General features: G+C 35.6%; 6 protein-coding genes, 5 long non-coding RNA genes and 1 pseudogene across 13 annotated transcripts; 5 read left to right on the forward strand and 7 right to left on the reverse strand.

The window, feature by feature from the left end:
• The first annotated feature begins 470 nt into the window (after positions 1 to 470).
• On the forward strand, positions 471 to 46,949 carry Ide (Insulin degrading metalloproteinase). Its single transcript, XM_090118193.1, has 26 exons — positions 471 to 756; positions 2,302 to 2,517; positions 2,717 to 2,805; positions 3,180 to 3,265; positions 8,014 to 8,135; positions 16,158 to 16,327; positions 16,956 to 17,078; positions 17,589 to 17,791; positions 18,424 to 18,509; positions 18,990 to 19,104; positions 20,037 to 20,174; positions 20,994 to 21,115; positions 22,646 to 22,730; positions 23,288 to 23,416; positions 24,313 to 24,395; positions 28,140 to 28,284; positions 39,001 to 39,156; positions 39,601 to 39,676; positions 40,824 to 40,950; positions 41,353 to 41,423; positions 42,198 to 42,355; positions 42,767 to 42,901; positions 43,586 to 43,714; positions 44,603 to 44,683; positions 45,225 to 45,380; positions 45,924 to 46,949. The coding sequence occupies exons 2-26, from the start codon at positions 2,324 to 2,326 to the stop codon at positions 46,029 to 46,031; spliced, it is 3,087 nt and encodes a 1,028-aa protein (XP_089974319.1). The 5' UTR covers positions 471 to 756; positions 2,302 to 2,323; the 3' UTR covers positions 46,032 to 46,949.
• Positions 46,950 to 58,844: 11,895 nt separating this feature from the next.
• LOC149896375 (uncharacterized) lies at positions 58,845 to 59,753 on the reverse strand. Its single transcript, XM_090118423.1, has one exon. The coding sequence runs from the start codon at positions 59,751 to 59,753 to the stop codon at positions 58,845 to 58,847; it is 909 nt and encodes a 302-aa protein (XP_089974549.1).
• A 7,409-nt stretch (positions 59,754 to 67,162) lies between these two features.
• On the forward strand, positions 67,163 to 201,555 carry sli (slit guidance ligand). Its single transcript, XM_090118310.1, has 38 exons — positions 67,163 to 67,284; positions 119,485 to 119,641; positions 137,663 to 137,734; positions 138,174 to 138,245; positions 138,411 to 138,482; positions 155,934 to 156,077; positions 158,001 to 158,162; positions 161,432 to 161,502; positions 162,321 to 162,465; positions 165,638 to 165,781; positions 166,270 to 166,341; positions 166,579 to 166,650; positions 166,728 to 166,799; positions 167,084 to 167,247; positions 168,205 to 168,361; positions 170,170 to 170,261; positions 170,813 to 170,939; positions 171,437 to 171,508; positions 172,029 to 172,189; positions 173,003 to 173,132; positions 175,606 to 175,783; positions 176,308 to 176,417; positions 180,548 to 180,714; positions 181,033 to 181,246; positions 181,541 to 181,680; positions 182,232 to 182,401; positions 184,643 to 184,810; positions 185,905 to 185,980; positions 186,675 to 186,776; positions 188,960 to 189,092; positions 189,845 to 189,954; positions 190,907 to 191,020; positions 192,123 to 192,268; positions 192,681 to 192,810; positions 194,211 to 194,285; positions 194,858 to 194,922; positions 200,026 to 200,235; positions 200,707 to 201,555. The coding sequence occupies exons 2-38, from the start codon at positions 119,496 to 119,498 to the stop codon at positions 200,809 to 200,811; spliced, it is 4,560 nt and encodes a 1,519-aa protein (XP_089974436.1). The 5' UTR covers positions 67,163 to 67,284; positions 119,485 to 119,495; the 3' UTR covers positions 200,812 to 201,555.
• Positions 107,810 to 109,295, forward strand: LOC149896377 (uncharacterized). Of its 2 annotated transcripts, XR_016458377.1 has the most exons (3): positions 107,810 to 108,374; positions 108,498 to 108,559; positions 108,634 to 109,295. It is a non-coding gene; the product is annotated as an uncharacterized LOC149896377 (long non-coding RNA). The 2 variants fall into 2 exon arrangements; XR_016458376.1 differs by having other exon boundaries at positions 108,498 to 109,295.
• Positions 201,556 to 212,720: 11,165 nt separating the features above from the next.
• LOC149896378 (uncharacterized) lies at positions 212,721 to 214,991 on the reverse strand. Its single transcript, XR_016458391.1, has 3 exons — positions 214,873 to 214,991; positions 214,077 to 214,204; positions 212,721 to 212,943 (listed from the first exon to the last, which is right to left on the reverse strand). It is a non-coding gene; the product is annotated as an uncharacterized LOC149896378 (long non-coding RNA).
• Positions 214,992 to 214,993: 2 nt separating this feature from the next.
• LOC149896379 (uncharacterized) lies at positions 214,994 to 217,403 on the reverse strand. The gene is made up of 3 exons (XR_016458392.1): positions 217,130 to 217,403; positions 216,100 to 216,264; positions 214,994 to 215,025 (listed from the first exon to the last, which is right to left on the reverse strand). It is a non-coding gene; the product is annotated as an uncharacterized LOC149896379 (long non-coding RNA).
• A 1,081-nt stretch (positions 217,404 to 218,484) lies between these two features.
• On the forward strand, positions 218,485 to 219,006 carry LOC149896380 (uncharacterized). The gene is made up of 2 exons (XR_016458339.1): positions 218,485 to 218,627; positions 218,717 to 219,006. It is a non-coding gene; the product is annotated as an uncharacterized LOC149896380 (long non-coding RNA).
• Positions 219,007 to 235,940: 16,934 nt separating this feature from the next.
• LOC149896381 (uncharacterized) lies at positions 235,941 to 242,857 on the reverse strand. The gene is made up of 4 exons (XR_016458411.1): positions 239,990 to 242,857; positions 239,540 to 239,771; positions 236,251 to 236,365; positions 235,941 to 235,944 (listed from the first exon to the last, which is right to left on the reverse strand). It is a non-coding gene; the product is annotated as an uncharacterized LOC149896381 (long non-coding RNA).
• A 14,284-nt stretch (positions 242,858 to 257,141) lies between these two features.
• Positions 257,142 to 259,761, reverse strand: LOC149896382 (uncharacterized). Its single transcript, XM_090117757.1, has 2 exons — positions 258,053 to 259,761; positions 257,142 to 257,962 (listed from the first exon to the last, which is right to left on the reverse strand). Exon 1 carries the CDS (start codon positions 259,181 to 259,183, stop codon positions 258,293 to 258,295), a length of 891 nt encoding a protein of 296 aa, XP_089973883.1. The 5' UTR covers positions 259,184 to 259,761; the 3' UTR covers positions 257,142 to 257,962; positions 258,053 to 258,292.
• Positions 259,762 to 260,870: 1,109 nt separating this feature from the next.
• Positions 260,871 to 264,300, reverse strand: LOC149896383 (uncharacterized; annotated as a pseudogene).
• Positions 264,301 to 264,561: 261 nt separating this feature from the next.
• LOC149896384 (uncharacterized) lies at positions 264,562 to 265,677 on the forward strand. The gene is made up of 2 exons (XM_090117760.1): positions 264,562 to 264,666; positions 264,764 to 265,677. Exon 2 carries the CDS (start codon positions 264,770 to 264,772, stop codon positions 265,037 to 265,039), a length of 270 nt encoding a protein of 89 aa, XP_089973886.1. The 5' UTR covers positions 264,562 to 264,666; positions 264,764 to 264,769; the 3' UTR covers positions 265,040 to 265,677.
• Positions 265,678 to 274,377: 8,700 nt separating this feature from the next.
• On the reverse strand, positions 274,378 to 278,265 carry LOC149896385 (uncharacterized). Of its 2 annotated transcripts, XM_090117759.1 has the most exons (3): positions 277,303 to 278,265; positions 275,432 to 276,775; positions 274,378 to 275,033 (listed from the first exon to the last, which is right to left on the reverse strand). In XM_090117759.1, exons 2-3 carry the CDS (start codon positions 275,633 to 275,635, stop codon positions 274,623 to 274,625), a joined length of 615 nt encoding a protein of 204 aa, XP_089973885.1. In that variant the 5' UTR covers positions 275,636 to 276,775; positions 277,303 to 278,265; the 3' UTR covers positions 274,378 to 274,622. The 2 variants fall into 2 exon arrangements, with proteins under 2 accessions (XP_089973885.1, XP_089973884.1); XM_090117758.1 differs by having other exon boundaries at positions 275,432 to 278,265.
• Positions 278,266 to 288,358: the final 10,093 nt, after the last annotated feature.

Genomic DNA, 288,358 nt, shown 5'->3' on the forward strand with positions numbered 1-288,358 from the left:
TACTGAACCGATTTCAATGAAATTTAGCACACATATAGATGGTAACTTGGATTAACACATAGGATAGTTTTTATCCCGGAAATCCCACGGGAACGGGAACTATGCGGGTTTTCCTTTGCAAACGCGGGCGAAGCCGCGGGCGGAAATCTAGTATAAGATAAGCGCTTATATACAATAGGTAAATTATGTGGTAAATTATGTCAATTAAGTTCGCTGTCCGCGACGTAAAATATCGCAGTACTGACACAGCCTAAAGGTAGAATCATAGGATTTGGATGAATCTTAATAGATTCATCACTATTATTATCGTGTTATTTAAATACATAAAAAATAGTCTTTGAAAATTTTAATCATAGACAAGACTTGGCTTAAAGTTCTCGTAGCTAAGCTATTTAATCTTAAAAAAATGAAAAATAAAACGTCAAGTCATTCCTAATGACACTTGACAGATGTTAATACGTCGATGTGACAGTATTTCGAATCGAAGTGAACACAAGTGATCGGAATAAATTAATTGATTATTAATTATTGATATAATTTCATTCAAGCTGGCATCGCGACGGTTGCTCCTCGTTGGTTTCCACAGTTATTCACCAACGCTACACTACCGTGCTTTTTCAAATAGGTTATATTTTTTCCCATAATACTAGTTCTGTTTTGACTAACTATATTAGATCACTGTTTTGTGCGATTGATTATTTGTGTGTGACCGTGTGTTTGTCTACTTGCTACGCGAACCTCGCGAACGGTTGGACGGTAAATTTTTCATTTAATATTTCGCATTGTTATATATTGGCGACGCGACTGCGTAGTTAAAATCGAAGTCGCATTATTACACAATTTTTTACAAAAATAAGTACATAGTGTGCTTAAATTTAGAGATAACAAAAGAGTTGTATTTTCCTCAAATTGTCGAGTGTTCTTGTTATATTAAATATGGGAATGCTAAACAACATAAACAACCAAATCTTTTGTAGTACTCCTAATATGTTATGTGACTGGAAAAATGCAAGTTCATATAGGTAATAAGGTTGAAATGATGAATTTCTTACATTCTTATTAGAATGCATATAAGTTTTGTATATAATGCAACATATGACTAATTTTTGTTTGTTTTATTTATATGTTTATTGTAAATTATTTCTTTATTGCAACATAATTAAGTAAATTACTTATCATTCCATAATTATACATTCATATGTGTAAATATTTGTGGAATTAATCCAACATAAGCAGTTACAAGATTAATATGAAGATTGATTTAAGAAAAATCTGAATAAATATGAAAGTCCCATGTCCTCTTGTGGGGTATGGGACAGAATTATACATCTGTTTTACCAATCTATTTTATAGACAAGTAGGTAATCAGTCTGTTGTCATTTTTTTGTTGGACTACCTGGACCGCCTCTTTGGTACAGAAGTTATCGTATGAGCATAGTTCAGAGGGGTCCTGGGTTCGATTCCCAGTGGAGACAAAGAAAAAAAAATATCTCGGTCTGGCAGGAAACAGAAGGCTTATCACCTACTTGTCCCTAAAGAAAATGATTAGTGAAGCAGATTTATGCATATGAAGAAAAACCTGCATAGTTTCCGATCCCGTGGGATTTCCGGAAAAAACCTATCCTATGTGTTAATCCAAGTTACCCTCTATATGTGTGCAAAATTTCATTGTAATCGGTTCAGTTGTATTTGCGTGAAAGAGTAACAAACACACACATACATTTATAATATTAGTAGGAAGGATAGAATGTATCTGCCCCTTACCCCACTAGGGGACACGGGACTTCACTTTACTGGGAACTGAATCTCTCTTTGTGCTAAACTTATGTAGTAATCAATGTACAAAGGAAATCCTAATTCAATAGTATATTCTTTAATTATAAGTTAATCTAAACAATGCACTTTAGGTACGTTTATTTATTTTGATAATTAACCTTGCACCAAATGTGTCGATAACAGTAATTACTTACAGTCCTTGAACGTAAGCTTTTGTTTCACTTAACTGTATGTTAGGAAGAATAAAGATAATATTATTGTATAGTATAATTAACATATATTTACTATTTATTTAGCACTAGCACAGCAAAAAAGTGCGTGTGTGCCGAGCACAGGTGTCAGAAGTGAAACTTCTTTGGTAAGATTAAAAGATACCAAAATCGTCACTATGACGTGTCGGTATTGCCATGATGCGACCTTGAAATTTTACACTTTAAATTTTCTTTTCTTTTTTTTATTGAGTATGTACTGCAATCAGTCACAAGACTTTAACCACTCCAAAAATAAATATATCGTTCTATGCAGCCGATCGCTGCAGCACAGCAGCATGCCGGCGGGTGGTTGCGCTCGGTCGCCGGGCGCTGCGCCCCCCGCCCCCGCGAGCCCCGCGAGCCCCGCGACCCCCGGGGCTCCTGCGTCCCCCGGGGCACCTGCCCCCGGGGCCCCAGTGACCCCGAGTGCCGCGGTTCTCAAGCGGTTCGATGATATCGTCAAGAGTCCGGAGGATCGCCGCGTTTATAGGTGAGCATCATTGTGTTAGTTTTTTTTAATTATTTCTTACATTTAATTCACGTGACAGACAATAAATTGTACAGACCCATAGAATAAATACCATACAGACTGACATACATTTAATAATTTTTTATGTAGATATGGTATTTTACTGTGTATTTCTTCACACACTCTTTTTTTTTCAATTAAATTTATGTATCCATTCCAGAGGTCTGCAACTGTCGAACAATCTCAAAGTGTTGCTGGTCAGCGACCCCAGCACCGACAAGTCGGCCGCTGCTATGGACGTTAATGTCGGTATGTGATCTATCTTTCGACATTAGTATTTGAAGAAAGAGAGAAATATTTGTATGAAGTCTATAAAAGTACTTTTACTGGAAAAATATGGGTTGCAAATCCCACCCAAATTTTCTACAATCCAACTTATATTATAAAAGTTCACCAAAAACAATGTTTTCATACAATAATGATTTTTTAACAGAAAAACAAACAAAAAATCATAGTGTCAGACTTTAACCTTTAAATGGGACATAGCAGCCGCCAGTTGATAGACTCTGAGACTACAAAGCCGAAAAAAAAGATATATTAGAGAGGGATATTTTTAAGATTTTTTTCTAGCTTATTGAAGAATTCTTAAAAAAATATCTTTTCATTTCATTTAATTCCTCCAGGATATTTGAGCGATCCCGATGAGTTGCCTGGGCTGGCGCACTTCTGCGAGCACATGCTGTTCCTCGGCACTGAGAAATATCCAGAGGTGATGTTTTATTGGCTTTTTATTGACTGTGAAACAAAATTATGGACATAAAAAAATTTACCAAATATTTTACATCTTTTAGTAATGAAGTCTCTGACTCTAGGTAAAAAGGACAATGTAAAAAGCTGTATAATGTTTTATAGCAGTATTAGCTTTCCGCCCGCGGCTTCGCCCGCGCAGTCAAAGAAAAACCCGCATAGTTCCCGTTCCCGTGGTATTTCCGTGATAAAACCTATCCTATGTCCCGGGGTAAAAAGTAGCCTATGTCCTTTCTCGGGTATCAAAATATATCCATACCAAATTTCATGCAAATTGATTCAGTACTTTAGGCGTGATTGAGTAACAGACAGACAGACAGAGTTACTTTCGCATTTATAATATTACTATGGATTTATTTATTTATTTATTTATTTATTTAGCCTTTTAAACTGGGTGAGGATAGTTTTTTTTTTGACTGTATAATTTTCTTAGTGATTTTTATGTATGAATTATTTTCTATAGAATATCTCTCAGCTCAGTGTGCCTTCTGGCAAAGGCCTCCTCCAGTAGTTTCCATTGTTTCCGGTCTTTGGCTACTCTCCTCCAATTGGGTCCCGCGGTAAGTTTAAGCTCATCTTCCCAGCGCATATGTTGACGTCCTCGACTTCTCTTGCCATCTCTTGGATACCAGTTAGTCACAATTTGGCTCCATTTTTCTTGTCTAGATCTCAACATATGGCCGGTCCATCTCCATTTTTGGAGGTCTATTCTTTCCAGGATATCAGTCAGTTTTGTTTTCTCTCTTAATTGCAGGTTACTGATTCGATCTTGCCTTTTTGATCTTGTGATGCTCCGTTCCATGCTTCTCTGGCACTTTGCTAATTTTTCTCGATGGTATTTGGTAAGGGACCATGTTTGGCAGCCGTAGGTTATGCAAGGAAGGATACAGGTGTTGAATACTTTTCTTTTTATTGCCATGCTGTGATCTTTTGATTTTACAATTTCCTTCAGAGACCAAAATCTCTTCCATCCATTAGCAATCCTTTTATTTAGTTCCTTAGTTGTTTGGTCTCTTGGGGAGATTATCTGACCCAAGTAGCAATATTCGTCGACATATTCTATTTGTTGATCTTCGATTACAATGGGATCCATTACCGAGTTGGTCATCAGTTTTGTTTTTGTTATGTTCATTTTTAAACCCACTTTCGAGCTCTCTTTATTTAGAGATTTGATCATCTTCCCGAGTGTCTTTGGATTTTCTTCCAGAAGAACAAGATCATCCGCAAATCTTAAGTGGTTTAGTTTTCTTCCAGCTACGTTGAGGCCTAGGTGCTCCCAGTCCAGATTACGAAAGACGTTCTCCAGAACTGCTGAGAACAACTTCGGCGACATTGGGTCACCCTGTCTAACTCCTCTCTTGATTCTGAATTCTTTACCCAAGGCTTCCAATTGGATTTTTGCTTTGCTGTTTGAATATATATTCTTAATAATGTTGATATATGAAGCAGGTATACCTTGCCTTCGTAAGCTTTCCCATATTGCTTTGTGACTAATACAATCAAATGCTTTAGCATAGTCTATAAAGACTATGTATAATGTTTTGTTGAACTCATTATACTTTTCAATAATCTGTTTTAGTGTGTGGATGTGGTCTATTGTAGAAAAGTTACGTCTGAATCCAGCTTGCTCTATTGGTTGGCTTTCGTCTAATTTTGCGCTTATCCTGTCCAAAATGACCTTTGCGAAAATTTTGTACACATTCGACATTAAGCTTATAGGTCGGTAGTTACTGATGTCATCCTTTGCGCCTTTCTTATGTAGTAGGATTATATGTGAAGTTTCCCATTGTGTTGGTACATATCCAGATATCGAAATTTGGTTGAACATCTTGGTAAGTATTGGTACTAGTTCTTCAATAGTGCCTCTTAACATCTCGTTCCTTATTTTGTCTGGTCCCGGAGCTTTCTCCATTTTTAAACTTTTTATTGCCTTTTCTACTTCACTCTTCAAAATATCGGGTTCCCTATCTGGCATGCTTTCTGCTGTTATACTTTGAGATGGTGGTAAATTAGGATGGTTGTGTGCGTCTTTGTTAGAGTAAAGTTCTTTATAGAACGTCGTGGCTAGTTCCTGTATACATTTCCTGTTTGTGATAGTATCTTCTTTTTTCCTTAGTTTGGGCACCCACTCTTTTCCTGATTCTCTCAGTTCTTTTAGAGCTTTTCTTACACCACCTGTTCTCATTACTTGTCTCTCTAACACTTCTAATCTCTTATTTTTACGGTCTTTCCTCATATTTTTGTTGATTTGTTTGCTTATTTCAGTAATTATTTTTATGTTCTCTTTGTTTTTTCCTTGGGCCAGTAAGGATTTTCTGCGGTTGATTAGTTGGATGGTTTCATCGCTAAGCGGGTACTTGTTTTTGGTTTTGTTGGTATTAATAGTTGTAGCAAGTTTTTTTTCCAATTTTCCATAATTTACTGTGATGTCGGTTTCATTTTCAAATGTTAGTTCTTTAAAACTATCTTTTATAGACATGCCAATTCTTTTGTAATTTTCCGTGGTGGTTAGGATTGAGTTATAAGTGGTAATGTTCTTCCTTCCTTTTTTTGGTGGTAATGCCAGAATTGTACTTCTGACCATCCGATGATCTGTGTTAAAATTTAGTTTTGATATCACGCTTGTATTTGAAAACGCCTTAGGGGAATTGCTCATCATATAATCTATTTCGTTCTTATATCTGCCATCTGGTGAGATCCATGTCCATTTATTTTTTGGATGTTTTCTGAATATACTGCTGAGGAGAGTTAGGTTGTGTTCTAACAAGAATTCCACAAGCTTTTGGCCATTAGAGCTTCTTTTGCCATATCCGTATCTGCCCAAAACATACTCCTCCTCATTTTGTTTTTCCCCAACTTGGGCATTAAAATCTCCCATCAGTATGATATGGTTGTTTGTATAATTCCTGATAACTTTTGCCAGGTCGGCATAGAAGGACTCTGTTTCTGATTCTGCAGCTTGCTCAGTTGGTGCATATGCTTGAATGATAGTCCAAGTCTTTGTATAGTTTGGTAATTTAATGTTAAGCACTGCTATCCTTTCAGAGATACCATAGATGTTTTGTATTTGTTTTTTCAGAGTCGTCTTTATGAGGAATCCAACTCCTCTTTTGCCTCCCTTTTCGCCTTTGTTAAACAATATGTAATCTTGGTATTCACATATCGTTTCGCCTTCTCTTCTCATTTCACTGATTCCTAGTATGTCCCACTTTATCTCTTGGATGGCAATATTCAGTTCTGCAAGTGTATCTTGTGTTCTTAGAGTTCTTGTGTTTAATGTTGCAATATTGATTCTATTTATTTTTCTATTATAATTATAATAATCTGGAGGGTTATGGTCTACACTTCCCTCGGCGACCAACCGTGGTGGGAAGGATTTTTTTAAGTATTTTTTTAAATTATTAAATGGTTGTTTTTCCTGTTTTTGTTTTGAATTTCCGGTTCTAGTTGTTGGTTTTTGTTTAAGTTTATTGTGTGAGCTTGTTAGTTTTTTGAACTTTCTGAGTTTGAGGTTGATGTAGTTCTGTCTCTACCCATGTACTGTAATATGTTTGGTTTCAATATGTCTTTTTGCCCCGTACTCTTTGCTTTATTTGCTTTGTTCTCGAGCTCGTTATGCGTGTTCGGTTTTTTCAACGTTGGTAAGTTGGGGGATACAGTTTTGTCTCTCTTCCTTTTTTCACGCTGATTGTCTTTTTGCTTTTTAATTACAAGCTGGTCTCCTCTCATAAAAGCTATGTTTCCCTTTTTCCATTCTTCCTCAACTTTGGACTGTAGTTTTTTCCGAGCCTCAAGGACATCTTTGGGAAAGTCCTCTTTGACATAGATGCCTGGTGGTAGTTTTGATTTTGATTTTAATATTAGATGTTTCTTCCACATAGTAGAGAATGTAACTACCACAGGGCGATTTTTGCTGGTTTTCGCTCCAATTCTGTATATGTTCTTTATTTCGTGGCTGTCTAGATGTACTTCTGCTTCTTCGATGATATCTTTAATGTAGTCAACAAGTTCTGCTTCTCTTTTTCCATTTTCATCGACGCCAAAAAATATCAGGTTGCTTTTCCGCTTGTCATTTTCCAAGTTAGTTATTCTGTGTTCCAGTTTCGTTATTTTAGATTTTAAATGAACGTTTTCTTCCATTAAAGTTTTCATCTTTTCATCAATTACTTCCATGACATTTTTCGTAACTGCTGTTGTAAGCGTAAGAGTTTGTTGTTTGAGTTTTTCATCTAGCTTCGCGTCCAATTTTGAAAATAGTAATTCCATCTGTTCGTTCATTTTTATTTTTATTTTTGCAATTGTTTTTCCCTATTTTTCTTTGTTAATTCTTAACTTGCAACACTAAGAATTTGTGGGAATTTTTCTAATTTGTAGTGGTAACCCTTTTCGTATATTTAATAATTTTTTGCTATGGATTAGTATGGATTATTTCCAGTTTGGGATAGTGATAGTGTGTAATATTTCAAAGTATTCAAAAAAGAGGCGTGTCCTTTAAGCACATAAAACCGAAAGAGTAGAGACAATTCGATTGCTAAGACTGATTCACAGGTAGCTAAGAAGCTAGGCGTTGATTCAGTATGGCAAAAAGTAGTTCGAATTTTTTCTATTCTTTGTTGTCATATAAAAAATTAAAAAAATCACTGGTATGACCTTTGCAAATAAACAGATTTGATTTGATTTGATTTGACTTAGAATAACTTCATCCAACAGGAGAACGAATACAACAAGTTCCTCTCGGAGCACGGCGGCTCGTCCAACGCGTCCACATCGTCCGACCACACGACGTTCTACTTCGACGTGCTGCCGCAGCACCTGCCCAAGGCGCTCGACATGTGAGTGTACACACACACACACACATCCCTACACATGTATACACGTACGCACTCACACACAGCCCCATACATGTGTATACGTGTATACGTACGCACTCACACACAGCCCCACACATGTATACACGTACGCACTCACACACAGCCCCACACATGTATACACGTACGCACACACACACGGCCCCACACATGTATACACGTACGCACACACACACAGCCCCACACATGTATACACGTACGCCCACACACACGGACCCACACATGTGAAAGTCACGTTAACATACATAGTATTTTCAAGTGTTTGATTTAACGCGAGTATTTTAAACGCGAATTATTCATTTTTAACCGACTTAAAAAAAAAGGAGGAGGTTATCAATTCGGCCGGTATGTTTTTAATTTTAATTATTTAATTTTTGAATAACTGTCAAGACGTATAACATCTTTCTTCCCGTGACCACACTCGCAGCAAAGTGTGCGAAACGTCGGGAAAATAATAATACGAATAAATCGCGTTTAAGGTTGATGTTCCGACCGTCCCTCCATACATTTTTGATTACCTCTAAACACTTAACACAGACACTATTTCTTTAAAACTAATCATTTTATCACTTCTCTATAATGAAATGTGTGCGCGTTCGACCTTTTTAATCAATAATTTACAATATTTACTTAGAAAAACAACAGTAAAATACCGGAAAAATTTGACACTTCTACAGTAGTGTGCGTGACTTTTGCCAAGCGAAACACGACATAAAGCACGACATCTAGCGCATAGACTATATACTTATTACAGATCTAGCGCGTCAATGTCTAAACGAAAGGCGATGTTTAGACATTGACGCGCTAGATGTCGTGCATTTGCGTTCGTTATCTTCGTTCTGTGTAAAAATTGAGTAATTTCATTTCCAATCGTTCAAAGAAAATAACAATAAAATAAAATAAAACTAATGACCTTAGAAACTATGTTTTTTTTTATTTATTACTCATTATTGTTCGTCCGTCGTAGGTCTGTAAACTGTATTGTACACTGAAGGTAAATGGTACTGTAGGTACTTTAGTTCGGCGTCGTCGCTCGTCGGCTTGATATAAAATTACATTCTTGATTTCATTGACACGCGCTATGATTTGCGCGCGGAATTTCTTGTGTTGTGAATTTATTTTTGTATGCTATGCATTTTAATTGATTCAAATTGCAATGTTTCTCTAGTATGCATTTGAGACTATATTGTAAATTGTAATAATTGATCGTGGGTATAGTAATTAATTATTCTAATAACGCAATTAGTAATATATGTATTTTCGGTGGGATTCAAAACAAAAAATTGGCCCGTGATTTTTATGAAATTTCACCACATTGCAAATCACATCAATCATAGTTCATACACATGTATGACGAAAGTGATTAGTATTGTGGCTAACATTGACTCATCAGTTCATCACTGAAACCAGTGATAAATCAGTACCTATATCATATTGTGTTTGAATATTTTTAAACAATGATATAAGTATACAATTATTATAAATCGGTAAACTATCAAAGTAATCACAAACTTGCAAACATTGGTAAAATGTCCAGTAGTTTATGAGCCTATTCATTACAATCAAACAAACAAACAAAGTTTTCCTCTTTATAATATGTATTAGTGTAGACAAACACTATGAATACGATCACGAATGCAAATTCGGGGATTTTCTAATTATTGCTAAATAATAATTGAATTCGTTTTGAAATACTCTATAATTTTTAGTGTATAAATAGACATTTATAATGTGGTGCTCATTTTTTTTGTACTGCTAACGCTATTGTAGGTACCTATTTTCGTTGTTTTATTTCAAGTGAACACGGCCATACAATTTTGTCACGAGCCGCCTATGATTGTAGGTACTTTTGTTAGGCTCCTTCGTCGTCCGCGTCGGCTCGAAAGTTCTTGATTTCATTGTCACGCGCTATGATTTGCGCGCGGATTTTCTTGTGTTGTGAATTTATTTTTGTATTATTATTATTTTTTATTTTTTTTTTTATTTTATTGATTCAAATAAAATATTTCACTAGTATGCATTTGAGACTATATTGTATTATGTATAATTTATCGTAGGTATAGTTATTCTTATAACGCAGTTATATTTTCGGTGGGACAATTTGACCCGTGATTTTTCTGAAATATCACCACGTTGCAAATCACATCAATCATACACACGTATGACGAAAGTATAGTGGCTATAATTGACTCATCAGTTCATCACTGAAACCAGTGATAAATCAGTATATCATATTTTATTGTGTTTGAATATTTTTTAAACAACGATATATACAATATTATTATAAATCGGTAAACTACCAAAGTACTTCCGAATTTTCAGACAGACAAACAAGTAGTTTGAACACGCAGTTTTCTTATACTAGTAGCAAAAATCAAAACCATAATATTATGTTTACCTACTATATTTTACTAAAAGTCGAGTGCGTCGAAATCGTAAATAATAATATGTTTTTCACCTTCCTGGTTATTTTCCCATAGTAAATAGTGTTTTAGGTTTGTTGTTGTAGGTAGGAATAATAATAATTATTCTTACATGTTGGTTATGAAATGTATATTGAAATAATTTACTTTTACAAATCATTAGTGATATTAGTTTTGAGTGAAAATGCTTGGATCAGCATAATATTATATGGTACTTCAAATACATGTTTTGATAAAAAAAACAATAGTGTAATAAAATAAAACTGCGTTTTATTGTAATCAATGTTGACAATTTTAAATTCCAAAATTATTGATCAATAAAATAGTTTACACCAACAAATATAACTTTTATTTTTATAACAATCGTTCATAATATAAACCGTAGCAGGTGGCGTTTTGAAGTTCTGTCTACTCATACAGAAAAATGGAAAACTTGTTTTTTTTGTAAACAATTTATTACTCATGTTGTTTGGCAACTCGAAGCGTGGTCGTCCGTCGTAGGTACTTTTGTTCGGCGTCGCGTCGTCGTCCGCGTCGGCTTGATATAAAACATTCTTGATTTCATTGACACGCGCTATGATTTGCGCGCGGAATTTCTTGTGTTGTGAATTTATTTTTGTATGCTATGCATTTTAATTGAATCAAATTGCAATATTTCTCTAGTATGCATTTGAGACTATATTGTAATAATTGATCGTGGGTAGGTATAGTAATTAATTATTCTAATAACGCAATTATATTTTCGGTGGGATTCAAAACAAAAAATTGGCCCGTGATTTTTATGAAATTTCACCACATTGCAAATTATATATTATACAATTACAATTACAATTATTATAAATCGGTAAACTATCAAAGTAATTACAAACTTGCAAAATATGCTTTTCCGAATTTTCAGACAGACACACAATTTTATTAGTTTGTTTTAGCAAAGTAGGTACCTATACCTATACGCTTACGTCGCGCGTCGCGTCGTCGAAAACGGTGCGCCCAGAAACAAACATACCTAATTCAGTTACAATCCTTTTTTTGTTCCGTAATTTATTGTATTTATTCTAATACGATTTTTTTTATTCGTCGGCCAGTTCTACTAGGTATAAAAAGATAAAATTGAAATATAATTATTTTAGCGACAGCCATATTATGTTACTATGTTTTCGTAAATATGTTTTTCACCTTCCTGGTTATTTTCACATAATCTTATCTTATATATAAAAATGAATCGCAAAATGTGTTGGTAAGCGCATAACTCGAGAACGGCTGAACCGATTTCGATCATTCTTTTTTTATTATATTCCTTGAAGTACGAGGATGGTTTTTATGTAGAGAAAACGTAAATATTATGTACCACGGGCGAAGCCGGGGCGGACCGCTAGTATATATATATAAATGAATCGCAAAATGTGCAGTGTTGGTAAGCGCATAACTCGAGAACGGCTGAACCGATTTCGATAATTCTTTTTTTATTATATTCCTTGAAGTACGAGGATGGTTCTTATGTAGAGAAAACGTAAACATGTACCACGGGCGAAGCCGGGGCGGACCGCTAGTCTAATATAAAAATGAATCGCAAAATGTGTTGGTAAGCGCATAACTCGAGAACGGCTGAACCGATTTCGATAATTCTTTTTTTATTATATCCCTTGAAGTACGAGGATGGTTCTTATAGCTAGAGAGCTAGTTAGTTTAGTTTTAGTGCAGTGGCAGTGTAAATGTTGTTGTTGAGGTTATGTAAATTTAACACTTTAGTTAACTACCAAGATATAAAGAAATGAGGATAGGACACAATAACTATTGGTTGAGGTATTTATAAACTCATAATATACTTTTAAAAAAATCACGTTTTAATAAATTTCTAGAATTAAATTAGAACAGCTGATTCAAAATAGCCTAAAAAATCTTAATAATAATAATTACGCTTCACAGCAAGAAGAAATGTACCATATGTACCCGCACAAAGTCGATATTGTGTTGCCTACCGTTCGACTCAATGGCTAGGGTTGTAACTACCTTTAATAATTATTACCAAACTAATAAACCGAGTGATGCGAAATAACCATAATTCTTTTAGAGTTTGATAAAATGATCAGGCAGGTATTTTCTTTAATCCTCTGAATTCTCGGTTACTAAATTGTATCGTTGAAATTATTCTTAATCGCGTAAATTTAATAAATAATCATATGGAAAACACTTTTCATTTGTTTTTTTACTTTCACGCCCAACTACTATACAATAATTACGTTGTTTCGGTATTTTGACGAGAAAACGCAGGAAACATCCGTTGTATCATTTTAGATAGATTGTATATTTTGTATCTGTAGAATTGAAATCAAAGCTATGTATATGTTGTCTCCATTCTTTTCTTATCGGATTGTTGATCCCAATGCGAATGCGTCACTTAAATTTTATAAAAGACAATTAAGAACATCAAAAATAAAGTGATACGTAAATATTTCACAGTGCAATATATTATGTAATTAATAATAATTATATATTTATGAAAAAATAATTACATCAGATTTAATAATAGCAATTGTTTTGAATGTACATAATATGAATAAATGATTACATCATAATAGTAATAATCACAATTGTTTTATTTCCCATTTGTTGCAACCCTAGCATATTTTCATGTAGCAGCAGAAGTACCTACACTGGCGGCGCGGCGGCATCGTGCGACATCAAAGGCATTGCCTTACTAGGTAAGTTTATAATGACTCATTTCTTTTATTATATAATTTACGTTTTACTTTTACAGAATCCGATTCAATGGATTATGAAGACGAGTCACACAACGCCATACGATAGTGATGATGAATGAACATTTCAATAAATGCATGCGTGTTTTTTTATGTTGTTTTGTAATTGTTAATTGTTTCTTAAATAAAGAAATAAACTAAATATTTAAATGATGATTTGTTATTTGCAACACAACTTTATATTTGAGATTCTTTACAAATGTATATTTAGTTTTGTATCATCAAATTTATAAATTTTATTCCATAGTTTTCAAAATTAAATGTAAATGACCATAAAAACATTAATAAAGTAAATCATTGATGTAAGGTCAGGGAACGTAATACATATATACATCTGACCATGTAGAAGCTAAGTCTTGTTGACTGCTGAAGTCTGTAAAGTTTTGTTGTCTGCTGAAGTCTGTACGCAATGAAAATGTCTGCCGTTTCGAAAATAAGTTTTTAAGACCCTAATAAATAAAATATATGAATGGCAGATCTGGTCAAATACTTTCAAAATTGTATTTTTTTCAGCACTTTCATAAGTGTCTGCCAGAATGTTATCCGCGTGATAATGGTCTGCCATTGTTATTTTCCGATAGTAATAATAATCTATTTTCAAATATCAAAATGGCAGACGTGGTCAAATGGTTTCAAAGTTCGCCAAAAATTTCCACCTGTCTTACCTAAGCGCGCGCCCCGTCCACCACTCTGGGCTTAGTGACTCCTCATCTCATGTATAGTAGGTATAGGGGAATCAACACACAAAAATCCAGGTCTGGTCAAATACATACAGGTAGCTTTGCGCTAGCTCTCTAGCTATTACTTCTTATGGAGAGAAAACGTAAACATGTACCACGGGCGAAGCCGGGGCGGACCGCTAGTAAATAATAAAATAATAAATAGTGTATTAGATTTGTTATTGTATCTTGTATACCTACGAATAATTATTCTTACGTCTTGTTGGGAAATGTTCAAATACCTACCTATTGAAATAATTTACTGTTACAAATCATTAGTGTTATTAGTTTTGAGTGAATAGGCATGGATCAGAAATTCAGAATATAATATGCTACTAACTACTCAAATACATACATGTTTACACAACAAACACCACTGACCTCTATAACTATAAGTTATAGAGGTCAGTGACCGTCAGTGACAAACACTATGGATACCTACGCTCGCGAATGCAAATTCGGTGATTTACTAATTATTGATACCTAGTCATTGAATTCGTTTTGAAATAGCCTGTACTTTGTAATTTTTAGTGTTATAGACATTTATAAAATGTGGTGCTCATTTTTTTGTAATAAATCATCCCGAACGCTATTGTATTTTCGTTGTTTTATTTCAAGTAAACACCTATACAATTTTGTCACGAGCCGCCTCTGGCCTCTGGGTGAAATAAACAAGTCAAATGATTTTTGTTCTAATTGTATTTTGGTAGTAGTTTGTTTAGAATTTACATTACCATTGTTTAATTTTTATTTTGTATTTGCAGTAAAATAAAAAGATGAAAAACTTCATTAGGTATATTGTACGACACCTCACTCTGAATCGCGCTAGCGAAATTTTTTCGTTACAGAGCACATATACAACTTTCGGACAATCTTCATTGAGGCCGGCCGGCAAATCGAGTATGTCGAGAAACTTCACTTATTCGATAGAGGTATTCTACCTTCCTTCCTCCACAGTTGTGGGACCCCGACGTGCATTGAACACGCAGCTTTCTGATACTAGTAGCTAAAATCAAAACCACAGATATGTCTGTGATCAAAACCATAATAATATTTTTACCTATTATTTTACTAAAAGTCGAGTGCATCGAAATCGTAAATATGTTTTTCACCTTCCTGGTTTTTTTTCCATAGTAAATAGTGTTTTTGATTTGTTGTTGTATGAATAATTATTCTTACTTGTTGGTTATGAAATGTATATTGAAATAATTTACTTTTACAAATCACTAGTGATATTAGTTTTGAGTGAAAATGCTTGGATCAGCATAATATCATATTTGCTACTTCAAATACATGTTTTGATAAAAAAAAAACAATAGTGTAATGTAGGTAATAAAATAAAACTGCGTTTTATTGTAATCAATTTTGACATTATTTATTTCCCAAAATTACAACAAAATAGTTTACGCCAACAAATATAACTTTTATTTTTATAACAATCCTACTTGTTTTACATTCACGCCATCTAGACTTAAATCTTTATCATTTTTGTATACGTCTGTGTGTGTAAACGACCCTGTATGCAATGACAGATGTTATAATGCATTTTTTTACCGAATTGGGTGGATTTTAAGGCAATGATATGACATATTTCAATAAAATATAATATTCAGTAACCGCCATGACTATTCCTACGACCTTAATCTTTTCCAATTACGCAAAAACTCAAATAAACTAGAAATGTAGAATTCAGCGCCATCTAGCGGGATATTGGCTGGGAACAGATCGTAGCAATCACCTTAAATTCCGTTAAAAATCTTTAATTTCTAAACGTTAACATGCATATAAACATGCGCATATACACACACTTACTTACGCGTGTGCATATACGTATGCAATTAATGGACGCCCCCTACCTATTATCTAAATTAGAAACAAATTATAATATGTAGTATGGTCTTTGAGGCTTAATTTATGTTGAAACACAATGATCACTTTTATTCACGGCAACAAAACTGACGCACGATCGGTGACATTATTTGTGTTCACCCCCACTTATACATATACAACAAATATACAATCTCCTTTCTCGCCACACATTTTCGTCGATCCTTCGAGTCTTACATCTCTTGCTACTTCTTCCAGTTTCGCGCAGTTCTTCATATCCCCACTCTTCACGGAGTCAGCGACAGGGCGGGAACTGAGCGCAGTGAACTCGGAGCACGAGAAGAACCGCTCGAGCGACACGTGGCGGTTGGAGCAGCTGCACAAGGGCACCGCCGACCCTAAGCACCCGTACCGCAAGTTCGGCACTGGTGAGTGAGTGGGTGGGTGAGTGAGTGGGTGAGTCAGTGAGTGGGTGAGCGAGTGGGTGAGCGAGTTAGGAGCGAGTGGGTGAGCGAGTTAGGAGCGAGTGGGTGGGTGAGTGAGTGAGTGGGTAAGCGAGTGAGTGGGTGAGTGAGTCGGTGAGTGAGTGGGTGAGTGAGTGGGTGAGCGAGTGAAATGTTCGGGGCATTTTAATAAAACATTAAATTGAAATTAGCACCTTATTTCTTGATAGTAAAATAATGAATTGCTCTGCTTTAATTCTGCCTAATATAGGCATCGATTGAGTTTTACTACGGACATTTTTTAAACCTGCGTGTGATTCGTTTATTGTATATCCATGGAGTGAGTTTTTAAATAACTAATTATATAACGTAAATTTATTTATCTTGTTTTAATATGAGTATTTTTAAGTAACCATGATAAAAAAGGTGTTTTTTAAAGTGAAACTTTTATTACATCGTCTCAAACTTTTTGGTCTGTGTAGCGCATGTCGCGTGACGGTCGGCTGCCGAGTAGGTATAAAGCAGTGTTCGGAAAGTTTCACTTTTACCGTGGTTTCATAAAACCACACAACATTTTTTATTCATAAATTTATTAATTTTAACGTCATTTCAGGTAACCGCGAGACGCTGGAAACGATCCCAGCGCAGCGAGGTATAGACGTGCGCGCGGCGTTGCTCGACTTCCACAAGCGGTGGTACTCCGCTAATATCATGGCGCTCGTTGTTGTGGGCCGTGGTGAGTGACACACACACACTGACTCATAGTAACGCTTAACATACAGAAAAAAAAACTATTTTTTTATATTCATCCTATAGTCGCATTTTTAATTAGACAGTTTTTGATGAAATAAAAATAGCGTTCTGACTTGAGACAGAGTGAAAGATTTCGATAGTTTTTTTTTTTTATTATATTCCTTGAAGTACGAGGATGGTTCATATGTAGGGAAAACGTAAATATGTACCACGGGCGAAGCCGGGGCGGACCGCTAGAAAAATAATGTTTTTTTATAGTTTGAAATGATTTACTATTCACACTCATTGTTCATTCATCTGATTGAATGAGAACTGAATTCCTCACTATTACTTTAAATATGGCAACATTAAACACATGAAAAAGCGTAAGACATGAAAAAGCGTAAGACGGATACCATTCCAAAATATCAAACATGCTCAACGTTAATAATCAAGTTTTCACTTCTGCCGGCACCCGTCTTTTTTTACTCATTCCAATTTTTTTCGGTTCCAGAATCCCTGGACGACCTAGAAAATCTCGTAACCCCACTATTCAGCGCAGTCCGAGATACCTCGGTCTCCGCCCCGCGCTGGGCGGAGCACCCCCTGCCCCCGGAGAGACTCCGCAAGCGAGCTTACTGCCTGCCCGTGAAAGATCTCAGGTCACTGTCCATTGACTTCCCCGTGCCAGATACAAGGCATCATTATAAGAGTGGGGTGAGTTCGTTTTAAAGGTCTTTATGGTGTTCATTTATTAATTTATTACAGAAAACAATATAAGTTAACAATAGGCGGCCTTATTGCCAAACAGCAATCTCTGCAAGTCTTTTTAATGAATTTTTTGACATATTAAGATAAATAAAATATATCAGGACAATTTTCACACACGGCACGATCTGATCCCATACTAAGCTTTCGCTTGTGTTATGGAAACCAGATGGCTGATAAACATACATATATAATTTTTAAATAAATATTTATATAGATAATTAACACCCAGACACAGAGCAAACATCTATGTTCATCACACAAATATTTGCCCCGGGTGGGAATCGAACCCACGACCTCGGGCTTGGAAGGCAGGGCCACTACCAACCAAGCCAACCGGTCAGTCAAATCATTGGTCCTTTGATTTGGATTTGAACCCATAGTGAAATGTGGCATGGTAGAGATGGCTTTTGGCAACTAGACCGTATTTGTGCATTTTGATCTGTTTTTTATATTTTCGAGTATAATAAAGAATATATATACCGATAAAAGTTACGTTATATATGTTCGTTAACAACACTAGATTAAACTAAAATGTCAATATTTCTTTATGTATAATTATTATTTATCGCATATTACAGCCGGGCCACTATCTCTCCCATCTCCTGGGGCACGAGGGCCCGGGCAGTTTGCTCGCTGAGCTCAAAGCACGCGGATGGTGTAATAGGTATGTTTATTTATTTATGTATTTATTAACTTGGAGCACTTTATTCGGGCGAGAGATATACAGTGTGGAAATCGATGGGCCCTGCCCCCCTAGTCAAGTGGCTTTCTGTTAGCGTAGCGTTCAATAGAATAGACTACGAATGTATGAGGTTGACGTAGGCTGTAGATAAACGTATCTACGGGTTACGTCAATCTCATACATTCGTAGTCTATTCTATTGAACGCTACGCTAACAGAAAGCCACTTGACTAGGGGGGCTGGATGGAAAGTACTTAAAATACTGGAGATAGCAAATATTGTTGAAAGGAAACATTCCTTTATCATTAAAAAGAAATAGAACTGCATACAAAGATCTTCGAAAATTCACTTGCATCGACCGGGAATCGAACTAAATGAAAATGAAAAAAAAATAATTCTTATTTTATTAAATGCTTACGTACGAATCTCGTATTAAATTATTATTTTTTTTATTTCCCTACAGTTTAGTGGGTGGCACTCGTCTCGGGGCACGCGGGTTCGGTTTCTTCGGCGTTCAAGTGGACCTCACTGAGGATGGGGTTAAACATGTGGACGATATCGTCACACTTGTGTTTCAGGTGAGAGGGACGGAGAGAGGGAGGGAGAGTGGGAGGGAGAGTGGGAGGGAGAGAGGGAGGGAGAGAGGGAGGGAGAGAGGGAGGGAGAGAGGGAGGGAGAGTGGGAGGGAGAGAGGGAGGAAGAGAGGGAGGGACAGAGGGAGGGATAGAGGGAGGGAGAGTGGGAGGGAGAGTGGGAGGGAGAGAGGGAGGGAGAGAGGGAGGGAGGGAGGGAGGGAGAGAGGGAGGAGGGAGGGAGATAGAGGGGGAGAGAGTGAGTGAGAGTGAGGGAATGAGGGAGGAGAGAGGGTGGGTAGAGAGGGAGGGAGAGAGGGAGGGAGAGTGGGAGGGAGAGAGAGGGAGAGAGTGTGTGAGAGGGAGGGAGAGAGGGAGGAGGGAGGGAGATAGAGGGAGAGAGAGTGAGTGAGAGGGAGGAGAGAGGGAGGGTAGAGAGTGAGTGAGAGGGAGGTAGAGAGAGTGAGTGAGAGGGAGGGAGAGAGGGAGGGGGAGGGTGGGAGAGAGAGTGAGTGAGAGGGAGGGAGATGGTGGGAGAGAGAGGGAGAGTGGGAGGAGAGAGGGAGGGAGAGGGAGGGAGGGTGGGAGGAGGGTGGGAGAGAGAGTGAGTGAGATGGAGGGAGAGAGGGAGGAGAGAGGGAGGGAGAGAGGGAGGAGAGAGTGAGTGAGAGGGAGGGAGAGAGAGAGGGAGAGGGAGGGAGATGGTGGGAGAGAGATTTATTTAGAATAACTATTTAGTAAATAGTACATCTAAATAATATGTAGTAATTAATATCATTTTTTTTACTTTTCTATTTTTGAAGTCCGTTTTTTTAACGTAATTATTTTCATAATCTGTATGTATGTCTGTCAGTTTATACAGTACAGAGCACTTGTACGATTGTGTGTGTATGTGTGACTATCCCACTGTACGACTGTATGTCTGTCTGTCTGCACAGTACATATCGCTGCTCCGCACGTCGGGCCCGGTGCGCTGGGTGTGGGAGGAGCAGCGCGAGCTCATGGCGCTCGACTTCCGCTTCCGAGATACACTTGAGCCGCGAACACTTGCGCTTGCACACGTGCATCAGCTGCAGGTGAACACCTACACTTACACTTACACCTACACTTACACCCTAAACTAATTCTTATACAAACACTGTATGTAAGATTGATACACTAACAGTTCTTGCTAAAGTGACACTATCACTAAGTCGTATTGACACGTAATATTTATCGTGTCAATACAACTTACACGTAAAATTGATCTGGCGGATCACGAGTGACTGAGTTGGTCAGGCATCCGCCCCGGAATGGCGCGAAAGGATGCGGGTTCGAGTCCCGCTGAGCGATCGAATTTTTTCTATTCTTTATAAATTTATATTTATAAAGCATTTGAATGCCATAAAACCAAAAATATAAATTCACGTAAAGTTGTATTGTCACTTTAAACTAATTCTCATTTAAGTAAGTAAAATAATAAAAGTTACACTTATATTTAATTAAATTGACATGTAAATTGCACTCATTTAAATAAAATAATTAAACTTACACTAATATTTAAAGTGGACAAAAATCTAAAAAAGTTGTACTTACAAGGTGAACGGACACTAACACAAAAAGATGTATGATATCATTAACATACAAACTTAAATAATCAACATTGTTGCCAGTTCTGTAATAAATGCACAAAAAACTTGAAGTGAACTTGATTGAAGTGAAACTTATTTATCGGGGTTGGAAAAAAATTTAGTGTAACATTATTTCTGTAAAGTTGCATATAGCAAATTATTTATAGAAAAATAAGGTCATAAAGAAATTTCACTTATGTGTGTACACTCGTACACACGCACACATTTTTTTATACAATAATTAATTTGTTTGTGTAAAATGTAATAAAATACGACTTTTAACAGGAGTTCCCAATGCAAGATGTGCTAAGTGCTTACTATCTCCTATCGGAATGGCGTCCAGATCTCATCAGCGACATGCTTGAACTGCTCGTGCCGGATCGAGTGAGGATCGCTGTTGTTGCCAAGTGAGTATAATACATATAGGTAAACCAGAATCTGATGGCAATTAGGGAAATCAAAATTTAGAGTGTGCAACCCTAGGGAAAATAGACAGAACGATCTTGATACTGCGTATTTTTTATTTTGTCCTCAATATCATTAGTCACATTACACAAGTGGATAATACTGTATGAGTAATGAGATATCCACGTATTATTATGTAGGTACTTATTACATGTATAATATATTACTTTTCTAAAGGTATGGTAATAATATTATGTATTTACACATACCTATATTTGAATATATATAATTATGGCACGTAAAACTATGGATGTAATGATAATGCAGATCAAAACTTATTTACTATATTTAACGATTGTTTAAAATTTTTTATAAAATAAAACAATAATAAAATAAAATCATGTTTATTTTCGTAAGTATTAACACATTATAAAATAAACTTGTACACCGTGGACTTGACAAATAACCGAATTGGAAACTCCTATAATAAGTTTTCATAAAATTATATTTTAATCAACAAACAATATTATAGTTACCTATTTATAACATTTTTAAATTAAAGTATCAAAATGGGTAAATCCAACTTAGCAATAAAATCTTTCACGCGCTTTAAAATTGAAAATTGTGATGTGTTTGACCCTTCTTCATCGAATATTTTTCTATACACATTGTAAACAACACCTCTTGCTTGTGATCGCAGCGGTTTTATCGACATTTCGAAGATTTTGAAGACAAAATCCTAAAAATTAATCATCAACACAAATAATTGGCAACCAATTTGATAGTTGTCAAATTAAGTTGCCACATGAAAATCTCGTATTTTTTAAATATAAATATGCCATCAGATTCTGGTAGACCTATACATACATACATACAAACATGAAGGAAGATGATATATACAGGTACGCACGCACACACTAGAATAGCAGATACACACATGCACGAACACGTTACGAAAACGGTGGTACTTAGTTTGAATTTTTAATAATTGAAAAAAGGATGATATAATTTTTTAGCAAAGAAAATTAACTATGACCACTCCTCTAAAATGTCACAGAACATGTTACATAAATAAAATTGGTGATCAAACTCAAACTCAAACATTTATTTATTCAATTAGACTTCTATTAGAAGCACTTTTGAATCGTCATTACATATTTTTAACATTTACCACCGATTCGGAAAGCAGTATCTATGGAGAAGAACCGGCAAGAAAGTCCATAGTTGCTCTTTTAAATCATGTCAGTTTTAAAATTTAATTTTACGAAATATATAAGTATAAATAAAGTATAAAAAATAATAAGATGATGATCCAAATAGAAAACGATTTCTATATTTTAGGCACTCTACACATATGTGTATGTGAGTGCGATCATAGACAAACAGACATAACTATATACATACAAAAAAAATCTCACACGCACTTTCTAACAAAAATTCTAAGGCACCTTCCATCACAAAAAATCCACAAGTAGAGCATGCATCCGAAATCCTATGAACGGCTATATCAAATTTGATGGCGCTATTTGCAGGTGTTTCGCGGAGAGATGCACACAGACAGAGCCGTGGTACGGAACTAAATATTTGCAAGAGGACATAGAAGAAGAGAAACTTAAGGTTTGGTCCTTTTTCTTCTTTACATTTGTTACAATATGTTTTTTTTTTTGTTATTTTGTGGTCATTTTTTATAGGGCAAATATATGATTTGTCAAGTTTGAATAAATCCATACTTATAATCCATACTAATATTATAAATGCGAAAGTAACTCTGTCTGTCTGTCTGTCTGTTACTCAATCACGCCTAAACTACTGAACCAATTTTTATGAAATTTGGTATGGAGATATTTTGATACCCGAGAAAGGACATAGGCTACTTTTTATCCCGGCAAAATAACGCAATCCCGGAAATCCCATGGGAACGGGAACTATGCGGGTTTTTCTTTGACTGCGCGGACGAAGCCGCGGGTGGAAACCTAGTTGTTAATATTTCGGATAAAAAAGATCGGAAATTTTGGATTTTTTTCCTTCAATTTAATTTCCACCAGCCAGCTACAAAAAAAGGCAAATAGGATGATATATGATTTTCATTGATTAAAGTAAAATTTTGTTATTACTTTAGAAGCTAATTAGTTCCATAAAATGTATTAATGAAAAAACGTTACCTACATCCCCAGGAATGGAGGGAAGCCAAACCACCCCCCACTCTACACTTACCACCCCCCAATGAGTTTATTCCAAGCCGCCTTGAGTTGGAGACCGAACCTGATCCCACCGCGGAGGCTGTTGCACCTATTATTATAAGGGTGAGATGTACACACACACAAACATACATATACAGAGCTACACAAACACACATAAACAGCACACGATGTAATATGTGTTAGACTGAATCGTTGGATGGTCATACATACAAAATTAGGCTGTAGATTTAGATTGTTACCATAATTTATCGTAATTACGGTGATATGTTACGAATAAATAATCCAAACTACTGTAAAACATCTAAAGTACTGATTTAAGGGGCTGTTAAGAGCAAATTTAACAGTGATTGCGCTCTCGTTTACTCCCATACAATTGGACAGTGTGCGCAAACGAGAGCGCAATATCACTGTTACTGGGCGGGGCCAGGTCGTAGGAGAAAATAATAAGAAAATATGTGATTTAAGGAAAAGTGTGGGTCATATGCGAAATGTGACTCGTTAGAGTTTCAGGTATGAATATGTTGACTTCGTGTTTTAAATTGCAGACGCGTACGTCAAAAAAATAAAGATATAGAATCGTTTAATGATGATTTTAAGACCAATATTTGCAATTATTTTCTATCGAGCCGATTTCGTCCAATTATGTATCGAGTCCGTCCACGTTCTTCGAAATATGATGAATATTAACACATATTTTTTTGATGGGCTAGAATAAATATCTTTTCTTAAAAAACTGCTCAAATAACTTCAATTTGGTCTTGTCAGCCCCTTAATACGCCATCTATTCCCAATAGACCCGTTCTTGCCTCTATTTTGACGTATAAGATTATTGCTCTGTTCGTTATTTTCATTCAATAAATAGTTCTGGATCGACAGAAGGACTCATTAAAACATTGAAGAAGGTAATTATTTGGATTTAAACCCGTCGCAAATCTATGATACAGTATAAGATGAAACACAATACAATAAAATAAATCAGATTTTTTCGTATATTACAGGACACACCACTAATGCGCGCGTGGTTCAAGCGAGACAACGAGTTCAAATTGCCCAAAGCCTTCATTACGCTGGATTTGGTCAGGTAAATATTTAAGAGTCCTAATACAAAATTGCGCTGGACGAAAGCTAGTATTTTTACGTTTGAACGCGATCATCGTGTGTCGAGTAGCAAAGGCTGAAAGCGCTCAAAGTGGAAACATTATAGGACCCACAGACATGTATCAAGATAGACTAAGCGAGTGTATGTACTTCCCGTGTCCAAACTAAGATTATGAAACTTACTTGACGCTGGCCTACACTCAGTCCGCGCTTGCAGTTCGCCAAGGAAAGACGTGAAGCTGAATAAAGTAAAATGCCGAATTACGCCGTTATAAACTGTAGAAACTCCACAGCTGTGAGTGGCCGAGTTAGCAGAGATGTTTCCTTCCACCGGTAAGTAATTTTCTAATCAGAATATGCACTATTTATTTTAAAACTAGATTTCCGCCCGCGGCTTCGCCCGCGTTTTCAAAGGAAAACCCGCATAGTTCCCGTTCCCGTGGGATTTCCGGGATAAAACCTATCCTATGTGTTAATCCAAGTTACCCTCTATATATTGTGTGCTAAATTTCATTGTAATCGGTTCAGTAGTTTTTACGTGAAAGAGTAACAAACATCCATACATCCTTACAAACTTTCGCCTTTATAATAGTACTAGATTTCCGCCCGCGGCTTCGCCCGCATTTTCAAAGGAAAACCCGCATAGTTCCCGTTCCCGTGGGATTTCCGGGATAAAACCTATCCTATGTGTTAATCCAAGTTACCCTCTATATGTGTGCTAAATTTCATTGTAATCGGTTCAGTAGTTTTTACGTGAAAGAGTAACAAACATCCATACATCCATGCATCCATACATCCATACATCCATACATCCATACAAACTTTCGCCTTTATAATAGGATTAAGATCAAATAAAGAATATCTGTGGAAAACGATCGTGACAAACACGGATACCAAATCATACGAAATGATTCGGAATACATTGCGGCTTTTACTTGGCACGGTAAAGATCGCGTCGTATGATAACAAGCAATGAATAGCGTCTTCTCATTTTTCTGTTCTCATTTTTCTGTCCAATTTTGTGGTTAGTGATGTTCATTTGATGCAACAGTTCTCGATTCTAATCGATTTTATAATCGAACAGAAAAATGATAATTTGAAGGAGCAATTTTTCAGAAAAAAAGGCATAGATTTTTTTTGTCAAAACTCCTTATTGCTTAGACTATGTTTGTTTTTTCAGTTTTCCAAGTAACCCGAACATAAAAGAAAAATGGATTGATGCAACGGGACATAAAGATTGATTGATTGACAGTTTCATTACTTTCTTTCGATGGCCTCTCTAGTACGTAGTACACGGTAACTCAATGGGCATATGTAAGAAAAAGCTAAAACACATTAGTTTACTTGTTAGAATATTAAAAGGTTTATAAATTTATTTTATCATTCCTCTGTCTATGGTAATTATCATTTTTCTGTCTTGAATCGATTTAGTAATCGATTACGATTCATTTATTTAATTACCTCTTAGACATAGATCTAGTTTGATCTGATTTCTTTCGATTTACTTCGATGGGATAGGACGATACTAGAATCGCCGCGCGAGTGGCGTCCTAATCGATTTAGCGTAAAATGAAATTACCATCACTAAAAAGCGCTCGTGACGTCATAACGCGTCAAGGTCAGTACAAAAAATATGACACGCTTGGTTTTCATACAGATCGCGGTACTTGCGTAGTCTATCTATGTCTGTGATAGGACCTTATTATCTCGGTATCGTCTACTCCACCAATTCTAATCTAGTATCGTGGGCTTCCCGACTACAACGCGCGGGAAAAACGTACTTTTGTAATTTTGTGTCTGACGGAGCAGCGCAACACGTCCTACTCCCTAAGCGCGGAGCGCGGTCTGCCGTAACAGCGTTTGCGCTCCCGTATATAATCGAAAATTCTAGAGAACTTTAAAATATTCCATTACTTTCATAAATCATATAATATGTATTTTTTTGATTGCAAATTTTTAAGCATAAATGTATCATTTAATGTGTATTTTTTATTTATTTTTTACTCTGTTGTATGTTATAAAAATTCGACGCCAAATACACATAAAATTTCATCAAAGTAAGGCTATTTTAACTTAGATTTTCTTTGAATTTTTGAATAAAAATACTTAAATTGCCTCGAGCATATTTTAGGATGTCTCAGTGTCTTTACTGTCGTATATTTTATAAGAAAACTTCTTCTTTTAAATTCCGTGTAAATTACAAAGACACGAACGTCCCGCATGGAAAAAATTGAAACACCTCTCAGGTTATTGGCTATTAAACAAACTGGACAATGAATATCAATAAATTGTCTGGAACATATTTTAGATATTGAATGAATCTTTAATTTAAGATATTATAACACATTGTTACTAATTTAGTTTTGTTAAACGTGCTCCTAAAGAATTACAGAAACAAGTCAAAATCACTCTAAAATCGATAAGGATTCTTAATTAAAACTAAGCATTTTGCCCTTTATCTATTCAAAAATACCGCATCAAAATCCGTTTCGCAGTTTTAAAGTGCTATTGTTTTTGAAGTGAAACTTCTTTAGGCGCTTTGAGAGTAAAATTTCAAGGTCGCATCATGGCAATACCGTCACGCCATTGAGTAAGGTGACGATTTTGGTATCTTTGAATCTTGCTAAAGTAGTTTCACTTCTGACACGTATGCTAGGTATGAACTCTTTTTAGTGATTTAGTAGGCTGCTTCGTGAGGTATTGTATTCTCTGATGCTGGTTTTGCTCTTCTTAAATTGTGTACGTGAACAAAATGCTAAAGTTATTGTTTGTGATCTTTCTAAAGCCTTTGATTATGTGCACATACTTTTTTGTATGAAAACTTTTTATTTTTTGCATGGTGTTTCACAAGGTTCTATTCTAGGTCCATTTATATTTCAAATAAATTATTGATAACTTAATGTATGTATGCGTGCGAGAAAGGAAAGTCTAACAAACTGGTACCGAGATACGTTACGAACTAAAAACCTTCCATAGTAAAATATCACTTCGATAAAATATTAAAAAGACGTTGCACACATATTTTACATATGTATCGTACGATTAGGTAGCCCCAGTTTCCTACGGCAAATAATTGTGTCTGTGGCCCAACTCCAGCTAAGGTATACGTTGTCGTACAAGACTAGACAAGACCGAGTTTTCCAATGAGCGAGACAATCGATTTTGAACATTACTTCCACGAAATAAGATATTAATTTTAGTAAATGCTCTATTCATCGCCGTTCATCATTTTTGGCGATCTTTTATCAGGGGATTGTGAGTTCAGTCGTTTATTGTTGATAACACATGTGCACAGCTCAACGCACGCATGTGGTGATTTGTCATACAATTTAATAGTACTACCTTAAACTTAGCACTAGCTTTAGCGAGTCGTGTTTGTAGCCCACCACGGCAAGTGACGATACATATTTTGTAGTCCGCTGTGCTACCCACGCGTTGTTAGCACTGCAACATAGTACTAGCTACGCTATATCACGTCTGTTGCCCATTACAGCAAGTAACTTTACCTTTGTAGCATTGTAGTCCGCTGTGCTATTCACGCATGTGGTGATTTGTGGAACAATTAAGTAGTACTAACAACAACATATCACTAGCTTTAGCGAGTCGTGTTTGAAGCCCAATACAACAAGTATCGTTACTTTTATAACTCATGACATTTGTAGTCCGCTGTGCTAGCTTTAGTCAGTTGTTTTGTAGTCCATTACTACAAGTGGCGTTACATTCGTAGCCCACTGTGCTACGCGTCGCCCGCGCAGTGCAACCTGTGCACGCTGTGGGCGGCGCTGGCCCGCGACGCGCTGCAGCAGCTCGCGTACGCGGCCGACCTCGCCTCGCTGCGCGCCAGCCTCGCCAACGGGAAGCACGGCCTGAGCGTGAGTACACTACACTACACTGCACTACACTGCACTACAGTACACTGCACTATCGTACACTACACTACAGTACAGTACACTACAGTACACTACACTACAGTACACTACAGTACAATACACTACAGTACGGTATACTACAGTACGGTACACTACAGTACAGTACACTACAGTACAGCACACTACAGTACGGTACAGTACAGCACACTACAGTACAGTACACTACAGTACGGTACACTACAGTACGGTACACTACAGTACGGTACACTACAGTACGGTACACTACAGTACGGTACACTACAGTACGGTACACTACAGTACGGTACACTACAGTACGGTACACTACAGTACGGTACACTACAGTACGGTACACTACAGTACGGTACACTACAGTACGGTACACTACAGTACGGTACACTACAGTACCAGTGGCGTGCCTAGGGTGTAAGGACTGGGCAAGCCCAAAGTTTTCAAAGTTTTTGCTGGGTACCCTTTTCTTGAATTAGAAACCTTCCTAAGGTACCTATACTGTGTAATTACCGAATCAAATCTTCTAAATTTTCATGCGCGCCCGCTAACAGTTGAGTCAAACGTTTATCATTAAAATCGATAAATTATAATTATTAAACTGTATGAAATTATATAATTAATAAAATTGAACAGATCATTTATATTCTAATAATTCAAAACGGCGATCTTCTGAAGGAAAGATTTTATAACATCGGAATCGGAAGAAAGTAGGTGATTGTTTTAGAATTCAATTACCTAACAACTTTCAATTATTGATAATTCAATAAGGCGTTCTTGGCCTTGTGTATTTCTTAAATACGTACCTATGAATTCGATTTAACGACGAGAAAGCACGCTCCGTGGAAGAACTACCTTATACCTATTAGCAGAAATCATAACTACCAAGTACCAAATGTGCAAGTTTCAACAGCTGGGGCTTCTAAGCAATTCTTATTCATGAAATTGATTAATTCGTAAACATATTTTAATTAAAATTTCGTTTATGTGACTTACTATCTGTTTGGGTAATGCACAAATCGGGAGTTGGTTTTTATGAAGAAATTAATTGATGTTTTTCAGTAAAGTTTAATGATTTTACCTTTCCCCCGCTGAGCACAAAGCAAACCATCACAATTTACAACACAATCTGCTGTCGCGACACTCATTTTATCACAAAATTCGAAAAACATAACCTAAATTACACCGTTAAAATCACCCGCTCAAACAAACTATACCTAATAACAATAATATTCACGACGTTCGTTCGCGCAATCGTAACTATCTTCACACTGTTAAAGCCGGGCTTTATCGTGGCTTTATTTTCCATACAGATTGCTATAGAATTCTATAGCTAGGTATGTAGCTACTTAGACGAAATTTCATACGTTAGAAGAGATGAGCGCAAAGCCCGGTAAAAGCCCACGCGTGCAAGCGAGACAACTACATGTTATAATCCATCCAATTTAGATTGTAACGTCAAAATAAAAGGTACGACCTTATTCTGATAGGAAGAAGGATGAAATTAAAAGTTTACTCGAATTCGTCATTGTTTTATGCTAGGCGTATTATATATTATATTGTAGGTGAGTTTTCATTGAATTTCGGAGCAAATTATGAACTGCTCATTGCGCGCGAATATTCAAACGTGAATTTGGTTATTTTCCAATCTCGTAGCGAATTTCTAAGGCAAGCCGGGCTTTTCGGCTTGTATGAACGTACCGCCACTGTACAGTACGGTACACTACAGTACGGTACACTACAGTACGGTACACTACAGTACGGTACACTACAGTACGGTACGGTACAGTACAGTACACTACGGTACAGTACAGTACACTACGGTACAGTACGGTACAGTACAGTACACTACAGTACGGTACACTACAGTACGGTACACTTCAGTACGGTACACTACAGTACGGTACACTACAGTACGGTACACTACAGTACGGTACACTAAAGTACGGTACACTACAGTACGGTACACTTCAGTACGGTACACTACAGTACGGTACACTACAGTGCAGTATTTATTTATTTATTTATATGATTTTCCAACAAAGGATACAGTCTATAACTATTTAACATAGATTACAATTAAATACAATATGGTCTACTGCACCTTCAATAACAGGAAAATACAACATTACATTAAATTAAATTCAATATGTCAATTTACTGAAAATAAAATATAATTTTAAACTAATTTTTTTATATAATACACTACAATATATAGTACACATATATTGTACACTACAATGCAGTACACTACAGTACGATACACTACAGTACGGTACACTACAGTACGGTACACTACAGTACGGTACACTACAGTACGGTACACTACAGTACGGTAAACTACAGTACGGTACGGTACAGTACAGTACACTACGGTACAGTACGGTACAGTACAGTACAGAACACTACTGTACGGTACAGTACAGTACGGTACGGTACACTACAGTACGGTACACTACAGTGCGGTACACTTCAGTACGGTACACTACAGTACGGTACACTACAGTACGGTACACTACAGTACGGTACACTACAGTACGGTACACTACAGTACGGTACACTTCAGTACGGTACACTACAGTACGGTACACTACAGTACGGTACACTACAGTACGGTACACTACACTACAGTACGTTACACTACAGCACGGTACACTACAGTACGGTACACTACAGTGCAGTATTTATTTATTTATTTATTTATTTATATGATTTTCCAACAAAGGATACAGTCTATACTATTTAACATAGATTACAATTAAATACAATATGGTCTACTGCACCTTCAATTACAGGAAAATACAACATTACATTAAATTAAATTCAATATGTCAATTTACTGAAAATAAAATATAATTTTAAACTAATTTTTTTATATAATACACTACAATATATAGTACACATATATTGTACACTACAATGCAGTACACTACAGTACGATACACTACAGTACGGTACACTACAGTACGGTACACTACAGTACGGTACACTACAGTACGGTACACTACAGTACGGTACACTACAGTACGGTACACTACAGTACGGTACGGTACAGTACAGTACACTACGGTACAGTACGGTACAGTACAGTACACTTCTGTACGGTACAGTACAGTACGGTACAGTACACTACAGTACGGTACACTACAGTACGGTACACTACAGTACGGTACACTACAGTACGGTACACTACAGTACGGTACACTACAGTACGGTACACTACAGTACGGTACACTTCAGTACGGTACACTACAGTACGGTACACTACAGTACGGTACACTACAGTACGGTACACTACACTACAGTACGTTACACTACAGCACGGTACACTACAGTACGGTACACTACAGTACGGCACACTACAGTACGGTACACTACAGTACGGTACACTACAGTACGGTACACTACAGTGCAGTATTTATTTATTTATTTATTTATTTATATGATTTTCCAACAAAGGATACAGTCTATACTATTTAACATAGATTACAACTAAATACAATATGGTCTACTGCACCTTCAATAACAGGAAAATACAACATTACATTAAATTAAATTCAATATGTCAATTTACTGAAAATAAAATATAATTTTAAACTATTTTTTTTATATAATACACTACAATATATAGTACACATATATTGTACACTACAATGCAGTACACTACAGTACGGTACACTACAGTACAGTACACTACACTACAGTACAGTACACTACAGTACGGTACACTACAGTACGGTACACTACAGTACACTACACTACAGTACGGTACACTACAGTACAGTACGGTACAGTACAGTACACTACGGTACAGTACACTACAGTACGGTACAGTACAGTACACTACGGTACAGTACATTACAGTACAGTACACTACAGTTCAGTACACTACAGTACAGTACACTACAGTACAGTACACTACAGTACGGTACACTACAGTACGGTACACTACAGTACGGTACACTACAGTACGGTTCACTACAGTACGGTACACTACAGTACGGTACACTACAGTACGGTACACTACAGTACGGTACACTACAGTACGGTACACTACAGTACGGTACACTACAGTACGGTACACTACAGTACGGTACACTACAGTACGGTACACTACAGTACGGTACACTACAGTACGGTACACTACAGTACGGCATACTACAGTACGGTACACTACAGTACGGTACACTACAGTACGGTTCACTACAGTACAGTACACTACAGTACACTACACTACAGTACAGTACACTACACTACAGTACAGTACACTACAGTACACTACACTACAGTACACTACACTTCAGTACACTACAGTACACTACACTGCACTGCACTGCACTATACTACACAACACAACACACACCATTAGTCTGCAGTGTTGTTCAGTATAAGAACATTGCATAGAATCTATTCGAATGCACTAAGAACAATAAGAATGAAAGAATGCTCTACGCCTGTTTACACTAAAATAACTTGTCAAAGTGGAGTTAGAATGAGCGTTCGCTTGTTTGATGTAAATGCACTGAAGTTACTGACCTACCAAACTAAATGTCCAATATATTACTGAGCTATCACATACATAAAAGAGCAACCATTTAGTTTCTTGCCGGTTCTTCTCCGTAGATACTGCTTTAGGAATCGGTGGTAAATGTTAAAAATGTAATGACGATTCGAAAGTGCTTCTAGAAGAAGTCTAATTGAATGAATAAATGTTTGAATTTGAGTTTATAGAACTTAATGTCAAATATGTTATTCCTTTATTTATTTATTTATTTATTTATTTATTTATTTAAGGTCAGCCAACAGTTATTACATCAGTACAAGCATACAAAAAAAAAGATTACAAAATAACTTACATAAATGTAATAACTACTTAAAGGCTAACACCACATGCGAAATAAAACGGTTTACGGTTACATATTATGACAATAACTACAACGATTAATTTGAAAAAAATAAGTTAAAAAGAAAACAGTGATAGTTAGTATCTTACATTTAAATATTTTTTATGTTGAGAACTATGAGAAAACAAAAAAAAAAATGTAAATAATTAACTTATAAATCTAAATTGACTAAACATTTAAAATTTATACAGGGTGTCCCAAAACTCAACGTCAAGCCAAAACGGGGCGACAGGATTGATTGTAACCATCATGAGAAAAATCTAAAAAAAAATCTATCCCATGCATTTTGAAAATTATGGGCATTTAAGAAAAACCTAAAAATTTGGTCAACCTGTAACTATTTTTCGGTTATTGTGGTTAATTTTTATTATTTTTGTTCATTTAAACTTTGGAACCGTAACCCTAAATATCATTTCTAGAATCACAGTCAAAAATAATGACACAATTGCCCCAAGTTTCCTTGAATTGAAGACTATTTGTTAAACTATGAATTTAAAATTTTCTAAATTTGTCGACTTTGACGGCCCCTCCTTTAAAAAAAATGTACTAGAGTGCCTTGGCAAGTGCCATTAAAAGTTGGCGCATTTAATCAGGATTGTAAAATAGTACAATACTTGTTAGTTTCATACTAAAAAAAATGAATGAAAAATAAAAACCTCAAGTAACCCGATTTTTGCTAACCCTTTTTATTCAGTTAAAATGTTTTTTATTCGCACAAACTCTTGGTAGGTTCTTAGTTTTACGGTAAAATGATGAGAGAGATGGATAGTGGACATGTTTGCCATGAGTGAGCGAGACAGATAGTGACGCCACTTTTACCAAAGTCAACAAAAGTAAGTAAAATTAAAAAAATAATTAAAAATCTTGACCTAGTTTACTTTAGGTTTATTGAAATAAAAGTCAGATAGGGAAATAACATTATTTATTACAACAAATGTTCAAATTGTTTGCCATCAGCCTCAATACACGCCCTACATCTTCTTAAAAAAGATCTACTTATTTGCCGGGCATATCCTCGAGTGTTGATGTCCTCAGCAGCTTGAGAAATTCGTTCTCGCAGATCGGCTACACTCTCAATGGGCTTTGAATAAATTTTTTCTTTGAGAACGCCCCAATAAAAAAAATCCAGGGGATTTAAATCTGGGGAACGGGCTGGCCACGAGATAGTGCCTGAACGTCCAATCCACCTTCCCGGATATTTCTGGTCAAGGAAATTTTTTACTTGCACTGCGTAATGCGCTGGGCAGCCATCTTGTTGATACCACATGTGGCGAAGATCTGCTAGTGGTACGTCCTCTAACAAAGTTGGTAAATTTTCTCGTAAAAAATGTAGGTAATTCGTGCCATTCAAGTTCTCAGGCAGCTCAAAAGGCCCAACAATTTTGCCGTTTAAAATTCCGGTCCACAGGTTTACTTTAAAGCGATACTGGGATCTGTCTTCTCGCATTAAATGTGGATTCTCCACATGCCACTCGTGAAAATTGTGTAAGTTTATGTAGCCATCTTTTTTAAATGTACATTCATCTGACCAGAGAATTTTTTGGATGAATTGGGGATTTTCATTATGCCTCTGTAGCATTGTTCTACAAAATGAAATCCTTTCAGGATAATCTCGAGGGAGAAGACTTTGAACTCGTTGTACGTGAAACGGATGCATTTCGGCTCTTTGTAAAACACGATGTGCTGTGCTTTTGGGTATTCCCGTTCTTTCTTCAATTCCACGAACTGAAATACTTCGGTCATCTGCGACCTCTTGCAACACTTCTTCCTCGTAAGGAATGCGAGGTCTACCTCCAGCCCGCATTTGATTCGGGAAATGGCCGCTCTCCGTGAGTGAACGGTGCACATTAACAAACACGCGGTGATCCGGATAGCGCTCTAAATTTGGATATCTTTCACGATAAAGTCTAGCGGCGGCACTTGCGTTGCATCTGCATTCCCCATAAATGAGGTGCATGTTTGCATATTCTTGTGAAGTATAGCGAGTAGGCATCGTAGATAACAAGGGTATTATGCTAATACCAAAGTCCAATTCCAAAAGAAAGAAGCCAAAGTTGCCGGTATGTAATCAACAAGTCCAATTCACAATAATCCAAGTCCAAAAAGAGAAGCCAAAGTTGTCAGTACTAAATCAACACAAGCGAATACGGAAAGGTGCGCAGTAGACGAATGAGCGAAACGTACTAACTGATGTCAAACTGGTAGCGTAGCCATTTGCTTGGTATGGCGTCTGTATCTATTTCATTCGCACTCGTTTAAACGACGCATCTTCGTCTCACTGCGTGGCGTCACTATCTGTCTCGCTCACTCATGGCAAACATGTCCACTGTCTATCTCTCTCATCATTTTGCCGTAAAATTAAGAACCTACCTAGAGTTTTTGCGAATAAAAAACATTTTAATTGAGTAAAATGGGTTAGCAAAAATCGGGTTACTTGAGGTTTTTATTTTTTTATTCATTTTTTTTTGTATGAAACTAACAAATATTGTACTATTTTACAATCCTGATTAAATGCGCCAACTTTTAATGGCACTTGCCAAGGCACTCTAGTACATTTTTTTTAAAGGAGGGGCCGTCAAAGTCGACAAATTTAGAAAATTTTAAATTCATAGTTTAACAAATAGTCTTCAATTCAAGGAAACTTGGGGCAATTGTGTCATTATTTTTTACTGTAATTCTAGAAATGTTATTTAGGGTTACGGTTCCAAGGTTTAAATGAACAAAAATAATAAAAATTAACCACAATAACCGAAAAATAGTTACAGGTTGACCAAATTTTTAGGTTTTTCTTAAATGCCCATAATTTTCAAAATGCATGGGATAGATTTTTTTTTAGATTTTTCTCATGATGGTTACAATCAATCCTGTCGCCCCGTTTTGGCTTGACGTTGAGTTTTGGGACACCCTGTATAATAGTAAACACACAAAACTTGACCGAGACCAATGATGTTAATCATGAGACAAATGAAGCAACAACATTATTTTTAAATTTTGGAAGACTGTCTGAGAATATGTCTATGTCTATTGCACGATCTTTTGACAATTTATTATACTGTTTTAAGAGCCTATTTATTGTGGCATTCTGACCCAGGTTGGTTTTAGATATTTTGGTCGAAAAAGGGGCGTATTTATCTACACGGGGCAACCTCGAAGGTGCGTTAATATTTATTCTCTCAATAAGAAACGGGCAGTCCAACAAACCATTAACTAATTTGTACAAAAAGCTCATGTCCAATAACTGTCTCCTGTCCGATAAACGATGGAGATTAAAGTGTTTTAATTGATTTTCATACGTCGGTAACAATTTTGCTTTATTGCATTGATACGTTAGGTGCCACAGGAAACGTTTTTGGATTTTCTCTAGACGCTTAATATGTACCTCGTAGTGCGGTGACCAGACTTGAGAGCAATATTCAAGACCGGGTCGAACTAGAGCCGAAAAAAGTTTGATCTTAGTTTGTGGTTTCCTGAATTCTTTTGTGTTTCTGATTACAAAGCCTAGCATTTGAAAGGCTTTATTTGCAACAGTGTCGATATGGGTGTTAAATTTAATTTTATTATCAAAAACAACTCCGAGATCTTTAATAGTGGTTACTTCTTCCAATATCTTATTATTTATAGTGTATGTCTGTGTGTTACTGAGTGTACTTCGCGAAAAACGTATATACTTACACTTATCTGTGTTCAGAGCTAAACCGTTTGTCAAACACCAGTCCACCAAGCGATTTAAGTCAGCTTGTAAATAAAGAGCATCGTCTTTATTATTTATTTGTTTTGCGAGTTTGAGGTCATCAGCGTATAGAAAACATTTACTGTATTTAAAAAGTGGTACGACATCGTTTATAAAAATATTAAACAGGATTGGGCCCAAAACCGATCCCTGGGGAACGCCTGATAGGTTTGGAAAAGGTTGAGACGAATATCCGCCAACAACCACCCTCGAAATCCGACCGTTTAAGTACGAGGAAAACCAATTCAGCAAGTTTCCTGTGATACCAAAAGAAGAAAGTTTGTGAATTAGAGCCTTGTGGTCCACGGTATCAAAAGCTTTGCTTATATCAGTATATATGGTGTCAACTGGGATATTAGCGTCTACTGAATCCGTCAAAAAGGTCGCAAACGAGGTGAGGTTCGTTGTTGTGGATCGAGCTTTGTGGAAACCAAACTGTTGGTGTGAAATCAATTGTTTTATGTGCCACGTTATTTTTGGTCTTATCAAAATCTCGAACAATTTGCCAAAGACAGGTAGTATAGAAACTGGCCTATAGTCCGTCACAGATGTTGAGTTACCACATTTGGGAATGGGAACAACCCTAGACTCTTTCCATGCACTAGGAAAGATACCAGAAGCTATTGACTTATTGAATATAATTGAGAGGGGTAAGGAAAGGGCGACATGACATTCAACAACAAATAAAGAAGGTAAACCATCGGACCCGGCTCCTTTATTACGGTCTAACTTTTTTAGGCCAATACGTACGTCACTTTCCGAAAAAGACAATTCAGCTAGAATATTGACTAATGAAGAACATTGTAAATTGGAATCATGATAGTGTAATGAAGTGGTAGAAGGCGATTTATAGACAGATGCGAAAAAGGATGCAAAGAGATTGGAGATGTCAGAACCATTAGAGGCCTGCCTGTCACCTAGATACATTGAAGAAGGATAGGTACTTTTATTCTGGCGCTTGTTTTTCATATGTGTCCAAAATAATTTTGGATTTTTTGATAAGGAATCCTCAATGTGCTTTATATAGTTCTTATAACAAGATTCAATTAATGATGCACAACGCTTTTTCAGTAGCAAAAAAGAAAGCTCATCCAAAGGATTTCTGTACTTAATAAATCTTTTTCGTATTTTATATTTTTCATTAAGCAATTTTATAAGTTCTCTGCTATACCAACAGGGATATTTTTAATGTATGGTCTTACTTAAAGGTACGTGTTTCGCGATGGCACTTCTTATTATTTTATAAAACATGTTTACCATATCGTTTACGTTCGTTAGATCTGCGAATTCATTAGTCCAAGATATAGAGTTGAGTTCGCATATAATTTTATCGAAATCTGCTTTGTGGAAGTTATATTTATCACCAGGAGTTTGGGATGGAAGACTTGGACTACTGTAACAAGACAAAACAAACTCCAGGGGGGGATGGTATTGGTCAATATTGCTGCTAAGCACATACTTGCTTTCCTGCATATACTCAACGGTCTCTGTCGATAGAATTAAGTCCAGAATTTTACCTTGGTGATTCAATACTGTATTATATTGTTTTAAATTATTTAAAGCGGCAAAATCGATTAATGTCTGCCCTAGTGGACCAGGTAGAGAACAATACTGAGATGTGATGTTTTTATCATTAGGCCATAGTACCGAACTTAGATTAAAATCACCCATTATTAGTGTATTGTCGCGAGATTCTAAAATACGATTAGTGTTGTCAATAAAATGCTCAAGGATATGTTTTTGAACGGGGGGAGGTATATACACAGCACATATGCATAACTTATTTGAACAGTTCCGATTTCTATACAAATCAAGTTCAACCCATAGATCTTCGCAACCGCTTTAAATAAACTAGCGGTCCGCCTCGGCTTCGCCCGTGGTACCTACATGTTTAAACTATCCTATCTCTCAAGTTGGATCGAACTGCACATGGTGTGCGAATTTTATTATAATCGGTTAAGTGGTTTAGGAGTCCATTGAGGACAAACATTGTGACACGAGATTTATATATATAAATAAATGTATTTTCTTTCTTTCTTTCTTTCTTTCTTAAAACAGATAACAATAGAAGGCTACGACGACAAGCAAGCGGTGCTATTGGAGAAAGTTCTCTCTCGTGTGATCGACTTCACGGCGGATCCGAAACGGTTCGAAATCATGAAAGAGAACCACATTAGAGCGATCAAGAACTTTGAGGCGGAACAGCCGTATCAGGTACTAACTGTGTCCCGCGGTTTTACCCGCAGTACTCCGCTTCTGTCAGCGAGATGATAGCCTATAGCCTTCCTCGATAAATGGGCTATATAACACCGAAAGAATTTTCCAAATCGGACCAGTAGTTCCCGAGATTAGCGCGTTCAAACAAACAAACTCTTCAGCTTTATACCTAATATTAGTATAGATGTGAGCGTATGTTTTTGGGGTTTTTGACGTGAAATTTCTTCAGGCGCGTTGAGAGTAAAATTTCAAGGTCAATTTCAATTTCAAGGCAATAACGTCACGTCATGGAGTAAGGCGATTTGGTATCTTTGCATCTTGCCAAAGAACGTTTCACTTCAGACACGTGTGCTCGGCACACACACTTTTGATTTTTCATCGACTATTTATGCATAATACGGATTTTTTTAAATTTTTTAATATAATATATTTGAATTTCAGCACGCAGTGTACCAACAGGCGCTTTGCCTTTCCGAATTTGTGTGGACAAGAAGCGAATTACTAGAAGCTGCTCAAGGTATGTTTACCTTTATGTATCAAAGTAGATAAAACGTCATGCAATTAATTTAATTACTGAAGGGTTTATGACATGATATTTCAACCTTTCCGAAATTATTGATTTTAATTTCTTCCTTCTTCCGAAGAAGGACAAAAATAATCGAAGAAGTTCTTCGATTATTTTTGTCTTTGAAGGCGTTTTAATTTTCAACCGACTTTAAAAGAACGGAAAAGGTTTCTCAAATCGACTGTACTATTTTATTCCTTTGTTATTTCAGAACTTATTGAGTGAACCGATTTGATTCCGATTGTCGACTGGAAACTAATTTTTAACCTTCTTCAAAAAAAAACGAGGAGGTTATCAATTCGGCCGGTATAATTTTTAAAGTGAAACTTTTATTACATCGTCTCAAACTTTTTGGTCTGTGTAGCGCATGTCGCGTGTATCGCGGCTGCCGAGTAGGTATACCTACTCGGCAGCCGACCGTCACGCGACATGCGCTACACAAAGCAGTGTTCGGAACCGTTCGAACAGTTTCACTTTTACCGTGGTTTCATAAAACCACACAACGTTTTTTTTATGTATGTACACCGATTACTCTTAGGTTTCTTAACCGATTTACGTGATTCTTTTTTTGTTCGATGCTGGATGGTGTCGAATTGGTTATTTTATTCGGATAGGCCCAGTAGTTTTTATTTTATGAGCATTTTTGTCTGTACTTGAAATGTAGCAAGTAACTTTGATTCACTTCCCGGTAATCGATTGAGCTGAAATTTTGTATACTTATGTAAATTGGATAGCGATGAAACATTATCATGACATAGAGCTGATTTGATGATGGAATCGGAAGGTGGCCATAGGAACTTAGTAATAATATATTGATTCATTTTTATCGAGATTGGGCTCGTTTGATTCGTGTTGAAAAATACACTAAAAAATATTAAATAAAAATAACTGCGTTAAAAACAACCGACTTCAAAAACGAAAAAGTACAAAATAAAAAAGATTTGATATCATTAATTACTACATATTATTTAGATGTGCTTTTTATTAAATAGGTTTGAAGTCGGTGCCAAACACTTAGTATTAAGCCCTTGCACCTCCTCCTCTTTTGAAGTCGGGTAAAATATTATTTACTTATACTAAAATAAATGATGTCCCCTAGACCTAACCCCCGCGATGTTAGACGAGTTCGTGCGCCGCGTGTGCCGCGCGCTGCACGTGGAGGCGCTGCTCGTTGGAAACCTGACGAGAACCAGAGCCGATAGGATTGTCGACATGGTGCATGACAAGTTAGTGATTAACATTTATCTATTCAATTAGACTTCTTTTAGAAGTACTTTCGAACAAATAATTATGTTCATCACAAAAATATTTGCCCCGGGTGGGAATCAAACCCTCGACCTCTGGCTTGGAAGGCAGAACCACTACCATCAAGCCAACCGGTCAGTCGAAATCAAATTATCCTCATCATTATAATAAATAAATAAATAAAAATAAATAAATAAATAAAATAAATAATTATGATCCTTACCATCGTCATCACCATAACCATCACCAATATTTTGACGACATAATAAGCCCGTCATAATTATCGAAACAACCGTGATTATCCGCATTTGCTTAGGAAATGGGTTGATGATTATGAATATGTTCAATAAATTTAAATTAAAATGAGTGAATGCAACTTGCAGGCTCCCAAAGGATGCGGTGCCTCTACTTGCCCAGCAGTTACTGCTGTGTCGAGAGGTAGAGTTGGATAAGGGTAAGTCTCGTTAGAAATAATAGAATATCATTTAAAGGCATTTAATTATGTCATATTGTATGTTTAGATGTTTTTAAAGTTTTGGATCTTTTTTTAATATAACTAAGTTTTGACAAAGGATCTGGGGTAGTTTAGGTTATCACTGACTTCTGTCTGATGCAAGAAAAGGAGCATATCGTCGGCTTGTCAAACAATGTATTCAAACTAAAACTCAAACATTTATTTATTCAATTAGACTACTTTTAGTAGCACTTTTGAATCGTCATTACATAAGTATTTTTAACATTTACCACCGATTCGGAAAGCAGTATCTATGGAGAAGAACCGGCAAGAAACTCCATAGTTGCTCTTTTAAAATCATGTCAATTTTACATAATATGTAACTTATATCTAACTACATAATATATCATAATATGCCAAAGAACTGTTCTGTGGTTCTTACGCGACAACCCTCCATGGATTTTCATCTTCCATATATTCCTTAGTACTATAATATACATATAGTGATTTTTTGACCGATCTTCCTTTTTCTGCCACTTTTTTATTATTTGGGTCGCGTTTATTTCTTAAACTGTAAAAGACATTAAAAGAACTAGGTTTTATGCGAACTGTTTCTCTTTAGTCTTTTTCGGTCCACTGCTTCGATTATTCTTCTAAGTCCTTATTCATTGAAAATTATAATTTGGAATTTTTATTCAGTTCAATATTTAAAATGAACTGATTTCTATGAGCAGTTCGAGAATTCCTAGTTCTCAATGTATCAAAATGACACAGGGGCGTGGTACTTACGCGAGACACAGAACAAAGTGCACGCGTCGTCTTGCGCGTCTCTATACTTAGCGTGCGGGTCGCGCGCCGCCCGACCGAACGTCACGTTAGAGCTGCTCGCACATGCGCTCAGTGAGCCGTGCTTCCATGTGCTGAGGACACAGGTCTGTATACCGACACACAGACACACACATGCATACACAGACACACACACACCTCCGTCCGACGGAAGCGCAACTAAAATAAACCGGCCAAGTGCGAATCGGATTGCGCATAAAGAACCCCCCTTAATGTTTTTTTAAATTTTTAGTATTCGTTGTTATAGTGGCGACGGAAATACACCATTTGTGACAATTTTAGCTTTGTAGCTATCACGGTTTGTGAGATACAGCCTTGAGACAGACAGACAGACAGCGGAGTCTTAGTAATAGGGTCTCGTTTTACCCTTTTGGTACGGAACCCTTAAAAGAACTCGATTTTGACCCACTTTAAGCGAAAAGATTGAATTCAAACTTAGCACACTTATCAAGGATCGGTGACAATACAATAATTTGGTAAATTGAAATGTGTGACAGGAGCAGCTCGGCTACATAGTGTTCAGCGGAGTGCGCCGAGCCAACGGAGCGCAGGGACTGCGCGTGCTCGTGCAGAGCGATAGACATCCGCAGTACTTGGAGACCAGGGTCGATGCCTTCCTGCACTCTGCGCTGGTGAGAGACAGACAGATATACAGACAAACAGACCAAAACATAAATAAAATATAATTTTTCAGGACAATTTTCACACACGGCACGATCTGATCCCATACTAACACTACTAAACATAGATATATAATTTAAATAAATACTTATATAGATAACTAACACAGACACAGAGCAAACATCTATGTTCATCACACAAATATTTGCCCCGGGTGGGAATCGAACCCACAACCTCTGGCTTGGAAGGCAGGTCTACTACCAACCAAGCCAACCGGTCAGTCAGAAAACGAAAGACGGGCAGACAACTGCAACTAGAAAAAAGGTGGGAGTGACGCACAGACAGATACGAAAATAGATTAAATGGAAAAAAAAATGGTGTAACATTTTTTTCGTTACGCGCGACATTTTTCCGTTACGCGCCATCTTTTTCTTATCCCTACCACGCGTGATTCGACGTATTTGCATATAGTAAATTATTTTTTGAAAAATAAGGTCATAAAGAAGTTTCACTTATTACGTGTGTACACTAGTACACGCACACATTTTTTTTAATTATAATAATTTACACTTGATTTTCGGATTTTCATTACAATAAATTATAGAACGGAGTTTGTTCTAAGTAAATATCTATTGAATTATTTCTAAGAAAATTTCAAATATATTTTCAGTAAAATTCTTTTTTTCCTATTCCAGGATTATTTAGAAAAAATGTCAGAGGAGGAATTCTTAAAACATCGGTCAGCGCTCGCGGCGCAGCGACTCGAGCGACCGAAGCGACTTGCTGGTAAAGCGTCACAGTTGTGGAGCGAGATTACTTCACAGGTACCTTGTATTTCAATTGTTTCATGAAATTTTTGTTCTATATCAATGTTCAAGTGAGATTGAGTTACCATTACCATGTTTTATAAAAGTGAAGTCCCATGTCCCCAAGTGGGGTAAGGGGCAGAAGCATTATACATCTGTTTCACTGATCGATTTTCTTTAGGGTCAAGTAGGTGATCAGCCTTCTGTGTCCTGCCAGACCGAGACATTTTTTTTCTTAGTCTCCACCGGGAATCGAACCCAGGACCTCTCTACGCTCACGCGTCAACCACTGTACCAAGGAGGCGGTCACCATGTTTTATGATTAAATGATTAGATTTTTTGTGCATTATTAATTTAAAAAGTGTGGAAAAAAAAATGTGCAGTTGAAATAACCTCGCAGGTAGATTATAATAGGTTACCTAACACTTTTGACTTTACTAACATAAAGTATTGATTTGCTGCCCAAAAGTTTCTACAAAATCCTACTAACATTATAAATGCGAAAGTTTGTGAAGATGTATGTGTGTGTTTGATACTCTTTCACGCAAATACTACTGAACCGATTACAATGAAATTAAGCACACATATAGAGGGTAACTTGGATAGGTTTTATCCCGGAAATCCCACGGGAACGGGAACTATGCGGGTTTTTCTTTGAAAACGCGGGCGAAGCCGCGGGCGGAAAGCTAGTCAATATAAAAATTAAATATTTTTGATTTATTTAATGTTTCTCAGCGTGCGTGGTTTCCGGCAGATTGAAATAACTCCACGGTGATACAAGTTTTTTTTCTAAACTACCCTCGATTATTTTTTCACATTTTTTCATATAATATTAGATATGAATTAATCGTGTTTAAAATCCGTTAAAAAGTGTTTAATATCTATTTTCTAATTATTACATTCCAGATGTACAACTTCGACCGCGCGCGTCTCGAAGTGGAGGAACTCAACACTGTCAATAAAGAAGAGCTTATCGAGTTCTTTAAGGTATTTAATATTTATATATGTTCTAATTCACAATTAATAATATTCCTGAGTTTTATTACATTTATTACGAATACTAGCGGTCCGCCCCGGCTTCGCCCGTGGTACATATTTTCGTTTTCTCTACATAAAAACCATCCTCGTACTTCAAGGAATATAATAAAAAAAGAATTATCGAAATCGGTTCAGCCGTTCTCGAGTTATGCGCTTACCAACACATTTTGCGATTCATTTTTATATATAAGAAGATTACAATTTTTTTTTCATGTAAAACACGCACTTTAAAGGTATTTTTTTATGATCTAGATTTCTATTATTACTTTCAAACACAAAATATTTTATAGAATTCAAATGCAATTTTAAAATAATACAAAAAATTCGATCACAAGGTGGCAAGGACCGTTCTGGTGGTTGATGATGATGGTTTTATACTATTACTATTACATTTGTTTTCTAGTATGTATGTGTATTTCTAGTTGTGTGTGTTTCAAGTATGTAGTGATGATGACGATGATGAACAAACAACATAATTGTATAATTACAGAAACACATCCACGATTCATCACCGACTCGCCGCAAGCTGTCCGTGCATGTCGTGTCGGTAGCGCCCGGTGGGGCCGGGAATACCGACACTAATACCGACACCAATACCGACACTGGTACCGACACCGAGGATAAAGAGGGGGAGGGGGAGAGACAGGTGAGGATCTAATTATTATACCTTAAAAACGCAATAATATGGTAAAAATTATCAGTATAAGGGCGCTATTACACTAATTATGTGCGAGGATGTGTAGCGAGGAATGTATTTGTACATAACCAATAGAATCGCTTCAAACGCTTAACGCTTCAAACTTCAAACTAAATGAAGCGATTGATTCTTTTTCACTACTGACACGTGTGCTCTGCACACACGCTCTTTTTTATGAGACTTAATATAAGATAGCTGTGCTGATTTCTCCCGCATTGCTCCGCTCCTGTTGGTCTAAATAAATGATTTTTCTTTCTTTCTTCTTTCTTTCTTAGCGTGATAATATATATATAGCCTATGCCCTATAGCCTTTCTTGATAAATGGGCTATCTAACACCGAAAAAATTTTCAAATCGGACCAGTAATTCCTGAGATTAGCGCGTTCAAACAAACAAACTCTTCAGTTTTATAATATTAGTATAGATAAGTAAGATAAGTAATATTATGATAAGTATAGATTATTGATAATAAACAGCATCGTTTTCGTTCCAGCCGGTGCGTATAACGGAGCTAGTGGAATGGAAGGCCCGTCGTCGTTTACTCCCACTTCCCGCACCGGCCAACCATTATGCAAGAAAGGGGAGGTGCTGTAAACTGTAGGGGGGAAATAAAGGAGGGGGGAGAAAGGGGAAATAGAAGGAGGGGGGATAACTAAGAGAGTCGCATAAGGGCCATTCCTGCAAGATGTAAGGGCGGCCGTACACGGACCGCTTGAAGCAGTTGAGATAGACGGCTCAAAAAAAAACTCAAACATTTATTTATTCAATTAGGCTTCTTCGAGAAGCACTTTTGAATCATCATTACATATTTGTAACATTTACCACCGATTCGGAAAGCAGTATCTACGGAGAAGAACCGGCAAGAAACTCCATAGTTGCTTGAAGCCGCGACCGCGCGGTGAACTATGGACATTCATGGACTGCTCGAGCAGTCGCGACTGCTTCAAGCAGTCGAGCAGTCCGTGTACGTCGCTCAGCCGGTAACTACTCGAGCTGCCCGTGTACGGCTGCTCAAAGAGAAGGAAATGAAGAGGATGGAAACACAAATAAAACACACACACACACACATGCAGATATACTATTTGATACTTCTTTAAAGTGAGATTTCAATTGTGGAAAAGAGTGGGGGGGAGGCATAAATGCAATGAAACGAGGGTACATCGCTTCTGTAAACGCATGAAGAAATACAGAAAAAGAAATAGAAATAGATTATAAATAGAGAAAGGAAGAAACATATACACATGCGTAATAGACCAAGTTGGAAGCTTTAGTGAGACAGACAGACACACACACTGACAGATATAGAAAACAAGAACATACACACAGAAATATGAAACACAGTAGCAATATTTACGCAAACAGTAGTAACAACATAATACATATAAAGTAGAAGCTAGATAGAATATGAAATGTTTCAATTAGTATTTTATACCAGAATAGATTGTTAGAAAACATTGAGTTACTATGTACTGCGTACTGGAGAGGCCATCGCTACTACACTATTTGTAACACTAGTTAGAGTCAACACTATTTGTAACACTAGTTAGAGTCAATCGTCTCAAACTTTTTTTAGTTACATTGATTGGTTTTAATTGATAAGTTTATTCATATTTTTATAAGATAAAAAATATTTATTTGTTACATTGATTGGTTTTAATTTATCTATACTAATATTATAAAGAGGAAAGGTTTGTAATGTATGTATGGTTTTCACGCATAAACTACTGGACCGATTTCAATGAAATTTAGCACACATATAGAGGGTAACTTGGATTAACACATAGGCTAGATTTTATCCCGGAAATCCCACGGGAACGGGAGATACGCATGTTTTTCTTTGAAAACGCGGGCAAAGCCGTGGGCGCAAAGCTAGTAAGTAATAAGAGGCAGAATATCTACAAAGTGTATGACTCACTAGCCGGCCCGCGCCGCCATCAGGTTTTGTTCGTGGTGTCCTCTCTATACGTAGTAATAATACCTCAATGCTAACATTAAAAAATTACAATATGGATGTTTTTACTTTGCAACGCAAATTAAATATCTAAATTACGATTACCATGTGTTAATTTATAGCGAATCGTAAAATATAAAGAAAAACATTTACATATTTTAAGGAATAATAATTATTATGACGTTTACAATAAGAAATGTTTTATTTTTAACATAAGCTTGAATATTAAACGTACATGTTACCGTAAAAAGAAATGTTCAAAATATAGGAATTAATTATTCATTTAAAAGTATATAATACTAGCTTTCCGCCCGCGGCTTCTCCCGCGTTTTGAAAGGAAAACCCGCATGGGGATACCGGTGGGATTTCCGGGTTAATTGTTAATTCCGGTAAATTTCCGGGGTAATTATACTTTGTGTTAATTCAAGTTACCCTCTATATGTGTGCTAAATTTCATTGTAATCGGTTCAGTAGTATTTTTTTGAAAGAGTAACAAACACATACATACACATCCATGATCACAAATTTTGAGTAAGTACATGAAAAATTTCCGAAATTTTTTATTTTTACCGAAGCTTGCCATAAAGTAAAATTACTTCAACTTAGTAAATAAATACGATTTTAAGAAAACTAGGCCATTTAAATATTTTGACAAAAATGTGTTCATTATGGCTTTTTAACACTTTGTGATTAATATATTATTTATTACAAGAAAATGTTTTTGAAGTGAAACTTCTTTAGGCGCGTTGAGAGTAAAATTTCAAGGTCGCGTCATGGCAATACCATCACGTCATGGAGTTAGACGTTTTTGGTATCTTTGAATCTTGCCAAAGTTTCACTTCTGACACTTGTGATCGGCATACGCGTTTTATTTTTGACAAATTCACACAATTTACGAATCGAACAATAAATTAAAATAAAATAAAAATTATGTGCCAATGGTTTCCATACTCCATCTAAAAGATTAGGATAGAGAAATCGAAACGATTCAATACACAATATTTTTTACACAGTACACAATATAAGTTTTAATATTGTATTTAAAAACAAGTAAACACGCGGTATAATAATAAAGACAGAAAATTCAATATAAATAGTAATAATTTTTAATTTAATAAAAACATACTAGTTACATACTTTTAAAATGAATTTTCAGAGCAACGAACATTAATTTTAAATATAATATATACCCATAAGGTATAGAAAAATATAAATTTCTTCAACTATTATATCTTATTTATTTAAATTATGTCAATACTATTATATAATTATATAATTAATTTTTATTATATGTCGCCATTTTCAAAAATACGTATAGAAAAAAAATTGGTTGTCTGTTAAGTCGGTTTATTGACGATAGTTGAACGTGACAACGTCTTTAGGCCGATTGTGCTTCTTTGTCGATCATTCCGTGCTCTCGCTTGCACTTCAAGCCTTACATGGAACGCCTCAGAGCGAGGTAACGCCGCATGAGTCATGCTTTTTCGTGCGTGCAGCCGGCTCTATCGAATTATAAGACGTTGTCACGTCAAAAAGCATGCTTAAGGTATATTTAAGTAGTTTAAAAAATAAATATATACTTTCTTTCAAATACTTTTAATTAGTAAAAAAGACAAAATGGCGGACTACATTTTTCAGACCTATTGATGTAAGTTATTATTGTAAGCACAAAGAGTTTTTTCAGCTATTTTAAATTAAATTTATCGATGTAGTTTTAGTAATTTGAATTTGAAACACTCTTTTTGGTAATAGAATTATGTTTTAATAAATATTAATTTAAATTAAATTAAATAATAATTAAAATCATCAAGTTCTGTTTTATTTAAACTTGTTTTAAATCGGTTAGTTTTTTAACGAAAATATTGTAATATTTTCAAGCGTGTTGTGTTTTGTTTTATTTCAAAAGGTGCTTTTTCGTAATTTCAGTCATAATGTACTTGTATATAAAGAGATATACTATATTTTGTTTGTTTGTACATTTTTTGTGTTCGATTGTTTTAAGGATATTGAATAAAATAATAATTCATGAATTTTATGTGTTTTATTTTTTATAACCTCCTTTAGCTCCTTTTAACATTATAAATTATATTATTACTAGCTGTGCACTGCGGTTTTAACTGCATTGCTCCGCTCCTATTGGTCTTAGCGTAGTGATATATAGGCTACAGTCTTCCTCGATAAATGGGCTATCTAACACTGAAAAAAATTTTAAAACCGAAACCGTAGTTCCTGAAATTAGCGCCACAAACAAACAAAAGTCTGCAGCTTTATAATATTTGTATAGATTATGCAGACTTCTCGTACGTATATTATATCCTTAACTAAATTAGCAAAAATAACATAAAATAAAAAAGTTCCCAATAGCAATTTTTGCTCAATGTAAAAATTGGTTTCATTTCTAAGTAGGCTACGTCCCCCTGTGGCTTAGAGATAGATACATTTCACTTATTCGCTGATCGATTTTTAAAGACCAGGAGCCGTTTTTTTAAATTACAACGAAAATTTGTCAATGGTGATGTCTCTAGAATATAATTAGTTCTTCATACTAACTTTAAACCCTCTGAACTTGACCGCACACGATTATAGCTTTCCGCGCTTCGTCCGCTTTGTAGTCGTAGTATGTTATCCTTCCTCGCAGTGGGTCGACACTTAGAACATCGTTTTGGTTAGGCTTCCATTATCAAGCAATTTTAAACTTCATTCAATTGACATAGAGTTCAAATTATTTTGTACTTTTCCAAGACCTAAGGTCAAGTCTGGCTTGCCAACATTTAGAAAAAATAAAAATATTTCTAATGTTGGCCTCTCCGATGTAATCATATAATAAAAGATTTAATATTTTAGTTTTAATTATTTATTATTATTTCTTCTTTTTTTTTAAACCTTATTTTTGTACATTTTAATTTTAAGCTAGTACATTAATAAATTATTTCTTTCTTTCTTCAATGTCTTGTCAATGGTTAAGACTTAAGCATAGACAACGTCTTGATGTTGATTTGTTGTTTGAAATTTGAATTCAAAATGGCGTTTTATTTTATTGTTTTGGTGGATGTTATACAAAGTTTGTTCTTCGTATATCGTAAATTTTGTTATTTACCTACTCAGTTAATGTACAGTACATTTTTTAATTTGTAATATTTCTGCCAAAAGTGAAAAAAGAAGAAAAAGTGTTATATTGTGTAAACAATGTTAAAATCTTTGTGTGTAATAATTATTGTGATTTGTGACTAAATATTTGCAATATGTACCCAATGACTGTTCTCTAAGGAAGATAAAACATAATAATTACATAACAATTTATGAGTAAGGTCTCTAACACGTCATGTTCTGGCTGTAGAATCAATTGGAGGAGATATTATTATGTCCAAAGAAAACAACGGCTTCTTCATATACAATTCCAATATGGCGATCCGACCGGCAACGATAATATATTGGTATCGAAATTTAGAACGAGATTTAATAGAAATCCCGCAAAATATTTCAAGGAAATGTATAAAATGTGAATCAAGTTGTATTCACATAATATTTCAGCCGAATTCAGTTCATCATCATCAGCCCATATACGTTCCCACTGCTGGGACACGGGCCTCCTATGAGGGTACAGGCCATAATCCACCACGCTGGCCAAGTGCGGGTTGGCGGATGACACATGTCGTCGAACTTTTGATTCTTCGACATGTCGGTTTCCTCACGATGTTTTCCTTCACCGTTCGAGCAGTGGTGATGCTACAACATGCGCAGATAAATTGAAAAAATCAATTTATTTCCTGCGCGCTCGCCTGGTCTCGAACCCCGGACTTATCGATTCGAAGTCCGAGGTCTCACCACTGAGCCACCACTGCTCAGTTCACGCACGAATTCAGTTCTACATGCCTAAATAAAGATATTCAGTAATATTCAAATGGAATTATCCATTTTTGCTGATAATAGTGTTTTAATATTATATAAAAATGTTATTATATAATTAATATTATAATAAACTTATTGATCTACATGGTTGTTTTATTTTTAATTTCCTATAAATTTGAATATATGGATGAGAATTAGTAGTGTTGTTACCCAGCATCGATAATTTTATCGATATCGATATGAAGTTTTATCGATACTAGCACTCACAAAGAGACATCACTAGCAACGTCTACTTTTTAAATGTTGGCAGCAATGTGGGTCATGTTTGACGTAAACTTTTCATAGGTTGGTATATAAGATTTGACCTAAGTAATACATGCATATGTGTGCGTGAGCTCGAAATCGAAGTACTGAGTGCCGTCTCTTAATATATTACTTGCTCTGTGCTTCCTCGATTACGATCGACTATCCAACTACAACGTAAACGTAATTTTCGAGTAATTCCTGAAATTCAAACAAACTAATAATTAAAGAAAACAAACTCTTCAGCTCATATTAGTTTACTAGTAAACAGTGATAGCACCATCTATCGGAATTTTGTAGTAATGAAAATACACCACAGTTTACCTTCTTGGTGCATTTTCTAAACTCACTACCTATATCAAATTCTTTTATTGTTTTTTCGTAATTTCAAAATCAGCCCTTAACGTACCTATTAAATTATGTGATAACAGGCGTAGAGCATTCTTACGTTGTTTTTAATGTGTTCGAAAGAAGTCTATGCAATGTTCTAATACTGAATAGCATTGAATACGAGTTTTTGTTTACAATAAAAGATCACGAAATAGTGCTCTTGCTCTAGCTCTATGTTCGTTTGGCCTAAATGCCCCGTAATGAAATATTAAATATGTATACGAATAATATGTTTTACCATAATGATAAAAAGTGGGTAACCTATCTCCTGAAACAATTAATAGATATCATGCCATAAGCCATAAGGGATAAAATTGCGAGACAATGTCAAACTTTATTTTCGCTTATGGCATTGCCCGTGAAGGAATAGTCTATAATATAAAAATGAATCCCAAAATGTGTTGGTAAGCGCATAACTTGAGAACGGCTGAACCGATTTCGTTAATTCTTTTTTTAATATATTCCTTGAAGTACGAGGATGGTTCTTACGTAGAGAAAACGTAAATATGTACCACGGGCGAAGCCGGGGCGGACTGCTAGTATTTTATAAATCTCTCTTTAATTATAATATCATAGCCTTGTAGTTAAAAGAAAATGACTTTGAGTATTAGATTAAAACTAGCCTATGTAGCATGATATAACAGCCCGTTAATTATTAAGAACTCATTAGTAAATGACTAATTAAGATTTAACAAACACAGCTGGGTGAAACTGGACCTTAGCCTCTCAAAATCAAATGAACGCCTCCGTTGTGACGTGAAAAATGGACACACACACACACACACACAAATAAAATTCCACAAAATCTGTCTTCGCTATCCATCTCCATTAATTTGTCAGTTTGTCACTTCAATTACGCTAACCACAAAAACAAAGCACATTTTACATCAAATATTCAATACTCCTACAAAATATATTAACGCTAAAAAATTACAACAATAAAGTGCAGTAATAAAACTTGAATTGTTTGTCACAGTAAATCTGCCAGAAACGCATTTTTACTGTGCCAATAAATACGTACAAAATGGCCGTCTCTCGTCAGCTGTCGCGCGCACTGTTCTGTTGCTGATTTATTTAATGTGAAACTATTACGTTTTTATTTTCACGAGTTATGATATAAAATTAAACATTTAATCAATTTAAAAGGAAAATATTGTTCTAGTGTTTTAGATGACTTTTTTTATTTAAGTTCTAGATTTCCGCCCACAGCTTCGCACCCTTTGTTTAAAACTTAATAAAATAAACAAAACCGCATCAAAAAACGTTCCTTGTTTTAAAAATTTAAGCATAATTGGACAGACAGACAGATGTACCTAGATATTATGATCATTATATATACAGTGATAATTGCATTATTTTTATACAGAGATAATTGCTCTATTCTTTTGGATAAATAGCAAATATTTTTGTATAATATGCCTCCAAAAATCCACACTTTAACTTTTTTATAAAGCCACATACGGGGTGTTATTTTCTCAATAAAGACGAACATAACGACACCTCTGAATCTATAAAACCCAACACAGCGTGCCAAAAAAATCTGCATACATACTCGTAGAGAACATTTTCTTGGCGCATTCGAGTAATAAAGTTAAAAATTCAAGGGATTACATTACGTATGCATATGATAATAATATGCATATTGCTATTCACACTTCATGTTATACAATTAGTGTGTACCCTAGTGGGGTATGGGGCAAATGTATGTATGTATGTGTGTTATTATACATCGTTTTATTGATGGATTTTCTTTACGAATGTCTTAGAATTTTTTTAAGCTATTGGATAACTTCTATCGCGGGCCTTGAGGGCGGGGACCGAATCCAGAAATTCCGTAACGAAAAAAACCTCACGCTCCCCACTCCGACGGGCACGGAGGTGTGGCTTGAAGGCATAGCATGCAATAGCTTTACCGCGGCCGTCCCCGAGTGACACACGTATTTTTTACCTACCGAGAGTTTCTTGCCAGCTTTTCTCTGTAGAAACTGCTGCCGAAACGGTGGAAAATGTAAAAAAATGTATTTTCTTGAATCAAAAGCTCTTCTGAAAAAATCTTGTTCAAAGAATAGATATTTGAGCTGGTTTTAGTTTTTCAATTATATTATTATGGGGAATAATAAAACGAGCGACTGAAAATAAAGTGAACGACTGATTATGAGCTACTGATTTAATAACTTGAGCGGTATGAATTTGAGTAGGTAATAGACAAATAAACTAAACAAGCAACGAATATTGGATGATAATAAAATACAGATTGAGTGTAGGTACTAAAGGAGGATTGTGATTAATCCATTTGATATATTAGAATTCTTACTGTGTGATTACATTACTATATGAGCGACTAAATTACGCCCATCTAGAGCGAATAAAAATACTAGAATAAATTGTTCAAGTAGTTATTTTAATGGTTATTTGATAAAACTTTCAAAAACAAATTATAATAATAATAATAATAAAAAGGCGTAGGGATGTGACGACCCCATCGCCCCCGGTTGGCATATCTACAATAGATATCCCAACCGTGCAGTCAGTCACCCCGCAGGGCACCTTGTGGCGAGGTGTCGGGGAGTAGCGACCCCGCGGGAACCGAGCGCTCCCGGGGGAGGCCCCTGTCCTCACCTCTGGACTGCCCCAGTGGCAGTTCGGAGTGAACAATGACGAGGTTCAGGATCCCCCACCTCTGGCTTGCCTTTGTTGGCCGTCCAGAGTGGAGCCGCCAGAGCTATATGCTCGGGGGTGGAAGTGTCTAATGGCGTAATAGCGGGGAAACCCGCTCCGGGCCTGCGGGCCCGCGATGGTGAAACCGGTGCCGCACCTCTCTACACCCCTAGCCGTTCAGCTGATGTTGCCCCCTTGTTGCCATTCTCGGTAACCTTTTTGGGAGCCCATCGACCGAACTGGCGAGTCACCGTCTGCCATTATTTTCAATTTTTAATATTGAAAAGGCAGACGTCCATAGTCCCCATAGAACCAATATACCAGTCCATCTAACACCCCCTTCCATAACCCAGTTTTGTTCATTTCCATTTTTCTGCAATAGTCCTACATTGGCCGCGGACTGCCCAGGGCTGTATCTCTATAGTGCAGTCATGGGCAGGCTGCGGCTGGTGTCCCACAACACATTAAATTCTCTAAAGGGCCTCTGCGTGTTGGACCTGTGTCCCCACGTAAGCCTTCCAAAGGACCGGGTATCTTCCTTCTGGTGGTACCCGTGTATTATGGAGAGAGACATAATAATAATAATAATAATATTTATTTATTTTCCTCAAAAACTTACAATTACAGTTACATAGTAATACATAGTATAAATTGGAGAGGACTGGTGTCTGCGATAGGCAAAAGCCTGTAATGCAGATCGCCAGGCACTCACCCAGTCGAACCGCTTAATATTTGCTTAGTAACATAATATTAAAAACATGAAAATAAACCGTTTAGAGGTACAAAATATAGTTCAAAAGAGAAACAAAAGGGGAAATAAAATATCTTAAATGTTAGATAAAAATTTAACATTTTACAAAAGATAAAAAAAGTGAACAATTTATACAAGAATAGATTTGGTACCTATATTGTAGAGTATATGAGTGAGTGTGTGTGAAAGTGTGTGCGAGTATATGTGTGTGTGTATGTGTATGTGTGTGTGTGTGTGTGTGTGTGTGTGTGTGTGTGTTTTATGTATATAATAAAATTTACTATAGTTTTACGTAGCGTATTAAATTCTCAGTAGATTCATAATCGAGACTTTTTAGCCATGTTAAAGTTTTTGATTTGCAAGCACCTGTAGACAATGAATAAATAGACAATTTACCATTTAACTTATTATACAAATAACTACCTTGAAAGCAAAAGAAACGACGAGTGAATGATGTATTGGGTGTATATTGATCACAAACTCTATCTAATCGACGCTTTGTTTTTAATTTTTGAGAGTCATATATCAGTAAACTGTGTTGTCTGAGAATGGTATGAAGAACAAAGAGTTGACGAACGGTCAAAACATCCCATTTTGCGTAGAGGGCGGTCGTTGGGTGATAAAAGGGTAAGAAGGAACCAACCTTTAGTACAGCTCTCTGGGCTCTTTCCAGTTTTAACAGAGAAGTTTTCGGTGCTCCTCCCCAAGAGGTTATGCAATAAGAGAGGAGGGATTGACACAAGGCATAATATACAGATTTTATGACATCTTTATCCGCAACGTTTCTCAGGCATTTAAATACACAGATAAGTTTGCGTATTCTTCCAGATAACAAATCAATGTGTTCCTGAAAATTTAGCTTATCGTCCAACACAACACCCAGATATTTCATAGATTTTGTACATTGAAGTATTGGACACGAACAGGTAGAGCTATCAAAGTTGAGACAACGATGAGATTTGATCAGAAAAGTCTGCGTTCCTATGTTTCTGTTTCGTAGATGAAAGGCTATGTACTTAGTCTTATCTGTGTTGAGTGTAAGAACATGGCTATATAACCACTTGCAAACGGTATCATAACCAGATTGGGCATAAGAAATTGCCTCTTCCCACGTATTACCATAGAAAAGTAGGACTGTGTCATCCGCAAAAGATACTATTTCACCATGAGTTAAGGCTAGCTGACATAAATCGTTAATATAAACTAAGAACAAGGTTGGCCCCAATATACTTCCCTGTGGCACACCAAAACAAACAGGAATTTCTTCGCTGGTATATTCATCAATCTTAACCAACTGTGTACGATTTGTTAAAAAGTCTTTAAATAAGTCAAGCTGAGTGCCTCTAACACCAATATCTTCTAATTTTTGTAAAAGAATTGGGACAGAAACCGTGTCAAATGCTTTTGCTAAGTCTATAAATATGGCAACTACTTTCTTTTTAGTATCTAGTTTATTTACAATAAAATTTGTCACTTTATGTACCGCATCCGATGTAGATTTATTTGATCTGAAGCCAAATTGTGAATCTGATAATATTTTATTACTTTCTAAAAATTTTATTAATCTTAAATTAATCAGCCTTTCAAGAATTTTAGATAGTGAGGGCAAAATAGAGATTGGTCTATAATTGTTGACACAGTTTCTGTCACCACTTTTATAAATGGGTTGGATTCTAGATTTTTTGAAAGCCCTCGGAAAAACTCCAGAGGCCAGAGAAATGTTGCAGATATGTGTGATGGTTGGCGTCAAAATATCTTTATAAGTTTTTAGTATGTGGCTCGGAATCAGATCCAAACCTATGGCACTATCATTCTTAAGATTATTAATAAGTCCTTCAACTTCTTTACAGTCCGTAGGTAATAAAACAAATGAGTGGGGGTGAGTATATTTAGTGTTATATGCTGTATAAAGGGGACTGTTAATAATTTTGTCCGCTAGGTTCCTGCCAATATCTGCAAAAAAGTTATTAACGTCATTCACGGATTGTAAGGGATGCTGATGACATAACAGTTCGTGAGATGACTCTTTATGCTTTGTTGTAAATGTTATATCTTTCAGAGTTTTCCAAAGCTTTTTGTTATTATTTTTAGATTCTTGTATTTGTAATGAATCGTACTGTCTTTTAAGTTTTTTTAATAAATTTGAGCAAAAATTTCTATATCGTTTGTAAGTAATTTTTAGTACGTCGTTACTCGGATCTTTTTTTAGTTTCTTATGTAGTTTATCTCGATTTCTCAAACATTTTAGGATGCCTGGAGTAATCCATGGTTTAAGTATTTTTTTTCGACAAGAGACAGTTATAATTTTAGTGTGCCGCATAATTAAGTCACGTAGAATATTAACAAAAGCATCAGTAGCAATATTAGCATCTTCTATTTTAGCTATGAAACCAAAATCCTTGCTGTTTATTTCATCATCAAAAGCAACGTAATCAAAGCGTTTAATAGTTTTAGAAGCCTTCAGTTGATAATTAATAGCAATGTACAACGCGACGCTATCATGATCGGTCACACTCGTGTGAATTACTAGACATCGAGTGATCTTCTTTGATTTGGCTAAGGCATGGTCTAAACATGTTTTATTGCGTGTAGGTATTGTATGTATTGGAAGAATTCCGTGAAAAGCTAACATATCTAAATAATGACCTTTATTGGTATCATTGCTGTCATTTGCTATGTCTATATTTATGTCGCCAACTAGAAATACATTTAACGTCGATGAGTATCCTTGTAGCAATTTATCCAATGATTGTATGAAATTACTAACGTTTTTATAACCTGGGGGGCGATAAATTGCTAAAACAACGGTATCAGAATTTATTTTGATAACCAAGCAATTCGCGTCCTGTATTATTTTTTCTTCAACCGATATAATTAAGTTTGATTTATAATAAACCACGACACCTTCATTTTGCGTCAGATTGTTTGCAGATGCAAAAGATTGGTATCCATCCAAATGGGGTATATTTTGTGTAGACAAAAGCCAGCATTCCGTTAATATAATACAATCCCAGGACACATTCGACCTGACAATAAGAGGGAGTAGGCTATTCAGATTACATTTAATACTTCTAATATTTTGAGTAAATAATTTCAAACAGAGCTCAGAATTAGGAATCAGCGATTTACACGATTCAACATCACACGAATAAGAGTCAGCTATTTTCAAGGAGTCTATTTCATTTTCTAACTGTACTATATCATTGAATTTTAACTAAATAACTCTTAACCTGATAGATTATCCATATTTCGTAAATAATTATTACACTATGATGAATTGGCTTAAAATGTATATTGTGATTATAGAAAAGAAGTGGTGTTGCTTGGGGTGAGTAATGTTGGGCATACTGTGTGGTGTTATTGTAGAGTGTGTTCTGGGGTAAAGTTATAATTTTAAGGTACTTACAATTTAAAATTTTGGCGAAAGTTAATACTACTACTAATACTAAAAATAAAAAGAAATTCAAGGCATAAGTAATATCAACAAAAACAAGAAAAATTACAAAAACTAGTCATATACGACATTTTAGTGCGTCTAGATCGGATTCATTGTCGATGCGCACGCGGGATTCGTTAGATTTTCGTCGCAAATACACTCTTCCGTAGGAGGTCCAACAGCTCTCATATTTTTCAGACTTCATAAATTCTTTTGCTAAGAAGAATAGCTTTCTCACTTTGGGTGTTAAGAATTCAGCAACATAAACAGGTTTAACTGGCCCCTTGAGGTTCACGGTAGCAGTACTTAGTCGCTGATTCGGATCTCTCTCTTTATTATACTTCCTGACAGATTTAAGTAAGCTTTCTTTTTTGAGATTGGAGTTAAAATCTACCACGATTGGCCCGTTGGACACATTTTTAATTTTCATGCGGAATACATCACGGATTTCGGATTCATGAACATCAACATTTACAGCGGAGCAGATTTTTTGAGTCATCTCTATTAAGCTATGTTTGTTCTCACTTTCGGCTGCAGGAATATTTTTTAGCTCAACGCAAGAGGATCTGGAATTTATTTCCCACTGTTCTAGCTTCGTTTCAAGGTAATTTATACGAATTTTGTGCTGTTTGTTTTCTAACTGAATCTTTTTGACGTCATCCAAAATCTCATCATACTTGCTTGACATAAGTTCAATAGAGGTTTTGATGTCTTGATTTTGCTTTATAATACTATCCATGAATGTTTTTATGGCGTCATACTTTGATTCTTGCTGGGTCTTCATCTCATCCAACATGTTTCTCAATTCCACGATTGTACTATGAGTGTCGCCCGAAATCTCATCACACTTACGTTTGAATCGTTTAGATAAAATACATTCTCCGAGTTCCTTCCTATCTGTAGCATTTAGAGATGGGTCAGAACCATGGTGTTGAGGCGCGGACGTCAATGAAATCTTCCTTGGGGGGGTTCTTGAGCATGACATTTTATATATAAGTCAAAAAATAATAATTTTAGAATTATTCACACAGACTGCCAGTTTCTTCCAAAAACTACCAAAGTTTACGTATGGGAAATTTAAAACAGTGCGTAGGCAACACTGTGGATACAACGTCATGCGTGTGCGCAACTAGGAATTATACCTTTGTTCCTGCAGTTGCTGTCCTTGTCTAGCCGATGTATCACTAACTTCGTTGCACTTCTGCGCGCCTAGTACCCTTGATATTAATGTTGAGTGATATTTTAGTTTTAAATTAATAATAAAAATGAATAGAAATGAATATAATGACTTTCACGGAATACACGTCTAAACGCTGTCACGGTCCGCGGGGAAGAGGGAATAATTGAAATTGAACTGATAGTACTCTCTCCATTATAGTATTTTTCAAAGTGATTTTTCTATTCGAAATACCTTGATAAAGATAAAATGCCTCTCAGTATTAAATTAATCATATGCCAAATAATGAATATAATACAAGACGTAATTTTGTCACTCAAACAATTAATATTAGGTCGCTCAAATATTACGAAGCTGCTCATTTTGTATTTTATGTAACGCAAATTAATGTTTGTTAGTTGCTGATCTATTAATTTTTCATCGCTCACTTAGTAGGTTATTCTGTTACCCCAATTAATTATTTTTGATAACTAAAACTTTCATTTACAGTCACTCGTTTAAATACTACCCAATTATTATTAGGGTAATCGAACTTGATTCTACGGTCAAGCGTTTACTGTACCGAAGAGACTTTTCATTTTACAAAAAATGTGTATTTTACTATTACCTAAATAGTGAAACCGCGCGGTCCAACCCGCAGGCAAATGCAAGTATTTCTACTTATATGCTATTCTGGTACATAAGCTACATCACTCCCAAGTATCATCAAAATCCGTTCAGTGGTTTTCCCGAGCAAGAGGACATCCATCCATCCATACATGCAAACTTTCACGTTCATAATCCATACTAATATTATAAATGCGAAAGTAACTCTGTCTGTCTGTCTGTTACTCAATCACGCCTTAACTACTGAACCAATTTGCATGAAATTTGGTATTGAGATATTTTGATAACCGAGAAAGGACATAGGATAGGTTTTATCCCGGAAATCCTACAGGAACGGGTTTTTCTTTGAAAACGCGGGCGAAGCCGCGGGGGGAAAGCTAGTAATGTATATATTAGTATTATGATATAGATACTGCATTGACACTAGGATATTATAATTTTTAAACCTATTAATTTTCTATTTTCTTTGTATCATCACTAGTCACTATACATACTATAAAACAAAGTCGCTTTCTCTGTCCCTATGTCCCTATGTATGCTTAAATCTTTAAAACTACGCAACGGATTTTGATGTGGTTTTTTGTAATATATAGAGTGATTCAAGAGGAAGGTTTTAGTATATAATTTATTAGGTTTTAGACAAAGCGGGCGAAGCCACGGGCGGAAAGCTAGTTGTTTATAATGGTACTTCCGTGCACTATATCAAAAATAATTACCTATTTCTTTAAATCATATGCATTTAGGTTAAAGATTAACGGTCATCAATTTGTAATAAATCAATGAACTCAATACATACACAGTATTGGCACTTAGAGAAGCTTGTTCTGTAACTTTTCGACGGGCAAATAATTAAAAATTAATTAAATTAATTATTTATTATTTCTAACTAATGTTATAAGTAGTGAATAATTTTCAAATCGGGTAAGAAATTATCTAATACAAACTTGTAATAAAAAACAAAATAATACCTTTCTTTTATAATTTAGAGTGTACATACAGAGTGTGTACATCAGGCTATACTTAATATTATAAAGCAGATAGAGTTTGTTTGTTTGAACGTGCTCGATCTCGATAACTATTGGTCCGATTTGAAAAATTCTTTCGGTGTTAGATAGCCCATTTATCAAGGTAGGCTATAGGCTAGATATATATATCGTCACGCTAAGACCAACAAGTGCGGAGTAATGCCGGTAAAACCGCGGAGCACAGCTAGTATTATCTATACTAATATTATAAAGCTGAAGAGTTTGTTTGTTTGTTTGAACGTGCTAATCTCAGAAACTACTGGTCCGATTAGAAAAATTCTTTCGGTGTTAGATAGTCCATTTATCGAGGAAGGCTTTATATCATCACACTAAGAAAAACAGGAGCGGAGTAATGCGGGTAAAACCGCGGGGCACAGATAGTATCATATATAGATGGCTAGTCTCAATCCAAATTTACTAAGTACACAAATAATTATCCTCTATTATAATTATTCGCAGGCGCCATCATAAATTTCCCGACGCAAATTATCTTAATTGATGAGTAATTAATATTGTTGTATGTTTATCGAGTGTCAAATTGTGTCAGCGTCTTGTTATATAAAATTTTACTAGATATAAGTACATATAAATTAAATTGGAGTGTCTGTTTGTAATATTAAAATAACCGCTTTTTACGAAATGCATCGATATGAATGCGGTTTACACGCCAAATTATCATTTTTTACAATTATTGTCTTTCTGTTTGTTGTTAGATTATGAATTGATAATCTCTGGAACGGCGAACCGATATTGACGTGACTTTCAATGAGAGAATCATAAACGTTACATACGCACACCCGCTTAGAGCTCAAAATAAGATGGCATGATTCAAAGATCGTGAACGAAAAAGAGACAACCGATAATTCTGGCTAATTAGCCACATTTCGATGTTCTCCTTGAATGGGAATTGGGAACCCTTTTTACCAATCTACAGTGTACACCTATTACGTAGTAATGAGATAACCTATTTTAAAAGGTAAATAAGAAAGTTCATTGTTCGTTTGAATGTCTTGTTTGGTGTAGTGGTGAGTATATTTAGTCTAAGAAAATTAAGCCTGAGTTCTCAACTTCTCACAGACGAACGGCACCTGTCGACGGCTGTCGTCGAAGCTGCAGTCTACGTCGACGGAGATGATTCCGTCAGTGGAAATAATTCGTGTATTTTTGAAAATCGCTACAACTATTCCTTAACATGTCCAGATTATCTACAGATTTTCAAAACCACGATTTATTTCCGCTCATCTATACATATAATAAATCTGTAGAAGGGTCAATTCTGTACATTGAAAATATTGAAAAAATAAATAGCAGGGGGTGTTACTGGATCGATACCAAACCCAAATATGTGATTAAAAAAATTTTTGTCTGTCTGTCTGTATGTTCAGGCATCACGTAAAAACTAACGGTTCGATTTCGATGAAACTTGGTATAATTATACCTTATTATCCTGGGCGTAAAATAGGATACTTTTTATCCTGGAAAAATACGTAAAAAAAATTAATCTTAATTTTTCAGTTTTATCCATAGACGTTGTTCTGTAGAACCGCGAACACACGTTGCGTATTATTATAGGCCTAGCCGTATTTGGGTCCAATAGATATTTATAAGATGTCATTGTCAGAGTTACTCAAAATGGAGAAATAAACCATCCACGCGAAGACCGACATCCGCGCGGACGGAGTCGCGGGCGGAAGCTAGTTTTATCTAATTCTTTTCTCGGACTATAATATTATTATGATCAAAAATGGTGTGGGTTTCCTTTTTACGAATAAGTAAATTTTCATAATAATATTTTTGTTTACAATTTTGCACATAATAAGCTTTTGCTGAGTTTTTTCCTATTTATCCATGGTTACGCTTTTGTAACCATTTATTTTTGAATAATAAAGTTGAGTTAAATATGTATGTAGTTATGTATCCATGACTTTATTCTTCCAAAACTGGTAAACGCCTGAACAGATTTTGATAAATTGTACGTTATGACTTGAAACTCATTGATTATTACGTATCGTTTAAAGATAATTTTATTTTAACACGATTTTATAAGGTCAAGCTGTAGGTAATTAAGTTACTTACTATGGACTAAAATTTAAATAGCTTAACTTCATCCGCTTGTAACTTGGAAATTATTGGAAACTAGCTGCTCGTCCCGGCTTCGCCTGTACTTTTGACATCTCTTTTGAGACATGAAAAATGTTTATTAACAATTTTCTAGATACATTAAAAAAAAATCTCCAAATAAGAGCCTTTACTTCCTCGTGTCTTAACAAAAATATGAAGGAAAAAAACTAAATTTGGTCGATATATCCTTATTATATTATAGTATAGAAGATACGTGTCATAATAATTTTTTAATTGATTACGATTTGGTACCATCGAGCTTTTCTGATGAAGCCCTATGATAAGAGACGCAGTCCTAGGATACCTATTTTTAAATCAATCGAGTAATTTATAATTAGTTAGTCCTGTACTAATATTATAAATGCGAAAGTTTGTGAGGATGTGTATGTGTGTTTGTTACTCTTTCACGCAAATACTACTGAACCGATTACAATGAAATTAAGCACATGTATAGAGGGTAACTTGGATTAACAGTTAACACGTAGGATAGGTTTTATCCTGGAAATCCCACGGGAACGGGAACTATGCGGGTTTTTCTTTGAAAACGCGGGTGAAGCCGCGGGCGGAAAGCTAGTATAATATAAGTTTTGCAATTCTGTTTATGCGACGTATTTGTCTACCAGTAACTTGTTTGCTGCGGTACAGACTGACAAAAAATTTAAGGAAAACAAAGGCGCTAGAGTTTCTACGAACTCAGGTTTAGTATTTTGATCTCTTTTGTATGGACACATATTTAGTTCCTAAACTTTTTGCTCAATTGTATTTTCTGAATTATTATTTTAATTACTAATCTACTTATAAGGCGTTGTTCACATTACATTAGATTTTTGCCTGCAACAATTACTATTTTTAAATCCTAGTATAAAATTATCTACATACTAGTGGTCCGCCCCGGCTTCGCCCGTGGTACCTACATGTTTAATCTATCCTCTCTCAAGTTGGATCGAACTCCACATGGTGGTCGAATTTTATTATAATCGGTTAAGTGGTTTAGGAGTCCATTGAGGACAAACATTGTGACACGAGATTTATATATATTAAGATTATAAAGAAAACAGTAGAGCATACATACTTTGCTCAACAAAATGCTCTATTACGGTTGGAAAGCTTATTATAAATGTTGTGAAAATAAGAGCCTGTGGAGTCCTACTAATATTATAAATGCAGGAAGTTTGAGAGGATGGATGTATGTGTATGTATTTTTGTTACTCTTTCACGCAAATTCTACTGAACCGATTACAATAAAATTTAGCACATATGTAGAGGGTAACTTGGATTGACACATAAGATAGGATTTATCCCGGAAATCCCGCGGGAACGGGAACTATGCGGCTTTTTCTTTGAAAACGCGAGCGGAAAGGTAGTTCCATATACATTTTCATTTTGATAGGAGCAGGCACTATGAGTGAACAAAATATAGAGCGTCAAACAGAACATAAATCGCTTCGCTCTACAAGATTTCTCAAAAGTTTTGAGCAGCTAAAGCTTTCTAAGCTTTTGCCTATTAAGGACATAACACAAATTTATAGAACTACAAATTATATTATATGTACTAGCTTTCTGCCCGTGGCTTCACCCGCGTTTTCCAAGAAAAACCCGTATAGTTCTATCCCTATCCTATGTGTTAATCCAAGTTCTCCTCTATATGTGTGCTAAATTTCATTGTAATCGGTTCAGTAGTATTTGCGTGAAAGAGTAATAAATAAACATACACATACATAGTAGAAAGTACTAAGGTGTAAATAGGTTAAAAGCTCTTCGAGAGTGGTACGACGAAATGTGGCTAGTTAGCCAAATTGTAATTAATTGAATCATGTCATCTCACTTTGACGCCTAATCGTGTGTGCGTTAGTGTGCCATTTCTGAAGATATGTTGTGTCTTTGGTAATCACTACATAGTATAAAACAAAGTCGCTTTTTTGTCCCTATGTCCCTTTGTATGCTTAAATCTTTAAAACTCCGCAACGGATTTTGATGCGGTTTTTTTAAATGTTAGAGTGGTTCTTGAGAAGGTTTTAGTATAATTTATTAAGATTTGTACAAAGCGGGCGAAGCCGCGGAAAGCTAGTAATATATAATACTCAATGTAGTACCTTCACTTTATGAAGTCGGTTAAAACTAACCTTGTAGTTAGTTAAACAAATCAAAATCCCATAATCATGTAAATCCATTGCAACAATCAAATAAACCATTCGAAATTGGAAAATAATTAAAATTCCACATTCTGAAATTACATAAGAAACTCGCGGGAATCGAACCCGGAACCAGTTTTGTGAGAGAGACGGATGTAGTCCCGTCTCTGTCTGATCATGTGTGTGTGCCACCCCTTGTATGAACACGCAGCCCTGTGAAAGGCGCGCGCATGTGTGCGTGGATACAGGTATCGCAAATAGGGATACCGTTGAAGAAATATACCCATATTTTGTTGAAAATATATCTTCTATTTTTCTTTTACTAGTATTTTTTTATTTGGCAATTATTTCAATAATTCGGCATAAATGTTTAAGTAGTAATAAAAAGTATATTTGAAATAGGCTGTTATAAAATAAAATTTAAATATGTATTTATAAAACACAATGTTCAAACAATAAGATATTTTATGTATTCGGGGACGATCAGCTTGTCCTTGAATGTCCCGGCTTCACTCGATATTACCAGTCAAAAATAGAGCTCATTTTATACGGAAAACATTTGACTTACTATTTACATATTTTATGACTTACTATTTATATAACAAAAAAAAATTAAAAGGTCTACTATTTGTTTCCTTTGAAAGTTATATTCATCATTTTATTTGAAACAATACAATTATATAAAGAAAAAGGCAATTAATAAGTCTGGAAACCAATATTTGTTTTATTACGTAGTCATAATAAAGGTCGTTAATAACTATTTTTGTAAAAACAGGCTGTTAAAATGACTAATATAATAAGCATTTTAATATTTTTATTACATCATAAAATTCCTTTATTACCGTTACAACGTACAAAATACTTAGAACTCCACAATTTTGCTCTTAGAAGTGAGAGTATTGATATTTTCTAAAGTAATTTAGCTTTTTATAGTATTCTTATAACCTTTAAAGGAAACATACAAACTTAAACGACTAGGTATATCTGAAACGAAAATATTCTTATTATAAAAAAGCTCTAAAATTATAGAGTTTTCATATTCACAATAAAAACAACAATATTTTATATTAAGACATTGCTACATAACTTAATTTAGTGCAACCAACGGTGTGTGCCGAGCACACGTGTCAGAAGTGAAACTTCTTTGGCAAGATTCAAAGATACCAAAATCTTCGCTTACTCCATGACGTGACGGTATTGCCATGCCGCGATCTCGAAATTTTACTCGCGCCCAAAGAAGTTTCACTGGAAAAAAACGGGAGATTATAATTCGTCACTCGGCAACACAGAGCGATCAACTGCTACCAAACAAAATTCCCAATGAACCACGATCAGTCCGCGCTTTACCGTTGTGAGCAAGTGTTGTGTCACACAGTTTCTGCCAAATAAATTTCTGTGTTTCTGTTTCTGTGTTTTGCATCTGTGTGTTGTTTATTTGTTTACTTGTGGACAAGGGTGAGTTGGGTTTTATTGTTTATTAGTTATCTATAATAGGTATTGAAAAAGCTTACGTAGAAAGCTCGTATCGATAAATTGCTTGTTAAGAAATATTATTTATATTTATTTCAAAATATTTATAGATAATAATTTACTAAATAAAATTACTATAAAATATGTTAATAACATAAAAATGAATATCGTAATGTGTAGAGTCATATTAGAGTAGAGTAGAGTCATATAGAGTTTTCAATCAATGTTATTTTTGTTTAAATACAAAAAGCAATTAGGTTGTAAATTTGTAATGTATTCCGTTAGACAAGGGCAGTCTTATCTCTAACGAGCAATCTCTGCCAGAATACCTGTGGGTAATTTAATTTTAAGTTTAACAATAGCAAAAAGGATTTGCTCTATTTTTTATATCATCACTGTTTTTTTTTAATTTTCCTTTATATTTGAAGATGTTTTATAAAACCGCGCTATCGTTGAAGTGGTTTCTTCCAGAAAACATATGAGAGAGACATTAAATTATGAGCCAAGAAGAATTTTTTTATTGTATAGAAATACTAGCTTACCGCCCGCGGCTTCGCCCGCTTTGACTAAAACCTAATATGTAAATTATACATAAACCTTCCTCTTGAATTACGCTATCTATTAAAAAAACCGCATCAAAATCCGTTGCGTAGTTTTAAAGATTTAAGCATACAAAGGGACATAGGGACAGAGAAAGTGACTGTGTTTTATACTATGTAGTGATTATTTTTAATTTAAACATATTTTTTATACAAGGAAAGAACTTCATTTTTAAACGCTCATAAAAATTAAGTCCCTTTTTAATTTCTTCTAAGAAAGTCATAATTCTTGGAATGTAATAGTTATTTAAAAAACATAATTTTAATACAATAAAATAGTTATAAATATTAAAATGAACTACAACCAGTAAACTATATTCAAATGTGAAAGCTGTGAACCTGTTTGTATACTTGTATATTGAAAACGCATGAACATATTGGGATGGAATTTGACACAGGTTCAGAGAAACATGACTTACAAAAAAAAATCAAAAATCATCATATTATATTATCTTATATCTACCTAGCTTGCATTAATAGGTACATAATTATTTATTATCAATGCATATTATAATATAGTATTTATAAGTATATATCTGTCTCTCTTCTTCGTGTAATTGCTGAATCGATTATGATGAAATTTCGCATTAAGATAACCACTCTAAATATAGCCTTTATAAACAGAATAATAATAACTTATTTTTAGCTTTCAAACGACAAGTGAATGATATAAGCTAAAATAAGTTAAGTTTAAGTGAGTGTTAAGTATGCGGGCGGATTCGGTTGAAGTGCTTTACTAAAAATAAACGATTAAAAATGTTTGTTTGTACGGTTCGAAATAGAATCTCTGGAACTAATGTATCGATTTTGAAGGAACTTTTTTGTTTGGCAGCTTTTTAGGTAAATCGATATTGATAATCAATACCTATGTTTATAAAAAAATGCTCAACTGATTTTGGTAAACTGTCCGCTCCATTGTCTTAGACGAAAATGTAAGCTAAAAGAATATTTTAGAATAATGAATAATAAGATATTATTAATACCAAAACATTAAATTCTCATTTCATGTGTTTGTTACGAAATTCCTCCTAAACAGCTGTGATTGATTTTAAGATGTTTTGTGTGTAAATTCGGTTGTGTCTGTGTGTCTATCTGCAAAAGTTTGTGAGGATGGATCTATCTATGTGTGTTTGTTTGTTACTCTTTCACGTAAATACAACTGAATCGATTACAATGAAATTTAGCACACATAATATAGAGGGTAACTTGGATTAACACATAGGATAGATTTTATTCCGGAAATCCCACGGGAACGGGAACTATGCAAGGGAAAAACGCGGACGAAGCCGCGGGCGGAAAGCTAGTAAGCGTAGTAAGTGTATTTCATCGACATTGACATTGTTTGAAGTTAAGGATTTACGCGAAGTTATTACTTAATAAATTAAATATGGAAGCCGCACAAGAAACTCGGATTATATTTGGCATAATCCGTTTACAGACAGACCTGCACTCCCATTTTATAGGTTTCCTTAAACATACATAAATTCATCTATTATAAATATTCCAGGACAATTTTCACACACGGCACGATCTGATCTCATACTAAGCTTTCGCTTGTGTTATGGAAACCAGATGGATGATAAACATACATATAATTTTAAGTAAATACTTATATAGATAATTAACACCCAGACACAAGGCAAACATCTATGTTCATCACTCAAATATTTGCCCCGGGTGGGAATCGAACCCACGACCTCTGGCTTGGAAGGCAGGGTCACAACCAACCAAGCCAACCGGTCAGTCAATGTGTTTTCTTTCCATCAGGACCTTCCTTGTTCCTTAACAAAAACGTTATTTTTTTATTATTTATAAATATGTAGACATAGACGGAAATAAAATTCTAGATATTTCGCTCTATCTAATCTCTGAAATGGCTGGAACGATTTTAATGAGGTCTTTACATAACGATAGCTTATGTTTTGTCTGTTTTCTTGCTCAGCTTTTCGTCGATACCGTTCATATCAACATATTTATTTTATTAGGGTATATTTAACAAAAAGGATCATTTGCTAAACCTTTTACATAATATAAAACAAAGTCGCTTTCTCTGTCCCTATGTCCCCTATGTATACTTAAATCTTTAAAACTACGCAACGGATTTTGATGCGGTTTTTTTAATATATAGAGCGGTTCTCGAGGAAGGTTTTAGATAGAGCGGGCGAAGCTGCGGGCAGAAAGTTAATTTGAAAATAAATAACTTATAATCACATTAAACAAACAAACACCAAATAACAAGAAAAACACCTAATTATCAAACCTCACCAAACTTTACCACGCTTCTCAAAACAAAGCTAGGTTCAAGTTTTCTTACTTAGTACACAAGTATTTGGAAGTAATCAAAAAGTAATTTACAAACGTCTGGAACAAAATATGGAAAGTGATAGAAAAAATATTGATTTTCAATTTTTCACATTTCCCGTCTAGACTGTGTGTTATCATAAATATTGTATTGTGTCGACATTGGTACTCAAACTCAAACTCAATGTCACACTCAAACTTAAACCTAACTTAAGCTTAAGTTAACGATAACTTAACGATTAAGCTTCTTAAGGTACTTATTATACTTAGATAATGCAATAATTTGTGCTATCGATATCGTTACTCAATTTCATACTCAAACTTAAACATAACTTAAGCTTCTAGTTAATTTTGACACTAATAATAATCATAACATAACATTGCATAGTATATATACCTTAGTACTATGCAATGCTAAAGTAATGAAATAATTAGTAGGTATTTTTGAGATCGCTTAAACTCAAACTCAATTTAACTTAAAGCTAACTTAAGCTGAACTTAACGATAAAGCATTCTAAGATGAATGTAATTGTAAAATTAGTTTATAAAATTTTGTTATATTTTCTTAAGAAAAAAAAAGTGTGCGTGTACTAGTGCACACACGTAAGAAGTGAAACTTCTTTATGACCTTATTTTTCAAAAAAATAATTAACTATACGCAACTTTACAGAAATACGTCGAATCACGCGTGGTAGGGATAAGAAAAAGATGGCGCGTAACGGAAAAATGTCACGCGTAACGAAAAAATGTTACACTAAATTTTTTTCCAACCCCGATAAAGAAGTTTCTCTTCAATGATAACAGAAAACTTTGCTAAACCAAAGCGTAAAAAACTACGATTTCCAACGAGTGAGCTTTAAAAAGATTAAAAATTCATAAAAGATAAAAATTATTTGATATTCCCACGATATCAATGAGTTATCAAATTGTTGAATAACGGCATAAGATTCGGGGATCCTCGCAAATTATCCTTAAAAGATAAGATAGCAGAATAACTCATCATTTGTATTTTAAAGATAAGCTTTTTAACCGACTTCAAAAAAAGGAGGAGGTTATCAATTCGGCCGGTATCCATACTAATGTTATAAATGCGAAAGTAACTCTGTCTGTCTGTTACTCAATCACGCCTTAACTACTGAACCAATTTGCATGAAATTTGGTATAGAGATATTTTGATACCCGAGAAAGGACATAGGCTACTTTTTATCCCGGGAAATAGGATAGGTTTCATCCCGGAAATCCCACGGGAACGGGAACTATGCGGGTTTTTCTTTGACTGCGCGGGCGAAGCTGCGGGTGGAAAGCTAGTATTTTATATGTACACAATACATATACATATCTAGTTATGGCCGTGCCAAGCGGTTTTACTCGGGTTGAATAGGTATAAATAAAAAATCATTTAATAAATTAATAATAATTTATTTTTCTCAAAACATATTACTACAGTTACAAAAAAGTACAATTAAACATAAATCAAGAGGACTGGTTTCTGCGATAGGCCGTAACATGTGTATGTCGTCAATCGTGGCCATTTCATGAAATGAGCAAATCTACGATATGGCCACGAAATATACACTTACCTATACTAGCTGTGTCAAGCGGCTTTACTCGCATTGCTCCGCTCCTGTTAATCTTAGTGTGATGATATATAGCTCGTAGCCTTCTTCCTTAAAGGGACTATCCAATACTGGAAGAATTTTTCAAAACGCACCCGTAGTTCCCGAGATACACAACCAACCAAACAAACAAATTCTTTAGCTCTATAATATTTTATTTTACCATAGGTATAGACTTTATAAATGAAAAAAAGAGCGTCTGTGCCGAGCACACGTGTCAGAAGTGAAACTTCTTTGGTAAAATTCAAAGATACTTAAGTCGTCGTCTTACTCCATGACGTGACGGTATTGCCATGACGCGACATTGAAATTTTACTCTCAACGCGAATAAAGAAGTTGTGGTTACTTTGAATCTTGCCCAAGAAGTTTCACTTCTGACACGTGTTCTGCACACACGCTCTTTTTTATTATTATACTAGCGGTCCGCCCCGGCTTCGCCCGTGGTACATATTTACGTTTTCTCTACATAAAAACCATCCTCGTACTTCAAGGAATATATTAAAAAAAGAATTATCGAAATTGGTTCAGCCGTTCTCGAGTTATGCGCTTACCAACACATTTTGCGATTCATTTTTATATATAAAGAAGATTAACATTGTCTAAGTTATTTTTTTAAACATTACCATCAACGAGACAAATCCATCATCTCTTATCTTCTAAAGCAATAAGAAAAACAATATTTTCATTTCATCGCATCTGCTCTATGGATTTGCACAGTATCGATAATATATGCAAATTGTATGCATCACTATTTGAGCGGCTTATCGCGGTGTTGCAGCGCACGGCTAGAGTTGTACTATGACTATCGATACTTTTTCTAATAACTTGATATGTTACATCTTGAAATCAGTTATTTTTTGTTTTAGTGATGAGTACATGAGTACACATTTATGTATTAGTGATCTAATAAAATATAAGCCAAGCTATCTAAGCTTCTACGCTGGTAAATAAAGTACATTCAAAGCGTGTAAGTTATTTTACCGGTATATGAATAAATTGAAATGGTTAAAAATAAAGTCCTGAGACTACTCCGTAAGGATTACAGTTTTAGTGATTTATCAAGCAATTTAAATCGATATTTCTATCGATATTCCCACACCACTAGCGAAGTTATCTGCAGTTCAGAGTATGTTAATAAGCCATCAGTCATGTTGTCCGTGTATTGCAATATACTGCTGGTTGTATACGATCTGGCTGATTGCTTATAATCAAAATCAAACTAAAAAAAATAATAATCACTTTTATCTTTATAAATAAATATTTTTTCAAAACCACTGATGTAGACAGAGAAATGTAAATGTTACCGAGAAAAATTAGCAAGACAGTCGAAAGATACTGTTTTAAAAAGATGTGCATAATCTAATCAAAATTTTAGTCTACTTTCAAAAATATCAAATAATTGCACGCCTCATAAGCGAAGCGTTGAGGTGGGTACTACTGTCACTTCGCGCAAAACATCTGATTTTTCAAACTTAAAATGTCTTTATGTATCATACATTGCACTTGTAAGATAATACATACACACACATATTAAGAAAAAACACTATTTTTAACATTCATGATATTTTTGATGTCATTTTTGTTATTTAAACTAGTTAAAAAACAGTTTAAAAAAGTTCTGTCTTGGACGTCCGTGTGTCTGTATGTGCGGAGGATTTTCTTGTTAACACGATAGCGACCGAAATACTTTACTAATCGAGTCTTTTTTTTTCTCTTACGCTTGAGTATGCTCAGGAATAGAACCCTTTCATTTTTCAGGGTCTGATTCGATGTGGTTTAATTGTTATTAAATAAACAAAAATAATAATTAATAAATAATTATTAAAAAAAATTATGAGGCGTTTTTGGCACTTTTGGATTTTCCAAATTATTATACATTTACTATCGATTTTTTTCGGTACAATTTCGGTATCCAATTTTATCATCAGCAGCATAATTTTGTTCCACTGCAGGGACATTGGTGAACCATTCACAGTTCCACCACGCTGGCCAAGTGCTGGCAGATGTCACATGTCTGACATTTTAGTTCTAAAACAATATTTTCATCACAATGCTTTCTAGTTTAGAACTATATATTTTGTAATATTCCTTCACCGATTCAACGTAGAGGTATAATTTATAATGAAAACATCAATTTTTGAAACATCGAAATTTCAATTGAATCCAGAGTCAAGCATTGTTTTGTATCAAGCTCATGCAAATTGAATGGTGTGTCATCACCACGCAAACTGTAATTAACTGATAAATTTATTAATTATTGTTTGTGTTCGCTTAACATATGTTATTGAATTTACATTTATAATTGTGATTTAATATATTTTATGTAGTTCTTGGCGTATGATTGAAAAAGAAAATGAAATATAGACAATTTTATAAACAACTAGCGGTCCGCCCCGGCTTCGCCCGTGGTACATATTTACGTTAAAAAAAGAATTATCGAAATCGGTTCAGCCATTCTCGAGTTATGCGCTTACCAACACATTTTGCGATTCATTTTTATATATAAGAAAGATGTATTTTTGGTAGAGTCAGTTCAATTGGCTTATAATTAAATTTTGTAGAGTGTGAATGTAATATGTAATACATACTGAATAGCTTCGTCTGTATGTAAACGACTGCTATACACTATTTTGATTTTTGACCCACTTTAAATGGACAGATTTAATTCAAACTTATCAAGGATCGGTGACAATACAAAAATTTCATGAGTGTACTGTGTAAAAGCGTGTTTTTTAGTTTCTTAAACTACTTATATTTAAATTTTATTGTTATATTTTCCGCTTTACTTTGCGTGATACTTAAAAAAAAATAAGTCATATGAATCATATGATGGATAAAGTTTATACACAAACATTTTCTAAAATGATAATTAAAATACGCCAATTTCGTAATCTTCTCCAAATATATCGTTGTGAGCCAGTCTTTTTAGATTTAAAATTAAATAGAGCCGTTATTTGTGTGAAAGTATTCTTTATGATAATGAGCGACCCCAAGCCGCGGGGACGGAATATAAGACACCAATTATTATTATTTTATGTTTATTAGAACTGTTTCTTCGTTTATTCTGTAGATTTTAGTTGGATATTTTATTTGGACTGATGAGGATGATATTCCATCACATATTCTAACAAAGTTCGAGGAAGGCTATAGGCTATATATCATTACGATAAAACCTGCAACAAGAGCTCGAGCGGAGCCACGCGGGTGAAACCGCGAAAGGCAGCTAGTACTAAATATAGCTTAATTGCACCCTTAATTAGCCTCTTAATTGTGACATGTATTAATAGGCAAGCAGGGACAATTTTGAGAACAGCTGAAATTGCTCCAACCACCGACCAACCGAGATTGTTCCAATATTGCCCCTGCGGTACGTGAGTAGCCGGCTTTATGATGAAACACTGCATCTACAGGCATAGTTTTATTTAATTTTAACTCGTACCGGCCACGATACGGGCGGTTGTTCACGGAACGCTCAAACAAACAACCTAACAGACCGATCGATACGTCAATATTTGTCGATAGTGGTGTGCTGTGTCGATACTTTCTTTTTGGATATTTTTATATCGATAATTTTATTAAAATTTTCCGTATCTAGGTAATTATACTTGTATTTTTAAGGGATATAAATTGATTGTGTTTAGTGTTTGTAAGATCGATTATTTAAATACTTTCACCAGGAAGCTATTTTCCATCCATCCAGGCTTTTTGCTTTAGAGCCTTAATGCTTGATCGCCGTAAAAAGTTTGTAAAATTTTAAATTTTTTCTAATTTAATAAGTTCCATTGCGTTGTCTACACGTTTGTTTTCTTCCTAAAATTTATTTCTTATATTAATTATTGTAAAAATATTTTTTGCTCTAGACCTAGAGCAATCACAACTGTCGATAAAAACTATCGATACATCCACGTGTGTCACATCACTAGTCAAGTGAAGAGCCAATAAACGCCGTGACAAGCTTATTAGCGCGACACTCGTGAGCGAACAAAAGTGGGCTGCTTTCAATGTGGCCTACACTTTATTAAAATCCTATCAATTATAATACTGCTGATATGTCCGTCATTGAGTTATTAAACTATTAAATTATTAATTAACTAGCTGTCCGCACGTGGCTTTGTCCAAAACTTAACAAATTACCTATCTTCGACTGAGAGTTGTGTTAAAATTAGTACAGCATCACAATTCACAGACACAGTTACGTAGATCATTAATATCTACATTTTATTTAGATTAAAATGCATTATCAAAAGTTATAAAAAATACAAAAATAAACATTTTATTGAGTCATTTTTGAAATAGATATTTCGATTTATGTAGAGCTAAAGGTTATTTTAAACTAGCTGTGCCTCGCGGTTTTACCCGCAGTGGTCCGCTCCTGTTGGTCTTAGCGCCATGATATATTGCCTATAGCCTTCCTCGATAAATGAGCTATCTAACACCGAAAGAATTTTTTAAATCGGACCAGTTGCTCCTGAGATTAGCGTGTTCAGACAATATTAGTAAGAGCTTTATAATATTAGTATAGATAAATTAAATAAGTTAACAATGAGTTAGGAAGGGAAATACATATAATATTCAATATAAAGTACAGAGTCGGGTCACGAACACAATTTCGCAACGAGCGACCGGTTTCAAAAGCCACGCTTACTGTAGCTTTGAGCTTATAGTTATATATTCTGTGCTTATAGTTTCTATACTAATATTATAAAGCTGAAGAGTTTGTTTGTTTGTTTGAACGTGCTAATCTCAGAAACTACTGGTCCGATTTGAAAAATTATTTTGGTGTTAGATAGCCCATTTAACGAGGAAGGCTATAGGCTACCTATATATCATCACGCTAAGACCGATAGGAGCGGAGCCATGCGGGTAAAACCGCGTGTCACAGCTAGTTAATAATATTACTAAGACTTTAGCTCATGGCTAAAATAGTTTTAACCTTTGTTGGATTAGAATAGAAGAATAGAAGAAATTATAGGAAATAATAACTTTCACATTTATTACATTACTATTGTGGGAAAATTTAAAAATAAACATTTTCTGACATACTTACAAATGTTCAAATAAATCATAAAATTTCACACAATTAGTTATTTGTTTTAAACATCACACATTAGCGGTTATGTGCTAAAATATACTAGCTATCCGCCCGCGGTTTCGCCCGCGTAGTTAAAGGAGAATTCCTATAGGAATAAGCTGTTTTGCTATTGTAAAAAGTAGGTTATATCACTGCCTAGCCTCCTATTTTCAGACATAAATCATATAAATTTATAAAGAATAGAAAAAATTCGATCACGAGGCGGGACTCGAACCCGCATCCTTTCGCGCCATTCCAGGGCGGATGCTTGACCAACTCAGCCAGTCGTGACCCGCTAGAGTGGCCACCCAGCGAGTAGCTGAGTTGGTTAGGCATCCGCCCCGGAATGGCGCGAAAGGATGCGGGTTCGAGTCCAGCCTCGTGATCGAATTTTTTCTATCTTTATAAATTTATATTTATAAAGCCTTGAATGCCGTAAAACCAAAAATATCAAACTCATATAAATCATATCAAAAATCGCCGTTGCGACGTGAAAGAAAGACTATTCGTCCCGCTTCCGTCCGCGCTGCTAACGCTTGTCCGGTTTATGGGATAAAAACAATTGAAAATTATAATACTATGTCACTCAGGAATAATGGAGCTTTCTGCATGTGAAATAATGTTCCTCAAAGTACAAATAATATGTAGTAAGTGATAGTGATGATAACATTATATTTTCTTGAAGTCGGTTTAAGAAAAAATTAAGAGCTCTTTGGTTTAACTTTAGTTTTAGTTTCTTAATCTTTGGTTAATTTTTATTAACATTTGAAATACAACTTTACATTCTATGCAGTCATGCAGTATCGACAGCTAGTGATGTCCCGATAGTGTTGTTTGCTTATCGATAGATGTGTTTATCGACAGCTACGTTGAAGGTCGGAGTTATCTGATGCGTAAATATTTGTATATTGTCGTCGAATTTTATGTTTGATTGTATGTCGTGTTATATAGAAATGGTGCACACTTTATTAGATGGTATAGACTAGCTTTTTTGGAGATTTTTGAAGTGAAAGTTCTTTAGGCGCGTTGAGAGTAAAATTACAAGGTCGCGTCATGGCAATACCGTCACGTCATGGATTAAGGCGACGATTTTGGTATCTTTGAATCTTGCCAAAGAAGTTTCACTTTTGATACATGTGCTCGGTACACACGCTCTTTTTTATTGATTTTTGTTTATTTAGTGTTGAGTAATTTTCTGTGTTCGACTAGAATTTACCATTCGACTGGGTGAACCGATTTTGATGATTATTTCTATGTTGGTTCCTCCCATGTGTCCCTTTTTAAATTTGGTCTAGCTTTGATAACGTGAAGGCGATTTTTCATAAAATTATTTACTAACATTTTATTGTTATTATTTTTATGCTTTTTATATTGCTCTCTGAATGAATAATATAAAAAATATTCAAATCGATACTAATATTATAAATGCGAAAGTAACTCTGTCTGTCTGTCTGTTACTCAATCACGCCTTAACTACTGAACCAATTTGCATGAAATTTGGTATAGAGATATTTTGATACCCGAGAAAGGACATAGGATAGGTTTTATCCCGGAAATCCTACGGGAACGGGTTTTTCTTTGAAAACGCGGGCGAAGCCGCGGGCGGAAAGCTAGTTTGTCATAATTAGACACATGGAAATACTTGACCCCAATGATTTAACCACAAAAAGGTTAACTGGAACAGCGAGTAAACCCATTAGTTTAATATCCCATAAATCTGGTCAACGATATCACGGCACGTTCACACGGATGCGACACGATATGTCGTATACGATAAAATGTCGTGTCGTGTATTGAATGAATGAATAAAGACTTTATTGTACACAGGTAATTAAAGACATAAAATGAAATAAACGTAAATTGCATTATAGGCGACCTAATGGCTACAGAGCCATCTCTTCCAGGTAACCTTGGTAAAATAATTTAGAATTTGCATTGTTTATACGTTGATTGGTCCGCCCCGGCTTCGCCCGTGGTACATGTTTCGCAATAAAAGGTAGCCTATGTCCTTTCTCGGGTATCAAAATATCTCCATATCAAATTTCATGCAAATTGGTTCAGTAGTTAAGGCGTGATTGAGTAACAGACAGACAGACAGAGTTATTTTCGCATTTATAATATTAGTATGGATTTCATATTAATGTATCAGAGATAAATTAATGGCACTGGTTTTTAAAAACGAATTAAACATTAGTTTTTAATTTATTCAATTATCGATTCCTTGACCAAAATAAAAACCACATGAACAAGTACAAGTTTTAATAAATACCTAGTTGTAATTATTTGCGAATTGAATTGAATTTTGTTAACATATACTTTGAAGTATACTATGTAGTAGCTTTCTGGTTTTATCAGTTGCGTAGTTTTAAAGATTTAAGCATACATAGGGACAGAGAAAGCGACTCTGTTTTATACTATGTAATGATACAAAATATAACTTAAATTATCGTACCGTCGTATTGTAAACGTTACACAAAGTATCGCGTGCTCCGATGCCTGTAATCCGTGTTTTTAGTATTTTACAAATTATTACTCTTGTTCTTTATTGATACTCCACCTAATTACCTACAATGTAGTATTAAGAATTGTTTTTAATCTGTATAATGTTTTATCACTACATAGTATAAAACAAAGTCGCTTTCTCTGTCCCTATGTATGCTTAAATCTTTAAAACTAAGCAACGGATTATGATGCGTTTTTTTTAATAGATAAGTTATTTCAAGAGGAAGGTTTTAGTATATAATTTATTATGTTTTAGACAAAGCGGGCGAAGCCGCGGGCGGAAAGCTAGTGAGGGAATATATTTATCAGTGCTTTCGCGGTTAAATTGGATTATAGTTTTGCTACTTTGGTTTTGAAAAGGAATATGTATTATTTTTTTTACTTACTGCTGATGGTGATAATTTTTAAATTACTTCATTACTTTGCTTAATATTATAACAATTTTATGGTATTCCAATGACAGACAGAAAGTCTATACAATAACAATTGTAGGGCGATAGACCCAGTGATGGGCTGCGTGGCTAGTGTTGGAGGGATTTGTTATAAAATTAAACTAAAATTGACACTAATTAATTTATTACTAAAATCACTGTTATACTTGTTTGTTACCAAACACTATTATACTTTTACTTGCTAATGTTTTACTGTTAATGCTATTGTTAATAATTGTTATATTATATGTTAATTATCCTGTTATGTTATGTTATATGTTTAATGTTTAACGCGTCGCGACGGTAATATGTTATTTGGTGGACTGCCTGAATTTATGTTAAACGCCGCCCGCGATACCTAGTATTTGCTGACTAGGCTGTTCGGTGGTCATTGCACCGAACAACAATGAAAGAATTTATATTTTTTGGTTTTATGGCATTCAAATGCTTTATAAATATAAATTTATAAAGAATAGAAAAAATTCGATCACGAGGCGGGACTCGAACCCGCATCCTTCGCGCCATTCCGGGGCGGATGCCTGACCAACTCAGCCACTCGTGACCCGCCAGAGCAATCGAATTTATTCTATTCTTTCAGTTTTATGTGTCTGAAGGGACACACCGCGCGCCATCTATTGAGATGATTAACAACCATTTCAACCAATATGAAGCACTTTTCAGTGAATACAATATTGTAACGATGGAACACGACCTTTTTTGTTGAATTTATATTTTTTGGTTTTATGGCATTCAAATGCTTTATAAATATAAATTTATAAAGAATAGAAAAAATTCGATCACGAGGCGGGACTCGAACCCGCATCCTTCGCGCCATTCCGGGGCGGATGCCTGACCAACTCAGCCACTCGTGACCCGCCAGAGCAATCGAATTTATTCTATTCTTTCAGTTTTATGTGTCTGAAGGGACACACCGCGCGCCATCTATTGAGATGATTAACAACCATTTCAACCAATATGAAGCACTTTTCAGTGAATACAATATTGTAACGATGGAACACGACCTTTTTTGTTGAATTTATATTTTTTGGTTTTATGGCATTCAAATGCTTTATAAATATAAATTTATAAAGAATAGAAAAAATTCGATCACGAGGCGGGACTCGAACCCGCATCCTTCGCGCCATTCCGGGGCGGATGCCTGACCAACTCAGCCACTCGTGACCCGCCAGAGCAATCGAATTTATTCTATTCTTTCAGTTTTATGTGTCTGAAGGGACACACCGCGCGCCATCTATTGAGATGACGCCTCGTGATCGAATTTTTTCTATTCTTTATAAATTTATATTTATAAAGCATTTGAATGCCATAAAACCAAAAAATATAAATTCAACAAAAAAGGTCGTGTTCCATCGTTACAATATTGTATTCACTGAAAAGTGCTTCATATTGGTTGAAATGGTTGTTAATCATCTCAATAGATGGCGCGCGGTGTGTCCCTTCAGACACATAAAACTGAAAGAATAGAATAAATTCGATTGCTCTGGCGGGTCACGAGTGGCTGAGTTGGTCAGGCATCCGCCCCGGAATGGCGCGAAGGATGCGGGTTCGAGTCCCGCCTCGTGATCGAATTTTTTCTATTCTTTATAAATTTATATTTATAAAGCATTTGAATGCCATAAAACCAAAAAATATAAATTCAACAAAAAAGGTCGTGTTCCATCGTTACAATATTGTATTCACTGAAAAGTGCTTCATATTGGTTGAAATGGTTGTTAATCATCTCAATAGATGGCGCGCGGTGTGTCCCTTCAGACACATAAAACTGAAAGAATAGAATAAATTCGATTGCTCTGGCGGGTCACGAGTGGCTGAGTTGGTCAGGCATCCGCCCCGGAATGGCGCGAAGGATGCGGGTTCGAGTCCCGCCTCGTGATCGAATTTTTTCTATTCTTTATAAATTTATATTTATAAAGCATTTGAATGCCATAAAACCAAAAAATATAAATTCAACAAAAAAGGTCGTGTTCCATCGTTACAATATTGTATTCACTGAAAAGTGCTTCATATTGGTTGAAATGGTTGTTAATCATCTCAATAGATGGCGCGCGGTGTGTCCCTTCAGACACATAAAACTGAAAGAATAGAATAAATTCGATTGCTCTGGCGGGTCACGAGTGGCTGAGTTGGTCAGGCATCCGCCCCGGAATGGCGCGAAGGATGCGGGTTCGAGTCCCGCCTCGTGATCGAATTTTTTCTATTCTTTATAAATTTATATTTATAAAGCATTTGAATGCCATAAAACCAAAAAATATAAATTCAACAAAAAAGGTCGTGTTCCATCGTTACAATATTGTATTCACTGAAAAGTGCTTCATATTGGTTGAAATGGTTGTTAATCATCTCAATAGATGGCGCGCGGTGTGTCCCTTCAGACACATAAAACTGAAAGAATAGAATAAATTCGATTGCTCTGGCGGGTCACGAGTGGCTGAGTTGGTCAGGCATCCGCCCCGGAATGGCGCGAAGGATGCGGGTTCGAGTCCCGCCTCGTGATCGAATTTTTTCTATTCTTTATAAATTTATATTTATAAAGCATTTGAATGCCATAAAACCAAAAAATATAAATTCAACAAAAAAGGTCGTGTTCCATCGTTACAATATTGTATTCACTGAAAAGTGCTTCATATTGGTTGAAATGGTTGTTAATCATCTCAATAGATGGCGCGCGGTGTGTCCCTTCAGACACATAAAACTGAAACAGCTGTACAAATAAAAACTTGCTTATTCAAACCTTATGCAATGCATAGATATGATAAGAATAAATAAAGAATAAGGATGTCATAATTTCTTACAAATAAATTTGGAATAACGTCGATGTATCTATGCTCACGCTATGCAATAGGCGCAAAGCGGCAACGTCGCAATTCATTCACAAAATTATGAAAAACATTGAAATTGTCTACGGTTAAGCCTTGATGCTGTCATTTTGCTGACGCTCGTTTGACTTCGTCGAATTTGTTGTGAAGTTTCATCATACGATGTTCTGTTTATTTATTTTTTAAATATTTATTGGAAATAATTTAAATATATCATTAAATATGCAAGCAAATGAAAGATAACGCTATCCAATATCTGGAGAACAGAAGATAAACCCACCTTGAGATAGAGAGTTGCCAAATAACTGGTACTCAAAACATACAACTCCAGGCTTAGCAGATTTATATTTTCAACGAAAGTGTATATTATTGTGATAAGTTTAGAAATAAGTTTTATGTATGTATGGTTCGGCGCATGTTGTAAATAAATAAATCATTATAAATATCAAAAGGGCTTTTCATAATTTCGTATATTTTGACATTTCATACAAAATTTTCCATTTCAATAGGTACGTAATGAAATTATTAATTTGCTCAACTTTTTCTACTTCTAGTATTACTCTCATTGCTATTATCTCAAATTTAGATTGAAAATTGCTTCTAAAACTTGTAAAACACAGCACAATGTACTAAAAGATATGTTATAACTCGGTTATGTCAGACTTATACTAGGGTGGTAGCCGGAATAAGGACGGAATAGCATTAGTATGAATACTTATTACGAAGTTATACTAGGTTACATTTATTTCGTGTTTATTTGTATGATTTTTCCTTATTCTTAGTTTATTCTTTGCATAAAATGTTATAACTCGTTTATTTGTACGGCTGAAAGAATAGAATAAATTCGATTGCTCTGGCGGGTCACGAGTGGCTGAGTTGGTCAGGCATCCGCCCCGGAATGGCGCGAAGGATGCGGGTTCGAGTCCCGCCTCGTGATCGAATTTTTTCTATTCTTTATAAATTTATAACAATGAAAGAAATAATTGTAAAACCAATTTGTAAAAGATATTATCCCATGTAATATTGCACGCCTCATAAGCGAAGCGTTGAGGTGGGTACTACTGTCACTTCGCGCAAAACATCTGATTTTTCAAACTTAAAATGTCTTTATGTATCATACATTGCACTTGTAAGATAATACATACACACACATATTAAGAAAAAACACTATTTTTAACGTTCATGATATTTTTGATGTCATTTTTGTTATTTAAACTAGTTAAAAAACAGTTGAAAAAGTTCTGTCTTGGACGTCCGTGTGTCTGTATGTGCGGATCCTTTTTCTTGTTAACACGATAGCGACCGAAATACTTTACTAATCGAGTCTTTTTTTTTCTCTTACGCTTGAGTATGCTCAGGAATAGAACCCTTTCATTTTTCAGGGTCTGATTCGATGTGGTTTAATTGTTATTAAATAAACAAAAATAATAATTAATAAATATTTATTAAAAAAAAATTATGAGGCGTGCACTTTTGGATTTTCCAAATTATTTTTTACATATAATTGAGAAATTATGACTAATATCGAACTTAAGTCAGTGAAAGTAGGTACTATGTAGTATATGTTATTGAATTTTAGTGACATATTTAAAGCTCAAATGGAACTGGGCTGGACATGTTTGCCGGATGTCCGAAGAGTTGTGGACAAAAATCACCACTATGTGGATCCCCGACAATGGAAAAAGGCTGCGTGGAAGGCCCAAAATCAGATGGCGCGACGAACTGGACTCTCATTGCAAGGAATGGGCTAAAATTGCTCACAATAGGAAGACATGGACGAAGGGAAGAGAGGCCTTTGCCCAGCAGTGGGACAGCCATGGCTGAATAATAAATAATAATAAAAAATTTAAAACAAGTTTTCTGTTATGTATTCACACATGTTTAAATTATAGGCAGTTATATTGTTAAATGAGCTATGAAAGATTTCTGAAAATGCATTTCGGAAGATACAATAAAAAGTATATCAATTCTTACCGAATACAAAGTACGATTTCGTTTACAAGGACCTTTAATTGGATTTTATCTTATCAAAGAATTTAAGGAAGCCTTCTACATCTTTAATCAGTAAATTATCTGGAAATATAATCATAATTTATCCTTAATTACGTAGAAGCTGTTTAGTGCGAGATTTATAGCGATACATTCGATTGTGGTCACATATCTTTTTATGTTTTTTAATGATATATCGCTGAGGGGTGCTGCAGGGTTACATTCTTGGTCCTATACTATTAATTACATTTGGTTTTGATATAATTTATAGTTGTTTCATCAGATGTGTATCTTAATTGGTTTGGTTAGTTGTAAAGGTTGCTTCATGCTGATTAAAAGATAATAAAAACTCATCGGCGTGTATTTGATTAGTAATGAATGGGCGGTTCTATTGGAGTTTGTATTTATCATATAATCTTATGCGTTTTTTTTCTCTTTTGCTGTTTTTTAAGTCTTTTAACTTTATAGACTTTAATCTTTATAAGATGGATGGAATTGCTAGCGTAAGCTACTATTAAGTATACTGTGGAATTGCTTAAGTAAGAGGTAATTTCCTATCATACCTGAGATTTAGCATTTAACTTGTTACATTTTGGTGCGTTATTGTTATCTGAATTGATGTTTGCTGAAATATCATTTCTTTTAATAAATTTAACGTATGTCTCTTCATTTTCATTCATTTTCAAGAAGCAGTTCTTATTTATATAATACATTGTAACCTTGCTCAATTTTCTGTTTCACGTGTTTTATAATGCTATAAGTACGTGGAATTCCTTTTAATTGATGTCTTAGATTTATTATTATGTAACTATTGTAATAATAGCTGTAAGGAATCAGAAAAAATAATACATAATGTCCCACACTCCAGAAAACTATGGTTCGTCACCAAAAATACAGTCGAATGAAAACCTCTTTTTTTGAAGTCGGTTAAAAAAGGAAAAGTGTGCCGTAAGATAACATTAAACCCTGCGCAGATTGGGGCTTGTGTTTAATTGTTTTGCGAGACAAAGGAAACTTGTAATATTCAACATGTCATGTAGGGCTGCCAACTAGCTATTTATTTATGTAGTACATTGTTTGTAGCGTTATTTATGTGGTAAGAAAGTGTAATATAGTTATAAATATAAATGTTGTAAATCACTTCTGTGTTGGCTGAACCAGTGTATTTTTACGAGATGTAATATATATATATATATATATATATATCACTATCATCACTATCACTACATAGTATAAAACAAAGTCGCTTTCTCTGTCCCTATGTCCCTATGTCCCTTTGTTTGCTTAAATCTTTAAAACTACGCAACGGATTTTGATGCGGTTTTTTTTAATAGATAAAGTGATTCAAGAGGAAGGTTTTAGTATATAATTTATTAGGTTTTAGACAAAGACATGGGTTCAAATCCCGCCCCACGATCAAAATTTCTAATTTCCAAAACCCTTAGTTATAAATAAAAACTCCAGGTAGCAGCCCTGTGCATTGACAGCTAATTAGGCAGTCCCGTTGAGACGGTGTTTGCGTTCCGGAGGTGGGACGAACATACATACCTTTGACCAGGTTATTCATATTTTCATTAGACATGATGAAATAAGATATCTTTTAAACTTTCTTACTATTGACACTAATTTAACTGATTGACTGTGTTTAAAATATGTTAAACCAAGGCATGGGTGGGCATCTACTAATACTCTAGCACGATTTATTAGAAGTGTATGTATATCATTTTCCCAAAAATATTGTTAAAAGAACTTAAAAAAAAAAAAAAAATTATTTTATCTAATAAAAATTAATATAATTCATAATAAGTACTGACATATTAACTAGAATAAAATTTGTATTGTTACTAACCTAGGATAAGAATATTGTTACTAACAAGTGGACCAAGGATGTTCAATAAATAAATGAATTATTAAATAAATGAATTATTATTATTATTAAAAACTAGCCTTTTTATAAAATTACTGTATTGTCATCCATTCTTGATAAGTGTACAAAGTTTTGATTAAATCTGTCCATTGAAAATCGGTTAAAATCGAGTCTAAATGAGCCGGTTACATACATATATATACAAATATATAGATGAAGCTAAAATAAAAATCGTGTTAAAATGTAATCTCACAAAAAAATCACACTATCTTTTTATTTTATTTCTCTATAGATGAAAATAGAACAATTTTTTATATAACTGAAATTCCGAAAACTGTATCCAGTAAGAAAATACGATTATTTATTCTGGCTACGGTGTGTTGTTTCAAACTAAATATAATATCAATGGGGAGGAAACGGGAACTACTCAGTGACGAGAGATCTCTTTAAGATGAGTAAATGCTTCTTTTCCAAACATACAACAGAATTTATTAAACCCATATAGTAGGAGAGCCCGTGGGAGATCGTCCTTCACCGATCTGATAACCAGATGAGACGTATTTTTTATTAAATATTTTTTATAAACAATAAACAAATCTTAATATATAGGTATAAATCTCGTGTCACAATGTTTGTCCTCAATGGACTCCTAAACCACTTAACCGATTATAATAAAATTCGCACACCATGTGCAGTTCGATCCAACTTGAGAGATAGGATAGTTTAAACATGTAGGTACCAAGGGCGAAGCCGGGGCGGACCACTAGTAGACATTAAATTATAGAGCGTTCAAGGTACAAGAACTTAAGTTAGAGAACATGCGTTAATGTAGTTAGCTTATAATTCTCTTACTATATACTCTTACTAGCTTACGGCCCGCGGCTTCGCCCGCTTTGTCTAAAACCTAATAAATTATATACTAAAACCTTCTTCTTGAATCACTCTATCTATTAAAAAAAACCGCATCAAAATCCGTTGCGTAGTTTTAAAGATTTAAGCATACATAGGGACAGAGAAAGCGACTTTGTTTTATACTATGTAGTGATAATTGGTCTAAGTTTCGATAAATGGGGTATATTATATCATTGAAAGAATTTTTCAAATTCAAATTCAAATTCAAATTCAAAATTTATTTATTGTGTCACAGGTATTATGGGATATTAGTTATTACATTAGGTGATCCGCTGTGATCTGCCATGTGGCGTACAATTACTAATTTGTCCCGTAGTTCCTGATTAGCGCGCTCAGTTTAGGACACTCCATTTGGCAAGGATTAAAAAAAAACGCATATATTATGTATAATGAATTAGCTCTACATGTAAGTTTGTATGTAACTGACACCTAGATTTAATTTTTTCTCACTTATCAGAAATATTTAATTCAAACTTTGTACACTTATCACAGATCGATGTCAATACAATAATTTCATGAGTCTAAGCGTATTTTTTAACTATTTTAATTATTTTAACTTCATTTTTTAACCAGTTACCTAACATCTAATTGACCTGGTTAGCCCAAGTTCCCAGCTGTCAGACACATCTCACTGCTTCCCGAGAGACGAATTATCGAGTAGATAATAATTAAGTTAACAGAAACACTGTTAAGTAGCTGCAGCGATACGCGCGGACGCGATTTGGATGTGTGGGCGTGTCGTTCAATCTTTTATGATTTTAACTTCGGTTTTGAATGAAAATTAAACAAATGTCTTGCGACAATTTTTAGAATTGTTATAGGTATAGGCTATATTATATGAACCACGAGCGGACCGTTTATACATGTCATTTATCCTAGCTCCACTCGCGATGACACGGGATTAAAACAAAAATAAAACATCGTTTTTGTAACTGTTAAATAACGTGGCTTTCTGTCGATGAAAGATTTTCCGAAATCGCTTCAGTAGTTTCGGAGTTATTTGGTACAAAAAAAAGAGTTAAAATGATTTGTTTTGTATTGCTTTAGGACATCTATATAAATAATATTATGTATAATGCAACAAAATTAATTGTTTGTTTTGTTTGAGTTATTTCAGATTTTTTGGACATTTTGAAATAAATTCATACATTTAAATTTGTATATTTATCAGTTAAAATATTTTTTTATCTGACCCTACTCATTCTGTCAAGTCGGTTAAGTTGTTGTTTTCACTTGAATAAGTTTAAGGATTAAGTAACTTAAGCAGTGAGGAATGTGTAGAAAAAATGTAAGTTGAGCCTTTTTTGGTATTTGATTGTCATGTTTTTAACTCAATTTGATACTTATGTGATGAAAAAAAATCTAATTTTTTCTAGTGAAGGTGATATTCGATTTCTGAGTCGTGGTCGATTTATTCTTTCAAATTGTATATATTAGGTACACTTAATCGTACCAAAATTTGCAAATTTATTAACAAGTTTATTTCCTCGATCCCTTTAAACGGCTGAACTAATTTTGATGAATTTTTCCAAATTAATACATCTTCTATTTTCCAACACTAGAGTTATCGTCTATAATATATAAAAATGTATGTTTATTACGTCATGTGCTACTACGAAATGGCTAAACAGATTTTGATGAAATTTACCATACTGATAGACCACAAAAAAGCACCTGTGTTTTGGACAAAGGCCGCCAACACATCTGCGAGTCCCCCCCAGTGTTGCCCTCATGCTAAATAGATGAAATGAGATTAGTGTTTGAACCGGTTTCAACCCATATATTAGGGTTGCCAGCTCTGTAAAATTATAGTATTGAGAAAAAAATATTACCAGATTCGAAATTCACTGAGAGAAGGAAAAAATCAGTCAACATCGTCATTTTTTTCAACTCATATTATAATATCAATTTAAAGTCTGAAAATTAGCTCTTTTCGTATTATTTATACTACATACCTATGTATTATTAAAAATACAATAATCACACCACTTTTAAGATTTTTTTTGGGTGCACTTACCTATTTGGTCTAAAAATAGGTCTTATAACAATTTTTAAGTGATCCGGAAAATGTATGATCCACAGGTATATCTGTAAAAATAAGTTTAACGTATTCAACTTTTATTTTTATAATTTCTCCTTGTAACAGCCCTACTGCTGACCCCTAGCAATTAGTAAAGGGATCGGACCTCGGTAGAGAACACGCTTCTACGAATATACCATAGCGTGACGTTTATAAAAAATTTTATAAAAAAATCTGTAAGTATTCTTTTTTTTCCTTAAAACAAATGAAAGTTCGGATCTTCATTATTTTTTGTCACTAGCTGTGCTCCGCGGTTTTACCCGCATTGCTCCGCTCCTATTGGTCTTAGCTTGATGATATATAGCCTACTAGTGGTCCGCCCCGGCTTCGCCCGTGGTACATATTTCGCAATAAAAGGTAGCCTATGTCCTTTCTCAGGTATCAAAATATCTCCATACCAAATTTCATGCAAATTGGTTCAGTAGTTTAGGCGTGATTGAGTAACAGACAGACAGACAGAGTTACTTTCGCATTTATAATATTAGTATGGATTGCCTGCCTCGATAAATGGGCTATTTAACACCGAAAGAATTTTTGAAATCGGACCAGTATAGCTTCTGAGTTTAGCGCGTTCAAACAAACAAACAAATTCTTCAGCTTTATAATATTAGTATAGATTTGAAGCCTATTTTAAGTACATAGTCACTTTAGATTTTTTTAGTATGTCTTGTAGCATTTGTTATCTTATATATAAAATTCTCGTGTCACAATGTTAGTCTGCATACTCCTTCGAAACGGGTGGACCGATTCTCATGAAATTTTCTGTGCATATCGGGTAAGTCTGAGAATCGGCCAACATCTATTTTTCATATGTACCACGGGCGAAGCCGGGGCGGACCGCTAGTAATATTATAAAAGAAACTCCACATGTACAGTAGGCTATATATCATTACGCTACGACCAACAGGAGTGGAGCCACGGGGGTAAAACCGCGCGGAGCAGCTAGTTTTTTAATAAAATCTATCCGTTTAAAGTGCAACAAAATCGAGTCTAAAACACATAAAAAATACAGGTGAAACTAGTAAAAGCGTTTTAAAACTGAAAAATAGATTTTTATCATTTAATCAATGTTGACCTCTTTCAGACCCTAAAGTGCGTTGTTTGCGCTAAAAATCTAAAATCAACCCTCGACCGTCACTGGGTGAGGGGACTGACCAGTGCAGTGGAATGTGGGGAGCTATATACATTTTATCTATACTAACACTAGCGGTCCGCCCCGGCTTCGCCCGTGGTACATATGAAAAATAGATGTTGGCCGATTCTCAGACTTACCCGATATGCACAGAAAATTTCATGAGAATCGGTCCACCCGTTTCGGAGGAGTATGCAGACTAACATTGTGACACGAGAATTTTATATATATAAGAGAAGAGACTAGCGGTCCGCCCCGGCTTCGCCCGTGGTACATATTTCGCAATAAAAGGTTGCCTATGTTCTTTCTCAGGGTCTAAAGATTATCTGTGCCAAATTTCATCAAAATCGGTCTAGTAGTTTATGCGTGCAAACCATACATACATACATACATACATACATACATACATACAAACCTTTCCTCTTTATAATATTAGTATAGATTATAAAGTTGAAGAGTTTGTTTGTTTGAACGCGCTAATCTCTTAAATTGAAAAATTCTTTCGGTGTTAGTTAGCCCATTTATTGAGGAAGGCTATAGGTTACATATCATCTCGCTAAGACCAAGAGGAGTGGGTGAAACCGCGGGGCACAGCTAGTCAGATATAAGTCAGTAAGTAGTTCCTGAGATTAGCGCGTTCAAACAAACAAACTCTTCAGCTTTGTAATACATATTATAGTAGAGCCATTTTAATAGGCAACATTTGACAGTTCAACAAAATTCAACAACGTAACCTAGTAACGACAACATAGAATAACATGATATTTCGTTTTGTTAGAACTGCACATTTGCTTAACTTTTTTCAATTACGATTACATATTTATTATAATAATGACCGATATAAGTAATTTTAGGATTTGATTTTACTGATAAACCATTCTAAACATAATAAACAATTTCTGATTTAAAGAACTGACGTCGCTACAATTTTGTGTCAATAAACCTTTTTTCTTTTTAAATACCAGAGACGTTACTCTAAAAATCGAAATCAGACATCTAGAATCGAATGCATTGATTACTTGGGAATAAAAATTATCATAAATTATTGACATGTGTTTCAAGTTCGATTGACAAATGTTTCAAGTCCGTATCGATTAATTCACTTTAATCGATGTTTTTATACAGGTTACCACCCTATGAAGATAAAATTGATAGACGTCAAATGTTGCCTATTAAATTGGCTCCACTATAGTATAGATTCCATCTCATATATTATGTTGTAATTATGAATGAAATAATATAGGCTAATGCTGTCTTAACCCTATAACGGTTTAAAAACAGTGTTCTTCATGACAAAGTTTTTTATTTATGGCTTACTAGCGGTCCGCCCCGGCTTCACCCGTGGTACATATTTCGCAATAAAATGTAGCCTATGTCCTTTCTCAGGTATCAAAATATCTCCATACCAAATTTCATGCAAATTGGTTCAGTAGTTTAGGCGTGATTGAGTAACAGACAGACAGACAGAGTTACTTTCGCATTTATAATATTAGTATGGATGTAAATGTTAATTTTTACTTTACAACGAACATACACTGGGTCTGTTAAATTATGCTAATAATATATGAAATACGTTTTTAAATTATTACTCAATTTTTAATAGTAAAACGTCATACATTGCAAAATCGTGTGCCGAGCACACGTGTCAGAAGTGAAACTTCTTTGGCAAGATTCAAAGATACCAAAATCGTCACCTTACTCCATGACATGACGGTATTGCCATGACGCGACTTAGAAATTTTACTCTCAATGCGCCTAAAGAAGTTTCACTTCAAAAAATTATCCGTATCAAAGTACAACTTTATCAACGTAGTAATTTTGTTCGCACGCATGTATGTGTGTAGCCCCAGAACCAATAGACTTGGCCCCTCTATTGGAAAGAGCTTAAAGTATTTACTGAATACTTAACCGATTTAATTCCAACACTTGTCCTACTGCGTTTAATTTTAACCGTTTTCAAGGGGGATTAAAAAAAATGTAGCATATAATAGACGCTGGGTCTTCATCTTTTTTTATTACAAAATTGCATCCAAATCGGTGCTATGGTTTCGCAGTTAAAGCGTAGCAGGCAGACAGACATTCACATTTAATAGTCAAGGATGGTTATAGTACATACTTAATTTTATAAGTTTTAGATACTAATGTTACAAAGCTGAAGAGTTTGTTTGTTTGAACGCGCTAATCTCAGGAAGTACTGGTCCGATTTGAAAAATTATTTCGGTGTTAGATAGCCCATCCTCGATGGGGGTCCTGGGTTCGATTCCCGGTGGAGACGAAGAAAAAATGTCTCGGTCTGGTAGGACACAGAAGGCTGATCACCTACTTGTCCCTTAAGAAAATCGATCAGTGAAACAGATGTATAATGCATCAAAACTCAAACAAAACTCAAAACTCAAACATTTATTTATTCAATTAGACTTCTTCCAGAAGCACTTTTGAATCGTCATTACATTCTTTAAATTTACCACCGATTCGGAAAGCAGTATCTATGGAGAAGAACCGGCAAGAAACTCCATAGTTGCTCTTTTAAAGTCATGTCCATATACAATATAATTTTACATTACATGTTACTTACATCTAACTACATAATATTATATATTATCATAATATGCCAAAGAACTGTCCTGTTATTCTTACGCGACAACCCTCCATGGATTTTCATCTTCCATATATTCCTTAATGCTGTAGTAGGCTCTCTGAACTAATACATTTTTTAAATAAGTTTTAAATTTAACACTACTAAATTCTTTAATACTATGAGGAATTCTATTGTTCTGCCTTGCATCTGCCCCTTACCCCACCAGGGGACATGGGACTTCACACAACTAGTTGTTAATAATTTTTGGCTATTAGTAGAGACTGAACACATTCATAATTTCAGAAAATCATATACATATCTTCTTATATATAAAAATGAATCGCAAAATGTGTTGGTAAGCGCATAACTCGAGAACGGCTGAACCGATTTCGATAATTCTTTTTTTATTATATTCCTTGAAGTCCGAGGATGGTTTTTATGTAGAGAAAACGTAAATATGTTCCACGGGCGAAGCCGGGGCGGACCGCTAGTTGATAATATAATACACAGTCCATTCAAAACCAATAAAATTGAACCAAACAAATAAAAAAAGCGCTCCAAATAAATTCAAAAGGGGTCTTTGAAATTCCCTTACAAATCGCTAAGGAATTCCCTTAAATGCAATTAACATAATACTCGAGTCCCGGAGGACGTCATTGTATGAGATTATTAAATTTATTAGAACGGGAGCAACGACCTCGCACCTTCGGCACATCTCCATACATTTATGGTGCCCTGGTACTTTGGTCTATGTGTACTTTAAGATGAATGAATAAATTTGAATAAAAAATAAATGAATGAATGAATAATGCTATGTTAACAAATTCTATACCACTTTATTTTAATAAATAAATAATAATAAACGCGAAAGTACGTAATTTTACATTTATACATCACTACATCCCTACTAATATTATAAATGCGAAAGTAACTCTGTCTGTCTGTCTGTCTGTTACTCAATCACGCCTGAACTACTGAACCAATTTGCATGAAATTTGGTATAGAGATATTTTGATACCCGAGAAAGGACATAGGATAGATTTTATTCCGGAAAACCTACGGGAGCGGATTTTTCTTTGAAAACGCGGGCGAAGCCGCGGGTGGAAAGCTAGTATAATATAAGTTTGAATTATGCTGGTGACTGTATCACTGTTTAAATTAAAAAATCATAACAATTTAAAGTCATAATAAGCCATTGTCACATGTTTCATTGATTTATGAGACACTTAGGTGTAAACGGCAAAATAGACTGTTATCTATGAGCTATAATTGTAAATATTTCAGTTTTCTAATGTGTATTAGGTACAGAACGTGTGTGTGATGGGATGACTGTTTCCAAAACACGATTGGAAATTTTGCCCGATAAAAAAAATCCTGAAGTTACTTCTAAAATATCATAAATGCTCATTACAACCGTATTTTACGATAATAATTCGTATAAAATCACAAATACAGGTATTTACCTTCTCGATTTCGTGACTGTTTAAGATTTAGAAAATCTTATTAATATTATAAATGTGAAAGTTTGTATGGATGTTTGTTACTCTTTCACGCACAAACTACTGAACCGATTACAATGAATTTGAGAGGGCACACGTATAGAGGGTAACTTGGATTAACACATAGGATAGGTTTTATCCCGGAAATCCCACGGGAACGGGAACTATGCGGGTTTATCTTTGAAAATGCGGGCGAAGCCGCGGGCGGAAAGCTAGTACTAAATATTTTCATTCAATTTTGATAAAAATGTGTATGGCGCTTACGATTTTTAGTTTCGAGCACGTTGATTCCAAACGCGGACCCCCTCACCCCTTACCTCAGGCCCGAATAGCTGAATTTTCGCTGATCGCCTAACACCCCTTAAATTTAATTTTTAACTATATTTTAGGAAAGAATTTAAAAGTACTATAATTACAGAATGTATCTTTTTTAACACGGTGTTATAAGCTTCATCTGATGTTTGTAAGTAGCCGACTCCTATAAACACGATTTTGACCCACTGTATACACTTATCAAGGACTAGCTGTTGCCCGCGACTTCGTCCGCGATTACGTCGTTTTTCGTCATTAGTCGTTTAAAAAAAATACGTGACACTTTATTTTTGAATGTTCTTAATTGTCTCTTATAAAAATTAACTACATTAAAATTGAATACTCTGATAAGAAAATCTTAAAATCGGAGGACATCGAAAATCTGAGGAAAACATGAGTGAATTTGATTTAAATTCTACATTACTTAGTAATTCAAATAATAATCTAAATTAAATGTAGATTAACAGTTTGAGCGCATCATTATATAATATGTACCTAAGTATTAAATTACGTTAGTTTACATAGTAATTTTACTAAAAACACGATGACTTTCTTTCGCGCTCGGTACAACAAACTAAGCATGTTTGTGGTACGTGGCCCGCGTCACTCGACCCCCCGTGAGTTCCCCTCCGTTACTATGCGAAAATACATTCGTCGCCCTACCGTAGGAAAAATTGTAATATTTTAAATTCGAGAAATATTGATTTCTTGTATTCGACTATTCGTTGTAGTCGAATACAAAATATATTTGAAGAAACTTAGGTTGGCCTTCAGGCAAAAGGGATCCTATCAAATGATAAACTTGACCTTGTATCTTAAAAGTAAGCATGAAAGGATCCTCTGATAATTGTTGAGCACCAAAGGATCATTTAAAACGCACTACTATAAGAGCGAATATTGTCTAAGAACTGTTTAGATTGCACATGTTCCTCTAAAAGTAGTGATTTCAAAGGTTCTGGTGTATCTTCAAACGAAAGCCGACTCCTTACTCCTCTTTAAAGCATTACAAAAAGAACATACTACGTTAATATCGCCTATACAGAAGATGATCTGTAATCAATTGTGAGGTTATAAGCAAACCCACTTTTATATTTGTCGGACCACACCACCGAATTCGTAGATTGATCTTCTATGTTTACCTCTAAGTCATTAAGACTCGAAATCTGTCTACAGTAAGACGGGCCTCTCGCTATTCGTCCGTTTCAAGAGACCAAATAGTTTCAATTCTTAATCTTTCATTAAACAAACTTATTAATCGTACTTGTCTCAATAATCTTGTCTCAAATAATGGTAATATTCGCGTCCCTACTCTAGTCATTGCTTATGCTCATGTTCATCTTCAAGAGATCGAATAATATTATGGTGCACCCTATCATTTGTCAAACGGTCTTCATATTGAGTAAAAGTTTCAGATTATCGAGATAAAATATGCCATTTGCGGTCAGCTGTGAGACGTTATACCCTCTCAGTGAAGGTTTCGGTCTCACAGGATAGTACATGCCGTTCGCGGTCAGCTGTGAGCCGCAATTCTCGTTGTGAAGCGGTTTCAGGTTCTCGGCATAACACATGTTGTTTTCGGTCAATAGTAAGCCTCTTACCTCTAACGATCCTTGAGAACTCTTATTTCTCATTTTCTTAGCTTTGCTCGAATTTCGATATAAAGATTTTTTAGGTGGCACTGATGCGAGTGAATAAAAATTAAGTTGAAACGGACTGAGAGTGTTATAATCATCAATCATCATCATCATCAATACATAATATAATAAAATTGTGGAAAAGCGATGTCTGTACAATGAAAATATGTAGAAAAAAATTAGCAGGTGTTATTATTAAATCGATCTTGAACCCAAAACTGTAGTTAAAATTTTTTTTGTCTGTTTGTATGTATGTTTGTGCACGCTAATCTCAGAAACGGCTTATCCGATTTAGATGCGGTTTTCACTAATGTATTGTGGTAATCTTCATTTAACATTTAGTGTTTAATTCATGTCAATCGGTTCATAAATAAAAAAGTTATGACAATTTATAAGTAATCACGGCGAACATTTGCTAAGGCATTCTATTGTACACTGTACAGTGTACGATAAAACGTAATTTATCTGTTATACGCTACAGTTATTCCTTTACATGTCCAGATGATCATATCAAAATTCCCCAAGGGTTTGGGGGTAAGCTGAGGTAGTAGGGGGGGGCGGGGTCAAATTAACATTATGGTTACTTCTAATAGGTAAATTTTCCACATAAAATGTCCTTTAAATTATGTCGTATTATATTTTTAACCCCCGACGCAAAAAGACGGGTGTTATGTGTTTGACTGTTATGTATTTCTGTGTGTGTGTGTGTGTCTGTCTATGGCACCGTAGCTGGCTAACAGGTAAACCGAATTAGATGCGGCTTTTTTTTTGTTAGGCAGCATATTTTCCGACGCTGGTTCTTAGATAAATTGTATCAAAACCGGTTCATCCACTTATTATACCTACATAGGGGTAAAAGTGGGAATGAAAAAAATGATATAATAATTTATTTTTAAAGATCGTCGGGAAGTTTATGAAATTATTTATTCCTTTTTCTATACACTTTTCTTCGATTAAACGGTTTAGTTACGTGCTCCCTCTCTCTCTCTTCAGCCTTTAGTTACGTGCGTGAGACAGGAAACATCTAATTTGGATTTGTTGCTGGATTTGATAAAAATTGAGTATCGATTAAGCTGATCAGTGATCAGTATTTGGTATAGGTTAGGCATTTCATTTCTTGATTTTCTTTAATAAGTTGGTACGTAAGTTTTTTAGCTCAGTTTAGTAAGAAACTTTAATAACAATTCTTTTAATTATTTATGGTAGTACGTATTTACTCAATAATTGTATGTTAAGTAGTAATTCAGCATGGGCGTAGCCACGGTGGGGCTGGGTGGGGCGCTTACCCTGGCTTTGATCTGGTAGGTACCAATTGTGAAGTGTAGGAAGAGTGGGCGTGGGCGTTGGCGTGGGCCTGGGAGTGGGCGTGGGAGTGGAAGCATGAAAATAAAAACAATTATTCTTGCCCCACCCTGAGCCTATGGTCATAGGTCCCATAGTCACTATTCCACGCGGACGAAGTCGCGGGCACAGCTAGTAGACAAATATAATCAGAAAGCTTTGAACTCCTAAGCTCAACCATAAAAGATAGACATTTATGATGTCGGGAGATATTTTTTATATAATATGGAGAACATTTCTTTCATACTTGATTTCTGTGTAGCTTTAACCCGTAGGTTGCACACGCGACGAAAGCTTAAAAATGGAGTTACTGCTCTGCTCACGAATATGAAAAATAATTGTACCAAGTTTCGTTTAAATCCGTCGAGTAGTTTTTGTTTCTATAACGGTTATACAGACAGACAGACGGAAAAATTTTTGGCGTCAGTGTCGATCCCTAATCACCTCGTGATAGTTATTTAGGAAATATATTTCATGTACAGAATTGACCTCTACAGATTTAATATAAGTATATAAGTATACATATAATTAGATTCCAATTTCCATGTAACGTTAAATTCGACTATACAATAACTAACAGACAACGCAGGTTACTCTCGTTTCCGTAAGTTGAGGCGGCTACATATTCGGTCCTCATAACTTCACTTTTTGTGAACGAAACGACAGCGCGGTTTAATTCGATGCCAACACCATCAAAAAAAAGGAAATATTTTTAATTGTGAAAAAATATTATGATTTGTACACTATTAATACTATTTTAACATTAACACAAAATATAAGACTGTGAGTGTGTAAAAATAAATCAAGCTAGTTTCACATCAAACTTATGTTTTTAATTAGGTATACGACATGAAAATATATTAATTACCAAGCAACAATCATACAGGTAAATACTGAACAAAAGTATTAACAGTCAAAGTATATTTTTACTTACAACATGTAAATGATGAAGGAATAATAATTATCAACGAACTAACCTTTTTGTATTATTGTTTATAAATATAAATTCATAAACAATAAATTTATAAAGAATAGAAAAAATTCGACCACTAAAGAATGCTCGTTCGAGTCCCGCCTCGTTATCGAATTTTTAAAACACGAAGATTTTTAAAAATGTAACCAATGAATACAATCAATATTAGATTAACTGTAATGGTGTCTAGTTTGACTTAAAATAATAAACATCTACCCTCACTTTTAAAAATGTAGTATATTCACAGTTCACACGAATTATAAGCGCACCTTATAGGGAAGGGAAGATATGGGTTAAAGAGTTAAATAAATAAATAACATAATTATATTTAAATTATTAATTTTTAACATTGTGTCCAGTAGTGTTAACATGTAAATTGATTTGATTTTTACGAAATCTCATAGATGGCGCTGTTTCAAATTTGTATACTAATAAATTCATTAAACTGATTCTCTGCCCAAATTACGTAAATGACATAGTTTTTATTGTGTAAAGCTAGATAATAGCATGGCTTACCCAAAACCAACATTTAAACATGAGTCTTTAGATTGTACGCTGTCGTAATACACGGAATACGTAAGAAAAAAAAAGGTTCACAGCTCCTCCCCCGGAGGTGATAGCATGATAATATGTTTAAAAAAGCCTCACTCGACCTGTTAGTAATATTCATGCAAAATTTGAAGTCAATCTATGCAGTACTTTTCGAGATTAGCCTGGACAAACATACAGACAAACAGACAAACAGACAAACAGACAAACAGACAAACAGACAAAAATTCTAAAAACTATGTTTTTGGCTTCTATATCGATTATAGATCATGGATTATGTATTCTTTTAAAAAAATATTCAATGTACAGTTTTGACTTTCCTACGATTTTATTATATGTATAGATCAATGAAAATACAATAATTTCATGAGTTTCAAGCGTGTGTTTTATTTAACTGTATTATTTATATAAATGTAGATAGTCTATAACCTTCCTGGATTAATGGGCTATCTGACACTGAAAGAATTTTTCAAATCGCTTCTCTAGTTCCTAAGATTATCGCGTTCAAATAAACAAACTCTTCAGCTTTATAATATTAGTATAGATTAGTTACTGTTTCAAAAACATCGAAAACCCATAGCCCATTTTTTGCAGTCGGTATATACGTCTTCCCTTTTAGTGGTTATAAAAATGATCCTAAAATTTTAGAGGCCTAAGATAAACCACAACTATTGCAAAAAAAGGTTATCTGCTATCTCTATCTCTCATATAGAGTTAGAAAGGGATGAACGTGTTAAATTTTTTGTTCGAAAAGTGGTTATGTTTTTTGAGTAGGGTTCAAATATTATAAATGCGAAAATGTCAATTTTTCATATCTTGACCGATGAACAAATTTGAGATTAATTTTGATTATAGATACATATATATAGAATACGGGTTAGAATAAAAAAAAATTGGGTTGAATTTATAATTGTAATTTGGAAGCGAGAGAAGTCGCTGGCGCAATTATAGTGATTTTTTAAGGACAGAAACTTAAGAGACAAAATTATATTGTTGACGTTGATGTTCATATTATAAAAAAAACCCTAACTCTAATTAAGAAAGTACATAACTGATTAAATTTTAAAAATTAAATTAAATTTTGAAAGATTTAAATTTTAAAATAATTAATAACTTGTAAGCTAGCTGTCAAAATTCTCAACGAATTCGATACAGCCGTTTTTGAGCTCAGTCGAAAATGGTAAACACACAAAAGTCAAAAATATTTTAAACCTATAAAATTTCAAATTTGTACGCTGTATGTCGAAAGTCTCATCAAATTCGATAGAGCCGTTTCAGAATTCAGTCCAAAAAGACTGACACATAAAAGTATAGTAAACGATATATGTATGTAATTTAAATTCGGCTGTTAATCGATCACGCAAACACAGCTGAATTGTAAATGATAAAGTTTCAGTGATAGATAGTTTTTAACAACATTGGAGGACATACATAATAATCATTATCTGAATCGGTCAAATAAAATATAATAATATTTAAGCGCCATTTAAATTTAACAACCGAAAGTGATGTGCCCGTATCGATAAATCACTTGTCGTGTGACGTACTAGTGTTGATACGTTTATCGATACCGTTAGCTTGTCGACGGTCGCGGGTTCGATCCCCACTGAGGTAAGCTTTGTTGATATTTTTATACAACTGTTTTATTTCGGATTGACAGATTTAGATGCGGTTTTATGTTTGTGATAGGTATAAATAATGGAAATTTAAGTGTGCGTTGTGTCGTAAATGTTTATTGAGTGTTTTTATGGTTATATTGAAAGATAAAATAAAAATATAATAGGAATAATTTGGAAAATCCAAAAGTGCACGCCTCATAATTTTTTTTTAATAAATATTTATTAATTATTATTTTTGTTTATTTAATAACAATTAAACCACATCGAATCAGACCCTGAAAAATGAAAGGGTTCTATTCCTGAGCATACTCAAGCGTAAGAGAAAAAAAAAGACTCGATTAGTAAAGTATTTCGATCGCTATCGTGTTAACAAGAAAAAGGATCCGCACATACAGACACACGGACGTCCAAGACAGAACTTTTTTAAACTGTTTTTTAACTAGTTTAAATAACAAAAATGACATCAAAAATATCATGAACGTTAAAAATAGTGTTTTTTCTTAATATGTGTGTGTATGTATTATCTTACAAGTGCAATGTTTGATACATAAAGACATTTTAAGTTTGAAAAATCAGATGTTTTGCGCGAAGTGACAGTAGTACCCACCTCAACGCTTCGCTTATGAGGCGTGCAAAAGTATGTATAACGTTTACAGTAAATCTATGAAGTTTCATACACTACACAAGCTGGACAAATTTTGATAAAACTTATTTTCGTGAAAGAGTAACAGACACACACACATCCCCACAAACTTTCTCATTTATAATATTAGTAGGATCACTAGGATATATTATGCAGTACTGCATCGCTAGGTATGAATGCATTCATTCGTTATTTAGGTCGACTTATTCGTAACTATTGCTTATTTATGAGGTCCTGGTACTAACCCCCCTCCCCCCTCTTGTACTTAAAGTAACTTAAAAAAATAGCTTGTGTACCAAGCACACGTGTCAGAAACGAAACTTCTTTGGCAAGATTTAAAGATACCAAAATCGTCGCTACTCCATGACGTGACGGTATTGCCATGACGCGACCTTGAAATTTTACTCTCAACGTGCTTAAAGAAGTTTCACATCAAAAACTAAAAACGCTTATAATTTGATAAATTATTGTATTTTTATTTAAGAACTAGCTTATCGCCCGCGGCTTCGCCCGCTTTGTCTAAAACCTAATATGTAAATTATATACTAAAACCTTCCTCTTGAATCACTCGTTCTATTAAAAAAAACTGCATCAAAATCTGTTGCGTAGCTTTAAAGATTTAAGCATACATAGGGATTAGGGACATAGGGACAGAGAAAGCGACTTTGTTTTATACTATGTAGTGATTCAACTTACTCTCTCTTCTAAGTCAGAGTAAACCTATCTGAAAGAAGAACCTCTAAAAAGAAGTCTACATAGTTACATACAAACATACAGAGGAATCTAATAAAAACGTGTTGAAAAATTTCATTCATGCAACTTCCAATAAGATTTATAGGAACTTACAAAACAAATAAATTTCCTGATCCCTGTTAATCCGTTCCAAAGTAATGGATTGACAAACACACATTTATACATCAACACTTTGACAATCGTACACCTGTCTTCTAAATTCCTTTGTAAAATTCTAAATATTAAGGACAAGAATTTTCCTAATTATAATTTTAAAACAATCGAAAAACGACCAAAACGCTGTAAAAATAAAGTTCAAATTACGACATTAATATGATAATGGTATATTAATACATCAATTTATTTCAATGAAAATGGACTTTAAATGAATAGAAATACGATTCAAAATAACAAGAGCATTACACCTAATACATTGATATTGTTAGTGTTTGAAAATGAACCGTATTGTATTGTGATAAAGCACAAGTTCATATGTTTGATAACGAATATCAGCTAACGAAGCACATGCCATCTGATCAAGGGTCAGGTGTTAGGAACCTTTTGAATTAAAGGTTGAACCGTGAAAAATTGTTTACTTTTTGAGTGGTTCTAGTATAAAAGTTGGTGTAGAAAATAAAAATATAAAAAAAATATTTCTTGACAATATGACTTAAAATATTATGTAGTAGGAACCACCTTCACCTTTTAATAGATAGAGTGGTTCACGAGGAAGGTTAAAGAATACAATTTCTTAAGTTAGACACATCGAGTGAAACTGAAAGCTGTTTTTTTTATATTCGTTAAATTTTTTTTCTTTTATTTTCATCTATTGGCTGAAACGTTATTTTTATTGTACAAAGCCTTCGGTAAATGGGAAAGGTTATAGAATTTCACATCACAGATGAAGTTAACCACCGCCATTAGATATTATAATTAATTTCTAAGTAAATCTATACTAATATTATAAAGCTGAAGAGTTTGTTTGTTTGTTTAAACGCGATAATCTCGGGAACTACTGGTTCAATTTGAAAAATTCTTTCGGTATTAGATAGCTCATTTATCGAGGAAGGTTATAGGCTATACAGGGTGTCCCACTATTGGTATACTAAGCGCGAAGGGACTTGTACTTTTGCATACACTGATCATGTAAAAAATACTTAAACAACAAAATTACGTCAAAAATTTTTTGATAATTTTTTCCTGAAAATTCATGTTTTCTTTTCTAGCTTCGCGCAGCCGGCATATACCGCTTCTCTAATGTGAGCATTTTGTCTATGAAAACATAATCTTAATCGATAGCTCACGTGCTGGTGGCAAAGTTAGGCGGGTTGCTTGTTATGGGTGTACACATAGAGTTTTAAGAATTCATCTACTTAAAAAAAATGCGTCTGGAATTTTACAAGTATTTTTTACGTACTCAGCGTATGCAAAAGTATAACCTCCTTGGGGCTTAGTATACCAACACTGGGACACCCTGTATATCATCACGCTACGACCAACAAGAGCGGAGCCGTGGGGGTGAAACCGCGCGGAGCAGCTAGTTATGAATATAATCTACTTGTATTAAGATGTTCACTAAGCATCAAAAGTGCTTCTATAATAATTTTAGTTTAGAAATAAATGTCTGAGTTTGAGTTTAAATTTTTTTAAGTTGTACCAAAGGTGCCTTTCCCCTGTGTAACACAATCTCTTTGATAGCATCTATCTGAGGCTTGTTAGTTTTTATGTACATCCATTCAATATACGATGACGGACAGACAAACGAACTACTGTTAGTATTTATCATTCAATTTCAATATTTTGATCATCAGCCCAGCGGGGTTGAACCACCTATGGAGTTTTACCCGACTGCGAAAGAAGGGTTATGTTTTTCGAGTGTATGTATGTAAGTATGTTTTTTGGCACACATAGCCTAAACAGCTGAACGGATTTTGACTTATGTGAGTTCGTTGCAACACTACAACATGCCTACACTTTACTCAAACTCAAACTCAAACATTTATTTATTAAATTAGACTTCTTCTAGAAGCACTTTCGAATCGTCATTACATGTTTTTAACATTAACCACCGATTCGGAAAGCAGTATCTATGGAGAAGAACCGGCATGAAACTCCATAGTTGCTCTTTTAAATCATGTCAATATTACAATTCAATTTTACATAATATGTAACTTATATCTAACTACATAATATATCACAATATGCCAAAGAACTGTCCTGTGGTTCTTACGCGACAACCCTGCATGGATTTTCATATTCCATTGCTGTAATAGGCTCTCTTACGACACTTTTAAGTTTTAGGCTTAGACATAGTATCTTTTGTTTATTTCTAGACTAGCTTTCCACCCGTGGCTTCGCCCGCGCAGTCGCGAGAAAAACCCGCATAGTACCCGTTCCCGTGGGATTTCCGGGATAAAACCTATCCTGTGTCCCGGGGTAAAAAGTAGCCTATGTTCTTTCTCGGGTATCAAAATATCTCTGTACCAAATTTCATGCAAATTGGTTCAGTAGTTAAGGCGTGATTGAGTAACAGACAGACAGACAGAGTTACCTACTTCGCATTAATTACATCTAATATTAGTATAGATGTAATATCAATCAAGTAATTTTATTTTATTCAATACCTATCTAATTGTACACATTTCTAAACAAAAAAAAATATTCGTGCAACTTAGACAGAAAGCTTTCCGAACGCAAAATAGCACATTTGTTGTTAGTCTATTAAAAATTATTATTTAAAAAAAATAGTTTATAACCAGCCTTATTTATGTATCTCTTCGTGTTTAACCAGCCTAAACACAAACTAAGACATACGTTCCACTATAGTAGAGCCATTTTAATAGGCAACATTTGACAGTTCAACAAAATTCAACAACGTAACCTAGTAACGACGACATAGAATAATATGATATTTCGTTTTGTTAGAACTGCACATTTGCTTAACTTTTTTCAATTACGATAACATATTTATAATAATAATGACCGATACAAGTAATTTTAGGATTTGATTTTACTGATAAACCATTCTAAACATAATAAACAATTTCTGATTTAAAGAACTGACGTTGCTACAATTTTGTGTCAATAAACCTTTTTTCTTTTTAAATACCAGAGACGTTACTCTAAAAATCGAAATCTGACATCTAGAATCGAATGCATTGATTACTTGGGAATAAAAATCATCATAAATTATTGACATGTGTTTCAAGTTCGATTGACAAATGTTTCAAGTCCGTATCGATTAATTCACTTTAATCGATGTTTTTAAGCAGGTTACCACCCTATGAAGATAAAATTGATAGACGTCAAATGTTGCCTATTAAATTGGCTCGACAATAATTATAGTAACAAGTAGTTAAACACCTCACTCACTTGAGTCAATACACAACACTGAGTTAGTCAGAGAGCTGACTGTGTTTTATTGTAAGTGATCATATCATATAAATATTAATCAAAAATAATATAAGTTATTGTGTTTCGATTTTAATCATTTATTACTATTAGGAGAGAGCTCCATTTAACGAGTAATGTAATATATTTTATTAATATTTAATATTAAAACGAGCAAGGGTGCGACATACATACTGTTTAGGTAATATCTACATTTCTCTCTGTAGTAATCGAATATTATATTTATTATAAAGTTTTAAAACAATAGAATAGAGGTACTAATCCCGACTAATTAGCTTTAAACGGAAATAAATTTAGGGAAAGAAAAATACGATGGAATGTAAAAAATAATAATAAAGAAATCTCATTCCTTACTACATTCCTTCATTTTTTGTATGTTTGTACTGATGTAAATAACTGTTAGCTGACCTTAAATAAATAAATAAATTCCACCACCGCCTCTCGGACTAGGTCCATTCTGAACGCATATAGTTCCCACAGTGACACGTCATATCGAATTCTTCAAATACTAATTATTTCCTCATTTCATTACGATACGACAACTCAAACTCAAACTCAAACTCACACATTTCTTCATGCAAGTAATTAAATCGATATAGTTAACTAGTTCAAGCATGTGGCTTCACTTGGGTTTGTGGCATCAAAACTTTGAATAAGGTGAACCGATTTTGTTGATTCTTTTTTATTTGAAAGATGATGCCTCGCTTGTGATCCTTTCAGACTTTTGTATATTTCTCACACTTTAAAGGAGGTCAAATTTTGTCAAAATTATTTATTACTAGTGGTCCGCCCGGCTTCGCCCGTGGTAAATATTTCGCAATAAAAAGTAGCCTATGTCCTTTCTAACTAAGGAACAGAGGAAGACAAATTACAAGGTGGGAAGATGGTATTCGGAAAATAGCAGGTCCAACGTGGACTCGAAAGGCTAGGGACAGAACAGAATGGCGATCTTTAGAGGAGGCCTTTGTCGGAAGACAAGTTGAGGAATAACTACCGTTTGCCGAACTAAAATCACTTAAATATAAATATAGTTTATAAAGTATAATTAGTTAGTAAATTTTTAGTAGTAATTAGTTCTGAGGCATACTTAGAAAAGTTTTGTAATTTAAATTAAGATCAACAATAAAGGCTTTTTATTTTATTTTATTTTTATTTATTTATTTATGTCCTTTCTCGGGTATCAAAATATCTCCATACCCAATTTCATGCAAATTGGTTCAGTAGTTTAGGCGTGATTGAGTAACAGACAGACAGACAGAGTTACTTTCGCATTTATAATATTATAGTATGGATTAATGTCATAAAATCAATACATTTGTTTCTCAATTTAAATATTATAAAAAAGAGCGTGTTTGCCGAACACGTGTCAGAAGTGAAACTTCTTTGGCAGAATGCAGGGATACCAAAATCGTGGCTTTACTCCATGATGCGAATTGCCATGACGCGACCTTGAAATTTTACTCTCAATCGAACTACAATAAAAGGTCATTAACCCTTCCATCTAGGCCAAAGCTTTGGTACTAGTAGTATTATATTATCTGGCTTAGGCATTACGTAAAACTCCCGAATACTTGCAGGATGTGAAACAAGTCATCAATCATCAGAGATTATGAGATAATCTCTTGGTGATATATGATGTCCTGGTACTTGGTGGGTTTTAGGGTCAAATTTAACTGGTTATTTTAAAAAAATATGGGTATTGCTTGGTTAAAAAATATGTATTTTTATGGTTAAAAAATATGATTTTATACAGTTATTAAAATATTAATTTATCAGTGTACAATAAAAACAAATCGCCAAATGTGCTGCTTATCGTAAATCTTGAGAACGGCTCGACCAAATCGGCAAAATGTTGTAACGTTTTCGTTAAGGTGATGAATTAATTTTTCTAACATTTACGGCCCTTTTCAAACCTTCGTAATTTTTATATTATTAAAGTTGTCGTGATGAAAATTCTTGACAAGAAAGTTCAATAGTAACACAATACGTCTACCGTTTTAGAAACATGATTCCATGATATTTTCTCGATAGAAAAAAAATACAAAGTTCTCATTGTTATTTTTTTATAATCTCTGGCATCTTCAAAATAACAAACGTAAAGTTACGACTTTTTGGATATTAACTATAAAATATACAACCTATACGTCTACCGATTTAGAATTTTGAAATATGCGATGGTTTTGAAATAAACAAGAAATACTTGAAATTAGCGCGCGACCAGCCAATATAGCGAGAGCCGCCCTGTACCTTCCTACCCCGATCGCTGCACGAGTCATTCCCGCTACGGCCGTCACACGGGGAACTTGTGTCGCTCGCGCAATCGTAAAAAAGGGTGACAACACGATAAGACAAAATGAGACAAATGGGGACAATAAAGAAAATAAGAAGAAGAAACATAAAGGTTGGAGAAAAAAGAATGCTTACAATTGGAACAAATTAATGAAGAAGTTGGTTTTATTTTAAATTTGATGATAATTGTATTATAGACGATGTTTGATATGTACCCCTGTTTTAAGTACATAACGAATGTGTAAGATTTTTTTCATTTATAGCATAGATAATCTTTTCAGAAATCCGGAATCCAGAAGGAAAATAAACCCACTGATTGTTCACAATGTGAACCCACTCCTTCGTAAGTACCTTTATTCAGTCAAAAATGTATGTTATCAACGTTCTACTGGTTTTATCGCATGATTCCATTTTTAGCAAAAAGCAACAAAGTGCAAAGAAATAAAAAATCATGGTGAACTTAGTGGAAGTATGGCGGACGTGATATGGAACAGGAGCTCATTGGAGTAGTATTATATTTAAAAAAAATACGAAAAAATTTCAAGAATTACATTTCTTAGTAGGTGGTAGATAAGTATGTTGTATAAAGAATTTGATATTGATATTTATTTCATTTATACTTACTACACCTGTGCGGGAAATTGCTTAGTACTAAAACAGGTTTATATTCATATTTACATAGTAATGTGTGTTTTAATTTCGAAAAATTTTGTGTAAGTATATTAATTGAGTTCCTGGGTGATCTGGAAACACAATTGGGCCCGGAAGATGGCGCTGCAGTCACTCCTCCTAATCACATGAACCGATTTGGATGAATATTTGTGTGCACATTTCATTGTTGTGGGATGATTGGTTGATTCGTTTTCACATTAGCTAATATTATGTATTTTTGTTGTAAACTTAATTTAATGTTTATAATACATTATTATTGGTATAAATAAGCCAGTGTTCGTCTCACATTGCTGTACCTGCCTACCTACCCTACCAGGGCCTAACTTTGTTCTGGCTATTTTATTTTGATTATTTGTAATGAATAATTACAATTATAATAGAGTGCAAAAAATAAATACATGCGTCAATATATTTTGTGTTTTTTTTAAAACAATTTTTCTATTTAAAAAAATATCATTCCGACCGCGGCTTTGCCCGCTTGGAATTAGGTTATATCGTGAATCCTGTTTTATCCCACAGAAGTGTTCAGTTCGGATAAAAGGTATCATATGTGTAAATCCAGGCAATTAGCTATATTTTATCAAAATTGGTAATGTAGTCTTGACGTGATTAAGTAACAACTAACAAAAAAATATACAAATTAACATCCAAAGTTTCGCATCAGTTTTACTGTATTAGTGATATCTTCCACTCTTGACTTTGACTGAGAAGAATTAGGGTTTATAACTTCTTTCAGAAATAGTACCTTTCATTTCTGGGCATGATGTAATATCTACGTCAGCATCAAATTCTATCTAAATCAATTCAGTAGTCCGCGTTATTGATTACCATTTCATTTTTTCAGAGTAACAATATTTTTTGTTATTTTAAAGATTATTTATAACCTGTATTATTTTGTAATAAAGTAAACATTACGAAATAATAATAATTATTAATAATGTCTAAGTAGTTGTTGGAAAGAAGATTATTTGTTTATAAGCAAGAAAATAAAACCAATAAATCAACAATTGAATAAATGTATAACAATATTATAACTGTATGACGACTCCATACATGTTTGTCCCGAGTCGGCCAGCGGCAGCGCGGCGAGTTTGCAAGAATGACTTCGCGCACACCCGCGTTCGCGATAGCGAGCTATTAGACTCCGCCCGCCAAGCAGTGGATTTTTTTTTGTGTATCGTCTTAAGGCAAGTGTTAAGAGAAAACACGAAAAAGGGGCATTTGTCGGGGCAGCTAGTGTTGTAACAAAACTATGGACTTATGTAACAAACACCTTTTACTATTTAGGAGTAATACATCTCATAAGAACGTGAACGAAAATTTTCTGTTCTCTAAAAAGTTCTCATTTATTACCGTCACGTCATGGAGTGAGGCGACGACTTTCGTATCTTTGAATCTTGCCAAAGAAGTTTCACTTCTGACACGTGTGCTGCACATGCTCTTTTTTATAATTACTAGCACCATTTAAATGCTATAAAACTAAACATAAAATTTACTAAAGTTCAAAATCTCTACCAACTAGCTTTACAAGAAACCACTTCCAAAATCAAACATTTATCCCGCCTAAATATCGTATACCTACCTAGCTCACAAGTCACATGTTACCTATATCTAGATAGTGAGAGAGGGAGGGGGAGGGGGGGTATGTTCGCGAACCGTGACGTCACCAATAAAAACGGCATTCAATAAAATTAATCGAGTCATGGCGCCGAACGTTCCGCGTCCATAGGGCTGCCAAGTTGTCTTAATTGTATTATTATTTTTGCGAATAAATGGGAAAATTAATTACAATGTTTAAACCAATAGCCTATTCAATAATTTCTTAACATTTAAATAAAATTTTCTCTGTTACTAAATTTACAGTTTCTGCTTTCCAGGGCAATGGCAAGAGCCAGTTCAAGTTACATCTGTGTATACAGGGTACCCCACTGTTGGTATACTAAGCTCAATGGAGGTTATAGTTTTGCATACGCTGAGTACGTAAAAAAAGACGGGTTGCACTCCGGGAGTGCCGGCAGAAGTGAAAACTTCATAATTAACGTTGAGCATATGTTTGATATTTTGGAATGGTATCCGTCTTACGCTTTTTCGACCAGGTCACGTGTCCTGACGTGAGTTTAAGATTTTATACCCATTACAGAAAAAGTGCTCAACGCCGCTAAAGAAGTTTTCACTTCAAAAATACTTATAAAATTCCAGACGCATTTTTTTTCAAATAGATGAATTCTTAAAACTTTATGTGTGCACCCATAACAAGCAACCCGCCCAATTTTGCCACCAGCACGTGAGCTATCGTTTAAGATTGTTTCCATAGGCAAAATGCTCACATTAGAGAAGCGGTATATGCCTCCTGCGCGAAATTTAGCAAAAAAAATTTATGATCAGTGTATGCAAAACTACAAGTCCCTTCGCGCTTAGTATACCGATAGTGGGACACCCTAAATAGTTACTATTTTTCTATGTTTTTGTTATGGATAAATCAATGAATTATTTAAATTTTAATTAAAAGAAGATGTAGAGCTTAAAAAATTACTAAATATTTGTTATAAAATATCAATATAATGTTAACACGTTGTAACGAATTATGATAAGTAATAATACATCGAAGACTAAATGTACTTACTTGCAAAAGTTTCTGAAATATTCCTGTTAAGTTACCTGTTTAAATATACCGTACTAGCTGTGCTCCGCGGTTTCACCCGAATTGCTCCGCTCTTGTCAGTCCTAACGTAATGATAACACCGAAATAATTTTTCAAATCGGACCAACAGTTTCTGAGATTAGCACGTTCAAACAAACAAACAAACAATCTCTTCGGCTTTATAATATTAGTAAATATTATAATATAAGTATAGATTAGAATGCTATAAAACTCGCAAGTGACAACCCTACAGCGAGCACAGACAATATCGTGCGAATTAATTGTCTACAGACGTATTGCTTAAGCGATAGCAATGCGATGTATATGCTATTTATTCCTTTGTGCTTGGATAAATAATTGTATACAGTAATAAACAATATTATTAGCTGACACGGTAGTCGCAGGACTGTTAATGAAATGAAATGTTTACGACCTTAGTATAAATATTATATTCATTTAAAGGAGAGTCATAAAATATATTATAGCACTAGCCGCTCTACCCGGCTCTGCCGGGGTTGCAACTTTTGGAGTCCAATGTGGTTTAGACTTAGAGTATTTTATACTTTTACTAGCTTACCGCCCGCGGCTTCGCCTGCTTTGTCTTAAACTTAATAAATTATATACTCAAACCTTCCTCTTGAATCACTCTATCTATTAAAAAAATCCGCATCAAAATCCGTTGCGTAGTTTTAAGCATACAATGGGACATAGGGACAGAGAAAGCGACTTTGTTTTATACTATGTAGTGAAGTTTTGACTGAGTTGACATTCAATAAAAGTAGGTATTGTAACTAATCTGTCTTTAATGAAACTTTTAAATAATATTCGTGTAATAATAACAGATAATGTAATGTCGGAAGAGCGTGATGTTCTAACACAAGCATTTAAATTTTAAATGATTAAAAGGATGTCTCAATGACTGTTAAAATTGTAAACATATTTGTTACAGAATAAATATTTTTAAGCTATTGCATAGCTTCTATCGCGGGCCTTGAGCGCGGGGACCGAATCGAGAAATTCCGTAACGAAAAAACCTCACGCTCCCCACTCCGACGGGCTCGGAGGTGTGGCTTGAAGGCATGTTATGCAATAGCTTTACCGCGGCAGTCCCCGAGTGCCACACGTGTCTTTTTATTTTTTTTTATTTGATGTTCACAGAACTTCGTTTTTTGTTTCTACATTCAAAGAAAATCAAGTAGAATTCCAACTGTTCATATTTTGTTCTTCTCATGAATAATCAATGCTGCTGTAAAGTTTCATCCAAATTCGTCCAGTCGCTTTTTTGCGAAAGAGTAACAAATAAAACATAGGTTAGCAGGATTTGAACTGACATTTGAATCCAAGAACTGGCATTAGAATCCAATCCAAAATTCTCTTTAAAATCCATAAAATCTACGCGCCTAGATATTATATACTCTATTGTCTACCTACATAGTCTGTGCATTGCATAGTCTGTGGTGAAATTAATCAAACGCGCGCGAGACGTTAAGTGGATCGGACGTGTGCCACGCGCCTAACTTTGTTAGCGTTGATACTGATGTATTTTGCATGTGGACTATTACTGTATGGTAATATCGTTATATGAATGGATATAGCAGTTTTGAACTTTTCTATGTAAAACTGAGCAGATGTTATTTTAGGAGTTATGATAAAATATATTTTACTTGCTGTGCTCCGCGGTTTTACCCGCAGTGCTGGGTTCCTGTTGGTCTTAGCGTGATGATATATAGCCTATAGCCTTCATATATGGGCTATCCAACACCGAAAGATTTATGCAAATGGGACCAGTAGTTCTTAGACAGATAGACTTAGTTAGTATACAGATAGACAGACAGCGAAGTCGAAATAATAGGGTCCCCTTTTATTCTTTAGGTAGGCACGAAATCCAAAATTTTCAGAAACAGGAACAACATTTTCACAAAGGATAGTTAAAAAAATACGTTAAAAATGAAAATAAAATCTCACTTGGGAACGTCGATCAACAAAGACATTCGATCAATCGTCACTCAAGAAAATTTCCGGCTCATAACTTTCAAAGCAATTTACACGAGCAACTGCACATTAAAGAGCAATTAGCATGTTCAATTTTCCCACGTTTAATATTCATAACTTCACACCCCATACGAAATCATAACCAGACTTCATCGTGAGCAACCTCCTTTGAATTAAAAAAAAAAGAAAAAAACCTATTCAGCTGTCAAACGTCATTGTTCGAATTTCGAATTCACGCCTCCCGCGCTTTTGTGTGACATGAACGAAGATAATTTATTATATCTGTCAGTTGCTCAAAGCAAAAATACTCTAAGTACAGGTCATAGGGTTGAAAATGCGTTGGAGGTTGTTTTTTTTTAATTGTTCTGACGTGTGACGTTTCAATTACTGCCAAGATTTCGGAGTAAACCTCTTGTTTTGATGTAGGTCAGTAAAAGGTCTCAATGACGTCACTGTTGAATAGGGCTGCCTTATCCCTTCTATTGTAAAAACTTTAATATTTAAATAGAATTAAGGAATATTAATTATTAACCATAACTTATGGATTTTCTTAGTTACTTTATAAGTGAGACATTTATTATTTTTATTTTTCCTTTATATTGTGTAGTAGGTACAATTAATAATCTTTATATTTAATACTTTCATGTTTTTGTAGTTCTAATATATTCGATGTAACAGAAATAGTAAATCCAACTCCACCTATGATGAATGCTACTTCAAAAGGAAGAAATAGTCGACACAATGGCCATAATCGGATTAACCATTTCGAAGAAATGTACGGATAAACATACATAACAAAAGAGGCGTAAAAACTGACATTAACTTGAGACACTTAAGTACTTAACTTACTTCAAAGGTTGGTTGATTCCCAATTTTGGAATAACTAATATTTCGTTCCATTTTTCTTACTTTCGACGCTTTTTTAAAACTAATTAAATTTTATTACAATTATTTATGTGAAACTAGCTTACCGCCCGCGGCTTCGCCTGCTTTGTCTAAAACCTAATAAATTATATACTAAAACCTTCCTCTTGAATCACTCTATCTATTAAATAAAACCGGCCAAGTGCGAGTCGGGCTCGCGCACAAAGGGTTCCGTAGCAGCAAATATAATAAATTACAGTTAAATCAACCTATCTCAAAAACTATAAGAGATACTTTGATCAAACCAAAAATCGTTGAAAGAGTTAATTAGCATGCATCACCTCTATTTTTTTTAGAATTTTATACCCCGTAGTTATAAAAATAGAGGGGGGGGGACATACTTTTTACGACTTTGAGAGCTGATATCTCAAAAACCGTTCACTTTAAGAAAAATGTTTTTTAGAAAACTTTATATCATTTTAAAAGACCTTTCCATTGATACCCCACACGGGTATGTACATCGAAAAAAAAAATTTCATCCCTCAGTTACATGTATGGGGGGCCCCACCCCCAATTCTTTTTTTTACTATTTAGTGTCATATTTTTGTAGCGGTTCATACAACACATATTCCCATCAAATTTCATCACTGTAGTACTTATAGTTTCCGAGTAAATCGGCTGTGACAGACGGACAGACGGACAGACGGACAGACGGACATGACGAAACTATAAGGGTTCCGTTTTTGCCATTTTGGCTACGGAACCCTAAAAAAACCGCATCAAAATCCGTTGCGTAGTTTTAAAGATTTAAGCATACAAAGGGACATAGGGACAGAGAAAGCGACTTTGTTTTATACTATGTAGTGATTGCAGAAAAAATATTCATTGCTATTTATTGTTATTCTAGCTCAAGATATTATACTCTACTAGCTTTCCATCTGTGGCTTCGTTAACGAAAATACAAACACTTACGGTCTTACTAATAAAATGTTACCCATTCGCTTTGCAATGGATTAGTTATTGCAATAACCTGTCTTGTTTCTATGATTGACGTTTCATGTGAGCAAGAGCAGGACACAGCTATGGTAGAAAATGGTAGAAAGTTATCCATTGTTTAACTTTTTTAGTAGTAAGGCCGTTACAGTATATTGTCAAAAATTTCCAATTTACGTAAAACTGAAATATTTGTGTTTACCATAAAGCTTGTTTTGTTTCTATTATTTACAATACACTACTGCCATGGCTACTGTATTTCATTGTTTTTTAACAAAACATTTATTTTGTAGCTAGAAAACGGGCAACAAAGCCATTGTGACGGTTTTATTACTGGTTTTATGCTTGAGGTAAGAAAAATATATTTATGGCTGGCCTATATAAGATAACTAATATCCAGCGTAGTTGACAGTTTATAAAATCCTTACTAATATTATAAATGCACAAATGTGTTTGTGTGTTTGTTCGTCTGTCTCTCACGTTGCCACAGAGTGATTTTATTATATGATTTTTATGTCTGGAGATAGATAGGAGTCTAAATAGTGGTATAGTCTACTTTTTACCAAAGAGGAAAATCTCTTTTATTATTTTTACTATGCCTATAAAAGAACTCTTTACTCGAGAGTTTCATCGAAAGAAATATTTCTTTCTTTCTTTAAATTATAAGTACCTATTACTCTACCAGTTTAAGTTCCTATTTTTCATACAAAACGAAAACTATCTTTACAAGAGAGTTTCATCCAAATTGCTCTATCACTTCCAATTTAACTCCCCATTTGTCACATTTAACTCTTCCTATTTGTCAAACGATAAAATTATTTCCTCTTAAGTGGCAACCCTAATCGAGTCAGTCAATTAATTTACTATATGTGCATCTCAATGAAGACGTACCGGGGTTTGGGGCTAGCTATTGACCCCAATATAAGAGTTGACGCAATGGTTATACCGACTGTAATAAAAGGAGCATTGTTTTTCAACCGACTTCAGAAAAGGATGTTCTCAAAACTTTAGACTCGGTGAAGCAATTGTGACGCTTTAAAATATCCTGACTTACTGATATTATTTACTTAAATTTATGTTTGTTAATTGTTACTCTATCACGCAAAAACAGCTGACCTGTATGAAGTTTGGCAAGAACATAGTTTATACCTACGTTTAATATGTAGATATACAGGGTGTCCCACTGTTTGTAACTAAGCGCGAAGGGACTTGTAGTTTTGCATACACTGATGACGAAAATAATATTTAAACAACAAAATTACATCAAAAAATGTTTGCTATATTTTTCCTGAAAATCTATGTTCTCTTCTCTAGCTTCGCGCAGCCGGCATATATACAGCTTTGCTTATGTGAGCATTTTGAAAACATAATCTTAAACGATAGGTCACGTGCTGCTAGCAAAGCTGGGCGGGTTGCTTGTTATGGGTGTAGACTGTAGACATAGTTTTAAGAATTCATATCTATTTGAAAAAACACTGTGTCTGGAATTTTATAAGTATTTTTTACGTACTCAGCGTATGCAAAACTATAACCTCCTTTGAGCTTAGTATACCAACAGTGGGACACCCTGTATAGGTCCGTCAATTAGCTTCGGGCATTAAAAATATGTACTTTATTTATTAAATAATCCAGTACTGAAAAATGCTGCTTAGAGAAAAAAAATACATACAAGCAGACGAACATATCCTCCCTCTTTTGGATTGTGTTAAAAATAACCAACTCGACTACATAAGTGGATTTTCATTGGAGCCATATTAAGATACACTACTGCACTTTCAATGTCGCAACAGTAAAATGTTAAAATACAAAACGTCATAAATCTCATAAAAACCTTTAGCCGTATTATCTCTCATTTGAGTTTATGGAATCGAACCCGCGACCGCTTACTCATCGAACATTAAAAGCGTATTATATGTAACAATCTCTCGAGTGTCGGAAACGGCATAGCTTTCCTATTGCTGTAGGTAGAGTCTGCAAATAAGGCGGTGACAGAAAATATAATTGTAAATTTTCAAAATAAATTTCTACTTGAATTGTGAGATGTACCTTTCCTTTATTTCAATTTGCCTTAATTTGGATGTAACATAAATTTGTGTGGATATAGAGCTTGATGGCTGTTGCTATAAAAATATGTATAAAATATGTTCTATAAAAATATGGTCAAGAAAAGAGCGTACTCCTACCTTAAAGGCCGGCAACGTACTGACAATGTCCCCGGCATTACTGGTGCCTTTGGGTGGCGCAGTGCACTTAACATCAGTGACGCGTCTGCTCTGTTACCTCCTCTTTTATAAAAAAAATGTTGTTTAAAAAAATAGTATACTCTTATCGATACTTAAATACTCTTAAATATTCTTATTCTACTAGATAGGACTAGCAATTTTAACACAAACAAACATTTAAAATGTGATTACATGGTAACTCTTATCAAAGTTACAATTTTTCGCATTAATTGTACTTATCAGCAAATGAGCAACTGCTTGCTTTAAAAAATTGTAAGAAGTAATGATGAGGATGAGGTTTTGTTGTAAATTTTTTAAGAATTAATACATTTGTATTTATTACAATCCTTTATATTTTATGACCTATCACTGAATCTTTTGATCGCCTCCTTGGTACAGTGGTAAACGCGTGAGCGTATAACTGAGAGGATTAGGTTAACCCAGGAGGGTTCGATTCCCGGTGGAGACGAATGAAAAAAAAATGTCTCGGTCTGGCAGGACACAGAAGGCTGATCACCTACTTGTTCGTAAAGAAAATCGATCAGTGAAAAAGATGTATAATGCATCTGCCCCTTAACCCACTTGGGGACATGGGACTCCATTTTCACACTTAATCTTTGAAATAAATAAATAAAATAAAAAATTTCGTTGTTATCATCGATATCGTTGAGTAATATTGAAAATATTTTTTTACTTAAATGTTTTTGCTGACCGTACTTCGTGTGATAAAACAGACGTGCACTCACGTTTATCAGAGTGGTTAATGGAAGGCAATACGGGACTATTTTTGTAAATCCGCTTATGGGTATAGCTGGAACGATTGAACCGGGGTCAATACTGCACTGTTTTGTATAACTTATAAATATAGTGTTGCATAATTTAATGTCTAAGTCTACTACATGACTACTGAGATGATAATAAATAATTTAAGAAATTCATCAAACAATTAATAAACGCTGTATTCTCGTACAGTTATATCTAATGACATTCGGGTTTCCAAAAAAAGAGCGCTTTTATCGTTAAAAAGCTCGCGAATTGCGACTGTGTTAGACCGGGCAGTGGTGACCACTTAATATCAATTGTTAACAAGCAGGTGACCCAACTTGCCTGCTCCTAATTATTAACATCTTTGTTTGCTCCATCGAAAAATTTCCCATAAAATCACTTAAAAAACTACACTGAAAACATATGAAAGAAGAAGAAAGAAAGAAAGAAGAAAGAAAGTTTTTTCTTTCTTTCTTTTCTTTCACTGAAAACATATACTGTCTTACCACAAAAAACTTTGGACAGGGTTTAACTTTAAGCGCGGGTTCTCTTTAATCTGGTTTTGTCGTATGTCACATAGACAACTATTAAAGTGACAGATCGCTGGTTTAAAGTTAGACTGTGTTTAAATTGTTTTGTGGTAAGACCAAGTATCTCGCGCGGCTCTAGCGCCAATAAAGTGAATGTGAAGCCGCGTTGTTTCCTTGTCCCTTTCCTCTGAACAGTTAAATATCTAACGTAAGAATATCTAACGTAGACTATTGACATTTTCTCAAATACTGTTCATACATTTAAAAAGGAATTGCTCTCGATTGAACCTTTGCCAAAACCCAGTTGATCAAATGTAGTTTTATTTTAACATTAATTTATTATTTTGCCGTCAAAATTGGATTTATGTATTATGTATATGTGTATTTTTTACCTAATCTGCAGTTAGCAGACTGTGTGTCTTTGATTTAATGTTGTATTTGTTAGTGGTGGTTGCCTATAATTGTGACAGCACTATGTCTACGATTGTAATAATTACTTTAATGCTTTTATCTATTTATCAGTGTATGTCATGTTGGTGATCCTTAATGAAATAAATAAATAAATAAATAACGTAAACATAATTTTCAGATGACGTAACAATGCTGCTACTGATCTTGCTGGCTGCGCTGGGGCGGGCGGGCGCGGCGTGCCCCTGGGCGTGCGCCTGCCGCCCCGCCGCCGTCGACTGCGCGCACCGCGACCTGCTGCACGCGCCCCGACCCCTGCCCGCTGACACGCTGCGCCTGTGAGTACACACACACATACTATCTGTCATAATGACACTCACAAAAAATAACTCAGGCCCCGGAATCACAGACACAATAGAAAATCTATTGTGTCGTGGACCGATCGGACCGTTCGGGGCTCAATGGGTTAACGACACATAGCGTGAGAGTGACGCTGACACTCACAACTCACACTTGAGAGTGACACTAACACTCACAGACAGAAAATTAGAGTGACATTGACACAACAGTCAACACACACCAATAAATAGACCTGACGATAAAAATTTCTCTTCTCTGTTCTTTTTCTCATTCTAATTATGCTTACATATACAAATGCATTTTTAAATACACATTAAAACTTATTTTTAAGTGCTTTTGATCGCCATAATATAAAAGTTACCTAAAATTATTTAGGACGTTAAATTAGTATGAACATCCATACTAATATTATAAATGCGAAAGTAACTCTGTCTGTCTGTCTGTTACTCAATCACGCCTAAACTACTGAACCAATTTGCATGAAATTTGGTATGGAGATATTTTGATACCCGAGAAAGGACATAGGCTACTTTTTATTGCGAAATATGTACCACGGTCGAAGCCGGGGCGGACCACTAGTAGATAAGAATTATTATAACACTGTACTAGGTATGAATAAGCTAATTTGGTAATCTTCTATTCTTGTAAAATTAGTAAAACTTAGTAAAAATTAGTAAACCTAGAGACTTTTTAATTTTTACTTTATCACGGTAACCCATCCACATTATGGCAGCTCGGTTTGCCGCTTGCCCCGATATTACTGAAGCCACAGAACACTCCCGTCGAAGGTCCATAAGTTCCCGCGCGATAAGTTTCCATTTTCCTATATTACACTTTATTAGAATGGGGTGTGAACAGTGTAGCTGGACATAGAGACTGTGACACTTCTGTTTATTTATCAAAAGAGTTGACAGAGCTAGACAAATGTTAGGAACTAATTTAAATATTCCTACTAATATTAAAAATGCGAAAGTGACTAGTCTTGAGAAAAACCACCACACAAGCTATATTTTCGTCGAGAAACTATGTGTTATGGGATAATATGATTAGGTAATGTAAAAACGTTATATTTTAGATGGTTGCATAAATTACCTACCTACCTAATACCTACTCATATTTTATTTTCATTGCGTTAACTTTCATTCAAACCCCGAAAGTATGAGTTCTACGTTATCACGATTAAACTACATAATATAATCTATCTCCTACACCTATTATTTTAAAAATGATATCAAATTAAAAACACTAATAAATTTCAATATGGCTCTATCAATGTCCTACTCTGTGCTTATAAGAAAATATTGTAGGGTAGGAGTCCAATACACGCCGCACTGTTATGGGCTTTTCCTAAATAATACACAAGGGAGCTCTGTGTATTGAATACCCATCGGTGTAGTTCTATTCTTATGATCGTATTTATTAAGTTCTTACAGACTTGTGTGGTGTTTATTAAAAAACGGATTATTAAACGGATAAATGCAAACCTTGTACATTTACCAAGGATCGGTAACAATACAATATCTTCTAGAAAGGTTGTTTTTATATTTTACTATATTTTTATATATATAAATCTCGTGTCACAATGTTTGTCCTCAATGGACTCCTAAACCACTTAACCGATTATAATAAAATTCGCACATCATGTGCAGTTCGATCCAACTTGAGAGATAGGAGTGTTTAAACATGTAGGTACTACGGGTGAAGCCGGGGCGGACCGCTTGTTTTTATTATAAAGAAAGTAACGCTTTACGTGACCAACTTTTCAGTTTTTAACACCAATTAACCATAAATAAATATAATCAATACATAACTGATTTCGATGAACCATCCATATTCCTTATTTTAATCCCTACTAATATTATAAATGCGAAAGTAACTCTGTCTGTCTGTCTGTCTGTTACGCTTTCTCGCTTAAACCTCTCAACCGATTTTGATGAAATTTGGCACAGACAATCTTTAGACCCTGAGAAAGAACATAGGCTACCATATATCAAAACACCACGCGGGCGATGCCGCGGGCGGAAGCTAGTATGTAATAAAAATTACTACAATAAATACGCTTTAAAATAATTTAAATTACCTTGTAACACTAAATCGGTATAAGTAGTAATAAAAGGGTATTAGAGTAATTATGTGCAGTAAAACTAATACTTAAATAATAAAATGTTGGTGTTTAATTATATAATACTAGCCAGTTGCTCCGGCTTCGCCTATAAAATATAGAGCTTGGAACTTAGCAATAATGTATTATGTATCTTTCTACAGTTACAGTACATTGTACGTTAAACAGTTCAAATTGAATAAAGTCATTTCTGAGCTTACTTGATACAATAAAAACAAATAAGATTCAAACCGGTTTTACTGAGTGTTGAAAAATTACCTGATAGTCCATTTCACAGTTTTCCGTCCGCGGTTACGCCTACATAGTCGAAGGAAAACCGCATAGTTTCCATTTCCGAGGAATTTCCAAGATAAAATCTATACAATGTCCTTTATAAGGTTTCAAACATTGTACTGAATTTGATCGAAATCGGTTCAGTGGTTTCAGCGTGAAGAAGAGACAGACATACGAACAGAGTTATTAGTTATTAAGGGTGTAGAAATACAATTCAATCAGTTATTTTTCCTTTTCCATACTTCCTACGTCTAAAAGCCACTATCGAATCGTCAAAGTGACTAAAAACAGGGTCGCGTCGCTCGGAGCAAGGCTTCCGCGCGAACAATCCACAAAGCCTTACATTCAACGTCAATAATACTTGAGCATAAAAACTGTTATTGCCTTGTGAGGGTGTGCACAGAGTAATGCAGTGATGTACAGAGCCTTTTCAGATGGTGTTGAAATAACGCGCCGTAGGTGCGCATTTTGAAATTCATCTGGTCTAGTATAGTTTAAATGTACGTAACGTTTTAGAACAATAGCGACTTGTATTTAATTAGTAGTATTTATTATTGATAATTATAAATAATTCTGTACATTTTTTTTATATTGAACTAGCTGATCCGACAGACGTTGTCCAAATCTTACGAATATGAATTTGTACTATGAACTATGTGGTCCGGGAGCCAGCAGCAGATTTTATGACCAAGTTCCTCTCAAGCGGTAATTAGTAAAATGCATCAAAGTATAGTATTATGAAGCCTCGTGAACGTCAGCTGGAGCTCGGTTGGGGGGAAGAGCGGTTGTAGCCTCCCGTTTCAGCTGACGGTTTTTCCACCAAGATACAGCCAGCTGACATATATATTTATCCACAGTTACATATAAGCTATCATCAGGTAAATTTTTGTTTGAGAGGAAATAACGGAAAATAAATTTTTCTTTAAATTTAACTTTCATGTTCGAGACACCAGCTGACGTATAATACACCATGTTGTAACCAGCTGACTATTTTTTTTCGTTGAGATATTGGGTTAGCTACAATTTGACAATTTTTTAGCTGAGAGGAAATGAATGAATGAATGTATTTTTTTTCCTATGTGCGTGGGAGGCTACAACCGCTCACCCCCCCAACCGAGCGCCAGCTGACGTTCACGAGGCTTTATAATACTATACTCTCATGCGTCTGACGAATTATCTCTTGAGAGGAAATAGTTAACCAAATTTGCACCTGGCTCCCTAACCAATGTCTTAGTTACGAATATGACAGTATACAGTCAAACGCGTAAAGGGTTCTAATTTATTAAAATATAGCGTTATCTATTGCACACTTACTCAATCCCCAGTTACAATCCTGATTGCAAATGTAACACATGTACCTACCTATGTTTAGAATAATATAATTTTTACTCTAAAAATAACACCTTATAAAACACTTTATCGCAGTCTCTATTTCCTCATTACTCTGTGTTATTGCTTCGAAATAAAACGAACGAACCCTCAATACTTATTTCACAGAAATTTAATTTCCCTACAATCGTTCAATTGGGGTAAACGTATGTTGTTGTGGTGCGGTTTTGGATGGGTGCATTAATTTATAGACTAGCTTTTATTTTGATACTAAGTTTCCGCCCGCGGCTTCGCCCGCTTTGTCTAGTTAATAAATTATATTAGGTATACTAAAACTTTTCTCTTGAAAAACACCCGCATCAAAATCCGTTGCGTAGTTTTAAATAATTTGGAAAATCCAAAAGTGCACGCCTCATAATTTTTTTTTAATAAATATTTATTAATTATTATTTTTGTTTATTTAATAACAATTAAACCACATCGAATCAGACCCTGAAAAATGAAAGGGTTCTATTCCTGAGCATACTCAAGCGTAAGAGAAAAAAAAGACTCGATTAGTAAAGTATTTCGGTCGCTATCGTGTTAACAAGAAAAAGGATCCGCACATACAGACACACGGACGTCCAAGACAGAACTTTTTTAAACTGTTTTTTAACTAGTTTAAATAACAAAAATGACATCAAAAATATCATGAACGTTAAAAATAGTGTTTTTTCTTAATATGTGTGTGTATGTATTATCTTACAAGTGCAATGTATGATACATAAAGACATTTTAAGTTTGAAAAATCAGATGTTTTGCGCGAAGTGACAGTAGTACCCACCTCAACGCTTCGCTTATGAGGCGTGCAATATTGAAGCGATATTTCCCGTTTTATTTTTAAAAAGTTATTATTGTAATTTTATGCATTAGGTAAAGCGCTTTCGATATCAGTTTAAAGTTTTTTGATATCTGCAATAGTTACGGAATAATCGCCTGTGCACACTTAACGATTACACCCTGTATAATTTACTTTTTGGATGTTTTTCCCATTAATAATTTAATTAACCAGACTGTAGATAATTTTGTACTTGAATAAAGTCTTGCCCTATGCAGCTTTTCCATCCTTATTCTAGTGTAATAATTGAATCCTTACGTAGCAGGATCCTGCAGATGCGTTTGGAGTACAGCCAACCTGCAATGCGCTTGGCTTGTCAACGCAAATTAGTTAAACGTGCTCTGACTAAGGGCCGATTTTTCAATGCTTGGATAAAACTTATCCGTCCAATAAAGTATTACACGATAATATTAAAATGTCACGTAAACTGTCAAATACGGGCAATTAGAATACGTTTTTAAAATGGCAGTTTTATACATTATTCGACGAATAAATTTTAACCAAGCATTGAAAAATCGGCCCTTAATGTAGTAATTTAAATAAAAGTGTGATGAGCACACGTGTCTGAAGTGAAACTTCTTTGGTTAGATTGGAAGATAGATTGGAAAATAACAAAATCGTCGCCTCCATAATGTGACGGTGTTGACATGACGCTTGAATTTTTGCTCTAACGCGCCTTAAAATATTTTGGGACATATTTAGTTTTAACACACGGCATGATCGATATAAGTATCGATCGTGCTTTCGCTTATGTTATGAAAACCAAATGGCTGATGATAATCCATTATTGTTATTATTTTTTTAATATTGTTATATTTGCATTTACTGCATATTTACATAAACTTCGCGCAATTTACGTTTAAATAATAAAATGGAGGCTTCAAGGGAATTTAAAACATGCCATTCATCAAACTAAAGTACTAGGCTGGCATGAATGCAAAGATGCGGCACGAACTAAAACTATAAATTAGCTATTATGAACCGTAGTCCTTGCAAATAAGGTTGAAATTTGTTAGAAGGGAGCAGATATCAGCTATGATTTTTTGGTCGATTTTGTTCGAGAACATTCTATGCAAGCCTGTACTTGGAAATGTATTAAATGCATGGATATAGAGGTTCAGTGGTTCGACTTATTGCGATTATAACGTGTAGAGCGCCCACATGATACATTTTTGTAATCTAGAATATCTTTATTAAAACGCAAGATGACAAAATACTACGCAATTTTGTTTTTCTTTTTTGTTTTCACATTTACAGCCTACAGCTTCCCTAGATATCTGGACTATCTACTACTACTACACAAATATTTGTAACTAGCTGCTCCGCGCGGTTTCACCCCCGTGGCTCCGCTCCTGTTGGTCGTAGCGTGATGATATAGCCTTTAGCCTTCCTCGATAAATGAGCTATACAACACAGAAATAATTTTTTAAATCGGACCAGTAGTTCCCGAGATAAGCGCGTATATATCACTTATAAAGATATTATATCTATACTAATATTATAAAGCTGAAGAGTTTGTTTGTTTGTTTGTTTGTTTGTTTGAACGCGCTAATCTCGGGAACTACTGATCCGATTTGAAAAATTCTTTCAGTGTTAGATAGCCCATTTATCGAGGAAGGTTATAGGCTATATTTCATCACGCTACGGGCAACAGGAGTGGAGCCACGGGGGTGAAACCGCGCGGAGCAGCTAGTCACTTATAAACCAGCTTATGTACGCGACATAAGTAACTGTAAAAGTGATTATTATTAGATCCCATGTCATATTTTGAAATTAGAGGACTCGTGTCGTATAATAAACTAAAAATATTTTATTCCTTAGAAGAATATTTGCTAAGACTCTATTTTAAAGTTCTAATTGAATAAAAATACGTATAAATTCGGTAAAATCCCAAAATAATTATGGTATTATCCATAATAATTGCATAAACAGCCTTCCCCCCCTTTCCACCAAAATATATCATACTTAAGTACCAGGCGCTCATAAGTTGCAAGCTGATCCGACGTTCATATCAATAACGCTTAGTGTGACGTAGAGGGTGAGGTTTTGAGTTCCAAATTAACAATTTTGAAATTTGCTAACTGCTGAGGTAATGCTAAAAGTTATGATGGGTTCGCTCGTTTAATAATTACGTTTGATATAGGACTTATGAAAATGGTGGATTATTTTTAATAGGTTATTATCCTATTAATTAATATTAAAGGCGAAAGTTTGTATGGATGTTTGTTACTCTTTCACGTAAAAACTACTGAACCGATTACAATGAAATTTAGCACACATGTAGAAGGTAACTTGGATTAACACATAGGGTAGGTTTTATCCCGGAAATCCCACGGGAACGGGAACTATGCAGGTTTTCCTTTGAAAACGCGGGCGAAGCCGCGGGCGGAAATCTAGTTATTTATAGATAAGACAAAAATTACCATGATAATTAGAAAGTTGTATAAAAACTAAAAATCAAACTTATACTATGTACTATGACGTGCTAATCAAGACTATGATCTATCTTTGTATAGCTGTTTTCGTGTGAAAGATAAACAAACATTGAAACATCTATCCTTAGAAACTTCAACATTTATAATATTAGTAAGAACAACATAAATTAACTATTTAAAACACATCTTTGTCTTCGTTGGATAAAAATAAATATAACAAACATACAAATTTATTCTCAAACAATATGTATCAATTAAAACTCGGTAGAGCTTAAAAATCAATAACAGAGTTTTAACTTATAATTAGCGGACGACGCCGCGGGGCAAGTAATTAGGAGCGGGGAAACTAAAAGTACAGTCAAGGCGAAATGTCTTTTATTTAAATAATATTTTTTATTTGAACAATTTTGTCAGCTTTTGTGTATAGTTTTCTTAATTTTGCTTTAAACATATTTTTTCTAAATCCTAACTTATTATTATAAATTCGAAAGTGAGGATGTGTGTGTTTGTTACTCTTTCACGCAAATACTCCTGAACCGATTACAATGAAATTTAGCACACATATAGAGGGTAACTTGAACAGATAGGATAGGATTTATCCCGGATATCCCACGGGAACGGGAACATGCGGGTTTTTTTTTCAAAACGCAGGCGAAGCCGCGGGCGGAAGCAAGTATGTAGAAAAAAATATATTAAGGTATTGATTAATTCAGCAAACTAATAAAACAAGAGTTTTCAAACGGATTTCAAAATATAATGCTCAAGAGTACCTAATTTTAATTCATACCTTAAGTAATGAATGAGCCCTTAGGGAGCTAATACGTTACGATAATAATTAACATTATTATGAATATGTTCCCGAACAACTACGACATTGGGGCCTTCAAGAAAAGAGCTTATTTGTCCACTAGCTGCTCCGCGCGGTTTCACCCCCGTGGCTCCACCCCTGTTGGTCGTACCGTGATGATATATAGCCTATAACCTTCCTCGATAAATGGGCTATCTAACACTGAAAGAATTTTTCAAATCGGACCAGTAGTTCCCGAGATTAGCGCGTTCAAACAAACAAACAAACAAACAAACCCTTCAGCTTTATAATATTATTTGTCCATAAAAGACCGGCAAAGCACCTGTAACACTTCCAGTGTTACAAGTGTTTATGGGCGGTGATGACCACTTAACATCAGGTGGCGCACCTATCCCTTTGCTTGCTCTGTCATAAAAAAAAAGAATATGTACAATATTCAAATGTATCAAATTCACAACTCTATCGCAGATTAAATGATAAAGTTTTGAATAATTGAAATAAAAAATTTATGGTTTAAAAAGAGATCGTGTGTGCCAAGCACACGTGTTAGAAGTGAAACTTCTTCGGCAAAGATACCAAAGTACTTACTCCTTGACGTGACACGACCTTGAAATTTTACTGTCAACGCGCCTAAAGAAGTTTCACTTCAAAAAAACTACATTATAGTTGATCCAATTAATTATCTTTTCAGTTGTTTGTACGGTCGTCAGATTATTTAAAAATAACACGTATTTAAAATAGATATTTACATAATACGTAAGAGAAAGAAGCGAGGAACGTCAGGTATGTTATATAGCTTAATATTCAAGACAGATGCACTCAGGTGCAACGCTTAACTTGTTGCCAGGCGTGCCTTGCATTCTGTTATCACCTAACGTTTATTTATATTTAAATTTTGATAAAAAAATATTTTTTTTATGTCGATTATAAAAAAAATACAAATTCCTTCTTTGATTTCAAGGATCGGTGGTAATTCGCTTTAAATCGACCGCAATTCACTATTTTACGTATCAACATAACAAACAGACACACACAAACACATACAATTCCATATATTATGTAAGTTTAAACGATATGAAATTATTCAAAAATGAACCTAAAGTAATAATTGGTTCTTTGAATTAAAAACAAAGACTAATTAGTAATTAGTTTTACTGAATGACAATGAAAATTCAACACTAAACACATTTTAGCAGATAATAGGACTTTTTTCTTTATTAAAATAAATAAATAATCAAATCACGTGTGTTGCCGACTGTACCGAATTAATAACACGAAGCTATACGGCTGACGAAGACTTGAGAGTTGGAACATAGTTTCACGAATTGAGGGAATTTCAATCATCACATTCCCAAGAGAGAGAGAGAAAGAGCGAGATAGACTCATAATAATAGTAAAAGTTCGTTAAACAAAATATTTGCCAAAAACCATTTACCTTTTTACACAGCCTTCAAACAAAAAAAAGACGGGGTGCACTGGGGGAGTGCCGGCAGAAGTGAAAACTTGATTATTAACGTTCAGCATGTTTGATATTTTGGAATGGTATCCGTCTTACGCATGGAATATTTAAGGGCTAAAAAAAAACATCCGTCTTACGCTTTTTCGATCAGGTCCTTCTGTGTCCTACCAGACCAAGACATTTTTTCTTCGTCCCCACCGGGAATCGAACCCAGGACCCCTCGGTGCTACGCTCACGCGTCAATCACTGTACCAAGGAGGCGGATATTATTAATTACTGTATACAATTATCAAGCCTTCAAAGGGAGGTTATCAATTCGACTGTATTTTATTTTGTGTACGAGTTTGTGGTCTAAAATTCAAATATTTCATTGCATACCAATACATTCTTACATATAAGCAATCGTATGCAGGTATTGCAATACAGTCATATTATATTGAATTCTATCTCAGGAACTACTGGCTCATATTGTAAAAATTTAGTATTGAATTAAAACGCAGAAAGTTGTCGAGACTGATTTAAGCGACTCGGACTTTTAACACTTACTTCTTTATACATCTTGGAGGTTGGAATATTTGTAAAACAGCATCCCTATATGTACATTAAAAGTTGTCAAAATAGTCAGTACCCAACCAGGGATCCTCACAGATTGCAACTTCCAATTTGTCGCACTGCTTTATGTAGCAAAAACAGCCATGTTATGAGTGCGAAGATATATAACGGAATCCCAATGGCATTTAAGGAATTGCCCATGCAATTGTTTAAACTTAAATTAAAAAAGTGGCTGCAATCTCATTGCTTTTATAATATAAATGAGTTCTTTGCTTGTAAACACTAAAGATAGATAATAATAATAACTGTAATCTAAAATGTTAAAATTAATCTAAAAATATATTGTATTTTAGTGAGTTAAATACACATAAATATTTGTATGCCAGTTTGCTGGCGAGTTGTGCGGACTTTATTGTAATGTATTGTAAAACCTTGTATTAACCACAATTCCTGCAAATAAATTATTTCATTTCATTTCATTTCATTTCATGCTGTGTAACATCACGCTACATTTGAGCAAAGACGAAACAAGAAATGTTGAAAAAAAATGCCTTTAAAATCTTTCATGAGAGCACCCAAACACATAAACACAATTTAAACAACGTTTTAATTTTTTGCCAATAGCAAAATACGGTCAAGATAGAAATTATAATAGTCAAAACTACTGCACCAACTAGTATATAAATAGGTTATATGAATAAGCAAAAACAATATCAAAAACAAATGATACCACCGGCACCGCCTGGAACAGAACCGGCTGTACTTCGCCTGTAATGTATGTATCGGGGAAATTTTGTCAAAGATTATCTAGATACAGACGTAGCATATTATCTTTTATATTAAGTAAAGAAAGAGTAAGATGTAGGTGTATATCGTGAAATTTTACAACTTGAGTCTGCACTTAAACCGGATTTTTTAAATTTTACCTTTTGTATCCGTGGTCCAATATTTTTTCTTTTTACTAATAAATAATATTCAAAATAAGTTCGTTATTAATGACGAAATAAACGAAAATTTCTAAAGCCGGTTTAAATTATATAATTGGTGGGCTCTCTACTGTTTAAATATTTAATTAGTTCACAGAAAATATGGATTCATACAGCTAAAGTTAGGTCAATAGAGCGCGTATTATTAAATATTTAATACAGAACTTCTGCCTTTAGATACGGTAAATCGATAAACTTGAAATAATTAAAAAGAGCATATGTCAGAAGTGAAACTTCTATGGCCAGAGTCAAAAATACCAATATCGTCGCCTTACTCAATAAACTTCCTGACGGAGTTTCACTTAAAAATTTTCACTTCAATATACCTATATTAGTTACTTCTCTTTAAGAAAACAACATAAACATCAAGAAAATTCGATTGCTCCAAAAATAGCAGGTATAATTTATTTATTTATTTATAGATGCACCAATAATGTAGTTATTCATTTCCAAAATTTTACTTTCAACGCGCCTAAAGAAGTTTCACTTCAAATTTGTCACATCTACACCATAATCTATGACAAGCGCCTCTCCGGTGGGCGACCCCGTAACACGACACGCGCCCTGCGTGGTCCCGGCTCTAATGGATTTTGATCCTAATAATTTAACTTGTGTACAAAGAACACGAACATTACAGAACCGATAAAAAGTAATGAAGATATAACTTGAGATAGAGTACAATAAATACTAATATTTAGTAGTAACCAGTTAAAACGATATAAAAACCACAGATAGTATATTATAATACTATTATAAAAACAAAGTTTAAGAGCCTATCGCTCAGGAATAATGTTTCTATTGGTGAAAGTATTATCAAAATCGATCCAGCTTAGATCCGGTAGTTTATAAGTTAACCGAAAAAAATTTTTATTTCATTTTTTATAATCATACTTACACCATACTATTATTTTGGTAATGTGTTAAAAAACTGCATCAAAATCCGTTGCGTAATTTTAAAGATCTAAACATACATACACAGTCAGAAGCGATTTTGTTCAATTCTATGTATTGTACCTACTTCAGATTATTCTAAGTTGAGCTTTTTGATAAATTAAGCTTTCCATGTGATTTGAGATTTTTGATTAATCAAGCTTTCCATGTGATTTGAGCTTTTGTCAGAAGCGATTTTGTTCAATTCTATGTATTGTACCTACTTCAGATTATTCTAAGTTGAGCTTTTTGATAAATTAAGCTTTCCATGTGATTTGAGATTTTTGATTAATCAAGCTTTCCATGTGATTTGAGCTTTTTGTTTAATAAATCTTTCGATATCATTTGAGCTTTTCGTTTAATAAATCTTTCGATATCATTTGAGCTTTTTGTTAAATCAAGCTTTCCATGTAATTTGAGCTTTTTGTTATATTAAGCTTTCCATGTGATTTAAGCTTTTTGTTAAATCAAGCTTTCCGTGTTTTTTGAGCTTTTTGTTAAATTAAGCTTTCCATGTGCTTTGAGCTTTTCGTTTAATAAATCTTTCGATATCATTATTCATTTGAGCTTTTTGTTAAATCAAGCTTTCCATTTAATTTGAGCTTTTTGTTAAATTAATCTTTCCATGTGATTTGAGCTTTTTGTTAAATTTAGCTTTCCATGTGATTTGAGCTTTTCGTTTAATAAATCTTTCGATATCATTTGAGCTTTTCGTTGACGCCCGTGCCCTTAATAAATCTTTCGATATCATATTTTGAGCTTTTTGTTTAATAAATCTTTCGATATCATTATTCATTTGAGCTTTTTGTTAAATCAAGCTTTCCATGTGATTTGAGCTTTTTGTTAAATTTAGCTTTCCATGTGATTTGAGCTTTTTGTTTAATAAATCTTTCGATATCATTTGAGCTTTTCGTTTAAACGCAATATTTATTCAATGCTGAGGATCGATTTCACTACACTTCACACTAGTGCAACCTACCTAATAATTAATTACCTACGTAACAAATGATTTATCTATATTTTTGATAGTATTACTATTTTAAAATGTCCCATGCCTATAATTGTCATATTATCTTTATTTGCAAATAAAAAATATTCATAACTGAGCGTCACTGCTTGCATCTTTGTGATTACTACAATATCACAATTTATCGTAAACTAACTGCGCCCCGCGTGGCTCCGCTCGTGTTGGTCTTAGCGTGATATACCTATAGCCTTCCTCGATAAATGGGGCTTTCTAACACCGAAATAATTTTTCAAATCGGACCAGTAGTTTCTAAAATTAGCGCGTTCAAACAAACAAACTCTTCAGCTTTATAATATTAGTATAGATTTATATTTTTTGATAGAGATTGATAAATTGATTACTATTTTGAACCCCATACGTATTGCCACATTACCTTTATTTACAAATAAAAAATATTCATAACTGTGCTTCAAATTTCAGCTTGCATTATTCTTTGAGATCAATATCATATCACTACATAGTATAAAACAAAGTCGCTTTCCCTGTCCCTATGTCCCTTTGTATGCTTAAATCTTTAAAACTACGCAACGGATTTTGATGCGTTTTTTTTAATAGATAGAGTGATTCAAGAGGATGGTTTTAGTATATAATTTATTATGTTTTAGAAAAAGCGGGCGAAGCCGCGGGCGGAAAGCTAGTAAATTATAAATTACACAAATTCTTCGAACTTATATTTACACCGTTCCAAGCCTCTAACCACTGAACCAACATAACTTCATAAATAATTTGTTTAATAAACAATAAGTATCAATTACATATGTTTAAACACTTTAAACAATGTTATTTTGATCTCGGTATAATTACAACAGTTCATTGCACTAACACTAGTCTGAACCCTGACTCCGTCTGGATTTAAGCGTTGTATCGTTTGTACTGTTGTAGACTAATGTCATGATATAGAAAAAAAAAATAGATTCATAAAACAGATTTAGATAATTACTAGCGGCCCGCCCCGGCTTGCACAGATAATTAATAATACCCGATATGCACAGAAAATTTCATGAGAATCGGTCCACCCGTTTCGGAGGAGTATGCAGACTAACATTGTGACACGAGAATTTTATACACAAGATAAAAACTAAAAAGTAATTTTCATATCCATTTTTTAACCAAATATCTTTACCACTGATTTTTAGTAGCCTCTTGATGGAGAAAATTTTATGTGAATATTAATTACATATAACATACGTACTATGCGTATGCCACATATTCCACGGAAAATATCACGGGCAAAATCTTTCAATACTTTCTGGGCTGATTTTGGTAAAAAAACGTTGAGTAGTTTAAATAGGTAACCTATTAAAAACTCGAATTTCTATTACCCGAATCTTAAAACCCCGAAAACGGTTGTTAGAACTTTTAAAAGACAGATGTAATGAATGACAAATTTTTAAAATTCCTTTTTTAATTTCCCAGATGAATCAATTTCCAGATGCACTAAAACCAGATTTTTAAAAAGTATTTTTTTGTTTCCCGTATTCTCATAATACAGATCTCAATATACCAGATTCTCAGAATACTTTTTTTTGTTTCCCATCGTACCATTTTCCAAATAAACTATTGCCAAATTTTCATAATCTTTTTATTTGGTTCCCATATAATCGTATATCAGATAAACTATTGCCAGATTTTCATAATCTTTTTATTTGATTTCCATACAATCGTGATTATACCTTTACTATCGACTGAAAATAAACATTGTCAGTAAGTAAATTTATTGTTTTACTTGCCCATTACAGAGAGGTTTAAGTGTCAAAGTCGACTCAGTAGGTTAGGTTAGGTTTGAACTGTGACCCCCCATGCACGAGCCGAGCGAGCGAAGCGAGCGTGCCGCGGCAGCGGCCGGCGAGTGCCAGAACCGACTCGCTATTGTTTTACTTGCCCATTACAGAAAGGTTTAAGTGTCAAATTCGACTCAGTAGGTTAGGTTAGGTTTGAACTGTGACCCCTCACGCACGAGCCGAGCGAGCGAAGCGAGCGTGCCGCGGCAGCGGCCGGCGAGTGCCAGAACCGACTCGCTATTGTTTTACTTGCCCATTACAGAAAGGTTAAAGTGTTAAAATCTATTCAGTAGGTTAGGTTAGGTTCGTGCTGCGACCCCCTGGAAGGATTTCGTTTTGCTGGATATCGTTTATTTGAATTTCTAAAATCTGGACATTGTTTGTCTGGATATCAATTAACTGTATTTCAAAAATTTGTGTTTTAAAAATCTGGCTTTCGTGCATATGGATTACGGTCATCTGGATTTTGTGCATTTAGATTTCGTATGTCTGGAACTCATTCGTCTGGATTGTAAAACGTCGTACAAATAAAGAAATTGGCAAATGAAATTCGGAGTTGCGATTATATGGCAAACAAAACTTCGAAATTTTAAAATTCGGGGTTATGAAAAAATGTCCAAACGTTTTCTGGATTATGATATTCGGAATATTAAAATTCGAGATTAAGATAGGTAACCGTTTAAATAAGCATACGTAGAGACAGACAGACAAGGCAAAACGATTTTATACTATAGTGATTTTCATTTCAATTTCATTCAAATCTGTTTGTTAAAAGTGCTACAGAGTACAGACAGACAAACTTACACGGAACGTCAGGAACTGCTGGTCCGATTTGAAAAATTCTTTCGGTGTTGGATAGCCCATTTATCGAGGAAGGCTATAAGGCTATATATCATCACGCTAAGACCAACAGGAGCGGAGCAATGCGGGTGAAGCCGCGCGGCACAGCTAGTTTATAATATAAGTATGCACATCATTAAATGAATACATTCCAAGCACCGATCCTTAATCTGAAATGACTCCATTCACTCGCAAACCACATCCTATAATGATTAGCCAATAATGTGATATTGCGAGCAATCAAACGAAATTATATAATTATACTCGACCGACATCTCGACGTGAAGTGCCCGGCTAGGGATGCGCGATTATCGATAATTTTAGTCGAAAGTTTAGTTGAATTGTCGAGCATTTATGAATGTTATCTACTGATGATCTGTTGGTTCTTTATCGTTCGTTTGGTTTCAATTTCATTTTTAGGATTGTTTTATATGTATGCAATTTGTACATAAATCTATGTTTGAACTGTGTATGCAACAATAAATCGCTTTAAATGCAAATTATTAGTTCAATGAGTTAAGGGTGCGTATAAAGCAAAATTACCAATCTTCTATTAGATGATACGTGTAATATTCAAGACCAAATCTAAAAAATAAAATATATATCAAACTAGATGATATGTTCAACGATTCTGTTTAATCAAAAACATAAAATATTAAAATTTACTCGATAAAAAAAAATCACCAAGTTAGCTCTAATTTTCACACTTTTACGTTTTCTACTTGACATGGTAATACATACTTATTATGATTTTTTTTTTCATAAACAATTATATTAAAACATTTGCAAGATATTTGTCAGAGCATTTTGTGTAATTACTTTTAGTTTTGGTTTTATCTGCGATAAACCACTTTTGGCGCTCTTTTTTTCTCGAGATAAACGTTTGGTTTTGTCACGATAAAAGTGGTTTATCGCAGATAAAACCAAAACTAAAAGTAATTACACAAAATGCTCTGACAAATATCTTGCAAATGTTTTAATATAATTGTTTATGAAAAAAAAATCATAATAAGTATTACCATGTCAAGTAGAAAACGTAAAAGTGTGAAAATTAGAGCTAACTTGGTGATTTTTTTTTATCGAGTCAATTTTAATATTTTATGTTTTTAATTGAACAGAATCGTTGAACATATCATCTAGTTTGATATATATTTTATTTTTTAGATTTGGTCTTGAATATTACACGTATCATCTAATAGAAGATTGGTAATTTTGCTTTATACGCACCCTTAAGGAGAATTTCCCATATGAAAAAAATTAACCGTACCTACACAATACTCGGAGATGTACCAAAACAACGAAGGTACAAATTTATTAAGACCAGGGGGCATGTGGTATTTAGGGCAAAAAAGAATGAATTAATTTGTCATTTTGTTTCACTGATTAGAACAAGTTCTATTTAGAGCAAGGTGATCAATGATGTGTGTGATTAAATAATTTTATATTACACGCACTCTCTAAGTTACATTACAAAAATTTAAAGCAATCGAATCTTTACATAAAACTAGCTGTGCTCCGCGGTTTTTCCCGCAGTGCTCCGCTCCTGTTGGTCTTAGCGAGATGCTATAGCCTATAGCCTTCCTCGATAAATGGCTATCTAACACCGGAAGAATTTTTCCAATCGGACCAGTAGTTCACAAAATTAGCGCGTTCAAAAAAACAAACTCTTCAGCTTCATAATATTAGTATAGATTAGTGTAAAAATAAATTTATCGACAAGGAACCCTCGCCTAACATCACTAGTCGATGTTTATAAAACAAGTAATTACGACCGTAATTAGCCAGTGTAAATCATAATTGAGCTGCGTTTGTGGGAACGACAATCCAATGTCTACATCTCAATTACATTTATAGTTTAATTCGAATTAACACTTGTTTTTTATTAACCGGTTACATTTATGTTTATTATCATTACGAATATAATAGAGGATTCTATTGTGGTTAAGGATTTGTGGTCAGAAGTTACAAAATATATATTTTTCAACAGCTAACCACAGATCGAACCAAAAAAAACATATGGAGGTCACCGGCATGTACAAGAATCCAAAAAGTTGAAGAGAGTCGATAAAAAAATGCCTCCGAATCATATCTTTAATATTCGTAAATATTTTTAAGTTTAACTTAATTATAATAGCGGTCATAAGGTATTAAATTAAAAAATAAAACCGAGAATTGAACTCACGTCTTTACAATGAATATTCCTGACTAATATCAAATCATAAATTGAATTCATATCATAATTAATACTACAAATACCCTACACATAATATATTATAACCATAATAAATACATCATTTATTAATTCAACAAAAAAAAGAGCGTGTGTGCCTCTTTGGCAAGATTCAAAGATATCGTCGCGTTATTCCATGACAAGACGGTATTGCCACGACGCGATCTTGAAATTTTACTCTCATCGCGCCTAAAGAAGTTTCATTTCAATAACAATTTTCATAAAATTTTCAGTATTGATAATGGAATTCCTTACCTCTGTATATGACTTCAGTTACATATATCTGAATTATCTTTAAAGTACAATATATTAAAACAGCAAAATATATTAATTTATTTTTCTTGTTACAGAGATCTGCAAGGCAACAACATCAGTATAATATTCCAAAGCGACTTTCAAAAACTGAAGGATATGAAAACATTGTAAGTACCTTTGTATCTTTGTAACTTATGATTTAATTAATGGGTTTATATTACCTACTACTATCATCTTGAGTGTCTTAATAAAAATACGTGTGGCACTCGAGGACTGCCGCGGTAAAGCTATGACATAGCATCTCACCGCTGCACGCTGTGCCGGTTGGAGGGGGGGATGTTAGGTGTTTTCGTTACGGAATTTTTACATTCGGTCGCCGCGCTCAAAGTCTGAGATAAACGCTATGCAATAGCTTAATAAAAAAATTAATAGAAAGAAAAAAAAATAACTCATTTATCCATAATTCCATAGTCTTGAATAACAATCACTTCTAGCGGCTAAAAAGGGCAGCAATGTCCGTTATTAATTGCTACTCATAAGTATATCTTCTTAAATATGTATCTCGAATTTCTATACTATTTTCTGATACGTTATTTCCTCTCACAGGCAATTACAAGAGAACCAAATTCACACGATAGAACGAGATGCCTTCGTCGAGCTGACAGCGTTAGAAAACCTGTAAGTACCGCATTACAAGATCACGTCTCCCGCCAAACAAAATATAAACGAACCAAATTCAAAATGATATCTCCCTATTGGTGGATAACCGCGCAATGTCTCCTCCCCATGGTGGATAACCGCGCGTGAGGTGACTTTGTAACAGCGTCTTTTGTAAATTTGCAGGAAACTAAACAATAATCGGCTGAGCCACTTGCCAGACGGTCTTTTTGTGAGATTGAGGCATCTGCAACGTTTGTGAGTGTTTATTTGGTATGGGCTGGCCCCGATGGTGTGGTCCCTTCTACCCTTTGCGCTGACTGCGCTGCTACTGCATTTTCTTGTCTTCAAAACAGTACTAGTTTGAAAATGAAAGCATTTTATAACTTAAAGAGAATATTTTTGACTCTGGCAAAAAGTGTAACACATTTTTTAAAGAAATTTTTATATGAACAATCAAATGTAGTCAAAGGTAAAATTATACAAGATACTGAGGACAAAAACTTTATTGTAAATAAATAATGATTACTATATTAAATGCAATTAAAGCATCACACATTGTTAATATTAAAAATATTATAACCAAGAAAATCTCAGTGTCAACTCTAACTACTATCAATAAAATATATACCTATAACAATAAAAAAACATATTATTACCCAAAATTATTATCCAAAAGAGAATACAGTAAGCATGCCAGTCAGCGTCGACACATCTTTACTCATACCTGAGTACCTTCTTCATTATACTGGTGCTTGATTCTCATCCCCTGCTTGAGCGAGACCCCGCTTATCCGGTTTCCGAACGACTCATCTGTCAAAGTGACACCTGTCAGAGTGACACATGTCAGGACTGACAACCATCTAGCGTGCCGTGAATGGGCGCTTATAAACAATTTTGGCGGTTATTTTTCGTAACTTTTGAAGATGTTTAAATAATGATGATAGATGTAATGAGAAATTCATATTTATGTAGAGCAAATGTAATTACTTGAACAAGTGGATAATTAAATATTTCAGAAATTATTTGTTTTATTTGACTCAAAAAATATGCAAAAAATGTTAAGGATGTGTCGTAGTAGCTGTCAATATTAAACCCTGAGTTCGGAAGATGATTAATAACATAATTTTATGGGTCAAATAAAACAACTTCTCCCTTAACTTGTTTATGAACGCATCCTCTCTTAAAATAAAGCCACCCATTCACGTTGCGTCTTCATCAAATCATAATCTAATTTTCCCAGGTCCCCACCGGGCTTTCAATGGTGTACGGTCATGTCGTGCTAATCCTATAGCCTGTACATATTAGTTATTATTAAGTTAAGTTATTGATTTGAAGTGTCTTAGTGTGAATAGCGGGGAAAGAACTTCTGTGTTTAAAGGTTATGAAATATGTGTTTAATAAATTGTTGTCTTTGGTAGCTGCTAAAAGTATTAAAATAATTAATTTTGTGTAGAGTGATCTACTCTACTATAGTATTATTATATTATCTGTGCTTCTACTGTCGATAGATGCAGAGGAAAGTGTTTTAATGAGACGTGAAGTTTTTAAATTGTCTTTTTCATATTGATAATAATATTAAATTATACAATACAATACAAATTTCTTTATTTAACACACACATACAGAAGAAAAGAAAAAGGTTATGATAAAACATTATTTATGCAATTAAACATTAATAATGAACTTTTGCTATAAAGAAATATAGAATAATACGTATTATTTGTTGTTCAAATTTTAATTTTCATCTACCTCTATATAAAAAACATAAAGTTAAAAATGCAGTTAAAAACTTATATTGAAATACCGGATTAAATATGATCACTGAGGTTTGTAAGTGGCCTTAATGTATAATCCCGTAAGTCACGGGTACAAATTCCTTAACCAACTGTAAGAAGGAGATTAATACGCTGAATATTTTCATTATGCTAAGGAACTACAGTATTCTGATATTGTTATAAATTGCAGCTTTCAACTATATATCTATATTCTATATAGTATAAAGCTGAAGAGTTTGTTTGAACGCGCTAAGACCAACAGAAGCGGAGCAATGCGGGTGAAACCGTGTGGCATAGCTAGTTGCCTTATAAATATGTACTTTTAAAAGATATCTAATATTTCGTTATGAATACTTTTTAATCTTTATATATCTTAAATAGATTCAAATACTTAAACATCGTAAGCTTCCTAGTTCATAAATTGTCCTAATTCTCTCGTATTAAATCACATTATTGTAAGTACAATACCATCTCATTCGATTCGAGTACTCCGACCGGATGGGGTACTGTCGAGTGCAGAAGTTAACCGACTGTGCTAGAAGGCGTTAGGTTTTTATAGGATAAACTTCGTATGTTGAAATTGATTTATGTTATGTGATATATCCTATTGGTGTTAATTGTAAAGTGATAGGTCATTTGCAAATATTTAAAAGTTATGTCAAATGTTTGGTGTTCAATTATGTTTCCCGATGAGTAGATTTTTTATATTTTGTTTGTTATCAATTAATCAAAAATTATTACGTTTTTAAATAAAGGTTAAAAAGCTTACTAAAACTGTTATTTTACTCCTTTATTTGTTTCGGTTTTCCAATGTTTTCTGATTGTTCAATGCTTGGATAAAACTTATTCGTCGAATAATATATAAAACTACCATTTTAAAAACGTAATCTAATTGCCTGTATTTGACAGTTTACATGACATTTTAATATTATCGTGTAATACTTTATTGGACGGATAAGTTTTATCGGCAATCGGAAAAATTAATAATTAAAAATTGTACAAATAGATTGATTTCTGCGAATAGATTATTTTTTTAGATATTGATTTATGCTCTTATATAAGTAATTTAAATAAATCCTATGGGCACTAATCAGGCTAGACTGAAACTTAAAATTACGTATCACTAACAAAAAAAAAATAACAAAACGACCTTTCTCCGCGACTGTACCAAAACCTAGCTTCAATGACCTACGTGCTGTCCGCGCTAGTGATGGGATCAAGCGATCGTGAGTCGATGTTTGGGCTACCGGATTAGCTTTTGTCGATCTTTTTTATCGACTCTTTTGTACAGGAGATTATTTTTCGGCTCATAAGTAGTTGTGTTTTATTTGCTTGTCACGTATTTAGTTTGAATGATTGATAAATTGGATATATTCTTTTGTAAAATGGTTGTACTTTAAACAGTAGCAGTATATTATGTTGTGATGGGAAAGACTCAAGGAAACTCAAATGAATTTACAAATATCACGTAACATATTAAAAAATTAAACATATTATACTCTATTTTTATCATAACAGTAAAATCTAAACTAATATTATAAATCTGAGTTTCTTTGATAGTTTGAACGTGCTAATCTTAGGAACTACTGGTCCGATTTGAAAAATTCTTGCGGTTTTAGATATCCCATTTATCGAGGAAGGCTTTAGGCTATTTATCATCACGCTAAGACAAACAGGAGCGGAGCACTGCGAGTAAAACCGCGGGGCGCAGTTATAGTAAACTAGCTAACGGCTAGATACTTATATAATTTTACTATTTTATTGTATTTGATAATACACCGAACTTATTATTTTAAATTCCGAAATTAATGTAGTTATTATACATACATTTTAGAGAATAATATTTTTTTTTTATCAGGTAAAACTAGAACTAAAAAAATAGTCCACCACAATTTGTGATATTTAGAAAATAATTGTGGTTGAAAAACGATATAAAACTAAAATAACTAATATAATTAATCAAAATTAAAACCTAACTCAAACCGTTTAATCCTAGACTATCTTTACAGCTGTAATAAATCCTCGCAGACTAAAACTTTCGCTCGCTGAAGCTTTTACAAAGTTTTCTTAGTGCTTTGAAATTTCTACTTGACATGATTTCATTTTAATTAACGGTTAAATTTATTTAATAGACTATGTATTTTAATTGAAGCTTTTAGTGCGTTTTTATAAAGGGTTATTTTTTGGGTTATTCGGCGAATTTTTCTCTGGTATTTGTTTCTTGAAAGTGAATAAAGAAAAGCGTTATTTTCTTAGTACTCTGATGCACCATTAAGAATATTTTAAGGTCTCGTCATGGCAATACCGTCACGTCATGGAGTAAGGCGACCATTTTGGTATCTTTTAATCTTGCCAAAGAAGTTTCACATCCTACACGTGTGCTCGTCACACACGCAGTTTTTTTACTTAAGCTCATTTGACGCGAAAATGTCTGGTAAATAAGTTCTGTAAGTATTGAATATACTATGAAATCGAATATGACTAAAAATTACAAAACATCACAACATAAACGATGAGTTTCGATTTTTTTTAGTAATCACTAATCTTATATATAAAAATGAATCGCAAAATGTGTTGGTAAGCACATAACTCGAGAACGGCTGAACCGATTTCGATAATTCCTTTTTTATTATATTCCTTGAAGTACGAGGATGGTTCTTATGTAGAGAATACGTAAACATGTACCACGGGCGAAGCCGGGGCGGACCGCTTGTTTATTATATATTTTCCCTTCATACGTTTCATTAATGCGACATTTTCACAATTGTTACGTTTAAACTAAAACAGATAATTTTCGTTTGAAATTACCTTTCCAAAAATATCGATAACGACCTTTATTGATAACATCGCACATCACTACCCGTTGTCCAAATCTTGCCCTAGCAGTGACAGAAATGATTTATGTTCCTGTGAACTGGCCCCGGTCCGCGCGTTCCGGAGGTGTGTCAACACCGAAAATCAAACATACACTTTATGACGCAGGAAGCTAAGGATCCCAATCATATAATTATGTACTTATATGAATTTCTTGAAAAATGTGTCCCATTTTCTCTTTTAGGTTCAGGCTTATTAGTCGTATATTGTGAACTAGCTTTCCGGCAGCGGCTTCGCCTGCGTTTTCAAAGAAAAACCGTGCCCCGTTCCCGTGGTATTTCCGTGATAAAACCTACCCTATATGTTAATCCAAATTACCCTCTATATGTGTGCTAAATTTCATTGTTTTTTCATTTGGTTTTAGTATTTATGTGAAAAAAATTACAAACATACATACACATCCATCCTCACAAACGTTTCATTTATAAAATAAGTAAGAAGTATAAGATAGGATAGGATTGCAACTAAAGAGTTTCTTGATAGCATAGATAGATAGCATAGCCAGTAGTTGAAGAAATACATTTAAGATGTATTTTTTTAAAGAATAGAACAAATTTGTTATTTGATCACGAGGAGGGATTCGAATACATTTAAGATTGCATTAATAATGTGATATCGTTCAGGAACATTTAGCTATTTTCCTGATGATAGAATCAGATGAAATATCACTTTAGTATTTGATTATTTTATTTAATTAAACTAACGACAAAATATGTACTTCCTCTTAACATAGTTAAGGATGAAAGCCATCAAGAGAATTTAATTTTTTAAAAATTCTATCCAAATATCAAACCAACCAACTTGCACAGAAAGAAACAACCAATAAAAGCGTGCCATTAAAACAAGCATTACACCTGAAGACATAAAAGTTGGCGCGAACTTGAAGCAACGCTGTAACCTGTACAGTGCGTGTCCCGAGGGAGTGCACTGTCGAGTGTCTCCAACGACCCCATACACGCGCTTGCTACTTACACCGCGAGACATGATGAGGGAACAGCTTTTTAAATTTTTGTTCAGAAGGATTTTTTTTCGAAAATCGACGAAAAAGTCCTATGCATTTTAGAAGTTAACTGTTAAGGCTTTATTAAAATTGAAATCAGTGATAAATTATCAAAACATAGCATAGGCGATAGCTCGTTACATGTGAACTAAACCTAATTATATATACAGCGGGTATTGATTGATTGATACCTATGTCCCACTCGGATATATAAGTTTAGTATCTTAATTCGTCTATTATGTCGTGCGGTTGTAAAACATTAAAATACAGATAGTTTTCAAACGTAATTCGCAAAACGCGCAAGTAGCTAACTTTGGAGATTCTTAATTTACCTACGTGAAAGCGATTTGACAAGAAGTATTTTTGATATTCGTATTAATTACTTCTTATTTTTCTCCATCTTAAAGAGATTGATGGACAACTTGATGTCGATGTCGATTTGTAATACGTATTAAATGTTTTGCGTACACTAAAATTAAAACTATAACGTGTTCCTTCCCCCATGACCCGCGGTGCACACTTAGCGAACCACTGTACGCTAAGCGCTGCTCTTTGTGTCGGATATCGGAGGCTGATGGAACTACTTGCTTTATGCATAACGCTGTGTTAATCAGGTCGTTTATCGACGTCTGTATATGTGTACAATGTACTTTATGCATAACGCTGCACTGTGTTAATCAGGGCATTTATCGACGTCTGTATAGTGTAAAATGTACATACTTGATTAGGTGGTGTCGTCGTTACACTTGAGAACTTAAATAATGGAAAGCTTAGATTTTTGAATTGTTCGAAGTAAGTAATTAATGTTTAAAAATATTTTACTTATACATAGGCAGTCTTAGGTATGTAGTCTTATACATAGGTAGTAAGTACAAGGAAAGGTGGAAGGAATCAGATCGCGCGGCAGGTCACCAATGCGCTGGACCGACCAAGTGAAATCCGCTGTAGGAATTCGCGTATCAGACTGCGCCAGACAGTCTAGTAACAGGAAGAGATGGCGGGAGATCGTGCGGAAAGCTGTGTCCGCCTCTACTACCGATGTGGACGTCTCAACGTGACCACGACCGCTCTGCCAAGAGTGAATCGACAAAGAAGACGGTAGTCTTACATCTAGTATCAAATGAATCTTCTTTACATGAAATGGAAGAATCTATAATTTTTTTTGTAAAGCTGAAGAGTTTTCTTTGTTTGAATGCGCTAATCTCGGCAAGGACTGGACCAATTTTTAAAATTCTTGTAATAATAATATAATATATGTACATACGCAATCCCTGAGTCCTGTAGGTACGCATATGTACAAGGACGAATGAATATTTTGTAATTTCAATAATGTTACTACACTACCACAAAACGTCAATAGATTTTCATATTCTCTTTTTTGAAGTCGGTGAAAACCTTTTAAAAGTGCGAAGATGTACCTATGTATAACTTAAGTGTACATTATGTATGAACTTGAGCGTGCCGCTGAATACTTTATGAGATAACTTATAAGATTTTTCTAGACTAGCTGTAGTCCGCAACTTTGTCTGCATTATAGACCTTTTATATACGTTTATAACTGCTAATATTATTGTTATGTTATATGAATGCGATAGTTTTATTAAAATCGGTTCAGCTGTTTCTAAGATAATCCTGCAAAAACAGAAAGACAGACAGACGAGTTTTAAGAATGGAAAGCCTTTATTTTTGTGAAATTTCTATTTACACTCACGTATATTATTTCTTTCGAATCAATTATTGTTAACTTAAATTTTGATATGTCACTATTGTCCGCCCCGGCTTCGCCCGTGGTACATGTTTACGTTTTCTCTCCATAAGAATCATCCTCGTACTTCAAGGAATATTAATAAAAAAAGAATTAACGAAATCGGTTTAGCCGTTCTCGAGTTATGCGTTTACCAACAATTTTGCGATTAATTTTTTTTATATTATAGATTAGTGGTCCGCTCCAGCATCACCTAGTGTGATATAGTTTTTGACATTGGTCGAGAAGTTCCTGATATTATCGTGTTCAAACAAACAAACAACACTTGATCTTTGTATTATTATTTCAAGTAAGAATAGATTAAATAAAATATACTTACTTTCTTCAAGAAAACTACGTTAACATCAAGAAAATTGGATTACTCCGAAAATGGCGGGGGTCTGTACATTGTACAATGCAGTTTTTCATTTCCAATACAGTGGTGTTAGAATTGCAAATGGCGGACGCGGATTGCATTTACAAAACACGAAACTTTGAAATGGCGTAAAGCGAATTTTAAATAACGTTAGCATATCTTTATAGATTTATTTCATTTTTCAGTTGGATAAGGGAATTATTTATTTAAAACATAGTAATGACAGCACAATGAACGGTCTTATCACTGTACAGTTATCTCTACCAGGCAAAGCTAGGAACGCTACGTTTTAAAATCTATTTTTATTATAATACTAGCGGTCCGCCCCGGCTTCGCCCGTGGTACATGTTTACGTTTTCTCTACATAAGAACCATCCTCGTACTTCCAGGAATATAATAAAAAAAGAATTATCGAAATCGGTTCAGCCGTTCTCGAGTTATGCGCTTACCAACACATTTTGCGATTCATTTTTATATATAAGACTAGCGGTCCGCCCCGGCTTCGCCTATGGTACATATTTACCTTTATCTCTACATAAGAACCATCCTCGTACTTCAAGGAATATAATAAAAAAAGAATTATCGAAATCGGTTCAGCCGTTCTCGAGTTATGCGCTTACCAACACATTTTGCGATTCATTTATATATATAAGAAGATTAATTACACTCTACTAATATTATAAATGCGAAATTTTGTGAGGATGGATATATTATTATGTACGTATGTTTTTTACTCTTACACAAAAAACTGCTGGACGAATTTGAATGAAACTTTACCGAGTTATAGAAATATTTGATTTTACCCGCGGGTTCGCACGGGCACTGCACTGAGAACAGAACTACTTAAGATTATATTATTTTTTTTATTTTTATATCTACTTGTAGCATATGATTTAAGTATATTTTTGCATAAGATATGATAAACAGACATAAACCTTAGAATTGACATTATTATAAGTATAGACGATTTCTTTTTAATTTCCCGCCCTCATGACATTTCGGCGGCCATTTTGAAAAATATCGTTGAAACAATAGAACGACTTTAATGTCCCGTGAGACGATCATTTAAAGGTTAAGCTTGTATTATCTTAAATGTGAAGAAATTTTGAATTTATTAAATGTTTTTCATAAATTTTCCTGAATTCCATTCACTATAAAATACTTAGGTACTCCCAATTATCATGAAAAAGGTGTGAAGTCCCATGTCCCATAGTCGGTTAAAGGGCAGATGCATTATGTATACATCTGTTTCACTGATCGATTTCCTTTAGGGACAAGTAGGTGATCAGCCTTCTGTGTCCTGCCAGACCGAGACATTTTTTTTTCTTCGTCTCCACCGGAAATCGAAACCAGGACCCCTCGGTTCTACGCTCACGCGTCCACCCACTGTACCAAGGAGGCGGTAAATGGTCAAAAATTATCATGAAATTTTTCAAAAATTAAAGATTAATCTCCTTTAAAAGATATTTTTCTTTCTTGAAGTCGGTTGAAAAGTAATACATGTTTACGGTCATAAAAGTTTTTTTTGAAATTTCCCATAACGTTTAATAAAATAGTTAATTTAAAATCAATATTGAAATGATTTTAAAGAGCAACTAGAGAGTTTCTTGCCGGTTCTTCTCCATAGATACTGCTTTCCGAATCGGTGGTAAATGTTAAAAATATGTTATGTCGATTCAAAAGTGCTTCTAGAAGAAGTCTAATTAAATAAATAAATGTTCAGAAAGCGGTTTCTTCAGAGACGAACCGGCAAGAAACTCCGTACATTTAAAAGTGGTTCTTTATATCAAATTCAGGTCGTTGATATAAAAACATACAACGCCCCAAACCCCATCATTCTTGCATGAATAATTCCGATGCAATTTGTCCCCGGGGGCCATGGGGGCGTGACTGTATCCTTTGTAACTCGGGGGCTTCCGAATTTGTAAGTGAATTCTTTTTTATTATAAGTTCTTTGGGGTTTTATGAATGCTTGAAAATTTTATGCAATTAAGAAATGAGTACATTTACAAGAACATTCATCCCGGTTTCACCGTTTAAATTAAATGTAAATAAAATATGTAATAGCTGTGCCCCGCGGTTTTCCCCGCATTACTCCGCGCGCACGCTCCTATTGTTCTTAGTGTTAAGATATCACATATTGCATGTATAGCAAGTAGTTCTTCGATAAACGGACTATTACTACTATATTATTATATTACCTGCTGTTACTATACGTATACAATAAAAGAATATTTTAAATCGTAACCGTAGTTCCTGAGATTAGCGCGTTCAACTAAACAAACAAACTCTTCAGCTTTATATTATTATAGAGATTTGCTTCTCTAGGTATATAATTTCGTAAAAAACTAATATTTTTTTGAGTTTCAAAACGAAGAAATAATACTTTTTATAATAGGTTTACCTAAGTTAAGAAATTCTTTGGATAAGTCAAGAAAAATACAAAAAGCACTTCATTACAATTATGTAAAAGTTTAGAGTAAAAAACGCATTAGAGTAATTTTCTTTTATTCTCAAATAGAATAACTTCAAACAAAGCTCATTAACGGCGCTCACTTCCGGTAAGATGGCCGCGCTTCCGGCTCCTGTCGTCTACCCTCCTTCCGGTCGAGTTTATTGGTACATTGGTACTTTATATTTACGTGAAAAAACGAAATTTTGTACATTTTCTTTTTCACGTTGCTGTGGCAACGAAAATCTTTACTTCACTAAGTACATAGTATAAAACAAAGTCGCTTTCTCTGTCCATATGTCCCTTTGTATGCTTAAATCTTTAAAACTACGCAACGGATTTTGATGCAGTTTTTTTAATAGATAAAGTGATTCAAGAGCAAGGTAATATAATTTATTATGTTTTAGACAAAGCCGGCGAAGCCGCGGGCAGAAAGCTAGTGTAACATAAAATAATTTAAAACTATATAAAATAAATGAATAAAAGTTGTAAAAAAATATTCGAACATTCACAAAATATTATCGTCACATGAAGTTTTGTTAAAATTAAATTATAGTCGGAAAATGGCGCCTCACTGAATTTCGAACAAATTTAATTAGTAGGCGCTGCAAAAATTCGTTCTTTCTGCCTTTTGATACTGAAAATTGTGTGAATATTGTAGATAGTAATAAAGTTTGAATTTAAAATTTAACTTGAACAAAAAATATCATATTTAATTATTTATGTATTTAATTATCATCGAATATAATTTAAATTTTGAACCACTTTAAACGGACAAAAACTTTGAACACTTATCAACGACTAGCTTTCCGCCCGCGGTTTCGCCCGCATTGCCTAAAACATAATAAATTATAAACTAAAATCTTCCTTTATTTAAACTAAAATCCCACTCTATCTAATAAAAAAACCTTATCAAAATCCGTTGCGTACCTACTTTTAAAGATTAAAGCATACAAAGGGACATAAGGAAATAGGGACAAAGAAAGCGACTTTGTATTATACTATTTATATATTTATTATGTCAAAATACATCTTACAAGTTTCAAATGGCTCATAACCTAAATTAAGTCTCGTTTCACGTTTTGGGAAGTGACGTCATTAATAAGCAATTACACAGAGTGTCGCACTAATAGAGCGGAAGTGCCGCCATTTTGTGTGGCGGAAGTCAATTATCTATCATATTTAATATTTGATTTAAATATATGTTATGTAATGTTGTTGATAATTTGATTAACTGCATTTGGTTTCAATGGTACTTAATGTAGTGCTTCAATTATTACAAACTAGCTGTGCTCCACGATTTTACCCGCACTGCTCAGCTCCTGTTGGTCTTAGCGTGATGATATATAGTCTATAGCCTTCTTCGATAAATGGGCTATCTAACACCGAAAGAATTTTTCAAATCGGACCCGTAGTTCCCGAGATTAGCGCGTTCAGCTTGGACACAATACTATGGCATTTACCTTAAAATCAAAGTAGTATATCTAAGTACCTATTCATAATTTAGACGATTGTAAAGTTTCAAAACCCTTAGTTTTCCCTACAACTATTTTCCCTCAAAAACTACCCCATACTATTTATTATACAGGGTGTAATCGTTAAGTGTGCACAGGCGATTATTCCGTAACTATATCAGATATCAAAAAACTTTACACTGATATTGAAACTACTATAGGTTACCTACCTAATGAGCAAAATGACAATAATAACATTTTAAAAATAAAACGAGAAATATCCAAAAATGTTACATGAAACGCTCCTATACATTTTATTTCCCATCCATTTGGTTTCAAAGCAAATGTTCGAAATGACACCCTTGGTTTGGAATATCACATCGAGCTCTATTTACAGTTTCTAAATGAACTTTCATTAAAATTTGCCAAGTAATTAAAGCACAAAATCAAATAAAAAAGCAAAACCTTTCATATTAAATGTTTGGAATAGTCATATTTCATACCTACACAATGTATGGGATGTTAGTGAACTTAGCAGATCATTTTTAGCAGATCAAAAAAAAATGTGAGTTCTTATCGCGTGCAGTTGAGTTCTATAGTTCCTGATACTTTTTAGAAATAGTTCTGGCGTTTTTACCTTAAAAAACGACATTTGAAAAAACCCGACCTGGACCCAGCTTAACGTGATGCTAAGACGTAATGCTACGACGTGATGCTACGACGTGATGCTACGACGCGATGCTACGGCGTGATGCTACACTGTGATGCTACGGCGTGATGCTACGGCGTAATGCTACGGCGTGATGCTACGACGTGATGCTACGACGTGATGCTGCGGCGTGATGCTACGCTGTGATGCTACGGCGCGATGCTACGGCGTAATGCTACGGCATGTGTTACGGCGTGATGCTACGGCGTGATGCTACGGCGTGATGCTACGGTGTGATGCTACGGCATGATGATACGGCATGATGCTATGGCGTGATGCTACGGCATGATGCTACGGCGTGATGCTACGGCATGATGCTACGGCGTGATGCTACGGCATGATGCTACAGCATGATGCTACGGCGTGATGCTACGGCGTGATGCTACGGCGTAATGCAACGGCGCGATGCTACGGCATGATGCTACGGCATGATGCTACGGCATGATGCTACGGCATGATGCTACGGCATGAAGCTACGGCATGATGCTACGGCGTGATGAAATATGACATAAATAAATTTTCTAGTGTTTCATTTTACGCGAGTATTTCTAAAAAGTATCAGGAACTGTAGAACTCAACTGCACGCGATAAGAACTCACATTTTTTTTTGATCTGCTAAAAATGATCTGCTACGGGAAGTTGGCAGATTATTTTTTCAAATGTCGTTTTTTAAGGTAAAAACGCCAGAACTATTTATAAAAAGTATCAGGAACTGTAGAACTCAACTGCACGCGATAAGAACTCACATTTTTTTTGATCTGCTAAAAATGATCTGCTAAGTTCACTAACATATGTATGGGACGTTTCAAGTAACATTTTTCGATATTTCCCGATTTATTATTAAAAAGTAATTATTGTCATTTTACTCATTAGGTATAGTACTTTCGATATCAGTTTATTTTTTTTTTGATATCTGTAATAGTTACGGAATAATCGCCTGTGCACACTTACACATTACACCCTGTATAATAAACCTTCGATACAAACGCAAGGGCAGCTCAAAAGCATTTTGCGAACACTTTAAACAAAAGACTAATAGCGCCCTTAACACAATGCTTCGAGGGCTTCATACACCTGGCATACCATGTAAGCAGTGTTACTTCCAGTGTGGGAAAGAGATGGCGCTAGACGACCTGTATAGTGCTGTCCCTTTTCCACACTGGACGTAACACTGCTATAAGACATCATGGTAACTCTTGATGAGAGATTCATGTACTGAATCGACTAGCTAATATTTTGGCTCAAATAAGAATAAGATTGAGTTAACTACTATGTAATTACTAGATTTCCGCCCGCGGCTTCGCCCGCATTTTCAAAGGAAAACCCGCATAGTTCCCGTTCCCGTGGGATTTCCGGGATAAAACCTATCCTATGTGTTAATCCAAGTTACCCTCTATATGTGTGCTAAATTTCATTGTAATCGGTTCAGTAGTTTTTACGTGAAAGAGTAACAAACATCCATACATCCATACATCCTTACAAACTTTCGCCTTTATAATAGTACTAGCGGTCCGCCCCGGCTTCGCCCGTGGTACATATTTACGTTTTCTCTACATAAAAACCATCCTCGTACTTCAAGGAATATAATAAAAAAAGAATTATCGAAATCGGTTCAGCCGTTCTCGAGTTATGCGCTTACCAACACATTTTGCGATTCATTTTTATATATAAGAAGATTAAGATAAGATGTTCAAACTAGTCTAAACCAAATAATTATTATTTTAAGTTATTATTTGTAAATATTATAAAGCTGAAGAGTTTGTTTGTTTGAACGCGCTAATCTCGGGAACTACTGGTCCGATTTGAAAAATTCTTTCGGTGTTAGATAGCCCATTTATCGAGGAAGGCTATAAGGCTATATATATAATATATCATCACGCTAAGACCAACAGGAGCGGAGCAATGCGGGTGAAACCGCAGAGAACAGCTTGTTAATTATAAAACACACGTTTAATTTGAATTCCCAAACACATTTTCCGTCAAATATTCGTACATTTTCTCCGTTTCTCCTTCAACTAATGTATTATTAATTCTACACCCAATATCCCAAACCGTGGATATCAGACAAAGGTTTACATAGAGCTATAATAAATGGAGGAACCCTCAAAATTTTTTTACAAAATTATTAATATTTATCCGTTTAAACGCATTATTATTTATACTTTGTTGATTATTATAAAGATAATGAAAATCATTTATAGCCGGGTTTATAAAATCGCGACCTCTGTTTATGTTCTGTTTAGGTTATCTGTCAGTTATGGAGTTTCTTGCCGATTCTTCTCCATAGATACTGCTTTCCGAATCGGTGGTAAATGTTAAAAATACTTATGTAATGACGATTTGAAAGTGCTACTAAATAGTAGTCTAATTGAATAAATGAATGTTTGAGTTTGAGTTTGAGTTAAGATGACAAATAACATAAGAAAACATTTCTTAAATATAGGCTAGCAGGGATTTTATCAGACAGCCGTAATAGGGACTTTCTGCGACGATTAAATAATTAGAAGAGCGATGTATTTTACTTAAAAACATACGAATACGAATTTACAAAATTAGATTTTCATTAAGAAATATGCAAACATGGGGACTACCGATTTTGATAAAATAAAACATGTAATAATGCCTTCTTGTGGATGATTTTACGCAAGTATTATTTTTAGAAATTAAATATTTTAACGGATTTTAAACGCGATTTATTCATTATTGATTATACTATAATCCCAACGTTTCGCACAATTTGCAGCGAGACTGACAATAGTATAATGAATCCGTCGTCGTATAATGAAATAGTAAAATCCGTCAAAATCTTTAATTTCTAAAAATGCCATCTCCAAATTTTCACACACAGTCAGGTGGCGGCTCCATCTATTATTCACTGGCAGATATTTCGTAATTTCGCGAAGTGATACCGTTGTCATTGTATGGATATGGCTTTTAATTGTTTATCTGAATATTCCTATTATCTATAAACATTTTAATTCATATAAATAATCATTGTATTGGTATTGTATGTTTCATTACTTAAAAAAATTGTATCCTACTAATATTATAAATGCGAAAGTTTGTGAGGATGTGTGTGTGTTTGTTACTCTTTCACGCAAATTCTACTGAACTGATTACAATGAAATTTAGCACACATATAGAGGCTAACTTGGATTAACACATAGGATAGAATTTATCCCGGAAATCCCACGGGAAAGGGAACTATGCGGGTTTTCCTTTGAAAACGCGGGCGAAGCCGCGGGCGGAAATCTAGTATTATGTAATTATGAGTCAACTTATTTTTACACGCTTTATATTAGCTTCACCTGTATGTTTGTTTGTTTGTAACCGACTTCTTTGGGCGCGATTTTGACCCACTTTAAACGGCCAGATTTCGTTCAAACTTTGTAGATTTATTGAGGACCGATGACAATACACTAATTTGATAAAATAAATAATAGTTAAAAAAAAATAAAAAACACGCTTTTTATAGAAAACCGACCTAAAAGCGTGTTTTTTAGTTTTTTAAACTATCACTTGGTCTCTTTAAAATATACTCGGATTCGGTTATTAATTTCTGTAGCTTTTCATTCTCTTATTTAATATGTTACTTTGAAACTAGAGAACTAGATTATGTTTTTAAACTATGGTTTTGACTAGAATTTTATCCCGGTTTCCCAGCAGAGGTATAATACAGATTTTAATTTCTATAATAAGTCATAAAATATTTAATTCAATTGTTATTGCGTCTTAAATTAAATATTAATCAACATTACACATGTTAATACTAAGATTTTAGTGCATAATAAATTAACAGAAATACCATGTCACGGTGTGTTATAATGTTTTATTGTTACAAGAACAAAGCGACGTAAAATTATACGCGTATTGTTTGCGATAATTGAAGCAGAAATGAAAATCAATTGAGCCGTTACAGAACTGTTAATTAATAATGTACGTTTACTTCGCCGTTAAACTTGCCTATTTTCTATTGGCTAGGTTTGTTATCACTACATAGTATAAAACAAAGTCGCTTTCTCTGTCCCTATGTCCCTTTGTATGCTTAAATCTTTTAAACTGTACGTAACGGATTTTGATGCGGTTTTTTTAATAGATCGATTGATTCAAGAGGAAGGTTTTAGTATATAATTTATTAGGTTTTAGATAAAGCGGGTGAAGCCGCCGGCGGAAAGCTAGTTTTAAAATAAAATAGAACACATTTGAACGCTTTTAACGAATATATTGCCTAAAACTTGAATCGCTATTTTGATTCAAATTTAATACAAAATTATTATGTAGGTAGGTATACCATGTAGCTATGGCCTCTACATTATTTTCAGTAAAAATGCTCTTAAATCATAAAAGTTGTATGTTTGTATGTTTATTCACTATCAAGTAAAAGCTCTACTTTATATATGTATTAGTATATATGTATAGGTATAAATAAAAAGACATGCTTAAATATTCTTAATAAAAAATAATAAGGATATATCCGCATGTCTCATGACTTCATATTATTCAATTCTCATAAAAAAAAATAATGGAATATCCACATGTTATTAGCAAAACGTCTGCTGAGTTGGCAGTCGCGTGCCAAGTGCGATCCGAGCCTAAGTTGCGTGAAAATGGCCGATGGGGGAATGCATACATAATGCAACTTAAATAATAACTTAGATTGATGAAGATATCAAGAGTGCTTAGTTTTAAGTAACTTGTGTTTTTAATTTTTTGGGATATTGAGTTTATATTGTTCTATGTTGAGAGCCCGACTGTGGCTTTAAGACGTAATAAAAACACATACACATCGTTTTTTTTTAGGGAGGGAAAACTGTGAAAATCTATTTTTGTTTTGTTTTTTTTAACTGTAGAGTCAATTTTGTTGTGCAAACAAGGATCATTTATATTATGAATAAAATAAAAAAAACCGGCGATCTATATCTTTTATTCCTGTACTTATTCATAACATACAAAAATAACTATATAAATACGTTCACTAATTTTTCAATAAAAACAACGAATCTGTACCTAGGTACCTACTTAACATTTTTATATGGAAATTTTAGAATCGATATTTTCAATTTTTTTTTAAATTATCCAATCTGTACTTAACTAAAATGCACTTATATCAAATAACATAGGTAATAAGTACTTATACATTAATACAATCTTTATTACTTTGAGATACACAATACACATGAAACATACATTTTACAGGTTGAAAATTCTACACAGTACATAACAGGTTCTTAGGTAAACTAAAATTTTAAAATCCCGCACAAGGCAATGCCTGTCCTCCCAAAAATCAACGCTACATCTAACGTTGCGCACCCATCCTTCCAGAGACCTCAGCCGGAACGACTTAACCGCGATCAGCAGACGCACCTTCCGCGGCCTCACGGCACTCAAGTCGCTCCATCTCGGCTGGAACCAGATCAAATGTATTGACGATAAGGCCCTGGAACATTTGAAGAGCTTGCAGTATCTGTAAGTATGGAACAATAATGAAAAAAATCTGGTCATAAAATTTTAAACCATATTAAAAAAAAATGTTCGTTGTAGTTCTCAATTTAGGGGTTTTGTGGATGATGTCTTAAAGCAGTATTATTTCCAGTATCTATGTAAAATGACAGCACTTAGAAATTAAAGACTAATAGACTGTCTCCCCGCGGGAAGACAGTCTCTCTCTTCTGGCTGTATAATTCTCGCGGAAATTCAACCACAAGAATATACAATGCTATTATACATATAGGTCGTCCTAGCACCATCACAGTGGAAATAATACATGTTAGTGAACTTAGCAGATCAAAAAAAAAATGTGAGTTCTTATCGCGTGCAGTTGTGTTCTACAGTTCCTGATACTTTTTAGAAATAGTTCTGGCGTTTTTACCTTAAAAAACGACATTTGAAAAAATGATCTGCCAACTTCCCGTAGCAGATCATTTTTAGCAGATCAAAAAAAAAATGTGAGTTCTTATCGCGTGCAGTTGAGTTCTACAGTTCCTGATACTTTTTAGAAATAGTTCTGGCGTTTTTACCTTAACAAACGACATTTGAAAAAACCCGACCTGGACCCGGCTTAACGTGATGCTAAGACGTAATGCTACGACGTGATGCTACGACGTGATGCTACGACGTGATGCTACGGCGTGATGCTACGCTGTGATGCTACGGCATGATGCTACGGCGTAATGCTACGGCATGTGTTACGGCGTGATGCTACGGCGTGATGCTACGGTGTGATGCTACGGTGTGATGCTACGGCATGATGCTACGGCATGATGCTACGGCGTGATGCTACGGCATGATGCTTCGGCATGATGCTACGGCGTGATGCTACGGCATGATGCTACGGCGTGATGCTACGGCGTAAGGCTACGGCGCGATGCTACGGCATGATGCTACGGCATGATGCTACGGCATGATACTACGGCGTGATGCTACGGCGTGATGCTACGGCATGGTGCTACGGCGTGATGAAATATGACATAAATAAATTTTCTAGTGTTTCATTTTACGCGGGTATTTCTAAAAAGTATCAGGAACTGTAGAACTCAACTGCACGCGATAAGAACTCACATTTTTTTTGATCTGCTAAAAATGATCTGCTAAGTTCACTAACATAAATAATACTGCTTTAAGACATCGTGTTATCCCCGTTTATTCTATTCTCGTTTTGAAACCTATACTTGAGCAGTCAGGGTTCATTTTATAAATTGTGAAAAATGTGTAGCTTACATGTTACCAAGTAGTAGCTGTATAACAGCGATGAAAAGTGTTGTAATAGCGGGAAGACGTTATCCGTAGGTACTAATATTATAAATGCGAAAGTAACTCTGTCTGTCTGTCTGTTACTCAATCACGCCTAAACTACTGAACCAATTTGCATGAAATTTGGTATGGAGATATTTTGATACCCGAGAAAGGACATAGGCTACCTTTTATTGCGAAATATGTACCACGGGCGAAGCCGGGGCGGACCTCTAGTATTCTATAAATTTTAGGTACAATTCCGTCTTCCCCTTATCCTATTCTGGTAGGCAACACAATAACCTCGGTTATGGTCATCTGTTAGCGACGCAACATGCTTAGGCAGTGCGTCTGCTCGTTTGCCTACCGATGTCATATTAAAACATAGTAGTTAATATAAATTTATAAAGATTAGAAAAAATTCAATCACGAGGCGGAACTTGAACCCGCATCCTTTCACGCCAATCCGGGGCCGTTGCTTGACCAATCAGCCACTCGTGGCCCGCCAGAGCGAATTTATTCCAATCTTTCAGTTTTATGTGTCTAAGTGATACACCGCGCGTTTTTCTATTCTTTATAAATTTATATTTCTAAAGCATTTGAATGCCATAAAACCAAAAATATCAAATTCAACATACTTAGTTGTTTTCCACATTCCAGGACGTTAAACAACAACAACCTAACCTACCTGTCTCTCGACGCGGCGATGGTAGCACGGCTGCACGCTCTGCGGCTGTTCGACAACCCCGTGGTGTGCGACTGCAGAGTGGCGCGGCTTGGTGCAGCCGTGCGTGCGGCCGGCCTGCTCGGCGTGGGGGCGAGGTGGGTGCAACATACTAATATCACAGTATTACAATATTAGGAAATATGGTAATACTGTGCTAATATTATAAAGCTGAAGAGTTTGTTTGTTTGAACGTAACGTAGCATAATATGACTGACATAATTTTTTAAATAGATATTTTATTGATAATTGTGAAACGTTATTTTGTGTAGCTATCAGTTATTTTTTGTTCTTATATCAAAACCGTTTTTAAAGGCATTTGGTGTTAGCCTATAATTAATTGTTGCACTTGATTTTGTTAAATTGCATTTTCCTTGTATGTCTATAATTAGTGTTAACAATTGTTGGCTATTCTTTGTAAAATAAATAAATAAATAAATAAACGTGCTCAGGAACTACTGGTCCGACTTGAAAAATTATTTCGGTGTTAGATATCGAGGAGGGCTATAGGCTATATATCATCACGTTAAGAAGAACAGGAGCAGAGCAATGCGGGTAAAACCGCGGGGCACAGCTAGTTTATACCGGGTGTGATCGTTAAGTGTGCACAGACGATTACTCCGCGTCCGTAACTATTGCAGATGTCAAAAAATTTTAAACTGATATTGAAAGTACTATGCCTAAATAGTAAAATGACAATATAGAGAAAATACAGACACTGTACGAAAACAACACGACGCATCTGTCGCTTGATGACTGCAGGTCAACACATAAAGGATTACTAGAATAGCATCATGCAGGAATGCTACGATAAGAAACTTGAACTTTTACACCATTCTTGCCGAAGGTCCATGAAAAAAATTCGCTTTCTAAAAAGCTGTTATTTAATTACGAATATATTATATTATCATCCTTATATACTCTTGTCTTGGACTCTAATCAATTAAATAAATAAATAAATCATTTATTTGCACCATAATATGTTACAAAAATACGGGTGTCCCAAAAAGTTGTGATGAACGGAAGCTGGGAGGTAGAGGACCTAGCTGAGGGCTATCTGAATCACCCCCATGTATGTTATGCAATTTTTCGTATTTTCGGAGTTATGACGTTTTTTTCAACTTTTCACCTATCGCCGAGTACGATGATATTTTCACTCATGGTGACGTCAATTGTTGCGCTAGATGCTTGATTTTTTTTGTTTGCTAAGCTGAAGATAGGCCAATTCAGTATGGTAACATTTACTATCGTTAGATCTTCGAATGGAATAAAAACAGAACTAAATGCCAAGAAAGATAAAATAATACCCAGTATGTTCACCACTTCAAGGGCCCGTAAAAAAATCAAATCACATATAAAAAGTTTTCCGTTTGGCTTTTAAAAACTTGCTCTATCTATCAGGTAGCTACTAGCTACCCTGAAAATTTCATTTTATTATTCAAAAGGCTTCAATCGAAAAATTTAAATCTAAATGTGGTAAGTGCAAAAATTGAATTAACATGATGATCAATAAAAACAAATTAAAACCAATAACAAGGTGTTTAATTACCAGGAATTTTTAAAATGACCCCGCTGTTGCTCTGTGCAAGTGCGACATCACCGTAAAAAGTTGTCTTTTAAATGTCTGAATGCCCTTGTATCATTTTTAATGGTTCCTTCTGCTACTATGAATTTTCAGGTTATTTCGTTCAACAAACGGAAAACTTTTTTTGTGTGATTTTATTTTTTTACGGGCCCTTGAAGTGGTGATGTTCACCACTGGGTAAGTTTATCTTTCTTGGCATTTAATTATTTTTTTTATTCCATTCATATAAAATCTCCGTGTGAAAATCTCGGTGTGAAAATCTCGGTGTGAAAATCTCTGTGTGAAAATCTCTGTGAAAATGTCTGTGTGAAAATCTTTGAGAAAATCTCTGTGTGAAAATCTCCGTGTGAAAATCTCTGTGTGAAAATCTCTGTGTGAAAATCTCTGTGTGAAAATCTCTGTGTGAAAATCTCGGTGTGAAAATCTGTTTAAATCTCGGTGTGAAAATCTCGGTGTGAAAATCTCGGTGTGAAAATCTCTGTGTGAAAATCTCTGTGAAAATCTCTGTGTGAAAATCTCGGTGTGAAAATCTCTGTGTGAAAATCTCTGTGTGAAAAAGTCTGTGTGAAAATCTCTGTGTGAAAATCTCGGTGTGAATATCTGTGTGAAAATCTCTGTGTGAAAATCTCTGTGAAAATCTCCGTGACTATCTCCGTGTGAAAATCTCTGTGCGAAAATCTGTTTAAATCTCGGTGTGAAAATCTCTGTGTGAAAATGTCTGTGTGTAAATCTCGGTGTGAAAATCTGTGTGAATATCTCTGTGTGAAAATCTCTGTGTGAAAATCTCTGTGTGACAATCTCTGTGTGAAAATCTCTGTGTGGAAATCTCTGTGTGGAAATCTCGGTGTGAAAATCTCTGTGTGAAAATCTCTGTGTGAAAATCTCTGTGTGAAAATCTCTGTGTGAAAATCTCTGTATGAAAATCTCTGTGTGAAAATCTCTGTGTGAAAATCTCTGTGTGAAAATCTCTGTGCCTGTCGCTCGCGACTGCGCTCGCGACAGGCACAGATTTTCAATAAGTGACATTTGGCTTACATCTGTGCGTAGCAGAGAGTTACGTGATGGTCATATTTTACTAAACTATATGCTTATTTATAATGTCAAAACTCAAGTAGGTATATGAATTCATTCAGAAGTATCGTGAAAGGCCATAAGCACAGATGTAACGCTATGAAATATCATGTAGCTGTCGGAACGCTTGCAATGATTTTTTAAAAGTATAGATACGTCACCCGGGCACGTTTTTATGTGATTTTATTTTTTTACGGGCCCTTGAAGTGGTGAACATACTGGGTAAGTTTATCTTTCTTGACATTTAATTCTTTTTTTTATTCCATTCGAAGATCTAACGTTACCATTCTGAATTGGTCTATTTTTCAGCTTAGCAAACAAAAAAAAATCAAGCATCTAGCGCAACAATTGACGTCACCATGAGTGAAAATATCATCGTACTCGGCGATAGGTGAAAAATTGAAAAAAACGTCATAACTCCGAAAATACGAAAAATCGCATAACATACATGGGGGTGATTCGGATAGCCCTCTCGGTCCTCTACCTCCCAGCTTCCGTTCATCACTACTTTTTGGGACACCCTGTATAATGACCCAGGCTCCTAATATAGTTGTAAACTGTTTTTCAGGAGCCTGTGTTCATACTAATTTATTATCATTGTTACAATGGCGTATACACGAATTTAGTCAGCTTATTAGACATAATTTATTATAATATTATTTGTTACATTTCAAATTTTACATCATTATTAAATTAATGTTTATTTTCCAGATGTCAGGCGCCAGCCGCGCTGCGCGGAGCCTTCCTCAGCGAAATAGAACCTCACGAGCTAATTTGTAACGGTAAGTATACCTTCGTTCAGGCCATAACGATAAATATGAACAGACATAAGACAAATTATAGATTTCATCTAAAGACGTGTTATACCACGCCATTTAAATTGTACTGTACAAAATAGAGTACCAACAGAATTAAAATTCTGATGCACTTTTTCCCCATAAATTAAAGTCATTAATTCAGTTATTCTGAAACATTAAAGAAGCGTATCAGCAATATAAAATCCCTTTTGAGAGAAGACGTAGAGGCGACGGTCAGCAAGTATTTATTCATAGCAAGTAGGTATTCATAGGTAGTATTTATAGCAAGTAGGTTATTCGCTTACAAGAGTCAGGCAATCAGCTCTATTCTATCGATAGTCTAGCGCGTACAACCTACCTACTATAGCTGTGAAAATATCTGAACCTTATCACCCACACAATAAAGTCGCTTTTCCAAGATCAGACTTTCATATTACCATTCTAACGCGTGTACCTTCAACTTTACAAACAAGCTGAACCCTATCACCTACACAGCAAGGTCGCTTTTCCAAGACCAGACTTTCATATTACCATTTTGAATAGCCTACCTATAGTTGTAAACCCACTACAACTATAGCTACCCACACAATAAGATCGTATTTCCAAGCACAGATGTTCATATTGCTAATCTGTAGCATATCCAACTTATCTATAACTTCGAAAACAATCTGAACCTTATCACCCTCACAACAAGGTCGTATTTCCAAGCCCAGACTTTCCCATCGTCATGCTGCATAAAACCTATCCATAACTTCAAAAACAATGTGAACCCTATCACCCACACAATAAGGTCGCATTCCCAGGCCCCAACACAGCCACGACAGCGGAGTGCTCCGCGGAGGCGCGCTGCCCGCCGCCGTGCCGCTGCTCGCCCGACGGGACTGTGGACTGCCGCGAGCGGCTGCTCGGCGCTCTGCCCGCTGCCATACCGCACCGCGCTACTGAGATGTGAGTCACTACAGGCCCCAACACAGCCACGACAGCGGAGTGCTCCGCGGAGGCGCGCTGCCCGCCGCCGTGCCGCTGCTCGCCCGACGGGACTGTGGACTGCCGCGAGCGGCTGCTCGGCGCTCTGCCCGCTGCCATACCGCACCGCGCTACTGAGATGTGAGTCACTACAGGCCCCAACACAGCCACGACAGCGGAGTGCTCCGCGGAGGCGCGCTGCCCGCCGCCGTGCCGCTGCTCGCCCGACGGGACTGTGGACTGCCGCGAGCGGCTGCTCGGCGCTCTGCCCGCTGCCATACCGCACCGCGCTACTGAGATGTGAGTCACTACAGGCCCCAACACAGCCACGACAGCGGAGTGCTCCGCGGAGGCGCGCTGCCCGCCGCCGTGCCGCTGCTCGCCCGACGGGACTGTGGACTGCCGCGAGCGGCTGCTCGGCGCTCTGCCCGCTGCCATACCGCACCGCGCTACTGAGATGTGAGTCACTACAGGCCCCAACACAGCCACGACAGCGGAGTGCTCCGCGGAGGCGCGCTGCCCGCCGCCGTGCCGCTGCTCGCCCGACGGGACTGTGGACTGCCGCGAGCGGCTGCTCGGCGCTCTGCCCGCTGCCATACCGCACCGCGCTACTGAGATGTGAGTCACTACAGGCCCCAACACAGCCACGACAGCGGAGTGCTCCGCGGAGGCGCGCTGCCCGCCGCCGTGCCGCTGCTCGCCCGACGGGACTGTGGACTGCCGCGAGCGGCTGCTCGGCGCTCTGCCCGCTGCCATACCGCACCGCGCTACTGAGATGTGAGTCACTACAGGCCCCAACACAGCCACGACAGCGGAGTGCTCCGCGGAGGCGCGCTGCCCGCCGCCGTGCCGCTGCTCGCCCGACGGGACTGTGGACTGCCGCGAGCGGCTGCTCGGCGCTCTGCCCGCTGCCATACCGCACCGCGCTACTGAGATGTGAGTCACTACAGGCCCCAACACAGCCACGACAGCGGAGTGCTCCGCGGAGGCGCGCTGCCCGCCGCCGTGCCGCTGCTCGCCCGACGGGACTGTGGACTGCCGCGAGCGGCTGCTCGGCGCTCTGCCCGCTGCCATACCGCACCGCGCTACTGAGATGTGAGTCACTACAGGCCCCAACACAGCCACGACAGCGGAGTGCTCCGCGGAGGCGCGCTGCCCGCCGCCGTGCCGCTGCTCGCCCGACGGGACTGTGGACTGCCGCGAGCGGCTGCTCGGCGCTCTGCCCGCTGCCATACCGCACCGCGCTACTGAGATGTGAGTCACTACAGGCCCCAACACAGCCACGACAGCGGAGTGCTCCGCGGAGGCGCGCTGCCCGCCGCCGTGCCGCTGCTCGCCCGACGGGACTGTGGACTGCCGCGAGCGGCTGCTCGGCGCTCTGCCCGCTGCCATACCGCACCGCGCTACTGAGATGTGAGTCACTACAGGCCCCAACACAGCCACGACAGCGGAGTGCTCCGCGGAGGCGCGCTGCCCGCCGCCGTGCCGCTGCTCGCCCGACGGGACTGTGGACTGCCGCGAGCGGCTGCTCGGCGCTCTGCCCGCTGCCATACCGCACCGCGCTACTGAGATGTGAGTCACTACAGGCCCCAACACAGCCACGACAGCGGAGTGCTCCGCGGAGGCGCGCTGCCCGCCGCCGTGCCGCTGCTCGCCCGACGGGACTGTGGACTGCCGCGAGCGGCTGCTCGGCGCTCTGCCCGCTGCCATACCGCACCGCGCTACTGAGATGTGAGTCACTACAGGCCCCAACACAGCCACGACAGCGGAGTGCTCCGCGGAGGCGCGCTGCCCGCCGCCGTGCCGCTGCTCGCCCGACGGGACTGTGGACTGCCGCGAGCGGCTGCTCGGCGCTCTGCCCGCTGCCATACCGCACCGCGCTACTGAGATGTGAGTCACTACAGGCCCCAACACAGCCACGACAGCGGAGTGCTCCGCGGAGGCGCGCTGCCCGCCGCCGTGCCGCTGCTCGCCCGACGGGACTGTGGACTGCCGCGAGCGGCTGCTCGGCGCTCTGCCCGCTGCCATACCGCACCGCGCTACTGAGATGTGAGTCACTACAGGCCCCAACACAGCCACGACAGCGGAGTGCTCCGCGGAGGCGCGCTGCCCGCCGCCGTGCCGCTGCTCGCCCGACGGGACTGTGGACTGCCGCGAGCGGCTGCTCGGCGCTCTGCCCGCTGCCATACCGCACCGCGCTACTGAGATGTGAGTCACTGCGAAAAAGAGCATATCTGCCAAGCACTCGTGTCAGAAGTGAAACTTTGGATACGAACTACGCAACGCGCATCAAGAAGTTTCACTTCAAAAATGAAGACAAAGACATATTAAATACACACACACACACACACTAGCACACTTAGAGATAAACATTCTTAACTAATTTATAATAAAAAAAAATAAAAAAAAAAAAAAAAAGAGTTTATTTTCTCACATTGGTTACATTAAATAAGTACACATTTCCATTACATATAAATAAGTGTGAGACTGGTGCCTAAACTAGGTAATAAAAATTACCTGTATTTTAGGTCACCAGGCCCCCACTCCTCACTTCGTTGGAACACATTTTATTTATACTTGTTGAGAGAAAAGAAAACACTAGAAATAAGAAAAACTACAAAGAATATATAAACCACTATTATACCAAAGCTCAGTTTGTAACCACCAGTCCAGAAAGCAAGGGTTTTGTATATTTTAAAATGATATAATTATCATTGTGTTTATTTAGGCAAAATTATTTTCCCATTACACTTGCACTTAGCCCTACGACCAACGACGGGTCTTGGGATCGAATGACTGGATATATAAAGCCAGTCATTCACTAAGTCTATAGAAATAAATAAAAAATACTTAATTTTAATGTATTTTACTTTCATTACTTAAGTATTACGTCCTAACAGTTAGCAATACCTCTGTATCCTCGTAATTCAAAGTAAGAAGCCATTCTTTCAAAACTAATTTTAGTTAATAATCACATGCAACGTGCGCTTATTCACTAAATTTTCTACTTTCAAATGATATGATTCTTTTTATTTAAAAGGTTATACTGTTTACCTATTCAATTAAAATGACCGAGCAACGGTCTGATCATTGCGCTATTGCATCAGACACTTTCCACTAAAAATTATTCAATTTATTCACGTATCACTTTCAGACGCTTAGAACAAAACGAGATAACAGAAGTGGGCGCGGGCGCGTTCGCGTCTGTCAAGCGAGTCGCGCGTATTGACCTGTCAAACAATAAGATTACGAAGATCGCGGGAGACGCTTTCAATGGTCTGGTGCATTTGACGTCTTTGTAAGTATTAGTTTAACAACAAAGTTGAAAAAAACACAAATTTTCTGTGCCTAGAGTATTTTTTGGGACCTATGGACTTCTAATAAACTTTGACAATCATATTACAATAATTTAGAAATTAAAGACTTTTTAACGGATTTTAAACGCGATTTATTCATTCTATTATTTTCTCCCCGTGACCACGCTCGCTGTAAAGTGTTCGAAACGTCGGGAAAATAATAGAATGAATAAATCGCGTTTAAAATCCGTTAAAAAGTGTTTAATTTCTAAATGTATAATACTCGCGTAAAATCAAACATAAGAAAATAATATATTACAATAATGTTTGTGACCACTGTATGCTATGTAGGTACCTACGAAATTCTTCGTAGTCCACGACCGTACCATATTTTCATTCTAGTCAACGCCTACTCAATAAATTTATTTTTTTCTTTATTCATTCATAGTGCCCAGTTTTCAACACGCACAATTTTGTTTTTCTTTTTCAGAGTACTGTATGGAAATAAGATAAAGGACTTACCGTCCGGTATTTTCCATGGACTCACATCATTGCAGTTATTGTAAGTATTAGATTTTTTTTTATTTTAAAAACGTGTGTATAAATAATAATTTATTAATGTTACAAGAAACAGAACATGGACATGTTCTGTTGGTATAATATAAACACGCCTATAACAAAGCCCTCTACGATAATAGGTAAAAATTAAATGCGGATAATTATTGCTAAACATTATTCGACCATTTTATTGGATAATAATTAATAATTAATTAATAATTAATAATTTGTTATGCTCCAGGTTACTCAATTCGAACGAAATTTCTTGCGTGCGGAAGGACACATTTAGAGATCTGCAGAGCTTAAAATTGTTGTAAGTTGCCAGATATTAAAAAATGTGTTTTAAAATATTATGAACACTACAATATAGCGATTTTTTATTAATTTCAGATCGCTCTACGACAACAACATTCGAACTCTACCAAATGGCACTTTCGACGCATTGACCGGCATACAGACGCTGTGAGTAAATGAAAAAATATTAAATATTCGAAATTAAAATAGAAAATATCTATAATAAATAAAAAAACCTTGAGTGATGTCAAGGGACATCAGGATGGAACGAATTGTTAAGTTAGAGAGAGACAGACAGAGAACCACGCGCACGCCGCACAACTCTAGCAAAAAGTGTCGTGACAACTTTTCGTAAGAATTTTTTCCGTCCAGTCCCTTTCACAACGCGCGATAAGGAACTTCGTTCCAATAAATATCTTCTTATATATTTTTCATTATTTCTTCACTACCAGACACCTCGGCCGCAACCCGTTCTCATGCGACTGCTCGCTCCGCTGGCTCGCGCGCTACTTGCGGCGCAACCCGATCGAGACGTCCGGCGCCAAGTGCGACGCGCCCAAGCGGGTCAGTCGCAAGCGTATTGACGCGCTAAGGGAGGACAACTTTAAGTGCAAACGTGAGTTGTTTTCAAATAAAGGTATTTAGAAACACAGGTTAAAAAATATATTTTTTCGTTTTTACAACAATTTTTCAATGGAAGATGTTGAAAATTACCTAACCTAACCCAAATTTTGATCAAAAATTTTACCCGCGTAGCTTCGCTCCTGTTGGTCTTAGCGTGATGATATAGCCTTCCTCAATAAATGGGCTATCTAACACCGAAAGAATTTTTCAAATCGGACCAGTAGTTCCCGAGATTAGCGCATTCAAACAAACATACAAATTCTTCAGCTTTATCATATTAGTATAGATTATAAAACTCTGCCTAATACACGTTTCGGTAGAGTTTTATTTTTTAGTCTAGTATTGTAATGTTTTAGTTGTTTATTACGAGAATGAATCCTATCCTGTCCTAGTATCCTCTTAATATTATAAATGCAAAAGTTTGTGAGGATGGATATGTGTGTGTGTTTGTTACTCTTTCACGCAAATGAGTGAATAGTTCAGTTACTACTGAACCGATTGCAATGAAATTAAGCACACATATAGAGGGTAACTTGGATTAACACATAGGATAGGTTTTATCCCGGAAATCCCACGGGAACGAGAACTACGGTTTTTCTTTGACCACGCGGACGCAGCCGCGGACGGATAGCTAGTATGTATAAATAATATATGTATATGAGAATACTAGATTTCTGCCCGCGGCTTCGCCCGCGTTTTCAAAGAAAAACCCGTTCCCGTAGGATTTCCGGGATAAAACCTATCCTATGTCCTTTCTCGGGTATCAAAATATCTCTATACCAAATTTAATGCAAATTGGTTCAGTAATTAAGGCGTGATTGAGTAACAGACAGACAGACAGAGTTACTTTCGCATTTATAATATTAGTATGGATTAGTAGGATATGTCCTTATCCCTTACGGGAGCCCAATCTCAACAGTGATGATGATAATGATGATGATGTTTCCAGCGGGTGAGGACACACTAGAAGCGTGCGGCGACGAGCCCCCGTGCCCCGCGCAGTGCGCGTGCGCGCGCGGCAGCTCGGCGCGCGGCCTGCGCGTCGCGTGTGCGCGCGCGGCGCTGGCGGATATACCGCGCGATCTGCCCATGGACACGCATGCGCTGTGAGTATACAGATAAATTGAAATTAACTCTGGAGGGGAGTACTTGAAATACTGAAGATAGAAAATACTGAGGATGAAAGGAAACATTCCATTATTTTTAAAAAGAAATAAAACTGCATTCAAAGATTTTCGAAAATTCACTTGCTTCGACCGGGTATCGAACTAACTAAAAATGATAAAAAAATGTTATTTCTAGAGATGTAACGATACATGATTTTGCCGATACGATACCGATACCGATATTTGTAGTAATGTATCGGCGATACCGATACCGATACCGATATAAATGGCTTGGTAGAAAAATAAATAGTGAATTATGCATAAAAAGTTACCAACATTTAACAGAGACAACTGTTAATCGTATTCTTTTAAATAAAAATGCCAAATCAAAAAACAACAAAACCATTTATTAAAGTGAAACTTTTATTACATCGTCTCAAACTTTTTGGTCTGTGTAGCGCATGTCGCGTGTATCGCGGCTGCCGAGTAGGTATACCTACTCGGCAGCCGACCGTCACGCGACATGCGCTACACAAAGCAGTGTTCGGAACCGTTCGAACAGTTTCACTTTTACCGTGGTTTCATAAAACCACACAACATTTTTTTTAGTATTATTATTTTACGAAGTCAGTTAAACTTTAATACATATAATCAGTACCTAATAAAATTTTACTATTGGTAGAGTTTTTTCAGAAAACAAAGTGCGCACGCGCGGGCGGCCTTCCGCATCGTTCATTGGGCGCGGATTTTTGAATTATTTGATATCAAAAAAATTGGTTGTTTGTAAAGTAGGTTTACGATCGAGATGTTTACGTGATAACATAATGCAGTGGCAGCGCTCGAGATGAAACGGGAGATCGGTCCGTCTCTCTCTCGTTATACCTGCGATCGCGCTCGTGAGGTTTTGGTGTGACACAATTTTATGAACATGTCACCTGACTAAAACGATTTTAAAAACGTTATCACGTTAAAAATTAAAAAAAATCAAAATTATTTATTTCTTTCCTTTACATAAACAAATTTGTGATTGGAACACTCCTAGTAAGCAAATAAAATGCTTGTGTCAGGAGGTTCCGCTCTTCCTTAACACTATTACAGAAACAGAAATAAAACAATATGAATGAATACAATGCAAAAACATAAAAGAAAAGAGAGAAATTTAATAAAAAAATATCGGTATCGGTTGATTTATTATCGGCGATACCGATATATCGGCTTGCCGATATATCGGCCGATATATCGGTATCAGTATCGGTATCGTTACATCCCTAGTTATTTCCTTCCATCCCTCCAGGGCCTATCGAAAATTTCCACACTGTAGATGTAAATAAATAATTGAGTTGCAGAATACTTTTTATTGTTATGTCTTAATAACTACAGTATATCTCTCTGGATTTGAAACTTATTAGAAATCTCATTTTTTTTATTTATTTTTCTAAAACAATTTCTTCTTCACATGCTATGAGTATACGGTCGCGGACTAATCTTAAAGTTCGCGATCGTACAATAAATTATGCTGTTTCATATTTCTTAAATAAATATTATAATTGTTTCTTTTCTGTTATTTTTTTCTGACTAAACGGTAAAATAGACAGACATTGAAAAATGAAAAGTAACATCATTATTTCATGTCGGTTTACACGTCTTATTCGTGTTTCCAAAATTATGCTCCAGTTTTAACACATCTTCGGACACGTCTGTAGATGCCTATGGGCTGTGAAATTGCTTACCATCAGGCGATCCACATGCTCGTTTGCCTACTTTCATATAAAAAAAGTCATATAATCACGAATCCCTTTTTCTTGCAGCATAATGCCAGACAACAATCTTGGTCAGATCAAGTCTGACGGCTTCCTCGGTCGTCTGCCAGATCTCACCAAGTTAGATTTTAGGAACAATGGTAAGATTTAATGTTGATTTTAATTATTTTGGCGAAGCTTGTCTCTAAACTCACTTTGAGTAGTATGCCTTAATTTCTAAAAATAGTAATTTATGTTGTAATCCAGGTTATTAACTTATAGTTAATTTTTATCCAATTTCATTATTTTGTCATAAATTATATTAACTGTGACGATGACTTCCAACCAGCACTAAGCCAGCGTGGTAAATTATAGCCTGTACATACATCATAGGAGGCCCGTGTCCCAGCAGTGTGAAGTCCCATGTCCCCTAGTGGGGTAAGGGGCAGATGTAAACATCTGTTTCACTGATCGATTTTCTTTAGGGACATTTTTTCTTCGTCTCCACCGGGAATCGAACCCAGGACCCCTCGGTGTTACGCTCATGCGTCAACCACTGTACCAAGGAGGCGTGTCCCAGCAGTGGAAACATATATGATGATGATGATGAGGACTGCCATAAAAATTCGTCAAATTTTGTTCACTTTTGTATCAACTAAAATCTTCATATGCATTTCAGTTTTTTACAGCCCTTTAATTGTTACTTCCCCAGGTATTACCATAATAGAGGACAATGCGTTTGACGGCGCTGCCAACATCCAGGAACTGCTACTAGACTCCAACCTGCTGGAGACAGTGACTGACAAAATGTTCTTTGGGCTTCATAGCTTGACTATATTGTAAGTAATTTATGGTTTTACTTCAGAGATCAGTCAATTTTTTAATGCTATTTCTATGATTTTCGTTAAAAAAATCTATTAAAACGGTTTCTAGTTAAACGAGCAGATATTTGGTAACGGCTTGTTTTTCTTAGATATAGCTAATTTGTTTCTGAAAAAAAAAATGCCTGTTCGCAGCCTCAGTCTCCTGTTATATAGGTTAAAATTTAACGAATTTTACTTCTACCTTTCCACACGCGGCTTCGCCCACTTTGTCTAAGACCTAATAAATTATATACTAAAACCTCTTGAATCACTCTATCTATTAAAAAACTGCATCATAATCCGATACGTATTTCTAAATTTTTAAACATACATAGGGACAGAGAAAGCGACTTTGTTATATTATACTATGTAGTGATTAGGAACGTTAGGTATCAGAAAGTTGGGAACACAGCTTATTTTTAGATTTGATTTTTAATCGACATATTCATGTTTATTAACACATTTGTTTCCAGATCTCTAGCGGATAATAAAATACGCTGCATCGCTCCAGGATCCTTCGACCATCTCAGCATGCTGTCCACACTGTGAGTACAAATCTATTGCTAGGTTCTATATGTATATAGAATACTGGCTGTGCTCCGCGGTTTCACCCGCGTGGCTCCGCTCCTGTTGGTCTTAGCGTGATGATATATAGTCTATAAGCCTTCCTCGATAAATGGGCTATCTAACACCGAAATAATTTTTCTAATCGGACCAGTAATTTCTGAGATTAGTGCTATTATGTATTAAAACAAACAAACTGCTATTGAAGAATGTTAATGTGTTAAGATTTTACAAATACGTATTTACCTCCGTCTTTATGCATCGATTATTTTTTCTTTGTCACTCCTACTGCTGGGTGTTGGCATAAATATGTTCACAGTGAAAACATAATAAGGAGAAATTTACATGTATCGATAGTTAATAAGATTTTTTTGTTTTAAAATATATCTCTGTCTTTGCTTCTGTATGTTTACCAAAAACGAAAATAAATGAACTCTTCAGCTTTATAATATTAGTATAGATATGTTTTCCCTTCCAAAATTAATTCGCCGTTATCTCTAGCACGTTATCCGGCAACCCACTCGAGTGCACCTGCCACACAGCGTGGCTGGCGGGCTGGCTCCGCGCGCGCCGCCTCGCGCCCGCCGCCGCCTGCGCGCGCCCCGCGCCGCTCGCCGGCACTGAGCTCGCGCAGGCTGACGTCGGGGAGTTCAAGTGTGCGGGTGAGTGTGTATAGTAGGATATCTAACCCCCCAGCACGCTATCCAACCCCCCAGCACACTATCTTACCCCCCCGTACACTATCCAACCCCCCAGCATAGTATCCACCCCCCCAGCACACTATCCAACCCCCCAGCACACTATCTTACCCCCCCGTACACTATCCAACCCCTCAGCATAGTATCCACCCCCCCAGCACACTATCCAACCCCCCAGCACACTATCTTACCCCCCCGTACACTATCCAACCCCCCAGCACACTATCTTACCCCCCCGTACACTATCCAACCCCCCAGCACACTATCCACCCCCCCAGCACACTATCCAACCCCCCAGCACACCATCTTACCCCCCCGTACACTATCCAACCCCCCAGCATAGTATCCACCCCCCCAGCACACTATCTACCCCCCCAGCACACTATCCAACCCCCCAGCACACTATCCAACCCCCCAGCACACCATCTTACCCCCCCGTACACTATCCAACCCCCCAGCATAGTATCCACCCCCCCAGCACACTATCCAACCCCCCAGAACACTATGACATAGAAAAAAACCAACAAAAACACGCTTTAATAAACTCATGATGACAAAATCGAATGGTCTAATTTTAATTCTAATTTGTTTAGAATTTGAACGCGTTATAAATATATTTTTTTAAGAATAGAAAAAAATTCGAATCGCCCGCGATCGATTTTTTTTATAGAAAAAAATTCAATGCTATAAAAACCTAAACAATTCGAACGCGGTTAAGTTTTTCTTTTTTACGTAGAATTGAGCAAAATAATGATTTAATATTAAAAACGATTGTAGCGGAGGACACAGGCTGCCTGCCGGCGGACTACTGCCCGGCGCGCTGCTCGTGCGCGGGCAGCGTGGTGCGCTGTGCGCGCGCGGGACTCCACGCGCTGCCCGAACGGATACCGCCTTATACTACTGAGCTGTGAGTGTCTAACATTATTATTGTAGCGGAGGACACAGGCTGCCTGCCGGCGGACTACTGCCCGGCGCGCTGCTCGTGCGCGGGCAGCGTGGTGCGCTGTGCGCGCGCGGGACTCCACGCGCTGCCCGAACGGATACCGCCTTATACTACTGAGCTGTGAGTGTCTAACATTATTATTGTAGCGGAGGACACAGGCTGCCTGCCGGCGGACTACTGCCCGGCGCGCTGCTCGTGCGCGGGCAGCGTGGTGCGCTGTGCGCGCGCGGGACTCCACGCGCTGCCCGAACGGATACCGCCTTATACTACTGAGCTGTGAGTGTCTAACATTATTATTGTAGCGGAGGACACAGGCTGCCTGCCGGCGGACTACTGCCCGGCGCGCTGCTCGTGCGCGGGCAGCGTGGTGCGCTGTGCGCGCGCGGGACTCCACGCGCTGCCCGAACGGATACCGCCTTATACTACTGAGCTGTGAGTGTCTAACATTATTATTGTAGCGGAGGACACAGGCTGCCTGCCGGCGGACTACTGCCCGGCGCGCTGCTCGTGCGCGGGCAGCGTGGTGCGCTGTGCGCGCGCGGGACTCCACGCGCTGCCCGAACGGATACCGCCTTATACTACTGAGCTGTGAGTGTCTAACATTATTATTGTAGCGGAGGACACAGGCTGCCTGCCGGCGGACTACTGCCCGGCGCGCTGCTCGTGCGCGGGCAGCGTGGTGCGCTGTGCGCGCGCGGGACTCCACGCGCTGCCCGAACGGATACCGCCTTATACTACTGAGCTGTGAGTGTCTAACATTATTATTGTAGCGGAGGACACAGGCTGCCTGCCGGCGGACTACTGCCCGGCGCGCTGCTCGTGCGCGGGCAGCGTGGTGCGCTGTGCGCGCGCGGGACTCCACGCGCTGCCCGAACGGATACCGCCTTATACTACTGAGCTGTGAGTGTCTAACATTATTATTGTAGCGGAGGACACAGGCTGCCTGCCGGCGGACTACTGCCCGGCGCGCTGCTCGTGCGCGGGCAGCGTGGTGCGCTGTGCGCGCGCGGGACTCCACGCGCTGCCCGAACGGATACCGCCTTATACTACTGAGCTGTGAGTGTCTAACATTATTATTGTAGCGGAGGACACAGGCTGCCTGCCGGCGGACTACTGCCCGGCGCGCTGCTCGTGCGCGGGCAGCGTGGTGCGCTGTGCGCGCGCGGGACTCCACGCGCTGCCCGAACGGATACCGCCTTATACTACTGAGCTGTGAGTGTCTAACATTATTATTGTAGCGGAGGACACAGGCTGCCTGCCGGCGGACTACTGCCCGGCGCGCTGCTCGTGCGCGGGCAGCGTGGTGCGCTGTGCGCGCGCGGGACTCCACGCGCTGCCCGAACGGATACCGCCTTATACTACTGAGCTGTGAGTGTCTAACATTATTATTGGTGTAATGTCTTATAGCTAAAATTAAAAAAAAGACGGGTTGCACTCCGGGAGTGCCGGCAGAAGTGAAAACTTGATTATTAACGTTCAGCATGTTTGATATTTTGGAATGGTATCCGTCTTACGCATGGAATATAAGGGCTAAAAAAAATCCGTCTTACGCTTTTTCGATCAGGCCACGTGTCCTGACGCGAGTTTAAGATTTTATACCCAACGCCGCTAAAGAAATTTTCACTTCAAAAATTGCTTGAAGATTGGATTGGATTTTTGTAATTTTTAAACGTGTTTCGCTCATGTGTGTGCTTGTTATGAGGTAACATACCTATGTTATATATATGTATGATGAAAAATAACAACGTACCTACGTTGTTATTTTTCATCGATTATTTCAATTGCAACGAATATAGTTTTCTTTACCAACTTTGTTGTGTCCATTACAAAGGTTCTAATCCTATGTCATTACACATTTCATCAAAATATCTGGTACAATGGTTTAGACGTAAATTGTAACAGAAATTATACATGAACAGAGCCACTTCCTAATTTATATTATTACTAGAAATGTTATAAAGAATAAAGAAACAAGCGAAGAGTGAACCGGTACCTACTAGGGAAGCGCGTACCATCTTAGACCGCATCTGAGCTTCCCAATAAGCGAGATTGTAGACAAGTGCTTCCGTACCTACAATAAAAAAAATGGCTGTCTGTAAAGTCGGTTTACTGACGATAGTTGAACGTGACAACGTCCGATTGTGCTTCTTTGTCGCTCGTTCCGCGCTCTCGCTTGCACTTCAAGCCTTACATGGAACGCCTCAGAGCGAGGTAACGCCGCATGAGTCATGTTTTTTCGTGCGTGCAGCCGGCTCTATCGAATTATAAGACGTTGTCACGTCAAAAAAAAACAGTTTATTGTTGAGGAAAAGCACGCTCTGCAGCGGTTCATGTTACAAATCCTGTGTATTTAAACTTATTATTTACCACTAAATATATTACACTTATTATTTGCCTGATGGATTTATTTTACCAGCAAATTATATATCACTTCCAGGTACCTAGAATCGAACGAGATAACCAGCATATCCCCAGAGCAGATCAACCACTTAACGCAGTTGACCCGACTCGATCTCTCCAATAACAAGATCAGTGTCCTCTCTAACAACACCTTTGAGGGTCTCAGCAAGCTGTCCACGCTGATAGTCAGCTACAATAGACTGAGATGCGTGCAGGTAATTATTATTATAACGATTATAACAACGAAACGATTAGGTGTAACAAAAATAAAAGAAATTTATTCGTTTGGAAGGAGCCTGTTTATTGAAAGCACGGAAATTTTGAATATACGACGGTAGTCATAATAATGAATAGAAGTAAAATATTAGTAAGTAGGATCATTTGGAATGTTATTGTTTCAATATGAAATTTCTTCATTTTAGCATCGTACTTATACAGTGGTGGACGTTTAATTAGAAACACATATTTATATACAGTAATAGAATAGCAGTTCCCTTGACCAGCGGCCCGATCGGGCCACGACACAATAGATTTTCTATTGTGTCTGTGATTCCGGGGGCTGAGGGATTAAAATAATCAGATGCAATTTTTACATTTGAAAATAAGTTTATTTTGCTTTTTTTTATTTAAACGTAAAGTAGCAGAATATTTATTGTTTTAGTAAAATATATAAGCTGTATACGATCAAACAACAAAATAACAACTAATATGTTTAAAAAACTACATATTTTGTTTCCAGCGTGACGCCCTAAAGGGTCTCACTCAGTTACGAGTGCTCTCTCTCCACGGGAACAACATATCGATGCTGGCTGATGGCGTGTTCCGGGACTTGGAGTCGATATCTCATGTGTAAGTAAATCTGAAGCTAATAAAAAAAGGTGTGCGTGTACTAGTGTACACACGTAACAAGTGAAACTTCTTTATGACCTTATTTTTCAAAAAATAATTTACTATAATATGCAACTTTACAGAAGTACGTCGAATCAAAGATGGCGCGTAACGGAAAAATGTCACGCGTAACGAAAAAATGTTACACTAAATTTTTTTCCAACCTTTAGTTTCACCAAAGTTTCACTTTAAAAATACAATTAAATTAATTAATTTTTACGCAAACGTAAAATCTTAATAAATTATTTTGAATTTGAACTGTAAAAAAGTGTTGATTGTCGGAATTTTCTTTTTTCTATTTCTATACTTATTCCGGTTTTATTTTCATAAATCAATTTTTCCCAGTGATAGTTTTAATTTCCATTAAATTATAAATTAAATTATGTGAAGATTTTTGGATATAACGTGGATTACCAATCGTGTACCTAATTAATTAAATATGTAGTGCGAAAACCGAAGCAAAACAAATTGTTCAATCGTATAGCACAATTTCATGCTTCGCATTATGAGTCGTGCAATAAGTGATTTTATTTATTTTGCTTCAAGGAAAATTATATAAAAAAATACATGAAAATTCGTTACACGTAACAATTTGCGATAGTTGTGTATCTTACTGCATAATTTTTCGTACTGTGCCTCACATTTATTTATGTTGTCTTTACCAATAATAAAATTGGAGTGTCTGTTTGTAGTTTTAAAATATTCGCTTTTTATTAAATGATCATATAGATGTATACACAGTACATATAGGTATCAATTTTTTTGAAGTGAAAACTTCTTTAGCGGCGTTGCTAACCTAGTCGTTGGAAAACCTTTGTCGCCAACCGTGTGTCGGAGATTATTACTTCGTTGGAACCGCAGCAATGGCAACACGTATCTACAAAGGATAATCCTGCAGATTGTGCATCGCGTGGCGGAACGCAATGGGATGTTCAACTCTGGAAGGAAGGGCCGAAGTGGCTGCAAGAAAAGGATATTAATTTTACAAGACGTCAAATAGAAGATACACATCTAGAAGAAAGAAAAATGAAAATTTGTTTTATAAATACTTACGGTGATGAAGCAGATCCCGAAGAAGAAATATACTCACGGTTTTCATCTTTGAGAAGACTGCTCCGGGTTACTGCACTCTGTAAAAGACTAATTAAAAGGATGAGAAAAAAGGAAGTAGAAGATCAGAAGGATTGGATAACAAGTTTTGAAATAAGAGAAAGTTTAAAAGTATGTATTAAAAGATGCCAAGAAAAATATTTCGGTGAAGAGCTTGCAGATTTAAGAAATAAAAAAGAAATAAATAAAAAAAGTAGACTTACCTCACTCAATCCAATAGTTGACGAAGACGGTATTCTACGAGTAGGTGGCAGACTGCAGCAGGCAATCCTTAGTGATGAGAGAAAACATCCTATCATTCTTCCTCGCAAATCACAGTTTACAACTTTGATTATTGCGGATGCTCATGAGAGAACATTTCACGGCGGTCCCCAATTGATGCAAAATTATTTGCAATCAAAATACTGGATACTAGGTGCGAAGGATTTAGTACGACTGTGTGTTCGTAAATGCGTTCGTTGTGTACGATATGCCGCTCGCACAAGACACCAGTTGATGGGACAACTACCGGTTGAAAGATCTACTGCTTGTCGACCTTTCTTAAAGAGTGGAGTAGACTATGCAGGACCTATTAATATAAGAACCTCTAAAGGCAGAGGTAATCGGTCATTCAAGGGATATATTTGCTTATTCATTTGTATGGCCACACGCGCTATCCATCTCGAAGCAGTAAGTGACCTTACAGCTCAGGGATTTCTAGCAGCGTTTAAGCGTTTTATAGCACGCCGTGGTCATTGCGCTGAAGTATGGAGCGATAATGGGACAAATTTTGTGGGTGCAGCACGAGAACTCAAATCTTTGTATGCTCATGAGAGGTCGAGTATAGCGCAGGAAATTGCAGATCAACTGGCTACAAATGGGACTGAATGGCATTTTATCCCTCCCCATTCCCCAAATTTTGGAGGACTATGGGAGGCAGGGGTAAAATCGACGAAACATCATTTAAGACGCATTGTTGGGAATTCAACTTTAACATTCGAAGAAATGACAACATTGCTTTGTCAAATAGAATCTTGTCTGAATTCTCGGCCTATTTCTAAAATTACTGAGAATCCAGACAATCCAATCCCACTGACACCAGGACACTTTTTGGTGGGAGAACCTCTGGTTTTACCCCCTGATGTCAATTACGAAACATCCAATATGACAAATCTCAGACGGTGGCAAATGACTCAAAAAATGACACAAGATTTTTGGCGTCGTTGGTCAAATGAATATTTGACTCAGTTCTACCATCGTTATAAATGGAACAATATTGTTCCTGAACCTACAATTGGAGATTTAGTGTTAGTAGTGGAGGATGATCTTCCACCTGGAAGATGGTTATATGGTATTATAGTTGAAAAACATCCCGGATTGGACGGAATTACGCGAGTTGTCAGTCTTAAATGTAAAAACAATGTAATTAAACGTCCTGTTTCTAAATTGTGTTTTTTGCCAATTACCAACTAATGTTGATTTTTTTGTTGGCTCTCGAGCCTCATATTATGTTCGTATTAGTACGTATTAGCACAGACTAATAATAAGATACTACGTATACAAGTATTAGTAAGAAAGCATGCAATGTGGTAATATTTTATTTTGTATTTTTTCTGTATTTGATGTTAAATTCGTGTAAAGACTTTCGTTAGTATTCATGTTTTGATCGGTTAATTGTATTAAGGAAAATTTTGAAAATTTGTCCTTGGTGGGCTGTATGTTTACGACGTTTGTTTTCGACCTACCGTCACTTTATGTTATATTTTTATTGTTCACACGAATTGCAATTTGCATTGTCATTACTCATTATCATTTGTGTCATCTTAACGTTTTGTTGGAAGGAATTAAATTGAAAGCGATACATAAAAAGGGAGTTTTTGTTCAGGTATAAAATCTTAAACTCGCGTCAGGACACGTGACCTGGATCGAAAAAGCGTAAGACGGATGGATATCAAACATTCTCAACGTTAATAATCAAGTTTTCACTTCTGCCGGCACTCCCGTAGTGCAACCCGTCTTTTTTTTTGTCTGTCCGGTTAATTCCTAGGCCGATTTTGACGCGACTTTCACTGACATGTAGCCGATATAAAGGAGTAACTTAAACTAATTTTTATTCTGATGTTTGATAAGGAATAGGGTTAAAAGGAAAAACTCATTTACGCGGTGGAACCGTGGGATACAGCTAGTATATTGTATAACTAGCTGTGCTCCGCAGTTTCACCCGCAGCGTCTTAGCGAGATGATACAGCCTATAGCCTTCCTCGATAAATGGGCTATCTAACACCGAAATAATTTTTCAAATTTGACCAGTAATTCCCAAGATTAGCGCATTCAAACAAACAACTCTTCAGCTTTATCCTATCCTATCTTACTAATATTATAAATGCGAATGTACGATCTTCGTACATAACGTTGCGCGCTGTCAGCGTTTTACGCGGACACGTGGCATTTTAATAGATATTTCACCAGTTCGCGTTCGATCACCACAGCAATCGCGCGTGCTCATGACCATCACCATTAACCATATAGAATTAAGGCAATAAAGGCTTTATTGTACTTAATTTTTTTATTTACTCTGTACGGGCCCTACAACCCCGTACATCGTGGTCCTTCGAGCCGGATCGTAAGCGGGACTTGCGCGTGTGATAAAGTTAAAACGTGAAAGTGAGTTCAGTTTTACGATATATATTAACCAGTGTTAGATAAACCAATAACCAACCAGGATAAAGGTGCCAGCTACGGGACAAACCAGCTACCAAGTGCCAGTCTCTGAGTGAGCCCAATGTTTGTCAGGATGGATGTGTGTGTGTGTGTGTGCGTGTATTTTTGTTACTCTTTCACGCAAATACTGCTGAATCGATTACAATGAAATTTAGCACACATATAGAGGGTACCTTGGATTAACACATATGATAGGTTTTATCCCGGATATCCCACGGGAATGGGAACTATACAGGTTTTTCTAAAAAGCTAGTATTGAACGATTGTGGTGGTGTGTGCAGCGCGCTGGGCTCCAACCCGCTGTACTGCGACTGCGCGCTGCGCTGGCTGGCGGGCTGGGTGCAGCGCGGCGAGTTCGTGGAGCCGGGCATCGCGCGCTGCGCCGCGCCCGCCCGCATGCGCGACAAGCTGCTGCTCAGCACGCACCCCGCTGCCTTCGCCTGCAATGGTCAGTCACGTACTCATGTGTAGCGACAGAATATTACGTGTAATTGTTTTTTTTTAAGTTAATCTTCTTAATCTCGTCGAAAGACGCAACCCTGAACTAAAAGTTCAGGGTTGCGTCATGTCATGGAGTAAGGCGACGATTTTGGTACCTTTGAATTTTAATTTAGAATTTTGCCCAAGAATATGCCACAGCATATTCTTGGGCAAAATTCTAAATAAAAAAAAGTTTTAGGCATTTGATTCTACATGAAAAATGTTAATGTAATTTGAACGCTATTATTATAGTAGCTAAATTAAAATCCTATTACAATATTTCCAGGCGACCCGCCCGCGGACATAGTGTCCAAATGCAACAAATGCTACCGCAACCCGTGCGCTAACGGCGGCTCGTGCGCGCCGACTGCGGGCGGCGGCTTCCAGTGCTCGTGTGCGCGCGGTTACCATGGCGACACGTGTCAACATCAGATAGATGCGTGCTATGGGAGTCCGTGCGCCTTTGGGACGTGCCAACTACTAGAGGAGGGACGGTTTCAGTAAGTGCTTTTTAAGAATGGTTGCTAAGGCAACGAGCTAGCAGCTGCAGCACACAATAATAATAAAAAAAAAACGATATTTAAAACAAACTTGACATACATATCTACCCTCATCTACCACCCAAAATTCAAATTATAAATTAATTTTAAAATTAACTTTTTGTCGTGAACGCGCCTCCACTTTAAATTTTATGTCATGCCAAATAAGTTTGACTTCTGACACGTGTATTCGCTACACACACGCTCCTCTTTAGGTATTAATATAAAATTAACATAATTAAATTCCCGTTACAGTTGCGCGTGCCTCGCGGGCTACACGGGCGTGCGCTGCGAGGCGAACATCGACGACTGCGTGTCACATCGCTGTCAGAACAACGCCACGTGTGTGGACCATCTCGAGAGTTACACGTGCAAGTGTGCCCCAGGGTTCATGGGTACGTGTGTGTACCCTACTTTACCTGTACATTTAGTACGGGATAAAAAATATTAGTTATGGTAAAGGTATGACTCGGGAACTATACGTAAAAGTGAGCCCCAGGTTTTAGGGTACGTGTGTGTACCCTACGAAATATATTCCTTTCGAAATCTTATTGATTTATTGAGACATCATACATACACTTATAATTATAATAATTAAGTTAAAGTATTCGCCACGAAATCTATGACACTACAATACCAAAAACAGGATTTTCATAATTAATGTAATGAAAACAAAAACAAGGCAAATGTATAACAGTCGGCATTATTGCTAAAATGGAATCCCTTCCAGTCGACTATAAACTAAAGGACATGTACAAAGATGGCGCGAAGGAATCATGATGAGCGTGGAAAAAATATTATAAATTTTTAAAGAACAGATGGCCACCCATTATCCGGCCAGTACAATCGAATATATTCTATTCTCTCGGTTTTATGTGTCTGAACTTCAATTAAGCATTTAAATACTATAAAAAACTAATTTTTATTCAATTAAAAAAATTTCCAGGCGAGTTCTGCGAAAAGAAGATCCCGTTCTGCACCGCGGAGTTCAACCCGTGCGCGAACGGCGGCGCGTGCGTCGACCACACCAGCCACTATACGTGCTCCTGCCCGCGGGGCTACTCGGGGCAGAACTGCACTGTCAATGTGGACGATTGTATCAATCACATGTGTCAGGTAATTTTATTTTGCTAGTTTGAAGTTAAATTCGGACAAGCGTACATAAAAAGATTTTTTTTTATTCGTTTGTGTTTCTTTTCATCCTAACGGAACGATTCTATATTGTATAAAATGACTAGATTTTTAGTTTTTTCATGGACCAATATATATCAAGTGGACTGACAATCGTCATACTAGAGATCGTAGCCCTAAATTTCAGACTATTACTAGATGGCGCTCTGATTTGAGCTTATTATTTAATTTGCAGTTTTAAAAGCGCCACTAGTGACCAATTTTAGAACGAAGGAAACAGCAAACTATCAATTTTCAATTACATATTAAATTTCAATCATTCATTTCAATTATTACATCTAGAGGGCGTTGTTTTAAAAACTCGGGTGTTTTTGAATTGTTAATGCCCCAGAGTCTGATTATAAGCGGAATATTGATTTCAGAAGTACGAAAAAATGAATATGACTTATTAATTTTTTCGAAATAGTTCCGCGTAATTTTTGTTTTAAATGCGTGGTTTTTTTTTTTATTTTGTTTGTGTCTACATATGTAAGTGTATAATATTTAAGAATATTACTATAAAATTTTAGTAAACAAATGTGTATTTTTTTACAACGAATTATTTAAAATTGCTCTAAATACGGCTTCCAAATGAACTCGCGCCAAAGTAGTACAATATATACATTATCGTAATACTGGGCTCGCGCTCAGTAACGGCCGGTAATACTTATATTACTTGCTCTGTGGCATGCCTGTGGCCATATTGGTCCATGGTGGTCACGAAGGAACTCTCGAACAGCGATAAACGAAGTGAAAAAAGAGGCGGTTCATCCTAAGGAGCGCTGGTGCAGTGAACTCCCATAAATAATTATAATAAAGTTGTGCTCATTCATTTAACAATTAATATATCTTTAATTTAAAATTTATCGTATAAACTCCAATACGAATATCAAATGCCTAAATACGGAATCCAATAAGAGAGAAAGAGAAATTTTTGCCACAGTCCTGCGCGAAATAAAAGATTTACTATGGAAAAATAGCCATTTTTGGAGCGCCGCTCTCACGCGATGTTGCCGCATCGCATGACAGCAGCAATTGCACGCGACGTTGCCACTCCTATATTATAAACAAACATTAAGATTAAGAATACGCTCGCGAATGCAAATTCGGGGATTTTCTAATTATTAATTGATAATCATTGAATTCGTTTTGAAATAGCCTGTACTTTATAATTTTTAGTGTTTAAATAGACATTTATAATGTGGTGCTCATTTTTTTTGTAATGAATTTACTACGCTACTGTTATTTTCTTTGTTTTAGTTCAATTGAACACCCGTACACTTTTGTCACGAGCCACCTCTGGTCAAACTAACCGGTATTAGTGTTTCGTTTACTCAAAATACAAAAATGAAGAAAGTATTATTTTACGCTTATTAAATCTTTAAAACTAAAACAAATAATGTGGAGGTAGGAAGGTGGAATTCCTCAATCGAAAAAGGGAGGGACCAGTCTACTCGACCGGCCGGCCGTTAAAGCCCCGATGATTGATGTCGGAAAGTTGTATATATTCTCTGTAGCGAAAACATTTCGCTTGCGCGATTCAGAGCGAGGTGTCGCTACAAATAAAATTTAAATAAAAATATTTTTTTGCGTATATACGTATTACATTTTACGTTATAGTTTACGTTTTTTGCGTATTATATTTTACGTCAAGATACTATTTGGCACATTGATTTTTTTAGTAGCGACATCTAGTTGTTAAACGATACCATTCAATTATAAAAAATGCCAAATGCTACTGCGAGTGACATCTATCGACTAAATTGGGAACTGAGAAACGAGTTACGTTGTTTACTATGGCGATTGTAAGTCCTCTTAATATAAATATTGGTCCATGGTTTTTTTGAAATAACTATTTTATAAGTATAATAAATAATTTATTTTGGGATCTGTTCATTGTTCTTTTAAAAAAATTATCTGGTTTTTGTATTTGTTTGTACATAATATAGATTTTTGTTTGGAATTAGTTTAAAACTTCTTTTTTATACGTGTGTGAAGCTGCGGGCGGGAACTAGTAGCTTTTTATACGTATTATTATCGTATACGGTTGTACCTACAAATTCTACATTTATTCTACCGTAAAATTCTTATATGTAGTTTTTTTTCGTTTTTCCTTTGTCATGTTCATTTTAATTATGTTCTTGAAATAAGTGTTTTCTCGCTAATAACGTGTATACCGGTGTCCAGAACGGCGCGACATGCGTGGACGGTCTGGACGAGTACCGCTGCACGTGCGCCGCGGGCTACGCGGGGCGCTACTGCGAGGCGGCGCCGCACGCCGCGCTCGGCACCTCGCCCTGCGCGCACCACGACTGCGTGCACGGCGTGTGCTACCTGCCCGCGCTCGCGCTGCAGGTACGGGGCAAGGGCACAGGGTACATTGGTACAGGGTACATCGGCACAGGGTATATCGGCACAGGGTTCATTGGCAAAGGGTACATCGGCATAGAGTACAACGGCATAGAGTACATGGGTACAGGGTACATTGGCACAGGGTACATCTTCATAGAGTACATCGGCATAGAGTACATCGGCATAGAGTACATTTGCATAGAGTACAACGGCATAGAGTATATCGGCATATGGTACACCGGCATAATGTACAACGACATAGAGTACATCGACATAGAGCACATTGGCATAGGGTACACCGGCAAAGAGTACAACGGCATGGAGTACATCAACAAAGGGTACATCGTTACAGGGTACATCAGCACAGGGTATATCGGCATAGAGCACACCGGCATAGAGTACATTGGCATAGAGTACAATGGCATAGGGTACATTGGCACAGGTTACATCGGCACAGGGTACATAGACATAGAGATTAGAGTACACCGGCATAGAGTACACCGGCATAGAGTACATCGTCATAGAGTACATCGGCATAGAGTACATCGGCATAGAGTACATCGGCATAGAGTACATCGGCATAGAGTATATCGGCATAGGGTACATCGGCAAAGGGTACATCGGCAAAGGGTACATCGGTACAGGGTACATCGGCACAGGGTACATCGGTACAGGGTACATCGGTACAGGGTACATCAGCATAAGGTATAGGGACATAGTTGCACCGGGTACAGCGAACACAGCGTGGGGCACGAGACATAGAGCACAACGTCAAATATTGCTACACCATGGAGGTGATTAAAGATATCACTGTAAGATATTGGTTTCCTTTTTACATTAATAGACACTTTTCACTAAGCCTTTACAATGAATAGAAAAAAATACCTGAAGCAGTTTTGTTTACCCATGAACCAATTCAGAAAACTTAAACAATAATTATTATTACTTTTTAATGTTATCCAATCGTATTATTAGTTATTCCTATGTCAAAACTATTTCCATAATTCTATATTTTAGCTATAACAAATTAAAAATAACTGTTTAATCAGTTAATAAATAAAGACAATAGTATAACGTGCGCAGTGGTTGGTTTCCAGGATGACATTATGATGGAGCGACCGCTGATGGCGCCCGCCAACGACTACCTGTGCAAGTGTGCCCCCGGATATTCAGGTAATTATTATTTTTGATTACTAATTTTTTTAAATATTAAAAAATAAAATCAAAAATGCTTTATATTGCGAACATGAATTGTTTTTTTTTTGTTACTTAAGCCTATGTTACAAAATACATAAAATAGATTGTTTTCAGAAGGAAAATGATTTGATGATCTGATTTGCATTGCAATAAAATAATATATTATACAGAGTTACTGCTAAAGTTCGGAATTTATTTTTTATATTCGAATTTATCGAAAATTATCGATATAAATTTATAAAATTGATTATTGAAAATTATCGAATCAGTCCACCCGTTCACGCGTGATGCCGTGACCAATAGTGATTAATTTTATTTATAATACTAGATTACCGCCCGCGGCTTCACCCGTTTTGTCTAAGACCTAATGCATTATATATACTAAAACCGTCCTCTTGAATCAATCTATCTACTTAAAAAACGGATCAAAATCAGTTGCGTAGTTTAAAAGATTTAAACATACACAGGGACATAGGCACAGAAAAAGCGACCTTGTTTTATACTATCTAGTGACTAGTGAATAGAGATTATGATGGTTACTATACACGGTTGGCTTCCGCTTCGGCTATCTGCCTGGGATTGGCGTGAAAGGATGCGGGTTCGAGTCCCGCCTCGTGATCGAACTTTTTCTATTCTTTATAAATTTATATTGATTTATTTATTATGGCAGGTCGTCTGTGCGAGTACCTCACGTCGCTCAGCTTCAGCCACAACGACTCGCTGGTCGAGCTCGAGCCGCTGCGCACCAGCCCGCAGGCCAACGTCACACTGGGTGAGCTTATTTATTTATTTATTCATTTACTAGATTTCCGCCCGCGGCTTCGCCCGCGTTTTCAAAGGAAAACCCGCATAGTTCCCGTTCCCGTGGGATTTCCGGGATAAAACCTATCCTATGTGTTAATCCAAGTTACCCTCCATATGTGTGCTAAATTTCATTGTAATAGGTTCAGTAGTTTTTACGTGAAAGAGTAACAAACATCCATACATCCATACTTAGAAACTTTCGCCTTTATAATAGTACTAGCGGTCCGCCCCGGCTTCGCCCGTGGTACATATTTCGCAATAAAAGGAAGCCTATGTTCTTCCTCAGGGTCTAAAGATTATCTGTGCCAAATTTCATCAAAATCGGTCCAGTAGTTTATGCGTGAAAACCATACATACATACATACAAACCTTTCCTCTTTATAATATTAGTATAGATTAAGATTTAATAAAACCGGCCAAGTGCGAGTCGGGCTCGCGCACAAAGGGTTCCGTAGCAGCAAATATAATAAATTACAGTTAAATCAACCTATCTCAAAAACTATAAGAGATACTTTGATCAAACCAAAAATCGTTGAAAGAGTTAATTAGCATGCATCACCTCTATTTTTTTTAGAATTTTATACCCCGTAGTTATAAAAATAGAGGGGGGGGGACATACTTTTTACGACTTTGAGAGCTGATATCTCAAAAACCGTTCACTTTAAGAAAAATGTTTTTTAGAAAACTTTATATCATTTTAAAAGACCTTTCCATTGATACCCCACACGGGTATGTACATCGAAAAAAAAAATTTCATCCCTCAGTTACATGTATGGGGGGCCCCACCCCCAATTCTTTTTTTTACTATTTAGTGTCATATTTTTGTAGCGGTTCATACAACACATATTCCCATCAAATTTCATCACTGTAGTACTTATAGTTTCCGAGTAAATCGGCTGTGACAGACGGACAGACGGACAGACGGACAGACGGACATGACGAAACTATAAGGGTTCCGTTTTTGCCATTTTGGCTACGGAACCCTAAAAACGAACCAACAGTAGCTCAATTTGTAACATAATATAGAAATCGTACATAAAATCTTATTCTAAATTGGCTGTTAATAACAGGTTCATACAACAATAATTGAACAATGAATTATTATAAAAAAAGAATAAAATAATCTTTAATTTACATACCTTCTCCGTAAAAAGTAAAAACTGTTTTCCGAATCGGTGGTAAAAATGTTATGATACATGATTCAAAAGTTCTTCTAGAAGAAGTATAATTGAATAACAAATGTTTGATTTAAATATGTGTTTACAATTTCTTGGTATTTTTTGACAACACATTTGCCATTTATTTTATTACAAATAATTATTTTTCAACAAAAAACTAAACGGCCACTTTTTAAATTTCTGAGGTAACAATGCCAAAAAAGTACATTCCTGAAAATATAAGATGACTAGCGGTCCGCCCCGGCTTCGCCCGTGGTACCTACATGTTTAAACTATCCTATCTCTCAAGTTAGATCGAACTGCACATGGTGTGCGAATTTTATTATAATCGGTTAAGTGGCTTAGGAGTCCATTGAGGACAAACATTGTGACACGAGATTGATTAGCATTTAAAACTCAAACTCAAACATTTATTTATTCAATTAGACTTTTTCTAAAAGCACTTTTGAATTATCATCACAGTTTTACCATTTACCACGGATTCGGAAAGCAGTATTTATGGTGAAGTACCGGCAAGAAACTCCATAGTTACACTTTTAAAATCATGTCAATATTACATTTTAATTTTACAAAATAAAAAGAGGAATTTTAGAGTTCCTTATGTTGAAAAACTTGAGTTGAAGATTGAGGCTTGAAATAAAAGCGCATTCTATTCATTATTCTATTCACTATTCATCTATTCACTAAAACTTTATATTTATCATACAACTAGATTTCCGCCCGCGGCTTCGCCCGCGTTTTCAAAGGAAATCCCGCTTAGTTCCCGTTCCCGTGCGATTTCCGGGATAAAACCTATCCTATGAGTTAATCCAAGTTACCCTCTATATGTGTGCTAAATTTCATTGTAATCGGTTCAGTAGTTTTTACGTGAAAGAGTAACAAACATCCATACATCCATACATCCATACTTACAAACTTTCGCCTTTTATAATAGTATTAAGATATTTTGCTATAAAAGTAAAATACATTGCAGTGTTCAGCACGAAGCAGCAACACGGGGTGTTGATGTACTTCGGCGCGAGCGAGCACCTCGCGGTGGAACTGTTCAACGGACGCATTCGGATCAGCTACGATGTCGGCAACCATCCCACTTCTACTATGTACAGGTACAATGACATTTATGTATAAACAAGAATCGACACAAAAAAAGATAAAAAATACATATTACATATCTAAAAAAAATTATTGATTAAATATGGAGTACATAGATTGTAATAAAAAACTGAAATTATACTATGAAAAGCCATTGCTAAAACAATTTGTATGGGCTGCTGAGTTGATATGATATCCCATACACTTCTTTATTTGATAAGTTGATAGATTGATAGTTTAATAGGATGATGTAAAACCAGTTATAGCTTTTGATCACTTTATTGTTGATGGATATTTAAACTAATGATGATAATATGATATGATTATTTGATAGTTGATGATATTAATTGATAGTTGATATAGCGCGTACACCCCGAGCGCTTTACACGAGCCGCGAGCGCAGACTGATTAGTAAAGATGTTGTTTTTACGGTAATGTAATTATTGGATCGTGTAAATCGCTGACTCAGGATGTACGGCTAGCCCGTACACAATTACTTTAACTATGAACTAAGAAAACATTGAACAAATATAATTTACAAGTTTTTCGTATATTTACTACGCTTACAATCATTTCTTTTTTAAAGCGAAACTTCTATAGCCGCGTTGAGAGTAAAATTTCAAGGTCACGTCATGGCAATACCGTCACGTCATGGAGTAAGGCGACGATTCTGGTATCTTTGAATCTTGCCAAACAAGTTCATACGCTCTTTTTTTTTCATTTTTCTTCCTTTTTTAACATTTTAAAATGTATAAATAACTCGTAGTTTCGAGATGGTGTCTGATGGCGCGTACCACAAGGCGGAGTTGCTCGCCGTCAACAAGAACTTTACGCTCAGAGTCGATGATGGACCCGCACGCTCTATTATCAATGAAGGTAACTATACTAATAACATTATATAAAAGATTTGTTTGTTTGTTTGAATCATCATCTACTGAACTGATTTCATTAATTATAATGTAAGGATAAAAAATTCGACTTTAAGCAACGGTTGGCGCGGTCATAAATTGGATGGGTAATTTTTTTTTAAGTGAAACTTCTTTATAATTAGGAACTAGCTTTCCGCCCGCGGCTTCGCCCGCGTTTTCAAAGAAAAACCCGTTCCCGTAGGATTTCCGGGATAAAACCTATCCTATATCCTTTCTCGGGTATCAAAATATCTCTATACCAAATTTCATGCAAATTGGTTCAGACAGAGTTACTTTCGCATTTATAATATTAGTAAGGATTTGAATGCTATCAAACTAAGCATCCAATTTTCAATCCGCGTATAAAACTTTTTAGTCGAATAACATATCAAACAAGCATTTCAAACATATTGTATCCTGCTCGACTTTCCACATTTTACGAGTGAGATTTTAATATGATCGTATAATACTTCATTGGACGGATAAAAAGTGAAGTTCCATGTCCCCTAGTGGGGTAAGGGGCAGATGCCTTATACATCTGTTTCACTGATAGAATTTCTTTAGAGACAAGTAGGAGATCAGGGTTCTGTGTCCTGCCAGACATTTTTTTCTTCGTCTCCACCGGGAATCGAACCCAGGACCCCTTTGTTCTACGCTCACGCGTCAACTACTGGATTGAACGGATTATGTTTTATCCAAACATTGAAGAATTGCCCCTAAATCTTTCTTATATATAAAAATGAATCGCAAAATGTGTTGGTAAGCGCATAACTCGAGAACGGGTGGACCGATTTCGATAATTCTTTTTTTATTATATTCCTTGAAGTACCAGGATGGTTCTTATGTAGAGAAAACATAAATATGTACCACGGACGAAGCCGGGGCGGACCGCTAGTATGATATAATATTGTTGTGTGCAGGCAGCAAGGAGTACCTGCGCCTGGAGCGGCCGCTGTACGTGGGCGGAGTGCCGCGAGACGTGGCGCGGGATGCGTTCGCCAAGTGGCATCTCAGGAACATTACCAGCTTTAAGGGTATTTATCTGTTTTACTATTTATTGACAAAAGTACTGTGCTTTCATACTGGGTAGTTTAAGTATACAAATTGTGCAATAGGTGTTACAATTTCTAAAAAAAAACTACAACTTTACCCTTTAAACTGTATTTTTATATATTTTCATTTTTGCCTCGTGTCAACCCTATCAACTTATAACAATTCAACTGCATATACAGGGTGTTTAAATGAACTACCAGTAATTTAACTGTATATACCGCCTTGCACTATACAGAAACCTATAAAGAAAAAATGACCATCATATTTGTAATCGCTTGCCAATAAATATTAAAGAATTGACATTCAATATTTTCAAAAATAAACTGTATAAACCACAACAAGTTGAAAATTATTATAGTGTTAAGGAATATTTAAATGATCGTGACATTAATATATGAATCTAAATTTAATTTAATTGTTATTTTTGTATTTTTTTTTACTAATGTATTTAACAATTTGACTGTATTAACTAATTGAATGTTTAATTTATAAAAAAAAATTGCACGCCATTTAAAATGGCAGTATATGTGAGAAAAAAATAATATTGTATTACACCTTTAAATTACCATATACGATCAAATAAATACTTTTGATTTGATTTGATTTATACAGTTACAACATATTATATCAATTGCATATAAAGGGTGTCTAAATGAACTACTAATAATTCAACTGCATATACAGGGTGTCTAAATTTAACCAGTACAGACTACATTTTTGTTGTATTACCAGCGCTAATTCAACTGCATACACAGGGTGTCTAAATGAATTACTAATAGTTCAATTATACACACAGGGTGTCTAAATGAATTACTAATAGTTCAATTATACACACAGGGTGTCTAAATGAATTACTAATAGTTCAATTATACACACAGGGTGTCTAAATGAATTACTAATAGTTCAATTATACACACAGGGTGTCTAAATGAATTACTAATAGTTCAATTATACACACAGGGTGTCTAAATGAATTACTAATAGTTCAATTATACACACAGGGTGTCTAAATGAATTACTAATAGTTGAATTATACACACAGGGTGTCTAAATGAATTACTAATAGTTGAATTATACACACAGGGTGTCTAAAAGAGGCGTGGATAAACCACAAGCGCGTGGACTTCGTGAACGCGGCGCGGCTGGTGCGCACGGGGGCGGGCTGTGCGGGCGACGGGCCGGCGACGCCGCACAGCGACGCGCCGCAGGAGGACGGCGCGCACCGACCCGTGAGTCACACGCTATATACAGTAGTGTAGTATCACAGTGTTACAATATTATCTCCTACAGTACGGCGACGAATGTACTTACACAGAGAAACGGAGGGGAACTGGCGGGGGGGTCGGGCGACGCGGGCCGCGTAATGCAAACACGCTTAGTTTGCATTACCTAGCGCGAAAGGACGATGCATTCGTATTTTTTGTGTAATAATTGAAGTGAAACTTCTTTATCAGGGTTGGAAAAAAATTTACTGTAACATTTTTTCGTTACGCGCCATCTTTTTCTTCTCCCTACCACGCGTGACGTATTTATGTAAAGTTGCATATATTAAATTATTTTTTGAAATATAAGGTCATAAAGAAGTTTCACTTCTTTCGTGTGTACACGCACACATTTTTTATTTATTTTATTGTGTCGCAGGACCCGTGTGTACCGAACCCGTGCCGTCGCGGCGGGCGGTGCGCGCGCGAGGAGGGCTCGAGCTCGGACTACACGTGCCGCTGCCGGCCCGGCACCGCCGGCGCGCAGTGCGAGCTGCTCACTTCGCTTGGTGAGTGTACACACGTGCAGACTGACAGACATACATACACATACACCACTCACATATCTATATACTAGCCGCTACGCGCGGTTTCACCCCCGTGGCTCCTCTCCTGTTGGTCGTAGCGTGATGATATATAGCCTTCCTTGATAAATGAGCTATCTAACACCGAAATAATTTTTCAAATCGGACCAGTAGTTCTCGAGATTAGCGCGTTCAAACAAACAAACAAACAAACTCTTCAGCTTTATAATATTAGTATAGATATAAAACTCAAAGGTGACTGATATAGTGATCTATCAACGCACAGCCCAAACCGCTGGACGTATCGGGCTGAAATTTGGCATGCAGGTAGATGTTAGGACGTAGGCATCCGCTAAAAAAGGATTTCCCGAAATTCTTGCGGGAACGGGGAAAAACGGTACACGTACAAAGTCGTGGGCGGAAGCTAGTCTATACTAATATTATAAAGAGGAAAGGTTTGTAATTATATATGTATGTATGTATGTTTTCACGCATAAACTACTGGACCGATTTTGATGAAATTTGGCACAGACAATCTTTAGACCCTGAGAAAGAACATATAGGCTACCTTTTATTGCGAAATATGTACCACGGGCGAAGCCGGGGCGGACCGCTAGTATACATTATATATATACATATACATAATATATATTATACATATACACAAACAAGTGTACATTTACTTAGTACATACGCACACAATACACACACCGCTAGTGCGCTGCTCACAGTAGCTCAGTGTATAAATGGAAAATAACGAGTCATTTGAACCTAATAGGTAACAGGAAAAATACCATATTTGGAATGTCAAAATTCGTGAATTCGCACAGTTCCACCTTCCAATATCAAATTTTGAAGTAATCTTTTAACGAAAATATAGACCCCAATGTGCCGCGACTTACGCGAATTCGACTTACGCGGCCATCGCTCGGTCCTACGTGTCGCGTAAATCAGGAATATTACGGTATACACTTAATTCACTATATTGTTTAATAGTGTAATCCATAACTCATCTCTTACCTCTCTCTTACCTCCCCCGATATTTAAATTATTTTTTTTTGTATGTTAGGATTAGGCAAGCATTTGACCATCGCTTCGCCTGATGGAAAGCGACAAGCGTGGTCTAGGATGGATCATGTTTGCCTAATAAGTGTCTATTCACATTTCTCTTGAATAAATCCAGATTGTAGTTTCTGGGAAAAACGGAAGCCGGAAGATTGTTCCACTCCTTACCAGTACGCATAAGAAAGGAAGAAGCGAAACGCTTAGTGCGTATGGGTGGGATGTCGATGACATAGGGGTGGAGACCGGCCCGGCCGCGGCGTCGAGTCGCTCGATGATAAAAAGGAGGAGGATTGTTATAACAAAATATAATTTCCTTGCAGGCGGCGCTCCCGTGATCACGCAGAATAAGTTACCAGCTCGGAAGCAGGCCATCAGCAACGTACAAGCTTCACCCGGTTAGTAAATACTATTTTTATCACGAATATTATACTAATATTATTAAATGTAATCGTAGATTTAAATAATAATCCTGTAGGTAATACTATTTAGCACTTTTCATCTGTTAAGCATACGATACGGTTTAATATTAGTTTAAGTTACTAAAAGCGTTTTAAAAAGTAAATGAACAAAAAAAAAACAATCACATAATTAATCAAATAAAAAGTGTCGGTACGACTGTGTTCAGCAGACTGCTAACATAACCAAAAAATTAATGAGTACGTAGCATTTTTATATTATTTGAATATATTTCTAGACTGACCGTTGGCTTGATGGTAGTGGTCCTGCCTTAAAAGCCAGAGGTCGTGGGTTGTATTCCCACCCGGCGCAAATATTTGTGTGATGAACATAGACGTTTGCTCTGTGTCTGGGTGTTAATTATCTATACAAGTGTTTATTTAAAATTATATATGTATGTTTATCAGCCATCTGGTTTTCATAACACAAGCGTAAGCTTAGTATGGGATCAGATCGTGCCGTGTGTGAAAATTGTCCTGAAATATTTATTTATTTATTTAATATTCTTCAGCTGCTCCCGCCGCGGCTCCCGAGCGAGCTCCGGCAGCTTCACCACCACAGACTGCTTGTAGAAAGGTACATATAACATACTAGCTGTTCCCCGCGGTTTCACCCGCATTACTCCACTCCCGTTAGTCTTAGCGTAATGACATATAGTCTATAGCCTTCCTCGATAAATGGGCTAACTAACACCGAAAGAATTTTTCATTTCGGACCAATAGTTTCTGAGATTATCGCGTTAAAACAAACAAACTTTTCAGCTTTATAATCTTCTTATATATAAAAATGAATCGCAAAATGTGTTGGTAAGCGCATAAATCGAGAACGGCTGAACCGATTTCGATAATTCTTTTTTTATTATATTCCTTGAAGTACGAGGATGGTTTTTATGTAGAGAAAACGTAAATATGTACCACGGGCGAAGCCGGGGCGGACCGCTAGTATTAGTATAGATTTTTCTATGCTAATATTATAAGGTGGAAATTTAGTCCATATGAGTTGATTACATACAAACATACAGGTGAAACTAAAGTGTTAAAAACGTAGTCTGTAATAATAAGTCTGTAAAAATTATATAAACACTAGCGGCCCGCCCCGGCTTCGCCCGTGGTACATATGAAAAATAGATGTTGGCCGATTCTCAGACTTACCCGATATGCACAGAAAATTTCATGAGAATCGGTCCACCCGTTTCGGAGGAGTATGCAGACTAACATTGTGACACGAGAATTTTATATATAAGATTATTGAAGTGAACCTTCTTTATCGGGATTGGAAAAAAATTTAGTGTAACATTTTTTTCGTTACGCGTGACATTTTTCCGTTACGCGCCATCTTTTTCTTATCCCTACCACGCGTGATTCGACGTATTTGAAGTTTCACTTCTTACGTGTGTACACTAGTACACACACACATTTTTTTTGGGCCTATGCTATTGTGGATTGAAATTGTTATGATTTTATTTATTTAAACAGTGGATGTTACAGTCACCGGCATAATGCGTAACTTATTATTTATTTTATGATTTTATTTTTAAAATGAAACTTTATTCGCATGGTTTTCCAATAATTGATAGCCTATATGCGAATCTTCTTACATTTCCTTTCCTACCAGGTTGCCTGGCAGAGATTGCTGTTAAATAATAATGTGGGTAGAATGTGGGTAGAATAATTATTATTTGTACGTTACTGTAGCCGATAGCAGTTATACACTCCGTGCTAGTCTAAGACTGTGTTACGGCAGAATATACGCTCTCGCCTCACAAATAAAGCACATAATTGCACTTGTTAGGCTGATAGTTTTTTCAAAGCAAATCGTTGTAATGCACAGTATATGCAATAAAATAAGATTAAACGCTTTACAAAAATAAAAGTAACTTATTTTATGAGTATGATATTTTCCATGTAACAAAAATATCCGAATTTCCTATTTAAATGAAGGTCTAGCAATAACACGTGAATAAATTAAACAAGTTATATATTATTATATATATTATATATTGTTAATAAGATGAAGTAATATGTGTATATAGGTATAATATAAATTTAAATATATAGTATATATATGTCTTATTATTATTATTATTCAATTAGATAAGAATAGGTATTTATAAATAACATAAAATATTTAAATAATATTACCCAATATAAGGTTTTCAGTCCCAACATAGTCAAAATTGCGTAGGTATTCCTCCAACATTCTTCCACACACAAACCTAGTCTTGTCCCTCATGTTTAATTTCTTATTGAATTTATTGTATAATAAGGGTGCCAGATAATATGCAAATCCCTGTGCAAAGATGGTTTTGCAAAACGGTACATGGTACGTAAGTTTTCTTTTATCTAGATTATTGTTTGGTTGGCTGTGTTGTCTAAGTATAATATTTTTAATGTATAGTTGGCGGACGGTAAGTAATGAGCATTCCGAGTAAAGTTGACTTGTTGGATAGCGCATAGGCTTAAAATTGAGTACCTTAAGAATACATCGTTGTGTTCTTTCTAACTTAATTAGCGAAGTTTTTTTTGCGCCACCCCAAGCAGTAATACCGTAGCACAATAAAGACTGGCATAGAGATATATATACAAGCCTACTAATTTTTTTGTCCTTAAGGAGCCTTACTTTTTTAAAGAGCGGAATTAATTTACGGATACGATTTTTTAGTTGGTCAATATGTGGTTTCCAATTAAGATTTTTGTCTATCAATAAGCCAAGGTATTTTATTTGATCGGTTGAAGAGAGAATAGAACATTCGCAATTTTTATTGTAATTGCTGCACGTATGTACTTTTAAATTAAAATTACTATTAGGTACACTACTATTACTTATTGAAAACTGTAAATATTTTGTTTTGTTGATATTAAGTGTAAGTAAATTCATCTGAAGTTGTTTAGTTATTTCATTCATGCTTTTCTCCGCTGTATTATATACATTTTCCCAACTATTACCTGTCACTAACAAAACCGTATCATCAGCAAAGGTTATTATTTTAGTATTGTCAAGTTTAATCCTACAAAGATAATCAATATAAATTAAAAATAGAGTGGGACCAAGAACAGAACCCTGGGGAACGCCAAATTTAACCAGTTCTTTACTGCTATTATAATTTCCAAGTGTAACGCTTTGATACCTTTCAGAGAGATAATCTTTGAAGAGTGCTAATGGAATACCACGAATACCAATACACTCCAACTTTACCAAAAGGAGCGGAATTGAAACGGTATCAAAAGCTTTACTTAAATCCAAAAAGATGCCTAAGCATTTAGATTTGTTATCTAGAGCTCGAGCTACATGTGTAACAACGTCCTCAATGGCATCTGTTGTCGATTTTTTTGCTCTAAAACCATACTGGTTATTCGAAAGAATGTTATATTTCTCTAAAAACCCTTTAAGCCGAACATTTATGAGTTTCTCTAATATTTTAGCAAAAGTTGGCAGTAGAGAGATCGGGCGATAATTTGTAATACTGCCTTTATCACCTGTTTTGTATATAGGTATTACGACTGATTCCTTTAATAATTTTGGAAATATCCCCTGAGAAAAGCAAAGATTACACATGTGACAGATTGGTGTACATAAAATATTTATAGTCTTTTTTAAAAATATTGCAGATATACCATCCCATGATGACGATGATGAATTTTTTAACGATGCCACAATTTTTTTAATTTCTCCGACATCAGTATGCAATAATGAAAATGAGTTAGACAAAGTTAAGGAGGACTTATATTTTTGCGCTAAAGTATCTTGACTAATTTTAATTTCATTCAAAATATTCTCTGCAAGTTTGCTGCCTACATTGATAAAGAAGTCGTTTACTGTATTGGCAGATTGCTGTGGTGTACTTTCAATTTTACATAGATCATTATGGACATCCTTATTGTTGTTATTCTTTATACCACAGACTCTTTTAATAATATTCCATTGCTTTTTGATGTTGGATTTATTTAATTGTAATTCACTTCGGTCATAATCATTCTTTAACTTATGTAACAAATTATTACAGCAATTTCTGTAGCGTTTATACGTTATTGCTAAATTTAAGTCCTGAGGATATTTTTTGTGTCGTCGATGAAGAGTATCACGGAACCTCATACAACGTAAGAGACCTGACGTGATCCACGGTTGCTTAATTTGTTGTCTACTTGATGATATTCGTGTACATTTTTCCAAAACTTCCGTGACATTCCTTATCAACATGATGGTGACTATTTCTGGATCAGACAATTCCAGTAAGCCTGTCCAGTTTACCTCGGATAATAGTCTTACCGCTTTCGCATAATTAATTTTTTTATGTGCAAGTTTCGTACGTTTTAGTGAAAATTGCTCAGAAGCTACCACTGCCATGAAAAGCGAATTATGATCAGTAATGGAAGATACACAAATAGCAGTCCGAACTTTTATCTTAGATTTAACAAAACAATGATCCAAGCACGATTGACCTCGTGTGGGCAGTAAATGACTAGGTAGGAAACCATGAATCGAGAGTAGGTCCAAATAGTCATCAGATCTATTATCCGCAGTATTCTCCGATATATCAATGTTGATGTCACCAATAATATATATATTAGGAATATTTTGTAACGTAGTTAGCAAGTCATCCATGGAATTAAGAAAATTTGTGATTGAATTAAACGATGGTGAACGATATACACAAACAAAAGCATAGTTTATACCAATTTTTATCACCAAGACGTCTGCATCAACAACATTAGGTTCAAGAGCCGTTATCTCACTTATGTCGTTGCGAACATATGTGACTATTCCACTATTTTGGTTAACATATGTCAATGTTTTATATAAATTATAACCTTCAAGGGATGGTACCGCCTCAGAGTTTTTAAGCCAACATTCTGTTAATATGATCAAATCAAATTTCTCAGTACATCGCGACAAAAACACTTCAAAATCAGTCATATTTTTATTAATGCTTCGAATGTTCTGTGATACTACTCTTAAAGAAATCTTGGAATCAAGACAAAATTTATGAAATAGAATAGGGTCAATGATCATACAAGAATCACCAGCGTTTATCTCACGATCCACGCCAGTGGAGACCAATTCAATATCATTGATCATTTAAAATAATAAAGAATAATTTTAAAGAGTAATGTCTTATATGATTCATTCCCCCATCAATAAAAGGACATTGAAGAAATATCACCTGAACGCCATAGACTTCTTTGAGACTGAACAATATATTATGAGATAAATAGAATAGTATAATATATAGGATTACAAACATAAAAAGGAAGTACTCGTAATATGGGTTAATAGTATATTGTTTCGTGTTATTCCTGTACACTTTTATGCTAATGGCGACCTTGATTTGAAAAAAACAAAAAGTAAACTTAACTTCTAGCAAAAAAATAAAAAATATAATTACGATGTATTTAAATGGTTTGCACTGTCCATCTTCCAGTCAGGATGTATGCAGCTCAGTTATTTGATCAATCGATTTTAATAGTATGGCAGACACACCTTCTTCTTTACGAATGAGGACTTTACCCCGAGAAACCCAGCAGTATTTATATTGTCCTGATTTGACTAATTCACGTGCTGATGCGAGAATTTTTTTGTTTGTTGGAGTGAGTGCCTCAGAAATATAATAAGGCAGGCTATTAAAGATTGAAATATAAGCGTTGTAAAAAGACCACTTAAATCTAGTATTGTGGTTTCCAGGAAGCGACTCGCGAGTTTATAACGGAAGGTTCGTGTCGTTCCCGGCGCGCGGTTCGCGGCGCGCGATGTGTCGGACCCGTTAGATCCGGAGCATCCGGAACATCCGCATCTGGATTCGGATCCGGAGTATCTGGGACAGGATCCGGAGTCGGACCCGGAGCGTGCGGCAAGGCGCAGTGCTGCGCGCCACGGAAGACTAAGAAGAGAAAGGTAGTTATTTCTCACTAGCTGTGCTCCGCGGTTTTACCCGCAGTGCTGTACTTCTGTTGTAAGAGCGTATACGCACTATGCGGGTAGCCGCATTGCGGGTAGCCGTCCGGCTGACCGCAAGCACAATTATTTATTTATTTGATTTAATTCAGATAATTGCAATATTCATTTCTATGCGCACTGCGATGCGGCTACCGCAGACCGCATAGTGCGCATAGAAATGAATATTACGTACATAATTGTGCTTGCGGTCAGCCGGACGGCTACCCACATAGTGCGTATACGCTCTTAGTGTGATGATATTATAGCCTGTAGCCTTCTACGATGACCATTCATCGCTATCTAACACTGAAAGAATTTTTCAAATCGGACCAGTAGTTCTTGAGATTAGCGCGTTCAAACAAACTCGTCAGCTTTATAATATTATTACGTATATTATAGATTGTTTAAATTATTATTTATCTGTTTCAGATTCGGCTAGTGTGCGCGGACGGCACTCGCTACACCAAAGACATAGAGATAGTGCGCAAGTGCGCTTGCGGCAAAAAGTGTGCGCGAAATACCTTCCTGCACTAGACGCACTAATTTCAACCCTATATACCTACATTGCAATATGGGTCAAGATCGAGTATTATAAATATATTTGGTTTTTACTACACGAATTAGAAAGATAATTGAATTTTTCGTAAGATCGAAACCGTTTTTAAACGAATATACTTAAACAACACTGCCCTTATTAATTTTTATTTATAAATCTCGAATCATATCTAGAACACTGCCTCAAATGTTACAAATTGTGAATGCTATGATTTTATTTTGTGCGTAAAAGGCATAAATAGGTTAAAACTTACTTTTAAGCATTGAGATAATAGTACTACGTATGGAGGAGACACCACGAACAAAATCTGTTGTTTCACTTTAAAACAAATAAAAAATGAGCGTGCAGTTACGCCATATGGCGTATGTTGAGCGGAACATGAGTGATGTAGGCGGTGTCGTCTCCATATGTATATCTCAATGCTTTTAAGACGCCATTTTGGCAAAGTAAAAAATAATGTATTTGTCCTTTTCTTTCTTATGTCTATTTATCATGCTATCCTTTTCTATCCTCAAATACATAAAAAATATTGATTCACTATTTTTGTGAATTACGTATTATTTTGTGTATGTTTTATTTTGCAAAACATACTGAAAGGTTAACCTATTTATGCCTTGTTACATATTTTAAAGTTACTATAATATATTGTCATAGTATTTCTATTATACAGCTTGTTACACGGCCTAAAATATTAATTTAAACAAGAGGCAATATCGGATAACTAACTAACTATTTATTATAAGTTAAAATATTAAATATCGTCTGATATCCCGTTGTAGATTTAATTTTAACCCGTACAAATTATTTTAGATTGTACATTATTTTTTAATTTATAAACACATCGGCGGAAATATACCGGGTGTAATCGTTAAGTGTGCACAAGCGATTATTCCGTAAATATTGCAGATATCAAAAAACTTTAAACTGATATCGAAAGTACTTAACCAAATGAGTAGAATGGCAATAATAAATTTTTTAAAATAAAACTAGAAATATCCAAAAATGTTACATTAAACGCTCCCATACAATTTATTTTCCATGTATTTTGTATTCATAGCAGATTTTCGAAGTGACCTCCTCATTGTGCAATACAATGAGGAGGTCTATTTACCTATAGTTTCTAAATAAATTTCCCTTAAAATTTGCAAATCAATTAAAGCAGAAAACCAAAAAAAGAAAGAAAATGCTAAAATCTTTCATATTAAATGAACATGGGATATTCATATCTCATACTAAATGCATAGGAGGGTTTATTAAGGGAATTTTTAAAATATATTATGGTTATTCTACTCATTAGGTTAAGTACTTTCGATATCATTTTAAAGTTTTTTGTTATCTGTAAGAGCGTTTTCACATTATCCGATCCGATATCGGATATCGGAAGCCGATAGCCGATATCCGATATCGGAGGGAAGTAAAATGTATGAAATATGTGCCTGTCTTTCACATTGTCCGGTCCGATATCGGATATCGGAGCCGACACCGATATTCCCAGTGGCTATCGGACGATAATGTTCAGTGTTGCCAACTCAATTTTCGAAAAGGCAGTATACCAACAGCAAAAAAGCACTAGTTTGTGTATTTTCAGTCTTATAAGGCGCTCAATCTTTAAAAAAATTATTTGCTTTTAACCTAAAACCCTTTCTATTAAAAGAAACCTTTTTTTATTAAGAAAACACACATTTAAGTATTTATAGGCATTTAAAATACGATTTATACGGCAGGTATTTTTATTTGCCGTATTAAAATATACGGCAATTGGCTGAACTGAAGTAAACAAAAATATATTTCGTTCTTAAATTCAAATATCTATCTTCGAAAACATTAGTGTCTATCATCTTTATTTTATCTCATTCTGCCTCGCTCCTCCTCCTACTCGGATGTTGGTTGTGCTGTTTGTTGTATTGTTGTCATTGAGTGCTTTGTTTTTAACCGACTTCAAAAAAAGGAGGAGATTTCACACCGATTTTATTTTTATTTTGAATTTACAACAAAGAATGCAAAGTTTGAAAACTCTTAATTCTAAAATAATTGTTTATGACAATTAAATAATTTATGTATCTTTACTTACAGGAAATTACAACAATCATATTACAAATATATTTGAACGAGTGACAATATTATTTTAGGATATTACAGTGTAATAAGAAAAAGAAAAGAAAATGTGAACAAAGATTGTATCACTTAATAAATTTATCATAGGTACTACATGAACTTTTATAAATGTATGTAGTGAAAAAATGACTAAATGACTAGGTACGTCTTGCTAAAAATACATTTAATAGATTTTGAAAGGTATTTACTAATATGTATTACCATAGACAAATATAAATTATATTCGTCCATGGTATTACTAAAACTATTAACTAATACTAGGTTGTAGTAGGTATTGATATAAATTTATTTAATTTATAATGTGTTAACATACGTATATTATGTTATACAAATGACCGATATCAAAACTATTTAGTAAATAGCACATCTAAATAATATGCAGTAATTTGTGATATCAATTTTTTTTTTACATTTTACTTTTCTTTTTTGAAGTTGTTTTTCTTTATCGTAGTTATTTTTAATGTACATGTACAACTATGATATTTTATAACATTTGATTTTTTTAAATTATACCTTTTTTTATCAACTGGCAATTTAGTTTAGTTTTCTCTTAAAATTTCTGGCAACACTCATGATGATATCGGAACGATTATATCGGACAATGTGAAAGGGCAAATTGTATCCGATATCGGATATCGGCTATCGGCGTCCGATATCCGATATCGGATCGGATAATGTGAAAACGCTCTAATAGTTACGGAATAATCGCCTGTGCACACTTAACGATTACACACGGTATACACTAATAAATTTTATATTTAGACCTCATCTTGTATATCATAGTATTATAATTAGACTATAAAATATACCCCAGTAGAAATAAGTTGTATTCAGAGATTTAAATACTATTTGCTATAGACAGATTGAGGCTTCTTATTAGAGTTAACGGTAATTTTTTTAATGTTAAAACTTTAAGACTTGAAACATAAAATTTGAAGATTTTTTTAAAGAATGAAATACGTTTTTACGAACATATGATTATGTTTCTAGATATAAAAAAAGGTTTCATTACATTGAAATATCGTATTTAATATTTAAAAAATAATTTTTACACGTCGTTGTGAAACTATAATTAAGTAATATCTGGTAATATCGAACATTTTTAGTCTTGCCAATAAAATCGAATTTTAAGGGATTTTGTATAAAAATATATTAATTATTTATTACTGTTTTGTTGCTAATTAAGGCTTATTGTAAATGTAGTTAACATAGGTATCGTAGACAATGCATTCCGTATTTATTTATTCACTACCATTTCTACCGAGCGGTACCTACAGATATAGTAAGTAAAAAGGTGTAGATTTATATCTTACTAGCGGTCCGCCCCGGCTTCGCCCGTGGTACATGTTTACGTTTTCTCTACATAAGAACCATCTTCGTACTTCAAGGAATATAATAAAAAAAGAATTATCGAAATCGGTTCACCCGTTCACGCGTGATGTGACCAAGGAAAACGGGTTTCATTTTTTCATTGGCGAGTGGTGTGTCCCTTAGACACAAAACTGAAAGACTAGAATAAATTCAACCGCTCTGGCGGGTCACGAGTGGCTGAGTTGGTCAGGCATCCGCCCCGTGATCTATTTTTTTCTATTCTTTATAAATTTATATTTATAAAGCATTTGAGTGTCATAAAACCAAAAATATCAAATTCAAGGTGTAGATAGGTTACCAACACAACATTCGATATTAGGCCGCGTTTCCATTTGCAAGTAGACTTGCAAACTGCTGTCTGACCACAGACATAGATAGACAACGCAAGTACCGCGATCTGTATGAAAACCAAGCGTGTCATATTTTTTGTACTGACCTTGACGCGTTATGACGTCACGAGCGCTTTTTAGTGATGGTAATTTCATTTTACGCTAAATCGATTAGGACGCCACTCGCGCGGCGATTCTAGTATCGTCCTATCCCATCGAAGTAAATCGAAAAAAATCAGATCAAACTAGATCTATGTCTAAGAGGTAATTAAATAAATGAATCGTAATCGATTACTAAATCGATTCAAGACAGAAAAATGATAATTACCATAGACAGAGGAATGATAAAATAAATTTATAAACCTTTTAATATTCTAACAAGTAAACTAATGTGTTTTAGCTTTTTCTTACATATGCCCATTGAGTTACCGTGTACTACGTACTAGAGAGGCCATCGAAAGAAAGTAATGAAACTGTCAATCAATCAATCTTTATGTCCCGTTGCATCCATTTTTCTTTTATGTTCGGGTTACTTGGAAAACTGAAAAAACAAACATAGTCTAAGCAAAGATGACACTTTAACTAATGGCGTCCATGTCATAATATTTATTTTTAGTACCTTTGTATTAAAATACTTAAAAGTTCTAGGTCAAGTCGTATTAAATGATAAAAAAAATCTATGCCTTTTTTTCTGAAAAATTGCTCCTTCAAATTATCATTTTTCTGTTCGATTATAAAATCGATTAGAATCGAGAACTGTTGCATCAAATGAACATCACTAACCACAAAATTGGACAGAAAAATGAGAACAGAAAAATGAGAAGACGCTATTCTTTGCTTGTTATCATACGACTCGATCTTTACCGTGCCAAGTAAAAGCCGCAATGTATTCCGAATCATTTCGTATGATTTGGTATCCGTGTTTGTCACGATCGTTTTCCACAGATATTCTTTATTTGATTTTAAAATAAATAGTGCATATTCTGATTAGAAAATTACTTACCGGTGGAAGGAAACATCTCTGCTAACTCGGCCACTCACAGCTGTGGAGTTTCTACAGTTTATAACGGCGTAATTCGGCATTTTACTTTATTCAGCTTCACGTCTTTCCTTGGCGAACTACAAGCGCGGACTGAGTGTAGGCCAGCGTCAAGTAAGTTTCATAATCTTAGTTTGGACACGGGAAGTACATACACTCGCTTAGTCTATCTTGATACATGTCTGTGTGTCTGACATTTCTTGCGGAAGTTTTCTTGCAGATGGAAACGCGGCCTTAGAGCGTTTTCACATTATCCGATCCGATATCGGATATCGGAAGCCGATAGCCGATATCCGATATCGGAGGGAAGTAAAATGTATGAAATATGTGCCTGTCTTTCACATTGTCCGGTCCGATATCGGATATCGGAGCCGACACCGATATTCCCAGTGGCTATCGGACGATAATGTTCAGTGTTGCCAACTCAATTTTCGAAAAGGCAGTATACCAACAGCAAAAAAGCACTAGTTTGTGTATTTTCAGTCTTATAGGGCGCTCAATCTTTAAAAAAATTCTTTGCTTTTAACTTTAAACCCTTTCTATTAAAAGAAACCTTTTTTTATTAAGAAATCACACATTTAAGTATTTATAGGCATTTAAAACACGATTTATACGGCAGGTATTTTTATTTGCCGTATTAAAATATATATGACAATTGGCTGAACTGAAGTAAACAAAAATATATTGCGTTCTTAAATTCAAATATCTATCTTCGAAAACATTAGTGTTAAGTATTAAACATTATCATCTTTATTTTATCTCATTCTGCCTCGCTTCTCCTCCTACTCGGATGTTGGTTGTGCTGTTTATTGTATTGTTGTCATTGAGTGCTTTGTTTTTAACCGACTTCAAAAAAAGGAGGAGATTTCACACCGATTTTATTTTTATTTTGAATTTACAACAAAGAATACAAAGTTTGAAAACTCTTAATTCTAAAATAATTGTTTATGACAATAAAATAATTTATGTATCTTTACTTACAGGAAATTACAACAATCATATTACAAATATATTTGAACGAGTGACAATATTATTTTAGGATATTACAGTGTAATAAGAAAAAGAAAAGAAAATGTGAACAAAGATTGTATCACTTAATAAATTTATCATAGGTTAGTACCTATGATAAATTTGAACCATGAACTTTTATAAATGTATGTAGTGAAAAAATGACTAAATGACTAGGTACGTCTTGCTAAAAATACATTTAATAGATTTTGAAAGGTATTTACTAATATGTATTACCATAGACAAATATAAATTATATTCGTCCATGGTATTACTAAAACTATTAAATAATACTAGGTTGTAGTAGGTATTGATATAAATTTATTTAATTTATAATGTGTTAACATAAGTATATTATGTTATACAAATGACCGATATCAAAACTATTTAGTAAATAGCACATCTAAATAATATGCAGTAATTTGTGATATCAAATCTTTTTTTACATTTTACTTTTCTTTTTTGAAGTTGTTTTTCTTTATCGTAGTTATTTTTAATGTACATGTACAACTATGATTTATAACATTTGATTTTTTTTTAATTATAGTTACCTTTTTTTATCAACTGGCAATTAAGTTTAGTTTTCTCTAAAAATTTCTGGCAACACTCATGATGATATCGGAACGATTTTATCGGACAATGTGAAAGGGCAAATTGTATCCGATATCGGATATCGGCTATCGGCGTCCGATATCCGATATCGGATCGGATAATGTGAAAACGCTCTTACACGGCACACAAACGCTCACACGATTAGACGTCAAAGTGAGATGGCATGATTCAACTATCGTGAAAGAGAGACAACTGTATTGTGGCTAATTACCACATTTCGACGTGCCACTCCCGCTAGTACCTATCCTACATCTTTTTACTTATAATATGGTATGGAATGGTAGCTTTCGTCAAGGTATTCTTCGCATTTTGTGTATCGTCAGTATTAGTATTTTATTTGAATCTATTAAAAATCGGTTTATTACATTTTTTAAACGGATTTTTAGTAGAAATTGACTTAAGATAAGCTTTAAGCTGGTACCTATTCTGCAGCCACGTGGCGGCAGACGCTTTTTAAAATTTAACTTATGGTAATATAATATTGTGTATGAACTTTATAATTTATTGATGTAATAAAGACAATGTTAGATAAAATGTGTTGTTATTTTCCCTTACCTACCTACATCTATACTAATATTATGCTGAAGAGTTTGTTTATTTGAACGCGCTGATCTCAGGCACTACTGGTCCGATTTGAAAAATTCTTTCGGTGTTAGATAGCCCATTTATCGAGGAAGGCTATATACAGGGTGTAATCGTTAAGTGTGCACAAGCGATTATTCCGTAACTATTGCAGATATCAAAAAACTTTAAACTGATATCGAAAGTACTTAACCTAATGAGTAAAATGGCCATAATAAATTTTTAAAAATAAAACGAGAAATATCCAAAAATGTTACATTAAACGCTCCCATACATTTTATTTCCCATACATTTTGTATTCATAGCAGATTTTCGAAGTGATGTCCTCATTGTGCAATAAAATGAGGAGCTCTATTTACAGTTTCTAAATGAATTTCCCTTCATAGTCCGTTTTCTTATGGGAAAAGGTATACATTTTTGAGTAAAGCAATGCCATTTGGTACGAATGATGTACTCGTCCACCTAAGCCCAAATCGCCTGGTAGCCAGTGTCTACTCCCCGGTAGAAGGGAGGGAGGGGGGGTTATAGAACAGAGCGCCCGGCGCTCGGAAAAAAAATTCTGGCGGATTCATTTGGCCCTTTGAGGCGAGTTTGGTGTCGTTATCAGGTAACTAGATGATGCCCGATTCATTCCCCATACCAGTTTTTTAGGGTTCCGTAGCAAAATATGTCACAATCTTTAAAATAATAAACTTTTGGCAGTGGCAAAATCCAAACAAACCAGTATATTTTTATATTTTTGTATCAAACTTGGTTTATAAAAAAATACTGTCTGAAAGGCCATCTCATGCAGATTATAAAAACATTAACATGTAACATATTATATCTTATCATTTTCAATGTGAAATAAATTATAGAAAGTACAGGAACGTTCGTCAGCGCAGCGTAGGGGACGGCTAATAGACCCGAAAAATAAGCAATAACATAAAACAAAAACCAGTCAAGTGCGAGTCTGACTCGCCTATCGAGTGTTTCGTACTTATTTGTCCTATACCATGTTATCTTGTCTGGTAGGACCTGGTAAACTGATACACACACACTTTCGTCTTTATAATATTAGTGTGATTTTTAATCATCTTTAAATTATAAATGAAGTCAGGTAAAATTGTTAAAAATAAAGATATATAATAATAGAACGTTTTTGTATTAATAATAATGACAACCACCTCCACAATTACATAATTCGGTACATTTGAGCTGGCGTATAAAACACTTCAATCTGGAATTGCAAGATTTCACGCACCAACATCTTATCAATTCAAAGCTTCTCTTTTCTTTTTATTTCAGATGGGCAAGGAATATTTTGATTTTTTTAGGTCCCTAAATATATACAGCCTGTAAAACTGCCCTTAAGGTGTGTTGTTTAAGGGCAGCTTCTGTGAGAGGCAAATTTTCGATTTGCCTGTCCGTTTTTGTTAAAAATTTGTTTGCGACCCTCATTTACTGTCACACCGGGGTACAATGTGAAAAACAAACATGTACTTATAATAATTATAAAAAAATATATGTTCTGGATAAGAGTATCCTTAAAATATCGTGACCGTCCTTACCTATCATGCATTGTAACCACAAACTTTTCAATTTCACTGTCTGCATATTTGCCACTGTAAAGTGCTTCAAATCCTCGTGTGACATTCGGATATGCCTTCCATACCTCAAATGCAGGTGTACCTATAGTTTTTTTAGACCTTCTAGCTTGGAATACATAATATTCTGTACTAGCCATATCTGTCGACTGTTCTTAACATTATCTTGGCTGCTACTACTATATCGTGTGTTCCAAAGCTAGAAGGTCTAAAAGGTACACCTGCATTTGAGGTATGGAAGGCATATCCGAATGTCACACGAGGATTTGAAGCACTTTACAGTGGCAAATATGCAGACAGTGAAATTGAAAAGTTTGTGGTTACAATGCATGATAGGTAAGGACGGTCACGATATTTTAAGGATACTCTTATCCAGAACTTATATTTTTTTATAATTATTATAAGTACATGTTTGTTTTTCACATTGTACCCCGGTGTGACAGTAAATGAGTGTCGCAAACAAATTTTTAACAAAAACGGACAGGCAAATCGAAAATTTGCCCCCCACAGAAGCTGCCCTTAAACAACACACCTTAAGGGCAGTTTTACAGGCTGTATACAGGGTGTCCCACTATTGGTATACTAAGCGCGAAGGAACTTGTAGTTTTGCATACACTGATCACGTAAAAAATACTTAAAAAAAAAATTACGTCCAAAATTTTTTGCTAAATTTTTCCTGAAAATCCATGTTTTCTTCTCTAGCTTCGCGTAGCCGGCATATACCGCTTCTCTAATATGAGCATTTTATCTATGAAAACATAATCTTAAACGATAGCTCACGTGCTGGTGGCAAAGTTGGGCGGCTCGCTTATTATGGGTGTACACATAGAGTTTTAAGAATTCATCTATTTGAAAAAAAAATGCGTCTGGAATTTTTTAATTATTTTTTACGTACTCAGCGTATGCAAAACTATAACCTCCTTTGAGCTTAGTATACCAACAGTGGGACACCCTGTATATTTAGGGACCTAAAAAAATCAAAATATTCCGTGCTCATCTGAAATATAAAGAAAAGAGAAGCTTTGAATTGATAAGATGTCGGTGCGTGAAATTTTGCAATTCCAGATTGAAGTGTTTTATACGCCAGCTCAAATGTACCGAATTATGTAATTGTGGAGGTGGTTGTCATTATTATTAATACAAAAACGTTCTATTATTAGTTATATATCTTTATTTTTAACAATGTTACCTGACTTCATTTATAATTTAAAGATGATTAAAAATCACACTAATATTATAAAGACGAAAGTGTGTGTGTATCAGTTAACCAGGTCCTACCAGACAAGATAACATGGTATAGGACAAATAAGTACGAAACACTCGATGGGCGAGTCAGACTCGCACTTGACTGGTTTTTGTTTTATGTTATTGCTTATTTTTCGGGTCTATTAGCCGTCCCCTACGCTGCGCTGACGAACGTTCCTGTACTTTCTATAATTTATTTCACATTGAAAATGGTAAGATATATGTTACATGTTAATGTTTTTATAATTTGCATAAAATGGTCTTTCAGACAGTATTTTTTTATAAACCAAGTTTGATACAAAAATATAAAAATATACTGGTTTGTTTGGATTTTGCCACTGCCAAAAGTTTATTATTTTAAAGATTGTGACATATTTTGCTACGGAACCCTAAAAAACTGGTATGGGGAATGAATCGGTGATCATCTAGTTACCTGATAACGACACCAAACTCGACTCAAAGGGCCAAATGAATCCGCCAGAATTTTTTTCCGAGCGCCGGGCGCTCTGTTCTATAACCCCCCCTCCCTCCCTTCTGCAGGGGAGTAGACACTGGCTACCGGGCGATTTGGGCTTAGGTGGAGGAGTACAACATTCGAACCAAATTTCATTGCTTTACTCAAAAATGTATACCTTTCCATACAAGCATGCCCATAAGAAAACGGACTATCAAATTTGCGAAGTAATTAAAGCAGAAAACCAAAAAAAGTAAGAAAAAGCTAAAATGTTTCATATTAAATGTACATGTGATATTCGTATCTCATACTAAATGTATGGGAGGGTTTCAAGTTAATTTTTTAGATTTTTCTCGTTTTATTTTTAAAAATTTATTATGGCCATTTTACTCATTAGGTTAAGTACTTTCGATATCAGTTTAAATTTTTTTGATATCTGTAATAGTTACGGAATAATCGCCTGTGCACACTTAACGATTACACCCTGTATATCATCACGCTAAGAACAACAGGAGCGGAGCAATGCGGGTGAAACCGCGGAGCACAGCTAGTTTACTTAATATTATTTTCTACGCCCCGCAGTTTCACCCGCTCTTTTGGTCAGCGTGAATCGTGATCATATTATATAGCTTCCTCGAAAAAGGGGATATTAACATCGAAAATTTTTTTCAAATCGTACCAGTAGTTCCTGAGATTAGCGCGTTTAAACAAACAAACTCTTAAGCGCGTCACACACGGTGAAGATACTATAATATTTTATCTTAAGATACTGTTATATTTTATATTACAGTATCTTAACGCATCCGGTATCAGCGTTCTGACCATCATTTTTCTTTTTGTCATTGCGTACTAAGACTCCTGTAGAACCGCCATCCTGTTACAAATGACGCGAAATTGTGGGTCATTAGTATCTTCACCGTGTGTGACGCGCTTTAAGCTTTAAAAAAAAATCGTTTATAATTGTTTTAAATTAAGTAAATAACCGAACATAATATATTCAATCCTACTATAATTTTATAAATGCGAAAGTTTATGAGGATGTGTGTGTGTGGGTGTTTGTTACTCTTTCAGGCAAATTCTACTAAACCGATTACAATGAAATTTAGCACACATATAGAGGGTAAAGAGAGAGAGAATAGAGAAAAATTCCAGTGTATGCAAAACTACAAGTCCCTTCCCGCTTAGTATACCGATGGTGGGACACTCTGTGTAAAGTGTTTCTACTGTGTTTATCTTGTTGAGAGGCTTTTAACAGTTATATGTTATGTCATATATAACGCAAAACTAATTCTACCATTATGGAAATTAGGCCTTCTTTAGAAGGTGGTTGACTCCTCCATTGCAAGAAAACTTAATTTTTAAAAATAATGTTCATCTCTCGGAAGAGATCAACTCTACACACATCAACTCTAGGCCAGTCTATGTATATTTTGAATTGTTCAAATATCTAAAAATCTATGAAGAATTTTGTAATATTAAATGTAATAATTATAGCTCATTAAAAGGTCTATAATAAATAATACAAACTTTTCATGATTTATTTTTATTTTTATAAAAAATGATAATTTTCCCCAACAAAGAGGAACCTTAGATGCTAATGATCTTCATTTCCTGTAAGAAAACTGTAAATTATGGCTAAAATTGGCCATTTTTGTGTAAAATCTTGTAAAAAAACCTCTTGTGAGATCTCGGGTATACGAGTTTACACTATCAAATGTCCATTTTTTCTACTAAGTTGGCTGTTGCAGTAGCACCACTCCGCACGTCTCCTGAAAATATTCATTAAAATTGAGAACTAGAAGCATAAAAATATAGAAGTACTAGATTTCCGCCCGCAGCTTCGCCCGCGTTTTCAAAGGAAAACCCGCATAGTTCCCGTTCCCGTGGGATTTCCGGAATAAAACCTACCCTATATGTTAATCTAAGTTACCTTCTATATGTGTGCTAAGTTTCATTGTAATCGATTCAGTAGTACTATGCGTGCCAACTAAGAATAGGACCGCGCTTGCTGCCAACTTCACACGAAAACTGTCAAATTAGTACTGCCAGCAAAAAATGTGCGAAAAAGAATTTTCATATAATTATTTTTTAATGTTCATGATTATATTTAATTATTGTATAATCGTTATATTCATTAAAAAATACTATTTATTGAATTTCACTGATGGATTATGGATAAATTAATTATACAGGTATGGAAACAGTATTCATAAAAAGTTGACATTTTCATAGTTAATGCGGAGATAGCAGTGACTGCGACAGCAATGAAGATTCAGAATACGACGACGATGACGCTGTGTTAAGTGGTGTAGAGGAAATATTATCCGATTGATAAAAACTGAAATAATATATATGTTTTTTTATATACGTGCTTTTATTTTCAAATCCTACTCATTCATAATAAATTTGGCTAGAAATGTATTAGAAATACCAACAAAGCGTACATTAAATATTTAAACTGAATATAATTTCTTTATTGATTTTTTTGCACACCATACGCTTTGGTAATGAAGTTAGCACGTATTACTGAACAATATGGCGTCTTGACAGTCCTATTCTTATTTGGCACGCATAGTATTTGCGTGAAAGAGTAACAAACACACACACACACACATCCTCACAAACTTTCGCATTTATAATATTAGTAGGATTAAAACTGCTTTTACATTATCTATCTGATTATTTTTTTTAATTTAAATATGTACTTAATTAAATCCATACTAATATTATAAATGCGAAAGTAACTCTGTCTGTCTGTCTGTTACTCAATCACGCCTACTGCAATTTTTCCTGACTTATCATAATTTTTCTGTCAATCGAAATTTCCCTAACTATTGTTAAAATCATTTTTCTTATTCCTAAAATTGGAAATTTTTACGACTGATTGAAGTAAACCACCCACTTAATCCCACCCACATCCCGTACGCTATGCTCTCTATCCACAGGCCGCGCGTGCGCAGAATGGCTCAGTATCTGCATAGCTAGCGAACGTATGAACTCGCCCGGTCGTTGGGCGCTTTCACCAGGGCCCTGGAATTATGGAAACAATATCATGAACAATATCATCATCATCATTTTTATTTAAAACAATATTCTGTATATTTTTCTTTACCCGCGGATTCCCCTGATGTTAAATTCGCATTAGTATGAGTTGTTTCACCGCTGTTAAAAGTTACCCATGGCCATGTCACATTAAAACGAATAAACACACTTTCGCATTTATAATATTACTAGAGGTCCGCCCCGGTTTCGCCCGTGGTACATATTTCGCAATAAAAGGTAGTCCTTTCTCAGGTATCAAAACATCTCCATACCAAATTTTATGCAAATTGGTTCAGTAGTTTAGGCGTGATTGAGTAACAGACAGACAGACAGAGTTACTTTCGCATTAATTATAATATTAGTATGGATTTTTCTTATTATGTTTTGAAAGAGAGCAATGTATGTAAAGTTTTATGGCATTCAAATGCTTTATAAATATTGACTGACTGGTTGGCTTGGTTGAATAATCCACCTGAGTGCAGATGAGAATTCGAAAGTACAGGTAGATTTACAATTTTTTCCCCTTGTCTCTATGATTTTTGTACGGCGTTGCGGAATAATGGATTAAAAGCAGTATTGAAATAGTATGACACAGATGCGGTACAATTACACAATTCAAAGTCCGAAGTCTCACCACTGAATTACCACTGCTATACCTTAGTGCATGAGGATTTGGGATATCCAAGTGAGATGCCAAAACAGGAGTTGGTTCTCCTGTTTTTAGATGTGCCAGCAATAGGAAGAAACATGTCATTTATATCAGTGACACATCGCATACGCATCCACATTTCTATCGAAACTGTCCAAGCCTGAAATTAAGAAAAAAAAAATATAATTTAACTAACTGTATTTTCTTCTTAATTGGCATATTATAATAATATATGCAGTTACAAATTTTGTTAAAATTAACTTGTAATACTGAAATAATTTAAAAGAGCAACTTTGGAGTTCCTTGTTGGTTCTTCTCCATAGATACTGCTTTCAGAATCCGTGGTAAATGTTAAAAATAAGTTATGACGATTCAAAAGTGCTTCTAGAAGAAGTCTAATTGAATCAATAAATGTTTGAATTTGTGTTTGATTTTACCCAAATATTACTGTCTGTCATTTACTGTCTGAGACTGTATCGCCATTACCATGCTCGCCGCAATGTGTGTGAAACGTCGGGTTAATAATATAATGAATAAATCGTGTTTAAAATCAGTTAAAATCTTTAATATTTTCTAAATATCTGCTCATGTTCTAATTACTTGAAGTGTGCACAATATGGGTTTTTAAACATATGGTAAAGACATTTGTTATAATCTTCCTTTCAATTTTATAAATATACTAGTGGTCCGCCCCGGCTTCGCCCGTGGTACCTACATGTTTAAACTATCCTATCTCTCAAGTTGGATCGAACTGCACATGGTGTGCGAATTTTATTATAATCGGTTAAGTGGTTTAGGAGTCCATTGAGGACAAACATTGTGACACGAGATTTATATATATGTATTAATATATATATGTATAATATTGGCTGTTTTGTTAGAAGCCAACACTTCTGCCAACCAGGGAATCAAACCCAGGATATAATGGTAATTAGGAATCACAAACAACTCTTTGTCTTCATGTTCTGTTTTATTTTAAAATACACAAATAGCTAGAAGATATTATTAATTACAAATATCAATAACTAGCTGTGCCCCGCGGTTTCACCCGTATTGCTCCGCTACTGTTGGTCTTAGTGTGATGCCTATAGCCTTCCTCGATAAATGGGCTATCTAACACCGAAAAAGTTTTTCAAATAGGACCAGTAGTTCCTGAGATTAGCGCGTTCAAATAAACAAACTCTTCTGCTTTATAATATCAGTATATATTAAGTTACTAAGTAAAACAACTTACCAGTTTCTACATCGGGTGCTGCAGATTTGAATAACTTTTTGTTATAAAAACATGTTGGGCTGAAGTGTTTACTGCACAACATCTTGTTTGGAATGCAGTTCCCTTTGGAACTCTGGAGAAGCCCACGCTTCATCGGGAAAACAATACTTGGACCATAATTCACAACTGTAAAATTAATAACATTGCATTAAATAAATAAATATTTCAGGACAATTTTCACACACGGCACAATCTGGTCCCATAAGCTTTCGCTTGTGTTATGGAAACCAGATGGCTGATAAACATACATATATATAATTTTATATAAATACTTATATAGATAATTAACCCAGACACAGAGCAAATATCTATGTTCATCACACAAATATTTGCCCCGGGTGGGAATCGAACCCACAACCTCTGGCTTGGAAGGCAGGGCCCACCACACAACCAACCAAGCCAACGGGTCAGTCAAAATTAGTTGAGAATAGATAACTAAGCAAGGTTTAATTTATAAGTTTTGTTAGTATTGAGAGAATAACACTAGTTGCCTCTTGATTACAAAGTAAAGTAAAAAAAAAATATGAGTGGCACTCGAGGACTGCCGCGGTAAATAAAGCTATTGCATAGCATCGCATCGCTGTGCCTTTTTGAGTGAGGCCTGAGGGCCGAGGGGTGTTAGGTTTTCGTTACGGAATTTTTACATTCGATTGCCGCGCTCAAAGCCCGCGATAGAAGCTATGCAATAGCTTAAAAAGTCAACAATATTTATTCAAAAATCAAGCATACTATCTCGTTGATACTTATGACAATAAGGCTGTTAACACTGTAAATAGAGTATACATATTATTTCAACCAAGATGCCCACACTAGACTCGTGGCCTGTATTGTGAGCATCAATACAAAATATAAACAAACAAAACTAGACATGGAGGTTAATAAACTGTCGATTTATCTTCTCTTAAAGGTTTTATACAACTGCAAACCAATTTCTAATTTGGACCGGATCGGGACGAAATGCCCATCCTGAAATATTCATTGCAGTACTTACCGTAAGCTATTTCTAGGGCCAGGGTTAGGAAAGCGATGTAATGTAATGTTGGGATCTTTGGCACTTGAAGAGCCACACTTGCAACACGTCCTCGTGTTTTCTTTGTTGGAACTCATTTTAACACAACAAAAACTGGAGTCTATAAATCTCACAAATTAACACTTGACTTCACCAAAGAACACAACGGTGGAACAGGGTGCTTGACTCAACGTGGGTATTAAATTTTAATGCAGGAGATATCAAAACTAGTACATTAGTGATTAGACATTAATTAAAAACATTCAAAATTGTATCTGAAAATATACCGGCGGTCCGGCGGACACATTTTTATTTTTTCATAATATAATTGGTTTATTGCTCTGAGGCTCTGAGATATAATTAGTGTTACCCACAGATTAAGTATTAGTTATGGTGTTACCACTTCATAAATGACACCACAGACTAATAATAATATACTATGTACTAGATCTGTGATACTATGTATACAAATGACACTCCCCGTTTTCCAATTACAGCACTAGAGCGCATTATGCGGCATAATGCTTAACGTTGAATGTTCCAACTACAGCAACGCTTTGCACAATCGAGCACTAGCAAAAGTAATGCGCGTGAATTGATGCGTGCAATCGATTTATCGTTAGGGCGTATTCAGAAAGAAAGCTTGAAACTTATAAGCGCTTATAAGCGCTTATCGGCGCTTATAAGCGCTGGTAACCCGAGCAGGAAAATATATGAACATGCGCTTATAAGCATCAGCGCTTATAAGCGCATGTTCATATATTTTCCTGCGCCGACAAGTTTGTTGAAACTTGTTGAAACTTGTCGGCGCCTATCCATAGATAAGGTATCCAATTGAAATTTGTAAATTTGCATGCTGTGTCTACATCCAGAAGGTTATAAATCAACTGCATGATAGTACATAATTAATAGAATAAATCACAAACATTTGTAACCAGTTTTGTAGACCAATAAATAAAAAATAAAAAAAAAATAAAAAAAATATTTTTCAAACAATTATTATGTACCTATTACACTTTATTTACACATTAATGAGGTTATTGCTAACTATAAGAATTTTTTTTTTTTCAACACTTAACTTAGCGCAACCTGCTGGTGCGTTTCATGATGCATCAGCATAATTCAGCATTGTGCGGCACTGAGTCGCATTATGCTCTGTATTTGGAAAACAGCCTGAAATTTCAACAACCAGTATTGGCATGTGCATTGGCAAATGATTTGATAGGTAAGGTCTGGCAACATTGCGCCCGGTTTTTAAGGCGAACTGTCATTTTCTCAGAGCAATGTCATTTTGATTATCATCCCGATTTAGTTTACTTACGCTTGCGAAATGCGAAGTCCCTTTTTAATTTTTATTGGGTGGAGCCATTATTTAAGAGAAGAAGAAGAAGTTTACTTACGAATTTGTCAAGTATTTATTTACTAAAGTCTTACATTCAACATTTACAGTTTTCAACGAATGTGAAACAAAATGGAAACCGTAAGTACATTGAACTTCTACGTAAGCATTACTTTTTGCTGTCTTGATATATTATAGTTAGTAATAATACTGTTTTGTTTGCATTGCAGATAACTTCCACGTGGCCTACTTTTCAGAATAAAGCATGATTCGTCACGCTACACCGTGCCGAGGCCGGGCCGTGTCGAAGCCGGGAAACAAAACATCATCCATACACTTTTCAACGCCGTGCCCTGTCCGAGCACGGCCCAAAAAGTATACAATGTTTGATTGAGCCTTGTACCGTACAGGATTTGTCCTGAGATTTCAGGATTTTTCTACTCTTCTCAGAATTCCGGCCGGATTGAGCAAATCTAGTGATAGCTCAAGATTGTCAATAAAACACAGGTTACATTATAAAGATCTCTCTTATTAAACTACTAAAAATAATCATCTTTTGTTAACAATTGCAGGTAAAATCAATACTTAATTATCCCAATATTGGTTGATATTGATAGGACCGATTTTTAGTGAAAATTACTAGAAATATTATATATAATCAATAATTACTTACCCTTCCATCGTTTCTATAAATATTTAGCGAATCACTTGTGATTTGGTAGAAGTTTTCATGGAAGTAAAAAATCTTAGAAAGTATGTTAGCGCTCGAGTGATCACGGAGTTTTGAATGACTGGTGTTTAAATTTTTTCACTAAAGCTGCGCAAGTTTTGGCGTCACTAGCTGGCCTGTTTCTTTTTCTTTGATTATTGATTTATAAAATGCCTCACGAGTTACTCTGCAAGTTATATTGAACTAAAAGTAGAGCACGAACTGAAGACACATTTAGTCGGTTTCTTTCTTTAGACCATTGAGCTCCCATGATAGAAAAAAACTCGTTCTACATTTGCATTCTGAGCTGTTATTGCAAATATATATTGACTGGCAATCATGAAATAACTATTGTCTTGAAAATGTTTGCCCATAACTCTTCATGAGTTTATTATGTCAAAAAATGTTTCTTCCTGTTTTGTCAAAAACTTTTCAGACATGCAATTTCATCGAATAACTTCACATCATCGATGTGTAATCCTTTTCCATTTAGATAATTAATTGATAAAGCAATCTGAAGTTGGTCATTTGGCCCTTTTTCAGCATCAACCAATTAAAGACTTTGAAATTGTCTAAAGGAGTCATCCACTTTTTACTTGATAGATATTCTATGCAAATCTTATACATATTTTTAAGGTCATGCTTGAAAACACGATTTTCTGCAGTGCACTTAGCCATCAACTCTCGCAATTTAAGTGTCATGAAGTTTGCGTTCGCGCGTGCAACTAAAATTTCATGTGTGGATTCGAGGATTCTTTTCATATCGAAAACAGAATTTTTTTTTCTTCAATTTTCGTCTGAAATATTGACATTAATGAGTGAGCAATAAATAAACTTCGCTGAATACATTTTCAAAAAAGTTCTTCAAAGTAATTGGTACACCAGGAGTAGATAAAACTGCTTCAACAGCTCATACATCTTCAATATTCTTTCTATCGCTGGAAAGAGACTTGCTATGAAACAAAATTTTTCGATAATTGATGTCTATATATTCGCTGATATTCTTCAACGCCTCTGTGCGTACGGTATATAGGGAAAAAAAATTAAACAGCTTCATTACTACAGATTATATATCAATATGCAGATTATCAGTGCCATGTTGAATACAATTGTGTTGTATGTGCGCTGGGCACCCAACTCCTATTGTTTTCACCTCTTTCTTATAATTAAAAATCCTACCCATAGGTTGCCTGGTAGAAATCGCTTAGTAGCGATAAGGCCGCCTTTTTAGCTTTATAACATATTGTCTGTTTCTTTTTTTTACGTGTATTTACTTGGTGCTGAATAAAGTGTATTTATTATTATTATTATTAACTTCAAAATATCTTTGTCCAGAAAGTTTTTTAAATTAGTCCAAACATTTTATCCCAGTTGCCAATTAACTCCGCCTAAATTAATATTGGATTGTGTACAAAGTGAATTCAACAGTGAAATCAACAAAATGTTATTAAATCGAAATAAAAAATCAACAAATATAATAAAATCACAATTGGCTCTTCATGACTATTTGAGCGAGATCATTTGTTACCTATCTAAGAGCTAGTTCAGACATGGCGGAATCCGTGCGGATGCAAATCGCGCGGTTCTAAACGCCAGTGTTCAAACAGGCGCGGATGTAAATGCGGAGTGCCGTTATCCGCATAGTGTGTATAAAATAGTACAATTTTGACACATTAAATTTGCATGTTCCTTACATATGGCGGCGTTACATTTGAAACATCCGTTCAGTCTTCCTATCATCGCTGAGACCTTCTTGGTTGCTTTGAAATGAAATGAATGAAACCAAATACGTTTATTATGGATACAAAGATACAAAAAAAAAATGAAACAAGAAATTTAAATCTAACTTAAATATATGTATGCCACAATAGGCCTGCCACTCAGTGCAATATGCCACTAATTTTCAGTGGTTGCCTTAAGATGCCTTGCCGACAGTGGATGTATTTTTTGCTCAAACTGCTGTACAAAGTTTTAAAAAATTAAAAAAAATTGTCTTTTGTGGTGGTCCTGGAACTCTTCTTCATTCAACATTTCATACACGCGTCTTCTTATATCTCGTGGTATATGTGGAGTGTCTTTTCTTTTCCTAATGTGGTCTTTGAGCAAAGAAAGTCCCAATTGTTTGATGAAGTTCTTCCTTAAATGTATGATTTTTACTTTTTAAGCAAATTAAATTTATTTGGATGTAAGATTAGGTCTTTATTAAGGGAAAAATATAAAAAAAGTAAATTTATAAAATAACTTTATTTAAAAACAAAAAATTGGGTTGGTGGAAATTTACATCTTTATGTAAACAGAACTAAATTACTAGGAACATAATGAGTAAGTTTATTTGAGATAATAATCATTATGATATTTGTTAAAACAATTATTGTTTTTGTTGAGGCAAAGGTTTACATTACACTTAGTACAATGAATAGTTGAATATCCCTTATAATTGGGATATTTACATCGCAAGGATCCCCTACCAAAGGCCAATGATCTTGCCCATCTCGACGAACTTCTTTTGGTGGGGCAACTGCTACAGCACTTCTTTTTTTTTTGGCTTGGATCTCATTTTCTAGAAGACTAGAACTTGGACGACCTCTTTTACTTTCTTTAGCTGCTCCCATGTTACAGAAGACGAAGGCCAGATCATTTCTAAAAGCACCTAAATTGAGGATATCTTTCTGAGGTACATTTTTAGCAATTAATTTTTTTTAATATATTATCCATGCATTTATTACTGCCAGGTCTAAAAGGTGAAAAAAAATACGAATATACCATTTTCTTGACTTGAGCTTTATTCTGTACCTTCCTAGAAAACTATCCATAAGATCTACTCCGCCCATGTGGGCATTGTATTCACTTATGATCTTAGGGCATGGAATCTGTATCTTTTCTTTTTTTTTCTAGTCATACCTAGACACGTTATTCAATGGCAAAGCACCAACATAGGAAGACAATAATGTGACAACTTTGTTGTCTTTCCATGCCACTATACTCATATCCACACCTTGAAATGTTGTCACTCTTTCTTCATGTGCACCTCTTGGAGTAAATTTATTCATAAATTGTTTTTTATCAGGTAATGTTGAATTTGGTATTGAAAGTATTCCTTGAGTTGCCAAATAGAGACCAACGGCACAGAAGTATAAAAATTGTCATAATAGACAATGTGACCGACTTGTCTTGGTATACCTCGAACTAAACGCAGGACAATATTGCTGGTTTAGCCCAAAATATAATAAATACGATTCGAAAAAAAAATCAAGAAAACTTTCTAAGACTAATTAAGAAAAATTACAAGTATACAATTAATCTCAAATATTCTAATTTACTCGACAATCGTATAAAGAATGAATTTTATTAACTTAAAATTACACGAGTCGCCGAATTGAGGTCAGCCATCGTCATATCCAGAATACGCTGAAACTGCAGCGTTAGCGATTCTCTTCTGTTAGTTATATGTAATACCTCCCCCTTGGAACGGCGACTATTTTAAACCTTTAGTGAAAATATCGCCGGAACATTTCCGTCTCAGTTGCAGGTGGTTGCTGGTGGTCTTTCGATCGGTTACATCTCTTCATGCGCTGTCTAGTCATATGTATTAGAACCAATATGACCGCACACACAAGTATTGTATAGAAGGTATCGTTGTATGATGGAGGATATCTGATTGCACGCTGTCAATGTGTAAAGGAGGCTGGACAAGATTTTATCTTGGACGTGGTGTAATCCTCGCAGATTGATCGAGTTGAGACTGATGCGGGCTGCTGAAATCTTTGGATTTCCAATGTCATAAGATATGTTCATTAATTTGAAGGGTTGGCCTCTGATCTCGTCGTTGTCGTTAGCAATAGTCAATTGTCCTGTCTTGAAACGACATCCAATTAGGACTGTTGATATTTTTAAAAATATTGGATTTTCGATATATCGATATTTTTAAATATATCAATATCGGAGTTCGATATATCGAAAAAAATTATCGATATTTCGTAATATCGGCTTTATTTAAAAAAAATCGTAATCAGCTCAAAAATGATAACAAAAGGAGACTATTTTTTGTGGGCCCACCAAGACTCGGTAACGTATAGTAATAAAAAAAAACGTGTAAAAATATAAAATTATATTATGAATTTTGAAGCTTCGTTGTTTTACAAACGAAACCGGAATCATGAAATCGAATTAAAAAGCCTTATTTTGATATCATCCCTGCTGTTGTGCTGTCAACAAACCAAGAACAATGGCCAACATAAAAAAAACTGGAACGAAACGTTTTTATCGATAGAATGAAAATAAAACCAAAAAACGAAAAAAATTGCCTTCAATAAATACGATTGATAGCGATTTTAAATCCTGTCATTTATCAAATAAAACAACTTCTTAGTAATTATTTTTTAAAGGAGGATGGGCAAAAATGTATGGAATCTGGTACCGGCTCCAATCGGTGTGAATGATACATCGTTGGAAAGGTCTTTTTATATAGAATACGAATATCCGAGGCCAGTCTCAGTTCGTTGTCTAATCGGAATAATTTGACCTTGAAAGTTATTTATTTATTTTTTCGCTACCTATCAAAGTATTTCAATCTGTGACATTCTTTGTTAGTAACTAGGTAAAATAAAAGTTCCTTTCACAGACATACACTCCTATTAAGTTCTATCATTTATTATTATAAATACACTCTAAAACTACAAAATAACATATACATACAATTCATATTTTTTTAAACCAACATTGTTTTTAAATAGCGTCATCTATAATAATGCTATTTAAAAACAATGCTGGTTCAGTAAACCCTTCGTGTATAGCATATCCTAAATACCACACAATTGATATTATATGCGCACAAGATCCTACCGTGCGGCGTCGTCAAACACGTACAGTAATGATGGAGTATACTTTCGTTCATATTTAACAACTAGGTGTTGCCCGCAGGACTATCTGCAATAGGCGTGTGGAAGTGATTGGTTATTGTTGCTTCAATCTTAAAATCCAGAAACACATTAGGCATTGTATTATTAAAATATTTTTGGCGCAACAGTTTAAAATCCCTTTTGAATCGCCCGTTAACCACTTCCACTACCCATCGGCATATCGTTACTAGTCGGGAATTATTTGCTTGTGAAGTTGTGAGCTGCGACTCGCCCTGGTTCTTCGTCGGAGGGACGTGGTATTCGTAACCACATGATTCTATATGGCCCAAACTGTCCCTAAACCTGCGGTGAGAATGAAAACATCATTGGCCTGTAATAATATATGAAGAGGGTTTTCTTCATCAGTCTTCAAATCGCTCATTATTTGTGCATCAGTTTTAGTTGCAGCGTAGGGTCCTTTTACGTCTAAAATGTATCCGTCGGTGGTTACCATTATGAATGGCTTTAAGAGGTTTTGGAACTTGTGCAAGCTATATGATTGCCTCTGGAACAAAGAGTTAGTGCAGTGTGTGCAGTTTTTGTGTCTTTTTCAGAAGTCCATACTGCTGCGAACATTGTCAAAGGGAAAAACATTCTCGTAGCTTGTCTTGCAGTAGTAACCAACAAGATCTCAGCAAGAAGTGTCGTAACACTTGAAATCTCAGATGCCTGTTTTGTACTTTTTGTAAGCTCTATTAGATCGTCGATACAAGGTACGTGAGACATAGCCCTCTTTACTGCTGCTGCATACTTTTTGCGATAAATGCCTTCGCTCCTGAGCATACAGATCCAAGCTGTCATGGGACCTATGCTCTGTACTATTGACGATCTCCGTTCAGGAGGAAAAGAGGTGCCTTCTAGCAAGACATGATGAGCACCTGACAGTCCATATTTTGAGACAGGGAAAAAGCGTTGTGTGTCGTCTATTTTGCCTAGAGGCATCTTGGTGTGGCCAAGCCTAAGCTCGTTCACGCTCAAAGCAAAAGCTGAAAACATATCCAGGTATGGACCCATGGTACCAAACCAATTTTCTTTGTCAGTAGGTATAAAATCCTTGTAAACTAGACCATTCCTTTTCAGTATGTCGACCCAAAGTTTCTTGACCTGCTGGGTGTCCAATGAGTATTCACTGCCTCTGAAAGTTATCTTGTATGAGGTGCTCGCTGTCTTCTTTATCATGTTAGTTATGGTTTTCTTTACCTCTTGTCTACTTACGTTGTGGACTGTAAATATAATGCTGACAATGTGGTTGCCCACAGTGATACTTTTAGCAGCTTCAATCGCAATTTCATCACTTTCCTGGTCTGTCTCCATACTGACTGATTCAGATGACCGGCGCTTAAATGCTATCGAAATCACTTCAATATACATTTCAACAATTGATTTTAGGCAGCTGTATTTCCTGTCCGAGTCTAAATATATCCGGGGCTTCTTCGCATCTTCAATGGGCTGCTGCGTGTCTGGGTCCACTAATATATCTTCCATCTTTCTCCTTGTACTTGTGGTCTTTGATCCGCTGGCCATATTTCCCTATGTATTGGTACACGGTGGGGTTTTAGTCGGTAGGAATCCGACATAACCCACGGCTCCTTCCCCGGGAGCCGTGGGTATCTTAGGCAAGTGTGCAGTTAAGTTTACAGGAGCAACCATGTTGCTACCACTGACGGTTGAGATATTTACAATTTGCGATTTATCAGTAGAAAACTCGCTCATTATATTCTTCAATCTTTAATATATTCTCCTGTATGTCTCTGAAAAGCAACAGTATGGTAACAGTAAACATACTTGATGTAATATATTTTAATACCTAAAAAAAAAACTCGAAAAGACAGATTCAAAGATATTTTACCTCTGTCATAAGACAAGAGCAGTTGAGACTCGCATCAGCAACATTCAGGAAGTGAATTGTAACGATTAGAAAACTTCTCGTGGAGTTTGTTATTGTAACTATGTCACTACTCTTGGTAAGGTACCTTGTTTCTTGTAAATGATTAACTAGTATAGCTTTTGTTGTACTATATCTTTGTTCTATTAAATCAGTCACCTAAAAATAAACAATTGTTTGTAATAAGCATTCAATTTAAAATGCATATTATAGGATCTTTAGGATTCATTCATTCACATTTTTCAGAACTGAACTATTTGTATTTAAATAGATATTTAATTTTAATAAATTAATATGAATAAACACTTGCTTCAACCGCTACATTACAATAAAACAGCAATTTTTCCTAACCTCTCTTTTTAACTTCGCTCCATAAAGAAAATTTAAATAATAAATATCGATATTTCGAAATAATAATATCGATATTTCGATATATCGATATTTTATCAACAGTCCTACATCCAATAGGAACCGTGATGAGATAGCTTCCTTGAAGTGATGTAAGGCTCCTATTGTTACAAGTAAGATACTTTAGTTTGCTGAGGGAAAGATACAACGTAGTGCTGATCATCGAGTTTTTCCACGGCGTCTCGTAACAGATTTACTGTAGGTAGGTATTTCTGAAGGATTTGGTTGATGATGAGTTCTTGGATGCAATCCGATTTGGTACGAATCTGATAAACAATCGCTTTACCACAGAGATAACAGTTCTTTAACTTCGGGCTTTCTGCCTCTATGTACACGAACGACAACTGTTAGTTGCTATGAAAAGAAAGGATGGTATAAGGGCTTGGGCGTATTTATTGGGAACTATGGATACCTACCAAAGTCATAATTATCTCTAGATACTATTGGAAACTTAAAAACGATAACTTGTATTCCTATCGACATACTATGATGCCGGGATAATAATATCGTAATATTCTCTAAGGAACTGCTTTGATCGGGCACTTTTGGCAGGACCAGGTTTTTCTGGCAGTCCAACGAAAATGTTCTCGTAGAAGTTTAAAAAATGCTTGTGATTTTAATTTGTGTACTCTTTGTTCAATTATAAGCTGATTTTTTTCGATACATCTTTTTCTGCTTTTATTTTTTCCTGGAATTCAATATATTTAGAACACACACTAGTCCTAGGTAGAGAATGTAAAACCCGAGCATGTTTCCCGGGATTACGGTTCAAACAAGTTTCCTATTTTTATGGATTCTATTACAAAAACAAAAACATAATGTGTATTTTAATTCTCTTTAAAAACAGCAGGAGGTTCCCAATTTGAAATAAATATATTCCTGGAATGTGTATTTCCTAATCGGCGGCATTTCCATAAAATTCTAATAATAAACCAACGCCCACACACCAAACACCCAGCACTTCAAATATCTTTCACTTCTCTCATAAATACCTTTCAAATAGCTACCGTGAAACCAAAATGAAATTTTGTTGGTGCTACCTCGCCATCCATCCATCCGCGACCTCGAAGACAATGAGAAAGATGATTTGCGAGGATAGAGTCGGAGTCTAGTTGAAGGCGGAAAACTAAACATGAAATTTATTAGTGGATGACTGAAAAAGAATAGGTGAATTAAGAATGGAAACATTGAGCAACCGTTTAAAGAGCTTCATGTACCATTTTTGACAACGTTTCCGTTCCAATAAATAAGGCTCTAGCATCTGATCTTTGAGATCCACTCCCCCCATGAATTTATTACAGTCCAGTACCACTTGTGGTTTGAATGGTACTGGACGAGACATATCTTTAGATTGAACTCTAGGCAATGCAGTATGTGAACCATGACAAGTAGAAATCTTGGTTATACGTTTTTTTTCTTGCCATGATAAGACTGAGACATCGCCGGAATGTCTGGCAATAATCTCTTCGCTTTTTAGCGGAGCCTTATTTATTAGAACGGGAACATCTCGGCGGGATGGTCTTAAAGTACCGATGCAGGTGAATTATACCAATTATCCATTAATAATCGACATCCTTTGTTAAGCAAAGGTGCCATAAGTTTTTTTACAACAGCTGTACTTTTAAGCACACCATGTTACTGTTGTAAATATGATAAAAATGTAATATGATCGGTCTCAATCGGTATAGTCGATCTGAGGTTTTAGCATTATCGTTCGAGGGATTAGCGGGGACGGCATCTACAAAATGGAGGGCTCTCGACCTCTTTCGAGTGAAAATCCATTTGAACACTTCGGTCATTAAAAGTAGGTGAGTTGAAAAACAACTGGTGATGGTTGGCATTTTTATGATGCCAACCATCACCAGTTGCAGCATCATCCAGAAAGAAAAAAGGTACAAAATTTCGTGGATGTTGGTAGCGTACCATTCAGACTGGAAAGAGGAAGACGCGATTTTAGAAGGGTTCGTCTCAGACACAATCAGACCTAAAATGTCATCGTCCCAATAGGAACGAAAAGCATCATAGGCTGAATTATATTCCTGAATCGAACCAGTAACTGCAGGTAAAAACGTTTCCTCATTCCACTGAAATAACTCCATAGAAGTCCATTCAAAATCTCTACATCCATCCGCATCAAAAAACTCATCACCATCTTCAGACTCGCTTGCCGTCCCGCTTTCAGGCCTGTTCCTATCGCGACCTTGCATCCTTCTATTTATAACATCCACCACAAACTTTAAGTCTTTCTTGTAACGTGGAAAATGGAATACCAGTTTTTTTTGCAGTTTTTCTAATTGGATATCCCGCTGCCACCAATCGAAAAGCTTGAGCTAGGGAATTTTCATCCCATTTTACCTTCCCGCGCTTCCCTGACATCTGGAACCAAAATTGATTATAAATATTATAATAAACAAAACAACAGCGTGAAATAAGACTAAATATTAAAAACTCCATCAGTTAGAAGTCCGAAAATCAATTAAGTATTGGTTTAATGTCATAAATTAAAGACTTTTTTTACTTCTTATTTTCGGTGGACGAAAAATTGTATCAAATTGGCGCGAAAACTGACGACCTGCACTCCAGCTCAGCGTGTAATCGGAACTGAGCGGAGCTCGGCGGGGTGCGGTCGGGAACGATCACGCCACCTTGTTGTGTGCATTTAGCGCACCATTCTGTATGTAATAGTAAAGTGACTGGTATTATCTCCTGACTGGAGTTGCCCGCTCTTACCCTACGGCTTGTTAACTTAATTACGGTCCCATCTGGCAGAAAGCATAAAATTTAGCATACATGTAGCTTTTATATATTTGCTTTAATTTCGATAAGGAAACACGCTGAGAAATGATCCCCCCCTTTTCCCCCCTTTCTCCATTTTATCTCTCTCATTCTGTTTTTTTTTTAATTTCTACAAAACGATAGGACTAATGAGTTTACTTTTCAAGAAACAAATAAAGGTCGGTAAATTACCTACTCAACAATACTAAATTTATAGTGATAAGACATATACTTTTTAATAAAACCGTCAATGTATTGTAAACTTAGAAATAAATTTTTATTTTTATTTATTTTTCTTCACTTAATGGAAAATTAAAAGTGTTGTGATAAAATGAACTAAAATTATTAAAAACTGTACACATCAAGCTACAAAACGATACCTAACAAATTATTGTATAAGCTTTGGTTCCCGAGTTATAGCTCACAGCGTCTAACTCAATTGAATAACTCCTTTTTTTGCTTCTGCACAATATGTTATGTACTGGAACTCGTTCCGAAGCAAGAAAGCTATGGGGTTTGTATTCCCATTATTAGATTGATATTTGAAACACGTTGTTCTGTTGATCAATGATTATTTATTTTCACAGTTACATAACACATTTATATTTAAATACAGTGAAACAAGAAACAAGGTGAAAAACAACATAGGAAAATTATCCGTTCCCTTTTTGAACCTTCTAAATTCTAATGTCACCGGCGTCACAGATGGTGTTGCCATAAACATATAAATTAGAAACGCCACAAAGCTATCTTTATTGGTATATTTACTAGGATTCAAGTAAGTAAATAAAACAAGCAGTTAGGTCCAGTGAAAATTATACATTATATATTTATTTTAAAATCACAATTATCTCCCCCGCACTTACAGAGGCCAGTACAAGGAAGCCCTGACTTCCTACAGAGGCATCGACCTGTAATGCAGCTGTGACAGGAACACTTAGTTAACTCATTTACGGATGCTGCGGTTTCTTTGATAGCGCTCCATAATGGAGTCCATACACCATTTTCTTTCTTCCATCCCCAATCTTCAAAGTTGGGATATTCAGGGTTTGCTATCAAGCTTTGACACAAGCACGACAGCTTTTGTGGAATTTTGCTTGTTTGGATTGTAGAGTTTCCAAAAATGACCCACCTTCCTTCAGTCTCTTCACAATATCTTCAGGTAACTTTCCAAGCTCATATAGGGTCGAAGCGTTTTCAGCGAGGCTCACATATTCGGTACCTTTAGATGCTGCAGGGCAAACAAGAGGCTGATCCGTGTCTATCTGACAATACACGCACTTGTTCCAGTCTGTTTGATCCCCCGGACTTGCCATATTGTGGTTTGTCATGGAGCTTAACTGTAAAAAGATTAATAATAATTGTATTTTTTATTAAAACTCTATAATAATTGTATTAAAACAGTCATTGCTGAATCCCATACAAATCGTGTTACGCGTCATGCTGTATCTTAAGTTGCCAGAGTTTGCCGTAGTATCGATAATATTTTTTTGAAATAAATCACACTCAAATACATCGATTAAGCTTTGTTATTCATAACTCATGTATCTCAAGATACATGAGTTCCGCGTAACACGGCAGTTACTGTACGTTAATAGAAAATATCGCAAAGCAGATTAGACGGCCAATATTTCACAGAGTTTACAGGTAGTCGGTACCGACAAGTTCCAACCTGTTTCTTATATTAATAAGATAACATTAGAATTCTCTAACTGATGGACTGACGACGCATTTTTGTGCTCATCACAGAAGTGCGTCGCCATAATCCAATATTTGATGAAGATGAAAAAAAAACGTTGAAAACGTTGTATTTCTAAAAATTTATTTAAATATTGAGCCTGTTGAATAACGTTTACCTTATAATGTTCAATTACTCTATTTCATATATGTATACGGAATTCAATAAAGAAAGAATGCACTTACCTATTGAGTAAGCTCTATAACAGTGTGCCACACTTGGTTAAAGTTCCACCGGTGTTGCCGCCATACCGCCCGCCTTGGAAGAACTCAGGAAATGCTTCTAACATGAAGCACTCGTCAGTGAAGCTGGATCATGAGGGGTATAACTGACACATTTTTGCAAAAGATCGACGTATGATGCCGTGCGCTGTCCGTATTTCAGCCACTCGGGAAATCCCATCAGCCCCCGGGAAGACGTGCGTTATTCGACCCAGTTTCCATGTTAAAGGTGGAACATTATCCTCCTTGATCAGAACTAAGCTATCTTGTTTTAGGTCCTCATTGTACACTTACACTTCAACGATCGACGATTTGAACTTTGTTTAAGATTGACTGAAGTCTATGTCTTGAGTTTATTGTATTCGTGGGTGAGCCTAAGTATGGGTGATTGTGTGAATTCTTACCCAGGTTTGAAGATTTACTGTATTTCTTGCCATGAACTGTTGAATCTCTGTTGAAACTCAAACATTTATTTACCCAATTACTTGTTCTATTTCTGTATTAGATGGCCTGTGAAACACTTCATCGGCCGATACTTTACGATACAAACTCATCAGGATTGTGAACATATAAAAAGGCCCACATTGCGCAATGGAGTCGTCGTTCTTTTATTCTCTTTTTTAAGGCATCAGTAATACTTTTTGTTGTCATCCCTTCCTTTTCGTCCAAGCTTTTGATCATAAGATTCAATGCAGTATCAGCAGTGATCAGTGTAGCGTCCCCTCTGCATAGAGCTTCCACGTCCCCTCTGCATAGAGCTTCCACGTCCCCTCTGCATAGAGCTTCCACGTCCCTTCTGCATACAGCTTTTACTATATTCAAGGCATAGGCAGGTCTTGAATTAACCTATAAGTACGTCATGTGGAATTTTATTTTGAGGTCTACCTGCTGGAATTGCTGAATTTATTGGTAGTCGTAGATAATCACGATAACAGTGTTTTTGTTACTTTACTTCCATTGCAACTAAATCGGCTGGATGTTCGCAAGTGTCAATTTTTTTAAAAACATGATCTAGTTTTCTTCGGGCAGTACTTATTTTTTTGTCCCGCCGCCGACATTTCAGAGCATAAATAAAGAGTTTTGTTATTATTTCGTGTTTGTTTACCACATATTAAACAATCCACATTTTTATTAAATTTTAAATTTGTTCTTAATGACCTCCGAGGGCCTTGAGTACCTGAACACTAGCTTCTGCAGAGCAGGTAGGAATAGAGACATTCTCCTGCTTTTGTAATGCCAATTCTCGACGCCTTATTTTCTCTTCACTTATGTAAGTTGCCGTACAAGTTCGGTGTCATGTACAATCGACGCTTGGCGAAGGATAGGGGCGGGTAGGGAAAGGGACCGTCACAGCTACCGGCAATGTTTTTTTTTTGAGTGGGCTCTCAGGTAAAAGAATTTTACCATAGTTGCCGGTCCTCATATTTTGCATACTGAATGGCATATAGCGCCTGCACTACATGAGATATCTAAGACAGTCCTAGTTTATCAACTTTGGGCCTCTTTCTTATTTACTAAATTGGCTCAATCACCATATTAAAACATATACAAAACAAAGAATCGATATAGATAAACTTAATTAAAGTAATCAGCCTTATCATCACCTAAAATAGACTTATTTTTTATCAACTAAGTAAGTGAAAAAATTATTTCTTCTTTGAATAAAGTATTACAATCAACGGTAATTTCAACTTAACAATGTAATTGTTGTACATAATATTTGAATATTAAGTAGTAATCTAATCATTATTCCCATACAAAATATGCCAATCTTCGAAACATTCTGGACACAAAGGTGTTCTTTTCAAGCATCCTTTGCACATATATTTAGTTTCGCAAGCGCAGGAGAGTTATAAAAGTTATCCATCCAAACCGTGTGGCTCTTGTGCTCAAGACCATTGAGAAGTTTAAGCACATGTGCCGGCACAACCTCAGTCAAAGGACTATCTCGTGGAGATTCGTCATGCCCTACGTGCCCTACAAACCGCCACAAGTAGCCAGTCTGGGACTCACAAACCTCGTAGGTTTTGATTCCGACTGTGGCTGCTTTATTTCGGATGAATTGATTAATATCTAACAACGTACAACGTAGGTACGCAATGGTAAATCCTCCAAATGGTCCTGTTGTCGGCTGAGAGCCTTTCGGCAGGAACAGGGGGCCGATTAATTTATCTCCAACAATACCATCCCACACGTTAATAGTCCATCAATGTTGAAATTTATACTGTCTCATCGCATGCGGATTCGTTTGTGCCCATATATGCTCATTGTGAATGTTCGACAGCCCGCATCGCGTAAATCTAGCCTCATCAGTCCATAAAATTCGTGATGGTAAATCTGGATTGATCATTATTTGGCTGCGATACCACTCACAGAATGTAAGTCTAGGAAGACAATCAGCTGCTATTAGTTCTTGCGTCCTTTGATAATAATATGGATGCTGGTTATCTTTCCTTAATGTACTCCACACTTTCATTCTTGAAACCCCAAACACGGCAGATGCAATCCAAGTACTTGTGGATAGATTTTCTAGATGGATTTCCATTGAAGAGTACAAATGCAGTTCCCATGTGTACTTGTAGCATTACACTGTAATATGTACACTGTGGCTGTCGATTTCAAGATAGTTGATGTTGCCGATTTCCAATCACTAACAGTGATGTCTTTAAGATTTGTGACTGTGCTAAACTGGCGGAAAATGTCTTCATATTCACTAGGATTCACAATAGTTGAATTTTACTGTACTTTGGTATTATTAACCTGGTCGGGTCTCGCTGGCCAAGTTGACAGCAGTTCCCTACACTATTGAACATATTGGAATGCTTTTTTACGAAAAAATACTTTTGTGGCCTCTGTTGAGTTACACCAGAATATATATATCTATCTATATATCTTAATACAGAAGCGATATAAGCAGGGAAGCTTTAAAGTATTTTGATTATTTAGTTGGCCTACTTTGCGACTTCTTCTACACCGATTGCATTTCTAAAAATCCAAAATCCGGGTTCGAACATGAAATGTTGCAAATTGCTCGGATTTATCAATCGCGCAGATGATTGTTGAATGCGTATTTTGTTACCGTCTTTTTTCTTAACTAAATATTTAACATTTTTTTTTATGTATAGCTGTCTTGCCATAACTTATGGTGGGGTGAATTTTTTTTTCACTCCACCTCTATAAATTTTTCCATTCATTATATGAAAGTTTCCCGCGTTTAAACTATCAAATAGTTTATCTAGTAGAAGCACTACTGTCAAGTGTTCTGTAGCAACCGCCACAGGCTGAATATTAGCATAGCAGGGTAGCATTTTCACTATCATTTTTTTTCTGGGTGTATATGCTCTTCTGTGATTTTGTGAACATACCTGAAAAGTAAAAAAAAAGCTAATTAAACGTACAATCCCAGTATCTATGATAAACGGAGAATCTAGTTCTTTTACATAACAAAAAGAGTTTAAATTAGACTGCAAAACCCTGAACGACTGTACCAAGTATGAGCTCGAGAACCTGCAAGACACATAAAGGCATGAGCCGAAAAAGTCATAATATATTATTACATATTAAGCTCTCCATAACTTTTGTTTGTTTCAAATAACATCTGAAAGTATTCCCATTTTATAATTTTATCTTAGTCTCATCCTCAAAATCGATAATCTGCATGTCTTTTGTTAAAAGGTTATTTCTTAAGCCTTTTATTAGATGTGGCACGTCAAATAAAGGAATTGTTAGCTTTGAATCCACTTCATACATTTCATAACGCTATTCTTTTCCATTTCTTAAATATTTCTCCTTTTGTCCTGTACTAAGCTACTTAGTGCATTGACATTAGTTTCAAGGTCACAGACGGAACACAATATTTAATTTTATTTTTAAGCCAGTCATGTGAACATGCCTGTTCACATCTTTGATTATATTTTTTAACTCTAACGTCTGCAGGCTTTGGGTAAAAAAGTTAGCTACTGGTTGCTTAAAGTTCTTTTTGATGCCTTTGATCATGAACACTAGAACACGATTAGCAATTTTCATTTCGTTAGTATGACTTATGAAGTCTTGCAATTAATCATTTGCTGCATCATATTGGATGCTCAGTGTGAGAGACATTTCATCAAAGATGAGTGTGCATAGGCGGCCATCCTCATTCGTTTATTCCTCTGACAGAGTCTTTTAAAAAAAAAAATTGTATTAATCCCTGGAGAAATGTTATACGTGCGAAGTTTGGAGCTTATTACCTTCCCAATTGTGAAGATGGTGGTATCGTTTAATTTGCCTGAATTAGGCCCACGTGCACTAATAACAAATCAACAAATCTCACATTAAAACAAGAAACACTGTTGAAAGAACTAAAGGAGTTTGGAAAAGAATGTTTCCTTGCTTATCAAAAACAATGGCAACCAAGTTAACAACCACATGTCACGTAGCTCCTGTTATATTATATAATATTTGTAGACACCATGGCATTCCTGATTCTACTGATGCAGAAAAAAGCTACGGGCAGTTACATCACTCACCTCAAAGGAGACATGAAAACACTACAGGATAGTTATTTAAAAGAATGTTTACAATACGTCACTTTTAAAAAATGAAACAAAACATAATTATGTACATTAACATTTTATTGCTTTTGTTTCAAATGACTAATTTCTAACTCTAATTTCTCTATTTGCAACGTATGCATAATATTTTCAAATTCAAATGTGTTCTTTGCCCGTTGAATCAAAATTCTTTCTCTCTCGAAGCGCAGCTCAAATAATGCCTGGTCATGTTGGATGTTGATTTCCGTTCTTGTTATCCGAGCCTGTGTTTCAGACATTATTTTTTTACTACCTGAAATATAAATAAAAAATAGGTAAGTACATACTGTAGGTAAATATTGTAGGACATCTGATCCCAAACTAAGCTTTCATTTGTGCTATGGTAACCAGACAGCCAAAAAACATAAGTACATAAATATTTTTCAAAACATACTTATATAAGTGACAAGACCCAGACACAGAACAAACATCCAAATTCATCACACAAATGCTCAAACATTCAATCAGGTCAACCTGGGTGGGAAATCAAACTCTGGCTTGGCAGTCAAGTTCACTGACCACTACTTCACCAAGCCAGTATAAATTACATAGTACTTACTTGTTGGTGTGAACTGTGAAGTGGTTAATATTTCTTCTTTGTAGAGAACGGAGATCATTTTCCTCTTCATTACTTGTACTTTCTTCCACCATACTATCTTGGCAATTCTTTTTACCTAGAACATACATATATAGTACATGAATATCAATCAAATCAAGTAAACATAATAAGACCTCCAGACTCACGCGAGAAGTCTCGCCAAGACTTTTCGCCGAGAACAAGCATGAGAATACTTGCTTGTTCTCGGCTTGTTGTTGTCGGTGCTTGTTCTCAAATGTTCTCATTAGTCATCTCGCTCCCAACCGATATGGACGACGCTACGGAGACGGCAGCAGGATTGACTTTATGTGCCATTGCATACTGTCATATTTTAGCCAAAAATAAAACAAAAAAAAGGATGCCTAGGCGATGGTGGACAACATAAATTAAGAAAGTGATATAAATTATAATATTGACTGTTTAATTAATTGGCTGACCTTGAACCTTAGCAGCGACCTTCTTCAATGCAAACGATTAAGTTATGTATTAAAATTGCACAAAACATTGAAAGTAAGTAAATAAATTATTAAGTAAAACCCTTACTCTTGTCGAATTCTTGCTTTTTCTTGGCGTTTTTGAGGGAAAACTATCCATTTTTTCACTAACAGAGGACTGTTGAGTGCCTCAACAACTTGCCTAATGCATCTACTTGTAGTGCGTTGTGGCAAATGTGTGACAACCACAATTCTCTGATAGGATCCCGTTGCGAAGAAACTCAGCGCAAAGAACCTACGATAATAAGTAGAATTAGGATACGTAATATAATAGATATGCACAACAAATGCCTTTTAATATGTCGGCCACATGTCACCTGTCAAAATCCCTTCATAGAGTTCACCAATCACAACACTCGAAAGAAAAGACAACTAAACTTAAAGATTATATTTAAAACCCGCGCTTTTCAAAAATGTATATTGAAATATACAATGGGCGTTTATGAGATGATTTGATTTTTATGTCCGGGCTGGAATGCTAAATGTTACTTTGTTAATTTAATATACATTGGGCCTTACGAGGCCAATGTATATTATAATATCGAGTTTTTTAGGTAATTGATTCGTAACAACCGAATGGCTGATGCGTCTACTAAAATATTTCGGTTATTTTCTGTTTTTCTTCAATTCTTTTTATTAATCGACCCAAATTTTTTTTGGATCCTTTAAAGTCTTGATGTAATTTTGCTCGAAACTTCTGTAAAGTTCGCAATTCTTTTTTTTAATTTATTTATTTATTTTATTTTCTATTCTTGCTCAAGGTGCCAGTGCAGTAGGTATTGCGATCCAATAATTTCACCGCCAAATCATATGAATTATAATAATTATCAATATAAACGCTATGGCCAACGTCCAACTTCTCTTGCAGTAACTTTAAAACAATTTTCTATGTCCTAATCCTTAGTTCTCATCACCTGTACCGGCATATAACTGGAATTTTAGCACAATACCCTCGGGCTCCGCAAGGACGTATAATTTCACGCCATACTTGTGCCGCTTATTTTTGATGTATTGGCGGAATAGTAGACGACCACGCCAGAGCACCATTGATTTATCTAGAGAAAGTTGTTTCCCTGGATAATAGATATTTTTCATTGTTTCATTAAAATGATTCATAATTGCACGAATTTTAGTCAAACGATTTTCATCGCTTGGTTCTGAACTGAAGTGAAGGCATCTTAATATTAACAGAAACCTATTACGTGACATATATTGGCGAAAACAAGGTATGTTAAAAAGCCGTTTCCAGTAGTCATTGAGTCTATTTAGGCGAATCGTTCCCGTATGGATTAGTAAACCAAGAAATGTCAAAAGTTCATCACGTGTCAACTCCTTCCATTGTTTAATTCTTGACTGATTAGTTATCCCAGGTTGGTGTATAGTCCATTGAAATGTTACATTTTTTTGACCTAACCTCGCGTTTTTTAGAGGACACAATTTTATTTTTTTGGTGTGTAGGGGGGGTCAGTGTGCAGCTAAAACCAAGTTTGTGGGGTCGCCACCCTTGTCCCACGGCCGCCATCTTGAAAATAGCGGTTGAAATGGTTTTTACGATATATCTCTTAAACTATTTATCTGATAAAAAAAAATGTTAACATTATTGACTGCAAATTAAATTATCTACAACTTTGGTCCAGCAACTTTTTGTCGTAGAACTACAAATAAAAAAGTTATAAGCGAAAATGTTCAGAAATAAGAGCTAGTTATATTTTTCAATAAAACTTTTTTTTTATCATTTTACGAATAAATGATATCAGACCATTTTTGTAGATTGGTTTTCGAGAAACAACTTTTACCTACAACATTTTTTCATTACGTTAATAGCTAAGGTTTTACAGCGCTCTGAAGTGAGTACTATTTTTAAGTACTCTTAACTATACGTATATTGGCTATTGGCTCTTTTCCCAGACTCTAGAACAATGGAAGCACACTGCATAACATTTCAGACCTACTTTTCGACTTAAAAAAACGCGCTTCCAGACTCTACCTCCTGGGTGGTGGGGAAAAGATTCAATAATTAATAATATTGCAAAATTAATTATTAAAAATATTCTAGCCAGGTAATACAATCTCTGTGTTTTGTAGGTAAGTCTTTCAGAGACATATACTGGTTGTTTATTTTTTACAAGATGGAAGTGTGTTGTGTTGAGCTTTTCAGACTTGTCTTTGCCTTTGTTAAAGGACTTAACCCCCTTGATAACCTTATCCTTCATCACGGCAGACTGAAAGTTTACAACTACTGTACTAGACTTATCTTTAGTCCTAACTCTATGTATATCTTTCAAATTAGTTTGGTTAATATCCACATTTATCGCTTTCCCCAAGTAAGTAAATGCCTGAGAAATGCCCGGAAAATGTCTGGGAAATGCGTGGAAAATCCCCGGAAAATGCCAGGGAAATGCTCGGAAAATCCCCGGAAAATGCGTGAAAATGTCCGAAAAAAGCGTGGAAAATGCCACTTCAAATTCGCGAAGTAATTAAAGCAGAAAACCAAAAAAGAAAAAGAAAGCTAAAATCTTCCATATTAAATGTATATGGGATATTCATATTTCATACTTAATGTATGGGAGGGTTTAAAGAAAATTTTTTTGATATTTCTCGATTTATTTTTAAAAATTTATTACGGCCATTTTACTCATTAGGTTAAGTACTTTCGATATCGGTTTAAAGTTTTTTGTTATCTGTAATACTTACGGAAAAATCGCCTGTGCACACTTAACGATTACACCCTGTATATTATTAAATAAGATATTTACCATATTGACACCAATAGCTAGCTAGCACCAGAAGTAGCGGGGGCGTGGGCTGCCGTGAAGTTGACGGCATAGCTGTAAAACAAAAGTTTTATGTTACAATCACACACACACACATTATTTATATAATAATAATTAGTAAGATATTTACCATACTCAGCCGGCGGCGTGGGCTGGCTCGCCGCCGCTGATGCCACCAGCCATCAGTGGCGGCTCCCGTTCAGGAGAAGGATTTCTATAAAGCAAAATTCAGATTTTACATGTTGTAACACATTCAAATAAAGGTAAAATACAAAAAAAGGTATTTACAAAGTGCGGCGCTTGCGAAAAATCTTATTACAAACTTTTCAGCTATTGTTTTCAAATTAAACTGTTTAGATTCTTTCTTCAATTCCGAGAAATTTTCCGAGATTCTCGTAAGAACTTTTGTTGAAGTTTCATTCATGACCATACCTGCTGTTGTGTTTTTTCCTCCAGAAAATAACCTTTAAATGTTTCCATCTTCGTCCACATTAGCATCATGTCACTCGGGTGTTAGTGCAATCCATACGTTTTCTTTTTTCATGTCTTCTTTGAAGTGTAGCTTTTACTTTTTGGTAATGTTGGGTTTTTATTACCACGTCGTGTAGTCTCACCGGTTGAATTGTGAATGAGGAAAGTGTGGTTATCGGCGTCCATAATTGAGGTTATGCATATTGCATTTGTTTTTGGATCTTCACTGTGTTTTACAGTAAATTCAAACTTTAATTTCTCCATTGTTGTAATAGCTATGATAATGTTATTTTGTAATAGGTGGTTTATTGAAACAAAAAAGAAACCAAAGTTGTTGGTCTGTAACAAGAGATTTATTTTTATTTTCAGAAAACAATTATTTTACAATTAATTACTAAATACAAGTTATACTTAATAACTAACCTGTTACAAGAGAAACAACATTAAAAGCTATTCTTTCAAATGATGTTTCCTTAATCAGAAATATCTCCCCATAAAATAGAACCACGTTGCTTTTTCATTGTACAAAACCAGAGAGTCTAAGGAATGAACCATAACGAAGTGCTGTCACCACAGATTAAATACACTAAAGTTAAACGTCTAAGACAATGCGCGGGTTATTTAAAATGCTATGAAGTAGGAAAAAGTTTATTTCATTTTATATTAATTACAGATTAAATTCTTAATCTGACTCACAGTTGGGACACATACATAATATCATCAGTTTCATTTATACATTTAATATGTGTCCAATTTTACACATTTTCTCTTGGAAGTGAATTTGAATATGAATCACAACAAATGATGCAGTACCATTCCAAAACCTCATCATCACTATCACTCTCGCTTTCTTGTAAAACTTTTCAAAAGCAGGCGTATCTGGTTCTGGAGTATGCGTCTGTTGGTTTATGGTTGTCGAAAAAAGTTGCTGGAATGTTTTGATGATCTGGAGTCTTCAGAGAAATTGAAGACCTTGGTTCCGAAGAATAAATGCGTGTGGAACTCTTCAACAGGGGAGCATCAATAATTTGATTTTCAAGACGTTGTGATTCGTGTAATATTGAAGGTGACACTACACTGGTGACAGTGTGTGTAGATAAATTACCACAATCTTCAGTCGGTGGCTCATCTATAGAAGGTTGTACCATACATCGCCGCTGAAGCTTTCTCCAAACGTAAAGTTACTCTTTGGTAGATTCATCTCCATTCCATTGTTCATCACCCGTTCGTAAGAACTGTTCAAATCAATAAAATTATCTCTACGCCAACTTCAGTCTCCAATATGGATTGCATGACAGGCGCAGCTTTTCTAGTTTCGTGGTAGATACATCTCATAAAGTCTATTGCAGAATGGATAAATTTCACACTTTGCAAATCCTCAAAATGTTGTGCAGCTCGTTTGGTAATAAAACATGCCTGTGACCCTGAATCTATTAATGCCTTAAGAGTAGTAGTGTGTCCATTTTCACCTTTAATCACTAATACCGCAGTTGCCAAGAGACTCACCTTATGTTCACCATCTTCTAGACTATGTAAAGACGTCATTGTAGTATGCACCTTCTCATCTCATCTACATCGGTCCGCATTAATTTCGACAATTGTGTAGAAACCTCAGGTACCGACGAATCAGTATCTATATTTGATCGGTTTAGAAGATAATGATGACGCTTTTTATATACACGACAAAGATATACGACACTTAAATGCCGCTGGGGCCAAACAGTTAAAACACAATTTCTTATTTTTTACATATTCAACACGTTCATTACAATTAATTTTTGCAAAAGATTTACATTTACACAGATTATGATTCTCATTACACATTATACAACATATCACAGAATTTACGGACGTACTTACATGAAAAACGCGTTCTTTAGTAGACCTTACAGGCGGTGTAATTAATTCCACTAAGTGTTTGTGTTGGAAATTTCCACCATCATGCAAAGAAGGGTTAAATAAATCAATAAAATTACCACTGTTTCTGCTTTCGTTCAATTTAAGATATTCTCGATGAGCTCTAAATGCCAGATTGTGTGAGGCTAAATAGTTTACTATGTCAATCATTCTTTCAAACAAATTATACCAATACTTTTGCGATTCCCTAATCAATCTTTCGTTATCCTTATCTATTGTTTTTCCGTGTTTGATTTTTTTATAGAATTCCATCCATTTAGTCATGCACTCCATGTGTCCTTGACTTTGTTCATGTCTTTGCAATATCCGACTTTGATCTTTCCAGTCACAACATCCGTCTTTTACCAACTGTGTCTGCAAATGTGAAAAAAGTTTACATGGGAAGCAATAAACTTTATCTTGAAATATGGAGTATACTAACCATCTGTTGCGTTTCGCCGTTACTTAATTTTCGAGTAAAATGAAATTTAGAAAAATATCTTTTATTTGCGCCTTTTGGGTAACTTTCATTAGATTTCTCTAGATCTTGATTGGGTCCGTTTTGAATTAAGTCATGACGCTGCAAATCGTTTACTGGAAATACCCACTTCCCCGGATCTAAGTCTATAAATGACTCTTTTTAATTAACTGCTTGTTTCTGATATTCCGAGTCACACATCCTCTCAATTTCTAACTCTACATTGGGCTAAGACATTTGGATCACAGCAGATTCACCCGATGTTGATAGTAAAGTAATATCAGAAATTTAGTAAAAGATTTATTTGACTCTGAAGCTGTGACACTTGAAGTCCTTGAAGGTTTGTTAAGAAATTTCATCATACTGGAACTCAGAGCTTGGTTGTATATAACCGTTTCAGCTTTTCTTTTTATTTTTGATGCACCGGATTCCCATTTCGTCCCTACGCATGCATGATGACCTAAAAATATGTTTTATTTAAGTTTGGTAAGTAGGTACAGTACTTAAACTAAACTTGAAGTAAGTACTACTCAATGTATACTAATTATAAGAGGTAGGTGTAATCATCAATAATCATTTTCTTCAATCACTAATTTATTGAGCTAAGAAGTGTATTTTGATCAATATTTTATACAGATAGTGCCGTGCCATTCACGAAGACGCGCCCCTCCACTTTTTAGTCGAGTGAATAGCGGGGAGCGGGTAGTTTATTTTTATGTTTTATTCTATTTATTGTAGCGTGCGCGTAACTCATAGGTAATAAGTATGTACCGATAACATTTTTAACATTAGCGAAAGCTTGCAAACTATACTATAAACGATTAGGACAAGTGGTGGGGCGCGGCTTCGTGGATGACACTATCTATAATTGCTAATTATTGTATTATCTTACATGCTAAGTTATAATAAATGATGCTTTCTGTAAAAGCTTGAATTATACTTTCTTGAGGACATTGTGTTGAAGCTGTAAAACGTAAAATGGTGACGAGATGTAAAATCCGTGGCCGAGTTAGTAAATTAGGTGGCAATGCATAAATAAGAAGGACAAGTCACAATAACTGATGATCTTTACTTGACGCTTTCTATAGAATATTTAATGGGCGTTGTAAAAAAGACAAATTAGTTTATTAGAGGCTATGTCATTATCCCGTTGCTTAGTTATAAAATTAGAAGTTTAATCACGTGTCCGATAAATAATTTTGTGGCTAGACTTATAATTTCCCATTATTAAATCGTTCCAGTTAGTTCACATTTTTAATGGGTTCTATTATAAATTTTTCTTTTTGTGATCCTGTAGCTTCTCCAAGAGTGGTAACAAGTGTTTTCTTATTTTCCTGTATTTCCTCCAATTGGACTTTTTTGTAGAAAGAGGTGGAGATTGTTTTGTTAATGTGTTTTTCAAACCTAAGGTTTTCGTCAAAAATTAATCCCAAGTTACGTGCCTCATGCACACGATCAATTTTTCTTGAATTTATTGTTATGACAGGATCGTGGTCAGCTATTTTTTCAATTACTTTGGAATTTCCTAATATAAGATACTTAGTTTTGAGGGGATTGAGAATCAAGGAGTTTTTTTGTGACCAAGAGTCAATCCGCTTAATGTCAGAGTTCATGTGGTCAAGTGCTTGTGTAGTTTCACTAGGATAGAATGAGAGATAGAGTTGTACATCATCCGCATATATCTGGTAACTGCAGTGTTTAATGTTGTTTATAATATCTGCGCTGTACAAAATAAATAATAGTGGCCCTAATATTGATCCTTGCGGAACTCCTCTTCCTATGCTGGTACATAATCTAATACATAATCTCCACTTTCTGTCCAAATTCCAATTCGGTCATGTTTTCTGAGCAAAGGCCTAAAAATAAAAATGTCTTTTTCAACCTGTGTTCGTCCACTGTTGGACGTAGGTCTCACCCATGGTACGCCACTTAGCCCTATCGATGGTTTCTTGCCGCCAGTTTTTCCCTGCTATCTTACGCAAGTCATCGCTCCTACGTTTGCCGAGACGCGGTCTCCACTCTACAATACGGGTGCCCCAGCGGTTATCCGTCCTGCGGCAAATATGACCAGCCCACTGCCACTTCAGCTTACTAATCCGGTGAGCTATGTCGATAACCTTAGTTCTCTGTCGAATGACTTCGTTCCGGATTTTATCCCTTAGAGAAATACCGAGCATAGCTCTTTCCATAGCACGCTGAGTGACTTTGAGTTGGTTGACCAGTCGAACTGTGAGTGTCCACGTCTCGGCTCCGTAGGTCAGCACTCTTAGGACGCACTGGTTAAAGACTTTCGTCTTCAAGCACTGGGGTATCGATGACGACCCAACTGTATCCGTCTGTTAATAATAATAATAATAAAGGCGTAGGGATGTGACGACCCCATCGCCCACGGTTGGAATATCTATTGTCTACGTGACAATAGATATTCCACCCGTGCAATCAGTCAACCCGCAGGACACCTTGTGGCGGGGTGTCGGGGAGTAGCGACCCCGCGGGAACCGAGTGCTCCCGGGGGAGGCCCCTGTCTTCATCTCCGGCTCGCCTTCACCGGCCGGTCGGAGTGAAGCCTGACGAGGACAGGACCCCCACCTCTGGCTTGCCTTAACCGGCCGGCCAGAGTGGAGTCGCGAGAGCTTTTAGCTCGAAGGGTGGATGCGAAGCGTAAGTGGCGAGTGGGCACGTGATGCTGGACCCTCAGGGAGCGCGTGATCGTAGTTTAAAGTCCAGGGACGCCTCTCCACCCTTAGCTGCTCACAATATGTTGCCCCCTTGTCGCACTATTGCAGCGACTTATTTCGGGGGCCCATACAGTGAGAGGGCGAGTCACCACCTGCCAACATATTTTTACTTTCTTTTAGTAGAAAGGCAGGTGCCATAGTTTCCCATAGTCCTCAGTACCAGTCCATTTAGCATCCCAATCCACTCATTAAATTTCCATACCCTGCAATAGTCCTACATCGGCCGCGGACTGCCCAGGGCTGTATCTCTATAGTGCAGTCATGGGCAGGCTGCGGCTGGTGTCCCACAACACATTAAAATTCTCGAAAGGGCCTCTGCGTGTTGGATCCGTGTCCCCACGTAAGCCTTCCAAAGATCCGGGTACTGTCCTTCTGGTGGTACCCGAGTATTATGGAAATGAGAAACATAATAATAATACAAAAGATTTATTGCAACCAACAAAACATACATAATAATACACAATACAAAAAAAGGGAAAACAAACATAAAATAACACAAAATAATAAGGAATTTACAAATTACAATAGTTATAAGTACACAAATGTATTATGTGTGTTGCGCACTGGCTGCAATTAGGCCCTGGCTCAGCATAATGTTGTGGGAGCAAGCTCCACAACGCTGATAATTCTGCCAGATACCCAGATGAATAGTTTGCGCCTCCAATCAAGTATGTATATCTATAAGTATAATAAAAATAGAATAATTAATTATGAATTTAAAGCAATAATAAATGTGTAATAATAATAATAATATACAAGGGCGTAGGGATGTGACGACCCCATCGCCCACGGTTGGAATATCTATTGTCTACGTGACAATAGATATTCCACCCGTGCAATCAGTCAACCCGCAGGACACCTTGTGGCGGGGTGTCGGGGAGTAGCGACCCCGCGGGAACCGAGTGCTCCCGGGGGAGGCCCCTGTCTTCATCTCCGGCTCGCCTTCACCGGCCGGTCGGAGTGAAGCCTGACGAGGACAGGACCCCCACCTCTGGCTTGCCTTAACCGGCCGGCCAGAGTGGAGTCGCGAGAGCTTTTAGCTCGAAGGGTGGATGCGAAGCGTAAGTGGCGAGTGGGCACGTGATGCTGGACCCTCAGGGAGCGCGTGATCGTAGTTTAAAGTCCAGGGACGCCTCTCCACCCTTAGCTGCTCACAATATGTTGCCCCCTTGTCGCACTATTGCAGCGACTTATTTCGGGGGCCCATACAGTGAGAGGGCGAGTCACCACCTGCCAACAATTTTTTGCTATATCTTAGTAGAAAGGCAGGTGCCATAGTCTTCCATAGTCCTTAATTCCGGTCCATTAACATCCCATTCCATAGCCCAGTTTATTTTATTCCCTTATCTTGCAATAGTCCCACATCGGCCGCGGACTGCCTAGGGCTGTATCTCTATAGTGCAGTCATGGGCAGGCTGCGGCTGGTGTCCCACAACACATTAAAATTCTCGAAAGGGCCTCTGCGTGTTGGATCCGTGTCCCCACGTAAGCCTTCCAAAGATCCGGGTACCGTCCTTCTGGTGGTACCCGAGTATTATGGAAATAAGAATAATAATAATATACAAGCAGTAGAATAGATATATTTGGTCAATTAAAATCAGTATTTATATGTAGGTATATATATGTATAATGTGTTAATTTATAAATTAGGATACGTATAGTCAAAGCAAATAAAATTAAGATGATTGTAAATTAAGCAGTAGTGATTTGTAAGTGCGACGAAAGTTGGATTTGCATTTGAGTTTTTTTATTGGAGGTGGTATGTTATTCCAACATTTCGTCGCATTATATTTAAATGACCCACGAAAGGCGGTAGTTTTATGTTGGGGAATTGATAACTCTTGGGTCCCACTTCTTATTTCACCTCTTTTAGTATACTTACGCTATGTTAATTTCCTTCTCAAAGTTGTTCCTTCCCAATTGGAGCGTTTGTCCCAGGTAATTGTATTCCTGTAAAAATAAAAATGTATTGTAAATAAAAAACAGACAAAAGAAACTTGATATGGAAAAAAAGGAATCTTGTGTATGTGTTAAAAAAAAAATAGGGCACTTCTTAAAACAATATCTGCCCAATAAGCGCCCCACAAATGGGGCTTCAAATTATATGTACTTTGTGATTTGATGGGATATGCTCATAAGTTTGAGGTATATTCTGGACAAGAGAATTCAGAAAAACTCTCCGATGAACCAGATCTTGGTGCAACAGGAAGTGCATTTGCTTCGGGGAGAGCCAAGAAGGCTAAACCACATAATATACTTTGATAATTTTTATACCTCTTTGCCATTGGTACATTTTCTAGCTAAAGAAGGAATACATACTGTGGGGACTGTGCAACAAAACAGGATTCCAAATAATAAATTACCAGATAAAAAAGATTTCATGAAGAAATCAGTGCCCAGAGGTAGTTATGAAGAGAGAGTTTCTATGCTTGATGGTATAGATATGAGTTGTGTAGTGTGGAAAGATAATAAGGTAGTGACCCTACTATCTACTTATGCATTGCCTGTGACTAAAGTAAACAGGTATGACAAGGCAAAACGAGAAAAAATTGATATTACTTGCCCATTTATTGTCCAAGAATACAATAAAACACATGGGAGGAGTAGACCATGGATAGCTATTTGGATAGAAATCACATAACACTGAGGTCCAAAAAATACGCAGGTACCACTTTATCTGCGTATTTTTTTTTCATTTATTTGATCTTGCAGTTATAAATGCTTGGTGACAATCTATCGTCCCATATTTCTGTTGATGTTCTTCGGGCCTGTGAAGAAAACGACGTAAGATTTGTATGCCTTCCACCCAATAGCACACATTTAACCCAGCCACTGGATGTTGCCTTCTTTAGGCCGATGAAAGTGGCATGGCGAAACAGTCTTACTGAGTGGAAGGCTAGCAAACAAGGCAGTCGCGAAGCTGTTGTTCAGAAGAGCAGTTTTCCATTTTTGTTGGCTAAACTTATAGCTGAATTAGAAAAAAATCACGAGCAAAACTTGAAATCAGGATTCAGAAAATGTGGGATTTATCCTATTGACATTACACCATTGTTGGCGAAATTGCCACAACCCCTTGACAAGGATGCGTTACAAGATTCCTTTTTGGAAACACTTGAAGCAAAAAGATTAGAGTCGGCACGAGGAAACGTCGTTCAAAACTTAATATTGTTCCTGGAAAAAGTGTGACGGATGAGTTGCGAACACTCTTGCAAATGAGAAAGAAAATGAAGATTTCGTTCAGCCTTCCACTTCAAAACGCTCTCACAGTCGGGGAGGCGATAGTGAGAGTACTTATGCAGAGAATGAGAAAGTTTTTCGGTCCCTGAACTCGATCAGATTTGGGGTTTCTGATCTCAAAAAATTTATAAGGGTCACTTCATACAATGTTTATTTTTGTAAAAGACAGGAACAAAACAAGGTGTTTTAAATCAACTATATTCAAGAAACCAATTTACTGTTTGCAAGGAAAGATTTGTTTCGCCTGAAGATGTTCCAGAGACACAGATTTCGCTGAGAGAGTGTTGTAGACTGTCATCTAGCGGAGGGCAAGATTATAATAGATGTGGCTGTGAAGGTGGTTGCAAGTCTGATAAATGTAGCTGTCGCAAAGCCAAAAAGTTGTGTACCTCAAAATGCCATCACAGTGGCAGTTGTTCTAATAAATAAACCTGTTACTTACTACATATTGTATAATTATTGTTTTCAATTTTATGTTCTATTTTACTTCTTTACATTTCGTTTATTAAGAGTAATTGCTAATTATTTATTTATTTATTTATTTATTTATTTATTTATTTATTTCATTAAGGATCACCAACATGACATACACTGATACATAGATAAAAGCATTAAAGTAATAACAATCGTAGACATAGTGCTGTCACAATTATAGGCAACCACCACTAACAATTAATATAACATTAAATCAAATCAAAGACACACAGTCTGCAGCTAGCTGCAGATTAGGTAAAAAGTATACATATACATAATACATAAATCCAATTTTGACGGCAAAATAATCAATTAATGTTAAAATAAAACTACATTTGATCAACTGGGTTTTGGTAAAGGTTCAATCGAGAGCAATTCCTTTTTAAATTTATGTACAGTGTTTGAGAAAATGTCAATAGTCTTGTTATTGCCAGAAACTATATTATTATATTCTTTGGTAAGGCGAGAAATGCCTGAATAATGGCCTAGATTACTTTTGTGGAATTTTGTATGGAACGGCATATTATTAGAATGTCTAGGCAATCTGACCGGAACTTTAAAATTAAGCTGAGATACCAATGACACACAATCGATTGAACCATTCACCAATTTATGTAAAAAGACCTGATCCAAAACCTTCCTCCTCTGATAAAGTGTTCGTATTTTAAAATAATCAAGACGTTCTGAGTAACTACGAATTTTTTTGGCTACGTTGCAACTATACGCAAGATGCCACAAAAATCTTTTTTGAATGCGTTCAATATTGTTAATATGAATATTGTATTTTGGATTCCATATTACGCTGCAATATTCTAACTTGCTTCTAACAAGGGCATTAATTATGCCAAATAATGAGTCTGATTGCTTAAACTTTAGTTTATTTTATGTTTCATAATAAGTCATTTCTATAAAACAAAGGTACGTTGTGAAATTTTTGTTTTAAATTTTATTATATTTTTAATATGACTTTCCTTAAGTTTTAAATGCAAAAACTAGTGGATTTTTAAGGTAGAAGTCCTTGGTAATTAATCCAAATAATGAGCCTGATTGTTTAAGTGGTTTAATATTTAGTTTATTTTAAGTTAAATGACAATAACAATAAAAAAATAGTAATTAAATATGTTTGTATTACTCTGCCCAAAAGGTGATGGACAATATGTATAATGCCCGGTCAATTTGATTATTTGAATAATTATTATCAAATTGCACTCTCATATTGGGCATTTTTCATAATAACCGTGCATTATGTATACTGCCCAATTTATCACTTGGTCCATAACATATATAATAAAACGCTACAAAATGGTAGTTTCATAACTTAGAATTTAGATTCTGTAGCCAAGGTGTTTTTACAATTTAAATTTAAATAACAATTTTAAATGAAAACGTTTCCACGCAATTTTAATAAGTCCAAGTTTGGAGCAGATTTTGGAGCAAAGTAGGACCAAGTTAGGGTAGTTGTTATCCAAATATGATCTGACACTACGGGAGCACGCACACGTATTAATGTAAAGCAACTTATTTATTTATTTATTTATTTATTTATTTAGGTACATCGACAGATCGCGCATACAACATTCCTTAATAATAAATACAAAGTAAGAATATTCTAATGCTTGACCCTATTATAGATGTACACAGCATTACAAGAAAAATAAAGATAAATGTAGTCAATGAGGATGGTTTATACAACTAAAGTAAATATATTAATTCAATATTAATTCAATATTGTCTTAGTAACATTGTCTTAGTCACGACATCCAAATCGAATGTAATTGGAGTTGAAGTTGTAACAGTGTTGTACAGCCTGTTTAGATTCAGGCATATACGCCTTAAAACGAAAATGTCCGGAAAAAGCGTGGAAAATGCCACTTCAAATTTGCGAAGTAATTAAAGCAGAAAACCAAAAAAGAAAAAGAAAGCTAAAATCTTTCATATTAAATGTATATGGGATATTCATATTTCATACTTAATGTATGGGAGGGTTTAAAGATAATTTTTTTGATATTTCTCGATTTATTTTTAAAAATTTATTACGGCCATTTTACTCATTAGGTTAAGTACTTTCGATGTCAGTTTAAAGTTTTTTTTTATCTGTAATACTTACGGAAAAATCGCCTGTGCACACTTAACGATTACACCCTGTATATATATATATATCGGATTATGTTCAATGATACTTTCAATATTGAAATTTCGTAATGCACTACTTTTAATTAGTGAACATAGGTCATCCATAGTTCTCTTGCACTTACTTATTTGAAAATGCATAGAAGATTTCAAATTCTCAAGGCGTTGAGATTTCCAAGACAGGAATATCGGCTCCCAATTTATATATTGAGCCATGATATGCTATAATATCAATGTACTCCTTGGGCTGAACAATGCATTCTCTCTTTTTTATAACTCGCTCAGTTAGTCCAAAAACTCTATCCGGGGAGATAAAGGAATGAACGGTGACAGGAAATATTATTTGATTTTCATTCACACCCGGATAACGAAGCCCGACTTCATACAACAATTTCATAGTCATGGTTATCAGCATGGCATTTTTATTTTGGTCTCCGCATCCGTCAGCCACCAATCTTACTTTTGTTTTGCCTTCCAAATTTTATGTGTTTAAGGAAGTGCATATTTCGTTAGCGCCTTTCGCAGCTTGTTCTTCGGTCCATACGTATGCATGGACATTTTCGGGGGTTAAAGTAAATTCTTCTGACAGTCGAAAGTAAGTGTTTGAACTTCGGGCACACCCCGGACACTCCATACAAAATTATCGTTTTGACAGTCACACTGTAGAGACTGCAAATGTGTGTGTTAACGCTTTATGGTTCGCACATTTGTGACTAGCGTAAAAAAAAAATTCGCGTTTTTCTGATGAAATACATCCGTAAACAGCAAGATATCTAACCATTTTCTACGAAAAACGATAATCACAAATCCAAAATAATAAAATTACTTTAAGTCAATTTGATTAATGTTGTCAATCTTCGTTGCGTATCGTCCTTGCAGAAAAATCTGGCCCATTTTAATCACGATCGCGCGGGGTGAGGTAAGTTTAATTTTGGCGGGAGGCGGAGAGTGTCCGTTCTGTAGCGTTTAGCTACTATTATGTATTCTGTGCTTCGGGGTTGTCGTCGCGTAAATATTGAAAATAACATTTACCTCTGAGTTTATGAATTATGTTTAATATCGGATTATGTTCAATGATACTTTCAATATTGTAATTTCGTAATGCACTACTTTTAAGTAGTGAACATAATTCATCCATTTGAGATCCAGTGAAATCGGAAGAATTACTAATAGTGTATAACTGATTCCCATCATTGTGAGTTGTATTTAACAAATACGAGCACATCGGGGTACATAAAATGAGTAATCAATCAGTTATCTTTCTTTGAGTATTAATAATTTATTTATTTTAAGGTTTATTAAGGTATTAATAATCTAGATGAGTTCTCACACAACCTAAAAATACAGTGTCGGGAGGTAGAAGCAGCACCCTTATACAGGGTGTAATCGTTAAGTGTGCACAGGCGATTATTCCGTAAATATTACAGATATCAAAAATCTTTAAACTGATATCGAAATTACTTTACCTAATGAGTAAAATCATAATAATAATCTTTTTAAAAATAAAACGAGAAACAGCCAAAAAAACTACATAAAACACTCCCATACATTTAGTATGAGATATTATATTGGGCAGCTCTTATTTACTATCAAAGATTTCTTTTTCGGATTTGGCTCATATTTTGATCGATGGAGTTCCAGTTCCTTATAGTACTTCGGTTAAAAACCTTGGTATTCATATTGATCAAACCCTATCTTGGACCGAACACATCAAAGAAATAAGTCGTAAAGTTTTTGGCGTTACTTCATCTTTACGTCGACTGCGCAACTTTTTACCCGTTCCTACGAAGATTGTGCTGGCGCAGTCTTTGTTGCTTTCTATCCTTGATTATGGTGATGCATGCTTTCCAGACCTTAATGAGGAGCTACTTAACAAATTAGATCGACTTCAAAATTTTGCTATTAGATTCATCTTTGGCTTGCGCAAATATGATCATATATCAGAATTTCGCTCAAAACTCAACTGGCTGCCGATCCGACTTCGCCGGAATACTCACATCCTTTCCCTCCTATACACTATCCTCTTTGATCCTAGATCCCCATCCTACCTCAAAAATAGATTCGTGTTCTTGGGTTCTTCTCATGAACTCGATTTACGCTCCATAGATAACCTTACGCTTCGCATGCCCGCTCACAAAACTCGTTTCTACGATGCTTCCTTTACCGTGCAAGCTGTAAGGCTGTGGAACTCGCTCCCTATCAATATCAGGAAAGCTCAAACTATCAGCTCCTTCAAGTTTCTGGTCAAACAACATTTCCTTCACAACTTGTAACATTTAGATATTTTATCCTTTCTAATATGTCTTATTCTCATATTGTTCTTCTCTTTCCATTATGTATATTGTATATAATATTATATTTGTATTTATGTATATATTCTTGTATTCTTAAATACTTTTTTGCACGTTTTATAATACTCCGCTATGCTCCTTCTACTTTCCAACTGTTTTTTCTTCAAACTTTTCCTATATCCTAAGGTTGCCTGGAAGATATCGCTTCTTAGCGATAAGGCCGCCTATATTGTACCGCATCTCATTACTCTAAGTGTATTACTTTTCTTTGTTTGTTATGTGTGTGCAATAAAGTGTTTATTATTATTATTATGTGTATCTTATTATTATGAGATAGTTGAAAGGTTTTAGTACATATTTATTTTATCCTTATCATTTTATAATTATGTATTACGTATAATGTGATATTATTGAATTTTAAGTAGATACATATTAATTATCTTAACACTTTGAACTGGCTGAAAAGCAACATACTAAAGAAAACAAAAATAATTCATTCTAAATTCAAATTCTTTATCGCGGTTTGTCGTTCCCACCAGTTTATTTAGTTTTTTTTTTATTCAAATTGCATTAATAATAATTGTTATAATTATTGTTATATTGTTATTAATATAATTGCATTAATATTAATTGCATCTATTAATTGAAAAATGGCACATTCCAATACACAAAATAGGGACATGTTAAAAATGTACTACTTAAATGATTGTAACAGTAGGGCGGCCGTTATTGCATACAGAAGAGAGTACCCAGATAGAGAAGTTCCTTCTGGTACGTATTTACGTAAGCTGGATAATAATTTGAAAAATTATGGATCCTTTACCAGAAAAAGAGATTCGAGAACAAGAGCTCCTGAATTTAATAATGACTTAGATGACAATATTCTTGACTACGTAATTCCCATTCAATTTCCCAAGAGCCGAAATTATCCCCTTTGTTTTTATTAAATTCAGGCTGTCCCCTTGTAACTGCAAGTTAATATCATTAAATTTTTTAAACAAATCTGTCAAATACGCAATGTGCTTTTTAATTTGATCAAGTTTTCTTTTAAATCTTGATCTCTACTTTCTAAGAATTCTAATATGGAATCGAAAACAGAGTAAAATCTCGTTAAGCATGCACCTTTCGACAACCAGCGTACTTCAGTATGTAAGAGCAGTCGTTGGAAGTCTTCATCATTTTCGTTGCACAATTGAGCAAATAAACGCGTATTCAATGCATTGCTTCTGATTTTGTTGACAGCTTTTATTACAAAATGAAGAGATTGGTTCAACCTGTCACTTAAATGTTTTGCCACAAGATGTTGTCGGTGGATTACGCAATGAATAGCTGTAAGTCCTGGTATAATTCTTTTGAGATAACTTATAAACCCACGATATCGCCCGACCATTGCAGGAGCTCCGTCTGTTGCCACTGAAATAATGTTTAATGTTTTTAATGTTTTTCTGTAAAAAAATAACTCAGGACATTAAATATTGATTCGCCTTTAGGGTCAGTCTCCAAAGTTCTGGCAAATAGTAATTCTTCGTGAATTTCTTCCTCCATAACTGTACGATTACCTAATCGTACAGACAATACATGTTCCCGGAATGCAATGCGTCGATGTTACATATTTTATTATATTGTATTAATTATTATTTTTTACCACACAATTAGTTAGTTCGCCATCGGATTCCGCACCGGGCGGAGTGGAGCTCCGCCCGGTGCGTCATAAAACCCCATCCCAATCTCATCCCATTAAAGTTAAAAATAAATATATCTCAGATCTCAATCTTATATCTCATATTTTATCCCATTGCATTGGTCCTTCACATCTCGGCGCGGCGTAAGCGTAACTTGAAGCTAGCCACGTAAGGTTTTGTTATTTTATCTCTTATTTTCAAACATGTCGATGGAGGATATTTTAGCTACCCAAGAGCAATTAATAGATGCATTGGATAAGCTACACATAAACTTTAAAAAGGATGGAGCGGAGCGAAAGACTCCCGATTATATACGACGAAGACTAGAAACGCTAGAACAATATTTTGTAGACTTCCACAACAACCATATGATACTTCTATCTTTTAACGATCACTCTCATGAGTATTTTGCATTCAATAGATATGATCAAATTAAGAAAAAATACAATAACATAAAGACAGCCTTGCAAAATTATAAATCTTTAGAAAACCCTGAATTACAACCTCCTACCTTTCAAACCCCGTCAACCTCTCATGAATATCAAGAAAAACCTCCCAACAATATCTCTAATATGAATAAAACGGAAGAGCTTATGAAAAACCAACAACTAATTTTAAGGCTTTTTTGCGAACAAACACTTTTTTTGTTTCAAACATAAATCTTGATCTTATATCGGAAAAGTGGGAATTTGAGGATATCCTAAAGTCCTTGCAATTCCGCTGGTCGGCAATTGATACCTTGCATTGGGAATTAGAAAACGAATTGAGCGGAACGAACGCAGAATATGAAGAACAATTTACTAATTATGAAAAACATTACTATAAGTTAAAAACAGATATTAATAAAAAGATGTATTCTCTATCTCATATAGAAAAATCAACCCCAAAAGTAGAGCTGCTTACATTCGAAGGAAGTTACATGCAATGGGTTTCGTTTAAAGATCTATTTACGGAAACTATTCACAATAATCCGTCACTATCTAATGCACAAAAGTTACAGTTTCTTAAGAGTAAAGTTAAGGGCGAGCCTGAAAAAATGATACAACATCTCCAAATCAGCTCCGACAATTATCTCATATCTTGGAATATTCTCAGTCATCGTTATGATAATAAACGATTAATCTTTACATCTCATCTTAATAATCTCTTAAATATCCCTAATATTCAATATCAGTCGTATCAACATATTAAACGGATTCATGATGTAACATATGAGAGCATTAATGCAATTGAAAACCTTGGAATTAACGTATCATCTTCGGACCCTTTTCTTGTTTGTATATTATCTCAGAAGTTAGACCCAGAGACATACAATGATTATATGCAATCCTTACAGTATTTAGAAACCAAGTTTATGACGCTAGAGACCTCACGAAAAAAGCATGAAAGCTACACTACAAAAGCATTTAATCAACCATCAAATGGAGTTTCCATTAAATTAATGGAATTCTTTTTAATACGTCAAATGGAGATTTGTGCAAAACAGTTTTTAAAACCTCTTCAACAGCGGGTAAAATTAATTGTTCTCCGATAGTGTGCGGTTTTCCAGATTTTGCTATAAGTAATGAGATATTGTAAGATATCCGCAAGCCATCATCGTTACTTTGAGATGTTGAAGCAAACATACTGTGCATAGTGGGTCTCTTTTCATATTTTTCCTTCAATGTTTGAAAATATTTAAAATCTTTACCTATTTTATCAGTATGACAACTTTTTAGATGATCTTCGAGCTTTGATGGTTTCATAGAGTCATTGCTCAAAACTTTGTTGCATAATAGGCACATGGGCAATTGTTTGTCTGCCTCTGATGGAACAAAACCATATTTCAAATAATCGACACTATATTGTCGACATTTTTTCTTTGCTGTAGCCATGTTTCGTGTCAGTTACCTTACCTGTAAAAAGAAATGTTTTAGTAACCCAGTTTTTTTCTAGTATAGGTATCACACCGCAGCCTTTGTCAGCACGCAGAAATAGAATTACGGCTTGTAAAGGGACCAACTAATAAACCGCTAAGACAAATACAACCCGTCCGATTAGGGCCCTTCCGGCCTCCTCCACTCAAGCGACAGCTCAAGCCGAGGTTCGTGGTCCCCGTCAAGGGGGGACGCCCTTGTGCATGTCGCTACCAGGGTGAACCTTCAGTTCACCCCCGCGTCCGCGTTAAAATGTAGAAGCCCTTCTGGCTAACATTGAGAGACACCACACAAAAAAAAAAAAAGACAAATACAGACGTTTTCACAAAACGGTATCAATTTTAAAGTACATAATTTACCACTGATATTTAATAGTACAAATAAAAATTGGTGTACTCAGACAAATTTGTATTGTAGCTACAGGATGAACAGATTGGAAACCAAAACCGAAGGTTAGAGAGTATTACGGCAATCACCACCACCGCGACGCGGCCCCGCCGAAGACAATGGACACTCTTGGTTCCAATATTGAACCGGAGGGACGTAGTTAAAGAGATAATTTAAATGTAATTTTTTTTATTACAATAAATTATTATTAAGTAAATTTGTTTTTTTTTTTGCGCCTTCGCGGGTCGGTCAATATAATTAACGTGTGTATCTGTTAATACTTTCGAAAATACACATTCTTTTATTTTTTTATTATTTTTTTTTTATAAAAAATAATAAACAATCGAGTTTTCATCTACATTATCATTACATACACATTTTCATATGGGATTATGATAATGATATATATTCAAATTATATTACATATATAGGTATGTGTATATACATAATATGTATTACCCATCTAAAAGTAATATGTTTATTATATACTAGCTGCGCTCCGCGGTTTCACCCGCGTGGCTCCACTCCTTTTGGTCTAAGTGTTATCGTACAATATAGCCTACTATAGCCTTCCTCGATCAATGGGCTATCTAACACTGAAAGAATTTTTTAAATCGGAATCAAAGTAGTTCCTGCGAATATCCCTTCCCACCTCACCTTCACCCCGTCCCGCACTACGCCTCCTCATTGTATTAAACAGTATACCTAGTTGAATTTATATTTTTGGTTTTATGGCATTCAAATGCTTTATAAATATAAATTTATAAAGAATAGAAAAAATAATAAAAAGTATACCTAGTATTTTCTGTAAATTGACACTTTTAAAAATTCGTTTTCTTTTGAATGGAATATCGCGGACTTTCTTGTAGATATTGGTCCATTCTATAATACCGTAGAACATTTATTAAATCTATTTTCAAAACATTCCGCAGCGCACGCGATGACAGAATTTTTATTAAGGATGCATTAATCTTTAGTTTATCGTCGAAATGTATTAACGTCTATCTTTATACATCGGACGATGAGCAGTTTGGTCTACTCTTGGTTTGCCAGGATGGCATTCATGACACGTCTTGGTGTTATCTCACCCCGTATATAGGAGGTGGAATACGTGCCACTGAATCTAGAGGCTTGAACTTGGCTGCCACGGTAGTTGCAAAACCCGAAGGCTGAGCCTAGCTTCTGGTCGTACTCGGGGATATCAGTCATTGCGAACCAATCGATGGCGCGTGATACGTCCCAGCCTGGGGTTTGGACTATTTGCGCTAAAGATCCAGAACCGTGAGAAAGATCGGTGGTGACGTTAAATCCACGGCGAGAAGCTATAGACTGTACGATCTTTACAAACATTCTGTATTCTTGGTCAGTCCATTTGATTTTAAAATTCTGATGATCCGGTTCGGTCCAGAAGTTGAATGATGCTCTAGTTAGTCTAACCATCCTAGGCGCCGCTGCTGGTGGAACAGCTGGCCCACAGAATTCTTCCCACTCAATCCCGGGGAGATCGTCTAACGCTTGGGCTATTGTGTGAACTTCATTGTTTGCGCACACACCTTCACGTAGGATACGTAGTAGGGGCAATAGATTGCGTGGTGCATAGGTTATTGCACCTGATACGTTCGCAAATTCGCCTTGAATTTCGGCCAAGACAGGTGTTATCACTTGTTTACGATCAGCAGTATTTCCAATACACTCTAAGTAAATAGCAAGTGGATATGGAAGATGTTCAGCCATGTTGTTAAAATCATGGAGTTCTTCGGTCGTATACAATTTCCTGGACGGTAGATCTTCATCCGGTTTGTCTTGATGCGCACGTTGAGCGTAACATAGCTTTACTTCAGCTAGTATCTGCATCCCTTTCTTAAACGTATTTTTATTCTCCAAAGTGTTCAAAGCACTAAAGGGTCGAGTTCCTATTGCCTCCATTGTGTCCCATACCCTATCTACATAAGATGGCAATGTGTGGTGACAGGCACTATTGCTGGGTGGACTTCACTAGCAAGAGGAATGGAAGAGACGGCGGTTGGGTCTTTGATCTTGAGTCTAGCAAATATTCCCGCTTGGATAGCTGCATCGGTCTCCAGGTTCTTCTTTCTTCTGAAAGCCTCGGTGCGACGCTGCTGTGCTCCTTTTCCGGTCTTGTGTTTGCTCTTCTTGACATCAACCCCACCTTCGTCGGTATTATTGGTTTCTGAAACAGAGTTCATACTGAATGATCTTAGCGCTGTGCTGCGCTTGCCACAGGTCACTTCAGCTCCGCGTAATAAATAAATTAAAAATATAAAGTACAAAAAAGACAACAGTTTTTATGGTGAATCTTGATTTATATTGTGTGACTTACGTGCATAAGTGTTTGCAAAACACCAGTGCTCTAAAAAATAATAGTTATATCATTGAAATATGTGCTGTGAATAAGTGACAAAAACTAATATCTTTAATAAAAGTTACACTAAAAATTTAATTAAAACTATATAGTAACAAGAACTTATACCCCAGAAGCTAAAATATAATAAGTGTAATCAAAACTTAAATCACGCGTATGTACAATTCCTTTGTTCAAATATCCGTTGACAATCATAAAATATCAAGTACAGTGAATCAACAGTTAACGCATTGTGATTGGCTAATTACAGCAACGGTTCATTAACCCGTTTCTAACATCAGCTGTTCTATAGTAAACCTTTAACTAGTGACGCGGAGTCTCACAGGCGTCGCGTGTTTTACAAATTCTCATGGTACGTTTACACGCTTGCCAAGCCTTGGCAAACTGCAAACAGTCCCAAGCCTCCACAAATCTCGTTTGGCGTTTGAAAGGCGTTTATACGCTTGTGTATGCGTCAGTCTGCAATATACATCCAAGCATGGCGGACACCGAACTTGTGACGGCTATTGCTTTTGGTTTAACGTACTTTTATTTGAAATGTAAGCAAAGTGAAATAAAAAAAAGGAGAGCTCGACGACAGCGAAGATGGTGGATGAAAAAGATTCATCATAATCGTACCAGGTATCTACCTATTTTGATTTAACCATTATCTGTTGCAGTTGAGTTATGCCACAATACTTACGATATATTTTATTTGTTACAGACAATTTATAGAAGAGAAATTTAATGAACTTTTATATGAACCATCTGGAGAGTTTGATAACTTCTGCCGAATGAGCTATTCTGATTTTGAGTTTTTACTGCAAAAAATTTCACCAATGATATCCAAGCATGATACAGACTTCAGAGAAGCTATACCAGCCAAATTTCGTCTTGCCATTACGCTACGATTTTTAGCATCTGGTGATTCTTACAAAAGCCTTCACTACTTATTTAAAGTATCTGTCTCTATGATATCAATAATCATTCGTGAAGTTTGCCGAGCTCTTAATGAAATTCTAAAGGATCTAGTTAAGGTAGGAATAAAACAAAACATTATGTTATACATTTATTTATATTTTAATAGAATCATAGGAAATCTGTTCTAAGAATGTATGTTAGCCGAATGCTTTATTGTTTAATTATTTATTAATTTAAATAAGAATTATGTCGACGAATCAAAATCTTCGAAAGCATTCAGCATAGCCATGTTTATAATGTTGGTTTCACGTGAGGCTGGGTTGATGATTTGGTCCGATATGATACGAATAGATGACGAGGGTGCTGTTGATGTAGACGGAGCTCGAGCTATTGGAGTTGGTATATGTTTTGCCATGTCTGGCGCTGAATAAGAAGTTTGTGTGTTTGGAGAGGGAAAAAAACTTTGGTTGTTAAGAATAGGTTCAGAATAAGCAGGAGATGGTGTTGAATACGCACCAGCCATTGACGATGGTCGAGAATAATATATATGACGCTCATTTGATTTTTGACTGATTCTGTTAATAAACAACCCATCTATTTGGTACATCATAATTTTTCTTTCATCAGTTGACAGTTCACGTAGCTTTATAGCCAATAATTTTGCGTATAGATCGCAATCATCGTCTTTGTGAGCAGGTATATTTTCATTCTGCCTTTGACCCAAAACATTTGTTAATTGTCCAAAAGCCACGGCCATTTGCTTTTCAGCCGTTTCAGAAGCAGGGCGACGACGTTTATTAGTAACAGCTTGTATGGATGGTGGTCTGGATGGTGATCTAGATGGTGGTCTGGATGGTGTGGTAACCGTACTTGTACGGTCTCTTATCAGAGGGTCATCCTCTGTCTGATCTGTATCTTCTTCTATTTGTTGTGATTGCTGCAAAAAAAATAATATACTTAAACTTACACTTGAAAGAAAGAAAGAAAGAAAATACATTTATTTTAATGTCTTGCCACACAGGAAAAAACAGAGAATAGTAAAAATACAATAAAGTTTGGAGTGCGAAGAAAACAGAAAATTATATTCAATACTGATTTTAACATTAACACATAGGGTCTGTGCAGCATCAAACATTAAAAAAGGGAACCACTCGGTGATATTCTGTGATGCAGAGGCATCGCAGCACCGGTTTTCAGTGGGCCCTCCTCGACAGTCAAAGGAACAGTGTAAATTTTTAAATAATATATTTATATAGTTAAGAGAAAGCGATAGGTATACATAAATAATTAATATATTAAAAAAAGAAAAACATATTACATAAATATACAATATACATAATTACATTATAATTTGTATGTTATAGAATTATAGAAACTTTACTACATATATATTGACTAGGTTGTAAGGGGAGCAAACAATGTGAAACATTTAGTTACGATGCAACTAAAGCTGGCCTACCTGCCTTATGATTAGATAATTTTTATATTTATTTTTAAAATTAGTCACAGATTGAATGTTACGATAAGGAGGAGGCAGGTTATTCCAACATTTAGTTGCATTGTACTTAAAACTGCCTCTGAATGCGTTTGTATGAAATTTTTGAAAATACATTATATACGGAGTTGCCCTAGTATTATACCTGCTGTTTATATTACGCCCCCAAGTTATTTTATTATGGAGATACTCAGGTTTAGTAGACTTTACTATTCCAAATAGTAAGGTGGCAAAATGCATGTGCCTTCGATTTTCCATATTTAATATTTTGGCTTTATTAAGATAAGGTGATATATGATGCCTAGAAGGTATGTTCCAGCAAAATCGAGCACATGCATTTTGAACCCGCTGAATAGCATTTTTAGTTCTTTTAAGTAAACGAGGGCCGTATACAGTATCTTCATTTACTTTCTTTTTACAGATGCCCACCACAGCAGAAGGATGGCTTAATATAGAAGAAGGATTCAGGACTAAATTTCCACATTGCATAGGTGCATTGGATGGCAAGCATGTAGTCATTGAAAGCCCAACGCATAGTGGAACAGAGTATTTCAATTATAAGAAAACTTTTAGCATTGTCCTTTTGGCTTTAGTGGATAGCAAATACAAATTTGTATTCGCAGACATCGGGAGTCAAGGAAGAATAAGTGACGGCGGCGTCTTTAATAATTGTTTACTATGGAAAAGAATAATTAGAAACGAGATAAATTTTCCACCACCATGTCCACTTTCAGGATCGAATATTAATATTCCATACGTGTTTTTAGCTGACGGTGCTTTTGCATTGAGTCAACACGTAATGAAACCCTACCCTGGAAACCATGAAGTAGACTCACCAAAAAGGTTATTTAACCAAAATTTATCTAGATCCAGAGTTGTAGTTGAAAATACGTTTGGAATTTTAACCTCAGTTTTCAGAATATTCAGACGCCCTATCAATTTAGAACCACAAACTGTAACGGAATTTACGATGACTTGTGTATTACTACATAACTTTTTGAGAACAAGTAAAAGTTCTTCAAATCGATATACTCCTCAGAGTTCGTTTGACGTATATGACAGTAGTGGAAATATGGTTACCCCAGGTTCATGGCGTAGAGATAACGACGAATATAGTGCATTGCAAAATTTACCACAAATACCACGAAGATCTCCGGTGAACGCCAGAGAAGTCAGGGAAGAATTTACTTCATATTTTAATAGGATTGGATAAGTTGATAAAAATGTATAAATAAATGTAGGTATAATAACCAACCGGTGTTTTTTTTTTTTATTTAGAACTAGCTTCCGCCCGCGACTCCGTCCGCGCGGAAAAATTAAGATTTATTTTTTTCTACGTATTTTTTCGGGATAAAAAGTATCCTATTTTATGCCCAGGATAATAAGGTATAATTATACCAAGTTTCATCGAAATCGAACCGTTAGTTTTCACGTGATGCCTTCACATACAGACAGACAGACAGACAGACAAAAAATTTTTTAATCACATATTTGGGTTTGGTATCGATCCAGTAACACCCCCTGCTATTTATTTTTTCAATATTTTCAATGTACAGAATTGACCCTTCTACAGATTTATTATATGTTTTAGGGCTGATTTTTCAATCGTTGGTTAAAACTTATTCGTCCAATAACGCATTAAACTACCATTTCAAAAATGTATTCTTATTGTCCGTATTTGACAGTTTACAGGTGGCATTTTAAAATGTTACGATAATACTTTATTGGACGGATAAATTTTAAACCAAGGATTGAAAAGTCGGCCCTTAGAATAAATAAATTTATTTACTTACTGTTTCGGTGTTTATCCCTTCATTGCAAGTATATACTGGTAGTAAAAATGACTCCATGATTTCGTAAGCATACCAAGTTGGATTGTATATTTCTTCGGCACCTAAAATAAAATAAAAACATCGAAAATTAGAGCGAGATAGTATGGAATAATCGAGAAACTAACCAACGCTTTTAAACAGTTACACCTTGCAGACTATCAAAATAATTATAAATGTATCGTAGGAACATACCTGCGCCAGAACGCATAGATTCACGTTTTTTTTTCAAGTGTTTGCGAAAAGTAGTCATCAATATCTCTTTTTTATTTTTTATTTCCTTTACTGGCCTTCCAGTAAGTTTAGAAAGACGAATCCATGCATCTGCTTGTTTCTTCTTATCTTTATGATTTGCATCTTTCGAATTCCAGATGCATGGTTCCAGTTGGTAATGTTCTAGAAACGAAAGACTCTCCTCATTCGACCAGCAACTCATTTTTTTATTTATTTTTTGTAAAATCAAGCAAGCGTGCACTCATCGCGAGATCACGATGGCTACTAAACGCGGACCAACATGTAAATGCATCGCAAGCGCTTGCCGCAAACGCCCTTTGATCTGCGTAAAAAAACCGACACTCGACTGGATCGGAAGCAAGCAGGCACAAGCCCACGCAAGCCAAGCCAAACGCCCTTTTTACATGCTTGCGATTGTCGATCCTTGCTAAGGCTTGGCAAGCGTGTAAACGTACCATCAGAATTGGTCACTTCCCCCTGCCTGCCGCGACCCCGCTTCTCAGTAGCCTCTGTATTAGTGCTAAAACGATCGGGGAACGAGGCGGACTTGTCGTCGGTTGTAAAACACGTGAGTAAAAACACTTACAAAATCTAAAGGAGTCTGTCAGGCTAAATGTCCCTAGTTGTCATACAAATGTTTTTTAAACCATTTTTTTGTTTTTCAGTGCAAAATGGCGGAAAATCAGAGGAAACGTAAATTGTCTGCCACAAATTCACAAACAAGACAAGTCCTGCGGTTAAACAGTCCATCGTTTGAAGAGGAGTTCAATGCCCTCATGCTAGCTTCAGACCAATCAGACGGCGAAGGTGATTGCGATGATAAACGTGAAATTCCGAGCCAATTTCAACCACAAAAAAATAGAGAAATTCAGTCTGTTTTGTTTGGTTTCACGAAAGAAAAGACCCTGTGCTCGTACGTACCCAAAAAAATAGAGCTGTGATATTTGTGTCTTCAATGCATCACAACAACGAAGTTGATGAGGATACTAAAAAGCCTGAAATTATTCTTTATTACAATGCAACCAAAGGTGGTGTAGACGAAGCTGATAAAAAGTGCTCCAATTATTCCAGCAGCTGCCGAACGAGAAGGTGGTGGAACGTTTTATTCTACCGCATTATTGATTATTACCAAGGGAGTTACGACTAGTGATAAAGCGAGTTCTGGGGGATGAGATGATCGAAGAAGGTGACCAAAGTCATGAGCCAAGTCAGGGTAAACGAAGAGCATGTAGGGTTTGTCCACCTAAACTACACAGAATGACAATTTACACGTGTGTCGGGTGTTCTAATCCCGTTTGCTTGCAATGTTCTCGCCCCCTATGCAAAAATTGCCAGTGATTTATATAAAGTTGAGCGGTTGTCAAATTTTTTATATTTTTGTTTTCAGAAGTGCTGTTTTGTTCTTTCGTTTCTTTATTGATTAGATTTTAAGTAAAAAATGTTAAATTTCAAATGTTACTTGTGTTTTGTCAATTAAAAGGCTAAAATGGAGATCTCAAGTCAATTAAGGCTGAATAGTACTAGATAGAGTTAATGACTGTTTTTTCTTTAATTTTATAATAAAAGCTGATTGTATTTAGTTTTGTGTCTTTTATTACATACCGATGGTTAAATATCAACACAATTTTGATACGTACATATTACATTTTATGCCTAAAATTTACTTTGAAAGTAGTAGTCTGTCAGACGTCATGTCCCGTATATTGTTATACATTTTTCACGTCACTGGTTAAAGGTAAACAAAACGTTACACTATTTCGAAGCTTCAATTAACAGCGCCGATAGCACCGAGCCGACGGAACCAAGTTCGATCCCGCACCATCCAGCATATTATTTTTAAATTTATTTCTTGAAGATTTTAAAAAATAGTCATCCATTGAAATTATAAATTTGCATCTACGAAATATGGCTTCAAATAATATTTATTGTAAAACATGCAATAAGTTGACCGACATGTTTGAGTTGTTACAAACTTTTCGACTTGGATTGTGCTTCAATTTCTGTAAAAAAGTTCTATTTAATGACTTCAGAAGACAAGCAAAACTGGAAATGTAAAATATGCATAGAAACAAACTCATCAAATATAGATAATACAACGCCAAAAATAAATCCTTGTATGAACGTAACTATCAGAAGGAAGATGCCAGCAATCGAAAATGAATTATTACCTGATTTAGACAATTCTTTTGTATCTTTAGAATCCGAGCCTGGAGCCGGTTTGATGGATTGTTCAACTGTACCAATAAGCGAATTTAACGAACTTAAACAACAATTTATTGAAATAAAAACTAAACTCGATTTGGCACTCATAGAAATAAAAGAACTTAAAGCAAAAGTACAAACAAATAAGCATATACAAGCAGCTACTACATCATCTATATCCTCAAATTCTAATAAAAGTGGTACAAAAACTATACAAAATTATAAATCACCTTCAAACACGTTAAACATAAATTCTCAATCCAGTACTAATATTATTTATCCACAAGAAAGAGTGTGCAACACAGTGACGGAGAAAAAGAAAATACATATATTTGGAACGCAGCGATGTATGATTTTTTCATCTTGGAACGTAGTACTACCAAAAATCAGACCGATTGCTGTGATTGTCCAGACTTTTATCGCAAGTACAGCTGCTAGCATCTAACAGGGCTTGCAATCAGACTGAAATACGTGACGCCACCATTAGAGGCAAAGTCACAACCACTTGGATTAAAACGAAAGCGTGGAAGGCCAACTAAAGCGCGAGCTGCGTTACTTATCCAATAATGGTTTTTGTTTACCTACCTACATTCTTTTCATAATATGTTTCTATTATTTACTATAAGTAAATAGCCATTTATTCAATAAACAATTGATTTTTCAAAAATAAAGTCTTTTATTTTGTCTCTCCCCAATAGCTTCTGATAATATTAGTGGCAAATATACCGACTGTTTGATGATATTAATTTTAGCAAAATTTTGACGATCAATTAATATGGGATGAGTTACATTTTAAACGCACTGTTTTAAAAAGTTAGAAGCTTAATAAACATAATTTTCGATGTCATTGTAGTATTTTAGAAGTTGCAAAAAGAAAAAGATACTTTAGGAATGTATTTAACAATTTTTATAATTTAGGATTTGGTTCACCACGAACCGATGTGTGTTCAACATGTTTCCAATACGATGAATTATTAAAAACGTACGGAAAAAAGTGAAATAAAGATTACATGTCATAAAATTAGTGACATATGCGATGTTTTTGAACTACCGATTAAATCATCGTATTTGAACATATTGTAAGCCATATTACCTACTACCAAGCGGACAGAGACCATAGTTAATTCCAAAGATATATATACAAAACGAGTATGTACTGATCACAAAAATAACTTATACTTCGTACCCCTTTTACATACAGTTTAAAAGAGAAATAAAAAACCTTGTCATTGAGAAAATGTATTTTTATTTATTGAAAAACCCGTATAGGCACTTCAAACATAATAGAAATATCCATCCATCAGCGGATATTTTAGATAATTAAAAATAGTCAAAGAGTTACTTATTTACTAGATACACAAGAAAAACAGTTACATAATGGACAATGCCCACCTTCCATACATTTGAAATCTGATAAAGAAAGTTTATGTATAGACCGCAAGTATAGCAGGAATACTGCGTGCTTGATTAGGGAATAATTCCCTGTTTTCACCTTTACCAGTTAAACGCCAGGAATTTTAAAAAATACGAATTACTACTTTGTAGGTTAGGAATTGTCGCGGGCAAATTATCAACACAAATAGCTATGGAAATATGTAGGCAGTACATATGTACCAAGTAGGTATTTAAAAGTTAATTAATTATATCATTCTACCTATTAATTACAGAGAGCTTTCACTCAGGCAAAATGTACCTATGCTGGTAGTGCCAATGAGTATGTAGGTTAGGTAATCACTACATTTTGTAAAGAACCTACCTACTTTTAGTAAAAATATATTTTTATGAGTAATCACTAAAAGGATTGCAATACTTTATTCTGAACTACCGTAAAACGGGGTGAATAGAATTCACGGGGTGAATAGAAATATTCTTGGGAAAAAGTCTAAAAGCCTGATATTTGAGAACTACTTCAAAAATCGCAATAGTGTTTTTAGTTTTTACAATGGCAACATTTTTTTGTTGGTCTGACAACATTTGAATAGTATGAAGTTAGCAATTTATGTCAATAAGTGAGTTCAAAGTGCAACGGTTGTATGTATGTCTTTTGTGCTCTTATTAACTTCTCTCTAGTTATTATTTAAATTGTGTTTTTGATTGTGAAATAACTTTATTCAACGGTGAAGTGTATCCAGAATAAATTGAAAAGGTAAGTTTTACTGATTAGTTTGATTTTTATTGGTAAATTAGTAAAATAATTGCACCCATAAATATTTATGATTAAGAGGTGAATAGAGACGACTGAGGGGTGAATAGAAACGCCATATGAGGTGAATAGAAACGGCAAAGGGGTAAATAGGAACGAGAAAGGGTTTAATAGAAACGCGAAAGGGGTTTTTAGAAACGCTTTTGATAGGGTTGGCACTTTATGCAGGTTGTTGAGTTTTAACTTTATTACCTAAGTACCTACATTTTTAAAAAGTTGATTTTTTAATATTTAATAATTAATTTTGTGTACGCAGGTATAGTTGCGAGCAATATGCCACGCAACTACAAACCAGACCCTCGGGGTAAGAAATATATAAAATATGACCTCAACTTAATACAACAGGCTGTTAATGAATATTCTGCGAGTAATTGTTCTCTTGATACTATCTCAAAGAAATATAATATACACAGATCTGTTTTATACAGACACTGCACAAGAAATATGAAAAGTCAAGGAGGTCAAACTGTTTTATCCAAAGAAACTGAAGAAGAATTTATTAAATATATAAATATATGTGCTGACTGGGGCTATCCTTTGGAGGCGTATGATTTAAGAGTACTTGTTAAGGTCTATCTTGATAAATTAGGTGTGAATGTAAAGAGATTTAAAAATAATATGCCTGGACCAGATTTTGTCTCCTCTTTTCTGAAAAGGCACAAAGATGCAATTTCTCAGAGATTATCGCAAAAACACTTGGACCGTTAAGGGGCCAAAAGGGACTCGTTACAATAGATCACAGTCAGGTTGGTTTGATGGAACCATTTTTGAAGACTGGATTAAATCGATAATCATACCCTATTTTCAAGGAGTACCCGAAGTTTCAAGGAATAGGTATCTTTTTGAAAGGAATAATTGGAACTTTTATTTATATATATGTACGTCCCATCACAAATAATTATGGCATTTGTATAGTTTTCATTGTACAAACCATTAGGTATAGTGAGATTGTGTTCCATAAGCTGTTCTCTAGCCATGTGAGTAATGCCGAGATTTCTAGGAACAAAATCTTGGATAAGAATTTCCCTACATTTGTTCATTAAACGCTCTAAGGTACTGCGAGGTACATCAAGCAATGTAGACAAACGAACATCTGATTCACCCGTCCTTATTTTTGATTAAGAATGCTGCTAAGGCTAACATTCCCTTGTGCATTTCTCGTATGCGAGGCACTTCCTCCAGAAGAGTAAAAAAGTCTTGTTTGGTCCAGCCCCCGTCAACTTCAATGGGAACTTTTAGATACCTACGGGGTATTAATTTTAGGGTGTCCACCTGCAAGTAACAATATCCGCTACTATTATAGTAGGTCAATTCTACAAAATAATGTCAAAAATTTATTACAAAATATTTTGCCTTTTGTACATTGAGTAAAGAACTTTCAAAATGATTTAAAATAATGTAGAATTCTCAAAGTAAAAAAATTATATGAAGGAATTCCTATATTATATAGTAGTTTCAGTTGTATAATGTGGTAACACTGGTGTGGTTTGCTGTCAAAATAAAGCGTCATGAAAATGGCGTCTGTTTGTGTCTGCGCATCATATTTCTTTCTACTTCTTCGTTTTCTGATAGCGTTTATCAATATTGTTATTCGTTTGTGCAGTGAGATAAGTGACTCTTTGTCGTCAGACGAAACATCGAGTTGAGCTTCTGTTCCTCGAAACCTTTAAAACTGTGTTATATTGTATGAGATGTTGACTCCATTATTTGTGCTGTTTTGTTAGAAAGTAACTCTTTTAGTTCAATTATGGCTGAAAAAGAAAACAGAAGGAAGTGCTTTAAATGCGGAGCTTCACCTGCTGAAGATGATGTTAAATTGTACCGATTTTCTAAGCCCGGTACAAGGAATTTGCTTCGGTATGTTTAAGGCTTCCCTACCATTTGCGTCAAAAATAACATTTGATTAGTTCATAATTATGTACAAATGAAATTTAATAAATTATTTTGATTTGATTTTTTCAATTCAATACTAACAAACAAAAAAGCTAATCTAATCTTGGCTATTTTTATTTAACCAAAATGCATGATTTTATTACAGGTGTGAATTGTGGGCAAAGTACATGTTTCCTGAGGGAGACTACAGCTCTATACAATTTCAAAGGAAATTATATAATGAGCACAGAGTTTTGTGTGAGAGACACTTTAAACCTGAGGACATTTCAAATGATTCCAGGAAGAGATTAGCACATAATGCTGTGCCTTGTGATGTAAGTATAACATTACCTAATTATTTCATGGTTGCAATCGGTGTAGTAGAAGTAACTAATAATTGTCCTGGGTGGGAATCAAACCCACAAACAGCTTAGCAGTCAAGATCTCTAACCACTTGACCAACAGGCCAGTCGATAAAAGGTTCTCTTCTAGACAAACTCTGTGGTTCACATTTTGTCTGTTTCTTTTTTTAGTTAGCCAATCTTCTAGTAAAACGTAATTTATCAAAGAAAAATATCATGCTCTAGTTAAACTAAATAGTCTTCTATCCATGAGCTGACTGAAGCTGATGCTCATACTAATATTATTAAATTTTTCACTTTCAGGTTGAGCATGCTTTGGCTCCATCTTATTCTAATGAACCATCAAGACCAACTGAACGCATTCCCCTTTCAAATATTGATGTGAACATGGAACCCGGTACCTCAGGTACTTGCCAGAGTCAACTGCCAAAAAAAGGGAAAATGACTGAACAAGAGGCAATTTTATACAAAAAATGTACCAAGTTCATGAGCAGAATTTGCACATTGCAAAATACAATAAAAAGATTAAAAGCCAATTCTGTATTAAAAGTTCTTGCAGAAGATAAGGCTGTGGAGAAATTATCCAAGAATATAACGCCTGCATTTTCACTGCTCCTGCAGGGGCAAATAAGAAATTCAAAAAGAAAATTAACAGGAAAGAGGTGGTCCAAAGAGGAAAAAATTATAGCCTTAAGAATTTACAAAAGATCACCAACCTGTTACCGCTTACTGCGAAGGCTATTTTGTTTACCATCGGCAAGTACTTTAAAGAATCTGCTTAACAAAGTTTTAATGGATGTTGGATGCAATACGTCAGTGCTTGAAGTCTTAAAGAAATTTGTAAAAACCCAACATCCCCAAGACAATGAGTATGTTTTGATGTTTGACGAAATGTCATTAAAAAAGCACCTGCAATATAATCAGAAGGATGACATGATAGAAGGTTTCCAAGATCATGGGACACAAGGAAGATCAGAACAATTAGCTGGATATGCTTTGGTTTTCATGATCAGTGGGATCCGGAAACGAGTGAAGCAGCCGGTAGCACATTACTTTTCAAGTGGATTCAGTACAGCAGATAGACTTGCTGTTCTCATCAAGGAGGTAAATATATGATTTTTTTTTTTGAAACAACAAAAAAATAAGGCTTTCAGTTCGACTGTATGGTCCTTTTTTACCCTACTACAGCGAAACAAAAAGGAGGGTTATGATTTTGACCTGTATGCATGAATGAGGGTATGGATGTTGATCTCTTCCCTCATAATTTGTATTTTTGTGCCAATTTTGAACTGATTGTCATTATTTATAAAATTATTCATAAATAATTTTATTTGCTCTTAGTTAGACATGCTATAAGTAATAAATGTGCAATTACTGTTTACATACGTTTATGTTTATAATGACCATATTCTCACACTTTACTATGTTCTTGTATATTTCAGGTTCTGCATCAATGCTTTGAAGCAGGAATAAATATAGCTGCAACTGTTTGCGATATGGATGGAGTAAATAGGAGGGCCCTATATATATTGGGTGCAACAAAAGAGCACCCATACATATCGTTTGAAAAAAGAGATGTAGTCACATTTTATGACACTCCTCATCTATTAAAATGTTTTAGAAATTTGTTTTTAAAATATGATCTGGAATGTACCACAAATATTCATTGCGGTGACAAAATAGGCAGAGGTAAGAAATCATTTAATAGCTAATTTTAGTTTTAGTACTCACATACAAATTCTCCAGAAATCTGAAATTAATATATTTAAATATTTTACTTTCAGGAGTAGCTAAATGGAGCCACATTACTGAATTTTATGAAGTTGACAACATAAATCCAAATTTTGTGTTTGCACCATCTTTGAAAAAAGATCATCTGAATCCCAACACTAATCAAAAGATGAAGGTGAATCTTGCTGCTCAAGTGCTGAGTCACTCGGTTGCAGCTGGTATGTTCGCCAAAATTGCTGATGGTATGTAAGCAAAGCATGCATTGAATTGCCAATTTCTCATTATTTAGAAGCTAAACTAGATGGGAAACATCAACATTTTAAAATATTTGTCAAAATGTTAAATTAATAGTATGAAAGATAGACTTCATTCACATTGTAAATATGTCAGACTTGTGAAAAAAAAGATGTAGGTGTCTAATTAACATTTTATTATTGAAAATAAATTATACATAAAAGGGGAAGGTGACTTACTGAGTGAGATATACAGATATCAACGCACAGCCCAAACTGCTAAACCTATAAGCCTGAAATTTTGTATGTAAGTTCTTTACGTAACGTAAGTGAGCACTATTTATTCACAGTTTAATGTTATTTTACAGGAACATTAACTACAGAAGCTGCAGTTACGGCTAATGTTGTTGCAGACATGGACAAATTATTTGATTCGCTAAACAGTGATTCTGCTGACTTAAGAAGAGGGAAGCCACATGCTACCAATTTAACAGCAACAAGTCTACACATAACATTTTTTTCAAAAATGAAAGAATTTTTCAACACTCTGAAATTCATTGGGATCCATAGAAAGCCTCCATCCCAAGAAGGGTGGGTTTGGAACTTAAATGCAATGGAGAGATTGTGGCGAAACCTCCAACAAAAATGGAGCATCCGTAGTTTAGCCACTAGAAGGATTCAACAAGATCCCCTTGAGAACCTTTTTGGTGTTATTCGTGGAAATTGTGGATCTAACACTAATCCCACAAGTGGACAGTTTGTGGCTGGCTTAAAAACTGCCATTTTGAGCAACCTATCCCACATAGGCACAACTGGTAACTGTGAACTGGACAATAATGTCATTATTGATAATTTTCAAACATTATTGTCCCAGCAGAAAACACAGCCCACAGAAAGTGAAACCAAGTCTGATTCGGCAGTATTTTCATTAAGTTCTTCTTCAGATCTTTTACCATTTGAAATCGAAGAAGCACTCAATGAAAATACTGCTGAAATACAAGCTTGTGCTTACGTCTGTGGGTTTTTGTTAAAACAGTTGCCAATTAATGATTGCGAAACATGTTCAGAGACATTTGTTGCTCAAACAGTGCAAAGAAGTCACATATTCATTGATTTTAAAGAATATAATGATTTAAAAAAAAGCCTTAATTATGCTACTAATGAATTAATAGCTTGTGTGGAATTTTGTGCCACAGTAGTGAACAACTTTTTAAAGGAAAAGGCTCATATAACATTTTTAAAACAAACTGTAATTGAAAATGTAAAAAACTCCGCTAATTTTGATTTTATAACATGTGCAAATCACAAAGAAGAAAATGTAAATATAATTGCTAAATCAGTATTTGTGATTTGCACAAAAAGATTTTGTACAATCAAAAATAGAGCCTTTGCTGAAGAAGCTTCTGCGACAAAGTTGCAAAAAAAAATGGATGTAATATTACACAAGTAGTTTAAGTTTGTTGGTATTTATGTCAATGTCTTAGATTAATCTCTTATTATTATAATAAAACATGTAAAAAATGTACTTACTGTTTTATTTTTCATCCACATGCATTTTCACTTGCAAGAAAACTCAGTATTATGTTTCTGAAGTCTACTGAGTTTTCATGCAAGTGAAAATGCCAATCTCAAACATTATTTTATTTTTAGATTCATAAACTGCGGTTCAAATTTTCGCGCGCTCACACGTGTTGACTTGGTAATAAACTAGATGGCAGGATTGATTTTGCGTTGTATGTAGTTGTTGTTCTTTCCGCTAGGAGTAATTGTATTCTATGGTTTGGTCCTTCCAGTCCAAAAAAAAAATATATTTTCTTCAATTTCGTGAATACTTTCGACTTTGGAAAAATCCAGACAAGGTTTAAAAGCATTTACAAAAGAGAATATATGTTCCACTTGTTGAGGTGTGAATGTTCTTAAACTAATTGCTTGAGTCATAAAGATTAGCCCACTCATTACTTGTTCTATGTTCTGTACAGACACGGCTGTGAATAGGAATATAATACTTATATGTGCTTAGCACCATTGCACGAAATGAGACAGTCATATTGTGCAGACTGGTATTTCCACAATTAGGAAATAGGCAATGAGAAGCAGTATTTGCTGCTCGTCTGTAGTTTTCCAGTGTAATCTCACTTGAGGAAGCTTCAGTTGGCAGTGTTGGCACTTCCACATTTTGGGTGACTGGCTCGGTGGCAATCGTGTCAGCTTCAGCTTCAACTTCAACGTCTTCAATAGGCACTCTACGGATATTGTCGACTTGCTGGGTACGTAAAGCAGTTCTCTTACAACTCATCCAGCATGAGTGGCATATTTTATCATATGATGATACCTATGAAAGACAATTTACAAAAGTTATATTGGGTTAAGGCCCAGATTTCATGCATCCGGAATCTACCCGGAATCGATTAAAAAAAATAAGTTGTTAAATGCTATCAGACATAAAAACAACTGCCTTCTACCTATATCTGTTTCTAACACTATTTAGTTTTTGAAATAACTAGTACTAACATTTAAATTACTTTTATGCATTTTTATAGTTGTTGCTGAACAATAAAAAAATGTTTTATGTGCACACTGCTTGTACTTATGTATGGAAATAATTTCCTTTTGCAGTTTTCCATTCATGCTATTAAAACAGGGATAAATCACTAAAAAAGCTTCTATAGATCCGTACAGAAAGCAAATAACTGATTTTGTGAGTAAATGGTTATTAATAAAAACAGTTACCTGACGGGGTGTTATTCTTGACTGTATAACAGCAAGGATCTGTATTTGTTCTTCGGATGGATTGTCAATAACAATAGGATGGCTCTGACGGTTTAATATTGATCTTCCACAAAGACTACACACTTGTCTACGACCTTGTTGGGATGATCCTGAAGCTTGAGCATTATCACAGCTTGTTGCTAATTGCTCATTTACACTTCTCATGAGTAGATTATTACACGGTTCGCAAATGTAATCTTCCTCAGTAATCTGAAATATTGTATTCAATATAAATTCATATCTGAAATACTACATAAACATTAATTAGATTTTATTTTTCTCCTTGACTTTTATTTCTAATTCTTTTCTTATAAAATAAAAAAACAGGTAGGTACGTAAAAAAAAATAAACTGTAAGGAAAACGGTAAAAAAGCTAATTGTCGTTCATGTCTTAATGTATCATACTGTCACAGGAAGATCTTTAGGCGACAAATAATAATAGCAATTTATACTTACAATCCTTGGTGATATCCATTCGCTAAGTAATGAAATTACTCTTGTGTTGAGCTCGAGAACAAGGTAACGTCGAAATGTATTGACACAAACATTGCAGTTTATGCAAAGTATACGGTCAGGTTTCCGTAGTGGCGGCATCGTTAATCCATTAATAAAAGCAAAGGTCGTCAGGTGGGGAAGGTATCGGAGTCCAAGGGCGGTAAAATGGGTCGTAAAAAACAGGAACGCAAAACAAAATCGCACAGTACACAACGAGACGCAAACGCAAAACGAAAGAGACTGCGCCGAATGCCGATTCGAATATGACAGGCGGCTGTCAAACGTCAAAACAATCCGTTTCACTCTATCATCATCATAATTAAACGTAAACTGATAAGTGATAATGTTCGTATTATTTTTTACTTGACTTTAATAAATGTTCATAATATTTTACTATTTAGGTAAAAGAATTAAGTACTTAAAATATAACAAACAGTAATAAAACTAGTTAAAATAGTAAAAGTCAGTCTCCAGTCGTCACTCGCCAGCAAGTAAAACGGAACGTAGCAACTCTACAGATAACGTTCAAAAACCATAATTTCATTTTTTAAGAAGTTTGTACGAGTTTAGAAAAATAACAAAAATCTTTTTTTCCTACGTCTCTGATAAAAAAATGATAAGCGTAATGAGTTCACAATAAAATAAGCTAAATTTTAAGATTTGTTTCATTTCTATACATGTTCAGGTGAAAAATGGGCATTGTTCTTTGTGTCTTCAACTACTATCACAGTCACGAGATTACGTGTTTTCTTAAGGACAATCACAGTCACGAGATTACGTATTTTTATAAAGTCTGACTAAGCCAGGTCACTAAAATAGAACAATAATTATGGCACTTAATAAACAGGGTGTAACGGAAAGGGTGTGTCAAGCCGAAAGGGCACGAATCTTTTCCCCAGGGAACATCGAACGAAATATAAAAAAAATTTGGCTCCCCATACAAAATCGATTAGCTGAGCGTCCAATTTGCATGGAATGACAAAATATTTTTTCATACTTCAACCCATGTTCCATGGGGAAAATTGTTCGATAACATGGGTAGATTCGTGTCTATTCGGCTTGATACACCCTTTCCGTTACACCCTGTATTATATAACGAGATCACTCATCAGGAAAAAAGAACTAAACATGGCGTAACGGGAATCGCGGATAATACGTATCAACAGGGGTAAGTAATCCTACTGATTATGTTTAACAACTTCCGTTTTTTTCATGGGAAAGTCGTTCAAAATAACTAGTAGAATTACTCCTTATAAGTACTTATTGATTTATCCACAATTTCCATTATACCATGTGTAGTTCCCATTTTCTGAAGAGAGATTCCTACTTTAACATACTCTATTCCTCCTCCTCCTCTTCCTCTTGTTCTTTTCTATCATTCGTAGCATCTTCATTGATGTTTACTGTTTCATTTGCAGCGTCGTTTACTATGACCACCATATTACCAATTTGATTGGTGTCAGATTCATTTTGATTAATCAGTTCAACTTTTTTTGTTCTCCTACGTTTTGTTGATGCTCGTTCATTCTTGCTGTTTTTTCTCTTTACTGAATTTTTAAGCACAGTTTTGAAAAAGTTTTCAATACTTTCAACGGTATAAGTTTGGTCCCAGATACGTATTAGTTGGTGGAAGAAATTGAGGACATTTTTAAAAGCCTTTAGAGGGACTTTTATATCCTCACTCTTCCTGCTTCCGGTCCAGGAACACTTGCATAAAAAATCACGAGTAAAAAACATGTCTAATATTTTGTATGCACATGTTGCAGCTTTTCCATCTTGGACCAAACATACAAAAGAATTCTTCTCTTCTCTTCAGCCGTTGAATTTTTTACTGCTTGTCACTTAAACGTGATTCCAGTTCCTCAAGGTCTTTAACTGAATCAATTGGTTTTATCAAAGCTTCATTTTCGATTGGATTGCTGGATTTACCCAGTGCAACCACATCTGTATTTTTGGTATTGTCACACTTAGAAAATTCGTATTCTATCTGCACTTGCAAGTTTATGTAACATTTTTTTCTGGTTGTCCATTAGAACATTTATTGTTTTGTGCCATATTATTTTAATTGTCTAAAATCAATTGTAAATAATTTTCTATCTGATTTACATCAGTGTTTTGCTGTGGAATCGTTGCTGCCACATCAGATTCATCCACATAGTGAATGACGTATTGTGCTGCAGGTGTTGGAACTACTGGTGTGGATGTTGTTGCTGACGTTGCTGTAGATACAAAAAGATGGGTCTAAAGTAGATTTTCGGTGCCCCCTTATCGTCAAGGAATACACAAAGAGAATGGGTGGAGTAGATGGTGAATGGGCGGTTTGATCGTCTAAAATCTACTTACACAGTTGGACGAAGGAGCAAAAGATGGTGGCTACGAATTTTTTACTTCTTGCAAGATGCCAGCATTACTAACGCTTTTGTTTTGAGTCAGAATTGCAAAGTTAATCTCACGCACTTTGAATTTCGCGTTGCTCTAGCTAGAGGACTGATAAGTGGATTTACAAGTCGTAAAAGGCGTTCAGCCATGGCAAAACTACATAATACGCAAAAAAGTTGCACAGGCTGATACTCGCCAAAAAGTTGTCGGTAATATTGCCGACGAGATACGTTATACCAATGTTGGTGATCATATGCCTTGCTCATTACCAAACTATAAACGTTGCCGTCTCTGCAGCACTAAAACCCACGACAAGAGGTCGCAGATAATGTGCGAGAAATGTTAAGTGCTTCTATGTATAGTGCCATGTTTTTATGCTTATCTATTATCTATAATTATGATGAAGTCATATTATTTCTTATAGTTTTTTTGTACTTTTTAAATAAAACGTTATATTTATATATTTGTTTTTTATATATTATGTCCTATTAGTACATATCTTATCATATTTTACAAGAACAACTAGTTCTAACAAGCAACCCTTAGCAAACATACAGGTGTCGCCACTCGCCATAGGCAGAGGGGAAAAAATTCCCACCATAAAAATATTATTATTTTTTTTTAAATATTTTAATTTTTGACATATAATGATTTTAACTCTGCCAGCTCCCTATGCCCTATAAAGGGTTAAACATTATAAGAAAAATTAAAGTACCAAAATTGATTTGGGAAAATGTGATTGCAAGGTTTATAATTGGAGAGAAAGTTTGAAAATGATAATGAAAGATGTAGGTTTATGGCATTTTCCTTTTCAAAAGTCCAAACGGATCTACATTAAAAGAACAAAAAGAAAAGTTAACGCAGTAGTGAAAGGAGATCTTTATTATAATGTAAGTGATGGAACATATCAATCTATTACGAAAAATAACAAAAATATTAGCATGATGAATGTATCAGAAATTAATTTTTCAGGAAACTCACTATGGAGACAGGTGGATGAATGACGAAGAACTTGTGTATTTTAAAAATTTAATTATGTGTAACAATAATAATATATACGAAGAGGATGTGAGGAAGAAAATGAAAATAATCTTTGCGAATGCCAAGAAGACCAGATTTAAGAATTTAAGATTTAATTTTAACACCCAATACTTTCCACTGTAATAGTTTAATAAATATTTCATTTTATTTTATTAAGACTTTATTTATTGAATCCATTCGTATTACATTTTTATAAGAACATGTTGAACAAGAACATTCGTGTTGAGTGGACGTACGTGTGTTACATTTTTAGTCTTTGGAACGAAGTTCCTTATGGCGCGTTGTGAAAGGGACGGAACGGACGGAAAGACGGAAAAAATTCTTACGAAAATCTGCTGCGCTTACTACATCGCTATATTTGGATGACTCTGATCGTCAACAATTTGCAAAACTTGCTCTGGGTGACTAGTTTTCACCGTCATTCTTTGAAAATATTACGGGTGAATCAAGCACAAATAATGATAACAGACAAACTGACTCGCTTACACCAGACGATGATATACCAGATAAATTTGAACTTCCAATTAATCGAGCTGAAATCAGTATGACTGATAGGAATGAAAATTTTGACAATGCTTCAAAATATTAAAGCACAGTGGCAAAGAATTACTGATACATTGAAAAAGGGATTCAAATGCTGCATATATACGAAAATTCTAACAAAGTTTGGATCTGATTTGTCGAAGCTAGAAACTCCATCGAGTATTATATCATTTATTGTTGAAAAGAATGCCCAACGAAGATCTCGAAAAATTCAAGTCCAACCAACATCAATCGCTCGCCGCAAAAAAAGAGGTCTACCAAGCAGTGGAAGGATACAGTCAGGAAGACCATCCAAATCAGAAATTGTGAAGAGGAAACGTGTCCTTAATATTGCAACAAATATTGATGATAATGAGCTTCCTGCCAAAAAACATTGAATTTATAAAACTAAAGTACTTTTAATATTACCTCTTGTATTATTGTTTTTTTTTTTTTTAATTAAGGAATGTTGATTGCCTTACATTATCATACCTTTCTCTATCTTTGAATGTCTATTGTTTTGTCCAATTCCAAAATTAAAGACTTTGAACACTTCATGAATTTTCACGTTCATTTTCTTCAAGTTCCTCAACCAAACGTGGATTCCGTACGCATCTAAAAACAAGCACTGCCTCTTATTGAACACAGAAATAATAATAATAATTTATTCATTTATTCAAGTAGCAGGACTCATTTTGTTAGTAACAATTACCTAATAACTTAAAAATTATGTTAGTAAAAATACAATTTATTATACAATTTATTACAATTTATTATGACTGCTAGAAATGCACTCCACCGCTACAAAGCTATCAAGGAAGCAGACAGTTTGCAGCGGTGGTTTACATACCAGCAGACGAGCCGACGATACGCATGATTACATTGGGGCTGTCCCGCACACGGCGCACCAGGGATGTGCATCTCTTTCGCATTGTAGCGTAAAAACAGTCTATACGAGCTTCTGCAAACATCCCTGATGCGCTGCAATAACGGGGCAGCCCCATTAACACCCGGAACGCATTATTATATTGAACACGGAGCGAGCTGTAAGAATGTTGAGTATGACTAACCCATAGGCTGCACGTGTAGAAAGATGTACAATAGGCACGAAATAGGGTTTTTTTAACTTCATTAGAACAACGTGCAAACCTACGAGCTATCATATTTGCCCTCACTGCCAGTGCCCGTCGATCCCTTTCAATGTCATCATCGTCTAGGAGGAGTCTAGGCGTCAATATGTGTCCGAGATATTTGAATTTAACTGACAAATAGTCAAGCTGCATTGGTTGTCAGTTCGCCAAGAAACCGACCGGTAAACAGCCTGGGCTCTTACATCCGATTTCAAGAGCTCCTGTGCCTTTAGAGTTTTGACCCCTACATGTCGATCATTAAGGGCCGTTTTGCAAAAGTAATGGGAAAACTTATATTTTTGCCCTCATAAATGGGTGTACAAAATTTGTGTGGCTAGAAGCTGTTGCTAGTGCCAATGCAAAAGGAGCTGTAACTGCCCTAAATAGGATGAAACAAGTTTTTAGCTATCCTACAAGAATAGTGAGCGACAGAGGCACGGCTTTCACCGGACGTAAAATTTAAAGAGTATTGCAGCGAGTTTGGTATAAAACATGTTTTGAATGCCGTGGTAGCTCCACGTGTGAATGGGCAGATTGAGTGCCTAAACCGCACTATTTTGAATTCATTAACCGCTCATATAGGCGAAGAGCAAAAAGGAAGGGACGAATATCTGCCTAAAGTACAGCTAGGCATGAACTCGATCGTGAGTCAATAAAGTGGCAAATCGCCGTTGTTTCCAGTATTTCTATTGATTTAAATAGAGGAAGGTTTTTTGTTTCCAATTTTTCTATTGCATCTGGTAACTTGTGGAAATATCTTGAGATGAGGGCGATATTTTGTTTTTTGGATGCGTCTTCAAATGAATATTTATACCTGGTTTACTTTTTTTTTAATTTTTGATTAAAGCTATGTACAGAACTTGATTTAATATTTTTCTTTATCTCCTTTTCTATTAAACTGTGCACGCTATCCGCTTCATTTTGAGTGTGCCCTGTGATTAAAAACTTGTGTTTAATACTTCATATATTCAACGTGTTCACAGCAAATAAATACAATGTTGCAATATATTTATTTTTATTCTGTTCGCAAGTTATCAGAATAAAATGTAACGTTTTTTTCTTCTATATTTGATTCACATATCCCTTCAAGATACTGCCATACACAAGTTCCTATTTCTATTGCCCCACGTTTAGCTTCTGATTCTGTAAAATGAGTGAGTCAAATAACAATGTACTTTATTATATGCCAGTTTGTGTCAATTCCGTTAATGTTAAATTGTAATTGTTAAGTTTAGATTTATAATAAAATGCTGAGGTGGAGGTGCCTCTTGGACATTGGAGCACTGCTTCTAAATCATAGACTATGTTATCTTTGGTAACTTTTTTACGATCTTCTTGGTTTTCTATTCTACTCAATGACTTTTCTTCTATGTGTTTATTATATTTATTTTCCAGCTTTTAAATGATTCAGATAAATCACACTTATCTTTTTTCGGCTGGAGGCTAGAGTGAATATTTTATAGTATGCTATGTAATTTCCTGTCTCTTTGTTATTTTCTTCTTGTTGTGTAAAAAATTTGGATATAAATCCTTTCCGGCTAGGAATAACTTTCCTAGATTTCGATATGGATATATACGATTCACCAGTGTTCCGTAGCTTTTTAACTTTCTTTTTCCACTTTGCAGGATTTAGAGATCGCTTGTCTTTTACGAAGCTTCTTCTATCAGAATCTGAAACACTATCGTCATCACTGTCAGATGAGTCTGTTTTGGTGGCAGCATCAAAAAAATAGTTTTTGTTTTTGCGTTTGGTAGACAGTTCATAATTAAATATAGGGTCATTATTTTGCCTCCGTTCATTTCTTTTATTTCTTTTTTCTTACAATTTGCAGAAACAATTTCAATAGCGCGATTCAATGAGCGCGTGGCGCCATCCGGTGTTAAATTTAGTACTATAACATATTTACTTATACAACTTAAATATACCGCCCCCCATGGACCTAGTCCATAAAACAAAACTTAATGTTGATTGACAATCAAATACCCGTAACAAATTGTAATACATGTGTTGTAATACATTAAACCCTTCACCAATAACATAATATTATACATCTATGAAGAAACATAAATTTATTTTTTAGCATTGCTATGGCATCACTTAGTAATTAAGCCAAATCATGAATATGAAAGGTAAGTTACAATTGAATAATCACTCTGACTTTGGAATAAAGATTAGTTTGGACAGAGGATGTTTGACAATATGGCCCTTACATTTGAGGCTGCAAACGCGTGTAACCCCATCATGTCCTGCCCCCCTAGCTGTAGATAAACGTTATCTACAGCTTACGTCAATCTCATACATTCGTAGTCTATTCTATTGAACGCTACGCTAACAGAAAGCCACTTGACTAGGGGGGCAGGATGCTTCTCCACGATCACTCCATACAGCCATCGAGCGGGAGGTAATCCGTCTTCTTTTATTAGAACCAAATCTCCTAAATCCTAAATCCTAAATCTTTGATGAGATGGCGTTTTCCCCACATTTTGAGTATAATCAAAAGAAAGATAAAATATGGGAGAGCCACTCAAAAAATAGCTGACCATGTTTTAGTTTTTATGATACGAGGAGTACTGAAAAACTACAAGCAACCTATCTCTTATTCATTTTGCTCAGGCAGTTCACCGAAAGTGATTTTGGCATGACCGCTTTATAATGTTCCACATCTTTTGAAAGGAATGAGAAATAATTTATTGACGAAAAATTTTAAAGTGACAATAGAGGGTGAGTGAAGGGTGGGTGCAGCAAAAATAGCAAAATGGGAGCAAATCACCCAGTTATATGAAAATAACCCCACATATAAAGGACTAGAGATAGTAAAAAACTTAACGGAATATCATTGCGACAAAGATAAAATACCTAAAATGAAAGTAAAATATGCTTCGCAGCTCTTTAGCCAGACTGTTGGGAAAACGATGGGTAGCTGGTAAGTAAATATAAATAGTGGCTTCAACGATTAGGAAAGTATGTTAAATAAAAGTTAAAAACCATTGCAGATTAGACTACACCATTGTTTCCTTTTAAAGTTACATATTTTTAACATTTTGGTTCTACATGAACACTGTAATTGCTTTTGATACTATTGTAGTAGTATGTAATTGTTGGGACATCCCTATTTTTCATAATCTGCATATACTCTTATCTAATATTATTACCCGAAGAAACAAAAAACACTGCCGATTTCATTATCTTCATCGGTAGCTTATTCGACTCGCTGAATGGAAGTCAAAAGAATTCAACTAATCGGTCCGGAAAGGATTTGCTTCGTAGCGTCATGCCGAAGTCAAGACACAGTGAAATTTGGTTAGGAGCTAAAAGAGTTTTAAAATCCATGAAATTTATTACCATGAAAGGTAGTTCTGGCACTGTACCGTCTATAAACAATTGGGTTAAAACTATTGAAAATATGGAACTTCTACGTGACAAATTGTTTTATGACTACAAAATTAAATCCTTTTGGTGCAGGCATCTGAACCAGGATCCATTGGAAAACTTTTGCGGAAGTATTCGCAGTCATAGGTTCAGAATCAACTCGCCCTCATGTGCTGCTTTCGAAGCTGCTTTTGCATCTCTGTTAGTTAACAACATGAGCAGCAATTATTCTCGTGGGTCTAAAGAAAGTGTGAAAGTGAAGAGGATTTTTGCACGATGTTTGAGTCTTTTAACGAATTATTTTTCAAAAATCATTCCAAAACGAGTCTCTTTTCCGAAGTTGATTATAATGATGTAATAAATGAGGGCATAATATGCTGTTTCGAAACTAAGAAGAAAAATCCAAGAATAATTGCTCAGCTCGAGTATGTAACAGAAATCTTTTACAGAAAACAAAACACGTTTTCAAAAAATGAATATCTTAAACATAGAGAATATTAAAAAATAAACATTTATTACATTAACCTAGCGAAGAATTGACAAGATGTTTCTCTGATATACAAGATACTCTGCACCATATACTAAGGTATAAAAGTAGCATTGATAATTTATATGTAATTAATGTATATGAAAACTATTTTGTATGTGAATATAAATACGAATTTTATTCAATGTGATAGTCACAAAACAGAATTGAAGGAATTTATTTTTAAATTAACTTGTAATTATTTTGCACATAATTGGTGTAATTCAACAAATAAATTATTAAATGGTGCCAGCAAAGACCTAGATTCATTAGATAATAACGCGTTCAGGGTGCTGGTGGGGCTCCCGCGCTACTGTAGTGCATCTGCGATGTTTGCGCATGCGCACACAGACGGCTTTCACACAGTGATACGGCGCCGCATCGCTTCGCTGATGTTCCGTACTCGTGGGAGTCCCAACACCATCCTGAACGTGCTCAGTCACAAGTTGGACAGTCCCCTTTTGGGGCACTGGGTTCACGCACAAGTGCGTGTGCCTGGGGCCCCAGAGGGTGGTAAATACCTAAATTAGTAAAAACTATTGTTGATTGAAGTAAAAAAAATAGCAGATATTTCGCCAGTTGTTCTTTAAAAACTATTTTAATCAACGAATATAATATTCCAACCTTTTCCTTCTAAACTATGAATGAAGTCTTGTTATATCTGTATTCTGTACATAGTTCAAGTTAAATACCAAATGAACATGACTCGGCATAGTTTTTGCTAAATCGTGCGATGTAATTATAAGTATAAAGGCAATAACCCTCAAGCTGGGTATCGACTTCGCGCTCCTGGCGCGCGCGCCATGAATGACCGCGCCGAGAGCTCGTTCCGCGGAGCGCGTTCCAAATAATTGAAGTATATCAACTAAGCGCGTCTGGCGCGCGTGGCAACTGTTCCAGTGTTTGACCGTTCATCATGGAAGCTAGTCGTGTACGAGCAGCAGCAGCATTTTTTTCTTTAACTCCGGCACAGGGACTCCCATTTCACTACTGATTTCTCTCCAACCAATTAATCGCTTAGAGAAGATCTCTAAGCGATTTATTATGATACGAAGAAATTTTACTGTTCCACAGAACTTCTTTCGTACCATATAGCTGAATTAATTTACGGCAACTTTGGTTATCCATAATAATTATTACTCGGAGCGCAACAAACACAAAAAATACGACAAACCCGTCTCCATTGGCGCGCGCGCCACGTTTGATGCGCGGTAAAAAACCGACACCCGACGGAACGGACCGCTCCGCGTTCGACCGCTCCAACGAACATTTTGGCGCGCGTTCCAAACTGGTATCCATTTCACGCGGCTGGAGCGCGCGCCAATGTTCGACCTCTTGGAGCGCGAAGTCGATACTCACCTTTATTATATCAGGCTCAGTGTTAACGACATGAGATACTAAATTTAATCAAATTAATTCATATGTTGTGGCTATTTTAGGTTTATAACAATTTCTGAGCTTTTTATTTTAGTGTGTATTTATAACATAATTTGATGATTGATTGCTTAAAGAATTTGTTCTTTGATTTGACTTTTTATACTCTTTTCATTTATGAAATATATGCTACGTAGTAATGTAGCTTCCAAAAAACAATAATATCTATATCTATATATATAATAAAACTAAGTCGATAAAATGTGCGTGCCGATAAAACTTAAAAAGGAGTCCCGACACGATAAAGGGACTTATGTGGTGTGATAGCCCTTTATCCCCCCTCGAACAAGAAAGTTCCCGTTTTAATCTAAAGGGCATGTTTTTAAAGATATAAGGGACTTTCCGACCCTTCAACTTGGAACTTGTGTGTCTCCATAGTTGTGAGCCATTGCAGCATGTGTAGTAGTGGCGCGAAATTTAAAATTCCAATTTCAATAAAATCTTAAATTTAAATTTTGTGTATTTAGACGTCATTATTTAACGTATATTTTGGAGTTAAAGCGACATAATTTTAGTTATCAAAATTAGTTCTCTAAATATTTAAAAATTTAGGTTTTTAAATTTCGTGCCTATACTACATACGCTACCGCTACAGAAGCTAGAAAGTTCCCGTTTTAATCTAAAGGGTGTGTTTCTAAAGATATAAGGTACTTTCCAACCCTACATAGTGGCGCCATCTGTTATCGAATATTTAAACTTCATTCAGGACAACGATTGTTTGGGTTGAATTTCCAAAAGCGTTGCGAGCAATTGAAGCATGTGTAGTAATGACATGAAATTTAAAATTCCAATTTCAATAAAGTCTTAAATTTAATTTGTTGCTATAATAAAGTTATTAAATTTTGTGTATTTATACGTCATTAGCTAACTTATATTTTGGAGTTAAAGCGACATAAAATTAGTTATCGAAATTAGTTCTCAAAACATTAAAAAATTTAGGTTTTTAAATTTCGCGCTTTTACTACAAATGCTACCGCTATAGAACCTTTTATTATGGCGGACGATAATGACCAGAATACTCTAGAAGGTGTGAGAGAGAAAATATTTTCAAATTTTCTCGAATATTCTAGAGCCTAGCTCGATGAAGTGTCTCTGAATATATAAGAGCCCGGTGTCGCTCACCAGAGGTTTAATTTGAACAGCGAAAAACTTCCCCACTGAATTTCTAAACTCTTTACAAGTACCAGGAATGCCATTACACTGCCTTCGTCTGAAAATTGGAACTCCAATCATACTACTCAGAAATCTCAACTCCCCAAAATTATGTAATGGAACTAGAATGATCGTAAAACAGCTATCGAATAATATCATTGAAGCTGAACTTATTTCTGGAAAGACCAAAGGACAGACAGTATTTATACCTAGAATACCTCTGATCTCTTCGGAATTGCCATTTCAATTTAAAAGACTGCAGTTTCCAATAAAATTAGCCTTTAGTTTTACAATTAACAAAGTGCAAGGACAAACTTTAAAATAATGTTGTGGCATTAACCTCAAAGAATCCTGCTTCTCTCACGGTCAGCTATATTATGTAGCTTGCTCAAGAGTAGGAAATCCGAAAAAATTATGTATATACATATTATACTCCGGACAATAAAATGAAAAATGTTGTTTATAAACAAGTATTGTAAATAATGAGAAAACGTTTTCAATAAACTTTTTTTTTTACTTTTTACGTCATAGTTTATTTTTTTACTTCGACTCTACCACGTCATCTCATATCAACTCCCGGGCGAAGCCGGGTTTTTTAGCTAGTTATTTCATAAAATTATGTATAGATTATTAGATGTTTAGAGTATTAACGAATTATTAACGCGTTAAAGTATTTGGTTTGTAAACATTGGGTTTGTAAATTAAGCTGTAGAAATAAATGTATGTAGGTAATAGGTAATTGTAATATGTACTAACACTAGAATAAGATGTTACTAATATTATATGGGCTATGTGGTCTGAAATAAATGAATTTTATTTTTTTTTATTTTTTATTAGAT

Source organism: Colias eurytheme, chromosome 29 (genome assembly GCF_061535395.1).
Source record: "Colias eurytheme isolate Ceu_HAF_F1 chromosome 29, ilColEury1 Martin Lab GWU primary, whole genome shotgun sequence".
Lineage (NCBI taxonomy): Eukaryota > Metazoa > Arthropoda > Insecta > Lepidoptera > Pieridae > Colias > Colias eurytheme.

Coding starts and splice junctions, on each gene's coding strand:
- LOC149896375 (XM_090118423.1), bottom strand. CDS start 59,753: ATGTCATGCTCAAGAACCCCCCCAAGGAAGATTTCATTGACGTCCGCG.
- LOC149896382 (XM_090117757.1), bottom strand. CDS start 259,183: ATGGAGGCAATAGGAACTCGACCCTTTAGTGCTTTGAACACTTTGGAG.
- LOC149896385 (XM_090117759.1), bottom strand. CDS start 275,635: ATGAGAAGTGTAAATGAGCAATTAGCAACAAGCTGTGATAATGCTCAA. Junction 275,034..275,431: donor CAAGAATAACACCCCGTCAG/GTAACTGTTTTT, acceptor TGTCTTTCATAG/GTATCATCATATGATAAAAT.
- LOC149896384 (XM_090117760.1), top strand. CDS start 264,770: ATGGCGGAAAATCAGAGGAAACGTAAATTGTCTGCCACAAATTCACAA.
- sli (XM_090118310.1), top strand. CDS start 119,496: ATGCTGCTACTGATCTTGCTGGCTGCGCTGGGGCGGGCGGGCGCGGCG. Junction 184,811..185,904: donor TGCCCGCGCTCGCGCTGCAG/GTACGGGGCAAG, acceptor GTTGGTTTCCAG/GATGACATTATGATGGAGCG. Junction 186,777..188,959: donor GCAGGCCAACGTCACACTGG/GTGAGCTTATTT, acceptor AATACATTGCAG/TGTTCAGCACGAAGCAGCAA.
- Ide (XM_090118193.1), top strand. CDS start 2,324: ATGCCGGCGGGTGGTTGCGCTCGGTCGCCGGGCGCTGCGCCCCCCGCC. Junction 23,417..24,312: donor TTGCACCTATTATTATAAGG/GTGAGATGTACA, acceptor CGTATATTACAG/GACACACCACTAATGCGCGC. Junction 24,396..28,139: donor ATTACGCTGGATTTGGTCAG/GTAAATATTTAA, acceptor TTACATTCGTAG/CCCACTGTGCTACGCGTCGC.